At 46.2% G+C, this 206575-nt stretch overlaps 2 protein-coding genes and 1 pseudogene across 5 annotated transcripts; 1 reads left to right on the forward strand and 2 right to left on the reverse strand.

The window, feature by feature from the left end:
- Positions 1 to 1928: 1928 nt before the first annotated feature.
- Positions 1929 to 116843, reverse strand: FERMT2 (FERM domain containing kindlin 2). Of its 4 annotated transcripts, XM_066630047.1 has the most exons (17): positions 116726 to 116842; positions 114944 to 115120; positions 81288 to 81521; positions 49839 to 49973; positions 32292 to 32324; positions 30639 to 30864; positions 30446 to 30548; positions 28529 to 28636; positions 24220 to 24354; positions 21743 to 21792; positions 17803 to 17927; positions 14511 to 14617; positions 13492 to 13713; positions 9117 to 9137; positions 6758 to 6882; positions 5081 to 5222; positions 1929 to 3411 (listed from the first exon to the last, which is right to left on the reverse strand). In XM_066630047.1, exons 2-17 carry the CDS (start codon positions 115098 to 115100, stop codon positions 3238 to 3240), a joined length of 2097 nt encoding a protein of 698 aa, XP_066486144.1. In that variant the 5' UTR covers positions 115101 to 115120; positions 116726 to 116842; the 3' UTR covers positions 1929 to 3237. The 4 variants fall into 4 exon arrangements, with proteins under 4 accessions (XP_066486144.1, XP_066486151.1, XP_066486157.1 ...); XM_066630054.1 differs by lacking the exon at positions 9117 to 9137 and having other exon boundaries at positions 116726 to 116843; XM_066630060.1 differs by lacking the exon at positions 32292 to 32324.
- On the forward strand, positions 108266 to 108387 carry LOC136637096 (5S ribosomal RNA; annotated as a pseudogene).
- A 12516-nt stretch (positions 116844 to 129359) lies between the features above and the next one.
- On the reverse strand, positions 129360 to 169928 carry DDHD1 (DDHD domain containing 1). The gene is made up of 13 exons (XM_066624409.1): positions 169061 to 169928; positions 158148 to 158321; positions 146022 to 146123; positions 143567 to 143695; positions 142576 to 142723; positions 140660 to 140766; positions 140093 to 140199; positions 137603 to 137865; positions 135050 to 135125; positions 133622 to 133771; positions 132469 to 132721; positions 130976 to 131170; positions 129360 to 130355 (listed from the first exon to the last, which is right to left on the reverse strand). The coding sequence occupies exons 1-13, from the start codon at positions 169926 to 169928 to the stop codon at positions 130171 to 130173; spliced, it is 2757 nt and encodes a 918-aa protein (XP_066480506.1). The 3' UTR covers positions 129360 to 130170.
- Positions 169929 to 206575: the final 36647 nt, after the last annotated feature.

Here is a 206575-nt window from a genome sequence, read left to right on the forward strand (position 1 = left end):
ATTCTGTTCACTTCTGCTAAAGACAGAGTCTGTGGGTGCTGGAAAAATGTTTGCTAGGCGATGAACAGGCTCTCAGGCAATGCACTGCTCACAGCTGCACTGTTTTGAACACTTATAATTCTGTTTTTGTTTCTCCCTGCCCAAAGGCACAGGCAACTTCAGTATGCAATTCAGATTTTATCAAAATGCAACTGTCCTCTACAGCAGGGGAGGCTGAAAGACAGTCAAGGCAGCCTGAACGTGCCTGTGACAGGGTGTGCGGCCAGGACACCCCAGCGAGAGGCCTCAGACTTGGTCAGAAGGAGGTTAAGGCACCCTGGGCCTTCTCCCTGCCGTGGTTGGTCTGTCTTGGGTCCTGGGCAGGAGCTGTTGGCTGCACAGCCTCCTGTCTTGCCTCCAGTTCTGTTCTGCCTGTCATCACAGGCCTCTCGCCTCTTATGGGACTGCCTCCCTTCCCTGGCCCCTCCTCTTCCTGCTGAGAGGGTTGAAGATGCCTCCCTGTTAAAGGGGCCCAGAGTGAAATATCTCCTTTCTATCAAAAGTTATGGCCAAAAAACCGGAGAACAAAAAATGCATTGACTTCTATGGAAAGTGAAAGTGAGCCGTATCGCACGTTTACTCATGAGTAGGTGAACTAGCCTTAGTCCATCGGAAAGGGCAGGCTGAGAGGAATCCAACAACACCAGAATGGTCCTGATCCAATGAATGCAGCCCCCAAAAACACCTGAGAAGGAAATCCCTCCCTCCAAGAAGACAGATGTATTAAGCCCTATGGAAAGCGAAACTAAGCCTCACAGTCACGTTTACTCATGAGTAAGCAAACGTGCCTTGGCTGGTGTGGAAGATCAGGTGAATGAGAGTGCAAGGCTACCAGAATGGTCCTGATCCTATGTACCTGGAGCTAATCAAGTGCTCCAGAAGGCAGCCTCCCCCCTCCACTAAAAAGGATCAAAACAGAGGCTTCAGCTGATAAGGTGAACCTTTTTGAGACTTGCAGAGCCAGGTGGATCCTGACAGTGATCTGGTTTGAACAGAAGTTCTTAAATTGAACTGGGCACTGGATCGGGCTGAAAACCTTACTGATTTTGGAGGGGGGATTATTGCAGGCAGGCTACAGAGGAAAAATTCACTTGGTGGACCAGGGCTGGCTTCTGCTTATTTAATTTGTTTTACTTTAATTATTTATACTTATTTATTTTAATTTGCCTGATGAAGTCACTTCCACCATGATATCACTTCTGGTGGGTCTTAGACAGATTGTTATTCTAAAAAATGGGTCCCAGTGCTAAAAGTTTGAGAACTGCTGCAATAAGTGTTAGTAAGTTGACACCCTGGGGGTGTGTGTCACACCACTAGTGACCAAAATCACTAAAATCACACTCTGGAGGAATAATACCATCATGTTATCAATCAATCAATGCGTAATTTTATGCAGAATGTGTTCTATCTTTGTTCTATCAAAAGGCACAGCCAAAAAACCAGTGGGGGCGGAGTGATAGTACATCACCATGCCCACCACCTGGGGTATTGCCCCGCCCACTGCATGGGGGGTGACGCGCTGGCATCCCGCACCAGGTGACGCGAACCCTAGTGACGCCACTGAACCCTGACAGTGCCTCATGAACCTGCCTCACCAGTGGTGTAGCTGGAGGGCATGCAAAGCTCCCCTTTGAAGCCATTCCCAGCTCCATTGCTCCATTTTGCTGCCACCGCCTGGAATGCCTCTGAAGGGGAGGGGCCACTTGCACACCGCAGTGAGGTTCCCTACAAAACTTAGTACTTTGTACCCCACATAGCTACGCCACTGTGTCTCACCCATATCCAAACACAGCATGCCATGCATGGCAACATTTATAGCTGGTCTCACAGGAAACACAGTGCTTTCTATTAAAAGAAGAAACAAAAGAAACCAATATGAGGACTAGATGTTAAATAAAACATTTGACCTTTATTTAAAATAAAATGCATTTGTACATAGTCTTAGTGTCATGGACTATAGAACAGAATACTGACTATCCCTTGTTTTAGGGCAGTGTGTTGGGGCTCCCTGGCCCTTAGTGTCAATTCTGAATTGGGAACCCTCAACTTGAGGCAACTGACCCTAAACCTAATTGTTAAGGGCTTTGTGGCAGAGCTGCTGTTAACACAGTCAAGGCTTTAACTTAGATTAAAAATATACTGTAAGGCCAATACACTTGAACTATTGCAACTCCATCTACTTTGGTGTGTAAGGCTAGTTTTAAAAGAGAAAGAGAAACCTGTACAATTTTATAAAATTTGTGTTTTTCTTTTTACATTAGTTACACACACACACACACACACACACACACACACACACATGGGCAGTCACGCTCACACAAATCTTTATACTTCATAAACCTTTACTTCATATTGTAAGGAAAAGTTTTTGCATATCTTAGGTAGAGAGTGGCTATGCTGGTGAATACTAAAGGCGTTTGTAATACAATATGGTGTAAATAAAACAAGGGGAGATAAAAGAGAGACGCACAATAGATAAATGATTATAAAAATGAACTTTAAAAAGGACACTTAAAACCCAAAAGGAAGAATTTTTCAAGGCCACACACAATTGCTATTGTAAAGGCTTCAGGCTTCTTGATAGACCTGATATGTAGTGCGAAATATAAGGGGTGTGTGAAAGGACATACTGTACTAAGCACCACTGCTGCACATGGCATTTCATGCACAAATCCCACTGAAACCAATGGACGAAAGAGGGACAGCAAAGAAAGGGCTTTGCTGGACTGCGTGCCAAAAATTCTATCTGAAAAGGAGGGATGCTGAAAACAGAGAGATGTCCATTTTACTATATATATATATTTAAAGAACTTTCAAAACATGCATTAAACATGATAAATAGACTTCATATAGATTAGGCCCTGGTATCTTTATAGTTAGATGGCTTAGGAGGTTTTACTGATTTGGTTAGCTTACATCTGTTAAAAATTAACCTGATCAGCCCCACTGACTGTCTTGCACAAGCGGGACAAGAGGCAAATGTGTTACTATCTTGTTCCAGCAGATTAACAGAAGTGCTGTTTAGTGCACATACATCAGATTGATCTGCTAATGCAAAAATTTCCACGGTATTAAAAAAGAGATATACTTCAAGCTTAATGTGATTAAGCAGCATATTTCAAATAACAGCTTTTGAAGTTAAATATTGATATGGCCATTGAGTTTCTGTCAGTACAGTAAGAAGAGGCCTTCTCTGATTCACACCCAGCCACTGGTCAGTTTGTAGAACATCTCTTCATCTAGGCTTTCATTCTGATCTTTTGCACGTGTGGACAAGAAAATGTAGCCACCTATGAACTCGTGCACTACTTTGCAATCCACCTCCGTGCAGATGAAGGACACACGGACGTCATCTGCAAATTCCACAGTTACCTAAATGCCCAAAACAAAGTGCAATATGTCAGCCCAGCAAGGATCTTCTACTCACAATGCTGCTTTTCAGACCAGAACTGTATATTTTCATTCCACCTCTCCTCCCAAGGAGCTCAGGGCACCATATTCCAGTTTCTCAGAGAAGGCAGCTATGCTTTAGAAAGTCAGGACACTGCTTAGGACAAAGAGAATCAGCCAGTTCAGCAAAGGAGCAGGCATGTGTGAGCTGCCAAGACCTTGCCTAAATCTCACCTCAGCCATGAACTTACTGGATGACGTGAGAGAAACCGTTCTCTCTCTCTGCCCCTCATTTGCTGCTACACAGGGACAGCACTACCAAGGCAGCACATGTAAAGTGATTTGAGCAGTTGAAATGCTAAGCATTATTCTATTATGGTGGCAACCAGTTTGTGGGTCCTTGCACCAGCTACAGAACACTCATGTTTGCGGTAGCCTGATGCAGAATCCAGTTGGTTTATCTGACAAGCTATTCATAACTGAATTTTCTCATTTGACTGGTATGAAGATATGGTTCTCCCACATCTTTCATTGTGTGCTGCTCTCTTATCAAGTGAACGCAGAGTCTTTGATGAGACCAAAGCCAGTCCAATGATAAAATCATTGCATGGCAATTGTTCCCCAGGCTGATCACACAAACCCTTTCTTGCATCAAACTTAAGGTCTCTGATATAACTGTAAAGATATACAATCTGAGGAAATTTAAGAGATTATCAGCAAGCAAACAAGACCCAAATCCAAGAACTGGTTCAAAGAAGTGAATGAGCCTGCAGTCTTCAGCACATCAGAAAGAGGAGATGGAAAGCTCCAGCTTTTGTGTTTGAACAAAATGCTCTTTGTAACTAAATTTGGGGGGCCTGCAGTTTTGTTAAAATAAGCCAGGATGAAACCGCAGCTTGATATCCTGCTTTGCCAACAGATTAACATGTGTAGCTTTCTGATACAGAGCCCAGCCCTGTTCAGCGGTGTTTGCACTGACCGGCAGCAGCTCTTCAGAGCTTCAGGCAGAAAAAGGTCTTCCAGTCCTGCCTGAAGATGCTGCCAGGAACTAACCCCAAGATTTTCAGCAAGCAAAGCAACAACAACAACAACAACAACAGTATTTATATACCGCTTTTCAACAAAAAGTTCACAAAGCGGTTTACAGAGAAAATCAAATATCTAATGGCTCCCTGTCCCCAAAGGGCTCACAATCTAAAAAGATGCAACACCAGCAGACAGCCACTAGAAAAGACACTGCTGGGGTGAGGTGGGCCAGTTACTCTCCCCCAAAGCAGTGATACCTCAAGCACTGAGTTAGGGTTCCTCCCTCTTTATCAGAAGCAGGGCTTGAGCCCTTGCGGACAGACATCTATCAGATCTGGAGTCCAACTTGTGAACTACCTGGCCATTCTGGCAACTAACAAGCTACAGATAGAACAGGTCACAATTCCTTGGACATTAAACAGAGAATTGTGGCAAGTTCAAAAGAAAAAGTGGGCGGTTTGGATCTCGACCTCCAGCATGCAGAGGAAGGCAGCACTGTGCACAATAATCTTACTGTAAACCAGGGTTTAGATCTTGTCTGAACGGGGCCAGACAGAAACAGAGGCAATAGTTTCCCTGCGCTTCCACATGGCCCCACAATGCTTTGAAAGCAAGTCTTGCTTACCATTTTTATTTCCCAGTTCACATTCCACTGTTTCATGTTGCTGAATCGCCATGTCTTGATTGCATCACTGGTGCTGGCATCCATCCGTATCAGCCGGTTGTAGGCAATCCCAATAAGCTCCTCTTTTTTGCCCCCTTGAAACCTGCAGCAGCCACGTTTTATAAAAGGCACAGTATTATCAGGTTTCTCTCCTGTACTCCAAGAAGTTTACTTTCAGTTCATATGAGAATAAGACTGATCCGACTCTCAAAAAGCCCACCTGCTCTTATCTTTTCGTTATTATCCCTGGCATATCTCCTAACAAGAAGGAGGCAAGCCTTCAGCAATAACTCATGCAGACATACAAGTCAGCATTCCCAGAAAACAGACATCTCTGTTTCAAGAACATTCAAATGCTCCAATTGTACCCATTGCAGATATGTACCAATATCTGCAACAGACACTGATTTGCCTGGAAGGAGGTAACCAGAGCAGTGACTCATGAAGAGGCGCAACTGATGGCGTCCTCTGTGTGTAGGCACTTGAGGGCTCAAAGAAGCATTCAGGCCCCAATCCTAACCAACTTTCCAGCACTGACTTAGCTGTGCCAGTGGGGCATGTGGCGCATCCTGCAGTTGGGTGGCAGTCACAGAGGCCTCTTCAAGGTAATGTTGCTCTTACTTTGCTACTGGAAAGTTGGTTAGGATTGTGCCCTTAATCATTTAATTGAGGCCTCTTGTGGCAGACTGAAAAACTACTGCTTTAGATTATATTGATAAGACGGTACCAGGGGTGGATCTAGTGTGGGGGGGGGCACAATCACTACCAACTCCAGAACCCAGGTCAACTAGGCAGGAAGATCTGGGCTCTCAATTTAACTTATGGCCTCCATGGCAGGGCCAAGGTTCGCTTGGCAGGTAGACCTGGGCTCCCACATGGACTCTGAGCCACTGGCTGGAATGGGAGCTCAGATCTACTCAGTCGGTAGATCCGGGTTCCAAATTCAGGGGGGAATCCAGGTCTATGGCTGAGTAGACCTGGGCTCCTGCCTGGACCATGAGCCATTGGCTGGAATGAGAGACCAGGGCTACCCAACTGGTACATCTGGACTCCAAATCCAGGGGGGAGCCCAGATCTATCAGCTGGAATTTGAGCCCAGATCTACCAGTTGGGTAGACCTGGGAATCCATTCCAGCCAATCTTGCCAGCATCCTGCCCAGTGGGCATTCTCCTAGCGCCTGATTTTGCTCCCCAGTCCAGCAGGCACCATTTCCTGCTGGGCTGGCAAACAGTTTGGGGGAGGACCATGCACCCATGGCCCCCCCCCATTGGATCCACCCCTGGATGGTACCTATAGCCAATCTATGCTTTCAATATAACTGCTTTATATTGCTTCTTATTCAATTGCTTTTGTTATTATGAACCACCTTGAGCAATTTATTTTGGAAAGGCTGTACAGAAAGTTTGAAACATAAAGAACTATTTAGCCCTCCCTCAGATTTGCTAAAATGCTTTCTTCCCAAGTCCAGCCCCAGGAGGAAACTCAGGAATGAAAGTCTATGATGACTAGTATTGTGCATTCAGGTTTACAGCCCAAACTGGAGCCCAAAGTGATCATCTTCAACTCTCAAACACCCAGGATAGCCAACATTGTGAGAACAGACATAGATCCTTTTTCTGCACTGAACCTTCACAGACCTTGCAATGAAGTGGGTGATGCCGAACTCTGGTAAGGACTGCCAAGCTTGTATGAATCGCATTTTGGCTTCAATGAGACTCATCTGAGCAACGTTCTGATGGGCCTCCAAAATCCTGGCAGTGATCTGAAGAGGGTGAGACACAGAAGCTTGAGAAAAACTGCCCTGCCTCCAAGCTGCATACTTGCAAGACGACAGAAGCACTGAAGCAGAAAAATACAGAGTGAAAAAAGAACCCAAAGACAAGTTTATGAAAATGATCCTAATACTATACACTTCTTGAAATTGTGGGCTGCTGTTCTGGTTACACTAAACCAATATACTCAGAGAAAGAACTGTGCCCAAATTTATCATGCTGGAGAAAAGCTTTTCCATGTTTTCTTCCCATAGTCTGAGATGGAAAAATAACTGGGACCATATGGGGCGAACTGCTCCCCACCCACAAAAAGAAAAAAGGAACTTGGGGATTGTTTCATGTACAAAGAAATGTAAATCAGATGTTCGGAGAATTGTGAAGTTAAAAAAAGCAACATGAAAATAAAATGGTGAAGACTAACCCCAAAGCAAGCCACAGGCACATCCTACTCAGAATACAAAGAATTTAGTTGGAATTGAGAGTCCTGAATATCTCTGCTAACTATTAAAAAACAGAAACATTTTTCTAGCCCTCATGAATGTGGGTAAAAATGGAAACATGCAGGCAGCCTCTGTGGAAGTCTCTGGATTCAAAGGGAGCTTGGAGAAAATAATCTTGTGACCACAGTGTGCAGCTCCTCAGTTACTCTCCTCCCTGGTTTTTTCTGTCTTAGTCTTCACTGATGGGTTTGCAACTTCAAAATGCCAAGCAAAAGCAAAAAACATGGGTAGCTGCAAGCACATGATCACAGAAGCTGTCTACCCTTACCAGCAGCACCAGGGCAGGGAGAAGAAGAGAAGAGAATGTGCATTTCTCATTCATGTTCTTCTTCCTCTGACCTAGACTACAGAATACTCATTCAAAAAGACCATCCATAGAACCATGCAGTTCCTACTGACCTGAGAAGTGCCATAAAGGGCTTGAAGCCAGCAGCCACTTGGCTTACAAGCTCCCTCTTCAGTAGGCTGGCTGCTTAATGTTGGGTTGGCCATCAACACCCAGGATGCTCTGCCATCCGCCTTTAAGGGTCAAAGTGAAAGTGGGGGGGAAGGGACAAGATGCTGAGTCGGGTGCCTGCAGTCTGAGCTTCTTAGAGTGCATTTGCACATAGCTCCCATCCACGACGGGGGCTCACCACTGTCTTCAAATACTCAAGTTTGTTTTTGCCACCTCCAAGATCACCATTTTGGGGGGAAGGGAGCAAAATTTGCAAAAGCACCATTTATTGCTCTTTATTGACTGTGCAGGATTCAGTTGTTTGGAAGCTTAATAAAAACATTATTTGTTGTGACTATTATGGCAGCAGACAGAGAGGGAGCCACGGGAGCAGCTACACGAGCAGTGATGGGGAGAGAACAACTTGGCAGTCGACTGCAGTCGAGACTGTTCCCATGGGTCACTGCTAGAGCAGCGGCTGGTCCAAGCTAAGACACAAGCAACTCTGCTGGATCGGAACAAGAGTCCAGAATCCTGGTCTCTGCAACGGCAAGTCAGAGGTCTCCTAGCTGTTGCTGCCTCTGCTGCCAACAACTGATCTTCGGGGCACATTATCTGTGAGCAGGGAGGGTCCCTCCAGCCATCATGACCGAGAGCCATCAAGAGACCTACCTTTCTTCAAAAGTTTGTCTAATTCCCTTTAAAGCCATCTAAGCCAGTACTCATTCCTGTAATGTAGCCAGAGAAGGCAGCAGCATGGTAAGTATTGCAGGTGCTGGAACATGTTGCTGAAGCAGCAACAGCAAGCACCTGTGCATTGCCATTGCTGCCCCAATGGCGAGTGGGACGGGCTGCTTACATAGTATGTTGTGGCGCTTGCAATACTTACCACACCACCACCCTCTCTGGCTATGCTACTGTTCCATTCTGACTGTATGACATTCATTTTTGTAACTTAATTATGCATTGTGTGAAGGAAAATTCCCTGATGCTTGTGCCTGAAAGCAAAAAGGGAAGCAGAAGCAGTGGCTATGAGCACTGCACCACTGAAACAACACACCAGCACTGCGACTCCTTGCCAAAGCGAAGTTGGGGGTGGGCAGGCTGTATGAGTAGGAAGACTTCTCATTGAGAAGAGTGTTACTGAGCACAACTTTGCAGAAGTGTCTCAATCTCAGAGCACACATGACACAACACACGTCTCACGAGTCCCGTCCCTGCTTTGAAGCATACAGGCACAACACAGCAAGAAGTCTGACGTGCTTATTTTACATTTACTGTCACTTACCAAGTCTCTTATATAGCCTGGCTGTAGAGGGCAAATGCGAAGAAAAGAAAGGGAAGCAGAAAAGGGGAGGGGAGAGGAGAAAAGCAAAATCAGAAATATGGCAAAAGCAAAGGGATGAAAAATGTGCAAATTATCAGCAACAATCATTCAAATCAATTAAAAAAACCAACCCAAACTTTCGCTGAGCTGTCCTGGGGAGGAAAGCAGCAGTATGAGATGAGAGCAATGGGATGAGGCCTGAGAGCAAAAGGAGCATAGCAAGCCTTTTAGTTCTAGAGCAGGGGTGTCCAAAGTTTTTGGCAAGAGGGCCACATCGTCTCTCTGACACTGTGTTGGGGGCCAGGGGAAAAAAGAATTAATTTACATTTAAAATTTGAATAAATTTATATAAGTTTACATAAATGAATATATTAAAGATGAAATTATATGAATGAATGAAGGTCTTGCAATAGCTCAAGGCCTATAAAGGGCTTTGCACAAAGCAAGGCCGGCCTTTCCTTTGCTGCCGCAACTGCATCACAGATGTGAAACAACAAGCAGTGGAGGGAGCCCTCATCCGACAGCTCATGCAAGAGGTCAAACAGTCACCCTCACGCTGAGAGCAGTTGCATCGGGCCAGTGCAGGCTACAACAAAACTCCAGAGGGCCAGAGCTTACTGGAGACTGGGAGCTCCCTGAGGGCCGCAAGTGGCCCCAGGGCTGGGGTTTGGGCACCCCTATTCTAGGGGAAGGAGGCAGCAATTTGGTTCAAATCAAGCTTTGGCTCTCATGCTGACCGAGTTGGTGGAATGGCCAAAACAGCAAAAAGTGTCAGAAATAAAGAAACAAGTAAAATAAGCTTAAATTAAATCATGTTTCTCCTGCCCTTTCACCATCATCCATCTGCATCTGGGGGCAGGATAGCTTGGTGCTTATACCCCTAGGCCACTGTTTCTCAACCTGTGGGTCAGGACCCACTAGTTGGGTCACGAGCCAATTTCAGGTGGGTCCCCATTCATTTCAATATTTTATTTTTAATATATTTTTCTTGATGCTCCCATGGTATGTGACTGCATTTGGGAAAATGTTACACACCTGTACTTTTAACAAGCTACTATGTCTATTCTTTTAACAATGATAGTCAATGGGACTTATTCCTGAGTAAGTGTGGGTAGGATTGCAGCCTAGGATTGTTAAAAATGTTCCTGCTTGATGATGTCACTTCCGGTGGGTCCTGACAGATTCTTATTCTAAAAAGTGGGTCCCGGTGCTAAATGTGTGAGAATCACTGCCTTAGGCCAATTTCTCAGTTTGCCTCCCCTGAGCCTGACATTTCTTCCCAGCACAAGTCCTCTGAAAAAAGTTTCAGAAACAGCACCCAGGCGCTACTGTGGCACACTGCACTGCAACCCAACCACCCTCCATTACGCCTTTGCTCAAAACTGGCCCCAATACTGGGATTGATTCTTGCTGGTCTACAGACCTCAGCCATTCTTACATCTAAACACTGCTTCTCCAGCAGCAGCTGCAGTCACTGTCGCCACCGCCTTCCCCTGCCCTCCACTCACTCTCCATGCATTCTGCGAATTCCACAAGGGCAGCATTTCCTTCATCCCACATCACATGACCCTGGGGGATTCATATTGCCTGAGCAGAGCTTCAAGAACAGCGAAGCCAATGCAATACAAGCCAGCAAAGTTGAGGAGCTCACACATGGTCTTGGACACGAAAGAGGCTGTTCCTCCACTGAATCCTGTGCCAAGAGACTGCTGGCTGTCACAGTAGTCAACCCTCATTTTTTTCTGGTGCTCTCCTGTCATCAGCAGTAATGCTTCTCAACATTTAAAGTCACATCAAATGATTGCGTGTGGGTATCCCGCCCCCCCCAAAGTCTATGTCCCCATAAATGCACATGTCTGTTATGTTTCTAAGGTTGTAATTTTATTACACACCCAATCTCTCCTCTCCCCACTGTGCTGAGTATAATGCCTCTTTCAGAGAATAAACGACTGTATAAAAAAAAGGGAAACTCTGCTGCCAGGAAGATGTCACATTGTGCCAGTAATAGATTCTCTCTCTCTCACACACACACCCATCCTCCCCTCTCCAGCGCTTAGAGATCAAATGCTAACACCGCAATTCAGCTACTACAGCAACTTCCCTCCACAATCTGCAATGTTTCCAAAGACCTGCCAAATTATGGTTTTAAGAGTCTTCCTGATGCTCGACCAAGAGCACTAAGCCTACCTTTTGCAATCCATATGTGCACTACTTATTGCTATCCTATCATGGCCAAATCATGCAAGGCTCCAAAGGCACAAAGCTCCCCTTAAGAAGGAAGTATTTTTTCTTCCTGTTGGGAATAATACATGTCTGAAGTTAAAATGAATGTAGTCAGACTGGGCTGCCCATCTGAGTTGGTCACTTGGTTCACAGTTGGTCTTATTTAATGGACATACACTGGCACAAGAGCCTTGTATACTGTGCCAGTAAAAAAAGACAATCAAAGTAGCTGGTTCAAAATAACCAATCCCTCCATCAGCTCACTGCCAAAATGTGGTCCATTTTAAGACAATTCTGTCGAAAGCTGCATATACGCAACACGAATCAAATGTGTACACCTGTGGGCTGGGCAGAAGTGGGTTAAACAAAGCTTGAATGACACAAACAAAACTGATGCTACAGAACCAGCTTCTGATTGTTCCCAGAACAAAGCCACAAATAAGCATTATTCATGAAAGAGCAGGAGGTGCCTAATTATTTTAAAAGGCATAAAATATTAAGGTGGTACTTTCTGAAAGTCATACGCAGAAGGGCAGGTAGTTCTTCTCTGGGGAGAAAGTGTTTTATTAGTATATTATCACTTGCAAAACTGAAACGTACAAGCAATCCTCTGTATGTAGGTTGGAAGTTTATCCTTAAGTGCCGGCAGCCAGACTGGCAGTTACAGGAAGGAAGAAATGAGAAAGCCACAGCCCCAGTAGGCAAAAACACCAGATGAGGTCAAACGATCTACATCTCCTGCTTCCAAAAAGTTTCTGGATCTGTGCGAATGTTGGTAGGAATGTTCACATCACTGTCCACAATGAGGAAACGGCATACATTCCCAAGGCATTGGTGTATAACCTCAAGCAAGCCTTGGAGAAAACACATATTGCCCGAAGCATGCCCAGAACTCTGCTGAGACATCCATGTTCCACAAGGCCTGCTGACGATTACAGCGCAAGTGGGTGCAACGTCCTTGTGATGGACAGAAGAAGTGCACAGTGACTGGTGCACATTCGTTTCCCAACCCACATTGTACATATGTACATTGTACATATGTACAACCCAAATGTACATATGGCCTATGTTCACGCACAAAGACATGGAAGCACTCAAAAAGAGGAAGGATAACACTACTCTTTCCAGATTCGCAATCAACTTGGGTTGAAATTCCCCGCTTCATCTAAAAGTATGCATTAGATAAGAAATTCAGATAAGAAACTAACTTTGGGCTACCCAGCTCCTGACCCAGGTTGGAAGGGGGCTCCCTTCTTGTACTCACAGCACTCACTTGCTGACTGCAGAGCCATCCCTCCCCGATCCACCTGGTAAGGATCCTGCCTCCCTGTTGCTTGGCTTGAAAGGAAAGGGATTAAACCATGTCCATTTCCTCCTTCTATCCACAAGATAGCCTCTTGGGTTACTGTCTCCTCCAGTATCTGTGGAGTCAGAGCCTTCAGCCTTGCATCTGCTGCTACAGCCTAACCCCTGGCATTGTCTGAACCCTTTATATTGGTCCTGAATTTTGGCATGTGCAGTCCTATGCCCTACCTGCAACATAGAACCCAATGTCCCTGTTGCCACAGCAACCACAGGGCCTGCCTTAGGAGAGGTATAGTCACAGGATCCAAACCCCCCCCCCCCAAAAGGCTACAGTGCTAGCTACAGGTTTAGTGACTGGTTTGATAACAGTGTGCTCCTGGATTGTCTAGGTAACCCGGGCACAGGGCTGCACGCGGTGGGTGCCTGACCCTCCCAAGGGGCTTGGTCAGCACATGCATGAGGCGGCAATGCTTGTCCCAGACAGACATTATTTAACTATCTTGATTTTTATGAGTGGTCAAAAACCATGTGAAGGAGTAACTGTTCACTTTTGATACATGAAGTGTGACATGGTACTTCAGAGAGGGGATAAATGGCAGATTCTTGTATCAAAAGAGCTCACAGTTCTGATAGTAGGAAGGGGAACAACTGCTGAATTATTGCCAAGTCTTGAATGCACGACTGAGAAAATCTCATTGCTCGGAATAAGTCGCTGTGCACAGAAAGGAGCAAAACAATCCTTCTGGCGGCTTTTGGGAGGCAAAGCTCACAGGTCAAAGGCTCAGCAAACCGACTCCAAATAAAGTACCTGCTTGTTCTTGTACTTCTTCAGGTATCTCGGAGAAACCAGACATTCAGGGTTGATGTCTGTTGTGACCTGTTCAGTTATTATCTGTGGGTCTGGGTTCAAATGCTGCATTTTCAGAAAAGACAAGATGTTCTGAACTTCCAAGTTGTATGAACTGTCTGCCATTGTTTTGCCCTTGGATGCCAGCCGGCAAGCCGCCATCCAGTGTGCATACTGTTTCTCCTGAAATTTAAAGAAAGAGAAGATGCTCACCATTCTGTTTCATCCTGTTTCTAACATACCTTAAGATAAGAAAGTTCCTGGAAAAATTTTGGAAGATACACAGCGAAGTCAACAATGTAATACGAAACTTCCTCCACGACACAATCAAATATAAGAACATAAGAAGAGCCCTGCTGGATCAGGCCAAAGGTCCATCTAATCCAGCTTCCTGTAGCTCACAGTGGCCCAGGAGTACAGGAGTACACAGGAGTTCTTGCACATGGTATACATACAAGTATTAAGATAAAGGCACTTGTTTCCAACTACTGTGCCTGAACTGAAAGATGATTCCCACAAACAATAGTAGTGGCTCTGTGAGGGAGTTAATGGCCAAGCAAAGATTCATAAAATAAATAAATAATAAAACATGTATTTCAGTATACTGTATTTTACTTTCATACTTAGGATGATGTTTAAAATATGAAAGCTGCCCAGAAACCTGTAGGATCAGTGCCAAAGCAGACACTGCCACCTTCACCACAAAGACAACCCTGTATTAAGATCTTTCTTCTCCTTCTCCTTTCCCCACTCCTGCTGCACATCACTGGCCACAGCCAACAACAGCAGAGGGGGAAACAGAAGAGCACAATGTCAAAGAGGTTGTGGGGAGGACAACCATGCATTTAGTGTAACATCTAGTTTTGCCCTGGGGTAGAATTCTGACGCACTATAATCCATGTTGTTTCAGGGAACTCTTGAGGTGTACCCAAAGAGTGTTTGAGCAGAACGGCTGAGGAATAACCATTTTAAAAACTTACATTATCACAGCGGAGCCAAATTTCATTCATGCCCTCAGCCACGGGGATCAAGAGTTTGATGTTAAACTTCTGACCAGAGATATTGACATCAGGAGTCACTTCACACCCTGCAATGGAAGAGCCAAAGATTACACTTTGTAGGCAGATTTGGTTGATGGCACAATGTGTTGCAACAGAGGACAGGTTTGGTTCAGTGTCAGCAGGAAAGGGACTGGTAGGGAAGGGGGACACAGGGCAAGTACAGAAGACTTCAGCAATAAGCAACTCGGCTATCCTGTGAGAGGAAACCAGGGAGCACATTTGGGCCCCAAATCAATACAGAAGCACCAGAGAACGAGACAGGGCGAAGATGGCCAAGAATACAAGGTCTGCCCAAGCACTGATCTGACTCGTCAGCCTGTTTCCATCAGTGGCTGGATGCATAGATCCGCCTCTTCATCTATGGATGAAGTTTCCCTGAGGTTGAAAAGGCAATTCGGAACCTCGCAGAGGGCGTGCATTGCCTCTGTGGGACTCAGAAAAGCCCCTGGAAGTGCTCCTCTGCTCCGGAGGCTTGGGGGAGCAGTGATTGGCAACAGGTGTTGCATATGTGGCCCGTCACTGGCTGGAACGTTGCTTAGTGACGTTCGCCTATAATCCCAACCTGATGTCATTATTTCACAAGCAATCATTGCCAAACTTGATCTAAATAATGATGCAGCTGCTGCACCAGCCCAAGCTGGGCGAAGGTGCTCTGGGCCACAGTTGTCACCCGGGCATCCAGGCTTGGTGCTGGTTTCCAGGTGCATCCACAAACTACAGCCCTGATTCTTCTGAAGAGGCTGCGCTTCCTTTGCACAGGTTGGCAATCCATTTCCTGGGTCATGGATCTTCTGACTAACAGCATCTCTGCCTTGCCCAGATTTAGTTTCAGCTTGTCCAGCTTGATCCAGCAGGTCACTGACTCCAAACGGGGGTTCACCTGTTTTGATTCCTTTCCTATCCTATTTCAAGGGCTCAAGGCCAATTACAGCATCTTATTCCCCACTTAAACTGAGAGGGTGGGAATTGTCCAATTATGTCTCCCACCTGCAAGACAATTCCACATTGCTAAACAGGGAGCTGACACATTGCAAGGCCATGACTCACAGAAAACAAAGCAGCCAGTGGTGCTGTTAAGTACAAGGTCAACATAGCTGAAAAACTATGTGTGCATGACACTTCATGACACAGAGCCGTTAACATTTCTTTAAGGCTGAAAACATGAACTTATTCAAAGATGGAACAGCAAAAGGGAGAGAGAGAGAGAGAGAGAGAGAGAGAGAGAGAACAAACACATGCGCAATGTACAGTTGCATTAGTTTGGACCCTGGTTGATTAGTTTCAATTCCACCATGAACACACTGCAAATCAGTACTGAAGTCAATCGAACTTAGTGGGTACAATCCAATGAAAGCTTGATTAAACCCAATTGAAAACAAATGAATTTTAATTCAAATTGTGTGCTTCAATCCTACTTATTTCAATGGAACTTTGCACCGTTTAACATAGTACCGGAGACATATAAATTGTGGGCCTGCAATTGGCTGTTTTCTTTCCAGGCAAAGTGCCTTCCTGCCAAACTCGGGAGTGTAAAGATGCAGCGTGAAACATTCACTTGCCTGCTCGGGGCTCCTGAAATGGAAAGGACACAGAAGACCCCACAGGGTGGTCTGCTCTTGGGGTTTGTGGGCCAAGTGTTTAGGACTGTGGCATAAAACCTTTTAATGGGACCACTAAAGAAGGCAATGAGGTTTGTAAAGAGCCCATTTTCTAGGACGCCTCCAAGTTCATTCCAGCTCCTCCTCCTGCAGCATTCTTTTAAAATTCAGTCAGCAGCAGCAGCTTTGTTAAAAAGTTCCCAAAAAGGTATTCAAGGCTGCCCTTCCCCAGCTCACATCCTCGTAGCTATAATCTGAGGTCATTTGGCAGCCTCTCCGCTTCTGCCTTGAAGGCTTAGAAAAATAAAAATGGATGTCAGCAGAGCCTGGCGCTCACAACCCTCCAAGCTGGATATTTTATTGCTGCACACAAGCAGAGCTGGGAGGCTGAAGAATGTCAGATGGAGCACACATTCCTCGCAAAGGGTATCTGAACAAGGCAATGTGTGTTCAGCACACTAAGAAGAGGGGGAAAAATATCTCAGGAGGAAGAAATTCTACTAGCAGTAATAGAAGAGCATTATTTGCAACTTAATGAGCTTGGACCCTGATGTAGTTTCTCAAATACTTCGTTTTTATGTCCATCTTGGATAAACCTAGATATTGCTTTAAACTGCTTTTGGTTCACTCGTGTTATATAGTCTGGATAAAATATTCCACCATTTCAGAAGCACAAATCTTGGAAAAGACCTCAGATGATTTTTTATTACATCAATACAGATGAAACAGTCTGCCTTTAAACCTCAGACCACCCACTCTTTGGGGGTTTTGCTTTTGCATGGCAATACAAACAGCACTTAGTTTGTTACTGCTGAGGACACACTGTGAGTGTGTGGGGAAGCCAGGCTGCTTGACCTCTTTATTCACTTCAAACCTCCAAAAGACTCAACTTATATTGAAAATCCCTAGAAGCAGGGGTGTCAGACATGTGGGCCACATGTGGCCCCTGGAAGCAATTTATCCGGTCCCCATTATGATTGGACTCTCCCAGCTTGATAATTGGGCTCTCCCATATCTTGAAAATATGAACAAGATATTCACATTTTATCTTCTGTCATTTGCAACTAATGAGTTTCTATGTGAGAACAAAGTGTTTATTTCTGGCCATCTTCTGCTTAATGATGTCGTTTCCGGCCCTCAGCAAGCAGCATGAATGCTAACTTTGGCCTTCTGTATGAAATGAGTTTGACACCCCTGCTCTAGAGATTCCAGCAGCCTGCAGGCTCCTGTTTAAAGATAGGATGAGTTGTTGATGCCCCCCTTCCTTGCCTCCACAATACAAGGAGAGAAGGTGGAGAATGGCTGCTACTGAACCACTGTGGAGAGGCATTCTATGACCAACGCAGGCAAACGTTTGTGCCCTTCCTCTGGAGCCTGATCTGGTGGCTGTGATTTGAGCAGAGTCACAAGTGACCCAATATCCCGGAGATGACATTCTGTCCAAATAAAGTTGCAGGTATTTTGTTTGAGATGGGCTGTGGATTTTGATACCATGGACATAAACATACTTCACCACCCTTTATTTTCAATAGGCTGCAGAATTTCAATGAAAACAAAAGCTATGAATGGAACACTGAAGGAGTGACGGGAAGAGGTGCATCAAAGAGACTCACCTCTCAAGTTCATTTGGTGGGCTGGCATCCCATTGGCTTCTTCTTTGCTCTTGTAACAGGAGATGGACGTGTCTTTGAAGGTGCACCAATACTGCTTATAACCCTTGAGGGTTAGCTTCTTCGGCCTGACAAATAGTTTGACTATTACTACAGGGAATAATCACTTTTTAAAACTTATTATTTATTTATATTATTTATTTATTATAATTAATTATTCTCCTGCTTTATCTTTTGCATTAGCAGAAGCAGCTCAAATTAGCACTGAAACAGGTACTAAAACCACCACACCCTCAAAAGCAATTAAAAACACAATGCACAACCCACAGTACAGAAACGGGAGCAAGCAGGAGAGACATCGATGGCAGGATCCTTCAGGACAGCCTTGCCGGGAGGAGGCAATGGGCTTTGGCACTGCTTCATGGGGGCCAAAGCTCTTCCTGGAGGATGGACTGGCTGCTGGGGACTCTTGTTTATTGCCATAGTCTTTGGCATCTCACAGTGTTCAGCTTTTCAGAGTCAGTGCCATCACAAAAGGGGATCTGGAATTGGCCAGTTCCCTGGGGTAAGTAAGAATGGGTTGTTACTCATATTTCAGAAATCTATTGCAGGACTTAACATTATCATTTAATAGTAAGAACGGGGAGGGGAAATTACACACTTCTGAATCTTGTTGTTCCTTTTTTCCATTTTACAGTGTTATCATGTTCCTTCCCACTTTTCTTATAGAGCAGCATGCATGGGACTTGCCCCATTCACCCTCCACTCAACCCTGGGAGGTGGGTTAAACCGAGGGAACAAGTGACTGCCAAGCATCCAGGGGCTCCCTTGTCCAAATTCAACATTCTGTCCTTGATACCACACTGGCTTCCTCTTTGAGGCTGCAGCTCTGACAAGCCTTGGATTGCAGAACAAAAACACACAACAAGAGGAGATGTTCATTCAACAGGAAGGCAGTTCAGTGCTGTCTGTGCCCCACAACATACTAAAGGAGCCGGCAGTAACATGTGCCAAGATGGACCAGGACAAGTTCAGGGTTTTCTGGTGGAAGTCTATAAAGCCACATTTTCTGCACCATTTCCTTGAAATGGCTTCTGTCCACTTCCTTCACGTACCCTGCAATGTTCCACATGCAACTCTGTAACAGTTCCAAAATATTTGTCATATCCTTAGTGTGACGGGTATTAGTTTGCAACAGACAGCTACAGCTGCCAAAACATTAGCGAAGTCCAGACACAACAGCTTCCAGTTTCCACATGCCCTGATCCAAGAGAATACTTTCCTTTTTTTCCCTAAATAAAACATTTAATTTAAAAATCAAAATAAATCTGATTAAAGAACAGCATAGCTGGCCTAAAGCTAGTCTCTGCTGGCAGCTTAAAGAGTGCAAACTGGCTAAAACTCTGCTTGTTTATTATCTATCGCTGTGCTCTTGAAGTCCAAGAAAGGTACTCAAGTTCAGACTATACAATACAGCCCCTAATTTTAGGATGGCTGGGGAGGCTGCCAGACCCACACAGTCATGGAAATGTTTCAGAACCAGCTACTGATTTAAGAGTAGGAAAGGGATCATAGCTTCTTCTCCTATGGTTCTGAGCAGATATGAGCAATGCTTAAAGGAAGCATTACAATTTGAATGTTGTCATAGGCCAGGGGTCAGTTTCAGACATTTAACATGTCAGTGCTCCAATCTGAGTTGTGGAGGAAGAGAAGGTAGTAGTGTGCCCCCTTCTCCTATACCACATCCTTACAAGTCATGTGGGGTTCTGTATAGAGGTGAACAAGTACACTGGCCTGATACATGCAATCTTCTCTTTGTTTTTTAAAGTAGGAAGAATAGTACATCCTTCATAGAAAAGAAGAAGAAAGAGCCCAGGCCAGGGGGAGCCTAAGACACTCGGTCCCATGAAATCCAGCACTGGCTAGAGAGGACGATTGGTGCCACCCCTCCCCTGGGGTGGCTTGAAATCTGTGGGTCGAGGGAGGAAAGAAGCAGCAGCACCTGGGCCAGAGGGAGCTCCTACAGAGACCAGCATTTGCCTGGCAAATTTATTATTGTATTCTTTAAAATGTTATATACATATTTTATTGTTTTTATTAGTGTTAGGGCGCAATCCAAACCCGCGCTGGAGCAGACAAGCCAGGAGGCTTGCATTACATTCAACGCTAGTTTGTTGGCTGCAGTGGCTCAACCAGAGGCAAGGGGAAGCTCTTCTCCTTACCCCAATGGGTCTCCTCTGACCTGTGCCACCTCTAGAGGTGGCGCAAGTCCAAGGAGAGCGGAGCAGTTTGAAGCCATTCCGTTCTCCGCGGGGACAGGGGTTGGGATCTGGCATAACTGCCAGGTCCCAGCCCCACCCCCGGTGCTGCCCATCACCTGCCCTCCCCCCGCCCAGAAATGCACCCCTCCTGCCTCTTCCCCGCCCCCTATGCCTACCGTTGCTGCTTGTGTCAGTGCGGGCGCGCCGACACAAGCGGCAGTGAGGAAGCTGTCAGGGAGGCTTCTGCCGGCCTCCACACGTTGGCACATCTACATGCGCCGATGCGGCTTCCTCCCACAGAGGGGCAAACGTGCTTTATGGCACGTTTGCGACCCTCCTATGCCAGCCCAAAGGACTTGGGCTGCCATAAGGCACAGTTAGGATTTCACCCTTAGTTGCCTTGGGTATTCACTTGGCGAGGGAATATTCCTTCATTCATTCAAGGTCTATGCATGACACAACAAAGGCATGTGTTACTTTCCATAGCAGTGTTTTAAAATCAACAGTGATGGAGGACTGAGGGAGGGAAGCAAGCAAGCAAGGTCTTCCATCAGATAAAATATCAGTGGTTGGAGAGTCAATGAACCACCATTTTAAGTAGCAGGATCCAGAAAAGTCAGCTTCCAACACCGTTGCTGGTAAGGAGCTGGGGCTGTTCAGGGAAGGGCTTAAGAACGGAGTCTTCAAAGGGTCCTTCAAGGGGCAGGGGGAAAAGGTTTGATGAATACATAGTGGGAGGCTCTGCCAGGCAGAAGGAACAGTTTGCCAGCAGGCTCCAAGATGGCAAAAGGTGATAAAGAGCACACACTAGTTCCAATGTCTCAAATAAGAGATGCTGTGGGGCTACAGGTAGACCACAGCTGCGATACAAGGACATCTGCAAGAGGGATCTGAAGGCCTTAGGGATGGACCTCAACTAGTGGGAAACCCTGGCCTCTGAGCGGCCCGCTTGGAGGCAGGCTGTGCAGCATGGCCTTTCCCAGTTTGAAGAGACACTTGGCCAACAGTCTGAGGCAAAGAAGGAAGGCCCATAGCCAGGGAGACAGTCCAGGGACAGACTGCACTTGCTCCCGGTGTGGAAGGGATTGTCACTCCCGGATTGGCCTTTTCAGCCACACTAGACGCTGTTCCAGAACCACCTTTCAGAGCGCGATACCATAGTCTTTCGAGACTGAAGGTTGCCAATACAAAAAGGGGGCTTAAGTCTATTTGCAAGCCACACCTGATCTGAAAGTCTTTAACCCTACACCTTATCACATTCTTTAACCCCTCAGTAGCAAGTGATGTCTTTCAGAAATCACTGAGCTATCAGTTTAAAAGTTTCATACTTCTCGATTGCTTGACTTTTCAAAGTGATGTACGTCCATGCACAGACCAGATCACATGTAGAGATTAGTTGTGGTGGTGGCTGGTAAGGCAGGTTTACTCTGCACACTCAAAGGAATTCTTAGTTTCTTTACATGTTCCAGAGCTCAACCTTGGCAAGGAAAACAAGTTCTACGGCTGACTGCAAAAAGCATTTAAGTAATCTGTAACACCAAGAAAATTGTACTTTCGAAGCCCATGTGCCAAGAGCAGCTTCAAGTCTCAGAGCAAAAAGCTGAGAAGTCTGTAGACACCAGCTTGATCATTAGGGCTTATTGATTTCCACAGCCCTCCCAGGATTTCCAGTCAGTACTTACTTGAACACTTTAATGTAGTCAGCAAGCTCTGGGATTGAAGTGATGTCGCCCTGCGGACAAGACAGCAGAAGTCATGTTCCATTCACCAGAGCTGGGAGGGGTGGGCTGGGGAAGAGTGCTTTGGGGACATGGAATCAGCTTAGTAAAATGGCTGAACAGTAATTTCAAAAAGGTGTTTAAGAAGGAAAACAAACAATTGCAACCAATCTCAGTGGTTCTCTGTCTACAAACTGAGAGCTGGAACAATTGCCAGTTGCTCTACCTTCATCCTTCGGTCCGATATTCAGAATGCTTCCAAGCAAGGTCAAATTCCTGTTCAACTTGTTAGTACAAGTTACTCCTTTTCAGGGAACCCTTTCACATCAATCTACCTACTGGGAAACTCCTGCACAGGATACTGTAGCTTCTTTTAGAGCAAAGGGTAAAGCCTGTTGAGTCTCACCATCACACCACGTTAATGGAGAGTGTCTTAAGGGACAGCCCCCATGCTTCCATGAAGGTGTGCTTGGTAGGGCCGAGCAAACTGTCCCTAAGGAAATGTATCTGCCATTTCTGATCTTTTCAACAAAGAACCTAATAAGCTTCTGAGGAACCCTATAGGTTCTCTGGGACACACTCTGAAAACCACAACTTACCTACAATTCCCTGAGCAGCAGGCACAAGCATAGTGAAGGAAAAGGCAACAGGAGCATAAGCCTGACTACATTAAAAACAGGTTTAGTCCTTATGCACTACTGCAATTAAGCTCAAGCACATGGAACTGAACATGTGTACACTCGTCTCCTGCTTATCCTGCCTTCGTGTGCTTCATCTTCCTCTGCTATTTCCACTGTGTTGATATCTAGACTGTAAGCCTCTCAGGACAGGGACCTGTCTTCTTATTCTTTGAAGAGAGCCATCAGTATGAATCTAATAAGCCACCCTCCTGTTCCTGCCCAGGCATGCCTTGAACCAGGGGACATCCACTAAAATTGAGTGTTGGGAGGGTTAGGACAGACAAAAGAAAATATTTCTTTACTCAGCGTGTGGTCAGTCTGTGGAACTCCATGCCGCAGGATGTGGTGACAGCATCTGGCCTGGATGCCTTTAAAAGGGGATTGGACAAGTTTCTGGAGGAAAAATCCATTATGGGTTACAAGCCCCCTTGGGCATTTGGTGGGCCTCTGTGAGATACAGGAAGCTGGACTGACTGACTGACTGACTATCTATCTATTGGATTTGTATTCCGCCTTTCTCCCCGAAGGGCACCCAAGGCGGCTAGATGGACTAAATGGGCCTATGGCCTGATCCAGTGGGCTGTTCTTATGTTCTTATGATTTCCTGCTGCCCATGTCATGTGGTATCCAGGCCAAAATTTGGCTACCAACACTTAGACCAGTAGACCAATCTGCTGATCAATTTCTGCTGACCATTCAGCACCTAATGTGTTTCTGCAATGAATGCTGTATTAGGTGGATCTTATAAGATTAGGCAACCTCTTCTCACTTTTATAAGCAAGGATGCTAGTAAGTTATATATATGTAAGTTAAATGCAGTACTAGCAGGTAGGGATGAAAACAGATGTTTAAATTTTGTATATTGCTAAACTTTTAAACTAGCCTCGCTTGGCAAAAGCTACAGGCAGACCTTGGAAATCGTGCAGGGAGAGAGCTCAACAAAGACATTAGGCTGGTTGCTGGGGATGGAACTGAGAAAAAGGTGGAGCTGGGAAAGGGCATCATTAAGTTTTACTTGTATTCTGCTACTTCTCTATTCCAGTTGCCACAAGAACAGATCATGCTCTTGCAGCAGCAGGTCAAAAATCCACTTCTTGAATACATTTTAATCACAATTTCCCTGACTTTCCCTGACCAATTTCCATTTCCCTGACTTTCCAGAAAGTGGCAACCCTGCACTTCTTTGCAGCACAACGTCACTTTTGCTTTCCTTCCCAGGGCATCAATAAAAAGAGCACTTGTCTCTCCATGGGCATGCCTGGGTCAAAAGTAAATTTCATGCGTGGGTTGAAGTTCATGTCTTTTGATTTTAGGAGGCTGGTAAGAAATGACGAAAATAAAAGAAATCCTGTGCTAGGATATGAACAGTTAACCATAAGAACACGAAGACAAAACCTTTACATCACAACAGGGCCTTCCATTGCAGTCTTCAAACTGAGTACATTACAATCAAAACTGGGACTGATTCCTTGAAGACCTGTTTTGCACAGTCATCCTAAGAGCCATCCTTTCAGTTCTTCTCACATTAAAAAGGATGAAATTGAACTCAGATGAAAAACAGGAAATATCAATGGTTCTGTTCTTGCACCTGTGTAGGGCTGGGATAGACTCTCCTTTGCCTCAAAGTTGGGAGAGCCACTGCTAGTCAATGCAGACAGTACAGAGCAACAGGAACTGAAGGCCTGACTTGGTACAAAGCAGCTTCATTTATTCATGTATCCATTCATATACACCTTCAAGTGTTCACCTGCCTGCTCTTACCAGAATCGTGGATGTCTTCCCACCTTCCAGTGTAATCTCCAGGTCTGAAAGGGCTGCATCAACTTCATCAACCTCTTTGTCACTGTTGTTCAAGTGATTTTCAGATGACATGATGGACAGTTTATTGATGTGGTACTGAAAACAAAGGAATTGAAAATGAAAAATTGAAAAGGAGTCAAACAAAGCCTGCTGGGATAGAAGCCACTCTTTACCTAAAAGATGAAAAATGTCCTTAAGCCTATAACTATAAAGGCTGTAACAGACCCTCAAAATATTTCTCCCTCCCCCTTCTCCTTGCATGTGGCATAAGCATAATTGACAGAGGACAGCAGGAAGAGACCGTTTCTCCAGGTAAGAGTCATGTCTGGCAGTAGCCCCACCATCAATTCCCTGAGAAGTAGCTGCAGATTTGCTCTAGAGTAGCTGGGCCTGCTTCCTTCTGGGGGTAAAGGCTTGCCCAAATCCTCCTTGACCCCCTTGTAGCTCTCCCATTTATGATAGCATGATCAGAACCCTTTGATCTGAAATCCTATTAGATGGCACACTGCTTATAATGTTCCACTTATATCAGTAGTATAAGATAATCACACTTTGGATTTATGACAGATTGCACCACTGAGCCAATCTCCTCCTTCCTTTTCAGATCTACACGGAACACACACAATACCACAGAGAACCAGGGTCTTGAGTGGCTAGTCTCTTCTCATGACATGACAAAGCCACTCCAGGATGGGCAATTCAATTCAAGTGACTGAACGTTACTGCATACCTTAGGACTAGCAACCAGAAGGATTTGCAGCCCAATTCTCCTCACCAGTAGCTCTGATATATTGGGGGGGTGGGGTGGGGGAATACCTGTGAAATAATGCACGATAATGCACAGAAAATGCTAATGACCAAACATATCTCTCATTTTCCTTGAAAGGATGGCAAGCTGGGAGTTCCAATCAATAGTCCGGAAGTTCTACTGTAACTTTACTATTGTAAACAGATGGTCTGCTAAGAGGGGTCCGAAAGTAGTTCACAGCCCCCTCCCCCACCTTCTCCTATGCCAGGACTATTTTCAGGTGACAGTTCAGTGCCCACTTCTGAAGGCAGAAAGTGAGTAATTAGGAATTCTGAGTTCAGTCATAGTAAACAAATAATATATTTAAGGAAAAATAAGTTCAGTGTGAGACTGTTCATTGCTGGTACAAAAATTGTTATCTGAGGTTGGAAAAGAGAATGCCAAGAGACCTATATTGGATAAGTATCAGAAATGAATTAAAATGAGGTTAAAAGGTGTCATATCTGTGTGTCAAATACGGCAATTAGCAGTCTGCTCTAGAGAAAGAAAGGGGAGAAAAGATATTTCTGGGAAACCCAGGGATTAGCACCAGCTGCTGGAGAGGCTCAGTGCCAGAACCTTGTGGTTCAGTAACCTAGTGTACTTGTCACTTGTTTAAAAGCCAACTAAAAGTAAAGATGGATACAAACATGTTTGTGGAAAAAGAAATCCAAATTCCTTTGCATGAGACATAGCAAGAGGCAAATCTATTTTAAATTACCTAAAAAGGTTCAAGCAAACCCTGCAGAATGGGAAACGAGCCAAGATTTCTTAGAACAAAACATTCTAGCATCCAAATGAGTATGGAGCAAGTCGTCCAAACTCACAAAACCCAGTTCACTAAGGATTCCAGCACAATCCATGCAGTAGATAAAGGACAATATGGCTGAACAGCAAAATATAACGAAAACGAAGGAACTGAACTGTGATTCAGGTCTTCCCTGGTTCAGATTTCACCTGTGCCATGTGTTTACTGCAGTGACCTTAGCCAAATCATTCTCTCCCAGCTGCAATAATATAATAGTACAGGCAGGCCTCTGTATCTGAGGATTTGGTATCTGTGGATTCAGTTATCTGTGGATCCTGGACACTGCATATGCCCCCCCCCCCAATTGTTTAAAAGCTTACTGGCAAAGTGTTTCTTGCTTTAATAGGACACTGTAAGCATTCAAGCTTATAGACCAACATGAGCAGCCAACAGCCTGAATGCTTGATGAAACTAAATTGAATAGTAACAGGAAACAGTCAACTTCCTGTTTCCTGTTACTGTTCCATCTAGTTTCGTCAAGCATTCAGGCTGCCGGCAGCCTGTTCACGTCATGCTATAAGCTTGAATACTTATAATGTCCCATTAAAGCAAGAAACTCTTTGCCTTTAAGCTTTTGAACAAGGCTAATGGTCATGGGTGTGTGTGCAGGGGCTGCTATCAATACAGGTATCCCCTAAATCTGTAGTTTCTGTAACCGCCAAGGAACGGATCCCCTGTGGATACAGGAGCACATCGATACATGCAGTGCAATCCTCTGCATGTGGCATAAGACATAAGACATGATTGAGACATACAAAATTATGCATGGTAAGGATAGAGTGGACAGAGAGAAGCTCTTTACAATCTCACATTACACCAGAACCAGGGGACATCCACTAAAATTGAGTGTTGGGAGGGTTAGGACAGACAAAAGAAAATATTTCTTTACTCAGCTTGTGGTTGGTCTGTGGAACTCCTTGCCACAGGACGTGGTGATGGCATCCGGCCTAGATGCCTTTAAAAGGGGACTGGACAAATTTCTGGAGGAAAAATGCACTACAGGCCATGATGTGTATGTGCAACCTCCTGATTTAGAAATGGGCTATGTCAGATGCAAGGGAGGGCACCAGGATGCAGGTCTCTTGTTGTCTTGGGTGCTCCCTGGGGCATTTGGTGGGCCACTGTGAGATACAGGAAGCTGGACTAGATGGGTCCATGGCCTGATCCAGCAGGGCTGTTCTTATGTTCTTAAGACCCACTGGAATCAACAAGCCTTACTGCCTAGTAAATGAGTTTAGGATTTAAGCCTAATTCATCTTGCAGGGTTGTTGTAAAGACATTGTCATAAGAACACATGATGATGATAAGAACACATGATGATGGCCGGATCCCAAAGGATCTCCTCTATGGAAAACTCGTGCAAGGAAAGCGCCCTACGGGTAGACCACAGCTGCGATACAAGGACATCTGCAAGAGGGATCTGAAGGCCTTAGGAGTGGACCTCAACAAGTGGGAAACCCTGGCCTCTGAGCGGCCCGCTTGGAGGCAGGCTGTGCAACATGGCCTTTCCCAGTTTGAAGAGACACTTGGCCAACAGTCTGAGGCTAAGAGGCAAAGAAGGAAGGCCCATAGCCAGGGAGACAGGCCAAGGACAGACTGCACTTGCTCCCAGTGTGGAAGGGATTGTCACTCCCGAATCGGCCTTTTCAGCCACACTAGACGCTGTTCCAGAACCACCTTTCAGAGTGCGATACCATAGTCTTTCGAGACTGAAGGTTGCCAACCATGAAGAACACATGCAAAAAAAGTACTTTGAATACTCAAAGCACTACAAAAATACAAAAGGCCCAATCCTTTCCAGGGCCATCTCAGAGCATGCAAGGCACTGATTCAGCTGCCAATGCATGCTATGGGCTGGCCAGGGACTAGGGAGTGGCGGAGAGGTATGTAAATAAATTTTATACTTACTTATTTTGCTGCATCATTGTCCCCAATGGGCTTACTCAGATCCACACCAGTTCTTGCTGGCATATATCTGAGTAGGTCCAAAGTGACATGTTGGGCCTGGGCTGGGGGCATCGGGTTGCCGCTGATATGTGCCCTGGTCCACCCTTGACACACCCCTGGCCCTGCTTGATTCTCACTCTAATCCTTCCCAGTAATGCCCTCTCTGCTGATTTACTTGCTCCAGCAGGGGCTTGGCATTCAGTGGGCACGTGCATGAGTCCACCAGTTGTTTGTGCTGGTGGTCCTGGTACTAGCACAGCAGCTGCTACAGCAGCGGCCTGTGCCTTGCGCTGATAGAGCATAAGTTCTGTGAACACAAGGTTCAGGTAAGATTGGGCCATGCATTAATAAAAGAAAAACCCTGCTGGATCAGGCCCAAGGCCTGTCTAAGTCCAGCATCCTGTTACCTACAATGGCCAACCAGATGCTACTGGGAAGCCCACAACCAGGAGATGAAAGCAGACCCCTCTCTCACTATTGCTCCCTTGCAAGTGATACTCAAAGGCAAATTACCAGTGAACTCAAAGGCAGAATATATGGGAACAGTTGTGTTATTAGTCTCCAATTACTGTTTTGCTTTAATTAATTACTGTTTATATTGGAAACTGTTTTTAATCTTTATTATTTTTACATTAGCTGCCGTTGAACCTTTAGGTAAAAGGAGTGATAAAAATGAATGAATGTAGTCAGAGTTTGAAAAATTTGGCTCTCTGGCATTCTCTGCTCACCTGCAATGCTGCGAACATCATCATCTCTTCCTCTGTACACTCTATTTCTTCCAAGAGAATAGCCCATTTTGACTGTTCATAGAGCTGGTTGATTCTGATTGCATCATACTATGGAGATATAAACAGTGCATTATGCCCAAAGAACTCCTGTAACTCTTAACAAATCAAAAACAAAACAAAGCATTTAAAAATATTTGTTTGGCAATTAAACCAAGGTATTTAATTAAACCAAGGTCTAATATTTCGTCACAGTGAACGGTGCTGGGAAGGGGTAACAGGGTAGGGAGTGAGTGGACAGGGGATCCCAGGAGGGGGGCATAACCAAGGGTGAGTCCCCAATCTCATATTTTATGTATTTATTTATTGTGGTCATGGCACAAAAAAGGTTGACAACCATTGACCTAGTTCAGTGTTTCTCAACATTTGTCCTCTGTCGTACCACTTTACACAGTCCACCTATTCGAAGTGCCACCAGAAGAAATTGGCAATGACATAATCATCAGTTACTTCTAAGTTGGGAGGCCAGATGTGACACGACAAACATCAGTAAGAGGCTCGGGGTGGATAGGAGGGGATGTAGTGATTATGCATATCGTTGCTACAAGGGGTGTTTTTTTTTTTGAGCGTGGAAAAGTATCCGCTGGAGCTCTGCCTGCCAAGCCAAGCTTCCTACCGCTGTTTGCTGTGTCATATACCTGGCCTCACAGGGGTCCCCACAAGTTACACCAGGGGTCCTGTTAGACACAACTTCAAGCAGTGGATACTGGTAGTATCCCCACCACTGGTTCAGAAACACTAACCTAGTTGGTAAAGCTTTAGTTTTTACTTGATGGTCAAAAGTTGCACCACTTTGAAGTACCCCATTAAGTTCACAGGTCAGAATAGAACGCTTTGGCCTACCCCTTACCATAAATCACATGACTTTCTGCCAACTATAGCTACAAATCTGCAGCTCAACTGTCAGTTATGAGCTTCAGTGTCAAAATCCGATAGAGACACTTTAAAATCTCCTTTAAATGCATTCAACAAATAATTTATTCCCTCATCTTACATTTTCAGTGTTCATATATAATTAAGTTTTGCCTTTGTCTTTACTAACATTTCTCGCCTAACTAAGCAGTGCTTCCAGGTATAACTCCCAATTAGTGGGCTAAAAAGTCTCAAAAGAAGAGCGACTTCCAATAATTGGGACTTTGAGATGCGCTTGCTGCCTGGATCCTGTTAATTCACAGAGGCTGACAACAGAAAGTAAGTGCTAGATTAGCACCCTCAACCTAAATGACTAGGAGTGACCAGCGATCTTTGAAGACACACACACAAACAAACTCCCACCCAATGTCTGGAAGCTCCATGACACCATCATCACCTAACTGTGCTGTAAAAACATCTGAGGTCAGGTCAGCCCACCCACTGTACTGCTACTGCCCCAGGTTCCAATGCTGAGAGAATGACCTATCACCCAGATACTAACCTGCTTCGTGGATTCTCTCCAAAGCTACGTATATATAGCCTGGAAGGAGCTCTCCAGACAGGAATTTTCCACTGCTGGGGAATGTCGATGGGACCTTCTTGCAAAGGAGGGGCTCTCCTGCTGAGCCACAGCAATCCACAACCACTGGCCATTTTTCTCTTCACTATCCTTCCTCCCTGCCTTTCATCTCCCCAGTTATGAAAAAAGAAGCTCTTTTTAAAAACTCAACAGCACCTGAATATCTGAAAAATACATTCAGGGATCTCAATCCACTTCATTCCCTGCTAACTCTGGTGGTGGCACTTAGAGGCAAAGCACACCCAGTTCCCAGCTGAGCAAGAAGTGCAGAGCAGCCGGGCCCATTCTCTGCTGGCTGTGGAGCACTTTGCCAACTATTGCTGAGCTCCCCCATTAACAGAGAAAGATACACAGATATAATTGTATACCTTGGGATTCAAATCAAAGAAGCTGTAATACTTGAACCGGAGAAGTAAGGCTTCATTTTCCTTCACATCTTGCTCCATAAGTGACCTTGAAGAATCCAGCCATCTGTCAATACACAAAGTAAGTGCTGGCTTAGTCACTACAAGACACATTTTTTAAAAATACAAGCTGCTAAAATAAGTTTATAAAACCTACCCCTGGTTGATTTTGGCCTTATCCAGCAGCGCCTGTGGTTTATACATTTTGGCTAGGATTTCTGGGGAGGTGACTGGCTGGCTGACAGCAAGGATACCCGGATTCCCTTCTGATAAAGCACTATCTCCAAACCAAGCAGAAGTGGGTGACAAAGGACTCCCGTCATGAGAATCGTACGTTGGTGTCATTGTTTTGCTATAAAGACCTGGACTTGAATAAATGCTCCCTAATTGAGAAAAAGAATACATTTGCAAGGTTAGCATTCAGCATTTAATTAGAACATAAGAAGAGCCCTGTTGGATCAGGCCAAAGGCCCATCTAGCCCAGTTTCCTGTATCTCACAGTGGCCCACCAAATGCTTCAGGGAGCACACAAGGCAAAGACACAACCTGCGTCCTGGTGCCCTCCCATGCATCTGGCTATCAGAGGCAGCCTACCTCTAAAACCAGGAGCTTGCACATACCTACCATGGCTTGTAACCCATGATGAACTTTTCTTCCAGAAATTTGTCCAATTCCCTGTTAAAGGTATCTAGGCAAGATGCTATCACTACTTCCTGTGGCAAGGAGTTCCACAGACTAATTACACGCTGGGTAAAGAAATATTTTCTTTTGTTTCTCTTGACTCGCAACACTCAACTTTAGTGGATGTCCCCTGGATCTGTGTTATGCGTCTCTCAATCCACTCTATCCATCCTCTGCATAATTTTGTAAGTCATATTCCCCCTCAGGCACCACTTTTCTAGACTGAAAAGTCCCAAACACTGTAGCCTTTCCTCATAGGGAAGGTGCCCCAACCCAGTCATCATTTTGGTTGCTCTCTTTTGCACCTTCTCCTTTCCCACTATATCCTTTTTGAGATGTGGTGACCAGAACTGGATGCAATACTCCAGGTGTGGCCTTACCATCGATTTGTACAATGACATTATACAAATCGATGGTAAGGCCACACCTGGAGTACTGCGTCCAGTTCTGGTCGCCACATCTCAAAAAGGATATAGTGGAAATGGAAAATGTGCAGAAGAGAGTGACCAGAATGAAGACTGGGCTGGGGCACCTTCCCTATGAGGAAAGGCTGCAGCGTTTGGGACTTTTCAGTCTTCAATTCATTCAGTAGAGACTATAATCAGTTAGAGAATCCTATGACTCATCTTTTTAATGGAACATTGCAAAACTAAGAATAGATTCCCACGTTGCAAGAAGCAGGGAAGTGAAGAGTGTGAGTGAAGAGCATATCTGATCCCTGGTTCCAATTCAACACCTAAAAGAAGGGATTCAGGTTTCTAAGTGGCCACAGATTTCCAGGCAAGTAAGATACATTAATTCCTATTTCATATATTACAACAAGACAGGTGTTAAATGTGTAAATTATTCTCACTAATGCAATCCACATTCCTGCTGTAATGACCAAATCAACACTAAACACATTTTAATGGTCCTTAATGATTATAATTCTAAGTATTTGCCCAATGGGAAATAAGTATCTGAACCTCATTCCCATACTTTGCAAGTAGTTTCTATCATGCTGAAGTAATTGCAGGTAGTAGAAGGAAAACAACATATGAATTTTCCACTTCAGAAATTAAAGAGAGAAGAAAACAGCTAAAGGGGGGAAATCACAGGAGACAAGAAATCCTACCCACGTGGGGCTCACCTTTCACTGGGCCGATGTAAAGAACATCAGGGCCTACAGAGAAGGAAAGAAAGGAAGTCAGAAGGTAAGACAGAGACAAAGAAAGAAACTGAAATGAGAGCGACAGGGATGAAGAACAGGCAAACAGGTAAGACGACCAAAGGATGCAAATCACAAGTACAAGTTGTGTGCTCAAGTCCTTGACAATATACTGTGTGCGTTGATTTCTCTGAAGCATCATGTTAGTGCCCCAAACTGTACAGTCCAGATGAGTAAACTGTTATCAGGCCTGGAACCAGGAGTTTTTGGGATAGTAATGAGGCACGAGATAGCAATAAAATAAAAGTAGTACACCATGATGAAAATTAAAAATTAACATTAATAAAATCGTTGAAAATGTGTTTGAATGCCAAGATCCTTCTTTGGCCAGGAAAAGCTGTGTCATGTGCCCATCAATCTAATGTTAAGTTAGGAATAATTTTGTCAGTCAGGTACGAATACACAATTAGAAAGCACATAAATTCTGGTCCTTTGTTGGTTTCTACATGCAATGGTGGAAAATGAAGGAGGGCAACATGGCTTCATCACTTGCTTGTCAATCATAGTGCTCTCCTTGTGTGCATGGGACAGAATACTGGAAAGCAGGGACAGGTTTGCTTATTTACTGAGCAAGTGGGTAACTATTTGGGGACTTTCGGGTAGCAACTGTCTGAAAGCCTTTCCTTATACAGGTTGTGTCTGGTTATCGACTGCGGTTCCGTTCCAGAAACCTCAGCGGAAAAATGGCTTTAAAGACCCACTTCTAGTTTTCTTGCCCCACAACTGTCACCCCAGAATGTATTTGTATAGATGCTATACCTCATTCAGCCACTAGATGGGGTGAATAATGTAATGCAGTGGTTTTCAGGCTGGGGCCTCGTGACCAGTGGCGTAGCTGGGGGGGTGGTTCGTCCCCGGTACCACCCTTGGGGGGCGACACCACAAATGCCCCAACACTGTTAACATCGCGGAGTTTCGGAGTAACACCATCATGCTATATACAGTTGGATGCTGAATTTCCAGCAGAATGCAATGCAAAAAACCAGATTGAAATATCTCCTTTCCATCAAAAGTTATGGCCAAAAAACCAAAATAAAAAAATGCATGGAACCCTATGGAAAATGAAACTGAGCCATATTGCGCGTTAACTCGAGAGTAGGCGATCTTGCCATAGTTCATCAGAAAGGGCAGGCTGAGAGGAATCCAACGACACCAGAATGGTTCCTATCCAATGAAAGCAGCCCCAAAAAAACACCCAAGAAGGAGGTCCCTCCCTCCAAGCAGACAAATGTATTGAGGCCTATGGAAAGCAAAAGTAAGCCACACGGTCGCGTTTACTTGCAAGTAAGCAAATCTGCCTTGGTTCCTGGTCAAGACAGGCAAAGGGGAATGGAAGGTTAGCTGCATGGTCCCAATCTGATGAAAGTGGAGCTCAACAAATGCTCCAGAAGGCAGCCCCCCCCCCCCCAATAACAAAACAGAGGCTTCAGCTGATAAGGTTCATTTTATTTGTTTTTAGACTTGTAAAACCAGGTGGGTCCTGATAGTGACATGCTTGAAATATAAGAATTTACACTGAACTGGGCACTGGGGAAGGCTGAAAATCTCACTGATATTTTTGTGGGGGAGGGTGTTTTGCAGGCAGGCTACAGAGAAAATTCACTTGGTGCAACAGGGTTGGCTTCCCCTTATTTAATTACTTGTTTTTCTTTAGTTATTTATAATTATTTATTTTATTGTGCTTGATGATGTCACTTCCAGCCATGACATCACTTCCAGTGAGTCCTGGACAGATTGTCATTCTTTAAAGTGGGTCCCAGTGTTAAAAGTTTGAGAACCACTGCCTTAACTCAAAACAGGTCAATTAGATATTCTTGGGGGGGGGGGGTGACACCCTTGTGACCAAAATTCTGGAAATCATGGCTTTTAGGAATAATATCATCATGTTATATACCATTTGATGTAGAATTTCATCCATTGCTTGTGGGGAAATATTCACTGCATTTGTTTTCTGGCCATTATTATTATTCATTTCAAATCCTGAGCTGCTTAAAGGAAGGGTGGTATAAAAATGTGAATGAATGAATTAATAATCAATAATTAAATAATTATGTCATATGGGGTAACAAAAATTTATGGGCCTCGGGTGTCAAATGACCTAGCTACACCACTGGTCGCGACGCCCCAACCTGTGGGCTCTGGTCTCTTTCCCCTAATGGGCAGGGGCAGCCAGGAGGCAGTGGCACGATCTCTAGGATTGCATCGCTCAGGGGGCTGCGGGGGCTTGGCTGCACTTACCAAAGCCTCCTGCAACCTTCTGGGGGTGTAGGGAGCCCTGTGCTAGCGTCTGCAGGGCTCCCTGATGCTTCAGAAGTGAAAGTGGAGCGATCGCTCCCTGCCTCGGCTAAATCAGATGCAGAACGCAATTGTTCCACTTTCACTTCTGCTGACCTGGGGAGTCCTGCAGACACTTGCGCAGGGCTCCCCACACCCCAGGACGGCTGCTGCAGGGACTGGGGAGTGCACCCCAGTCCCTGCAGCACCCTTGAGCGGTGTGATCATGGGGATTGCGTTGCTGCCTTCCCCCTGCTCCTGTTGCCTCCCCCCATCCCTTCAAGGACTTACTACGGGTTTCAAACTCTGGGAGAGTTTGAAAACCACAGATATAATGCAATGAAACTATGGCTGAATGTGGTACAGTGTCTATAACTGATGCATTCTGGGGCAGCAATGGAGGATCTAGAAACCCAGAAATGGCTCTTTAAAAATTTCTTTAACCTAGAGACGCTTGCAACCAGTGCAGTTTAACAGTATGAAGGTAGGAAATGGGATTTTGCCCCCTTTTTCCCCTGTTACAAGGCATTTAAAGGTGGACCCCAGTATCAGCGTGAGTCAAATCAGTGGATGCCAAGTCAGTGGATAATAAGGAACAACCTATATCTTCCGAAGTAAAAGGGCCAGAGGAGACATCGCATCACAAGGGCAATGAGGGTGGTGAAGGGGTGTTCCTATGTCAAGGAATATCAGATATTCATTTTCAAGGTGAGAAAAATCTCACACTGTGGACAACTATTCTTTGTTCGAACAGGGGAATAATTTGCACAAAACAGCCTGCACAAAAAGAACTACCATGCTGGAGATAAAGACCCCTGAGAACTAGTGTACTGACTAAACAGGAACTGTAAATGTTCACTTCTTTGGTGACAGCTGAACATTGAACAAAAACTTTCCACATGAAACCAAGCTGATGAAAATTCTCACCATGAGGAATTTATCCCCTCACAAACTAAGATCCAATTCAGCCCACAAAAGGCAGTTGAGAATTCTCTTTCTCTGCCCAACTTCCAGGATTAAATAGGTTATACTGATTTCAGCAAGGCTGTGATTTCTCCCCCAGACTCAAAAGCAACATTCATAAAACAGTTAATGAGATCAAAACTGCACCACTGCCAGCCCATTTATGGGACCACCTAATGCAGGTTGCAGTAGCGGCAGATCGCAAGGGTCAGCAGATTTGGGGTGGCTTTCACCCCGAGTCTGCCACCACCAATACCTCCCTCCAACCCACTGCCAATGTAAGATGCAATTATCTGCTTCTTGCTCGCTCAAGGGAGAAGATCATTCCCCTCCTTACCAGACTCCTCGCAAGCTGCTGTGAAACCAGAAACCAGGACTTCCAGGTTGCACAGCAACATGTGAGGATGACAAGAGTTTGGCTTTTTTTTTTTTGTAGAGATGCTACAGACAAGCCAAGATGGCATCAGGTGGTGTTCTGTAGTGCCCCAACCCAAGATGCACAATCTCTCTGTGGCACATTTTTCATAACCCTTTGCTACACGTGTGCCGTCAAGTTTACTCTTCAGGGTTTATAGAATATTTGGTCTCATCATGCTTCTGCATTAAAATACAGTCTACCACAGAATGGAATATTTCTTCCACGAGGGAAAGGAGCAGGCCTACCTTCTGGGACCCTTTTAAGGGTTAGAGTTTCAGAATTAATTTTGCTTCCACTCTAGTCAACAGGATCATAAATTTCTATACAACCAGAATTAAGCTAGCATGGAAAGCTTTTGAAAAGGCTGCTCTTCTCTCTGCTCTCCTGTCCTGAAAGTCTGTTCCAACACTAATACTATCATTAGACCTTCCTTAAGGAAAGGAAAACAATTCTGTTTGTGATAGAGAATCCGAGGGTCTTACTAGGAGCACAGGCAGGCATTCAGACAGCTGGCTCCTTGTGCGTGGGATTAATTCGCTGCTGTTACTTCTCTGATGCCCAAATTATTTAAACTGCATTTGCCTTTGAACGTTCATATAAACCTGTGGTCATTATGAAACCCCATTTTAAACAATTTCTACTTGTGCTGTACATTCACACAAACAAATCTGATTCAGGTTAGCCTGACAAGGGGCTAACTTTACTCCATGATTATTTTCCAGTTAAGGCAACCAAGTAGAAGACGCAGTAGCATAGCTACAGGGGTGCAGCGCAGTAAGTACTGCAGGTGCCGCAATGCACTGTAACTGTCTCCTCCCACTCACCTTTGGAGACATTCTTGGCAGCAATGGCAATGCATGCTGTCGCTGCTGAGAATGGTTCTGATGGCAAGCAGGAGGGGGTGGGTATGCGGCATGCTGTGGCGCCTGCAATACTTATCATGCCGTCCCCCTTGTAGTTACATTAATGTGCAGTGGGGAAACTCACTCAGCTCATGTTCCTTCCCACTTGCAACACCGGCCAACCTTGTAAACCTATAATTATTGCAAAGAACAGCGCAGTACAAAGTCACCTCTGGATTAATCTGACATTAAGCTAACCTTGGCTGTTTGAAAACAATTCCCAAGCAAAGACATTCATAATACTAATTTATTTGGAAAGAAGACTGATATCCCACCTCCATCAGCATGGCTTCAGGCGGCTCACAAAAGTGAAAACATGATTAACAGCCCAATCCTATCCACACTTTCCTGAGAGTAAGCCGCATTGATTCTAATGGGACTTACTTCTGAGTAGACATCCATAGGGTTGGGCTGTAAGACAAAAGTGAAATGAGCAACAAAATGAACTCCGCAAAGAGAGAGAAAGAGAAATAAAAAATACCCAAGAAGGCTGCAGCAGACTGGTGAAGGGCTGTCAAAGCAGATCTTCAGTGCCAACAGCACTTCACGTGGGAAGAACTTCTGCATGGAAGTTTCGCAGAGGGGCATTTGGGGAGAGGGTCTTTGCCACAGAGCCTGGACAAAAGGCAGGCTTTATCTGTACCACTGCTGCAGTAACCCTTAAAATGTTTTTGGTTTGTTTAGCATTTGTGGTCTGAATGTATCCTGATCTGCTCTTGATTAATTTATCCTGGCTATGTTGTCCCAATACCATTTTTGTGGTAAGACTGAGGGGGTGACATACACTGTTTAATGCTGCTGTTTTTTGTATATTGAATTTATTTTACTGTAGTTTTATTGTACTGTTTTAGTGTTGGCTGTGCCAAGTGTATTCCTACTGGGAGGGGAAAGGTGAGAAACAAATAGCCTTAAAAAAATAGGAGGCCACCACCAAGATGACCTTCTTGTGAGTTGCTATTAGCTGAGCTATACAAAAGCAACAGTGATTGAGGACTCATCAACAATGCATTACTGTTGACCGATGGGATAAACAGAAGGGGAAAAAGATTCTAGAAGCAACTGACCACTAAGATGGAATAGAATTTCAACAGGTATACTGTTGCTTCTTTTCAATTACTGGTATCATTAATTTCTGTAGCTCACCTAAAGCACAATGTTTCAGTCCTTACACAACATGACTATGAGTGAGATATGTCACTATTATGCTCATTTTACAGATGGAGAATGAAATCTGAGAGAGGGACTTGTCCAAGGCCAGGGTACACACACTGCTAGAATTAGAAATCACCATTTGGCACACACAGAATGTGACCATTATGGACAGAATTGGCCAGCTCTTAACTGCTCTCAGTATTGCTGTGCAAATCTTCAACGGAGCACTCAGGTGCTTCAGCTACTCTTCCAAACAAGTCTGCAGTGGTTACTAAGCCACAAGAGTTTTGAGAAGCTTATCAGCTCACACTTTTTTTTTTTTTTTTTTGCCATTTCTCCAGCATGGCAATGACTGGTAAGAAAAACTGAACCATTTCCCTGCTGAGCTGCCTGCAGGCAATTCTTACCAGTCACAAGCAACAAAAGAGGTTTTGTTTTTGGCAAGTCTTTTTAAAGCCTCTTTTATACATAGCTGGCCTGCGTCTTGTGGTCTTGTGCGAGGATAACATTCTGAGGTTGGAGTATAAAATCACATATAGTCAAGATTCCCCTAAAGCCAACAAATACATACTACCTCTTTAAGAACTAAATGCACAATATAAGAGACAGGCAGCAGCTGAACAGCAGCAGTTTCAGTCTTGCTCCAGGGCATAGAGTCAGTGAACTGGCAGGTGGAGTCACCTGCACTATTTAAACCAGCTATTTTCAACAGGTGTGCTGCGGGACTTTGGAGTACAGTGGTTGAAAATAACTGAAAACTCCTCCAGGTTCTGTGGCTCTGTTTCTACAGCAACTGTCTGTAGTAAGAAATTGTCCATCTTTCTTTCTCCATCAGCAGACAGAGGGATAGGCAATTACTACAGACAGTTGCCCCAGAAACAGAGCCACAGAACCCAAAGTGGCTCCTGGAACCTGGAAACATCATCACAAGAGGCAAAGATCATAGAAAAGACCATAGAAGTAAGTGTGTCATGAGAAAAACTTTGGAAATTTCTGATTTAAACTGTTTTTCTCTGTCTTATGGGGGGAGGTGTGTATACTTGAATGTGTATGGGTAAATTACAAGCAGAAGTGATCACTAAGGCATTGTGTACCTTCAAACAACTGCTGAACACTATCAATGAAACTGCAGAGGGGTTCCACATTCACAAGGTTAGTTCAGTTGAAACTACAATACAGTTAAACTTCTGCTCTAAATGTTTTAAATTTATGTTTCCTCCTGCAATATCTGAATTGTATGCAGAACCCAGACACATGACGGAAGGGTAACAGGTGTTGAGGAGCAGTGGAGCCTGAAAAGCAATGGAGGCCAAAATCCAGGCAGCCACAAACCAAGTGCTAAGAAATGCTAAGGAAGTCAGCTGGTTCAAGCTAAGCATCTGGAAGTCCTCACTAAGAAAGAAGAGAGCCAGTCCACTGAGCAATGCTGATGTTCAGCTTCATTTGTTTCAAGGAAGGCTGCATGGGAACAGTGTGGTAGAGATTTGTGGCCACAAACTTGCAAATGAAACAATGAAGCACAAAAGTCTATTTACTAATTGTTTTAATTCACACTCATTACTGTACTTTTAATGTGCCTGCTTGGCAAAAAAGTGAGGTGTCCCTCCTATCCTGTCCTTCATAGTATAGGACACTTCACAAAGCACAGTAGCCAAAGGTTCCTGGCCACAAGGAGCTTACAATCTGGATATTTCAATGAGGGGTTTTGGAGAAAGGAATGAGAGCAAATACCACTATCCATGCCTTGAGACTGATTATTCATCCACAAAGAATTGCTCAGAGCTGGCTCCAATGCCAGAGCTTTGTGAGTTATGTATTCAGCACTGGGTCCTCACTGCTACTATCCTTCAAATGGCGGAAACTACATATTGACGGTTAATCCCTTGGAAAGCTGGTCTGTGTAACTTGAGGCATGAATGGCATTTTGAAACTGAGAAAAGATCCATCCATTTCCAGCAAACAGTGGCCTGGAAAGTCTGACTGCATTGGTGGAGATCTGCAGGAAAAGCCAACAGGTCGGGGGCATGGGACAGTTTCCCTTTCCCCACCTGCCAATTCACCCCTGCAGCCTGCACTCTCCACACCCTGGTAGGGTGGTAGAACGCAGCAGCACCCAGGGTGCCCCTGCCAATCAGGGTTTGCTGACAAAGGCAGTTCCAGCCCAAACTTGAGCAACCAATTTAAAATCATTCAATTAGGCTGCAATCCTAACCACACTTCCTGAGAGTAAGGCCCATTGAACAAAATAGGACTTACTTCTGAGTAGACCTGGTTCGCATTGTACCCTTAGACTAGCAAGGAAAGGGAAGATTTTATTTCCAACAAGTTGTTGTTGTTCTTGTTATTTCCAACAAGGTCATGCACACTGGGGCAAAAAATCAAAACTTTAGATATAGGCTGATGGGTTCTCAGCTGTCTGTGACAGATCAGGAGAGAGATCTTGGGGTGGTGGTGGACAGGTCGATGAAAGTGTCGACCCAATGTGCGGCGGCAGTGAAGAAGACCTATTCTATGCTTAGGATCATTAGGAAGGGTATTGAGAACAAAACGGCTAATATTATAATGCCGTTGTACAAATCTATGGTAAGGCCACACCTGGAGTATTGTGTCCAGTTCTGGTCGCTGCATCTCAAAAAAGACATAGTGGAAATGGAAAAGGTGCAAAAGAGAGCGACTAAGATGATTACAGGGCTGGGGCACCTTCCTTATGAGGAAAGGCTTCAGTGTTTGGGCCTCTTCAGCCTAGAAAAGAGACGCTTGAGGGGGGACATGATTGAGACATACAAAATTATGCAGGGGATGGACAGAGTGGATAGGGAAATGCTCTTTACACTCTCACATAACACCAGAACCAGGGGACATCCACTAAAATTGAGTGTTAGGAGAGTTAGAGCAGACAAGAGAAAATATTTCTTTACTCAGTGTGTGGTTGGTCTGAGGAACTCCTTGCCACATGATGTGGTGACAGCATCTGGCCTGGACACCTTTAAAAGGGGATTGGACAAGTTTCTGGAGGAAAAATCCATTACGGGGTACAAGCCATGATGTGTATGCGCAACCTCCTGATTTTAGAAATGGGCTATGTCAGAAGGCCAGATGCAAGGGAGGGCACCAGGATGAGGTCTCTTGTTATCTGGTGTGCTCCCTGGGGCATTTGGTGGGCCGCTGTGAGATACAGGAAGCTGGACTAGATGGGTCTATGGCCTGATCCAGTGGGGCTGTTCTTATGTTCTTAAACTACAATTCCCAGGAGGCCTTGCAGGTCTTCTTGTTGTCTGGTGTGCTCCCTGGGGCATTTGGTGGGCCGCTGTGAGATACAGGAAGCTAGACTAGATGGGCCTGTGGCCTGATCCAGTGGGGCTGTTCTTATGTTCTTAACTACAATTCCCAGGAAGCCTTGCAGGTCTCTTGTTGTCTGGTGTGCTCCCTGGGACATTTGGTGGGCCGCTGTGAGATACAGGAAGCTGGCCTAGATGGGCCTATGGCCTGATATGTCAGGTTGGCCTGGATTCAGAGGAAAAACAATTTGGAAGGAACTGCCAGGACCCAGAATGTCAAATCAACTATAAAACAGGTCAGCACCATCCCTTCCTCCCCCACCACCCAGCCATTTTCTCCACTCAAAACTCTCCCTCTTCCCACTGTTATTTCTCCATTCACAGGAGAAGAGTTTCTGAGTATCTAGATTGTTTCCTCTGCAGGTAAAAAAGCAACTGTAAGTGTGCATGGAGATTTCTGAAAAGAAAAACCACCCCCTTTCTTCTCAGGAAAAGGATCCTCTTTTCCTCTGCCACCGGCCACACTGGGTGATGCGCACGGGTGTGTGTGTGTGTGTGTGTGTGTGTGTGTGTGTGTGTGTGTGTCACGTACTGGGGGTGAAACGCTAAAATCATGGTGGTTAGGAGTAATACTCGTACCATCACTATGTACCAATGCATGAGGAATTTCCAGCAGAATGCAATGCAAAACACCAGAGTGAGATATCTAATTATGCATGGGAAGGATAAAGCGGCTAGAGAAATGCTCTTTACACTCTCACATAACACCAGAACCAGGGGACATCCACTAAAATTGAGTGTTGGGAGGGTTAGGACAGACAAGAGAAAATATTTCGTTACTCAGTGTGTGGTTGGTCTGTGGAACTCCTTGCCGCAGGATGTGGTGACGGCATCTGGCCTGGATGCCTTTAAAAAGGGATTGGACAAGTTTCTGGAGGAAAAATCCATTATGGGTTACAAGCCATGATGTGTATGTGCAACCCCCTGATTTTAGAAATGGGCTATGTCAGAATGCCAATGCAAGGGAGGGCACCAGGATGCAAGTCTCTTGTTATGTGGTGTGCTGCCTTTGGCAGATACAGGAAGCTGGACTAGAGGGGCCTATGGCCTGATCCAGCAGGGTTGTTCTTATGTTCTTATATCAAAAGTTATGGTCAAAAAAGCGGAGAACAAAAATGCATGGAGCCCTATGGCAAAGTGAAACTGAGTTGCATTGTGTGTTTACTTGTGAATAGGTGACCTTGCCTTAGTCCGTCAGAAAGGGCAGGCTGAGAGGAATCCAACAACACCAGAATGGTCCTGATCCAATGAATACAACCCCCAAAAACACCTGAGAAGGAAGTCCCTCCCTCCAAGCAGAGGAACGTATTGAGCCCTATTTAAAGCGAAACTAAGCCTAATGGCCACGTTTACTCACGAGTAAGCAAACATACCTTGACTGGTGGTTAGGCCAGGCAAAGGGGAATGTGACACCACCAGAATGGTCCTAATCTGATGGATCTGGAGCTCAACAAATGCTCCGGAAGGCAGCAACCCCCCCCCCACTAAAAAGGATCAAAACAGAGCCTTCAGCTAATAAGTTGAACTTTTTGGAGACTTGCAAAGCCAGGTGGATCCTGACAGTGCTCTGGTTTAAATAGAAGTTCTTAAATTGAACTGGGCACTGGGTAGGGCTGAAAACCTTACTGATTTTTTTTTTGGGGGGGGGGGCAGTTATTACAGGCAGGCTACAGAGGAAATTCACTTGGTGGACCAGGGCTGGCTTCTGCTTATTATTTGTTTTACTTTAATTATTTATACTTATTTATTTTAATTTGCCTGATGAAGTCACTTCCACCATGATATCACTTCTGGTGGGTCTTGGACAGAATGTCATTCTAAAAAAATGGGTCCCAGTGCTAAAAGTTTGAGAACTGCTGCAATAAGGTGTTAGTAGGTTGACAACCGGGGGGGGGGGGGGTGACACCACTAGTGACCAAAATCACTAAAATCACAGTTTGGAGGAATAATACCATCATGTTATATATCAATCAATGTGTAATTTCATGCAGAATGTGTTATATCAAAAGGTACAGCCAAAAAACCAGTGGGGACAGAGTGATGGTACATCACCATGCCCACCACCTGGGGTATTGCCCCGTCTACTGCATGGGGAGTGAAGTGTTGGCATCCCGCACCGGGTGACGTGAACCCTGCTGATGCCACTGCCTGGGCAGCATCTCCTGTCATTTTGTTGAAGCCTTCAATCACTGCAAGGCAAGTTGCAAACTCAAACTCTCAAACCACATTTTGACCTAAAAACCTCTGCCAGTTACTACATCCATTACAGTGGTTTTCAAACTCTCAGGGAGAGTTTGAACCACAATAAGTTCTTGTGGGGGCGGGGGGAGGCGGCGACACGAACCCCAGGTTTCATCGCTAAGGGGGCTGCAGGGACTGGGATGCAGTCATCAGATTCAGCAGCAGCTTGTCAGGGGTGCAGGGAGCCCTGCGCAACATTCTGCAGGGCTCCCTGGGGCTTAAAAAGTGAAAGTGGAGCAACAGCACCCCATCTCCGCAAAACCAGAAATGGAGCGCTATTGCTGCACTTTCACTTTTTAAGTTGTAGGGAGCCCTGCAGACACTCGCTCAGAGCTCCCCACAACCCCGACAGGCTGCTGCAGGGACTGGTGAGTGCATCCTAGTCCCTGCAGCCCCCTCCTCCCTGCCCTTGTCCCTTAAGGGGAAAGTGGCCAGGGCTTTCTGGCTGGGGCATCGTGATGCCCCATTTTTAAAAGCCTTACTTTAGGCCAACACATAGTTCACAAAAGTAGTTTTTGAAATTTAAAAAGGCCTATTAATAAAGAATGTAATTTGCTTCTCACATTTTTACCAAAGAGATGAAGGACTCCTACAAAGTGCTTGGCATGATTTTAATTCTGTGTTTTGTGGAGGAATGCCAAGGGCCCGAGAGGAACTTGCTGAAGAACTCTCTTCTTAAAAGAAGGGCTGATCAGATAGAGAATAAGCATGGGGGGGGCTGAGAAGGTGGCCTGGCCACTGGACAACAGGATACTCGCAGCACAATCCTATGAATGTTTACTAGAAGCAAGCTCCACAGTGTTCTGCAGAGATTACTCCCAGGAGGACTGCACCTATAAGTACAGAGAAATCCTGAACCCTGTTATCTGGGCACTCAGTGATAGCACAAGGATTATTTAAGGAGGTCAAAGAATCCCAGGCATCGGCGTGCAGCCTCACAGGACCAGGAACTCACACAAGTGCAACTTGGCACAAAGCACTCTTAACATTTTAAGGAAAGGCCAACACACCCTCCTCGCCTTCCAGAATTCTTCCATGGTAAGGAGGGACATGGCAGGAGACCAAACTCATTTTTATTTTTAAGTAAATTCATCTCACTCCCATAAGCAGCAATTACAGCATTTTTCAGCTCTAATTTAAGTCCATGCGCAGACACCATTTTCTAAGGACAGACTCAACTTTTTCCACAACTGGAGGCTGCATCATCATAGCATTTAAGTGCTGGGCATCCAACAACTGGAACCTGAACTGACGGAGCAATTCAGTAAATTGTGTGCAACTTAAAACTACAAATAACCTGCAGCAGTCCCTCCCCATCTTACAATATATTTCTGACTTGCAGGCCAGCAGTGAACAAGTTGCTTCCTACCCCTTTGCTGTCTGGAATGGCTCCAACAGCTAGTGGGAGGGGTTGCTTACATGGCACGGTGCTTGCAGTACATACCGTGCCACCCCCATGAGCAGGACTTAAATATTAATCCAATGCAACTACTCATTTTAATGAAATCACAGCAAGTAGATGTCCACGGCCTTAAACTTTGTTGCAGGAGTAAGAAAGAATGTATAACTGGCCAGAAAGTCTTTACACAAAGCTACTTGTAAATGTTGGCTTGTTACGTTCACTCCACAAAACAAAGGTCAGGAGTGTCAGGAGCCTTTGCAAAGGCACTTTGCACTTGGTGTCAAAGGCCATAGTGCAACCTTTAGTCTCACTGTGTAAGAGCATGAAAGTATATACTGTGCTGAATACTCTGGCTCAGGACTAGGCTGTGTGAGAAGGGAGTGTTGCGAGAGAGACTGTAACAAAACAAACCACTTACTATGCTTATCTGCCAAATCATCAACGTTTCTTACAATTGGATTCCAAGACTTGTGGTAACAGTGTTTAAGATGGCTGCATCAACAACTACATCAGGGTCTTTATGAGGTGAAAGATGCAGGTAGGCAGTGTCAGTTGCTATGATCAAGGAAGCTCAATTAAAAAGAAATCCACCCTGTGCTGCCCCAGCAGGATTTGCACCAGATGTACTGAGGTATGAAGTAATCAAGAACTTGAGCATGATTAGTTTTGGCATTTACACAACACCCTTCTTTCCATGAGCTCAGGTGTGTGTGCGTGTGCGTGTGTGTGTGTGTGTGTGGTTCCTCCCGTTCCTCCCTTTAGCCCCACAACAATCCTGTGAAATAGGTTAGGCTGAGAGAAACCAACTAGTCCAAGGTCACCCAGTAACCATCATGGCTGAGCAGAGAATCTGAACCTAGAACCTCCAAGTCCAACACCATACCCAGTACATCACAGCGACTCTCCCACACCATAAAAGTGCTTTCTTCACAGTCATGTGCTCTCAACGACTGTGAGCACAGTGCTATTTGCAGCTGCTGCACAGCAAGTGCCTTGTCTGAACCGACTGTGTTCACATACTATGATTATCCACAGCCCCCGGCTCCACTACATGCAACAAAATGAAGAGCAGGATTTGGATTCACACACTTCCTGCCCACACCACACAAAGTGATGATCATTTTAACCAGGAGATCCTGTGGTTATCTGAATGTAGACCTCATTGGACCCTGGATATTCAACATACTATAGAAAGATGTTTCAGTGTAGCAGGAAAAGTCCCTTAGTTTGGGTATTAATTTCTATGCATACTGAGGGGAGAAGGGAAGAAAAGCATGACCTGAGACTTGATGCAAATGTCATTTTACCCTTGGGGCGGAAAGCAATACAGAATCCCCCCCCCATCCCCTGGCTTCTGTCACCCCATTAAAAAAGAAGCCTCTGCAAGGAATACCATCCCTGCTAAGTGGGTAAGAAGCACTTTTTCAAGTGGGTACTCTTTTATTTAGCAAGGGGAGAGTAACTGACCCTCCTCACCCCAGCAGTGTCTTTTCTAGTGACTGCCTGCTGGTGTTCTTTGGCATCTTTTTAGATTGTGAGCCCTCTTGGGACAGGGGGCCATTAGTTGATTGATTTTCTCTGTAAACCGCTTTGTGAACTTTCCATTGAAAAGCGGTATATAAATACTGTTAATAATAATAATAACAATAATACAACCTTTAATTATGCATATGCACCCAGAGGAACTAGAATATTGTCATTTCCAAAAACCCAACCCCATTTATCCCAGCCGTAGGCAGGTTTATCTAAGAAGCCTATCCCATTAATTTCAGTGGGACTGACTTTCTACTATGCATGTTTAGGATCTCAGCCTTGCTCATCTGACACTCTTGTAAAGCAGCAGCAGGGCTAAATGAGTCTGTCTACACTCACAGGAATCCAAGAGACAAATGACACCCTTGTTGCTACTTTAAAATGTCATACTGTCCTTTGAAAAAGAGACAGACAGGAAGGATGTTTTGGGCATTCAGTTACCACTCATGTTTGCATTGGAAAAACGATCTCTCAGACATCTCCCACATGGCCCAAATTTGCCCTTCCACACTTCATGGAGTCCAATGTCAGGACTTCCTGTTGCTGCTGAAAAAAGGGGGGGGAGAAGCTCCTTCCCAAGTCAGTGCAAACTGTTCTGCACTTAAAATTACAGAGGTTTTGGCAGGACAGGAAGCTCTGTCTTGAGAGGTTTTCAAAGAACTCCAAACTGATTCCTACTGGAACTGTTTGTACTAGGCTTAGGCCTGATTCCAGGAGCCACTATGCTGCCAACTGCCAGGACACAATTGCTGTGCCAACATAATGCCACACTTTCTTATCCCGGCTTTCTGTAAACTAGCAGGTTAAATTTAAACAGAGAGGTGCTTGGTAGTCACGGCTACAAATGGGCCTTACACAGGCCCTGACTGCATCTGCTCAAGGAGTTCCAACCTGGCCGTCAATGCCTAAACAGTAGCTGATGTCAGAGGATCCCAGCACTAACTCTCAGCTTTTGGCAGAAGTGGGGTTCTCAATGTGGAGTTTGCTCTCTTCAAATCTGTCCCTTTCCCTCCCTACATCTTTGAAGACCCCAAAAGACTTGTGCATTCTCCAGGTGCTTTCCAAAGATCCACTACTGAGTTCCCATTAAGCTCATTCTTTCTTTCTCCCAGGAGTACAGGCATGCCGCGTGGTATCTGCTGATCTGCAATCTGCAGTTACCAGGGGGCACACTGAAAGTCTGACAAGTACCGAAAAGACCCTAAAATAACTTCTCCTACTGTGTCGCAGTGCAAATGTTGCCTTTTCAGGGCTCCAGGCAGCATTCTGCGCTGCCTACAGCCTCTTCCTGGTTGTGCTGAGGCTCCTCCCTTCTTTCAAAGCATCTCCAAGAAAGCATCACGATGCAGTCTCTTCCTGGTCACAATGCATTCTGGGGCAACACTGAGGAAGGAAGGAGCCTAGTGTGACCAGGAAGAGGCTGTAGGCAACTCAGAAGGATGCCTAGAGCTCTGAAAATGCAGCAGTTGCGCTGCAACATGGTAGGAGAAGTTATTTTAGGGTATTTGCTGTATTTGCCAGATGTTTTTAAATTGCGTCCCCTGGTATCAGCTGATTCACAGTATCCCCCAAGGTGTGTGTGTCTGGAACGGAACACCCGCTTATATGGGAGTGTGCCTGTACTTTCCTTTAAAATACAGTGTACCAATAAAACTTAATATGGATATCATTTTATTTGACTGTTGCATTTTAATGAAAAGTACCCCGAACAAATCTGTGTAGCAATCATCATCATCATCATCATCATCATCATACAATAACTACTGCATCATACAATAACTATTGCATCAACACTGCGAGTCTATCCTGATGTGACATCCAGATCAAAAGGGTAGTTCAGGTACAGTCCGTTTTCAAACATCTGCAAGATCTGAAAGTGCCCAGTCTTTTCATTCTACCACTTAAATTTAGAAACACACTCTCCAACACCAATGCATTCTTTAGAGAAGCAGCCACAGTGCACTTTATACATGAAAGAGATTCCACCATTAGGGAAGACAAAGAACACAGGGCTACTTTTTCATATATGGAAGACCCGAAATCAAACAACAATGGACAGGAAGACAGAAACAAAGGCTTTGAAAAATTTTCTATGACCCACTGGAACACTTGCTTCATTTTTCACAGCTGATAAACAGCAGCGAAGCTGGGGGGGCAGTGCAGTAAGGACTGCAGATGCTGCAATGCACCGCGTAAACAGCCCCTCCCACTTGTTGTTAGCCATTCCAGGCAAGGTACAGGCCTCGCCAAGCAGTATCTCCTGCATGTTGCTGTTGCTGCTGGGATTGGCTCCAAAGGCAAGTGGAAGGGGCCACTTACACGGCACATTGCAGCACATGCAGTACTTTCTCTCCCCCCCGCTAGATATGCTACTGCCAATAAAAGGCTAGTAGCTCTGTTTTAACAGAGCTAAGATATCACACATAATACAGAGTGCAGAAGACAGTGCCAGATTTAGGCACAAGCTATATAAGCTACTGAACATGAATTTGGGCACACTCCGGAAGTCAGATGTGCTGTGGCCTGGCGTGCTGTGGTCCATGGGGTCATGAAGAGTTGGACACAACTTAAAGACTGAACAACAACAAATAAGCCACAGCTTAGGGCCTCAAACTGCAGGGACCTCAAAAACTTCCAGAATTTCTTGGGGAGGGCTTTAAAAATTTTATGCATGCTCAATATGTATATATACATAGACTTTTTTTATAACAGCTTATGCAGCAAATTTTGGGGTAATTTTTTTTAAACAAAGGGCCTCCAGGCTTTATATAGCTCAGAGCCTCACCAAGTCGAAACTTGGTACTGGCAGAAGTGATGGACATATACAAAACAAAAAACTGAAAATACACACACACAATGACCCCACGTTTGACACTGTGCCCAAAAGACAACTATAGCATCACAGAGTCAGTAACAGGCCAATGACTACATGCATCAGCTCAGTACTCACAAGACCACCTGACCTGGTGTCACTGCCTAAACTGTGTATGGATGCCAAACAGTGTCATTACTGGACTACACAACTCTCCAACAACTTTTTTTCAGACTCCAGCTGCACTGCCATTTCCTGCACAGATATCAAGGGATTAGGTGCAACTGTTTCTTTCCTTTCAGTATCTACACCAGATTCAGTTCTAAGAGCTTGCTCTTCATTCCCCTAGCTAGCGACTCTTCCATTCACCCCCCATACTTCTTTCTTTCCCAAATGCACCTTTGCATCCCATTAAAGCAAGATACAGGCTCCACCTGATCCAGGGGTAATTAATGGTCCCTCCAGCTCCAATGTCTCGTCTTCATATTGGTTGTCCAGCTTTTTCTTTTTCTTCTTTGTTGGATCTCTGGGTTTCCTCAAGAGAGAGAGCTCTTCTGGATGCCTGATGTCTAGGGCAGAACAACACAGAAATTACTTTTTTAAAAAAGAAGAAAAATCGTTTTCCAATTTGTTGACATCAAACAAATTGCAGCTATTAAGAGCTGCTCCTTCCGATACCAAATTAACATACACACAGTATGAAATAGGTACCCCCAGACACACAACCACCATGATACATGCCTTACCACCATGTGAACACAATCATGAAGAAGGAATAGAGGAAAAGAATATTGCACCCCATATTTTGAGGTACATGTGATATACATGCAGTACGGACCTTGTAACTGGTGAAGATCTATGCCTAAGGCTGCAATCCTAACCACACTTTCCTGAGAGTAAGCCCCATTGAACAAAATAGGACTTACTTCTGAGTAGACCTGGTTAGGATTGCGCCTTAAAGAACCATCATCTGCATGCAAACACTTCAAAGAAATTGAGATTCCTTTACAGCAAGGGTGCCCAAACTTTTCAGTATGAGGGCCACATTGTTCCAGTATGAGGGCCACACAGTGTCAAGGGCTGGAAAATAAATAAATAATAAATACATGGAGGACGGATGTGTTGAGAGTTTGACTGAATACAATAAGTGGGTGGGGGTGGAAGGAGGAGGAGAGCAGAGAGCAAAATTGATTTGCATAGGAAAAGGGGGAATGGATTTTGAAAAAGCATCAAGCAACCTATGACACAAATCTCAAACTTTTGTCTCAGTTTCTTCTCTTTTTTAACATTATATGTCAGGCAGGAGGGCAGGAGGTCTGGTCTAGAGGGTAGAGCCTCCATCTGCCTGAAGATAACATCCACAAGGTCGCCAGTTCGAGACCACTGGCAACGTGTGACCTTGAAGCAGCTGACAAGCTGAAGCCGAGCTATTCCATCTGCTCTGAGCATGGGAGGATGGAGGCCAGAATGTAAAGCCAGATCGGAATGAAACACCTTGAATGTAGTGGTTCTTGAAAGAAAGAACCTTCTTTGAAATTGTAAAAATCCCTATTTAATAAGGGATTTAAATAAAGCCTGCCTATGTAAACTGCCTTGAATAAAGTCTTGAATAAAGACCAAGAAAGGCGGTATATAAATACCTGTTGTTGTTGTTGTTATTGTTATTATTATTATTATTATTTCAGGTCTTTCAGCATTAAGTATGTATCTCATTCAGACACGAGAGGTGCTGAATGTAGTGCAATGTAATGGAATAATTTCTTTCCAAGTCGGTCCAGAGTTTGAACACCCCTGCTTTACAGTATGAAGTACCAAAACTGCAACTGAAGTGACATGTTCATCCCTGCAAGATTTTCAGTTCACATAGCACAGGACAACGACAAACTTATTTTATGCATCCTGGGAGGACATCCTGAAGAAAATGTAAGCCAACACTGCCTTTTGCAGTAATATTGCAGCATCAATCATAAGTGTCAGGCAGGGAACTGGTACTAGGGCATTTGCGTCTTGGACAATTGACTCCTAGTTCAAATACACCCCAGTCATCAGTATTCCTGGACTTTCATATTTTTATTTATTTTTTATTTTTGCATCCCACTATAACTGGGCAACCATGTTCTATATCAGGGGTGTCCAAAGTTTTTGGCAGGAGGGCCACATCGTCTTTCTGATACTGTGTCGGGGGCCGGGGGGAAAAAAGAATTAATTTATATTTAAAATTTGAATAAATTTACATAAGTTTACATAAATGAATATACTAAAGATAAACTTATATGAACGAATGAAGGTCTTGCAATAGCTCAAGGCTTATAAAAGGCCTTCCACAAAGCAAGGCTGGCCTTTCCTTTGCTGCCACTACTGTACCACAGACGTGAAACAGCAAGCAGTGGAGGGAGCCCACATCCCACAGCTCACGCGAGACGTCAAACAGTCGCCTTCACACTGAGAGCATTTGCGTCGGGCCAGTTTGGGCTCCAACAAATCTCCAGAGGACCAGAGGCTCATTGGAGACTGTGGGCCCCCTGAGGGCCAAAATTGAGAGGCCTCAAGGGCCGCAAGTGGCCCCAGGGTTGGGGTCTGGGCACCCCTGTTCTATATCCTAAGGCTCTTATCCCAACCCTAACCTTTTGCATTTTAAAAATAAAAAAGTACAATTAATATAAGTATGCATATATTGGGACACAAATGTCAAGGACACAGAAAGAACGGATGCAAATGTTCAATACCAGGAAGCACTGACCTGGACACAGTTGTCCAGGATGCAATGATCCTTTCACTCGGGGAACTCTCCTCAACCCCACACCTCCGGATTCCATTCAGTGCTGCCAGTTTTAACTTCTGGAGGGAAGCAATACTAGTCTGCTGCAGCAGTCAGTGTGGCTTGTGGCACACTGAAGACTAACAAACCGATTACGGTGTAAGCTTTTGTGGAAAAAACAGGTTCTAACCCCAAATTCCTTTGGTGCAATAAATCTGTTCATCTTCAGTTTGCCAAGAGAGACTTTCTTGTTTTGGTTCCTTTAAAGAGTCTCAGAAGGGATATGAAATGGAACTCAAGAATTCCACAAGCGGGGGAGGGGAGAGTGTCCTGCTTACTCTTTGTTTTCTAAAATGATAGATACCTGCCAAAAGCAGGTTCATTTGCAATAAATCCATCTGGAATAGTTTTGCCCTCCCCATATTTCTTCTGTCTCCTCTTCCAAATTTTCATTTTAGACTCTAGCCTTAACGTTTCAACAGTGAATTTCCTTTTGGTCCTGCACTGTCTTAGAAAAGGACTGTGGCTTTGGAGTCTATGAGCTGCTGCAGTGACGACAGGCCTTATCCTCCAGGGCTGGAAATAATGACACACGCCACAGACTGATACACAGTTAGAGGAAACGCTTGCACTGACTCTTAAGAAACATGTTACCTTTAACAGATGATCTACAGTTTTTGCTTCAAGAAAGTTAGCGCTAAAATAAGACTATGGGATATAATTGCTTGGATTAAGACTGAAAGTAACTGCGTACAACATGTGTTGAGTGTTCTCAGTTCTTTCTTCATTAGGTTTCCTTAAAGGCTAATCTTCTCTCTCACTCCTCTATTATCCCTCCCCTTTTAAAATAAAGATTCCCGTTTATGAGGTGGGTAAAAAGTAGGTCAAATGGGGGGTGTTGTTGGGTATATTCGTTTTAATAATCAAGAAAATGCCAAACTCTAAATTTATAATATGTGCCCATTCTCTCCACGAAAAAGATATGACCAAAATGATTACTGGGCTGAGGCACCTTTCCCTAAGATGAAAGACTACAGCTTTTCGGCCTCTTCAGTCTAGAAAAGAGGTGCCTCAGGGGGCACAGGATTGAGATATGCAAAACCTTGCAGGGGATGGACAGAGTGGATAGAGAAATGCTCTTTTCCCTCTCGCATAACACCAGAACCAGGGGACATCCATGAAAGTCATTGGGAGAATTAGGACAGACAGTAGAAAATATTTCTTTATCCAGCGTGTAATTAGTTTGTGGAACTCTTTGCCACAGGCAGTAGTGATGGCATCTTGCCTGGATTTAAGAGGGGATTCGACAAATTTCTGGAGGAAAAGTTCATTACAGGTTACAAGTCATAGTAGGTATGTGCAAGCTCTTGGTTTTAGAGGCAGGCTGCCTCTGATTGCCAGTTACAGGGGCGGGCACCGGGACGCAGATTGTGTCTGTTGTCTTGTGTGCTCCCTGGGGCATTTGGTGGGCAACTGTGAGATACAGGAAGCTGGACTAGATGGGCCTTTGGCCTGATACAGCAGGGCTCTTCTTATGTTCTTATGTCTTGAAGTTCTGCTTTAATCAGTATTGTTTCCAAAACTGAAAAAGTTGTGAAGGTTCTCACTCTCTCCCAGAACAGAAAAGGAAAAATACACTTGCATTCTGTAGGCTGGCTTTGTAATGAACTGACCTAGCAAAGCACTCATTCTAGGCATGAAGCCTGTTGACTGCAATGTGGACAGCTGCTCAGGTACACAATCTGGCAACTCCGAAAGGGCTCAGATAGCAAACTGGAGCACGGAGGTCTCACGGACGAATTACCATTTCAGAGCTCTCTGGGCAGGATTTGGGGCATCACTGGGCAGGACTTAAAGGAAGGATAAGTCATTCTTATTCTGTCTGTCTCTCTCTGCCTCCCATCCTCAGCCAACACTTTTCAGCACAAAGAATTTGATCTTGAATGGCCTGCTAATACAGGGTGGAGCATATCTCATCACGTGCGAATTCAATATTTTCTGTCACTATCAGCCAGTTCAGATAGCGCTGGTTCAAGACCTCCCAGTGTCTGAAGCAGCATGCCAAATGTGCCCCCCTAATACCTGATGGTGTGCCAGCCTGTGCTCTTCCAACTCACTGGATTAGAAAAAGGAAGCGGGGGCACAGCGAAAGAAGAAGTGGGAAGGGGAGAAGAGTGGTGGGTTGGAATATCTCCCAATGGGGTGCCCAAACCCCGGCCCTGGGGCCACTTGTGGCCCTCAAGGCCTCTCAATGCGGCCCTCAGGGAGCCCCCAGTCTCCAATGAGCCTCTGGCCCTCTGGAGATTTGTTGGAGCCCACACTGGCCCGACGCAACTGCTCTCAGTTTGAGGGCGACTGTTTGACCTCTTGCGTGAGCTGTGGGGATGAGGGCTCCCTCCACTGCTTGTTGTTTGACATCTGTGTTGCAGTAGCAGCAGCAAAGGAAAGGCCAGCCTTGCTTTGTGCAAGGCCTTTTATAGGCCTTGACCTATTGCAAGACCTTCATTCATTCATATAAGTTCATCTTTAATATATTCATTTATGTAAACTTATGTAAATTTATTCAAATTTTAAATGTAAATTAATTGTTTTCTTCCCCGGCCCCCAACACAGTGTCAGAGAGATGATGTGGCCCTCCTGCCAAAAACTTTGGACAACCCTGCTCTAACCCACCACTTTCTTCTCCTTCACACTTCCTCTTCTGATCCAGGCACTGGAAGAAGCAATAGCAGAGGCAGGATCTTTAACTATTATACAGTTGGCATCCTTCAGTCTTGGAAGACTATGGTGTCACGCTCTGAATGGTGGTTCTGGAACAGAGTATCCTCTCCAGTGCGCGAAGCCTGGGTAAAGTAGGTATGGAGGATAGGCTGTTACCCATGCAGCAAATCCCCCCTCTCCACGTCGCTGAAATGGTCCAATGGAAAGGCAGAGGCCAATACGGTTGGTTCCAGAGGCGTCACAGGAGTTGCCAGAACGTGACTGCGTTCAGCCATGAACTGTCTCAGGGACTCCGGCTCCGGATTTTGCCTCGAGGTTGACTCCTGAAGCCTTTTCCATAACTGGATGTAGCCACAAGGCAGTGGAGGTTTGGGATCAGAGTTTTCCTTCTCTCAGATGAGCTGCCTTCCCAAGCTGACGAGTCCCATCTACCCAGTGGCTGTTTAGTCGCCTCTTATGACAAGTACAGCCAAACTGAGGGCCTATTCTTATCCCCAGCCCCCAGGGGTTTAACTATTTTATACCCCCAGGGGTTTAACTAGTTATAACTTTAACTATTATAAGCTTTGACTATTCCTTGGCAGCCTTCTAACTACAAAGATAAATAAAAAACTGTAACGTGCTCCCCAGCTTACCCCTAGGTGTTTAAAAATTCTAAGCTAAATATTTTACGCTTAAACAGCAAATAGTCCTGTGGCAGTTCAAGGACTAGCAAATTCATTGTTGCATAAGCTTGCGTGAGCTAGAGCTTTCTTTGGAGGTACAGAGTTCAATCAAGAACTTGATTGCTCAAGCTCCAAAGACTCCAAAAGGAAGTCTTTCTGGAGGTCGGCAGACCTGAGAGAGAACACCAGTCCTCCCTTGCTATTCCTAGTCAATGTGTGGAGGGCATGCTCAGAGAAAACAGTGAATTCTGTGGATCCTGTAAAAGAGGCAGTCATGTGCCAGTCCAAGTAGCTACATGGGCAATATTAGAGACGAGCTTCATCTTGCATGGCAGCAAACGATGGCTGTGCTGTTTTATCAAATACATATACACACATATTTATATACCGCCTTTCTCTATTTTTATAGTATTTGTTTACATAGGCAGGTTAATCTAAACCACCATTCTTCAATGGGGTTTTTACAATGTGTTACATGGAAGACTCACAGAACCCTCACTTCACCAGATGTTCCCTTCATAGTGTGGTTATCTCACAGTGTGGCTGTGTGTCATCAAGCTATTAGATAAGATTGGCAGAAGAACATCTTAAAAGCTCTTCTAGCAACTTCACCACCTCTCTACAGATAGGTTAGATAGGTTAGAGAGGGGCTGGTGGTCAAGAGGGGCACCTCACACTTTGAAAACCTCTTCACCACTTACATGTGAGCATCACAGACTAGAGTCAAGGTTTCTATGTAGATACTTTGGTGAAGAGATACAACCAATCACCTTGACTTTTATGGGGCAAGTTTTATTTATGGCTCATTAGCAGACAGTAGCCCTTTTTAGGGGAAATGCATGTTCATTTCTTGGGTAAGAAACCATTAAATTATGATTACAGTGACAGAATGAGGCTTCCAGAGGGGGCTAGAAGCCAAATCTGGCTTCCAAGAAGACGCCCTTCTGGAATGTAGTCAACTTTTCCATTTGACTAAAAATAAATAAAATTTAGACTCCTGATAAGGATACAAGTTAATCAGATTTCTAAAAAGGAAAACATGGGCATTCATTCTGTTGAAACAATATTTGCATCAGTGCAGTAATAGACATGCAAGATGTTACAGGAGGTTAAGGGCTCTTAAGATACTGACATCTTGAAGGAGATACTTTCCAGCTGTCTGTTGGTGACACAAACACTATGAAAATGGTTAGTCATGGTAGCTTAAATGGAACTTCCACATTTTGAGGCAGTATATAAGAACATAAGAACAGCCCCACTGGATCAGGCCATAGGCCCATCTAGTCCAGTTTCCTGTATCTCACAGCAGCCCATCAAATGCCCCAGGGAGCACACCAGATAACAAGAGACCTCATCCTGGTGCCCTCCCCTGCATATGGCATTCTGACATAGCCCATTTCTAAAATCAGGAGTTTGCACATACACATCATGGCTTGTGACCCGTAATAGACTTTTCCTCCAGAAATTTGCCCAATCCCCTTTTAAAGGCGTGCAGGCCAGATGCCATCACCACATCCTGTGGCAAAGAGTTCCACAGACCAACCACACGCTGAGTAAAGAAATATTTTCTTTTGTCTGTCCTAACTCTCCCAACAATTTTAGTGGATGTCCACTGGTTCTGGTGTTATGTGAGAGTGTAAAGAGCATGTCTCTATCCACTTTATCCTTCCCATGCATAATTTTGTATGTGTCAATCATGTTCCCCCCCTCAGGCACCTCTTTTCTAGGCTGAAGAGGCCCAAATGGCATAGCCTTTCCTCATAAGGAAGGTGCCCCAGCGCTGTCATCATCTTAGTCGGTCTCTTTTGCACCTTTTCCATTTCTACTATGTCCTTTTTGAAATGTGGCAACTAGAACTAGACGCAATACTCCAGCTGTGGCCTTACCATCGATTTGTACAACGGCATTATAATATTAGCCGTTTTGTTCTCAATACCTTTGTAATGATCCCAAGCATAGAATTGGCCTTCTTCACTGCCACCGCACATTGATTGACACTTTCATTGACCTGTCCACCACCACAAGATCTATCTCCTGATCTGTCACAGACAGCTCAGAACCTATTAGCCTATTAGTGAAGTTTTGATTTTTTGCCCCAATGTGCATAACCTTACACTTACTTACAATGAAACGCATCTGCCATTTTGCTGCCCATTCTGCCAGTTTGGAGAGATCCTTCTGGAGCTCCTCACAATCACTTCTGGTCTTCACCACTCGGAAAAGTTTGGTGTCGTCTGCAAACTTAGCCACTTCACTGCTCAACCCTGTCTCCAGGTCATTTATGAAGAGGTTGAAAAGCACCGGTCCCAGGACAGATCCTTGGGGCACACCGCTTTTCACCTCTCTCCATTGTGAAAATTGCCCACTGACACCCACTCCCTGTTTCCTGGTCTTCAACCAGTTCTCAATCCAGGAGAGGACCTGTCCTCTAATTCCCTGACTGTGGAGTTTTTTTAGTTGCCTTTGATGAGGGACCATGATGAACGCCTTCTGAAAGTCCAGATACATAATGTCTACGGGTTCTCCTGCATCCACATGCCTGCTGACCTTTTCAAAGAATTCTAAAAGGTTTGTGAGGCAAGACTTACCCTTACAGAAGCCATGCTGATTCTCCCTCAGCAAGGCCTGTTCGTCTATGTGTTTTCAGATTCTATCTTTGATGAGGCATTCCACCATCTGACCCAATATAGATGTTAGGCTGACCAGCCTATAGTTTCCCGGGTCCCCCCTCTTTCCCTTTTTAAAGATCGGCGTGACATTTGCTATCCTCCAATCTTTTGGCACCGTGGCCGTTTTGAGGGACAAGTTGCATATTTTAGTCAAGAGATTAGCAACTTCATTCTTCAATTCCTTAATAACTCTTGGGTGGATTTATTGATCTTTAATTTATCAATGAGGTCTGAAACATCTTCTCTTTTAACTTCTATCTGACTTAATTCCTTGGTCAGGAGGGGCCGTTCAGGCAGTGGTATCTGTCCGAGGTCTTCTGCCGTGAAGACAGATGCAAAAAACTCATTTAATTTCTCTGCCAACTCTAAGTCTCCTTTTATCTCCCCTTTCCCTCCCTCACCATCCAGAGGGCCAACAGCTTCTCTGGTGGGTTTTCTGCTTCTAACATATTTGAAGAAGCTTTTATTATTAATGCTGCTGGCCATGTGTTTCTCATAGTCTCTCTTGGCCTCCCTTATCACCTTCTTACATTTCTTTTGCCACAGTTTGTGTTCCTTTTTATTCTCCTCATTACGGCAAGACTTCCATTTACGGAAGGAAGCTTCCTTGCCCTTTACAGCCTTGCTAACTTGGCTTGTTAGCCATGTGGGCACCCTCCTAGATTTAGTGGAGCCCTTCTTTCTTTGTGGTATACACCTCTGCTGAGCCTCTATTACTGTTGTTTTAAGCAGCCTCCATGCATTCTGGAGAGATTGGACTCTTTTTACCTTCTCTTTCAACCTCCTTCTAACCAGCCTCCTCATTTGAGGGAAGTCCGCCCGTCGGAAACCAAGGGTTTTTGTGAGAGATTTGCCCGGTATTCTTCCCCCAACGTGCATGTCAAAATGGATCGCATCATGATCACTGTTCCCCAATGGCTCTATAACATTGATACCTCTAACCTGGTCCTGAGTACCACACAATATTAAATCCAGAGTCACCTGTCCTCTGGTGGGCTCCATGACTAGTTGCTCTAAGGCACAGTCATTTAGCATGTCAAGGAATCCGGTCCCCTTTTCGTGACCGGAACACAAATTGACCCAATCTACATGAGGATAATATAATTGAAGTCCCCCATGATTACAACCCTGTCCCTCCTTGTCACCTCCCTGATCTGTTTCCTCATTTCAAGGTCCCCTTCCGATTTCTGGTCTGGAGGATGATAGTACGCCCCCAGTATTACATCGCTCCTCAGGCCTGGTAATTTAACCCACAGAGATGCTACGGTGGAGTCGGACCCACCTTCAATCTCTACTTTGCAGGATTCTATCCCTTCCTTAACATAAACGGCCACCCCACCTCCAACACGCCCTTCCCTCCCTGTCCCTCCTGTAGAGTTTATGGCCTGCGATTGCGGTATTCCACTGGTTCTCCACATTCCACCAGGTTTCTGTTATGCCCACTATATCAAAGTTTTCTCTAGTCACCAAACATTCCAGTTCTCCCATCTTCTCTTGGAGTCTTCAGGCATTTGCATAAAAGCAATTGTACATGGAATCCCCCAGGATGGGCTGTTTATTAGTTCCTTTATCCCTGCATACTCTCATTGTGCCAAGCAGTCTATCGCATCCCATCGTGCTTCCATTCCCAGTCTCTTCTCCTACTCTGTCTTTAGCTTGTTGTTCTCTAACCTTCCCATCCTCGTCCCATAGGGATGAGGAGTCCCAAAGCAGATGCCTCTTAGCTCCGGTAGGCTTTCCCCCAGGGGTCAGTTTAAAAGCTGCTCTGCCACCTTTTTAATGTTATGCGCCAGCAGCCTGGTTCCATTCTGGTTCAAGTGAAGCCCATCCCTCTTGTACAGGCGCCGCTTGTCCCAAAACATTCCCCAGTGGCTAATGAATCTAAACCCCTCCCCCCTACACCACCATCTCATCCACGCATTGAAACCCCTGATCTCTGCCTGCCTAGCTGGCCCTGCACAGGGAACAGGTGGTACTTCTGAGAATGCTACCTTTGGGGTCCTGGCTTTCAGTTTCCTACCTAATAGCCTAAATTTGGCCTCCAGGACCTCCAGGCTACACTTGCCCACATCGTTGGTGCCAACATGCACCACAACCGCTACCTCCTCCTCAGTACAATCTACCAGATTCTTAGAAAGCCAAGATTCTTAGAGGTCTATATTGTATATGAGATAAAGTGCAAAAGAAAAAGGAAAAAAAAAAATCCTGTTTGCAAATATCCTGTTCTTGTAAAGTTTGCACAACCAGGCATGTTTGCCACATCACCACTTAAGCTACAGTGCTCAGAAATGTGAGGTTCAATGGTTTGAAGACTGTTTCCTGTGAAGGTAGGGAAGCTCCTTCTAGGCCACTTCTTATACTGGTAGCTTGGGAGCCAGTCCAGCATGGCCTCTTTAGGTAAGGAAAATGTGAGAATCCCAAAGTCGTGTTGACGGAGATCATGCCGCCATTGCTGGTGGTTGCAGAGGAGGAGTCATTATGATGCCACATGTTCCTCAACATACCCCAGAGGCATAGGAAGGAATGGTACTGCAGCTCCTAGAGCACCAGCATAAAACACAAGAAGGGATCCATTGAGTTCTGGTTAACAGCAGCCCATTCTTTATTTTCTACCCTTGTAGGAAAGGGGTTCCTAGGAATCCATACATTGTTCACTAGTCCCAATACAGATCCTTGAAGGATCTTACTTCTCTTCATTGTAAGGGAGGTTGACTTCTGTTTTTGGCTTCTTTTTAATTAGTTACTTAGCTATGTGTATCAGGAAGTGTGTATCAGAACTTAGCTATGTGTATCAGGAAGTGTGTATCAGGAAGTTGAATAGGGAGCAGTGGTGAGGCAAACAGGATGCAGGGGGAGGGGCACGAGAGGGGTTTGTGTGTATCAGGAAGTTGAAAAGGGAGACAGCTAAGAGAAGGAAAACTCTGATTCCAAACCTCCACTGCCTTGTGGCTACATCCAGTTGTGGAAAAGGCTTCAGGAGTCAACCTCGAGGCAAAATCAGGAGCTGGAGTCCCTGAGGCAGTTCGTGGCTGCACATAGTCACGCTCTGGCAACTCCTGCGACGACGCTGGAACCAACCGTATTGGCTTCTGCCTTTCCATTGGACCATTCCAGCGACGTGGAGAGGGGGGGATTTGCTGCATGGGTAACAGCCTATCCTCCATACCTTCTTTTACCCAGGCTTCGCGCACTGGAGAGGACACTCCAACTTCGCCATACGGCGTCAGCACAACATGGGAAGCAGCAGTTACCGGTTATAAGTCTTTGCTCGAATGGCGTAGGGCATGATGCCAGGGGCTGCTTCCGACGGTGGGAGAGATCATTGCATCTCATTGAGCAGCTACCACCCGCCTTAAGCTGGGCAGTCCCCAGCCAGTAAGGTGTTGCCTCGCCACGGTCCGTTAACCTCACGGGGTGCGTGGGGTTTAGGGTGAAAACCGACAAGCGGATCGACAACTCAGCACTATGCAACAGAAAACAGAAAACTCCTGCCCTAAAGCTGGGCACCTGGAACGTAAGGACAATGACACCTGGCTTCTCTGATGACCTGCAAGCAATAGACGACGCACGCAAAACAGCTGTCATGGACATGGAGCTGAGCAGACTGCAGATGGACATCGTCGCCCTTCAAGAGACGAGGCTGCCAGATTCCGGATCTGTCAAGGAGAGAAATTTCTCATTTTTCTGGCAGGGAAAACCACCAAACGAAACTAGGGAACATGGTGTTGGCTTTGCGGTCAGAAATACCCTGCTGAAATCCATCATCCCACCTACTGTGGGAAGTGAAAGAATTGTGTCCCTGCAGCTCCAGTCATCAGCAGGACCTGTCACTCTCATCAGTGCTTATGCACCGACTCTGTCGTCTCCAGCAGAAGCCAAAGAAAAATTCTATGATGACCTGGCCACCACTATCAAGAAGATCCCCGTAAAAGAGCCATTGTTCATCCTCAGCGACTTCAATGCTAGAGTTGGTGCTGATAACAGTTCGTGGCCCACTTGCTTAGGTCAGTTCGGCACTGGGAAGATCAAGGAAAATGGCCAACGCCTGCTAGAGTTTTGCTGTCATCACGGTCTCTGTGTCAGCAACACGTTCTTCAACACGAAGCCCCAACATAGAGTCTCTTGGAGACACCCAAGATCAAAGCACTGGCACCAGCTCGACCTGATTCTCACCAGACGATCCAGCCTTCCCAGCACCAAGATCACACGCAGCTATCAGGGTGCTGCCTGCGACACCAACCACTCCCTGGTGTGCAGCAGAGTGAAACTGCAAACAAAGCGACTGTATCACACGAAAAAGGAAGGAAGACCTTGCATTGATACGAGCAAGACCCGGGATCAGAGAAAAGTGGAGGAATTTGCACGAGCACTTGAGGAATCTCTTTCAGGCCCAGTCGATGCAAACGCATCCAACAGATGGGAACATTTCAAGAATGCCGTTTACAACAACGCCTTGTCCATATCTGGCAAGAAGACCAACAAGACGGCAGACTGGTTTGAAGCCCACTCTGAGGAGTTGACACCAGTCATTGAGGAAAAGAGGAGAGCTCAAGCAGCACACAAGGCCTGTCCCAGTGAGTGCAACCTGCAGGTCCTCCGAGCTGCTCGCAGCAAAGTCCAGCAGATTGCCAGGAGATGTGCTAACGACTACTGGCTCCAGCTCTGCTCCCAGATACAGATAGTAGCTGACACAGGCAACATCAAGGGGATGTATGACGGTATCAAGCAGGCCCTAGGTCCAATGCAGAAGAAAATTGCCCCTCTGAAGTTTGCCACAGGCGAGGTCATCCAGGATCGGATGCAGCAGATGGAACGCTGGGTGCAGCACTATTCTGAGCTATACTCCAGAGAAAATGTAGTCACCGAAGAAGTGCTGAACAATATTGAGTGCCTGCCTGTGCTGGAGGAGCTTGACAGTGAACCAACCCTAGAAGAACTTCAAGTGGCCCTGGACTCCCTTGCCTTTGGCAAGGCACCTGGAAAAGACAGCATTCCTGCTAAAGTCCTAAAGTGCTGCAAAGAGATCATCATCACTGAGCTGCATGAAATCCTCTGTCTCTGCTGGAGAGAAGGTGGAGTACCTCAAGACATGAGGGATGCAAACATCATCACGCTGTACAAGAACAAAGGCGACAGGGGTGACTGCAACAACTACCGTGGCATCTCTCTCCTTAGTGTTGTAGGAAAGTTGTTTGCCCGAGTTGCACTAAAGAGGCTCCAGGTTCTTGCAGAGAGCGTTTATCCAGAATCACAGTGAGGATTCCGAGCCAACAGGTCCACCACTGATATGGTATTCTCCCTTAGACAACTGCAGGAGAAATGCAGGGAACAACGACAGCCACTCTTTATAGCCTTCAGAGATCTCACAAAGGCCTTCGACCTGGTCAGCAGGGATGGCCTCTTCAAGATTCTCCCTAAGATTGGATGTCCAGCCAGGCTCCTCAGCATCATCAGATCTTTCCACAAGGACATGAAGGGCACTGTTGTCTTCGATGGCTCCACATCAGACCCCTTTGACATCTGAAGCGGCGTGAAGCAGGGCTGTGTTCTTGCACCAACCTTGTTTGGGATTTTCTTCGCTGTTCTGCTGAAGCATGCCTTTGGAACTGCAACAGAAGGCATCTATCTCCAGACTAGATCAGACGGAAAGCTCTTCAACCTCTCCAGACTGAGAGCAAAGTTCAAAGTCCAGCTGAAATGTCTTCGTGACTTCCTCTTTGCCGACGATGCAGCTGTCACCGCCCACTCTGCCAAAGATCTCCAGCATTGATTGATTTGTCATAAAGTGTCTTAGTAGGTACAGAAAAGAAAAAAGGGAGGGCATACTCTTTCCCTCCCTGGATTATCTTCAGTCTTGATCTTCCTGGGTGCCCAGACTGAGTGGCTACCTGGAAGTGCTGGTTTTCTAAGGGGCAGTCAAAGGTAAGAACATAAGAACATAAGAACATAAGAACAGCCCCACTGGATCAGGCCATAGGCCCATCTAGTCCAGCTTCCTGTATCTCACAGCGGCCCACCAAATGCCCCAGGGAGCACACCAGATAACAAGAGACCTCATCCTGGTGCTCTCCCCTACATCTGGCATTCTGACTTAACCCATTCCTAAAATCAGGAGGTTGCGCATACACATCATGGCTTGTACCCCATAATGGATTTTTCCTCCAGAAACTCGTCCAATCCCCTTTTAAAGGCGTCTAGGCTAGACGCCAGCACCACATCCTGTGGCAAGGAGTTCCACAGACCGACCACTAAAGGTAGGGCCTCTAGAGGTACTTCAGCCCCCAAGTTGGGGGGCTGCTGGGTCACAGGAGTCTCCCAGTCCCATCCTGAGGTTGGGCCCAGCCCTCTGGGGTTCAGTTCCCTGCCTCTCCCACAGATAGTCAGTAGTCCTTGATGAGTGTTCCTGCTCCTGCTGGGAGTCCTGGGCCCTCATCTTGGTCCACCTAATTGGGCTGGGCCAGCAAACTCCTTCGCAGCCCTTCTATGAGAGCCCTGCTCCTCCCCACAGGTCCTGCCCCCCTTGCTTTCTCCCTCCTGGCCAGATGCAGCCACAGATCACAGAGCACTAGACATGGGGACAAAAACTATGATCAATAAATTGTGCATGTTTTATTGAAACTTCTTTTAAGCACTCAAAAAAATTACAGCAGAGCAGTCTAGGACCACCTTCTCCCCTTCCCATGATTAATAAGCTTTCCAGAAAGATTCCAAAACATGTTTTGAATAAAGAGATGGTCTTGGCAAGTGTGATGTTTAGTTTCTGTAGCTAAAGCAAAGGAATTCCAGAGTTAAAGACTGCCAGATGGCAGCTCTTGCCCCAATTTTCAGTTGCTGCAAGAGTAAGAATATGGCACCACCATGCAAAGCTACCCCAGTTCTATTTGGAATAATACACAGTGGTTTAAAAAGTTACCTAAAGTTTGGCCCTGAAGATGGTTAATTAACCTTACAAAACAGAGAGGACCAGAAATCTTTGTCACCTGATATGCTGGAATTAATTAGCATCTATGCCTGGCTCTATGAAAATGGACCAAAGGTCTTACAAGGGAATTTGCAAAGCTAGTCCCAGTTTGAGCTGTCTTGTTCTCTGTAACTAAAGGCCCATGACAGAAACCAACCTCAATGGCCACCACCATCCATCAACTTCTCTTTTAACATGTCCTCTGATTGGTCATTTTTCCCATGCCAAGTGAGCACTACCCTATCACTACAATTCTATATTCCACTTATGTCACTCAGAATTAGCTCAAGCAGGTCTTTCTAAAATTAAGGATTCTACCCTTCTAATAAGCCTATTGTTTTTCTATGTCAGTGTCAACGACTTGCAGCTGTTTCTCCTATTATACAGACACGTATATGGGGGCCATCCTTAAAAAGCAGAGAAAAAATGGCTGGCTCAGCTAAAATCTGCAGAAGTCTCTTCAGTTGAATTATTATGGCATTCGTTAACTGACCTTTGAGTAAAGCCCCAAGAGCCTTTGGGCCAGTGATGAACTTCTGAAGGGAACCTTTCTATTCCCTGACGCTGACAACACGTACCCTGTCTGCCAGACCAATCAAAAACTGTAATACAGAGTCCCCTATTGCAGTGAGTCCCTCCTCCTAGTTCAGTAGCAATGCCATTCAGCCAGGAAATATAAAGGCAGCATACAGGAAGGCAGGCAGATAAGGAGCTGGCAAAGAGATGAAAGGCTAGGTACTTTCTCTTATGTTTTTGCATGGAGCTTCCAAGTATTTAGATAGCTTCCCCCCCCCCGGCTTTAGCCACTCCCCTTTTTTATCAGGTCTCCCTCTCTATATTAACTAATCCCACAAAGCTTCTCCTGGGCCACAATGGTTCACAGACCTGGTGAGGTGCAAAAGAGGGCAATCAACATCAGCAGAGTGCTGATTACCCCCTACTGGCCAGAAAAGACAACAGGTTTTTTTTTGGGGGGGGGGGGGTTAAGAAAAAGGCAGTTAGTGATTGGGGCCTATAAAATTATGCATGGTGTGGAGAAAATGGAGAGAAGTTTTTATCCCCCTCTCCAAATCAGGAGTTATCCAATGACACCAAATGACAGGAGATGTGGGGTGGATGTCTTCACACAGTGTACTTCCTAAGGAATTCATTGCCCCAAGGGGCAATTGCCACTAGTTTAAAAGGCTTTAAAAGGGGATTATGGTAGACAAGTTCATGAAAGACAGAGCTATAACTGGCTACTAATCAAGATGACTATAAGCTTCCTCTAGGTTCAGTGAGCAGTGATGAGAGAAGGCTATTCCCTTCATCTCATTACTTGCTGTGGCAAACGGCACTGGACTAAATGGGTCTTTGTCCAGTCTAGCAGGGCTCTTCCTGTGCTTCAAGTTCAGAGGCAGAACATATGAGCTACAGACTGGCACTCTGGATGTGGGACTACAGAATGTCAGATAATGGGGAAGGGAACTCCCATGCTTGATTGATCCTTCATATAAAAGTCTTCCTCTGTGCATGCGCACATACGCACGTACACACACACACACACAGTTAGGGTGTCATGGAGGAGACTTGCAGCTTTATCAGTGACAAGCTAGTTGTATTGTAAATACTTTTACAATGGGGGGGGGGAGAGAAGCAGTCAATCATATAACCCCTGCTTGGCTGTCTGTTTGAAGTGATATAGTCCAACAAGAGGCCTCACACACATTTCAGTTCCTAATTCTCACTCATCCTTGCTACTTTTTAGTCAAGCAATTAAGCTTTCAACTTTCACTCTGACCTGTTTTATGCTGCATATTCAGCTTTTTTGCCCCTGGGGGCTGGGGGATAAGAATAGGCCCTCAGTTAGCCTGGGAAGGCAGCTCATCTAAGAGAAGGAAAACTCTGATCCCAAACCTCCACTGCCTTGTGGCTACATTCAGTTATGGAAAAGGATTCAGGAGTCAACCTCGAGGCAAAATCTGCAGCCCGAGTCCCTGAGGCAGTTCATGGCTGAAAGCAGTCACATTCTGGCAACTCCTGAGACACCAGTGGAACCAACCGTATTGGCTTCTGCCTTTCCACTGAACCATTTCAGTGATGTGGAGAGGGGGGATTTGCTGCATGGGTAACAGTCTATCCTCCATATCTACTTTACCCAGGCTTCGCGCACTGGAGAGGACACTGTTCCAGAACCACTATTCAGAGCGCGATACCATAGTCTTCTGAGACTGAAGGATGTTGTTGTGCCAACAACACAATTCAACTTTTCAACACTAGTTAATACTTTTAACAACTCTTTGTTAGAGTGTGGATTCTTCCAATCTTTCAATGCAGGCTCACTGTTCAAGACTCACAGTGCCAAGTGTTCATCCAGCAAAATTAGCTGTTTCAGTATACTGAAGACAAACAGTAAGAAGGAGGGGTGGAAGTAGCTGGGAGAAAAAGACTTTGCAAGCAGTGAAGTTTTTTTCCCCTGCCAAAATAATCTCCCTGTCTACATGAACAGACTCTCTCAATTTATTTGCAGTTTGCTGCTTTTCTGCTCCAATATTTTATGTCTATATTGTTGTTAAAGTTGTTGTGAAACATTGCGCAGCTGCTTTTTACTCTTAGTTTTTAGCTTTCAGTTTGCTGCTACATTATTGTATTTTTAGATATTTATGGTTTACTTTTAAGTAATTATTGCATATTTTTATGTAAGCCGCCTTAGGCATCCACATAAATGGAAGAAAGGTAGGACAAAAATGTATTCAGTAAATAAGATTTGGGAATTTTCTGCACTAATTTCAAGTAACTGCAATAGGCATGGAAAAATGTTCAGGTTGAAAGACTGCATGTTACCAAGGAATGGATCCATTTGGGCAGTTTTCAAAAGATTATCATATTGTGGCGTTTAAAGACGAATTTATTGCTGAAAGAAGTATTTTTATCAGATGCAGGTTTCTGTTATTGCATGGAGATTATGAAATACAGGGCCAAATCCTATCCAACTTTCCAGCCATGCCAAAAGGGTGGTCATAGCAATCGGCAATGTGAGGTACAGTCACAGAGGCCTCCTCAATGTAAGGAAATGTTCGTTCTCTTGCCCTGGGACTGCATCAGCACTGGAAAGTTGGATAGGATTGGGTCCACAGGATACCAAGACAGCAGTTCTCAATCTCACAGGAAGTTCGAGACTACAGGTAAGTCTTGATGGGGGTGGGGGGGAAGGAAGTGACGTGATCTGCAGGACTGCATTGCTGCCAGGCTCACAGGGGCTTTTTAAAAAACTTACCCCTGCCCACTGCAGCCTCCTGGGGGTGTGGAGAGCCTCACAGAACTTTCTGCAAGATTTGCCACACCTCAAAACAATAAAAAAAGCTCCGCAAGGCTCCCTACAACCCCAGGAGGCTGTTGCAGGCAGGGGTAAGTTTTCAAAAAGCCTCTGCTGTGGATCATGTTGCTGCCTTTCCCCCCTCCCCACTCCTTAAAGTGCCAGAGACATTCATGCTCAAGCTGGTGGATTGCAACTCACCAGTTTGAGAACCACTGTATAAAAACTTACAACCTCTCCCATTCCTGCCTTTGACTTACTCTTCATAGAAAGACTCCAAATTTCTGAAGATTGTTTCACAAGTTACAGAACAGCAGTGAACATGCCAGCAAGTACACACTGGACAAGGAGTGGCAACCAGTCTTTGCTCTTTGAACAATGAAGCCACACAAGACACATGCTAGCTTAACCTTCATGATGAAATGCGGATGGGTTTTTTGCAAGCCCTTCCGCACTTTTAACATTACACCTCCAAGAGGGATTATCTAATGCAATTTACCTGCTAACCTGCACTTAGCAATATTTCAAAATAACTAGCCAGTCCAACCCCAGCTGCCAAGGAAGCAAGGGCTCCTTTTCTGGCCAAGATGGCCCATCCTAGCTTTCCCCTTCTTCAAGCTGCCATTAAAGCATTTCAAATTGGAAAGATTTTACACAAACAAGTTCTGTTTCAAATTATTGCCTATTCACTTTCATATGACCCCCTTTCCTCAACAGTAATGTAAAAAGCAAGGCATCATCATTCCAGTCTGTGAAGCCTTGTTTATTGCACACATGCTTGCTTTATTTCACTTATCAAGAAGTTTAGTGACAATTCTGCCACATTTGCAACTGGAGTTTGACTCCTGGCAACCACAAGTGGAATTAAGATGTGCCTTGCCCACCCACAAGCAACAAGCCTGTGAGAGATACTTCAGAGGCCCAACAGAGGATTCTGGTCTGAGCTAACTACTGCCAGCCAACGGAACCACCACCCAAGTGCCTGCCAGCCTGGGTGTTGCTGCTGCCATGTAAATACTATGTAAGGATGTGCAGTTCTTTTGTTTTTAAGCCACTGCAAGGAAACAAGGCCTGTCAGCAACATACTGAAGGCCAAGGGAGAAATTGCTGCTCTTATAATCAATGCATACCCTGTGCTCCAGCACAGCCTGACTGCATGCTGCAAAATGAACCTCTTAATCAAAGGGACTTTTAAACACACACACACACACACACAGAGCTGGAATGCATAAAATTAACTTGCTTGTCCTCCCACCCCACCCCCCCAAAAATGGGTGGAAGCAACATCAAAAGCACGACTACAGCCCAACCTCCATTCCTTTCAACAAAATTCAAATTTTGGGTTAACAGGCCCTGCAAAGAAGAGTTGTTCTGCTTGTTTACTAATATTTCATGCCCTACCGGTATTAGTATTTCATGCCCTACAGGTAGACCACAGCTGTGATACAAGGATATCTGCAAGAGGGATCTGAAGGCCTTAGGAATAGACCTCAACAGGTGGGAAACCTTAGCCTCTGAGTGTCCTGCTTGGAGGCAGGCTGTGCAGCATGGCCTCTCCCAGTTTGAAGAGACACTTTGCCAACAGTCTGAGGCTAAGAGGCAAAGAAGGAAGGCCCATAGCCAGGGAGACAGACCAGGGACAGACTGCACTTGCTCCCGGTGTGGAAGGGACTGTCACTCCCGAATTGGCCTTTTCAGCCACACTAGACGCTGTTCCAGAACCACCTTTCAGAGCGCGATACCATAGTCTTTCGAGACTGAAGGTTGCCAACATCACATGAGAGGACCTATTTATTCAAGGCAAGACAACCTCTCTTTATCCAGGACAGGCATCTCCTCTTAGATCTTGCAATGGCACTTCCACAGGGCCCCTTGGAAACGAGTTCCATTGCTTGATTATTCGCACAGCTAAATGACAGGGAGAGACAATCTGTCCCAATGTGACCAATATCCTCTGGGCTCTGAGGCCAAAGGCTCTTATCACTACAATCAACCGTGCCCAAGTTCTGACCTGTGGCTTGGTACAGGCGTCCTCTAGCAAGGCAGAGAGTTTGTTCCAATTCACCACAGTCGTGCTGGCAGCAGCCTCCATGTCCCAAAACGAATGCAAGGCTACCACCTCCTCTCAGGGGCAAGCTGTGCATAACTTTTTATTCCCGTTCAAATTGATTTTGGGTGACCATCTGTGTTTGTTCATTGTGCTCTTCATAGCAGCCCTCAAGACTACCATTATATGGCCCCTAAATCCTCTAAGTCAGTGGTTCTCAAACTTTGAGGGAGCTTTACTTCCTCAGTAAGTCTTTGTGGGGAAGGGGCAAGGGCAGGGACATGATCCCCAGGATCCTGTCCCTAAGGGGGAGGGTTAAAGGGGGGTGTTTCCACTTACTTGGATTCAGTGAGGGCTGCTGCTGCTGCAGGAGGTGTGGGGAGCCCAGCGCAGCCCTCTTCAGGGCTCTCCAAGGCTTGGAATCTTGAAACGTAGCAATTGCAAAGCACCTCCTGTTTGCAGGAGGTGCACTGCAATCACTCCTTTTCAAGATTCCAAGCCTTGGGGAGCCCTGAAGAGGGCTGCGCTAGGCTCTCCGCACCTCCAATAGCCCTCACTGAGTCCAAGTAAGTGAAAGCACCCCTCTTTCAACCCCTTTCAGAGGTGAAAAGTGGTGTGCCCCAAGTAACCAGTGCTTTTCAACCTGTTCATAAATGACCTGAAGACAGGGCTGAGCAGCAAGGTGGTTAAGTCTGCAGATGACACCAAGCTTTTCCGAGTGATGAAGACAAGAAGCGATTGTGAGGAGCTCCAGAAGGATATCTCCAGACTGGCAGGATGGGCAGCAAAATGGCAGATGCGTTGCAATGTAACTAAGTGTAAAGTCATAACAACAACAACAGGCACATTGGGGCAAAAAATCAAAACTTCACATATAGGCTGAAGGGTCCTGAGCTGTCTGTGACAGATCAGGAGAGAGATCTTGGGGGGGTGGTGGACAGCTCGATGAAAGTGTAGACCCGATGTGCAGTGGCAGTAAAGGTGGCCAATTCTACGCATGGGATCATTAGAAAAGGTATTGAGAACAAAATGGCTAATATTATAATGCTGTTGTACAAATCGATGGTAAGGCCACACCTGAAGTATTGTGTTCAGTTCTGGTCACCACATCTCAAAAATGACATAGTGGAAATGGAAAAGGTGCAAAACAGAGCAACTACAATGATTACGGGGCTGGGGCACCTTCCTTATGAGGAAAGGCTACAGTGTTTGGGCCTCTTCAGCCTAGAAGAGAGACGCCTGAGGGGGGACATGATTGAGACAAAATTATGCAGGGGTTGGACAGAGTAGATACAGAGATGCTCTTTATCCTCTCACACGACACCAGAACCAGGGGACATCCACTAAAATTGAGTGTTGGGAGAGTTAGGACATACAGACACCATCCCCTAGAAAGTGGTGCCTGAAAATGCTCAGGTTTGAGAACCTCACTAAGAAAGATATTGCTACCAATGGCCTGTGTCCAGACTTTAGAAGTTGGGCTGATACAGATTTCAGCTTCCGCCAATTAACAAAGCAACCAGTGTACTGGCACATGAGCTTTCTGTGCTACAAGGAAGTAGTAGTCCAACAGTTATATTGAAACTCCAACAAGCAGCCCTTCAAGAAGCCTCAAACATGAAACCAACTATAGTTGTATAGCAACCCATAAAGTTTGCAGGGCACTCAATATTATAGAAGCACTTTGAAGGCAACAGATCTAACTGCTCTAATGGGTACAAAAACACAGCAAAAATTAGGGCCATTCTGTGCTGGCAAATCCACTGCAAGTCAGAACTACTTATATATTTTAATATAAAGTTTCTGAACAAATAATTAGCTTCTACTTTGCATCATTTCAATGAAGCACTTAATCAAGCTCCAGAAGTCTGCATGGACATGAAGCAAATCATGAGTTCTAAGATTCAATTTCATATTTTAAAACCTGCACACTTTTCAAGGGGGAGAAACCTGAGTTGTACTGGCAATTCTTATAAAAATAAAAATTTATCTTGGTGAGAAGGCTTAAGTGTCCAGGAAGTTAAACCACATATTTCAATTGGACTCTTAAAGAACATTTGCCAATACTGAAAATTATTTGTATCAAAGTAATTTCTCTCTCACTCAGGTGCTAAGATCATTCCATGCATTGATGCCTTCCCCCTCCACCCATTTGTAGCTACTACTTTTTAAGTAAATGTCTCGAACCCAAGATTCTACAACACTAACTACTACAAGACGCAAAAAACATAAAGGCCATGTATGACTTGTCTAAAGGATTATAAAGGTACCCTTGTTTTGCCTACATATCCTTGCCACCAGTCAGCTTGCAGCCCCTATGGTAGCACTAACACCACAACTTTCCCTATTGTCCAAAGCTGTGTGCCACGTACATAGTGCAGGGATCCTGATGCCAGTAACTCATGGGGCCTCATGCAAGCTAATGATAGGTTTCTAGAAAGATATTCCTTTGCTAAGTACTAAGTGAAATCATTGCATAGTGTGAAACAATTCTGTAGAATTCCAGTCGCATGCCTGGAGAATAGTGTGTCCTGCACTAAGAGCCCAACACCACCACATTGCACTGACAACTGTAGCTAGCACAGTGACACTTGGTTGAATCTCCACTATCTGATTAAGAAAAAAAATGGACCTGCACCTCTTTCTTTGAGCAACAAAACGAGAGTGTTGTCTGCTACTTTCAGGTTCAGCTGCAGCATGCCTAGGAATACCCCTTTCAAGAGAGCAATGGTGAGACAGAAGCAAGCCTCTCTCTCCTGCTTGTGAGCAGCCCCATGGCATTGGTCATTGGCAGCCCAGTTGTCCCTCACAGCCCCATGGTTACTGATGGAAAACAGGGTGCTGAACTAGATGGGGCTTTAGCCTGATCAAGCCAGGCAACCATGCAGCTTCCAAAGGCATTCCTCTTTGTCCCAAAACCAAGCATCCTGTTCTTTACTCATCCCTTTGCTTGAGGGTTCCAGAAAGTGGTATTTGTCACAGTGATTCAGATTCTTTGTAGTCCTGCAAATCACAGCTATCTAAGAATATCCTTTCCCTGAAGGCATAAGAAGAAACCATGGCTCAAGCAGACCATCATTATTCAGGTCTTTCACAAGTATGAGACTTAGGCTTTCCAGTAAAAATGCAGTCTGCAGACAGGGCTTGTGGAAAAGAGAGTACCCATGCTAGTAAAAATAAAATCCAATTGGCTATATAGATAGCTCTCTCTCCCTTTCTCTCAAGACCAGTGGTTCTCACACATTCAGCACTGGGACCCACTTTGTAGAAAGAGAATCTGTCAGAACTCACCAGAAGTAATGTCATGACTAGAAGTGACATAATCAAGCAGGAATATTTTTAACAATCCTAGGCTGCAATCCTACCTAGAATTAAGTCCCATCGACTATCACTGTTAAAAGAATATGCATAGTAGTTTATTAAAAGTACAAGTCTGTAAGATTTCCCCAAATGCAGTCACATACTATGGTAGCATCAAGTCTAATCTATTAAAAATAAAATATTGAAATGAATGCGGACCCACCTGAAATTGGTTCACGACCCACCTAGTGGGTCCCAACACACAGTTTGAGAAACACTGCTCTAGACCATATTCACACCACCAAATTCTAAACAAGAGTATTAAGGATAAAAAAGCATTAATATGATTGGTTAAAATGTGCAATGTTGGTCAGAACTACATAAAAAATAATGCATGTAGCTTTAGTTACATTTAAAATAAGAAAGTATTCAGTTTTGAGGGAAAAAATCTATAATAGGTAGTCTAATAGAGCAGTGGTTCTCACATATTTAGCACTGGTGTCTGCGTGACTTCCTCTTTGCCGATGATGCAGCTTTCACTACCCACTCTGCCAAAGATCTCCAGCAGCTCATGGATAGTTTTAGCAAGGCCTGCCAAGATTTTGGACTGACAATCAGCCTGAAGAAAACACAGGTCATGGTTCAGGATGTGGACTCACCTCCCTGCATTACAATCTCTGCACATGAACTGGAGGTTGTCCATGACTTTGTGTACCTTGGCTCAACGATCTCCGACACTCTTTCTCTCGATACCGAGCTAAACAAACGCATCGGTAAAGCAGCTACCACGTTTTCCAGACTCACAAAGAGAGTCTGGTCCAACAAGAAGCTGACGGAACATACCAAGATCCAGGTCTACAGAGCTTGCGTCCCGAGTACACTTCTGTACTGCAGCGAGTCATGGACTCTTCACTCACAACAGGAGAGGAAACTGAATGCTTTCCACATGCGCTGCCTCCGACGTATTCTCGGCATCACCTGGCAGGACAAAGTTCCAAACAACACAGTCCTGGAACGTGCTGGAATCCCTAGCATGTATGCACTACTGAAACAGAGACGCCTGCGTTGGCTCGGTCATGTCATGAGAATGGATGATGGCCGGATCCCAAAGGATCTCCTCTATGGAGAACTCGTGCAAGGAAAGCGCCCTACAGGTAGACCACAGCTGCGATACAAGTACATCTGCAAGAGGGATCTGAAGGCCTTAGGGATGGACCTCAACAAGTGGGAAACCCTGGCCTCTGAGCGGTCCGCTTGGAGGCAGGCTGTGCAACATGGCCTTTCCCAGTTTGAAGAGACACTTGGCCAACAGTCTGAGGCTAAGAGGCAAAGAAGGAAGGCCCATAGCCAGGGAGACAGGCCAGGGACAGACTGCACTTGCTCCCAGTGTGGAAGGGATTGTCACTCCCAAATCGGCCTTTTCAGTCACACTAGACGCTGTTCCAGAACCACCTTTCAGAGCGCGATACCATAGTCTTTCGAGACTGAAGGCTGCCAACTAACTAAGCACTGGGACCCACTTTTTAGAATTAGAATCTGTCAGGACCCACCAGAAGTGATGTCATGACTGGAAGTGACATCATCAAGCAGGAACATTTTTTAACAATGCTGCAATCTTAGGCTGCACTCCTACCCACACTTACCCAGGAATAAGTCCAATTTACTGTCATTGTTAAAAGTATATACAGAGTAGCCTGTTAAAAGTACAGATTTGTAACATTTCCCCAAATACAGTTACATACCATGGCAACATCAAATCTAATATATTTAAAATAAAATACTGAAGTGAATGGGGACCCACCTGAAATTGACTCATAGCCCACCTAGTGGGTCCTGACCCATGGTTTGAGAAACACTGACTTAGAGCATGTTCTGAGTGAAATTATGACCTGCGAGACTGAAGATCACATGGACCTGCTGTGCCAAATATCAACGGTGGTAGCTGACATGTTACCACCTATCATTCTGCTTGTCTTTTGCCTATGTTTATTCACACATTATACATGGGGCTACCTTTGAAGGGCACCCAGAAAACTCATCAAGTGCAGAACGCATCCACACACGTTTTAACCACAGCCAAGCATTATCAGGTGATGCTCCTCCTACATTGACTGCACTAGCTACTGGTATGTTTCTGAGTGCAGTTAAAGATGTTGGTTGTTATTTTAAAACCCTAAACAGCGTAGAACCAGAGCACCTGAAGGGTAGCTGCTGACCCAGCCCGCTTTACTCCTTCTTTCCACCCCACCTCTATCTTCCCTATGGAAAACCACTTGGTTTTCATATGGAAGTATAGGGTTCATTAGGAAAGAGGTTTCCCTGCAACACTTTGAAATCAGTGCTGCTACAGAAAGATCACATTGCCAGGCGAGCAGGTCTTTTTGTGTAAGTGCTGTCCTCTTCATCTTGGTTTGGACAGGATAATAGCTCCAAGCTAGCCCACCTGCTGGGACTGACATACACCAGCTTAATAGACTCTAAAGCCCACTCAATCAGCAGACAAACTCTCAAAGTGACTATTGTTTCTTTAGCCAACTCTTCATAGCTTATCAGTTGTGTTAAGGCAGTTGTGTTGTCCCTCCTCCCCCATGAAAAGTATTCAGGGTCTCTCACTTTGTCTCAGCATAGTAAACTCCAGCTGTGAGACTGTCAGTTTGAATTACTGCACTGTTCTAGGTCTACCAAGGATAAGGACAAGCTCGACTTTGATGAAAAAAACTATTTGTAATACAGGCTGCAAGAAACATCTATCTTTTGTCGACTATGGTTCTTTGATCTTTTTGCCATGGATCAAGAGGTAACTGCAAATGAAACAATGTGATTTGGGACATATACAAGGCAAATAGTTTAAAGGAAGTTGCTCAACAGAAGTGAAGGAAGGGAACAAAGAGTTGACAAAGCTTTCCATAAAGTTGTGCTTTCTTCTCATGGGATTTCCAAGAATAAAGAAAAACCTCAAGGATTACCAACCACAAATGACAGACCTAGATGGCGAAGTCCCCTTCCAACTCTATGATATATCATCTCTAGCCAGTTAACTGTGTTGAAAGCAGTAACTATTCAATGCCAATCATTAGGTTTGATGAAGCAGGTACAGATTTGTCTCCATGTCTTGGATGCAACAGAAAAGTATACATTATGATCAGTACAATGGCACAGATGTCTTGATGATGCTGGTGAACATTGTCAGGCTGACAACTCACAATTCCATTATGCAACTATTGGTGGTATTTGATCAAGGGAACACTTGGACATCAACATATCAACTTTATCATCCCATTGACACAATATCTCAGTTTGCCAGAAAGGAAAAGAAATCAGCATGGTTGACATAGAAAGTCTATCTTCCAGTGACCAAAGTTTTCCTCCTTCTCAGGCAATGACAAATCATACACTAACATGTAACTTAAAGATAAAGGTATTTCTGTAACAGCGTGAACAATAAAAGATAAGTACCCTGTTCTCAAGATGATGCAAGAACTTACCACCTACACAAAGTGCTCTTATCTAATTCTTAACACATGAATAGAGGGCATCTATCATGACAGCATCTGGCAAACAAAAGCTTGGTATTACCACAGAATGTCCCAACTCCTGAAGACAACAATTGCACAAAGACAAGGTCACTTTGCATCAACAAGGCTGCCAGAAGCAGAAAAAGTGCAAGGAACTGATCAACTTCAGCTGTTGAGGAAGAGCTCCTGTGTTCAAAGAAATGTTTTCATAAAAATGGTCAGTGTGAACAGCTCTTTGCTATTGCACTGGAAAATACTAACATGGAATATGATCATCCGTCTCGTCTTTGCTGACAAGAAAGCAAAAACTAAATCTAAATTTAAACACTCATGTCCTGATATGTAAATTCCACACATCTTGGTATTCAACATCACCAGCGGGTTGGTCATCTTGAATTATGACAGATTAATTATTCTAGCCTGTTTGAAGCAGTCATGTATAGGTATTTTTCTCCAAAATGTATGTTCTGCCACTACTTAAAAGTATAGGTATTGGAGGCTAAGAGGCAAAGAAGGAAGGCCCATAGCCAGGGAGACAGACCAGGGACAGACTGCACTTGCTCCCGGTGTGGAAGGGATTGTCACTCCCGGATTGGCCTTTTCAGCCACACTAGACGCTGTGCCAGAACCACCTTTCAGAGCGCGATACCATAGTCTTTCGAGACTGAAGGTTGCCAATAGTACTATACTACTGGAGATTTTGAATACTACTACGTATTTTCTGGGAATGAGACTGTCAAGCTTAGACACCTCTATGAAATAGATTAGTGTAGGATGCAGACAACAACCACATAAAATTTCAAACATTAATCTGTTATGCTACAATTATTCAACTAAGCTGCTGGACTGGAAGTGAGGGGCATACAGAAACAAGCACCAAAGACTAACACTTACAAATCACCCCCTTGGTTAACAGTAGCATGATGCATATGATAAGGTAATGGGGGGGGGAATAGAAACTCTATCCATTAAACAGATTTAATCTAGTTTCTGTTCTATCTTCCATACTTTAAAAAAAAGATAATTTTACCATAAGTAATAGTAGTCGTATGTGCCAAAACCAGGTCACCGTGAAAACATACCACTTCATCATTGGCATCCTTCAGTCGAAGACTATGGTATCGCGCTCTGAAAAGTGGTTCTGGAACAGCGTCTAGTGTGGCTGAAGAGGCCAATTCAGGAGTGACAATCCCTTCCACACTGGGAGCAAGTGCAGTCTGTCCCTGGTCTGTCTCCCTGGCTATGGGCCTTCCTTCTTTGCCTCTTTGCCTCAGTCTGTTGGCCAAGTGTCTCTTCAAACTGGGAAAGGCCATGCTGCACAGCCTGCCTCCAAGCGGGATGCTCAGAGGCCAAGGTTTCCCACCTGTTGAGGTCCATTCCTAAGGCCTTCAGATCCCTCTTGCAGATGTCCTTGTATCGCAGCTGTGGTCTACCTGTAGGGTGCTTTCCCTGCACGAGTTCTCCATAGAGGAGATCCTTTGGGATCCGGCCATTGCCCATTCTCACGATATGACCAAGCCAGCACAGGCGACTCTGTTTCAGCAGTGCATACATGCTAGGGATTCCAGCCAGGTGATACCGAGGATCACAAGACAACTATTACTTCCCACTGTGTAAAGGAACAAACTGGAATACTCCCAATTCTTGGGGGGGGGGAAGAGGAGAGGTCCTATCCTGTGAAGGGTGAGAACGGGGCAAAAAACACTGTGGGAAATAATTTTGGTCCCAGTAGGAAAACGTCTAGTTAGTATTTCCAACAGTTCTTTTCTGCAGGAGAGCAAGAGGACAATCAACCCTGAGACAAATATAAACAGGGGAAATACACAGCTTTTTGCATGGGGAGGGGAAGGTTACATATGGGAAAACCATCAAACCTCTGCAAAGCTAGATAGATATCAGGGATTATTACACCCAAGACAGTTAACTCTCGCCTGCAAGAGAGCCACTGTAGCAGAGCGGCTAAGGTGGAGGCTGAATAAGATCCTGGTTAAAATCTTGCCTTTGCCAAAAATTCACTAGCCACCATCTCCCTGCCTAATTCCCCACCTTTGCACTATAATATTAATATTTATATGCTGCTTTTCAACAACAACAAAAAAGTTCACAAAGCTGTTTAGATAGCAAAGGAAATAAGAAAACGCTTCCCTCCCAAAGGAGTTCACAATCTAAAAAGAAATACAAGTTGCCAACAGCCAGTGAGACCGACAGTGTCGGGATAAACAGAGATAGTTCTTCCCCCCTCCTAAATACAAGGGAGTAACTCCTCTGAAACGATTCTCTTCGCCTGGGCAGCTGGGGTCACTGGGATAACACACTAACATTATACATTCCAAAATACTGAACCAGAAAGACACTTTTACTATAAAAGGTAAAAGGATAACACTGATCTGCCTTTCACAATTGCTATAAAGTTTAGTGAGCATATACACAAAGCTTTTGAGCACTCTCAAGCACTGCAAACAAATTTGAGACACACAAAGGTGCAATCTTTTCTCAAACCCTCCCTCTCTCTCACTAGCTATTTCCCATCCTCCTGACACTCCCCCCCCTGCACACACAAAAATGGTGAGGTGGGGTGTGTCAGGGGGATATACATATTATTTTACCAACCCAGTGAAAAGAATCTCTAAATGTCCTTCTGTATGTCTCCATCACGAAGGCTTCACATTTTAGAAATGCTGCAAGCGATGACTTGTTGGTTCATCTTTCAAGGAGGGTTGATTTTTTAGACATTAAGAACATTAAGGGACCTAGAGCAACTTCCAGTGATTTCTTGGTGATTTGCAATAGAGACAGAAGGGTTTCTGACAAACTTTTTAACATCAACAACACCACAAACAATGTTCCCAGTAAACCAAGCTCCCTGAGTAGAGGAGTAAGCATATCAGTCTGCTACAGCAAAAACAAAACAAACCTCAAAGGCCTTGTATCACCTTAAGTACAAACACGTAAGAATACATGGAATACAGTTCATCCAATAAATGAAGGGTTATCCTGAGTTAGTAGGAACATGCGTATATAGGTTTGTACACACACAGGAGGAAATATATAGGGTGAAGGGCCCATAGCATAGAAGAAATATAGTCAGGGACCCTTAAAGTGGAAGAATAAGTACAGTGAGAATTCACAACAGCAGCAATAGGAGATGAAACAATCTGCCCGGCAACACTAACAAAAATATTGAGATGCCACTGAGACACCAAATATTGAGAAACCGTTGCTCTTATTTGAGCCTACGCAGGCAGATCCAGACCTGTGAACGACAGGCCCAAATGGCTATGGAATGTGAGACAGATACAGCAGGTAACTATGTGTGATATACGTTCCCAGTTAACTTATGCTTCTTAAGAAACCACATTAAGATAATCTTCCCATCTATAACTTAGAGAGAGATTTTCATAACTCAGTGCTGGTGCTGAAAAAGCAGCCCCTTGCATCAGTCCTCTTCCTCATCTCAGACTGGCAAACAACCTAGCAATCAAGAGGCTTAATGTTAAGGAAAAGGGTGACTGCCAGGACCAGGTCATAAACAAATGGGAGAGTTCAAAGGCAATGGCACAGCCACCCCAAACATGTGGCTAACATTTGACAGGCGTTCTGCTGTTTCTATCAACAGACAGCAATTCTTTGCTTAGCATGCCCAGGATCTGGTATTCAGAAAGGCATTCAGAAAGAGAAGAACCACGACAGACTAAGGGCCCAATCCTATCCAACTTTCCAGCACTGATCCAGTTGTGCCAATGGGATGAACATGGCATCCTGTGGGGGGTGTGCAGTCATAGAGAGCCCTCCTCAAGACAACACTTGATCCCCAACCTCAGGGCTGCAACAGTGGGAGGTTGGATAGGATTGGGCCCCAAGATATCTCTATTTGTTCAAAGGTAAGTAATGAGATAAAAGTGACTGGGGGTGGAGAGGCCTCAAGAGGCCTCCAGAAGCAACAGATACTTACTGAAGGTCTTGCAGATATCAGAGACTGCTTTGAAGACTCTGTCAGAGAAGTTCACTTTCACCTTCACATACTTCATGTTGGGAAGCTGGAGTCTGAGCAGCTTGTGCTGAGGTGTGAACTGCAGCTTGGCGTCAGCCTGTATTCCATATTTATCCAAGGTCCAATGAGTCTTGAGGAGCCAGGTCTTCTTCTTTTCCCACCACAGAGCATGATCAGACCAGTCTTTCTTGACATCTAGGGCAGCAAAAATGAGAAGTCAGAGACTAAGTAGAACAAAGTGACTGCATTTTTTAAAAAATTCGTTATACATTTCCCATGATTGTGCTGGGATAATTTCTCCAGCAACGTTATGCTTCTTGCAAACACCTAGGATGACAGATTATTTTTTATTCCACCTTCTGGGAATTACATCAAGGTAGCTAACCATAATAAACACAACTGAAAAACATTAAACCCACAAAGCAAACAAAGGCCAGCTAACACCCACCAATATACAGTGGTGCCTCGCAAGACGAATGCCTCGCACACCGAAAAACTCGCAAGACAAAAGTGTTTTTGCGATTTTTTCTGGTGACTCGCAAGATGAATTTTTCTATGCCGTGCTTCGCAAGACGAATTTTTTCTATGGCCGTGCTTCGCAAGATGAATTTTTAAAATTAAAAAGTTGAAGTTTTGTGCTTGAAATTTTTGAAATCCTCTGTACAGTATGTATGCCTTTAAAGAGCACTTAATAAACACTTTGTAAACCAAATTTGACTTTGTTCTGACTTTTTTTGCCCATAGGAAATTAATTAAATTTCAATGCATTCCTATGGGAAACCTCGCTTCACAAGACGAAATTAATTAAATTTCAATGCATTCCTATGGGAAACCTCGCTTCACAAGACGAAATTTTCGCAATACGAAACGACTTGCAGAACGAATTAATTTCATCTTGCGAGGCACCACTGTACTTCCAATGCCACTACCCAATCCATATTGAACAGCAGTTCCCATTCACCCATAAGAGGCTGGATGGAAAGGTAGGCCTTCAAGACCTTTTCAAAGGCAACGGGAGATAGAGCATCTCAGATGTTTTGCAGGAGTTTTTACAGCTTGAAAGTCATGAGAGAGAAGGTCCTGTCTCATATGTATACCAGCTAAGCCTCAGTAAGTGACATTACATACCAAGTAGGCATCATCTCATGGCTGTAGATGGTCTCCAAGATACCAAAGACGCAATCTTTATAGGGCTTTAAAAGTGATCTGGCCTAGATGCCTTTGAAAGGGGTTTGGACAAATGGATGGAAGAAAAGTTCATCAGCGCCATGATGGGTAAGTACAAACTCCTGAAATTAAAAGTAGGCTAATTCAGAATGCCAGAAGCAAGGGAGCAGCATCAGGATGCAGGTCTCTTATTGTCTTGTGTGCTCCCTGAGGCATCTGGTGGGCCACTATGAGATACAGGAAGTTGGACTAGATTGGCCTTTGGCCTGATCCAGTGGGGCTGTTCTTATGTAGGACCAAAAATGACAATCAGGTGCAAAAAGTATCTTGTCAAATAAACACTATGAAGCAAATGCCTTCATTTTCCCCCTCAGAAACCATTATCCATACACACAAACACAAACACATATATATATGTGAATATATGGGAATGGCGGCGGCGGCGGGTAAAAGAGAGGGCTGCCTTCTCCAGCGCGGGCAGGCCTTGCTTCCCCTGCATGCTTTGAAAGAGGCTGAGCTCCTCCATGCCCTGTAGCCGGCAGGGGCTCCGCCTCGCCTCGCCGCCCCCCAGGCAGCTCCCCTCGGTCTCCCAACGTCCCTGTGGGGCCAGGGCTCCTCGGCTCCTCCTGGGAAAGGCTCTCCCCGGCATCACCCTCGACAGGCATGTTGGAATGGATGGACCTTCTCAACACGCATCTCTGCCTCCCTTCCCCCGCTTCTGCACCGTTCTGACGTGCTGAAAAGACACGTATCTTCTCAGTACTACGCTGGTGTAGGCTCCCAGTGGCAGGGATGAGGACCCGCCAGCGAATATTCTCTGCTGTCATGCGCCTTGTCCTGAAGTGCTTGCGGATAGGTCAGTGACGTCGGTTCTGGCTGACCCGCCGGGTGGAGCAACTGTGGCTGTATGGGCGGCTCTGCTTGCGTTCTCTCTTCTACAACTCCTTTGCTGATAGTAATGCTGCCCTTGATGCCCTCTCTGAACCCATCTACTGGCTGGTGGATCATGTCACTCGGTGGTTTGGGGTGGTATTTGTAGTTCTGGTGATCCTATTGACCAGTTCGGTAGTGGTCATAGTATATGTCTGCCTGCTGCCACTCATCCTGCGGACCTATCCCATTGCTTGGGTCTTCTGGCACTTCATCTATGGCCACTGGAATCTCATCATGATAATCTTCCACTACTTTATGGCCATCACTACTCAGCCTGGGTACCCCCCCCCCAAGCAGTCTCAGGGCGACATCGCTGCTGTCTCCATCTGTAGGAAATGCACTGCCCTGAAGCCTGCCCAGACCCACCACTGCAGCATCTGCAACAGGTATATTTCTTTACTCAGCGTGTGGTCGGTCTGTGGAACTCCTTGCCACAGGATGTGGTGCTGGCGTCTAGCCTAGACGCCTTTAAAAGGGGATTGGACAAGTTTCTGGAGGAAAAATCCATTACGGGGTACAAGCCATGATGTGTATGCGCAACCTCCTGATTTTAGAAATGGGTTATGTCAGAATGTCAGATGCAAGGGAGGGCACCAGGATGAGGTCTCTTGTTATCTGGTGTGCTCCCTGGGGCATTTGGTGGGCCGCTGTGAGATACAGGAAGCTGGACTAGATGGGCCTATGGCCTGATCCAGTGGGGCTGTTCTTATGTCTAGTGTGGCTGAAAAGGCCAATTCGGGAGTGACAATCCCTTCCACACTGGGAGCAAGTGCAGTCTGTCCCTGGTCTGTCTCCCTGGCTATGGGCCTTCCTTCTTTGCCTCTTTGCCTCAGTCTGTTGGCCAATTGTCTCTTCAAACTGGGAGAGGCCATGCTGCACAGTCTGCCTCCAAGCGGGACGCTCAAAGGCCAGGGTTTCCCACCTGTTGAGGTCCACTCCTAAGGCCTTCAGATCCCTCTTGCAGATGTCCTTGTATCGCAGCTGTGGTCTACCTGTAGGGCGCTTTCCTTGCACGAGTTCTCCATAGAAGAGATCTTTTGGGATCCGGCCATCAACTATTCTCACGACATGACCGAGCCAACGCAGGCTTCTCTGTTCCAGCAGTGCATACATGCTAGGGGTTCCAGCACGTTCCAGGACTGTGTTGTTTAGAACTTTGTCCTGCCAGGTGATGCCGAGAATGCGTCGGAGGCAGCACATGTGGAAAGCGTTCACAACAGACTCTGAATAAGTTTTTTACAGAACCTCTCTTTTGACTAGCCGCCTGGGTCCCTTTCAGGGAGAAGGGCGGGATACAAATAAAGTTTATTATTATTTATTATTATTATTATTGTTCTGGTTGGCAGGGCATTTGTCAATCTCAGAATGGCATGACCTACATTCTGTCAGTCATTGTTGGCTGTAAAAAAGGAAGCTGGAAGACAAGTATAGGGGCAGGGGGAATGAATCCATTAAAATCTTTATCTTATGCACTGGGTTCCTGTTCCAAGATTCATGTTTATGCAATAAGTGAAGGATCCAAAATAATTATTTTGGAACAAGTCAACACAGACAATTTCTCTTTCCCATCTCAGATTCTTTTAATAAAAATTCAGCCAGCCAGTAACACTCTAAGGCCCTATAGCTCTAGTGCATAAGAAATTTGGCAGTGGACTGGCGAAGACTCTCTAAGGCAGTCTATCTGTGCATACCATGATTCCACAGGAACACCAAAGGGAACAGTGGGCGCAAGACTTTGTTTTTGTTAGGAAATCACAAGCAAGGTTTCTAACTGTTACGGTTGCAGATAAATGTTTGAAGTCATGCGGGCAGTGCCTACTGATAGCAAAGATTCAAAGTGGTGTTATTAGTCTTCCAGGATAATCTGCACCAGAATTATGCAAGTTTCCTCAGTGGACATAGTTTAATTAAGCCAATGAATTCAGCCTCCCCTTGTTTCAGGTTTTGGATCACTTGTGAGCAGAGGGTACACAGCCTGGGCTCTCCATTGCCCCAGGAACAGTGGCAGAAGTGCCTGCACTTCTCTCCTGAAGGAAGAGGTGGAAGGATTTCTCTCCCTATCTGTCAAACACAGGAAATGTCTTTAGCTGCCATGGTAACAACATCCCATCACAGCAAGTAAAATTAAGATTTAATTTCAACACAGGGCCACCCTACAAGAAACATTCCAAGAGTTGTCTGAAAAACCCACAATTCCTATGAAAAACTTGCAATTGGCAGAGGTAAAATGAAAGAGCACAACTGTATTCAAAGTTATGCAGGGAGAAAGAAAAGTAAGCTCTCCTTATGTTATACAGCCTGTAGCAGGAGCAGCAGCCATCATTTTCTAGAACACTATAGCATCCAATGAAACAAAACCAAATATAGAAAAGCATGCAGCTTGCAACCAGGCTGGGCTACCCAGAAATCAATGACAAGGAATTCTGGCGCAAACTCTATTCTACTCTGAGAATACTGAGTGAGGGCAGGAAATGAACTTGGCACTGAAAACAGAAGCATCCTGCATCACCAGCACGTCTGCAATTTCGGGTTTAAAGCTATGTGGCAGATTCTAGACAACAGCCATTGATTTTGTCAACCTCAAGATAAACTTGGGCTAAATTAATACCTTCACACACACAAGGATAATAAGAGTGTACAGCACACAGTCTTACATGTAAACTTGAATGTTACATGTTTACATGCGTTAAATGGGCCTTACTCCCAGGAAGCAGTGCAGAAGTCTGCGTCCTTAAAGTCAAGCTGACCCATAAGGCTGTGGGTCCCCAGCAAATGATCGGGGGGGGGTTGCTCCCTCATTGTACATACAGATCCATCCTGTTACGCCTCAAAGCCACCCTCTCCATCTGCCTGAGAAGGAACAGGCCAAGTCAGCAGGGAGAGCTTTGCCCTATGGCTTCAATGCTATTTGGAGATGAGAAAAGGTTATGCAGCATCTATTGCTTCCTCTTCAGGTTACTGTCTCTCCTAAAGGCTGCTGAAACAGAGGAAGAGGAGCACATAGCCACAGGATCTGACTGGGGCTTACTAAGTGGCTGTAGTTTTGACTGTGAACCTGCGCGCGTCACCTGACAATAGGCTCGGCAGCCACACGTGCAAGGTGACTGATCTCCAGACAGGCTTGGTGGACACAAATCGGGGAGACAGTGCTGTTCTGCACGAAAGGAATCCTTACAACCAGCTTTACAGGTTTCAGCTTGTTTTGCTTGATTCATATTTTCCAGGTTCACACCAACCATCCTAAGATATTAGTTCCTAAGACTTTGAGCGACTCTGGTCCATCTCTCAACCACAATTAAAAGATTGGAAGGAGGCTGCAGAATTGCAAGCACCCTCTTCGAGCCTCTCCCCCCCCCCCACTTCCCTACCTGGAAGTAACTACCCATAATGTCCCTGCACCAGCACTGGCCATGGTCAACACTAATCTGCTTAACTGGAATTAAGCCTGATGTCAAACTCCGGTTGCAATAAGAGAAGGGTAAATTTACATCAGAGAAGGAAAAACACACAAGCTATGACCCTCCTGATTTTTCAACCACAATTAAGAGATCAGCAATGTTACATTTGCACTCCTGTTTTCAGACTCTGCTGCAGCCATAGAGAGTAAACTCAGGCAAGACCTAACATTGTAGTTTCAAAACAAACGTTCTAGCAACAAATAATAAGGGCGCAGGATGCCCATGCTTAGCAACCTACAGGTTAAGCGTTTAACAGTGAAAGGAGAATATGGTCAAAAGGATGATACAATATTTAGTGGAAGAGGAGTGGACTCAGAGAAACAAGCTACTGCTGTTCAATGAGCATTTGATGGTAGTGCTCTCTACTACAGTGACAATGACAGCACCTCCAATTCTAGCATTACAACCACAGAACCAAGAGCTTAAGAATTTGACACCTAGCACTCTTCACTGGAGCACAAGCCCTTATAATTTCAGCAAACCGAGATGAATACATTGAGAAAACACAGGAATTACTATGTATCAAACTATAGCAGATTTTCTAGAAGAGAAACAAGGAGGCAAAAATTCAACATAATCATAATTGAGGGTGCAATCCGCTAAGCACTGCTAAGAATATAAGAACATAAGAACAGCCCCATTGGATCAGGCGATAGGCCCATCTAGTCCAGCTTCCCGTATCTCGCAGCGGCCCACCAAATGCCCCAGGGAGCACACCAGATAACAAGAGACCTCATCCTGGGGCCCTCCCTTACATCTGACATAGCCCATTTCTAAAATCAGGAGGTTGCGCATACACATCATGGCTTGTACCCCGTAATGGATTTTTCCTCCAGAAACTTGTCCAATCCCCTTTTAAAGGCGTCTAGGCCAGACGCCATCACCACATCCTGTGGCAAGGAGTTCCACAGACCAGCCACACACTGAGTAAAGAAATATTTTCTTTTGTCTGTTCTCCCAACACTCAATTTTAGTGGATGTCCCCTGGTTCTGGTGTTATGTGAGAGTGTAAAGAGCATCCTCTGTCCACTCTGTCCATCCCCTGCATAATTTTGTATGTCTCAATCATGTCCCCCCTCGGGCGCCTCGTTTCTAGGCTGAAGAGGCCCAAATGCCGTAGCCTTTCCTCATAAGGAAGGTGCCCCAGCCCAGTAATCATCTTAGTCGCTCTCTTTTGCACCTTTTCCATTTCCACTATGTCTTTTTTGAGATGCGGTGACCAGAACTGCTCTCACCAAAAATTAGCAGGGACTAAATGGGAATAGTAAATCCATCCATCCCTACATCTTTAACTATACCCTTTAACTTTTAATTATAGTAAAATTGAGAAGGAATGATTCTCTCCCCACTCACACAAGGCTGCAGTAGCTCATACATTTAGAAAGCTTGGTTTCAAGCTGTGAGAATTACCAGAAGAAAAATAAGTAAATCTAAGTTTAGCATGGGCTTGTGGAGTTGGGGGTGGCGGCTGGGGAAGATTTCTTACCCTGGACTTACAGCATTTCCTGGTTTATATCACAGTTGTCTCCATGTCTGTAACAGGAAGCTGCAGAAGACATTAGCCTGAAGCAGGAAGCCAGCATTTTACTTTTTGTCTTGTTTTTCCTCTTTAGCGCATAGGTATTCTTGAACTGTCATTGGGTGCAGTGGCCGTCTGTCCACAGCCTCTACAGTTGTAGAGAAAAGCAAGTGGTGCCATGCCAACCAGCAACACAGACTACAGGTGGAATGGAAGCTAACTGGTTTATAATTTTGAAAGAAAGAAAAATCACAAGCAAGGAGGCTGAGGGCCACCTATGTGTACTATGTCCACTGATGAAACCTGGCAGTATGTGGGCAGAGCAATACTGCAAGCCCAAAGTGAATCAGTGGTCATTTGCTCTCCAATCTTTAGCATGAGTCCTAATGGAGAAAGGAAAATGGGAGTTGGAAATGTGGGCTGTTAGATGTAAATCCCCAACTGCATCTTCTTCCTCACTTCCTCTTTAGGGTGCTAAAGATCCTGCTGTCTTTGCAATGAAAACGATCCTGGGAATAGGAGGGGGAAGGGATTGACAATTTTAAGGAGTGCTTATATGAGATTTGACAAGGCTATTAAAGGCTACCATTTCTTCACAAAACTATTTCACAAAGAGTAAAGAGTGGATTCCCAAAACTCTGGGCTCCAATTATTAACAGGCCCTGCAGCTTTGGATAGGAACACTTGCATTTTAGCCCCTTTCCCTCTAGCCAATAAAGAGTCAAGAGATCTGGACGGTGGCCAGAAATACACTCTACACATGATCTAAGGATGAGGTGGCCACAGCCCTCTCAAATACCAGATGTCTTAACCGTCATTTGTGCCTCTAACCAAGTGCTAGGTACCAGTAATGCAAACGACCTGAAGGCTGATCAAAAATAAGGTAGGAGGAGCACGTCACACCCAGGCTCCCAACTTCCCCATAATCCTTTGGATATGATTCAAAGAACTAATTTTCACTATATCTGTAAACAGCTTGTTGTTTCTTCTCATGCCTCATGATCTTAAAGTACCTTCTCAACAGCAACTATTTGAACAAAGAGGTGTATAGGTGGGGCCTTTGTATCCACGGGGAATCTGTTCCCAGACCTCTGGCGGATACTGAAAATCGAAGATGGTTCATTCCATGATTTTCTTCCCATCTGGGCTCCGAATGTGACCAGAGATCTCTGGGCCACCAGTGGCAGGTAGCCTCTCTGAGACTCAGAATGCCGCCCAGAGCCTTTAGAACACGATTTCTGGTTTTTGGCAAAAACTGGAAGTCACATTAAAAAGACTCTGGTGGGCATTCTGAGTCTCAGAGAGGCTGTACGCAGTGGTGTGCACCTTCTCCAAGGCTCAAAAAATCTCCCACACACAGCCAGAATTAGGTTCTGGTTGCATCTGGATCTGCGGGGGGGGGGGGGGGGGAATCCATGGGTTCAGCATCCACCATAAGGCAAATCTGCAGATGACTGCATCAGCATTGGAACTCCTCAGTTCAGGTTTAACTAAGAACGTTTAGGTGACCAAAACAAAAAGATTTAGGGCCTAATCCTTTCCAACGTCCCAGCACTGAAGCAGCTATACCAATGGGGCATGTGTGTGTCCTGCAGGGGGGAGGGGACAGTCATAGAAGCCTCCTCAAGGTAAGGTTTGTTCCCTTACCTTGGGGCTGAGTTGCTGCTGGAAAGTTGGATAGTAATAATTCTGAGGGGAGAAAATCCACCAACCCAACCTTACTTTGCTTAGTTAAGGGGAATATCAGAAAGCTGATTTTCTAGGGCACCAGCACCATTTTTCACTCAGCCAGAATCCTTCTCTCCAGGTATGTAAGGAAACATACTGGTGAACCTATTACAGGGACGCAGCTCAGACCTGGCCACATTAACCAAAAGAAGTCCTTCATACAAATTGTGTCTTGAGCCCAGATGGCTGGCTCGACTCAATCCACCACTCAAACCCCCACACATGCAGTCCCACACCTCTCCACCACCAATGCACACCTCACTATCTTCATCCTCCTACTGTAGATTTGCAGTTTTTGTTTAAAGTCCTTCCCCCCTTTCAAAAAAAAACCCCCCACCACTTTTGTAAAGTGACTTGGCAAGAAGAATCCACGGAATAAAAACTAGTCCTTGGTCCTTGGCAACCTTCAGTCTCGAAAGACTATGGTATCGCGCTCTGAAAGGTGGTTCTGGAACAGCGTCTAGTGTGGCTGAAAAGGCCAATCCGGGAGTGACAATCCCTTCCACACCGGGAGCAAGTGCAGTCTGTCCCTGGTCTGTCTCCCTGGCTATGGGCCTCCCTTCTTTGCCTCTTAGCCTCAGACTGCTGGCAAAGTGTCTCTTCAAACTGGGAAAGGCCATGCTGCACAGCCTGCCTCCAAGCGGACCGCTCAGAGGCCAGGGTTTCCCACTTGTTGAGGTCCATCCCTAAGGCCTTCAGATCACTCTTGCAGATGTATCGCAGCTGTGGTCTACCTGTAGGGCGCTTTCCTTGCACGAGTTCTCCATAGAGGAGATCCTTTGGGATCCGGCCATCATCCATTCTCACAACATGACCGAGCCAACGCAGGTGTCTCTGTTTCAGCAGTGCATACATGCTAGGGATTCCAGCACGTTCCAGGACTGTGTTGTTAGGAACTTTGTCCTGCCAGGTGATGCCGAGAATGCGCCGGAGGCAGCGCATGTGGAAAGCGTTCAGTTTCCTCTCCTGTTGTGAGCGGAGAGTCCATGACTCGCTGCAGTACAGAAGTGTACTCAGGACGCAAGCTCTGTAGACCTGGATCTTGGTATGTTCTGTCAGCTTCTTGTTGGACCAGACTCTCTTTGTGAGTCTGGAAAACGTGGTAGCTGCTTTACCGATGCGTTTGTTTAGCTCGGTATCGAGAGAAAGAGTGTCGGAGATCGTTGAGCCAAGGTACACAAAGTCATGGACAACCTCCAGTTCATGCGCAGAGATTGTAATGCAGGGAGGTGAGTCCACATCCTGAACCATGACCTGTGTTTTCTTTAGGCTGATCGTCAGTCCAAAATCTTGGCAGGCCTTGCTAAAATGATCCATGAGCTGCTGGAGATCTTTGGCAGAGTGGGTAGTGACAGCTGCATCGTCGGCAAAGGGGAAGTCACGAAGACATTTCAGCTGGACTTTGGAATTTGCTCTCAGTCTGGAGAGGTTGAAGAGCTTTCCATCTGATCTGGTCCGGAGATAGATGCCTTCTGTTGCAGTTCCAAAGGCCTGCTTCAGCAGGACAGTGAAGAAAATCCCAAACAAGGTTGGTGCAAGAACACAGCCCTGCTTCACGCCGCTTCGGATGTCAAAGGGGTCTGATGTGGAGCCATCGAAGACAACAGTGCCCTTCATGTCCTTGTGGAAGGATCTGATGATGCTGAGGAGCCTGGGTGGACATCCGATCTTGGGGAGAATCTTGAAGAGGCGTCCCTGCTGACCAGGTCGAAAGCCTTCGTGAGATCTATGAAGGCTATAAAGAGTGGCTGTCGTTGTTCCCTCCATTTCTCCTGCAGTTGTCTAAGGGAGAATACCATATCAGTGGTGGACCTGTTGGCTCGGAATCCACACTGTGATTCTGGATAAACGCTCTCTGCAAGAACCTGGAGCCTCTTTAGTGCAACTCAGGCAAACAACTTTCCTACAACACTAAGGAGAGAGATGCCACGGTAGTTGTTGCAGTCACCCCTGTCACCTTTGTTCTTGTACAGCGTGATGATGTTTGCATCCCTCATGTCTTGAGGTACTTCACCTTCTCTCTAGCAGAGACAGAGGATTTCATGCAGCTCAGTAGCGATGATCTCTTTGCAGCACTTTAGGCCTTCAGCAGGGATGCTGTCTTTTCCAGGTGCCTTGCCAAAGGCAAGGGAGTCCAGGGCCACGTGAAGTTCTTCTAGGGTTGGTTCACTGTCAAGCTCCTCCAGCACAGGCAGGCACTCAATGTTGTTCAGCGCTTCTTCGGTGACTACATTTTCTCTGGAATATAGCTCAGAGTAGTGCTGCACCCAGCGTGCCATCTGCTGCGCCCGATCCTGGATGATCTCGCCTGTGGCAGACTTCAGAGGGGCAATTTTCTTCTGTGTTGGACCTAGGGCCTGCTTGATACCGTCATACATCCCCTTGATGTTGCCTGTGTCAGCTGCTACCTGTATCTGGGAGCAGAGCTGAAGCCAGTAGTCGCTAGCGCATCTCCTGGCAATCTGCTGGACTTTGCTGCGAGCAGCTCGGAGGACCTGCAGGTTGCGCTCACTTGGACAGGCCTTGTGTGCTGCTTGAGCTCTCCTCTTTTCCTCAATGACTGGTGTCAACTCCTCAGAGTGGGCTTCAAACCAGTCTGCCGTCTTGTTGGTCTTCTTGCCAAATATGGACAAGGCGTTGTTGTAAACGGCATTCTTGAAATGTTCCCATCTGTTGGATGTGTTTGCATCAACCGGGCCTGGAAGAGATTCCACAAGTGCTTGTGCAAATTCCTCCAGTTTTCTCTGATCCTGGGTCTTGCTGGTATCAATGCGAGGTCTTCCTTCCTTTTTCGTGTGATACAGTCGCTTTGTTTGCAGTTTCACTCTGCTGCACACCAGGGAGTGGTCAGTGTCACAGGCAGCACTCTGATAGCTGCGTGTGATCTTGGTGCTGGGAAGGCTGGAGCGTCTGGTGAGAATCAGGTCGAGCTGGTGCCAGTGCTTTGATCTTGGGTGTCTCCAAGCAACTCTATGTTGGGGCTAATAAAAACTGCCATTTTACAAAAGCAAAGAGCCAGAGCAAGATGAGGCAAGCCCAACCCACAAAAAACAGGATAGAGCCAATATTCCCCCAAGCAATCTATGCCACCTAAGACCCTTCAGGTTGCTGCACAGCAGCTCAGTGTCATTTTTGGATGCACAGTGATGACTTTGCATGTCATCATTAGATGCCTGGGAATGTTGAGCTCCGAGTTGTGCAGTGCTCATCTTTGAACTGCGCAACTTACAAGGAACAGTGGATAGGGAAGCTGGGAGGAGTGGCCAACAGGAGGCAGGCTGGGAAAGGTGGCAGGCTCTGAAGCGAGGGGATCAGTTGGCTTCATAGCTAGGCCACAACGAAGTCCAGAAGTCCTGCTGGTCTTCTAAGCCAAGTCAGAAAAAAAACTCAAGACACCATAACAATACATCTTAGGCCCCAATCCTATCCAACTTTCCAGCATGCAGCTGCAATGCAATCCTGAGGTAAGGGAACAAACATTCCCTTACATTGAGGAGGCCTCCATGCCTGCCTCCCCCCACTGCATGCTGCAGCGTGCGCACACCCTGTTTTGCATGGCTGCATCAGCACTGGAAAGTTGGATAGGATTGGGCCCTATGTTGCAGGAAGGCCTCTCAAAGCAAACCATTATAATAAATGACTAAAAAGTCTTAAACCAGTCCTTTTTAAGATGAAAGTTAGGCTCCCAGGAGGCTAATGAAGACTGCTTCAGACAGCAGTAACAGTTATGCAGGACACCAACATACCCAATTATAATGAACTGGAAAATTAAAGGACCACAAATATGGCAGACACTGTATAGAAAAAGATTGACCTAATCATATTTTAGAAACAGAAACCACCAAGATACACACTTGACAAAGTTACTGATTTGGGCTGAGTCTAAAATCTAACCCAACGATTTCCTATCTGTGATATATCAAGCCAGGTATTTGGGATTGCTCAGGAGGCTGCAGCAATCATCTGTATCATATAAGAAATTTGTTCAGAGCCAATAGGGATGGCTGCGTTGGAAATTTTGTGCAGGCGCAGCCAGTCCAATGTGGTGCATTTGCACAACTAGGATAGCACCAAAGCAGCTGTCCATATCTGGCTCCAACAGCACTAGCTGTTTCAAGATACATGTGTTCCAACCTCCAGAGAGACCTTTGCAACAGAACCAGTACATACGTTGGGGACTTAGCATTTAGAATTTTTACAAGTGCCACTCACAATGGAGGGAGCAAAAACAATTACTCAGGAGTTAAAATAGTAAGATACTTGGGCCAGATGGACTGTCAGCAGATTAAAAAATATTTATCAACATTCTGTTGGAAATTTTAAGTTCTACATTAAGAAATGTAGAACTGCTTTTCAAATGCCCAGTACTGTATATGGAATGAAGCCACCATGGTTGGAGTTACTGCCTAAAGCCAGGAAAAGATTTAGGGCCTGAACCTGGCGTGCTGGCTCACCATATCGCAAATGTGCCACAAGGCATGCCTGAGACACATACCACCAGGCCACCATGGGCGCTCGCTCAGTGTGAGCCTGCACTGAGCCAGCGCCAGGCGGAGGATGGGTGACCGCCGCCTGGCGCTCCAGGTGAGCGCCAGGCGGCAGAGAGATGAGTGGAGGCGGGGCGGGATGTTCCAGGGTGGAGGGAGGCAGGGAGAAGGTGGGGAGAAAGCAAGACAGGAGGGAGTGGATATGGTGGTAGGCCCTGCTGCCATATCCTGACCCCGACCCTCCGGGCCCAGGAGACTCAATACGGGTCTCCTTGAATCTGCGCCCACTTAATAGCAGGCACAGATCCAAGGAGACCCATTGGGGCCACCTGGGGTTTATATGGGGTAAGGCAGCATAAGCCCCCTTACTTTGAGTAGCCCCAGCAGTGCCTCCCAGCCCCCTGAGATGCAGCAGTAACCATTTTGGCAGTGTTGCAGCCCAGGGCACTAGGAAGCTCAGGATTGGGTTTTAATGAGCCCAGAATCGTCCAGTTCACGAAGGTCAGGGTCCCACAAATTACCAATACTTATTACTATTTCTAAATAGTAATATCTCTTCCTAGCAATTTCTGGATTTTTATCAGCACAACCTCAGAAACAGTTAATCCAGTCACATAGCACCAGTGAAGTTAAATTTGGTCTCCCTCTTAGTGAAGATTAGGTAAATTAAACCCTTCACTTATAGGTAAGGATCAGGCAGGTCTTGCTCCCACAAAACTGTTCTGTTCCAAACAAGCAATAATCTGAAGCTAGCATGTTAATCAGGGCTGTTTCCTTGAAAGTAAATAAAACTAAATGCAAAGGTATGGATACGAGACAATAGACATATGTGGGAAAGCTTTTCCCTTATCAGAGCCAGTTCTTTATGCTGTTCAGTTCAGTTTTAAAACACTCCTGAACACCCTGAAATTAGATTAGAAGCTGTGGATAGAAATCTGAAAGGAAAGGAAAAACAGAAAAGCCCAAAATTTTGTTAAAAGCTGCTTATACGCTTGTGTAGTTCATAGCACTAATTTGAGTGAGCCAAGACAGAGGAGATATTTAGAGAAGAGCCAGGATGGTGTAGTGCTGCAAGAATTTATAAAGCATACTACAATATAAACATGGGAGAAAAGGCTCACAGTAGACCTGCAAAGTCCTGTTGAAATAACAAAAAAAGTGCCAGACAAGCATGGAGGTTGCACTGATAGCAAAAGAACCTCCAAGAGGGCCTCTCTGAGGGATTTTACTGAAGGTGCAGATTCTGGATATAAAAATTCATGTGGAAGAAGGCACGGCCTGAGATACCTAAACCACTGACCTTTAAAGATCCAGCCAACACCTTGAATCACATCTGAAAGAAACAGGTAGTCAATGCAGCGGGAGCAACGCTGGCATGAGAGACACAACCAAATACTCTTGAACTTGTCAATCTTATAGCTGCATTTTGCGCACCTGTTTAAAGTTTGACAGGTCTACAAGAGCAGCCCCACAAAGATCACATTGCAACAAACTTGTCCAGTGTTTCTCAAACTGTGGGTTGGAACCCACCAGTGGGATGCGACCTCATTGTTGATGGGTCATGAAACCCACCAACAATGACCCACCAACAATGAGGTCCAACAATGACCCACCAACAATGAGGTCGCATCCCACTGGTGGGTCATGAAACCAACACGCTGATAGCTGCCAAGGAAAATGTATGGAGCCTTATGGAAAGTGAAACTGAGCCTCACTGCATGTTTACGAATGTGCAGATGAATATGCCTCAGTTCATTTCTAAAGGCAGGCCAAGAAAAACACAACACCACTAGAATGGTCCCAACATGATGAATGCAGGCCCCCAAAAACACTCGAGAAGAAAATACTCCCCTCCCCCTGACAAATGTATTGAGCCCTGTGGAAAGTGAAACTGAGTCACACATATTCCTACTCATAAGTAATCAAATGTGCCTTGGCTCCTGCTGAAGACCAGGATAAGGGGAATGCAAGGCTCAGAATGATCTCACTCTGATGAATGTGAAGCTCAAACATTCCAGAAGGTGACCTTCCACTATACCAAAAAGGATAAAAAGAAAAGCTTGTGCTGGTAAAGTGAGACTTTTCTGGTTTAGTCTCATAAAGCAATTTGGATCCCAATAGTGTGTAATTTTAAAAAGTGGGTCCCATTACTAAAAAGGGAACCACTAATCTAGTCAATTACTGCTCAAAATGAAGCCATTATTTACACACAACTGAAACGAAACAAGTTGGACTTATTTTCAAGCAAATAAGCTCAGGATACAGATGCATCTGGAATTTAATACTGTGCAAGCCTGTCCAGTCATCTTTCTTTCCAAGTACAAGAAGCAAATAGCAACAACATACTAGGTTGAGCAAAGCACTGCTCAAGATTAATGTGCTAAAGTCACTGCACACTCCTACATTCAGGGACAGCCCACCCATGATGCTGCGTGAAAGGATGGTGGCCAAACAGAATGCCCAAAAGGTTGATGCCTGCCCCCATGTCCCTACCTTGTGCTAGAGCACTGACTCTTCATGTAGTATTCCCTTTAAGGGGTCCAAGCCACTGCATGGTCCCCTTCCATGGCTGCATCCCTGGGTGGCAGCTCCATGGAGCTTGGTTTTCAGCTGTGTGGTTGCACAGGGGACACTGCCTCCATGCCATCCTATTTCAATTAAATGGATGAGCTCCCACCATGCTCTGCTCATGCTGTTTATTTTGAGCAGGATGATGCAGAAGGAACTAGTGGTTCTATAGGCTGTGGATTGCCTTGCTATTCCCCTTGAGTGGATGAAGAGGAGGTGCCAGCTGCTTCCTCCATTCCACCAATGGCATTGGAAGAAGGGGAATTAAAAAAATGAAATAAGCTGTGCTCCTGGGTGCGTAACACAGCAGCAGTGTGCACACACGGAAGAGCCACCCCAAGCCACAGCCAAGCTTTGGCCAGGTTTTCTTCCACTTCCGAAAGTGCCAGAAGTGCACAGATCCAATTGTTCAATCTGAACTGGATGGACTATTCTTTGGTCTAATTCAAAGAGGCTGTTCCTACCTTCAAAAGAAAACCAAAGCATTCAAAGTAAATCTAATTCTGACATCAGTTCTCATAACAACCTACCTCAACTGCCAAATCCTAGGATTATCATCCTGCCTCCTGACATTAAAATGAAAGGGCACATTAAACCAGTGCTATTTAAAAGTGACCTTGCATGGGCCAAAAAAAAAAAAAATACAGCTGTGCTAAGTGTTCGCAAAGGAATGCTTTTTGCTCAAGAGTCAAACACTAGAGGTTTTGTGTCAAATCCTACCAGCTGAGTAATGAATGCCAAACTGTGTATGTCACTTCCTGTTTAGAAAGAAAGTCTATGGACACTTAGCACATCCAAGTCGCCTCTTTTGTTTAAAGACTGGTTGCTATCTCACCCAACTTGCTCCCCTGCTTCAAAATTGTGACAAGCCACATTCCCAAAAGAAATCAAGTTTCTTTTCCATCAAACAGTTGCTTCTGCTGGTGAAGGTGTGAAATCAGAAGTCTGAAAAACCATGAAGTGAGCTGCTAACAAAGCACAGAAATCCTAAACTCTGTTTACAGGCTGCAGTGTGTGCGCTTTTGCCTATCTTGATGTTAGCAGACTACTTGATGGTAAATGTATCAGATGCAGTCAGAGCAGCAGAAGTAGTCTAGTTTAGAGTCAGTAATAGATTGCCCTGAAAAGCACAAAAATTTATAAACAGTTTTACGAAAAGGTGTTGGGTTATTACACTCATAGAAACACTGCTCATCTGAAGACTTTTTACAAATGATATTATCTTATTGATCATGTTGGCCTCCCTCACCTAAAGAACAGCTTCAGGGAGCAGAGTTACATTTGCAAGCCCTATAGGTGCATTACAGTGGGAATTTGTTTCCTATTCCACAATACACATTGTCACAAATCCCTCTCTTCTTTCCCTACCATTCTCCCATTGCATTGCAACATCTTTGAAAACTCTCCTGTGAGTGTTAAATAAACAGTGTAAAAGAAGACTGATTTGCATGTCAAATCTTCTTGTACACATCTTTGGATTCAAGCTAGGGACTCAAAATTGGGGGTGGGCAGGGAGCCACATAATGGCAACAGCAGATAGGGGGAAAAATAGCCAGAATAATTCTTTACAGAAAATCTGCAACATTATTCAATGGAAGTCCTGCAATACTGACAATTCAGATCTTACTGCTTTTACTTTCGTCAAGAGGGCTCATTATTGATTCAGCTTAAGGAAGGATTGCAATCACACCTCCATTAAAGTAAAACCTCAAGTGCAATCCAAACTGGTAAATCAATAACATTGCACTTTCTTGGTGTTTTATTCATAAACTTTTATAAGTCTTCCACTCCAAGGCAGTAGGGGAAAAAAAGAAACCTGCGATTAAAGGACTGGCCATGCCCTGAATGTCACAAAGTTTCTTTCTAGCAGTAAAGCTTCTGAGTATCTCACATGAAAATAGCAACAAAAAGTTTGTTTTGAAGTAACAGATTTTCTATACTGTTTGTCGGAATTTAGCTCAACAAAAGCCATCTGAAAAGATCAAAGTCACGCACTATTCAAAAAATACACCATCAACAGATTGGTGACTGTCAAAAAAGATGGAAGCAATACACCATCTACCAGTATAAACAGAAAAAGATCAAAGCCATCTCAGGTGGCAGCAGCCACTACACCTGTCAAAAATAATGCAATGAGAAAAGGTAGTTCTTTGGGCATACCGCACCCAATCTCTTGCTCACACACTGCTCTGGCATGCATATATCACCGGCGGGGGCAAGAGGGTTGCCCATGTTGTAAAAAAGTGTGACCACTGGACAGATGCCTATTTTACAGGTCCAGCCTATTTTTATACACAGATTTGACTCAACACAAATGGCCCCTGCAAATGAGAAGCAATGTGCTGATCCTGGAGAAGGGGAAAAATGCATCCCTTTAAAATCAGTTTTAAAAACTGAACAGTCCTTTAACAATAGCCTCTTTAATAAGGGGGGGCAGCTGGATGACAAACCATCAAGCCTTCTCTCTCCAGGCAACCCCTCCCTTCCCCCTGAACATGTGAAAGAAAGGTGATCATTTGCATTGGTGAAGGGAGGGGCTGAGTGAAGCAGACAACTGATTGATGGATTGTCTTCTTAATGACTCTTATCTTATATCACAAAGGTCTGCAAGGCTGTTTTTAAATCAACAGAGCAAAGAAACTTTGCTTTTTAAATTGATTTGCTATAGTGCGTTTTTTGCCATCCACCTGAGTGCTTGGAATGGAACCCACGCGAATAATGAGTCTCAACCTGAATATCTTTCACCAAAGCTCCTTGAGCAGAAATACTGAAAGGGCAGGCAGTTTTGGAGCATGTGCAAGAGGAAGATTCTCTGCCTCACTCAAACATTCTTTACATGTGTAGAATCCTCCAGCTTTCTGATTCCAGCTTGGAGGCTGTAAATTAAGTAATACAATGGGGAATTAATAGGACTGCTGCTATTTAGGACCTCATGGCAAGAGTTAGGAAGACTGCATTGAAAGAAAAGAGAGTAGCTTACTCAACAGGAGACAGTAATCAGCTACAATCACAGTGCACATGACCTGGACATGAACATATGATGAGGTTTTCCTTTAGTAGGTCATAAATACATTCTGGTATATGGCTTTCTAAGCCAGGCCTGCCAGGAGTCAAAAAAGCCTTGCTCAGCCTTGCTGCGGGAGAATCCGTATGGCTTCTGTAAGGGTAAGTCTTGCCTCACAAACCTTATAAAATTCTTTGAAAAGGTCAACAGGCATGTGGATGCGGGAGAACCCATGGACATTAGATATCTGGACTTTCAGAAGGCGTTCGACACGGTCCCTCACCAAAGGCTACTGAGAAAACTCCACAGTCAGGGAATTAGAGGACAGGTCCTCTCATGTATTAGGAATTGGCTGAGGCCCAGGAAACAGAGAGTGGGTGTCAATGGGCAATTTTCACAATGGAGAGAGGTGAAAAGCGGTGTGCCCCAAGGATCTGTCCTGGGACCGGTGCTTTTCAACCTCTTCATAAATGGCCTGGAGATAGGGGTGAGCAGTGAGGTGACTAAGTTTGCAGACGACACCAAACTTTCCAAGTGGTGAAGACCAGAAGCAATTGTGAGGAGCTCCAGAAGGATCTCTCCAAACTGGGAGAATGGGCAGCAAAATGGCAGATGCATTTCACTGTAAGTAAGCGTACGGTCATGCACATTGGGGCAAAAAAATCAAAACCACATATAGGCTAATGCAGTGGTTCTCAAAGTAGTGGGTCACGACCCATCAGTTCATGTAAAGGTTCCCCTGTTCCTTTAAGGATGCTTGTGACTTACTTTATGAAGACAGGGCTACAGCAGGTGCAGGGAGCCTTGCACAGCCCTCTGTAGCGCTTTAAGGGGCGGGGAAAAGGCAGAGGCACAGAAGTAATCCCCAGGATCGCGTCCTTAATGGAGTGCTTGTGACTTACTTTATGAAGGCAGGGCTGCAGGAGGTGCGGGAATCCCCGCGCAGCCCTCTGCGGCACTCCCTGAGGCTTGGAACGTTTGGAGAAAGCAGGAGCAAAGCACTTCTGTTTTGCTCTTCTAAAGCTAGGTAGATCCCAGTAGAGTGTCATTTTAAGAAGTTGGTTCTGGTGCTTAAGAGTTGGGAACTATTGAGCTAATGTATCAAAAAGGAGGGGCATAAAAGGATTACTTACTTCACTAACCACTATTCCAGGCAAGCTTAACAATTCAGTTAGTCAACAAATTAAAAAACAAGGGCAAGACTCTGCACAAATAAGTATGGGTGGAAAAATGGAGTATAATTCTTTTAATGAATTAATTGGGAATAATCTACAGATGCAAGGTAAACATTTGTTTTGAAACTAGTTGCCAAAATGATCCCAAGTCATGGGTCCTCAAATTCATAAGGCAAACATTGAAGCAACTCCTTCTGCTAAACCTAACTCCAACAATAGCTCCAACAATAGCTGTTAGGGCAGATTTAATGGGCAGCCATTTTGTGACCTGCAGCTAAAGTTCCTTTGAAGGTTAAAGGGAGGAGACCAAAAGGTTTCTTAAGCACCAGCGTGCTTTAAATCATCTAACAAAAATCCAAATCCTTGATCCCCATCCCATTCCTAAAGACAAAAGAAAAATTCAAAGTCTAAAAAAATTATTCACATACCATTTCAGTAGCAGAGGAAGAGCCTATTCCAGCTGGCAACATCTTACACATATGGCAACAACATTTGAAAGTCAAAGCCCCATGAATGGAACCAAGCGCAGGCCCTCCCTACCAACTGTCACCCTTGCAGAAACCTTGGGTATGTCCTGGATTCTTTTAAGGGGTAGAGTGTGCTGCATTTGCACTGGCCCTAGACTGCTAGAAAAATGAGTAACAGCCTTATCTTGAGAATCATTGTTAACGTGCATTTGGCAAAGCTTACACAAAGCAGCCATGAACTTAGACTACAACCCAACCTTCTCAGAAGCTACAAATAGGCAAAGGAGGAGTGGGAAAGAAATGACTGCTACAGATCTTTTGCGTGTGTGACTAGAGCCTTATCTTCCAATAAAAAAAGATGTATACTAATACATTGAAGAAATCAGCATGCGTTGTTTAGAGAAGTGAAAAAAATGCACACAGAGCACTTCTACTGCAAACTTATATTTGGAATTCCAAGACTTTTAAGAATGACAATTTGATAAACAGGATGGAAACAAGGACAACTCTGAGAACATAGTCATTTCGTCTTCAGATCTGCAACCATTTCCTTTAAAAGGTCATCTTAATTTTTAAAACACAGATGTCTGGAGCCAATATTAGATGCAAGTCATTAGTGCAACTGCCAGGTTTCAGGACGTGTTTCATACAAGTAATGTCTGAGAATTAAGATAGTTGGGTACATTTTATAGCCAAGACTATATACAGGAAACATTATAAACCTTCACTGTTTTAGTTTGCACTGCAGAAAGGACTTTGCCCCAGTCGAGTAAACTACACCACACATTACTGAACTAGATAGATAATGAACAAAAAATTATACAGAACAGATGTGACCCAAAGACAAAAGGAAGGCCAAGAACATCCCTGGACAGATTTTCCCAGCTACTGTCTGGCACAGAGAAAGCAGCCCATGTCTTCATGCCTGGGATCCAAGTTGCAGATCACAGATGCGCTGTACTCTCAGACTTTATTCAAGGAAAGGGACAATATCAGCAGTGGGCCACCCATGCACCACACCATGTTCCTATGAAAGGCAGTTTGAACTATCTCATAAACTCTGTTTCTGCTTCCTCAGAATAGGGGAGACAACCAGCATTTGAGACATTCCTAAAAGAGGCCTTCCAACTAATAAAAACATAAGAACAGCCCCACTGGATCAGGCCATAGGCCCATCTAGTCCAGCTTCCTGTATCTCACAGCGGCCCACCAAATGCCCCAGGGAGCACACCAGATCACAAGAGACCTGCATCCTGGTGCCCTCCCTTGCACCTGACATAGCCCATTTCTAAAATCAGGAGGTTGCACATACACATCATGGCTTGTAACCCATAATGGATTTTTCCTCCAGAAATTTGTCCAATCCCCATTTTAAGGCATCCAGGCCAGATGGCATAGCCACATCTTGTGGCAAGGAGTTCCACAGACCAACCACATGCTGAGTAAAGAAATATTTTCTTTTGTCTGTCCTAACTCTCCCAACATTCAATTTTAGAGGATGTCCCCTGGTTCTGGTGTTACATGAGAGCGCAAAGAGCATCTCTCTATTCACTTTATCCTTTCCATGCATAATCTTGTATGTCTCAATCATGTTCCCCCTCAGGCTTCTCTTTTCTAGGCTGAAGAGCCCCAAACGCCATAGCCTTTCCTCATAAGGAAGGTGCCCTAGCCCAACAATCATCTTAGTTGCCCTCTTTTGCACCTTCTCCATTTCCACTATATCCTTTTTGAGATGCAGCGACCAGAACTGGACACAATACTCCAGGTGTGGCCTTACCATCGAATTGTACAATGGCATTATAATATCAGCTGTTTTGTTCTCAATACCTTTCCTAATGATCCTAAGCATAGACTTGGCCTTCTTAACTGCTGCCGTACATTGGGTGGACACTTTCATCGACCTGTCCACCACCACCCCAAGATCTCTCTCCTGATCTGTCACAGACAGCTCAGAACCCATTAGCCTATATGTGAAGTTTTGATTTTTTGCCCCAATGTGCATGACTTTACACTTACTTACATTGAAATGCACCTGTCATTTTGCTGCCCATTCTGCCAGTTTGGAGAGATCCTTCTGGAGCTCCTCACAATCACTTCTGGTCTTCACCGCTTGGAAGAGTTTGGTGTCATCTGCAAACTTATCCACATCGCTGCTCAACCATCCCCAGGTAATTTATGAAGAGGTTGTAAAGCACAGGTCCCAGGACAGATCCTTGGGGCACACCGCTTTTCACCTCTCTCCATTGTGAAAATTGCCCATTGACACCCACTCTGTTTCCTGGTCTTCAACCAGGTCTCAATCCAGGAGAGGACCTGCCCTCTAATTCCCTGACTGTGGAGATTTCTCAGTAGCCTTTGGTGAGGAACCGTGTCAAACGCCTTCTGAAAGTCCAGATATATAATGTCTACAGGTTCACCCCCATTCACATGCCTATTGACCTTTTCAAAGAATTCTAAAAGGTTTGTGAGGCAAGACTTACCCTTATAGAAGCCATACTGATTCTCCCTCAGCAAGGCTTGTTTGTCTATATGGTTTGAGATTCTATCTTTGATGAGGCATTCCACCATCGTTCCAGGTATAGATGTTAGGCTGACCGGCCTATAGTTTCCCAGGTTCCCCCTCTTTCCCTTTTTAAAGATCAGTGTGACATTTGCTATCCTCCGATCCTCTGGCACTGTGGCCGTTCTGAGGAACAAGTTGCATATTTTAGTCAAGAGATCAGCAACTTCATTCTTCAATTCCTTAATAACTCTACGGTGGATGCCATCAGGGCCCGGTGACTTATTGATCTGTAATTTAACAATTAGGTCTGAAATCTTCTCTTTTAACCTCTATCAATTCCTTGGTCAGGAGGGGCCGTACGGGCAGCGGTATCTGCCCAAGGTCTTCTGACATGAAGACAGAGGCAAAGAACTCATTTAATTTCTCTGCCATCTCTAAGTCTCCTTTTATCTTCCCTTTCCCTCCCTCACCATCCAGAGGGCCAAACGCTTCCCTGGCAGCTCTCCTGCTTCTAACATATTTGAAGAAGCTTTTATTATTCCCCTTAATGCTATTGGTCATGTGTTCCTCATAGTCTCTCTTGGCCTCCCATATCACCTTCTTACATTTCTTTTGCCACAGTTTATGTTCCTTTTTATTCTCCTCATTAGGGCAAGACTTCCATTTACAGAAGGAAGCTTCCTTGCCCTTTACGGCCTCTCTAACTTGGCTCTATAGCCATGCGGGCACCCTCCTGGACTTAGTTGAGCCCTTCTTCCTTTGCGGTATACACTTCCGCTGGGCCTCTATTACTGTTGTTTTAAGCAGCCTCCATGCACTCTGGAGAGATTGGACTCTTTACCTTCCCTTTCAACCTCCTTCTAACCAGCCTCCTCATTTGAGGGAAGTCTTCCCGTCGGAAGTCAAGGGTTTTTGTTAGAGATTTGCCCGGTATTCTTCCCCCAACGTGCATGTCGAAATGGATCGCAGCATGATCACTGTTCCCAAATAGCTCAGTAACATTGACATCTCTAACCAGGTCCCGAGTACCACTCAATATTAAATCCAGAGTCACCTGTCCTCTGGTGGGCTCCATGACTAGCTGCTCTAAGGCACAATCATTTAGCATGTCAAGGAATCTGGTCTCCTTTTCGTGACCGGAACACAAATTGACCCAGTCAATATGAAGATAATTGAAGTCCCCCATGATTACAACCCTGTCCCTCCTTGTCACCTCCCTGATCAGTTTCCTCATTTCAAGGTCCCCTTCCTATCTCTCTCCAAACTGGGAGACAGGGAAGCAAAATGGCAGATGCGTTTCAATGTAAGTAAATGTAAAGTCACGGCATTGAGGCAAAGAATCAAAACTTCACATATAGGCTAATGGGTTCTGAGCTGTCAGAACCGAGACAGATCAGGAGAGAGATCTTGGGTTGCTTGTGTACAGCTCGATGCAAGTGTCGACCCAGGGGCGGAGTCAACACTCAGTGAAGTAGCAGGGAACCTTGGAGGGCTCCCGGGGAACTGCTAAATAGATGTGTTTTCCAAGGACCTCAACAATGAGGCACTCTTCGTTGCCAAGAAGAAGGAACGAAGGCTGAGAGCTTAAACAGGGCAGTCTCTTGAGACGGCAATTTCAGAGATATTTTCCCCGATTGCTCTGTGCTGAAACACATCGTATCCCGGACGCCATCTTCGGATATGATTCGGACAGCTGAGGACTCCCCCCACCCCAATGGCCTAGATAAAACATGAAAGCAAACAAAGCCTTTAACTGTGAGTAACCAGTTTATTAAAAGGCTATAAAAAGAATTGCAATCAAGAGGTTGGAAGGAGGGAAAGACAACTTTAAGATTATTTAAGTTGGCTTGCAGCCACCCAGAGGGGAAAAAGACCAAATGTTGATTTAAAGAACCCCCTGCTGAAGCAGTCTTTTTTTCTTTTTTGTAACAAGGATGATTGGAAGATAAAGGATCACCCTGTTGGAATGCCAGAGTTATATCAGCTTGATTTGATACTGATAAGAATGACATCAAAAAATTTAAAGGATGTTAGCGAAAGCCAGACCTCATTAATGGATATGTTGCGAGAATTCAGAAGTGAATTGATGCAAGAGGTTGGAAAACTATCTGAACAAATGAGGCAAATAAATTCCTCCCTGACAAACAGACAAAAAAAAAAAAGTATGGAGGGGATGGAAAAAAGAATGGACCAAATGTCAGATGAAACTAAAGAATTGGAGATTTTTGTAATGAGACAGGAGATGGAAAAAGCAGCATTTATTATTAGAACTCAGAATTTTCAGGAAGAAAAAAGAGGGAACTCTCAGAGAAAGGGAGCACATCCTTTCAAGAAGAAGAAGAATATTTGGATTAAATTCAAAAAGAATAAAATGGAGAAGATGGAAGAAGAAAAGAGAGGGATCAAGAAATATAAGAGAGTGAAGAGGAAGAAGAAGGAATGGAAGGAGCAGTGGGAGGAGTAAGAAGGAAAATATCAACAAGACAGAGAACAAAGAAAATACTAAGACAGGAAGTGAAAATGGTTGAACAATAAGTGGAAATTTTTTTGTAGATATTAATGGATTGAATTCTCCTCAGAAGTAAGGAGTATTCCATTAATTATGTCAAATCAAAGCAGATGTAAATGAAAACAAAGTTGGAATACAAATATTAAGATAATTAGTGGTATTAAGATAATTAAAGTGGTATCTTCTAAAGATAATTTATATAAATTGTTTTATAGATGATATTTAATTCCAGAGGAAGTAGCAAAAATGTACCCTGGGTTATCAAATAATTGTTAGATATGCAAAGAGATTGAGGGAATTCTTTATTATATGTGGTGGATATATGGAAAGTAAAGAAATATTGGAAAATGATATATATTGTTACAAGACATATTGAATTGTGTAGTACCATTCAAACCAGAAATATTTTTTTTAAATGTGATATCAGAAATTGAAGACCAATATAAGAATCATTTTATTGTACATAACAGTATAGCAGAAAGAATATTGTATGTGTAAAATCTGAAGCCTTTTTATAATTGGATAAATAATTTTAATTAAACAATATTGATTGTTTAGTTAAATCATTAATTAGTATAATGACAAATATGATCATTTTTGTATCAATGATTATTTTTTTTTCAGTTGTTGTTGATTTCTTTTATGGATTAAGACATGTTGTAATCTATGGCCAATATCCTCATGTGTAACCCATGTAGTCCCAGCCCTATTTTCCTTGCCTGTATCTGTAATAAATAAATAAACATTGCACAAAAAAAGAAGAAGAAAGTGTCGACCCAATGTGCGACAGCATTGAAGAAGGCCAATTCCATGCTTGGGATTATTAGAAAAGGTATTGAGAACAAAACGGCTAATAGTATAATGCCATTGTACAAATCGATGGTAAGGCCACAACTGGAGTATTGCATTCATCTGGTAGTATTGCATTCATCAGTTCTGGTAGCCACATCTCAAATAGGATATTGTGGAAATGGAAAAGGTGCAGAAGATAGCAATCAAAATGATTACTGAGCTGGGGAACCTCCCTTATGAGGAAAGACTACAGAGTTTGGGTCTTTTCAGTCTAGAAAAGGCGTCTGAGAGGGGACATGATTGAGACATACAAAATTAAGCAGGGGATCAATAGAGTGGATAGAGAGGCGCTCTTTTCCCCCTCAAATAACACCAGAACCAGGACATCCACTAAAGTTGAGTGATGAGAGAGTTAGGACAGCCAAAGAAAATATTTCTTTACTCAGCGTGTAATTAGTCTGTAGAACTCCTTGCCGCAGGAGGTAGTCTGTCTCCTCGCTGTCTGCAGGAGTCACATAGTATTCTGAGAGACCCCTTCCATCTGGCTCATAAGTTCTTTGAACTGTTGCCTTCTGGTAGATGATACAGAACTATTAGAGCAGCACCACACAACTCCTGAACAGTTTTTATCCCACAGCATAACTGTTACCCTGCACATGCCTGATCTTGTCTGATCTTGGAAGCTAAGCAGGGTCAGGCCTGGTTAGTACTTGGATGGGAGACCGCCTGGGAATACCGGGTGCTGTAGGCTTATACCATAGTCTTTCGAGACTGAAGGTTGCCAACCAATTACGTTGAATAAGGCGATATAATTGTTACCATGCTCCTGGGCATTATGGTCTGTTATACTGTTTTTATATTATGATGCATGTTGTATAGAACGTGTGGGTGAGTGTATAGAGTGTGATTGTTGGAATTGTAGCATATATTTATGCTTGTATCTCAAAAAGTGCATAAATTTCATTGTGCTGTAGCACAATGACGAAAAGTTACTACTACTACTAGTGATGGCATCTTGCTTAGATGCCTTTAACAGGTGACTGGACAAATTTCTGGAGGAAAAGTTCATCACGAGTTCCAAGTCATGGTAGGTATGTCCAGTCTCCTGGTTTTAGAGGTAGGCTGCCTCTGATTGCCAGATGCAGGGGAAGGCACCAGGACACAGGTTGTGTCTGTTGTCTTGTGTGCTCCCTGAAGCATTTGGTGGACCACTGGGAGATATAGGAAGTTGGACTAGATGGGCCTTTCGACTGATCCAGCAGTGCTCTTCTTCTGATCTTATATTTAAAAAAGCTCATCTGGTGAAGCAGCTCACTCCAATATCTGCTGGACAGTACTTGCCTTTTCAGAGAAGTTATGCCTGCTTCTCAGTCCTTGGATGACCATGCCTGAAAGTGGTGCAGGGTCAAGCAAAACACAGACCAACAAACTCATGGAAAAAGAACTCAACTGGCACATGCTACGTTTTGTTCCCAGTTTCTTGTCTAATCCTATAGTAATCATAATACCTGGCCCTTGCACAACTCTTTTCTGAGTGTGCAAACGTGAATTATCTTGATTTACTTATCAAGATGTAATTATCTTTTTGTAATTCTTACAAAAAACCCAGTAAGGTAACTATTACCCCCATCTTGCAGCTGCAGAGGCGGACTGGAGAGGGAGTGGCCTGACTAAGGCAGAGGCAAAATTCCAGCTAGAGAAGTCCTGATTTGCAGCTCATTGTCACAGTTGCTGCTCTACACTGCCCCCCATGCAACAAAAAGGTCAGCAAGTACTAGCAAACAAAAGTTGTTGACCTGCAGAGCTGTACTAGAATTGACTGACAATTGAAATGCATACAATCTAAGCTGAGAAGCAGTAAATAAATATAAAATAAATATATTTTATATTTATTCAGGGGAGAGATTCTAGAATGCTTATACAGAGTATGGTGCACACTGTTTAAACGGATCAGGTTTAGTCAACATATATTCGTCACTAGCCAAAAATCTTGGGACTGAACTTTTGGGTCATACAGCTGTGACAGATATTGAAATAGATAAGTGGTTACATGTCCAGCCATTCTGTCAGAGGCGCTAGATGCGTTTCCACTCCCTAAGAAGATGCACTTTTGCACTACCTGTTTCTGACGCTTTATCAAGGCCATGCCTTCACTGACAAAAGGACTGATGTATAATCCTTCTTATGGGATTTTTGTACAAAGGTGCCTCCAATACAAGTTTGAATTTGAAACAAACTTTTATCCTGCTGAAGGCAATTAAATTCAGACCATAGAGTGTCATAAATAGCTTGCTTTCTCTGCCAGATTCCATCCAATACTTGAGAAAATTATATAGACAGCAACTTCGAATGATACACACAGCCAATAGAAAAGATTACTTATTCATTATAAGAGAGAATGACATTATACGAGAGAATGACATTTTCTCCTTATCATTTGTAGAAGCTGAACCAGATTTTTTTCTTTAAGTGCCAAGACCTGAGATCCCCTTGAGCCACTCCTTTCATAAGCAAAAAACTACATTAGTGAAACAGCTGTTCTGCAGTTGCAAGGCCATGTCAAACCTAGAGTCCTTCATGCAAACATAAGCTTCCTTTTGAAGTAAGTATTTATATCTACTTTTCCTTCCTTAGTACATCAGGACCCAATACTTAGTATGAGATACAGGATGGTTTAAGAAGAAAAGAAAACCGCACTAACTAGAACTTGTTTGCACAGCAAGCCAACAAATCAGGTATTTACATAGTGCCAGAAGCGTGCTCGGGAGATATGAATATTTTGTTTGAGTTAGTATACTAGCCAGCTTCAAAGGTAAAACACCACATCACATTACAAATCGTACGCAACTCAGCAGTCAAGCCGCCACAAGAACCCATTTGGGCTTAGGTTCATCCTGCTCCTCAAGTCAAAAAACAAAAGTGAATAAATGAAACTGCCCAATATTGCACCAACAGGGAGGGGCTGTAAGTTTTCTAATAGTTTCAGCCAATAATTAATAGAGCATATATTCTGCATGCAGAAGACCCTTAGTTCAGCCCCCAATACTCTTGGTCAGGCTGAAAATCTTGAAGAGCTGTGGTGGTTATTATTAGGAACCCCACTGGGATTGTTTAGGAAGTAAGCAAAGAGGATGATGAAAAGCGCAGGCAAGCCTATCCCAGGCAAAAGGCACCCAAGCTCAGGACCACAAGCCTTCTCCACTGCTGTAAGCTCAGGGACCAGAATATACCTGGCAGCACAGTTCCAAAGCAAGGTTTGTTCAGCTCAGGGCTTCAGAAGCACTATTTGCATATGGCAACTGTTTACACCCAGTTTACCAGAGATTGGCATAGCCAAGCATATTTACCAAATAACTGACATCCCACCAGGAAAGCTCTCAAGTGGCCAAACAACAACATAAAATGAGAAGCTAAATGGAATAAAGAACCAAAAGCAATATACAGCACCACCAGAGCAAACTGGAGGTCTCAAACCAGTGTTTGGAGTCCATGATGGACTGAATGCAAGTGAACAAACCAAAATTAAATCCAGACAGAACAGAGGTTCTCCTGGGCAGGAGGGTCTGTTGACTTGGGAACAGTTTGATAGGGATGGATTGTACTTCCCTTGAAGGTGACATGTGTGCAGTTTGGAAGTGCTCCTGGACCCAACTTTGCTCCAGGACAGCCAGGTTGTGCTTTTTCCCCAGATTTAGCTGTTGTGTGCTAGCTGCACCTGTTTCCATCTCAGTCAGATGTGATCATGGAGACCCATGCCCTAGTCAACAAATGGGTGGATTACTGCACACTACTTATCTAAGATTGCTTTTGAAGACCTTTTAGAAGCTGGAAACTTCAGCTGGTACAAAATGCAACTGCTCAAGTGTTGGTAGGTAGATGATATGATCATGCCTTGTAATTGCTACTTAAGCTACACTGGTCATCGGTTCATTTCTGGGTGCAATTCAAAGTGCTGGTGATAACCTTCAAAGCCCTACACAGGTTGGGGCCTCATGCCCATTAAGATCAAGGCAGGAAGCCTTCTTACATGGTCTGCCACTCTCTGAGGATCTGCTCAGCTGCCACCAAATGTGGCATTCCCATTGCACTGTGTGGCTCCCTGCCTATCTGCCAGTATTTTGTCAGAGGCTAAAGACATGGGGTTTTCAACAGTAGTTTTTCTTTTTTAGTTTATTTTACCTTTTTGGTCTTCTGTGTGATCATGTTTTAATAACTGCTGTATTTTACTGTATTTTTGTATTAGCAATGTTTGGGGTGTGTACTGATATTGTAAGCCACCTTGAGTCAGGTAACTTTAGGTAAAGGAGATAGGCAGGGCTGAAATGTTTGTAATAACAAACTACTAAGGCAATAGCCAAACACAGAACAGCCCAAACACAGCAGAAAAGATCGATATAAACTTAGCTCTCAAAATCTCCAGTCACTGCCAGAATAGTGTAGCAACAGAACTAGCCCTACATCCAGGGGCAAGGAGTTCCAGGTATTTCTATTAACTGGGTGCCACTGCAGAGAAGGCCCTCTCATGCCTCACCGCCAAGTGTACTGTGCCAGAAGCAGGACATGCAAGAAGGCCTTCTCAGATGATCTCAGGAGGTGGGCAGTTTCACACAGGGGAATGGAGTCCTTCAAACACTGTGATCCCAAGCCATTTATGGATTTAAGGGCCAAAAACTGAAACTGCACCCAGAAACAGAGCAGCAACCAAAGCAGCTGACAAAGCAGAGATGTGCCCATCAGTAATTGTGCAGCAGCATTCTGCGCTGACTGACCAAATGCCTATATAAAGAGCAGCATACTAATCCAAACACAATGTAACCCACGTATGGACAACCTCAGTCAGGTCTGACAACTGACCCCCCCAAAAAATATGCCACTGATGCATCAGCCTAAGCTGGGTGAAGCATCTCAGGCCACAGTCAACCCCTGGGCATCCCAGGGCCAGGAGTACTCCCAAACTATGAATTCCCCTCCTTTAAGGAGAGTGCAATCTCCTCCAGAGTCGGTTGATAGTAACACAAGCCATAAATCTCCCAACTAACAGCACCTCAGTCTTGTTAAATTAAATCAAGATATTTACCCTCACCCAGCCCACTACCAGTCACAGAAAGCAATTGAAGACCTCCACAGACTCCCCAATCCCAAATAGAATTGAGATGAAGAGCCCAGGGAGTGTGCACAAAAGCTCCCGATGACCTCTCCCAACAATTCCATGTCGATCATAAACACTTATGATTAAGAATATTTATACACTGCTTTTCAAACAGCAACAAAAAGAATCCACAAAACAATTCACACATAAAAGAAATCACAATATAATTTTTTTAAAAACATAAAAGACACCCCAAGAAACAGCCACTGAAAGAGATGTTGTGCTTAGATCAGAGGTTCTTAAGCTGGGGGTCCATGCACGAGCTTTAAAAAGTCCACGAACAGGGCGCAAAAAAACATGTACGTGTATTTATGTACAATTTTCTCTGCGGAGGAGGTCCATAGCTTTCATCAGAGTCTCAGAAGGGTATGTGACCCCCAAAAAGGTTAAAAGGCACTGGCTTAGATGAAAAGGGTCAGTTGCTTCCCCCTCAATATAAATAAGCTGCCTCCTTGCCCTGTTAGCTGAGGTATATGCAGACTGCAGGGCAAGTACTGCCTGTCTAAGCCAGACTATCAACTCCCTCTGTGAAAAACAGATAAGGGCTTTGAGGGCAAGGATAAAACGTTAACTTGCCTGCTTGCTAACAAGTAACTGTTTCACAGCATGCCTTGAGCAGTAGGCCTGTGCAATGCTGAACTGGTTGGAGTTGCTGCTTGCCACAGGCATGGTTATCTGCAAGGTTCTAACACAGAAATATTGCGTGATGTTATGGTTTAGCCCAGAACACAGGGATGCTTGCCAAAGGGAGGCAGGCTCCTCTGAGGTTGTCCTACCCAACAGCAAACCAGAAGTTGGAGAGAGGGAGTGAACGTCTTAATTAAACTTAACTGAACAGAAGAGCAAGATGTTCTTGCAAAACTGTAATATTACCTTGCCAGCCTGGGCACAGATTCTCCTGATCTGGGATTTAGATAAAAAATTTCAAAATGAATATCATGAACAAAAAGGCAACAAACTTCCACCCATGTTAGAGTGTTCCCTAATGATGAATTTTGCAATCACATAAAATCTTTGGGAAATCTCTGCAATTTTTTTTTAAAGTCTGGCTAAATTGCCTCACTCCAGGTCTCTGCCTACCTGGCCTTAGAAGCTTCAGCTGCGACACAATGGCTGCTGAAGTTGCGCCAGAGGAATAGACACCAAGAGGTTTATTTGACACTTGTACACAGAAGGATAGTCTTTTCTGAAAGTGGCACATACAAGGGTCAGTTGACAGAACCAAAAGAAACTGTGGCAAAAGATTTCCCTGGACTGTTCCTCTTAAGGCTGCAAATTCACATGCACACAAAACACTCCCTGCACAGAGAAAGGCTAGCCTTCTCCATGAAACACTAGCTTTGTACATGCAGGAAATGATGAAGCACTGTGTATTTCACTGCCAAGTATGTTAAGTATTGCTGATGTTAATGAGTTGTGTTACTGTTTCACTATTCTAAACTGTAAGTTGTGCAATGTCTGTTTGAGTGGGGTAAACATCTACGAAATTAAAAAATACAACATCCCATTACAGTCTGATGCAAACAGTCCAGGTAAAGTTTGAAAATGTTAGCATGACCATCATACAGACTGGTCCTTAGTTTTAAGCACTTGTGCAGCAGAATCACAAGTCCTAAAATTCAGGAGCACAGACAATACAAAATATTGTTTTAAAAATAAATCAGTGAAGGCAGAAGAGAAAAAGAAAAATCAAACTTACAGTCTACGATCTCTTGGGTGCCCTTCGGGGAGAAAGGCGGAATATAAATCCAATAAATAAAATACATAAATAATAACTTGGATTAATATAGCAACCTCTCCATCATTACCTTTCCTGCGCCCCAACTTCATGGTGACCAACGGCACGCCAGGAGTGGGCATCATCGCTCTCCTTATGGAGGCTAGACACATGTGTTTATGTGGAGGGACAGTACCATAAGACTAGATGGCAGCCAGGGAAAGGTGTGGGGCAAGGACAGAAAGAAGGGCAGAGCAAGTTCAGCAGACCTGAACTTTAGCTCAAGCACAACAAATGAGCAGTGAAAAATAGTTTCTGGGTTCTGAAATTCATCCTATGCAAGGAACACATGCAACTCCATTTCCACACCCTTCATGTCTTCCAGTGTCCAGAGAAGCACCAAATCAATGCAAAAAGGGCCACACCTTCCCCACAACTTACCAAGTTTTTCCACCAGCTTCAGCATGACACCACCAATGTGGACCTCCCCCGTGACTCGCAGAGTGACATCCCTGTTCAGGTCTGTGACATGGACATTTAACTCCCATGTCCCATCTGCGTAGCAGCCATCTGGCATCCGTATACCGTCCAGAGCCATCGTTCCTCCTTCCTGCAAGCCTAGAGCAGAGGAAACGGCATTCATGAGCTAAGCAGAACAATTTATGAGCCTCTCCCTGACTTCCCACTCCAGGAAGAAAATCACAGTCATCAGAAAGAGGAAAGCAGCATCCAAAGCAAGCTGATGGTGCAGAAGCCGAGCTCCCTCAACTGCTAAGAAGGCGCTGCTCCCGACTCAGCTCAGTTTACAACTCAGTAAAGCGTGGGGGGGGAAAGGGGGAGGGCAGAAGCGGCCTGAACACTTCCAGCTGCCCAACAACAACGCACACTTGGAACCTTATTTAGCCCCAACTCTACCCAGCAGCTGCACATATTTAAAGCAGGAGTTCCTAAAGGATTCCCTTATTCGGCACCAGCACCTCCGCTGCCCATCCCTGAAACACACAATAGGCTTCCTCATTGCTGTCCTTTCTCCCCAGCATGAGCATCACCCACAGCCACAAGGCACCCATCATGCCTCCAACTGCCATGCCTGGAGTCCACATGCACCTTTTAAGCCCCCAATTAATAAAGGTTTTCCCTCCCAAGAACAGCGGTGTAGCTAGAGAGGGTGCAAAGCACCAAGTCTTGCAGGGAGCCCCATGGCACCATGCAAGAGGCTCTTTCCCTTTGGAGCCATTCCAGGTGGTGGGTGCAAAGCAGAGACATAGGTCTGGCTCTGAAGGGGAGGGGCCCCTTGCATGCTGCCATGGCGCTCCCTGCAAGACTTAGTGCTCTGCACCCCCTCTAACTACGCCACTACCCAAGAGTGGAGCAAGCCCTGTGGTGGGTCTGGAGACTGGGATGGCCCTACCGCTCATCCTGTCTCCTGGATGTCTTGGGGCCCGATCCTGTTTGACTTTCCAGCACTGATGCAGCCACAATACAGCCCTGAGGAAAGGGCCCAAACATCCCCTTTTCTTGAGGAGGAGGCCATGACTGCCCACCCCACGGCTGCCCCATTTGCAAGGCTGGACACAGGACTGGGCCCCTAATTCATGGCACCCACACACTGGCACTTCTATGTGCATTTTTCTGGGTGTAAACCCCATTGAACTCAGTGGAACTTACTTCCGAGTAGACATGCATAGGATTGGGCTCTGAGAGGGCAATGCTATGCACGTTTTCCTGGAAGCAAGCCCCGCTGAACCCAGTGGGACTTACCTCTGAGTAGACACGCACAGAATCGGGCTCTGAGAGCGCAGCGCTGTGCGCTTCGTGGGAGTAAGGCCCACTGAACTCAGAGCCCCGTCCTATGCCTGCCCGCCTGCTCAGGAGCAGGTCCCATTCTGGTCAATGGGGCTTACTCCCGGGTAAGAGTAAGTCAGAGGGTGGCAGCCCGAGTCCAGCCCTACGCGTGTCTCCTCAGAAGTAAGTTCCGTTACAGTCAGTGGGGCTCGGTCCCAGGCAAGGGGGCAGGACAGCAGTCGGGGCCCTGAAGGAGGCTGGGGCTGGGCTGGGGGCGCTCCGAGGGGAGAGGCGCCCGGGGAGCGGGAAGGAGGGGACGACGGGCCCCGCGAGGGGCGGTGGGAGGGCGCGAACAAAGGGCCGGAGCGGGGGGAGGGGAACCCCGGGAGCGGGGCGCGCCACGGCCCCCCGCGCCCCTCACCGCCCCCCCGCGCCTACCTCAGCCCGCCTGCCTGCCTGCCAGCCGGGGCGCCGCCTGTGTGAGGGCTCCTCGGCGGCGCGCGGGTGGAGATGCCGAGGGGAGGGGGGAGGGAGGGGGAGGAGCGCCGCCGCCCCCCCTCGCCCGCCCCGCCGCGAGCGCCTCCGCCCCGCCCCCGAGGCGCCGCCTGAGGGGTGGGGGAGGGGCGCGGAGGCGCTGCCTATTATGGAAGCGGGACCGGCGCGGGGAGCGCGCCAACATCCGGGGCTCCCCTCAGGAGGGCGCCCCTCCCCCGGGGGGCGGGCGGTGTCCCCTCAGCCCCCCCCATGAGGGCCTCCCGCTCGCAGGCCGCCCTCCCGCCCCCCTCCCCTCGGCCCTCCACAGCCTGGCCTGCGAGGGCCCCACCTTGGCCACCAACGGCTCCCACTGCGGCTGTGGGGGAGGGGCGGTCGTGGGGGTCTCTTCAGAGCCTCCCCACCTGAGCAGGGACTTGTGGGGGGAGGGGAGACGGGTGAGGCAGAGCCTCCCCACCCGAGCCCTTGAAAAGCACCACTGCTGCGTGAGGTGAGGCAGGTGAGGCAGAGCCTCCCCACTGGGGTCCTTTGAGAAGCACCATGTGGGGTGAGGCAGAGCCTCCCCATGGGAGTCCTTTGAAAAACGCCGCCGCTGCCCGTGTGAGGTGCTCAAGCACACGCAGGTGAAGAGCAGCGGTGCTCTTCAAAGGGCTCCGCTGCGGAGGCTGTGCCTCACCTGTCTACCCACCCACCCACCCACATGTCCCACCTCAGGGCTGCATTGTGGCTGCTTCAGCATTGGAAAGTTGGACAGGATTGGGCCCTTGGGCCACCATCCTGTGCGCACCACCTTGGGAGTGAGCCCCACTGACCGAGGTGGGACCCCTGCCTACCTGGTAGTGCACAGAGGGGGCTCTTTGGATGGATGGGGGAGCTGCCACCAGGAACCCACCTGGCGGGGGGATTTAAGCGGAGGCAAAGGCGCCTGCACCCTTTGCAGCCCCCCAGCTGGGACGGGTTTTTATTTACGAAAGCTGCAAATTGGGATGCCAGGTGTGGTCCTTGCTTGCCTCAACCAGTTCTTGGTGCCCAGTGGTGATCCCACATGTGCCCAAAATGTGCTGGGCATTGTCCACAAGCTGGGCAATGGGTCCACCATGCCTGCCCCAGCCAGCCCTTTGCACCTAACCCCCACAGGGCCACAAGCTGATAGCAAATGAAGCAGGGTTTGAAGATCCATCTTGGATTGGGACCCAGGTGTGGCTGAAAGCATCAGTTAGCCACCTCACTGCACCTACAAAAAGTGCAGTCTGCTAAAGGGGTGCCCTGAGTTGCATGTGGGGAACCCTTATGTTTGACACCCCTGGTATAGCCTCATTAGTGAATGGCTCAAGCAGCTTCCTCATGAGGAAGCTGCTTGAACCATTCACTAAAGAGGCTATGCCATGTCTCCAAAACTAGACGTGATGGGGCAAAAGGATGCCATTTTTGGAATCGGCACCCAAATATACCCTGGAATTGGTGTAATGTTTAAGAAAGCAAAATGTGTGTTGGCCTGTGTTATCAAGCTGGGAGAACCCAAGTATAACAGGCCGGATAAATTGCCTTCAGGGCCCGCACTCAGCCTGCAGGCCTTATGCTTTGACATCCCTGATCTAAAGGGTTTTTCAGACTTCCACCCTATATGCCCTGCTAGCAAGCACACCCCAAACACTCACTGGCCCTGCAGCAAGCAGAGTTCCCTATCGCAGAGAGGCACTCTCTGTGTGGAAGGCCCCTTGCAAATGCTGAGGTGCAATTCCCCAGAGACAGGGCCTCAGGGCATGACCCCCCTCCTGCATTAATGTGGGGGGGGTCAGATTTCCAAAAGGGCTTGAACGAAAAGGAACCTCACAAAACACAAGCATTGCAAAGTACTTTGGAAACAGTTTTATCCAAGCTGAAATATTGGGTTTGTAAATAAGGATGTGATGTGTGATGACTTTTCTGTAATGTTGTGCTGCACATGTACAGGCAATCAATTTGATGTCATGATGGTGTTAGTGAAATGGTGAGTCTTGTGAATGCCCCAATATGTCTTGGCACTATAAGTGACCACATCTTGAGTCAGCCTTTTTTCCACTGTGTGATGACCTGTAATCACAGATGAGTTTGTGCAATCTCAAGAACAGTCACCATGCCCCAGTCACTTATGCTACAACGGTTGTATGGATCTTCAATAAAGTCCTTTTCATACATTCAGAAAGCACATCCCCAGCCTCCAGGCACCCCTGATCTTGTATATAGAGACCAGGCACGTCTGAGTGGCACTTGTGCAGGCCCTGGTCAGACTTCCAGCTGAACATGCAGAGATCGGGGCAGGACTTCAGGAGTGATGTTGCTCCCATCTTCCCTGCATTCTGGCACACATGGTTGTCACATGTAAATGGCTTCTGCCAACAACACATGGCTGGAATAAAGGAGATCTTACAGCTAGAATCCTGGACTCTCTGCATGACAAACATGTGCCCTCTTGTGAGTGACTTATAAACAGGAAATTGAACTATCAAAATCAAGCTTGATCCTTGCCAAGCTTTCCTCAACTTAGAATGGGAACACAAAGGAGACCACCAGCTTACATATTTTCACTCCCATCTTCCCAAAGTTTGAATGAATCTAGACCTTTCTTGGACTAGGCCCAGCACATACAAACAAAGCCTCTCCAGAGTTTAAATGAATATAATATGCCCAGGACCAGTAGCATAGCTATGGGGAAGCACATTAAGTATTGCAGGCACTGCAATAAGCCATGTAACAAGCCCCTTCCACTCACCTTGGCTGCCTAGAATGGCTCCCTGTAGCTACACTACTGCCCAGGAGACTGGGAGCCCTTGCTCCCAAGAGATTAGCCTAGCCACTTGGTGCTATGACTTCGTAGACAATTTACAAGAACAATCTGAGACTGATCAGATGTTGCTCCTTGTGAGTGACTAAAGGAGGAGATTCTATCAAGTGGTAGCATCCCCAAGTTGATCTGTAACTACAACTTAACAGTCATCTGTGTTCTACCAAGGGAGAAAAGGATTTCCTATGTTCCTGGAGGCTGATCAAGAACCAGGGAATCATCCACTTTGACAAGAAAGTACAGACAACCAGCTGACTAAGGGATGACTGCACAAGGGGGTATGTTACCACTTGGTGGGTAGCTGTTCCATATTGGCCTTCTGTCAAGGTTTTGGTTTTGGTGAGTATCATCACATACGGCATTGGTTACAGTTCTGAAGCCTGAATCTCATTCATGGCGGAGCACATTTTGAGCACTCCCACCCACCCCCCTGCCCCAGGTATTCCTGTGGGCATGCTTTACAGAAGCAACCAGTCCTGCATAAATATGGGACATGCAGTCATGCAACCAGTGTTTTGCAAGCAAGGTCGAGAAAAACAATGGGAGCAATCCTAACCCACTTTCCAGCATTGATGTAAGGGCAATGCAGTTCCAAGGCAAGGGAACAAACATTCCCTTACTTTAAGGAGTCCTCTGTGAGTGCCACCCAACTGCAGGATGCAGGACACATCCCATTGTCACTGCTATGCCAGTGCAGGATAGTTAGGATTTGGGCCTATATCTTCTGTAAGTCCTATGCTTCCACCCTCCTACTCCAGGTAAAGGCTGAGAAGCGATCTGAGTGCAGGCTGTACAGGAGCCCTGCAGCACTTCCTGCTGTTGGAACCTTCCGGGTTTGCAGTGGACACGATCAGTGGATGCCAATTTCCCTCTGCTTCCTGTCCCTCTAATGTCAGCACTAATTACCAAGATTTTATTCCAATTGTTTGTTTCTTTGTGAATCTTGGGGGGGGGGGGGATTTCTAGCTGTTTCTATTGTGCTCTTTGCTCCTCACTTCCTCTCTTATACAAACACTGCAAGCAGGGCTGTGTGTATCTCCCAGTTCAGCAACTGCAGAATTTGGCATGACCCAAGTAATGTGCCTTATGGTTTGGCTCTGGCCAAATCATTATAAACCAAATAATACGAGCCAAATAAATGACCTGCTCAGCTGATGTGCCAGTTCACCCACACAAGCTGGTCACTGGACCTCTCCCTGTGCTGTTTCTGGCCACCCCTGGGCCGGAGTGGATGGGGAGAAGTGCCAGGTGTGACCTGTCTCTTCTCGGACGTGCTCTGCTGCAACCTCTGCCATGGGAACTGTGACTCCCCAAAGCCTCTGCAGGCAGATTTATTGGAAGCTTTGTCCTGAAATGAGAAGGCGAGTTTGGAAATCCAGGCCACTTGCGTCAGGAGCTGTGAAGTCACTCTAGGCTCTTCCCACTGTTTGCAAGAACTGTTTGGATTTTATAGGCAGCCATCTCCAAATAAGGCACCGAAGTGAGGGGGCTTAGAAGTTGACATCAGTTACATCAGCCAGGCCTGGCTTCAGTTTCACTACTGGGCCTGACAGTCTTCTGGTTTTTCTCTGCAAGTTGGGTCAGAATGTTGTTTTCCTTTCTGCGGCCCTGCACTCCACTGCCATCGCCTTGAAGAGTGTATGGAAACAGAAGGCCTGTGTCAGTTCATGTCAGTCATTTTTGGCCTCACATTAAGCGCTCTTTGCAGGGCAGGCAGAGAGCCAGGATGGTGTAGTGGTTTGGGAGGTGGACTTAGACCTGGATGATCCAGGTTCAAATCTCCCCTCAGCCACAAAGCTTCCTGAGTGACCTTGGGCCAATCACTTTCTCTCAGCCTCACCTACCTCACAGGGTTGTTGTGAGGACAAGGAGGAGGGGAGGAGCAGCTGTGTAAATCGCTCAGCTCTTTGGAGGAAGGGCAGTATAAAAATGTGAATAAATAAATAAATCATTGCGGGGCCACGCTGGAAGATTGCTGAGTTTTAGGAACAGAAATGGGGCCTTTTGGTCTCTTCGTGCTTCATTTATTTTATGATTTATATCCCACTGCAGCGGGTGGTGGTGGAAGAAGAGGCCTGGAGGCGAGGACTGTGGTGGGCTACAGCAGTCTGCTATGCACCCCTCTATATTTTTTTCAATCCAGGCAAGAGTAGAGACAGAGGTGGGCATACCTTACCACTCTGCTTCCTGAGGTGGACACCTCAGTTGACCTCATGGGTGGGCTGGCCCTGTTCAGTAGACACCAGTGGCTGAGAACCCAGACTGGGATGCTTAGCTCTCCCCATTGCACTGAATCAGTGGGTCTTGTAACTTGTAACTTGATCAAATTGTGCCTCGAATCTCTCGCTTATCAAGCAGGGCAGTCTGAGTGACACAATGTTCAATTAAAACCCAGAAATGGTGCAGTCTTGCACAAAGACTGGCATGGCACGTGACATTGGCACGGATGGGGAAGCAACACGAACAATGAGTTGTTTGAGGGACAGCACCTTCAAGCTTGAAAGGGAACAAGAGTTTTGTGGTTAAACCACAAACCTCACGAACAGGAAATGTGGCTTCATCTATCAGTACCTAGCTTTGCCACAGATTTCTGCAGGGCATGAAGTAAAATCAACTCATTCAGGTCCACTATGAAAGCATGGAGGGGAAGTATCTGCTTTCCAATGCAATCCTGGGGCACTTGGTGGGCTGCTGTGAGATACAGGAAGCTGGACTAGATGGGCCTATGGCCTGATCCAGTGAGGCTGTTCTTATGCATTTGTTCACTGGGATGGAGACTAACTGGCCTCCAAGTCAAGCTCCAAAGCAGGCTCTTGCTAAAGCAGTTCTGTACTTCTTCTGTGCCTGTCTTCCTCACAGACGCCTGTGTTTACCATTGACACATGACAGCAGCAGTAGTATATTAAATGCATTCTGTAGTTTTGTCAAAAATAAGAGACCATTTTCTTGCAACATTACCTAAGATGCATACTGTCTTAGCTTCTCTCAAACAAATATAATTTGTCGATTTGTAATTAATTGGTGCAGTGGTTTGGGAGCTGGACTTAAGACTTGAAACTTCCAGGTTCAAGTCCCTGCTCAGCCATGAAACTTCTGGGTGTGATCTTGGTGAGAGGTCACTCCCTCTCAGCTTCTCCTACCACCCAGGGTTGTTGAGAGGACACAGAGAAGAAAGGAGCTATATACACCACCCTGAGCTCCTTGGAGGAAGGGTGGAATAAAAACATGAGCAAAACAGAGTGCCCTGAGTGAATGTGGCCAAAATATTTTCCACTTTCTCCTGTGAAGCACAGGTATGTCTGCTGCAGAAGCCATGCTTGTTACAGGGGAGTGCATGATTAGCACATGTGAGGCTGTGGTTGGTAAAGGGGCTCCTTAGGTGCGCCTAGTATCTCTAGTTAAAAGGATTGCATGTAAGGGGGCAGGAACAGTGACATCACTAGGGTGTGTGAACCACACCAGGTGACATCCTCAGGGGAAGTAACACCACTAGTGGCCAAAATTGTGGAAACCTTGGTATTTATGAATAATCCCCTCTTGTTATATATTATTCAATAGGTAATGTAATTCAGAATTAAATGAAACTAACCGAGTTGAATTATCTGTATTCTATCAAAAGTTATGGACAATTAATGAGAAAAGGAAAACACAACTGCCTTATGTAACAAAAAGTGGATTTCTTTAGGCCATTTCTGCCCAATGTTGCATATACACAACAAGGACTAAATGTGTACAGCTGTGGGCCAGGCAAAAATGGGTTAACTCAAAACTGACCAAGGAGACTGATTGTTCCAAGCCAATGACACAGCAGGGAATCAATAGGGTGTTAGTATGAGTCAGCTCTCAGAGCTCATACTAGAACTCTTATTCAGTTACATGACATGAACATTGGCTCCTGATGTGTTGGGTGACCTATACTGTTATGTATTACCATAAATGAACCCTAGTGATGCCACTGCATTTAGGCAATGGGTATAATTCTATAATTTATTCTGTATGGTACTGGATAAGATCCATTATGGGGGTGACGCAATGAACTCTTACAACAGGTGTCACAAAGCCTCTGGACAGGAAGGACCTCCTTCTCCTTTAATGCCTGGAGAGCCACAGCCAGCCAGAGTGGACAGTAGTGGGCTAGACCCTGACTCAGCAGAAGGCACCTTCCACTGTGTCCTGGTATAACAAGCATATGGGCACTGGTCTCCACTAGAAAGTTGTAGGTGCTGCCTCTGCGTAACAGGCTGGCTAAGTGCTCTCCATATATTTTTGAGCAGCACAGTGCCAGGGAGATGTATGCTTGCAGGGGCTTAGCCTACAGCTGTTTGACTTGTAGGGGAAGAGACTCAAGCACTAGCTTTATTTCCAAAGTGCTGCTAGACCTGTGGCTTTTTGAGTCCTTTACAGGAAGTCTTGGGCATGAAAGGCTTTCATATTAGCAGGCTTATTAATGACTTGGGAGGTCAACAGCTGGATCTGTTTGCAGATCAAATACACCCCATGAACTGCCTGCTTTGTTGTTTGTTGGGTCCAAGCCATCAAATGTCATTTGCTCCTTTGATTGAATGGACTGTCTCCAAAGTGGCTTCTACAGCCTGTGGGAGTGGTTTGGTGGCCCTTCTTGTCTTAAAGGGACAGTGTATACCAAAGGGGTGGCACTATTAATCTAGCACAGCAAACAGTCTTGTCCCTCTTACAGTCTAACAGATATACTGTGCAATAAGCACTTGAGTTTTATACTATCTAAAAGTGGCTCCATGCCCATGGCCAGGACAGGAAGGAGTCTTGACAGAACTGCAGCGCTGATGTCATGCCTTCTGATGGGAGGGAGGGTGGGAGAAAGGCAGGCACAAGGTAGCTGCTGAGTATTGAACTGGTAGATTTCTGGGTGATTTGCCACAGATGAGCGGGAGGGGGTCTGACTCTCTTTAGGATTCCCACTCCAAAATCAGGCTGCTAAATGGAGAAACTGGGCACAAACTGGTAATGGATTTCTGTGCAAAGGCAGAGAGCCCAGTTCTGGTCCTGAGAAACTTCAGGACAAAGCACATGCTCAGGAGGCACCCTTGTCACTTTATTCTAAGTGTACACCTGTCCTCCTGAGCCACTGTTTTGGACTGGGCTCCAGGGGCTAAGTGTCAGGAGATTGTAGTCAAGAACAGTGGCATAGCTGGCTTTTGCACTGTTGGGGCCACACTTTCAAATGCCACTCCCTGAGGAATTGTGATGTGATGACATCACCAAAATTACTTCGGGTTAGGAACCATGGGGAAAAAAATAGGAGCATTGGGGTGGCTGCTGACAGCAGTTTTCAGCCACTTCAAGAGTAGCTGTGAGGAGAGGCAAGTTCTCATGTTTCCCCCTCACAGCCACTCTTGGAGGGGCTCTGTGCTACTCAGAGTGGGTGCCTGATTCTTCTGCTTAGAAAAAGAAGCAGACAGCCATGGAGGCAGGTTGTGTGGTGCAGGTAGTTGCTACCCCCAACAGAATGACACCTAGGAACACAGTACCCCCCCCGGTTCCCCTCAGCTATGCCATTGGCTATCAAACAAAATAGATCCCACCAGCTTGAAGCCCAGCCAGCCCTGATCAAACCTTTCTTTGTTGTCACTTTACTCATGTCAGCCCCTGCTGGCTCCCAGAGGAGCTTCCCATCATGATTTTAAGTTGAATGTGTTGTTTAAAACCCTGGAGCCTTTTCTCAAAGACTAGGGTCTGAAGCCATAAAGAGTGCGCCTTCAAATCAGCATGGGAATGCACATGGGAAAATGCCTCTCAACCCAATTGATGTAGTGAGCCAGAAGCAGCTTCTGCTGGCGACATCTATGGGGCATATGAGAACAGTGCAGGCATGCAAAAAGGGAGCCAAACAGCTACTCCTTGTTCTCAGATGGTTCCTTCTAAGGCCGAAATGGAGGGAGGGAGGAGGGGGATGGTTTTTCATGAAAATTCTGAATACAGTGCTTAATTTTTTTCAAAGTATTTCACTCTAGCTTGACTCTCCCCATTAGAGATTCAGACTAGAGCCTTCCTTCTACTTCAAGCTCAGTCACAAGGCTGCAAACCTATGCACATTTACATGGGAGTAAGACCCCATGGAAGCATGTCTGAGTAAGCAGGTCTAGGATTGCACAATTAGTCACTGCCCTACATCAGTACTCCAAGAGCTTTCTCAAGATTGCAGCCATAGCAAAACTGTTCCATTCAGCCTGCTGGTACTCAATGTTACCCCTTGCCTAAAAATGAAGCCACAAACTAGGGGTTGTGTAACTGAGGTTTTAAAGATGCCTACTTTAAAGTAAAATGTTTGCCATGCAGAACAGATGCAGATTCTTTTTGCTGACTTCTGAATTGATGTGAAAACTCTTTTCTCTTACACCTTCTTTTACAAACCTGAAGCTGAAGAAAGCAAATCCATCAGCACAATATTTTTAATTTCTATTTTGACAATTCTGCTTACACCGCAGCATAGCCTGGGGGGGGGCATCCAGCACTGCAGGAGCTGCAAAGTACCATGTAAGCACCCCCTCCCACTTGCTATCAGAGCCATTCCAGGCAGATGACAGACATCGTTTGGTTCGGCAAGCACCCGCACACTGCCCTTGCTGCCCAGAACGGCTCCAACAGTGAGTGGGAGGGGCACTAACACAATGCGCCTGTAGTACTTACCATTTTGCCTCCCTCTGGTTATGCTATTGCTCTTACATTTTCCATATTAAAATTACTCTTAATGGCCCACTCCTATTCAGATGCCAGTGTGATGTGTCATACTCTAAGCTCCGGAAAGCAGCAAAGCCCCCCTTAGATCCAATCTGAGTAACCAGAGAATTTTATAGACTACAATGCGATGAGAAGTAGCTCATGAAGAAAATGATTTACAGGCAATGCAAAAGTTATCAGAGACAAATACGGGTTCCAAGGAAAGATGTTCAGTGTTAGCTACAGAACTCTGGTAAAACATTCACCAAGACACCCTGGCCAGGAAACATATTCTGAGGATGCACCAGCAGGACGGGAAAGGGGGAAGAAGAGAAAATGCAGCCTTCTAGTTAATGAAGAAACCAGAAAGTAATGGAGCACAGGCCGACTGTCCTCCTAGCCCAAGCCTAAGACACAGCAAGAACTCCTGACTCACACATATTCTATTAAAGTCCAGAGATAATGCAGGGCTTTCATAGCCATATAAACACAAAAGTGGATCAGTGGAAAATGTGACCAGGCCCAGTTGTGTAGCAGAAGGTAACTTCATTTGGAAAAACACTGACAGATTTTTCAACCAGACTTAAACAATATGTACACTGCTATCCACTGCAGATGCAGAAGGGTTAAAACACACCTATTTCTAGTAACACACAAACATACTCTGCTTGCACAAGGCAACCATGGAGTGCCTTTCATTGATACAAGCACTCTGTGCATGACAACCCACAGGGATGAAGATAAGCTCACTGGTTTTGCTGCTTGCCTGCCTGATCACAATACACAACTGGCAAACACCGCTCAGCTTGGCCACAAGTTGGCAGGTCTGACCTGCACATAAATGCATTCAGATTTCAAAACACCAGCAGAAGCAGCAGTTCATTTCTAGAAAGGGAGGCTGGAAGTTGAGCAACCAATAATGCAGAAGGCCTGGATGTCAGTTAACTTCTTCAAGCCAATAGTATTGAAAATGTGTTCTGCAGCTGCTCAGAGGCACTTTCATGTATTTTTATTTCAAATACTACCAGGCTGTCATAACACTTGGCAGCATAAACTGAGTCTGAATTAAGACCTGACCAGTCCAAGTTTGCCCTGACCTCCTTTCATCTTGCCAACAGACTCAGGGCTGTGAATCTGGTCAGACATTTCAAGAATCAATCAGTCAATCTCACTGCAGTGCAATGTTTTCCCTTCCAGAAATCCTCCCAGAGCACTGGTGTGGAGAAGAAGCCTTCCTTCAGAATGAGATAAGATGAAGATCAGTCTGCTTTCTAAGCTCACTGCATAACCCTGAGACAGTAAGCAAAATGTTTATTTCCCTGCATTCCAGAGTGATGGAAATGAAGCAGTTTCGCATTCCAACATAGCAAGAATTAACTCTCACCGAAACAGGCTGTGTTATTTAACTTTCAACCTCTTCTGGTTCCCAAAAATCAGAGTGCTGCTGCATGCAAAGCAATCCTGAGTGACGGTGTATTAAGAAACTGCATGATGTCTCCACCTCAACCGTCATTAAACATGGACCGCATGGAGTTCATTCTCTTGGCAAGGCCACCTTCTCTGAGATGGTAATTTAAGTGAGATATATATTTTGGGAAGACACAAATTTTTTGTATACAAAATTTGTAAAAGGCATAATTTTGGTTGAACAGAAGAGCAAAGAGCTCAGGGGAAAGAGCAGCCCATCTAGTCCAGCAGCTACCCAAACAGGGAACTCATACACAGGAAATAAGGGCATACTCCTCTCCTGCCATCGTCCCCCCCCCACCCTGGGACTTGCCTCTCCTTTGGATTCTGGTCAGCACCACTTGATCAAAGGACACTTCCAGATAGCAGATTCATTCATTCTTTATGGTAGGGTTTATGGAACACCATGGCCCACTGCTAACACTGCCATCTCCTGGTCATGTTTTGACCCATGCAGAGAGGCCTCAGTGCAACACCCAATCCTCTCAACTGCACCCCTCCTTTTTAAGATACAGTTCAGCATTTCATAAAATATGAGTGCATTTAGTCCATGTATCTTATCTTTCTTTTGAACAAGCTGCAAGCAACATCTTCCTCAGCCCCAAAACACTGCAGCACTTACCAGCTGAGAGCGCAGCTGGAGTACTGGGAGACTTTTGAGACAGATTTCGGTACTTAAAAGCAAAAAAACTACTTTCATTAATGTAGAAATGAAAAACAGAGGACAAGGATAAAACTGCAACACTTCACACATGCTTCATTTCCCCCCTTTTCTGGCTATGAAAAGCAGGAGCCAAGTATGCACACATGCAAAGTCGAGCTCACACTGGCAGTGACTTCATGGCTCTCACGTGCATGAGAATGCACAATCTCATGTGCAAAACCCACTTCTCCTCCCATCAGGAAGGAGGAGGAAGGCCCCAACTCTGAGGAAACAAATGCCTCCTTCCAGGTCACGGACTGCAGCTGCAGGTGACCACCAAACCAGGATATGAACCAGACTTTTAAGCTAGTGAGGGAAGGGGAAGCACAGAGGCTTGCTCAATGCAGCAGGTGACAGCATAGAGCAGAGGAAGATTGAAAGGCAAGAGAGGGCAGTTCTGAAGGTGGCAGAACAGGGGACAAGCCAAGGCAGGTGAAGTGGAGTGAAGGGAGAGAACTTCAGGAAATGATAGGCCCCTATTCCCCCCTCCTTGTGAAAAGCACATTATGTTCCCCTTTTGCTATATGGTGGGACAGTGCATATTTTAACAGTGGGAAAACAGCACTTCATCCAGCGCCATTTAGAACCATCGTTCTAATTCAGCTTCCAGCTCATCATGGAAGAGCAGCACTTTACAGCCCTTGTTGAATGAAAGAATCTCAACAATGGTCTCACAGTTCAGTGTGACATTCTCGTGTTAAGGAGCTCCTTGATGATGGACAAATTCCATACTTAACGTTTCTCCCACATAGGCTTTTTCTCGAGAACTTCAAAGGGGGATGTTTTCCAATTTAATCAGAAATGGAAGTGTGCTTTGTGCTCTCAAGTGGACTGATGACTTACCTTGAGGATTAACATTTTAACAAGCATTGTCCATGTGATACCACAAAGATTTATTTTTAATGAAAAAATACTGAAAAGTGTGCCACAGTGTCCATAGCTCCATTTGAGTAGTACAAAGATATGTCATCTGAGGAATAAAGTCTTAACACTGTAGAAAATAAATGTGGTTCTTTAAATTATGTCAAAAAACCCAACAACCCAAAAAAAGAGAAATTAACTAGTAGAAAAGTAACGCTTTTTTACACACTGGAATAAAACAAAACGGTTAGTTGGAGGTCAGAATAAATTATAATTACAGTATTTCAAAGTATTCACCTCATGCCTGTTGCCAATATGTGTTTCTGGATGAGTTGGTTAGCACACCCTCTGAGTTGCCACTCCACAAGAATGTCAGGGAACTGGGAGCGACAGGCTTCAGATTACAACAATGATACTGCTTGCTTCTTATTTACCAATTCAAAGGACAAAATCATGGCTGTTTTAGGTTTGCAGGCAGTTCCTTAAATGAATTTCATCTTAGCCAACTAATCTTTGCACTTAAAAAAGTGAATTTGCAGAAGAGCGGTTATAGTGAACAGATGCCCCCCCAGTGCAGATGCTGAAACAATATTGCTGGCTTTTCTGTATAACTGAAATGGAGAACAGCCTTTCAAGGTGGTCTTAATTAGCACAGCGGATGGTTCCAGAATTTGAATGTGCCTGTTAAGGACAAATGATTTTGGAAGAAATTCAGACATGCATAAAACCTGAAACCTCCATGCCTAGGGTGCGGACGCAGCCTGCACTTCAATGGTTTTGTGCCACTGTTCAAGTTTTGTCCTTTCTTCCCGCCCTCCCCCCACCCTTACCAGCCTATGATCAAACAGGGTCTAAGTGCGATTTCATGCAATCATCCTCTTGGTCCTGCTTGTACATGAAGGTGAGAAGAAAGAGAGCGATGTCCATAGATGACCAGTATGCTGTATGCGACGTGACAGCAGACCAGTACCTGCTCTCCACCAGGCCTTCCCTGAGTTCAAAGTCGATCCTGTGGTCCAGCTCCACTAGGCAGAAAACAAGAAAGAAATTACAGCTAAGCATCGTCCACCAGAACCAGCTACCTTTCCCCACCTTCTTTCCACCTCTACTTGCTAGCCACTGAGGAAGTGGGTCTCCCACACTGATGCAGACATGGGAGATGCACAAGCCCTTCCCCGATGCCAAGCCCCCAGCCCAGTTTTTGACAGCAGAAAGCTCTCCTGATCAATGGAAAGCATGTCTGTAGAAGGACTCTTCCCTCTGAAGTTGTCAGCACTGCGGACTGGCACCCTCCCTACTTGGGAGGGCTTTGAAAAGGATGCTGCCTTCTCACTCTTTGGCTTGCTTGTCTCACGGGAAGAGTCAGCCAAATATGGCATCCCTTCATTCAGCTGGGGAGGTCAGCAGTCCTCCTGCCTTGGATTTAGGTCAATGGGGGTTCCGGACTTAGAAGAGTGCAGCATGCCCACGCTTTATTATAAGAAGCGTTACAGGTGTGCGAGAACTCATTGCAATAGCCCACATGGAATGCTGCTTGCCAGCTTGTACCCCATGTGCCTCCAAACTGGTGGGAAATAAGCTTCACTCTCCAAGAGAGAAAGCTGGAAATGGGGCTGGATCTTTGGGATTCCAGGTGCTCACTCACGTGTTGGGTCAAGGAAGCCGGAGCTGCTGTGTGGGAAGGTCTGCGTCCCAATGGATGCCTGGCTCGCAGCTGACTTCTTCTCCTCTCCTTCTAACGCTTCTTTCCCTGGCTCAAGGGCCTGGGAGGTGGGGACACTGGAACGTCCAAATCTTGAGAGAAGCATCCCACCGAGGCCTTTTCCAATGCTAGCTGCTCCTGTGTTTGAGACAACCCAACAGGAGTTGCAAGTCCTGTTAGTACGGCCCTCCTTCTGGGTAAAACTAGATGTGATGAGAAGCCACATGAAGCCAAGTGTCTAGTTTCCCCCCCCCCCCCGCAACTTCCAGCACAATTTATGCATGCCTGCCTCAAGTGTTGGGTTCAATGGGCAGCAGGGCTGGCCCAGCCATGAGGGTAACTCAAGCAAGCAAGTTGGCAGATAGCCTCCACTTGCCTCCTCTGCTCTGCCCACTCCCTGCACTGGAAAAGAGAGATGGAGTAAAAGAGCAAGCGCAGAGGAGAGTGGTGGGCTAGAGAGGCACACTTCCACCTGTTGGGTGGGGGAGGTTTCTGTTCCTCAGCCATAGAGCTTTCCCCAGCCCGACAGAAGTCTGGGCTGCCTGGATGCCTGCTGCTGTGGAACACCCTCACTGCAGAGTCTGAAGGCAGCAACTCACATTTGGAAATGAGGGTCTTCTTTTACTCCATATTTTGGTGCCACCTTGTGGGCAGAATACTAGCCAGACCTGACTGATACCAATCTCCAGTTGCCTAAGAAGCAACAGATTGTTCCACACATTTTTTTTCCACGCAACAAGTGAAGCTGCTGCTCATTTCCCATGGGATCCAGGCACCTTTTCAAAGAGCATTCCCCCAGTGTTCAAGTCACAACTGACGGTGGGAAAATGCATCCTCCTCCTCTTCCAGTTGGGTCATTCTTATGGAATCCAATGTTCTAAGTGCCCCAGCCAAATACTGGACAATACGTGATGTCACTAGTGAGGAGTTATTTGCAGTACTTTCAAATTAAGATGAGTGATCCCCTGAAGCCCCAACCACAGGAGCCTCACACTATTCTTTTAGAGCAATGTTTCTCATACATTTCAATATATTATTGACACTTCCATGGGATGTGACTGCATTTGGGGAAATGTTACAGACCTGAACTTTTAACAAAGCTACTACATATATTCTTTTAACGTTAGTAAATAGACTTACTCCTGCATAAATGTGGGTAGCATTGCAGTCTAGGATTGTTAAAAATGTTTCTGCTTGATGATGTCACTTCTGGTGGGTCCTGACAGATTCTCATTCTAAAAAGTGTGTCCCAGTGCTAAATGTGTGAGAACCACTAATCTAAAAATAGTTGCATTCAACCCCTTTAGCCTTGTGAAGTAGATGAGGCTGAGACACACAAGTGGCCCAAGGTTAGCCTGTGGAGCTTCACTGCCAAGTAAGATTTTATTCCAAGATGCACACCCCAACATCATTTTCAAAGCTTTGGGAATAATTACCCAATATACTTGCTTTGCCTATATTCGTTATGGATTCTCCATAGTGTCGACGAGACATGACGGGGGATGTCGTTGGACTGGGTAATGTCGGAAGAGACTCGCTCTCGGAGACTGAGGTAGGTTCTTTCGTTGGGTTGAGGAAACTTGGCTTCATGTGCTCATAAGGAAGTGGGTTTGGAGTGGTATACCAGTGAATCTGGACAGGTGAGATGTTGCTATAGTGCTTCAAAATCAAAGGTTCAAGTCTATAGGCCTGCAGGGAGAGAAACCGAGGAGACCATCTGGAACCAGAGGAAACAGTTCCATTTTCTTATTGACAGGAAGCTCCATTTCTCCTCTTCTTGACAGGTACCCATTCCTTTTTCACACCCCAGCAATTCATTCTCTGTCATCATCCATAATAATAATAAGTAACAGAAAAAGCACCCTTAGTTCATACAACTGATTTCAAGGCACTTATTGCAGTTGAACACGCCTGCTGTTTCAGACTAGTTACAACCCTGTGATATCACCAAGGAAAGGGATCTGTCACAACCATGATCTTCAGAGAAGTTCGCACTTTATTAAGGAACAAATGAATATTTGCAAGCACTGCTTTTAAAAATAAAAGATGTGGACAACCCACCTGAAGCCTTTTTTGGGATGGGGAAACAGAATAAGCCTGCCACCTAAGACAGCACCTGCTCTGCCCATCTGTCACTTGGAAGAAGCTAAAGGCTGTGCTATACAACTCTCCCCCCCACACACACACCTAACATGATGCTGTTTTGCCAGGTCATGTTACACAATACACATTCACATGGGCACCTCTGATGATCAATCCCTTCCTACATACTATGCTCCATAGTCCTTCAGCAGAAGTTACTGAGAACGACTCTTGTAGGTTCATTTTGGTACCAGAGGTAGAAAATCCAACTGAAATATCTCACGCCTCCAGAGCAAGCACAAGGCACAATCCATCAGGAAGGCCCTGCTCTGCACCATTCCCCACCATTTTGACAGGCGCATGCAAAAGGGCTTCCTCAGGGATGGTACCTTGTGGGGTCCACTCCGCCTTCCACTCTGCCGCCACCCTTACTGGCACCCCAAATCCACCACCAGAGGGGCCACCTTTGCTCAAGAAGATGAAAGCTTCTTCTGCACCAACACTCACCACTGGATCTGTTGGGTGAAAAATGTTTAGCAACCGGTTACAAAGCGATCTGGGCAGAATGTGATCTTGACTTCCACTGTTTCCTGGACGGATGCCACGCAATGCTAAAAATACTGCTAGTGGAGATCCCATACAGAAGAAATTCTCAACCTGAGGAGACATTTCATTGGCAGGTATTAACAGGCAAGAAAAAAGGCAAGTGTCTTGCTTATACAAGGGCTTTTGTGGGGGAGACATGATCTCAAGACATGTGAAAAATTCAGCAAAGCCACTGTGTAAGGAGGAGTCATCTTTGTACCTCCCTTTGTTGCCACAGGAAACTGACCAGGCCCACAGACACAGAGAACAAAAATGCCTCCGAACTGCTGAAACATCTGAGAAAAATTTTCCTAAAAGAGGTACCTCATGAAAAACACAGGGGAGGCTGGGAGACAGAGATGATTCTGCAGGATACTCCCACAACAGCAATCTACTTAGTCACAACTGCATGAAAGTTCAGAAGCTTGCAACCAGTGTTTAACTTAAGAAAGCGCTCCATAGCTGGATTTCTTCTTCAGTCATAGAGACCATCAAGGAAGCAAAAAGAGCAGTTCCAAGAGAAAAAATTAGCAAAAATGCACATCAGCCTGACTCCACAGCATATGCCTGACTCTACAGCAAAGCGTTAGTTCCAACTCTGCACTGGGAGCTCTGCTGGGCAGCAACTCCAAGTTCTCTCATACCAGCTGCCGCTGGAGCCTTCTAGCGGCCAGGGGCAGGGACTGAACTGGGAGCCTTCAATTTTTGTTATATAGTTGCAGAGACCTTTGCAGCGGAGATCTCATTTCCTCCAAGCCCAGCCCTTCCCTGCCAAAATATTCTGCACTCCAGGCAGCCAAATTTTCCAATTTTATCTGAAGTAAAATTCTGCATTGCATATTAAGCTACTATTTGACCCAATACAATCAAACTGTATTCATTAGATACAAATTATCTTTAACATAGGATATGCCTTCTTAAAGATAGTCTGATAGGCTCATCTGCACAGAATGTGTTTTAGTGCATACGCTGCTGGATCCCAATTACATTGCTACCACTGGCCATTTTGATTTCTCTGTTTTAATTTGTTTTACTGAATTTACTGAACTAAGGAACCCTGAAGGGACCACAATGCCCATCAAACCTATTCCCCAGCTGCCTTACTTGGGGGCTGTTTCTCTAGCAGGCTCACACACCTCCTCAGTACAGCCTTTGAGTTCCTTTCCCGCAGTGGGAGAAGAAAAGAACTGGAGGTGAAAGCAGCACTCCAGGTTTCCAGGACTCCCAGACCTTTTCTGCTGCAGACCGATAAAGATCATCTCTTAAGTGCAGAGCTTGGGAAAGCAGCTTCCAGCCAGCTTAGCTCAGGACCACGCCCATCCCTACCCTTCAACTCTTATGCACCCCCACCTTGAATTTTAAGGCAGGTCGTTCTGTAATGGTGGATGTCTTCAGTCCATGCAATCTCTCTTCTATTTTTCTTAATCTAGGGGCAAAAAAAAATATATAAACGTGTTACACACACACACACACACACACAATGGTATGAATTCGTTTTTCAAATCTAAAATTGCAGAGTGTGTACAGATGCAAATCAGGACTTGACCTGCTGCAGTTCTTTCCTCAAGCCCCATTTTGGGTAGATTTTGCCCTGCGTGGCAAGCAAGGGGAGAAAGAAAAAAAGGTGCACAGCCAGTCTGAGACACATGCCCCTTTTTTACACCTTTGATCAATGGTGATGCCAGCAGTGGGCATTGCAGGGCACATGCCCACACAAGGATCCCATGTGGAGACAACCTGCTCCACAGGGAGCTGCTGCACAAGTCACAGCAGCCTAAAAGCAACTGTTAGGTAAGTCCAGACCTCTGCTGCGACTCTGTTTTCCTAATGGCCAGTTCTAGAATGCCACAGATTATAAGATCATAAGAAAAGCACCAATGGATCAGGCCAAAGGCCCATTTAGTCCAGCTGCTGTTATCTCACAGTAGCCCACAACAGTGTTCTTCAGTCTTGGGGTTGGGATCCCAATGGAGTCACAAAGCTTCAGTTGTGGGTTTGCGGCAACTAGTGAAATGAAAAAGGTTGAAGACCATTGGACTAGAACACCACCAGGAAAGGGGGTGGTATCTGGTGTAACCCTTCAGGTACTGTGTCCCAGTCCTACCAGGTTCTTAGCAATTGTGCCTAAATAGCTTTTATTAGTTTAGGCTTCATGGTAACTTTTTCCACTCTCTCTCTAAAAAGAATATCTGGTTACAGTGAACAGGGCTGGGAGGGCATTACAGGAGTGAGGAGTGGGCAGCGAAGAGGATGGGCAGATAGGGATAGGTTGAACACCACTGGCCCACAGGATGCCTCAGGGAGCACTCAAGACAACAAGGTATCGCCATCCTGTTGTCAATCCCTTGCATCTGGCATTCAGAGACAGCCTACTTCTAAACCCATCATCATTGGCATCCTTCAGTCTCGGGAGACTATGGTATCACATTCTGAAAAGTGGTTCTGGAACAGTGCCTAGTGTGGCTGAAAAGGCCAATTCGGGAGCGACAATCCCTTCCACACTGGGAGCAAATGTAGTCTGTCCCTGGTCTGTCTCCCTGGCTACCGGCCTTCCTTCTTTGCCTCAGTCTGTTGGACGAGTCTCTCTTCAAACTGGGAGAGGCCATGCTGCACAGCCTGCCTCCAAGCAGGCCGCTCAGAGGCCAGGGTTTCCCACCTGTTGAGGTCCATTCCTAAGGCCTTCAGATCCCTCTTGCAGATGTCCTTGTATTGCAGCTGTGGTCTACCTGTAGGGCGCTTTCCCTGCATGAGTTCTCCATGCAGAAGTGCCTGCCTGTGTTGGAGGAGCTTGACAGTGAACCAACCCTAGAAGAACTTAACATGGCCCTGGACTCCCTTGCCTCTGGCAAGGCACCTGGGAAAGACAGCATCCCTGCTGAGGTCCTAAAGTGCTGCAAAAAGATCATCACCACTGATCTGCACGAAATCCTCTGTCTCTGCTGGAGAGAAGGTGGAGTACCACAGGACATGCGGGATGCAAACATCATCACACTGTACAAGAACAAAGGTGACAGGGACGACTGCGGCATCTCTCTCCTTAGCGATGTAGGAAAACTGTTTGCCCGAGTTGCACTGAAAAGGCTCCAGGTACTTGCAGAGAGCATCTATCCAGAATCGCAATGCGGATTCCGAGCCAACAGGTCCACCACTGATATGGTATTCTAAACCCAGGAGGTTGCATATATCCATCATGGCTTGTAACCTGTGATGGACTTTTCCTCCATTATTAAAATGGCAGCCAGGGTTGCTCCTGGGATCTCCAATGGTGGGAGGGAGGCAGAGAGAGGAGGAAGTGTCTGTGCCACTCTCAGGCAGGTACTTCCTCCTTCCCTACCCCACTGATCATCAAGGGCTACTTTCACGATCCTTTCTATTATTACAGCAGACCCCAGGAGCAACCTCTGGAATGGGGAAGGAGAATGACTGTGCCCTCCTGCCAGACGAAGCCAAGCGAGAAGGAAAGGGGTGCAGCCTGGATGGGAAGACAAGAAGCTGAGGGGTGAGAACTCCCAAGAGCGTGCACAGGGGCCCTCAACCTCCCTTTGTCCCCAGGTCCTGGTGCAGCCTGGCACTGGCCCTGACTGGGTTGAAAACAAGGGTGATCCTGTTCACAGATCTCTTGAGTCATGCTTTGTTTGGATCAAATGCTTATCTACGGATTGCATGCCATATTAGTTGGACAGAGGGCAACTCTGGCTTGGGGTTTCTCTGAATGAGAACCAGAGGCCAGAAATGCCTTCCCGAGCCAACTACGCTGGTTTGCTGAGGCAGAGTCAATGTGAGGCAAGTGGGTCTGTAGCAAACAGTCCTGCAACCATTTCACCCACTGCTGAATCCAGGCCTGGAACCACTTGGCCACTCCCAATGCACCAACTTTTCTCTGATCATGGAAAAGTCTCTTACCGCTGCTTAGTTAAGTAAAACTCCTCTAACAAGTGCTGCTCCTCGTAGGTCATCCAGGAGTCCTCCAGCTCCTCATACTCCTTCTCTAGCAACTGCTCATAGAGCCTGACTGGATTCCACCCTGTCATGATGTCATAGGTGATGACACAGCCCAAGGAATGTGACACGATGGAGACTTTCCCGCCCTTCTCTGTGAACTCTGGATTCCGGGAACAGAAAAGTGTGTACAGGCGATTCAGCTCCTGCTGAAGACCTTTCACCAACTGTGGGGGGGGGGGGGGAAGGGGAGAAAAGCAAAGCACATTGACTACACTTCACGTATTGAAACATATTCAGCTTCAGCACACACTTGCCATTCGTTTCACCCTTTTTAGACCATTGCAATATTCCTGGTTCACTGAGAGTAGCCAGCCTGGACCTTTAGCAAGACAGCCTCACTTTCAGATTTTGATTTTGGGGGCCAGCATTTTAAAACAGCTAAAAGATGATAAAGTGACTTCTAAGCATGACTGTATATGCTAAACCTTTGGCAATATGCGAAAACACAGGTGGTCTGCCAAACCAGCCGGCCACTACAACAGACCCAGAGCAGCTCCTGGCTGCCTGCTGCAGCTCAGCAAGGTCACAGACCTATTGTCACAATGCTTCCTGGTGCCTGCCTTGCAAACACCATTTTTGAAAAGAAAAAAAAAGTAGACTTTACCTTCTTCTATGGGCATAATTCACCAGGGCATAATAATTCATATTATCTTGCACAAGCTAAACTAACATGAATGAGAGCTGCACAAGGGTTTGTACCATTCAATTAACTTGACTGGGAGTACATGACAAAAACCCAAAGCAACATATGACAGTTTTTGTTCCCCTCTGTTCCAAACAGCAAGTAATTTGGGTGAGGGCAAAGCTTCCCTAGTCTTTTTCCTGGATTGGGGCAGTTTGCTTCCTTTAGTGCCAAACCAAGCAAATGAGGGCAGAGTCTGCCCTTGTCCAAAAGTTGAATAGTGGAATTTGGAACCACCGGAGTTGGTGACGCCATGGGGCAAAAAGTTCACAGAGAAACCCACAAGCATGCAGGCCTGGCCAGGTGCTGCTGAGGCACTGGTGTTTTCCGATTCTGCCTGTAAAACTCCTTTTTCTTTTGCTAGCCACTCAAAGTGTGGACAGCTGGTCTCTCAGGCACGGGCATTCTTGCCTGCATGCATGGTCACAGCTATACCCCAGCACAGACACCTAAGAATTGTCATTCAGGCCCAGACCCAAGTTCCATGTGGCTCAGCAGCCAGCAAGCTAGTAGTGGCCCTCCATCCATAAGTAAAACAGTCAGTGATCAGAGGCACATTGCCTTTGAATTCGGAGGTTTTACTCTCCGTTATCAAGAGAAGACGTTTCAGACCTAATTGACAAAGATTGATAAGTCACTGGGCCCAGATGCCATCTACCCAAAAGTTATTAAGGAACTGAAGAATGAAGTAGTCGATCTCTTGACTAAAATATGCAACGCGCCCCTTAAAACGGCCACGGTGCTAGAAGATTGGAGGATAGAGAATGGCACAGCAATCTTTAAAAAAGGAAGGAGAGGGGACCCGAGAAACTGTAGGCTGGTCAGTCTAATGTCTGTTCCAGGTAAGATGGTGGAATGCCTCATCAAAAATAGAATCTTAAAACAAATAGATGAACAAGCCTTGCTGAGGGAGAATCAGCATGGCTTCTCTAAGGGTAACTGTTGCAGGGACTGGTGAGTGCATCCCAGTCCCTGCAACCTCATTAAGGACGCAATCCTGGGGATCACGTTGCTGCCCCCCCCGCCCCTGCCACTTAAGGAGAAAGTGCTCAGGGCTCTCTGGTTGGGGCATTGCGATGCCCCAGTTTGAAAAGCCCTGCAGTAAGGTATTTGACAAACAGCAATGAACAGGGCTTCCGAAAATGGAGCTCCCATTTGTTTCAGGGTAATTTGTTTTGAAATGGAAATGAATGGGACGCGTTCACATCCATTTCCTTTCTATCTAAAAATGAACACGCATGTTATGTCTATAATATGACAATGTCAGTTAAGGGCCTTGTAAGCAACTCTTACATATTGCTCAGGCCGAGCCATAATTTACATGTCATTGCAAAACAGTTAAAAATTCTCTCTTCAGGTATAGTCATAATAACGTTTTGAGAATCAGTCAACTTTTTAAAAAACTCTGTTCTTATTGTCTTCTTTACTTCCACATCTCACCACCTACTGTTTTTCTGCAGAATTCAAAGCCATGGGACACAGACCACATGCTCCAACTTTTGCCATCAAGAGGTCTTGCAAACAGTTTGGACTTGGCAGCACTCACCAGAAAGAAGCAAATATTGCTACATTTTTAGTTGCTCTTACACAAAGGAAACCCACAATGACTCTCTGTCTCTCTCACTCTTTAAGATGAAGGAATTTAAGTATGTTTAAATTTTGGCGGCTCCAGTCAACTTTAAACCAACCACTTAAAAGTACATACTTACCTCATCTCTGTAAAGGGGACTGGTGTAATACATTATGTCCATTGCACTACTGTTGAGCATATCCCTTAAACCACGGACTTTATCTGGAGTAATAGAATCAACAGTGTCTAAAATAAAGAAAGGAGACCTAAGTGTTTGACGGGGAAGTACGACAGAAGCTTATAGCAAATTTAAAATCAACAAATCAAGACAATATGGGTACATATAGGAACACTCATGACTCAAGAACACACTCCCAAGAAGAGAAATTCAAAAGCCAATTCCAAGGTAAGCATTAGCTCTTTGGAAAGCACAGTAGTTGCATGCCACTACTTATCTCTCTCTAGCTACAGGTAGGTGTTCAACATTTGAGGTGTTGTATAGGACCAACAAGCCTTCCCAGTATCCCATGTGAACTGAGTAAGCACATACTCCATCATCCACAGCAGTAAACAAGTGTTTGATAAATGATATAGAAAGAGTTCCCCAAGGGCAGAAAGTCTGATAGCCACTGCTAAAGGCGGTATGAAAAGCATTACTTTCCAAATTCCACTAGTAGTATTTTTGGCTGTTTTCATGCAGAAGTACCTCCATCAAGTGTAAGCTTGGATCTCCATTCAACTGGCAGGAACTCAACATGCGTTGGAAAGTTGCTGAAATATTTATCTTCTACTTTCCTTGCTGTATCCCGCATCCTAGAAAAGTGAATATTTAGTATAAGTAGAGGTGCTTGAAAACAGATTTATTTTACTCAGAAGTAAACCCACTGCATAAGTAAGGCTGTAATCCTATCTTACTGGAAACAAACACCTCTAACTATAAGGTATTCATTGACATGAAATAAATAGCTCCTATGATTAAAAAGCCCACTTTATTTCTGCAACAGTTCTCAATACACAAAAATGTCCTTCATTTATTATGACAATTTGAGAATACACTTCAGCTGAGAAACAGACGTGAGCAACGAGCTTCATGATTACACCAGGGTTTAACAATGATCTTTCACTTCTGAAGTTCAAAACTGTCTGCCATATTACACAGTTCCCTGGCAACACCAACACTTATTATCTACAGGAATTGTGGTCTTCTACACTTCTAACATGTATATTCAAATTAAAATGAGACCTGCTGTTAAATCACTTGTGTTTCACAGTTAAGGTAATTAACAAAACATTTTTGAGATACAATGGAAGTCATCATGGCTATCAACAGACCCCATTCCATGAATCATAACTTCTGTGGGTGGGAAACACACAGATGTCCACCCCCAAGGCTGTTGGATGCTGCATTGTCCACATTCCACTCCTAGAGGATTTGAGAAATATCACTAAAAAGCAGTGAAAAGGTGGATGTCAGTATAATCTCACCTCTCACACACACCTTGCCTTAAGCACGTGAAGTAATAGCATCTTTGCAAGCATTATTTATTTACTTGTTTTGTGCCCTGCTGTTCTGCTCAAAGGGTACCTAAAACATGCTCAATAGCTGAAGCTGTGTACCAACAGTACAACACTTAGGACTCAAAATATTTAAAAGTGTTAAGGACAACTTTTTATATTCATAGTAGACTTTTATTAGGTCAGAAAGCACTGGAAAATATTAGCACCTTAAAATAAATTTTTGGCTTTGTATCTGAATCTAGAGTCAAACCTTCTTGTGAATTATGCAGAACATCACTCAAGTAACTGTCATCAACAAATACTTTACTTACTAACAACTGATAGATTAATAACAATACAAAGTGACTAAATTTGAATGGTTGAGTAAGATATGGGATACAGGTTGTGCCTCTGCAGACACAGATTTGGGACCTGCAGTTTTAACTAACCATGGGTTCTAAACCCACAATGGAGCCCAGACCTGAGCTTCTGGACGTGACATGGATGTTCTCCAGTCCTATTTGCGAGTGTTTCTGAGGTCCCTATAGGTCTCCAAGGGCCTCAGAAAACCTTAGGATGATGACAGGAGAGTATTTCCAATAACCTCCAGAGGTTCAGTGGATCAGGCCTGCAGATCTGTTTATCTGTGGGGGTTCTGGAAACGGATCCCCTGTGGATACTGAGGTTCAACTGTATTGTTAAACTGGTTATGTCAGCAGAGTATTCAAAATCTATTAATGAGTGAAGAAAACATGCAGGAAACAGATACGAGTACTTAATTACATCTCCAGTACTACTTCTATTTTTGATTCCTTTTTAAAAAGAGTACTTAAAGTAAGGTTGCCAATAATGCACATGAAAATTAGGAATTGCCTTATAAAGCTGCCACATTCAATAAAAGACAATAGATAAAAACTTTCTCTGTGAGAGACACACAGACACCCTTTGTATACAAGTGTGTGTGCCCTCAGGTTTCTACCCTCTAGTATTTCTTCCCAGACCTTGCAATGTAAAAGCTATAAGACACAAGAGGGAAGGATAGGACCAGACTAAGAACATACATAAGAGTCACACACTTTCCAAGTTAACAACCACTATCTTTATGAGCAGGAAGTCAGTACTCACATTGCGGTGTTTTTGATAATCCTCCCTTGGTCCATTTTTTGTCCAATTCCATGTACAACAAACACAATGTGGGTTGTTGGCGATGGTTTGTCTTCTAAAGTAGCTTCTTCAACATAGCCTCTATGAAGCCTTGTCCCACTACTGGAAGCTGCAGTCAAGAAATTTTCATAATTTAATTCAGCCTTGCCTGGAGCAAGTAAATGTCTCTCCAAATGAATGTTCTCTCCCCAACTTCCCTTCCCAAGACATCAATGCAAACAAACTACTACTATATGGACGAGGGGTTAGTAAAGATTTTTGTAGGTTAGTAGCACATGCAGGCTTATTCACAGGGTTTAATTCTACAACGTGGGGGCCCTTTATTCATACTTGAAGACCAGATATTCATAAGCACTGCAACACAAACAAGACTTTGGAGTAGCATGACCCACTCTCATTAACAGCACAGGTTCTGTCTCTTTTTGTGGTTCACTCTTCCTCTGCAAGTGGGACCATTCCTCAACTGTCTGCAACTATCTGCTCTGTCCCTGGTAAAGGGCTACTGTGCTTGATTCAGACCTTGTAAAAAGCATAATGGAAGTTAGTGCTGTGCTTCAAAGGCAACCAAGCATTTAGGTGAGAAACACACTGGGAAGAACACTTCAGAAATATTAATACAATACAATTAATACAATATTAATTGCAATTCATACAACTAATACTTTAATACTAATATTAATCTAGTATCTCAAGTGAGACCTTTGGCGACAGGGAACCATTTGATTATTTTACTATGTAAACCGCTTTGTGCACTAATCTTGAAAAGGAGTATATAAATATTCTTAATAATAGTAATAATTATGAGGGCTAGCTTAATAAGTATGTCAGAATGTGGTGAAATATGGCTGTTTCAGTCTTTCTATTTTAAGGGATTTTTTCCCACAGAAGAAAGATTTGAACTGAAAAGAAGAGCTGGTCGGCAAATGTTATAGGTCAACTTGATCAGCCTCACCTTTGGAAAAGCCCAGCTTCTGAGTAACAGTCCTTGCAATTTTTGAAGTTGTTGCATCACTGTAAAGATATACTTCGTCCACACTGTGCCAGTCTACATGGTTGCGACTTAGCTTCAAACTATGAATAGCTGTAGCAGAAAAGGACTGTCTTTAGTGTTAAAAAAATGAAGAGCAGGACTTCTCTCAAAGCCAGGAAGGCAAAAAAAAAGGGAGAGTGACAAAAAGATAAACTCAGGACTGTGTGTATTCCATGCATCTGTGTGCTGCCCAGACACATCATTTGGAATCCTGCAAACACTTCTTCAGAATGTTTCTTTAAAACACACACGCAAATTCAAGGGCACCAAATTCTAGCCAACACGGATTCAAAGATAAGTCCAGTAACATGAACCCCCCAGGTGAAAGGCATTTGAAAGAGCTGTTCATGGTCAAGGACCCTCCATCACCATCCACCTTTAAAGCCATGCCAAACCCTCTAGAATTCTGCAGTGCCCAAGTCCTCTCTAAACATTACACATTTTAAACCCAGGCTTACTTAAATTTGCATCGTTTAGTCCGCATCAACACTGGGCACTTCCTCAGTGTACAATTTTCACTCAGCTAGGGGGAGTGGGGAGGGCTTGCACAGAGTACACACAGCCTGGATATAACCAAAGACTAGACAGTTTAGGGATGCGATAACAGAACTTTACCATTTAATCCTGGAGCTGCTAAACCAGAATGGGGCAGGGGTGTCTTTTCAGTAGCATTTCCCTCCCTCACTCCCTAGGGGAAAAAAAAGCTTGGAGGCTCACTTGTGCAGGACTGGAGAAATTGCACACATATAGGTGCCTGCATTGCTTAAAATCTGGTGCCAGCATCTAGGAGCTTGAAATATTTGTACACTAATGCAACATTCCCTTAGTAGGACAGAGACGCACAAGATGACTCATAAGCAGTGCAGAAACAGGACGCTCCTCTGGAACTGAAGCTGGTGCTTTAAAAGTAAGTTCTCTAGGCAGCACTGACCAGCATGCATCTCAGACTAACATCCAAATAATGTGTTATGAAAGGCTAAACTAGACACTACAGAAACATACCCTGCCAGACCTTTTCTTCTTTCCAGAGAAAGTAGCTCTGGGGAGAAACAACAGCGTGCATGGGGTGCACTTCATCCTTTCCGTGCCCATGCTCTCGCTGCTCCAAATCTCTGCCCCCAAAAGCCTCTTTCCTACTCATAAGGGTCTGGAACGTACTCACCTTATCCCACCAAAACCATTGTTCCTTATTTGCCAAAGGTTGCAGTGCTAGGTGGTCTTTTACTAAAACTTGTAATTGCATCATGGTCTGCAAGAGGCAAAATCTGCCTTTCTCCAGGGTTAAAAGCAAACACTTGTGTTCTTATGGTGCTGGCCAGCAGTGAGAGAAGTCAAGCCACCCAAGATAAATAAGTCTGTGGATATACTACTCATGGGCAAATTCTTGCCACTAGTAGTGCTAACCATGACTCTCTCTGTGGGTGAAATAGACACAAGGAATCAGGATGCTAAATGCGAGACTGCACCATATCAAAAGATAACAAAAGCCCCTCCAATCCAATCTCATAGGTAAAACAGGGCAGATTAATGACCAGTTATAAAAAGCAGGGTCAAGCACCCCACCCCCCTGTGCATTTTCCATGGTTCAACTATTCTTTCATGAGTACTTAATGCTTCAGGGGGGCCTCATTTGTCTGCCCTGCTATGGAACTTGGACTAGCAAGTACACAAGGTGGGGAAAGTAGTCAGAACTTGTGTTGGTGACTTGGTTTATTTCAGCTCATTTTCTAAGTTCCATGCCAACCTTTGCATTTCCATGATAGCTCAAGTGACTTATTGTTGCCTTTACATTTGTACCCATGGTTTGGTGTTTTATATTTTATGTTTGGTGTTTATTCTTACAACTTCATTTGGGAGGTTTATCTGCCTGATCTCAGTTCACATGGAAAGGAGTTAGTTGTTCTGCAACGGCTGGCTGTGTGAGAAGACACATTAGGAGTGGTGGTAGTTGTTGGGTGCTGTGCTCTGCGCCTGTCTGCCCAGCTACCACACACTGGAAAATATCCCTTTATCTGGATGGGGTCTGTGGACTGAGGTACTTTTGAAAGTAGTTGTGAGCTCTGCAGAGCAAGGATCACCATTTATTTGAAGCACATCATGCACAAAACCATGCATACATGTTTTAGAATCTGAATAAATTAGTGCACATTGTTAGAGCAGCGTTTGCCTCTCATTTTCTCTTTAACGAGCACAACACCAATCTTCTCACTAAGATCCACAAGGCTCTCTTCCTTTTCTGCTCTGGAAGAGGACAACAGCAATATCATGCGGAGATGGAAGCATGTGGTTATCTAACACACTACACTGAAAGATGCTAGCTACAACAAAAAGCTTCCTAAACAAGAAGACAAAAATACAAAATCTACAATTACTGTACCTTCAGACCGCTTGCGCTTAAGCCCTGCAGTCTCTGCATTCTCCTTATATCCTCTCCATTTGAACAGTGAATGGAGGGAGAAGGGAGGGAGGTGGTAGATAACTAAAAACAAACACACCGAGCTTCAAAGTGACATTTTGAGAAGGGGGCACCATTGAATGTTACAGAACACTAGCTAAAATAAAATGAAGAACACAGAAAATATATACAACTTCTGGGTTGATTATTCACTGCTTTACCATTTGCATTTTTCATGAAATACTTATTGATGCAAAAAGATTCAAAGCACAGGAGAACTGATCAGCATACAACTGCAAGATAGACTCACCCAGCACCTTTGAGTACCATATTTGGGGGACTGCTACAATGTACAGCTCAAAAGATTGGCCTGGAAATGTTAAGCTAGCCTAAGAAAAGTTACTTCAAGGGGAAAAGGTCACTAGTGGCTGGATTAGCAGAAGTTGCCTGCTGTTCAGACCTTACAGAACAAAGAGAGGTGCCTCCCAGCATGCACTGTCTATAACAAGCCTTCCATTCCTGAACAGCACTGGAGCTTCCCTGTGGGGGTAGTTGCAAGTCCACTGTGGTGTTTTCAACATTCCCATTTTATAGCTTTCAGAGTATTCAATGAGAACATTGAAAAAGTGATACCCCTTTGAATCACTGTGCTGCAGCTGGATGGACTTACCTTACCCACACAGGTAGATGTCAGTGCTGTTCAGTGTGGAAGGGACATCAATAGTTGAATGAATGCTGTGGTATCTCACAAGTGGGAAGTAAGGGATCAGGAGGCTGCTGGGTCCCACCTAAGAAAAAGGAAAACAATAAGCACCACGTAGGTAAGTTGGCATTCAAACAGGGTGTCAAGCTGAACCAGAGTTGAAAACACAGACTAAACCCTTACATTCTTTCTTGGGCTAGAACAGAACTTGAGTCCTGATTCAGGAGTCATCACTCGAACCCAAAACAAAACAGAACCTTTTTAAAAAAGTCAGTTACCTGTTTGGAGAAAATACGTGACTAGAAATCAAGCCCTCGCAGTACATCCAATGGAACAAGGAATGTCCCAATCAGATCCAAGTCATGAACACATAAAACCAGTATTACGGAGGAACATAAGAAAAGCCCTGATGGATCAAGCCAAAGGCCCATTTGGTCCAGCTTCCTGTGTCTCAACAGTGGCCCACCAGATGCATCAGGAAGAACACAAGACAACCTGCATCCTGGTGTTCTCCTTTGCATCTGGCATTTAGATATAGCCTACTTCTATAGGTTGTATCTGCCCATCACGGCTTGTAATCTCTGATGGAATCTTCCTGCATAAATTTGTCCAATCCCCTTTTAAAGGCATTTAGGTCAGATACCATAATCACATCCTGTAGCAAGGAGTTCCATGAATTAATGACACTCTGGGTAAAGATATTTTCTTCTGTTTGTTCTAAGATTTCAATAGGCCTTGTTTCTGTCTAGGTTTCTCAGTGATGTAGTCTTCAAGGGCTAGGAAGCAGTAGGCAGAGGCTAACTGCAAGTCACCCACCTAAATCGCCCAACCCTGAGCTGCCTGGAGCACAGGGCTGCCGTGGCACCAAAATGGCTACCGTGGCATCCAAAGCACAACTGGGCAGCCCATGGCGGCTCCTCAGGAGAAGAGGACTTTTGTCCCTTTCCCCCAAGTAAGGGAAGTAGCCCCACAATGGGGCTACTCGATTCTGTGGCAGTTCTGAAGTTGGCACAGAATCAACGAGTCCCTTGGCAAAACATGCAGCTCAACATGGGCTCAGGAACCGGTGGAGTCAAACTTTACAGGTCCTGCCCACCCTGCCCCATTGCTTCCCCCTGCCACACCTCCCTCCCTCCTTCTATCTGCCCTTCCCCCATCCCAGAATGCCGCCTCCCCCCACTCTCTCACCTCTCTGCCACCCAGCAGTCCAGGCAAAAGTCGAGCAGCAGAACATGGGTCCAGCGTGGACTCGCACTGGACTCACAGTAAGGGCTTACAAACGTGCTTCATGGCACATTTGTAACAGTGCATGCTGGCGGTAAGCCAGTGCACACTGTTCAGGACTGGGCCCTTAGTCATCAGCCTCAAGTCCTGCTCTCTGACCTGCCAGTTATTTGTTTAGCGAGTACCAAGAACAGGGCTCTCTCAGCGGTGCTGCTGCAGCTGTGAATCCCGCCTTAGGGGAAGAGCTTGCTGAATATTCCCTCTCTGCTTAACTCATTTCTGTCCAGCCCACAGGTGTACACATTTGATCCCGGTGGCATACCTGCAACGTTGGGCAGAAATGACTGAAGCAGGTGTGAAGTTACAGATCTTCTTCAAAACTTCTAACTGATTTTTTTTGCTCATGTTCTAATCTGGTTGCTGCTTAGCTTATGCTGGTGTTTTATTCTTTTTTGTGACTAAATGTATTTTATTTCAAGGTTCATGGTCCTGAAGGAAGAATACACATGTTTTTAAATAGTCAGCGAAGGCAAATCAACAGCCTGGTGAAAGAAGGGTGAAGGCAACAGCTTCTTCTTTACACATCAGAATGACTTCCTCATTCTATAGGGCTTGGCCAGGTCACAATGCCCAGTAATTTCCAAAGTGTGCACCTAGAGAGCATTACTAGGATGCTGCAAACTGAAGACTGCTGTATGCCCAACCTGCCTTTCAGGAGAAAACTACCTAGCATTTCACTGAATGATACAGTGTCCTGGCCTTGCCTACTTCGGGGGGGGGGGGGGGGGAGAGAAGCAAGACAAGAAATTCTGTGCTTTTACATCTGATATGATTTGCTGCATCTCGACAACTTGGTCAAATTATCCTTGGAGGAGACTGTCCATTGCATCTTGCAGGTCAATGATCTGGGCCTGCTTCTTTCCAGTTAAGAAGCACACCTCTATTGCTTTATTTCCTTTGTTAGTTGGTTTTCCAAGTTAAAGGGCGGTTACATACACAAATAAAAACAGAGCAAAATACAATCTGCAAACAGAGCTGTGGAAGAAGCACAGGGAGATAATTCAACATTACAACTTAAAGGCTAACTGAAAGAGGCATGTTTCACACCCCTCCAAAAAGCTCCCAGAGGGGACTCTGGGAACCACATTGGGGAGAGCATTCCAGAAACACCTAAGTAGAGGCCTTGCTTCTAACAGCAATAAGTTTTACCTCAAACAAGAGGTCTCGGAGATATGGAGGAGCAGGGGGGGGGTGTCTTAAAGCACACAGCATTAAAGGCAAGAACCAACACTCTGAGTTGAGCTGGAAGCCAGTGCAGCTGGAGTCAGCTGGCTGCACATGTGGCATGTTTCCCTGCACCCACCAGAAGTTCTCCATTACCACCAGGAATGTATGCATAGTTTTTCAACAAAAAGTAGTTTGCAAAGCAGTTTACAAAGTTAAATTGTGCATCATTTTGTACTAGCCAAAGCTCCTGAGATGGCTATTCTAGTATCCTGTTTGCGGGATTGCCCTTACCAAGAGCAAGTTTAGAGGTTCTGAAAGCATTCTCTTGGCACTGTGAGATCACACCAACTTGAGAAGGAGTGGACCAACCTCCACAGAAAGATGAAGCTGACACCATCTCTCTGACGGTGTGTCGGGGGCCGTGAAAAAAAGAATTAATTTACATTTAAAATTTGAATAAATGTACATAAATGAATATATTAGAGATGAAACTTATACGAATGAATGAAGGTCTTGCAATAACTCAAGGCATATAAAAGGCCTTGCACAAAGCAAGGCCAGCCTTTCTTCACTGCCACTGCTGCATCACAGATGTGAAACAGCAAGTAGTGGAGTGAACCTTCGTCCCACAGCTCAGGCGAGAGGTCAAACAGTCGTCCTCACACTGAAGCAGTTGTGTCGGGCCAGCACAGGCTCCAGCAAGTCTCTGGAGGCCGAGAGGCTCATTGGAGACTGGGGGCTCCCCGCGGGCCGGATTGGGAGCCCCTGAGGGCCACAAATGGCCCCCGGGCCAGGGTTTGGGCACACCTGCTCTAGCTTGTCCTGCCTTTTATGCTTTAATCTTCCTACTAGGGGTCCCTCCACCCTAACTTGGTATTGCATTCTTAAGGACACTACCTCTGCCCTAGTTCAAGAACTCCAAGTCATCTTCTGCGAAAGTAAAAACTTTAAAAAGTCATAATACCAGTTTCCTGCCTTTGTTATAGTGGAGCCCACGAACCTTCCAAACTGGTGCCTTTTTTGTTCTAGTTTGGTTGAAGTTAGTAACGGTTCATTATCTTGTTCAGGATTCCTGCATGTACTGGTTTGCTTTCAGTTCATATGGAACATTGATGATGCTGATACTATGTTGCTGTAACGTAACTTTTAAGTTATAAAAGCACACAAGACAACAGACACAACCTGCATCCTGGTGCCCCCCTTCCTTCCATCTCTCCCTCTCAGTGCTTTGGCAGAAGTAGGCTGATAAAAAAGTAGTGCCGGGAGAGCCCAGTTACCATGTGGGCTGCTCTTTCAGCAGTGGCTCATCAGCAGAAGCAGCACTGCCCAAAGGGTGACCTGCATGATAATTAGGCTTTCCCAGAGCCACCCTTTCAGCATTGCTACTTCTGTTGCTGAGTCTCTTGGCAGCTCAACAGCTGAGAGCAACTGATGGTGACACTCAGAAAGCCCAATTACCATGGGCACCCAATTATCATGAATAAAGAGCTCTCCTGGGCCTTATGTTTGCACCCTTGCTTTAATGTGTCAGAAAAGTCTTCCAAAAATGCAAGAATTGGCTAGAATAAAAATAGAGAAGAAACCAGTGGAAAATAGTATTTTTCCTGGTTTATACTTGAGATGGAAAGATGTAATATGATGGAACAAGTTAAAAAAAATCTGTTGTTGGCAACCTTCAGTCTCAAAACACTATGGTATTGCGCTCTGAATGGTGGTTCTGGAACAGCGTCTAGTGTGGCTGAAAAGGCCGATTCGGGAGTGAAAATCCATTCCACACTGGGAGCAAGTGCAGTCTGTCTTTGGTCTGTCTCCCTGGCTATGGGCCTTCCTTCTTTGCCTCAGACTGTTGGCCAAGTGTCTCTTCAAACTGGGAAAGGCCATGCTGCACAGCCTGCCTCCAAGCAGGCCGCTCAGAGGCCAGGGTTTCCCACCTGTTGAGGTCCACTCTGTTACCTTGCTTGGATACCATTCCTTGGAATGCCCTGCCTGGAACTTGGCAAGCTGAATCACCATAGGTGTAAAAGAACTCCTTTTTCAGTAATCTTATGCTGTTAGGTCAGAGATGAGAAAAAGCTGTTACCAGTGTGCTGTTTTCCCATGAATGCCTAGAGCTGAACTGGATATTATTGGGGGGAACCTATCCTACTCAGGATGGATATTGATTCATCTCCCTCTCCTGCACAACTAAGTTCTGAAATCAGAAGTGAGCTTGGCTGGGAGAAAATATGGCTTTGGAGGATACATTTCTCCTGCTGATCATTTGTAATAATCCTCTTACTACTTTGTAGTATCTCAGCAAATGGATTGGTGGAACTGTGTATTTGCTGAGTTAGCAGCATGTTCCACACTGAATTAAAATGGGGGAGGGGCATGCTTGCTTTGTGGTCCTGATAAGGTTTACTTTTACTTTTTGAAAGAATTAAGAATTGTCTCCTTTGAATTGTCTCCAGGAGGATCCTGCTGCCTCACTCCTACATAAATCACCAGACCTCTGGGTGACTTCCAACACTGTGGATCATATCTGGTTTACTTCCTATTCCCTTTAGGTGTGTCAGGACTTGTCTTCAGCAGCCTCCCAGCAGCACCTCAAGGAAGGGCTGATGCTGTTGCCAGACAGCTGAATCCAGACTAGTCAGAGGGTTTTGACCTACTGCAGTTTGATAAGGTGTCTTCCTTTCAGGGCAGGTGTGCAGTCCGGGAACTTTATTTGGTCTTGTCCTGCTTTGTATATGGCCCTCCTGCCAAAACGTTTGGACACCGCTGAACTAGAGAAACAAGAAGGGGTTTAGTTGGGAAAGTGAAGTAAAGCGTGAGGAGGCAGCTTAAATTCAGGGGAATAACTTCTGTTGAGATATTTTCCTTCTATGCAGGATGAATAACATTTACTTTAGTCTTTTTAATTTTTACTGTAAAAATGTGTATTGTTTCAAAAAAGTCCTACATGATGGAAAGATTAGTCTAAATAAAACTATCGAACCAAGTACTCAGTCTAGTACCCACTTTATAAAGTTCTCAAACTGGGTTTGTGCCTCCACAGATAATGTGATCAGTAATATGTGGAGATGAGAAATAACAGGCTTGATCAGCCTATTTTCCAACTGACTGAAGTTATTCCTGGAGCATTTCCACCCCACTCCAGCCCAGATATAATGTTGGAAATTCTTGGGAGCTCTATTACAGCAATCGCCTTTCTCCACATAAGTCTACAGATCCTGTAAGATTTGTCAGGGAGACCCTTTAAACAGCAACTTTGCAAGAGGACTTTCTCTGTGGTAGCCCCTGCATATGAAACTTCCTGTCTTGTGAAGTGTGGCTTGGACCCTCCTCTGCCAATGTTCTGGTACCAACTGAATACCTTTTCAGGAAGGCTGATGCAATGGTTTTTGTGCCACACTGTGATCCTGAGCATAAGTTCTGCTTCTCCTCTTCCATCTATTTTATATCATCATTATTGATATTCCCACACATCTACTGAGAGTGCTCTGCTGACAACACAGCTCATGTGAAAGGCTCCAGAGACAGAGGAGGAGGAAAAGAAATTCCAGCCACTTTCACAGCCCAGCCCACCCACTTTCTCATTATTAAATATTTATGCAGCACTTTTCAACAAACAAGGCTGCGAGTGGTTCACTCTGTCACCAAGGGGCTCACAGCCTTTAAAAAGATGCAAAAAAAGTAATAGCAAACAGCCACTGAAAAAGGATGGCATGCAGGGCTGAAGAGAGGGAGTCGGTCTCTCCCAATTAAACAGAAGACAACTGCCACTTTTAAAGGTGCCTCTTTACACAGTTAGGAGATGCACATGAAATTGACGCACAATGATGGAACTACTCTCCAAAAGCAGGTACAGGTTCTCCAAAAGGATAAGTCAGAAAACACTGGGAGGAGAGCAGAGAAAAGAAGAAAAGAGACCTTTTTGACCACAACCCTAAATACAGTTTATTGTCTCAGTCCAGTGACCCTTGGGCAGCCCAATCCTGAACTGCCCGGAGTGCCCAGGCTCGGCGGTACCGAGGAGGGCAGCCACCGAATCCTGCGCCTCCTGCGCCACCGCATGAGTTGCTTTGGGAGAAGGGGATGTTAATCCTCTTCCCCCAAGTAAGGTAAGAAGCCCCACAATGGGGTTACTTACTTCACAGACAACCAAAAGGTCGGCAGTAAGGAAAAGGTGCTCGTGTAGGGCGCACAGCCCTATCTGAGCGCCCTGGATCCTGCGGAGCACAGCTCCCCGGATCTTCCTCCTGCCCATCCCCCGGCATGCCTCCTCCCCACCCTCTCTCCACCCCCACCAGCCTCCCCCCTCCCTGGAGCATCTCCTCCCCAGCCCCGTCCATGCCCCCACCTGCTGTTCCGCAGTCCGGTGGTCCAGCAGACCGCCAAGCCGCAGAACCTGGGCAACTGCCCCGCGCTAGCCCAGCATTGGGCTAGCACCAGCGGGAGCCCAGTGGTGAGCCCCACAAACGTGCCTTACGGCATGCTTGCGACTGTGCTCGGTGGCACAGAACCGTGACACCGATCACAGGATTCGGCTCTGAGTTGGTATACATTAACAATAACCATAGAAATGCTCTGGAGTGCCCAGTGATGATGGCATTATCATCACTAAGCTCTGAAGTGCTGAGCATGAAGCCACGTGGGATCAGGTAGCAGCCTCTAGGGCAGTGGTTCTCACACTTTTAGCACCGAGACCCACTTTTTAGAATGAGTATCTGTCAGGACCCACCAGAAGTTATGTCATGACTGGAAGTGATATCATCAAGCAGGAAAAATTTTTAACAATCCTAGGCTGTAATCCTACCCACACTTTCCCAGGAGTAAGTCCCATTCACTATCATTGTTCAAAGCATATACATGGTAGTCTATTCAAAGTACAGGTCTGTAACATTTTCCCTAATGCAGTCACATACCATGGCATCACCAAGTTTAATATATTAAAAATAAAATATTGAAATGAATGGAGACCCACCTGAAATTGGCTCACGACCCATCTAGAGGATCCCAACCCACAGTTTGAGAAACACTGCTCTAGGGAACCCCTAAACAGTTTTGGAACCATTATGCCAGAGCTGTAGTTCTCACACATTTAGCACCTGGACCCACTTTTTAGAATGAGAATCTGTCAGGATCCACTTGAAGTGATGTCATGACCGGAAGTGAAATCATCAAGCAGGAAAATTTTTTAACAATCCTAGGCTGTAATCCTACCTACACTTATCTAGGAGTAAGTCCCACTTACTATCATAGTTAAAAGAATATACATTGTAGCTTGTTAAAAGTACAGGTCTTACAGCCACATAACATGGTAGCATCAAATCTATTTAAAGTAACATATCAAAATGAATGGGGACCCACCTGAAATTGGCTCACGACCCATCTAGAGAGTCCCAACCCACAGTTTGAGAAACACTGTGCTAGAGAATTGCCACATTTCAGTGTGGGGGGGAGGAAGGTCCTCTTTCCTCAGTACACTTTGGCATGTAACGATTGCGAGAGATTCAGAGCCCAATCCTATCCAGTATCCCAGTGCTGGTGTAGCTGTGACAATGGGGCAGACACTGCATCCTGTGGTGGGGAGGTAGTCACAGAGGCCTCCTCAACCTATGGGAACACTTGTTCCCTTACCTCAGGGTTGCATTGCAGCAGCACCGGTGCTGGAAAGTTGGATAGGATTGGGCCCTCAGTCTACATATCCTCGCCAAAGTTTTGTGTTGCAACTACCAGATTGTTTCAGGAAGATTTAACATTTTGAAGAAGTTTTAGAATGGAAGAACGTGACATTTTTAAATATGTTACAACTGCACCCCTCCATAATCCAAAGTGGGAATTGTTAGAATCTCAACTTAAAGATCCCCTTTCAAACTGCAAACCTGAAAGTAATTTACTTAAATGCAAGCATTTTATTAAAATGCTTCAGGATCGAAGCATATGTACTTTGAAGTACTAACCGCTCTGTGTTTCAAGTTCATTACAAGTTAGAAATTCAAAACGACAAACCAGAGACTTAACGTGCAACAGAATTGACCAATTAGACACCTTTGCCACTATGGAAGTGATGGGTACAAACCTGGGATGGGAAAATCCAATGTGGTTTGACTCAAGTGGAGTTGCCAAGTCACTGCCCCCTGTGGCTCAACTCAAAAAAAGTCATAATGGAAACACTTTCTGAGTCTTCGAGTCATCCTTTAGTAATTCTAATGGATTTGAGTTGAGTGCACCCCTTAAAAAGCCCACTGTGGAAAAAATGGAAGTGCTGCCGGGGAGTGAGAGTGTGTGTCAGAGTTCTCTTTACCCACTCCCCTGCTGTCCTTGCCCATCTGTAAACAGGGCAGGAGGGACTGTGAGAGAGCAGGGACAGAACCGGCAAGAGGGAGGAGGGTCACAAGCAACAGCTGCAAGGCTTACCAGGACAACCAAATCCTTTGCAGCCCTACTCAGAAGTAGTCTCACTGCAGCTGGTCATTCAATGAGAATTCCTTCTCCCTTTCCATGCAGTTGGCAAGTCTGATTGCTATGAACTCCCCCCCTCCCCAATCCCTGCCTCTTTCCTTTCCCTGGGCTTCTCCAGCCAATTGTAAGGCAAGAACCCCCCTTGACTCCTCCTCCTGCTCTCCCTCAGCCAATGAAAATATCAGAATGCCCATCCTTTGTCCAATGATAATCCATTCCTTCCTATTAGAGACAAGAGAGCCTAGTCCTGCCTCCTGCTCACATTAACCCTTTCCGGCCTCCCAGCTGAAACTTTCTTGCTGCTCACCCCACCAGAATGCTTACCCTACAAGGTTTTTCCATGCCGCAAAAACAGTAAGCAAGCATACCCAAACACAAGCAGACTTGAGTCAGCACACATGGGGATGAGTGCCAAGTCAGGGAGGCCCTGACTCAAGTCTTTTTCAGAGTATTCGACAAGCATGACTCACAAGTCTCTGAGCCACCCAAAATCAAGCATTTTCACAACTCAGCAAGTCAGTGACTCAAGTTACCGGCACAATCCAATGGTAGATGCTCCATGAGACCTCCCAATCAAGGATTATGGGAGTAATTTCCACTGATTTTGGATGCAGTCATTTAGGGTTTGTCTAACTAAATCCAAAGGGTAGCACAGCCTGTGTAGGCTATAGGAGCATGCCCAACTACCAGGTATACGTGTTCTGACTCTCCATCTTGGTGGACTTGGATGCAACATGTAGGTAGGATGGATGCAACGCATATGTAGGCACCAGGCAGATCCAAGGCGAGCACATTCAGCAAGCCCAGAGACAGGGCGGACATGATCACATTCCTTATTATGCACAGACTATACAAAGTTAAAACTCATCCAAATTGCAAGGCATTACCAGTACTCCTTGCCAATAACTATCTAAAAACTACTACACTCAACATAGATCCAATGACTCTGGGCTCAAGAAACAGTCAAAGACCATGCTGCTATGTAACAGATACAAAGAAAGCACAGTACTATAAACAGACTTATTCAGCACTGCTTTGTCTAGTCTCCTCTCCCTTCTCCCAAACCAAATCTTTAGTAAGAGAACTAAACTCTCTTACCAAAGTATAACTCTACAAAGTGTTCTGTTCGAGCCTGACAGTTAAATGTTCATCTTCTGCTGTTGCATGGCAGCCTGTCCACTGGGCACAGGAGACATATCACAAGCAGTTCCCTGCAAGAAGGGACAAACAGCTGGCTGCTATCTTCCAGTAAAGTGCAACTGGCAAAGCAAATGGCTTGGGCCTCTGGGGCATCAGCAGGGAGATGAAGCAAAGCAAGCAGCCAGAGCCCATCACTGCCCATGGCACTCAGACTTTGGCATTCTCCATTATGGTACTTACTCACATGAGCTGATCTTATTGCCAGATATAAATGGTTCAATTATAGCCATGTCATAGGGTTTGTAACACCACCGCAAACTGTGACCTGAAAACCAGAACCTCAAAGACTCAACACTTCACCATTCTAGTAACAGTATTTTCTTCTATTGCAAAGCAACTCAGATTAGATACAAGGGCAAATCCTTGACAGATTCAGAAGAACTACAGTTGGTTCACATTTTATGTCATCATTACATTCCAGATCCAGTACCTAAAGTCAAAATGGTGTATAGTCAAAGTTACCTTGAAAATTCTTTTCAGTTAAAATAAGCACTATTTAAAATTACAAGAGGCAGTCAGGAAGCAAGAGCAAATGAGGACCACAGCTTCATTCTCCAATATCATGCTCACTCTGGGGTGTGTATTTAGTAAGTGAAATGGTAGAAAGAATTGCCTGCACTGCTCAGGATATTGTTTTTCCTGTATTTTTCATTTTGAATGCCAAGCCAAAATTATGCAAATAAAGACCACACAAGAAGCAAGCCAACTGTCTATTGTTTCTGATCTTTCTGGATAGAGCTCAAGTCCCTAGGGTGGATCTCAGCTGACATTTGCACAAGCTGAATGGCAGTTCTTCTCATACCAGTGGCAGGGAGAAAAGAGAGATTTCTGCTGACTACCCCTTCCTTGGCAGCCACCCCACACTATTCCCCAGGGAATCCTAACTCTCAAAAATCAGCTTTTCAAGATGCTGGGGTCTTCAGGAGCAAAACATCCCATCCTCTGATTGACATGCCGCTCACAGTCACTGGATCCAAGACATAATCTAGGTTTTAAAAAAACTCACACACCAATTTTTCAGGAGACAAAACTATCATGGCAGGAACATCTTTAAAACACCTCAACCCTTAATCAGGGGCAAAAAAGAGATCATGGAATCTCTGCTTTTTGTTGTTGTTGTTGTTGAAACTACACAGCATTATGATAATGAAAATGTGAGCCAGTTTTCAAAATTACTTCAGAAACAGTAAAAGGAGACTGAAACAAGTAACGGCTAATTATGCTAAATGCACCAACATGCAAACAAAAGGGCAAAAGTACCACAAGGGGAGACACACAGCAAGGCCTTTGGACCAGCAGCCTCTTACCCTCTTTTCCATCTACCGGCTTGGCTACTTCCATGTCAAAGCTCTCTTCCATCTGGTGCCCTTTGAAACAGGAGAGGTGTTCTTGTTCTATCAGGTTACTTTCCTCTTCTTCTAAGGGCTGCCATGTGCCATCAATAAACCACTGTCCACGCATCACAGGAATCTTTTCTGTTTCTAAAATGCAAGAAAAGCAGCAAATTTAGTATGCAACATAGTACTTATTACAATAAGATGCATTGTATTGCTCTGCTAAATCCGACTATCTACCAGTTTGAGCATAGTGCATCCCATCTCCACGCAGGGGACAGAACAAAACTCTCTTTACAGTGCTTGCCAGCTCTGCAGTCCAAAGTATTTGGGCCAATTATACATTAGGGCAGGGGTGTCAAACATAAGGCCCGGGGGCCAGATGCGGTCCATGGAAGCTTTTTATACGGCCCTCAAGCTTTCAGCTGCTGAGTAGCGCTAAGGTGTTACTGTTGAAAGGGCAGCCCACATGAAAATTGAGCTTTCCCATATCTTGGAATATGATGAAGATTTGTATGTTTTCTCTTTTGTTATTTGCAGCTAATGAGTTCCTAAGTGAGAAAAAAGTGTTTATTTTTGGTTATGTCCTGTTTAAAACATCACTTCTTGCCTAATGACATCACTTCCGACGCTCAGCAGGCATCATAAATGCTATGTGACCCTCTGTATGAAATGAGTTTGACATCGCTGCATTAGGGTTATGGAGATGCAACAGCTTGCTGGAGTTCTCACTTGTATATGAAAGCATCAAAATCCATTCAAGAATAAAACCATTAATGCAGAACAGAGTAACTATACACAGTAATTTAAAAAGCGATAATTAAGGAAACCATATTTCCTCAAAAGCCAAGTGAAATAGATGTGTTTCTAAACCCTGCTGGAAACCATAGACAGGGTGCTGTCTTCAGTATTTCTGCAAATTAGTTCTATATACATGGTGCCACAACACAAAAGGCCTTGCATCTTATCACCATTCCTTGGCTTCAGATGGTGACAGTACTCTAAGCAGGGCCCTATCTGACCATTGTACAGAAAAAGTGGGATTGTGTGGGAGAAGTTTAGTTTCTATTTTTTAAAATTTATAGTTTCAACCAAATGCAAAACACACTTTCTTTTTTAAAAACGGGGTCTAAGTTTGGAATTCACAGTCACAACATAGAAATTCATCTACTGAGCTAAATACCAAGAGTTACTTTCCCCACTAATAATTTTTACCCTTTTTTCCTAGTTTGACTGAAAGTTAATACCTAATTAAAGGAGATGTCCACCATTCTGCATGCTAGTCTGGAAAGATATTTCAGAATTCTCTCATTCTAGCTATTCTTCATCTCCTCCCATTCGCTTTTTTCCACTTTAAAAAGACCAAGGCATAAGAACATTTTATGCATCCATCTCCAGTAACAGAAGCAGTTTTTGGCCTTTTGGGTTTGTGATAACTTTTTCAAAACCCTAGATGCTTTACTAATCCACAATTTTTCACAATATAGGACATACAGTTACCTTCTAGGAAAACTATTTTTCCTTACCCAAACATACAATTTCAACAGAGCAAAGAGCACATGCACAAGCAAACCAGGGAGTTGAACAGAGATGTGACAAAGGACAAGAGTCCAAACATAATGGCGTTGGTAGAAGTAGAATCCTTATGGCTAATCTTCAGGATTAGTCCTTGTAACAGTCAGCACAGAGTTTCTCTAAAAATAATGGGACCTAAGTAGCAACAGCAGATTGTACCCTAAGACAGAATGCCCTTGCAGAGGGAGGCACAACAAGCCTGACAGACAAGCAACAGGTGAGTGAGGAGGGCATTTTGCCACCTGCAACAGCAGTCTAATGAGGCTTCCTGAGAATATGAGACAGTGGTAGGAAGGCAAGATTTTGCAACAGGATAGGGAAAGTTTCAAGAAAGCACAATCACAGATACCATTCCAGGGAATACTGAGGGCAAAGGACCTTCCTTCCCCAGCCAGCTGTGATTTTATTCCAGATGCCCCAGGTAGCTGTAAGCAAGTCACTGTCACTTTAATATTACAGTTGACTGAAAAGCAGTTTACTTTTAAACCTTTTCAAGGCTCTGCATGTACTTTACACAGCCTCTTTCAATGCTGGTGCCCAGAATCTCCATCAGAAATCCCTTGGTGAACAGCCTATGTGGCTATAGGAAACATCTGCCACGCTGGTTTAATGAGATGGCAGATTTGCTTCCAAAATGGAAGCAAACACAGCACTCTCTACTTGCTTTATGTTCACTGCCTCCCATTCCCCACCTTTCCCATACCCCTGCCTCCTCAGATAGGGATTGCTTTCTCCCCTCTCCCATACCCTACAGTTTCACTTTCCCACCCTGCAGCTGGATGGTTCCTGACTCAGGAACTCAAAGCATCCACACCCAGTTGCCAGAATACTCCCAAGAAGCTCCACTACTCCTTCCAGAGCACCAAAGTAAGCTGCATTCTGCATCTAGAACCTGTGCACATTTTCACACACCCGCTCAGTTTGGCTTTATTTATTCTGTTTAAAAGATCCAGGTTTTGAAAAGGGAATTCTAAAATGAGAATTTATGGGGGGAAGGTACGGAAGTTCTTCTTTGCTGTAATCAGGGTCAAGAACCAGATTCTTTCATGATCATCTGAATAGCAAGTTTTTTTACTAGACATTACATTTCACATACATTCTCAATTATTGCCCAGAAAACAGAAGCATTTCCACTATAAGCAAACAAAGGAAATCAAGCTGCTAAACAAAGCAACTGCTGAACTGGTCAGACCAAACTAGAAACACACACATGGGAATGATGTGGATAGAGAAGCACTATCAAGACAGTACTTGCAAGGAAGTCCCGTACCTTCCACTTTCTCTTGACCAACTGGTCCCAGGTGGTGATGCTGGGGGATGCCTGTTCGACACACTGGCTATTGGTGTGCAGGGGTCTCTTATCCCCCGTGCTGCTTAACATCTCCCAGAGGTTTCATTCACATAGAGCTCCACCTAGGGATTTGGAGTGGGGTGCCATCAGTATGCCAATGACAACTAGCTCTATCTCTCTTTTCCAACAAATAATGGGGAGGAGAATGGGGAAATAATAATGAATTTATGGGGAATTAATGAAATAATGGGGAAATCCTGAAGGCAGTTGAGAACTGGATATGGGCTAAAACAGGGGTGTCAAACATAAGGCCTGGGGGCCAGATGCGGCCCGCAGAAGCTTTTTATCTGGCCCTCAGGCTCTCAGCTGCTGAGCAGTGCTGAGGTGTTACTGCTGAAAGGGCAGTCCACATGAAAATTGGGCTCTCCCATAACTTGAAATATGATCAAGATTTGTGTATTTTCTCTTCTGTCATTTGCAGTTAATGAGTTCCTAAGTAAGAAAAAGTGCTTATTTTTTTGCTAAAACCTGTTTAATGATATCACTTCCTTTCTAATGACATCACTTCCGGCCCTTAGCAGGCAACATGAAGGCCATTCGACCCTCTGTATGAAATGAGTTTGACACCCCTGGGCTAAAAGTTGAAACTAAATCTGGACAAAACTGAGGTCTATAGTGCACTGAACCATTTTGGATGGGATAGCATTCCCTCTGCAGAAGCAGGTGCGCAGCTTGGGAGTCTTCCCCTGTCCTACCTCAAGATATCAGGAACTGAACCAGAGACCTTCTACGTCAAAAACAGGTGCTGTTTCAGTCCCTTCCAAAACAAGGCAAAAAGCAGATAAACAGGCTTGGCTGGGATGGTGTCTTGGGACAATGGCCTCCATGGCATGAAATATGGAGCAAGGAACAAATAGTGACCATAATCGACACACAGTGGTGCCCAACTCTTCAGACTGAATGGGGAATCTGAAGGCAGACAGGTGACCAACTTTGTGGCAGTAAGGTGCACATTGTTGCAAGGAGGCTTCAGCAGGTTCTAGAGTTCTGGAGAAAATGCAGGAGAATCCAGTGTGAAGCAACAGTTCTATACATAGGTGGTTCCACACACACACACAAACCCATATCAGTGAATCCAGTATCCACAGATTGGGGAGGCCAGGGTCCATTATCATTGTTTTCTTTTAGTCACAAGGGTAGCATGGGTGTTTATTGCTTAACAAAGGAAAATCCTTGCTTAACTGAAGGCTGCAACATGCACCTGCAAGCTACAGGGAGGAAACTACTGCTGTGCTATCCAGCCCTCTTTTCCTCCTTTCAGGCCAGCTGCAGAAAGAAATGGGGCAGCAACAACAAAGCAACAGCTATGCAGTCCATTTTAAAGGGAAAAAAAGAAACACACAAGACAAAGTAGAGGCAGTACCACAGGAGGAGAGATGAGGTGGATGAGTGAAAAACTAAGGGGGCTTGTTGAAGATTGGGGCCTCAGTCAAAGCAACTCCAAAGCCAATGTTGATGGGATTTACTTGATCTAGAACACTCAGCCCTGGCTACCATTTACCCTTGTGTAGACTTGACAGCCCCCCTCAGGCACCTCTTCTCTAGGCTGAAGAGGCCCAAACGCCGTAGCCTTTCCTCATAAGGAAGGTGCCCCAGCCCAGTAATCATCTTAGTCGCTCTCTTTTGCACCTTTTCCATTTCCACTATGTCTTTTTTGAGATGCAGCGACCAGAACTGGACACAATACTCCAGGTGTGGCCTTACCATCGATTTGTACAACGGCATTATAATACTAGCCGTTTTGTTCTCAATACCCTTCCTAATGATCCCAAGCATAGAATTGGCCTTCTTCACTGCCGCCGCACATTGGGTCGACACTTTCATCGACCTGTCCACCACCACCCCAAGATCTCTCTCCTGATCTGTCACAGACAGCTCAGAACCCACCAGCCTATATCTAAAGTTTTGATTTTTTGCCCCAATGTGCATGACTTTACACTTACTGACATTGAAGAGCAGGTCCCAGACAGCACTTGGATGCCAGGTCTCTTTAGCTGAGATGGAGGTTTCCTTCCCCATTCAGCTGCTGATGGGGGGGGGGGGGGGAAGGAAAGCAGAGAACAGGAAGTGGTGCTTGAGCACTAACCACTATATCCTACTCCCCTCAGTCAACCTGACTACTCTCAGTACTTTCCATGACAAATCCTGCATCAGAGAAAGAAACTCCCAGATGAGGGAAGCCTTTGCAAGGGAAGTACTGCCTAGTGGGCAGTGCGCATGCACCACTTCCTGCTTTCCTTTGGGAAGGGGCCCAGAAGAAACTGTGTACCTCCTGCTAAAATTCTTCTCATAGGCCCTGCATAGGATCATAGAAGCATAAGAAACATAAGAATAGCCCCACTGGATCAGGCCATAGGCCCATCTAGTCCAGCTTCCTGTATCTCACAGCGGACCACCAAATGCCCCAGGGAGCACACCAGATAACAAGAGACCTGCATCTTGGTGCCCTCCCTTGCATCTGACATAGCCCATTTCTAAAATCAGGAAAAGCATAAAAAGCATAGGATCCGGTGGGACTGGTCCCACTCCTTCCGGGCCCGATCCTCTCCTTCCCCCACCCTGTTCCACCCACTCCCTGCCTTCCCACTCCCTGAAAAGTCTTACCTCTGGCCTGCACTGCAGGTTACCTATGAGGCCACATGGCCCTGGTGGACCAGGCTCTCCCTGCAGGATCTTGCACCCACAATCTTTTCCACCAAAAAGTAGTATCAAGCAGGCCCTAGGTCCAACACAGACGAAAATTGCCCCTCTGAAGTCTGCAACAGGCGAGGTCATCCAGGATCGGGCGCAGCAGATGGAACGCTGGGTGCAGCACTACTCTGAGCTATATTCCAGAGAAAATGTAGTCACCGAAGAAGCGCTGAACAACATTGAGTGCCTGCCTGTGCTGGAGGAGCTTGACAGTGAACCAACCCTAGAAGAACTTCACGTGGCCCTGGACTCCCTTGCCTTTGGCAAGGCACCTGGAAAAGACAGCATCCCTGCTGAAGTCCTAAAGTGCTGCAAAGAGATCATCATCACTGAGCTGCATGAAATCCTTTGTCTCTGCTGGAAAGAAGGTGGAGTACCTCAAGACATGAGGGATGCAAACATCATCACGCTGTACAAGAACAAAGGCGACAGGGGTGACTGCAACAACTACCGTGGCATCTCTCTCCTTAGCGTTGTAGGAAAGTTGTTTGCCCGAGTTGCACTAAAGAGGCTCCAGGTACTTGCAGAGAGCGTTTATCCAGAATCACAGTGTGGATTCCGAGCCAACAGGTCCACCACTGATATGGTATTCTCCCTTAGACAACTGCAGGAGAAATGCAGGGAACAACGACAGCCACTCTTTATAGCCTTCATAGATCTCACAAAGGCTTTCGACCTGGTCAGCAGGGATGGCCTCTTCAAGATTCTCCCCAAGATTGGATGTCCACCCAGGCTCCTCAGCATCATCAGATCCTTCCACAAGGACATGAAGGGCACTGTTGTCTTTGATGGCTCCACATCACACCCCTTTGACATCCGAAGCGGCGTGAAGCAGGGCTGTGTTCTTGCACCAACCTTGTTTGGGATCTTCTTCGCTGTCCTGCTGAAGCAGGCCTTTGGAACTACAACAGAAGGCATCTATCTCCGGTCCAGATCTCCGGACTAGATGGAAAGCTCTTCAACCTCTCCAGACTGAGAGCAAAGTCCAAAGTCCAGCTGAAATGTCTACGTGACTTCCTCTTTGCCGACGATGCAGCTGTCACTACCCACTCTGCCAAAGATCTCCAGCAGCTCATGGATCGTTTTAGAGCAAGGCCTGCCAAGATTTTGGACTGACAATCAGCCTGAAGAAAACACAGGTCATGGTTCAGGATGTGGACTCACCTCCCTGCATTACAATCTCTGCGCATGAACTGGAGGTTGTCCATGACTTTGTGTACCTTGGCTCAACGATCTCCGACACTCTTTCTCTCGATACCGAGCTAAACAAACGCATCGGTAAAGCAGCTACCACGTTTTCCAGACTCACAAAGAGAGTCTGGTCCGACAAGAAGCTGACGGAACATACCAAGATCCAGGTCTACAGAGCTTGCGTCCTGAGTACACTTCTGTACTGCAGCGAGTCATGGACTCTTCACTCACAACAGGAGAGGAAACTGAATGCTTTCCACATGCGCTGCCTCCGACGTGTTCTCGGCATCACCTGGCAGGACAAAGTTCCAAACAACACAGTCCTGGAACGTGCTGGAATCCCTAGCATGTATGCACTACTGAAACAGAGACACCTGCGTTGGCTCGGTCATGTTGTGAGAATGGATGATGGCCAGATCCCAAAGGATCTCCTCTATGGAGAACTCGTGCAAGGAAAGTGCCCTACAGGTAGACCACAGCTGCGATACAAGGACATCTGCAAGAGGGATCTGAAGGCCTTAGGAGTGGACCTCAACAAGTGGGAAACCCTGGCCTCTGAGCGGCCCGCTTGGAGGCAGACTGTGCAACATGGCCTTTCCCAGTTTGAAGAGACACTTGGCCAACAGTCTGAGGCTAAGAGGCAAAGAAGGAAGGCCCATAGCCAGGGAGACAGGCCAGGGACAGACTGCACTTGCTCCCAGTGTGGAAGGGATTGTCACTCCCGAATCAGCCTTTTCAGCCACACTAGACGCTGTTCCAGAACCACCTTTCAGAGCGCGATACCATAGTCTTTCGAGACTGAAGGCTGCCAACTAGACTTGACAGCCAAAACACAACAGTGGCAAGCAGCATTGTGGTGACATGCATTCTGGGTGCTGACCCACCTTTTGAAGGCCTCTGAAGTTAGAACCACCACTGAATTAAAAGGTGAGGAGGGCAGACTGGCCACCCTAAAGCTCCTGCTCCCCCAAAGAACTAGCACAAAAAGGAGATTTTCATTCTAGCCCAGTCATTTTCAACCTTTTTCATCTTGTGGCACACTGACAAGGTACTAAAATTGTCAAGGCGCGCCATCAGTCTTTTGACAATTGACAAGGCACACATCCCCTAATAGCCCTACTAATGATGACCTTCCCCACACTCTTGCCACACACCTGCAGACCATTCGTGGCACAGCAGTGTGCCATGGGACAGTGGTTGAAAAAAGTTGCTTTAGCCAATATTCTACATGGCCACTGTCAATCCTTTTTACAGTCTTATATCACCGGAACTGTATAGATTTGTAGTTTCAATTTTCTTAGGGAAGAACAGGCACAACTGTGGAAGAACACTCAGGCGAAACCACCACACAATCCAAGACAGGACATGTTCAAGGGAGGCACAAAATAAAAGCAGACAAGTGTGCACCTCTCCCCCCCCCCCCCAAATGAAAGGAATTATGGACAAGGAATAGTGGGGGGAGCACCTGAAGGAATGCAAGCCACTATAGGACTACAGTGAGGTTACAACACAGATTAAGCAGGTGGCAAAGACGTGAGCACATACCACACAATGATACCTAGTTGCTCTCTTGTCAGAGAAGCAGGAAGAATACTTGTTTCAGTTAGAACAAGGACAAGAAGGGAAACAGTGAAAAATGGGAAGTATCATGAAAGGCCTAAAATACTCAGTTTCAGCTTCATCACCACTCTTGCTGGGAGAAGGGTTCTAACTGTGAGCAAGCATGTTTTGGGAAGGAGAAGACAAGATCTTGGGGACTGCCGTGCTGCAGACGAACCAGTGCACAGCCTCTCAACAGGATACTCTATATTAGAAGATGACAAATGTAAAATACAATCAAAGATGCAGATGGCTGAAGCAAAAGTAAAGAGGCAGACTACAACCTTGTCAGATACACTTTGCAGCGTGGGGTGGGGAGTAAAAGGAAGTACCCAAATATGGTGAAAGTGTGTGTATGTTGGGGGACAGTGCTCAGAATGTCAAGGGACTCAGATCCATCAACTTCCTTTTCAAGATGCCCCACTCTGGGCTACCAAGGGGGGAAAGCTTGTGAATTTCGTTAACGGACTTTGACCTGTGTCCCCACTCCAATAAAATTGATTGGTGAGAGAATCTGAACAGACAAAAGGAAATATTTATTTACCCAGTGTGTAACTGATCTATAGAACTCCTTGGCACAGGATACTGTGTGACAGCAACTGTCCTGGAAGTCTATAAAAGGAGACTACAGATTTATGGAAAAAAGGTTCAACACAGCTTACAAGTCATTAGGATTACATGCAGCCTCTGGATTTTAGCGGTAGCCTATCTTGAACGCCAGAAACGAGAGAGTGGCAACAGGATAGGCGTATCTTGCTGTCTTGAGTGTTCCCTGAAGCATCTCCTGGGTCACTATGAGATACAAAAAGCTGGACTTGATAGGCCCTTGGCCTGATCCAGTGGAGCTCTCCTTATTTCGTAATTCAATCACTGAATTGAAAGAAATAGCTGGAAGGTTAAACAAGTGCATGGTGATGCAAAACCTTTAAGGCAGTGATTTTCAACCTTATTTATCTCATGGTACATTGACAAGATGCCAAAACTGTGAAGGCACACCACTGGTTTTTTGACAACTGATAAGGTACATTGCACTGCAGGTGGGGGGCTCACACATGCCCAATGTGCGTGAGCTCCTATAAATAAATGACTGCTCCAACTTCCATGGCACACCTGTAGATCATTTATGCACAGCAATGTGCTGCGGCACACTGGTTGAAAATTACTATTCTAAGGAGCAGGCACTGAAAAAAGGAGAGGAATAGAATTGATAGAGGCGACTTGAGTGTTCCCTTCTGGAGTGGAAAGGCGGGATATAAAATTAATTAATTAATGGGTGTGTACCAGCCTCTGCCCCACTCTTAGGCTGTACAGTACCTTCAGTTTCTTATTCGGAAGCCTGCAAATGCCACCCTGGCCCTTTTTGCAAGAACTGCAGCTCTGACACTCACCAGAGAACAAGCCCCACTGAACCTGTGGCACTTGTCCTCCTAGGCAGGTTGACTTCAGGGACATGTGGTGGGTGGAGAGGCAGGTGAGGCAGAGCCTCCCCAACAGAGTACTTCAAAAAGCACCACCATGTGAGGCACTCAAGCACACAATCTACAAGCAAGTGTGCCTGAGCGCCTCACATGGTGGCAGCAGTGCTTTTCGAAGGACTTCCCTGGGGAGGCTCTAACTCATCTACCACCCCACCCCGTGCTTCATGGGTGGCAGCACTTTTCAAAGGACTCCACTGGGGAGGCTCTGCCTCACCTGCCTCCCCAACCACCACATAAGAACATAAGAACAGCCCCACTGGATCATGTCCCCCCTGAGGCGCCTCTTTTCTAGGCTGAAGAGGCCAAAACGCCATAGCCTTTCCTCTTTAGGAAGATGCCCCAGCCCAGTAATCATTTTAGTCACTCTCTTTTGCACCTTTTCCATTTCCACTATGTCTTTGTTGAGATGAAGCGACCAGAACTGGACACAATACTCCAGGTGTGGCCTTACCATCGATTTGTACAACGGCATTATAATATTAGCTGTTTTGTTCTCAATACCTTTTCTAATGATCCTAATGATCCCAAGCATAGAATTGGCCTTCTTCACTGCTGGACACTTTCATTGTCCTGTCCACCACCACCCCAAGATCTCTCTCCTGATCTGTCACAGACAGCTCAGAACCCATCAGCCTATAGGTCCCTACATGTCCCTGGTGGACTCATGTGTCCCTCCTTGTGGGGTTGCTGGGAAAGCCAGACCTAACTGCAGTGTGGTCCAGGCCCCAAAGCCCAATTCTATCCCAGCTTTCCTGGGAGTAAGCCCATTGGTTCTAATGGGCCTGACTTCAGAGGAGACACACATGGCTTGGGTGGCCCTACAGCCCCATCCTAGGCATGTCTACACAAAAGGCAGGCCCATTATAGTCAACGGGACTTACACCCAGGTAAGGGCGGACAGGACTGCAGCCTGTGTCCCAGTCCTGGGCATGTCTACCCAGAAGTGAGCCACCACAGTGACTGGAGCTTCCAGCCTGCTCCAGGACAGGGCGGACACTTACGGTTCCAGTAGACGGGGTAGCACTCGCAGTTGGCCACGTCCACCTCGTAGAGGCCGCTGCGCACGCAGACCGGCTCCGGCGGCAGGGCGAGGCTGCGCCTGTCGGGGCTTTCGCCGGGGTCGCCCAGGGCCCGGTAGGCGCGCTCGATGCGCAGCGAGTCGTAGCCGATGAAGGGCTTCCAGGTCTTGCGGTCCTCGCGGTAGAACCAGCGCACCTCCTCCGGGCCCAGCTCGCACACCACATCGTAGCAGCGCGGGGAGGCGGCGGTGCCGGAGGAGGAGCGGCTGCCCGGCCCCCGGGCCCGCCTGCGGGGCTCCGGCGCGAGGCCGGCAGGCGCCACCGAGAAGCTGCTGCCGGCGCTCTCGCTGCTGCGCAGGGCCTCGCCCTCGGGGCCGCTGCCGCCCTCCTCGTCGTCGCCGTCTACGTCGCCGTCCTCGGTGGGCTCGTCGTCCTCGTCCTCGTCGTCGGCGCCGTCCTCACCGTCGGCCTCGTCCGCGGGAGGCGCCGCCCCGCCGGGGTCGGGCAGCGGCAACGGCAGCGGGCGGCCGTGGCGGCGCAGGCGGCGGCGCCGGGGCAGCGGCGGGGAGGCGCGGCGGGGAGGCGCGTGGTGGCGGGGCACCGGCGGCACCCCGGGGCGGCGCGACGGCGGCGGGCGCGCGGGGGCGGCGGGCGGCCCCTCGCAGGGCTGCGGCGCGGCCTCCTCGGAGCCCGAGGACGACGACGACAGCTTCGCCGCCTCCTCGCCCCCCTCGGCCGCCGCGCCCCTCAGGGGGCCGTGCCGGAGCGGCGGCGGTGGCGGCGCCCGCCTGCGCGGGCTGAGGGAGGGCGCGGGCGCCGCCGCCGCGGGAGGGCCCTCGGCGCTCTCCATGCCCGGGACCGGCTGAGGCGGCGCGCACGTCCGGCGGGGGCGCGAGGGCGGCCGCTCGCCTCTCGCGCCGGGCCCGCCTCACGCGCAGCCGCCGACTGGTACGAGCCGGCACTCGCGCGCGCGCACTGGGAGGGCGGAGGCCCCGCCCCTCCAACTGGCATTGAGCGCGAGCGTAGGGGGCGAGACCATGCGGTGGCCCCGCCCCCTCCAACCGGCGCGGAACGCGCGTGTAGGGGGCGGAGACACTCGTGGCCCCGCCCTCTGCAACTGGCGTGGAGCGCGTATAGCGGCTCCAACCGGCTGGAGAAGAGGTGACATGCATGGCTAGTTTCCTGCCGGGAAGTAGCGAAGCCAGAAGGGGAGTCCGTAGTGCAGCCACACTTACCTGGGAGTAAGCTCATTGGCTGCAATGGGGCTTACTTCTGAGGAGGCAGCTGAGGACGGCCCCTGAGTCTTGCAGGCGGCTTAGCGGGGAGGCTGCTTGTACCCTGTGATAAGGCGCCCTGCAGAGCTCGGGGCCAGCGCCATGCTGGTCTACTCAGAAGTAAGTCCCATTATAGTCAATGGGACTTACTCCCAGGAAAGTGTGGAGAGGGCGGCAGCCCAGGGCCTGTGCCACGCTGCTGCTGCCCTGGCCGATGGGCAGGGAGAAGGAGGAACCTCTTGCCGGTGGTATAGCTGGAGGGGGGGCGGAGCACTCATCCTGGCAGAGAGGTGGGCGAACGGCCCCTCCCTTCGGAGCCATTCCCATGGGGGGGCAAAACGGAGTCGTACAGGGGAGTGAGAAAACCTCGCCCACCTCCGTGCCAGGCTGCCTGCTTCGCCCCCCTCCAGCTATGCCACCGCCTCTTGCCCTCTGTGGTGAGGCCCTCTACAGAACCTAGGGCCCAATCCCATCCAACTTTCCATGCTGGCGCAGCCGCAATGCAGCCCAGAACAAGGGAACAAGTGTTCCCTACATTGAGGAGGCCTCTGTGACTGCTGTCCCACTGCAGGATGCAGTGCATGCCCTGCTGGCATGGCTGCGTCAGTGCTGGAAAGTTGGGGAGGATCGGGCCCTTAGCACTTTGCACCCCCTCCAGCTACGCTGCTGCGTCAGCCTAGGAAGGAGGTGAGAGGAAGTGCTGTTGAAGTCAGCAGGAATCATCCAGCAGAACAGGATCAGCCTGCAAGCCTGCTCCAGAGATGACTGCAGCCCTTTTCTTCCTGTAGTCCAAGCCCCACTAACTTCAGCTGGCTCTTCCTTGCACTGACTCTGTTGAGTATGCAGAAGCACCACTGCTCTAGAGATCCAAGGTCAGGCAGTTACTCCTGGTAAATAATGAGGCCCAGACAGGGCAGTGCACCACCACCAGATGTCCTTTTACTGAAGTATGTACAGAGTGTACAGTGCTGAGGCAGCACAGCAAAGCAAAAGAGGAAAGACAGAACATGCCACAATCACCACCTTGGCTTCCTACAGACACTCCACATAACATCTCCCACACAGCAGCATGTACAGGCTCCAATATATACTGGCACTGGCCAATGGGAAGCAGGGTATGATCTGGTGACAGTATGACTCAGTCTTGTGACATGGTATTGCAGGCTATTGCATCATCCATGCTGTGCCCTGTTGCATTAGCCAATCCCATGATGCAACAGGACTGCACTATGCACTCAGGCCAACTGCAAGGTTCAGTTGATACGGATCAGACAGTGAACTACCTTGTTGAATTCCTCAACACATGAACTGCCCCCCCCCCACAAACCAGCCCACCACCTAACTTTAAAGGTTGGTGCACCAATAATGTTGGTGCACTACATAATTTGAATCCACTGACATTTTGCAGTGGTTGTATTGGCAGCCTTCAGTCTCGAAAGACTCTGGTATCGCGCTCTGAATGGTGGTTCTGGCACAGCGTCTAGTGTGGCTGAAAAGGCCAATCCGGGAGTGACAATCCCTTCCACACTGGGAGCAAGTGCAGTCTGTCCCTGGTCTGTCTCCCTGGCTATGGGCCTTCCTTCTTTGCCTCTTTGCCTCAGACTGTTGGCCAAGTGTCTCTTCAAACTGGGAAAGGCCATGCTGCACAGCCTGCCTCCAAGCAAGCCGCTCAGAGGCCAGGGTTTCCCACTTGCTGAGGTCCATTCCTAAGGCCTTCAGATCCCTCTTGCAGATGTCCTTGTATCGCAGCTGTGGTCTACTTGTAGGGCACTTTCCTTGCACGAGTTCTCCATAGAGGAGATCCTTTGGGATCTGCCCATCATCCATTCTCACGACATGACCGAGCCAACGCAGGCGTCTCTGTTTCAGTAGTGCGTACATGCTAGGGATTCCAGCTCGTTCCAGGACTGTGTTGTTTGGAACTTTGTCCTGCCAGGTGATGCCGAGAATGCGTTGGAGGCAGGGCATGTGGAAAGCATTCAGTTTCCTCTCCTGTTGTGAGCGAAGAGTCCATGACTCGCTGCAGTACAGAAGTGTACTCAGGACGAAAGCTCTGTAGACCTGGATCTTGGTATGTTCCGTCAGCTTCTTGTTGGACCAGTGGTACCTTGCATTGGTACGAGAACCTTGCAGTGGTACAAGGTTTCAAATCAAGGTTCTCACAGGCAACGTCACCGAGGGCCTGATCCTATCCAACTTTCCAGCACTGGTGTAGCCACAATGCAACCCCGATATAAGGGAACAAATGTTCCCATACCTTGAGGATGCCCCTGTGACTGCCTCCCCACTGCAGGGTAGAACACACACTCCATTGGCACAGCTGCACTGGCACTGGAAAACTGGATTTGGTCCTGAAGCTACAGCTTTTAAAGGATGTACAGAAGGTGAAGCTGTATTTATTCCAGAATCACCCCATCAGATCACCCTTTCGAATTTAAAAGGTTGTAATTCTTGCTCTGTGTATACTTTGCGATTTTCAGTATGTTCCAGGGACAATCCTTAAAACAAGCTGGCATCAACTTAAGGCAAAATCACTTCTCTCATGAGAAATTTGGTGTCGATCCCATATTTTAGAGCTGTGTTTCTCAAACTGTGTGTTGGAACCATTTTCAGGTGGGTCCCCATTCATTTCAGTTTTTTATTTTTAATATATTGATGCTGCCAGGGATATGTGACTGCATCTGGGGAAATGTGACAGATCTGTACTTTAAACAGGCTACTCTGTATATACTTTTAACAGTGTTAATAAATGACATCTGCAGCATTCCCACTACCCTGTGGGTATCATAATTCTCTCTCTCTCTCTCTCTCTCTCTCGTTAAACATTTATATTTGTCACTTTGCTAATCTTACATAAGAAACTGGGTATGAATTTGCTAAACAGACATTCAGGATTTCCCTTTCTTTGCAGCCATAATTGTTTCAGTGGGACCCCAATTCTTGCCCAACTGTTTGGTCAAAAGGTGAGGCTGGGTCTCACTCTCTCACCCAGGCTGGACTGCTGCAACTCCTCTCCGGTGCAGCCCCACCACTGACCAGCATGGGGGCTTTGGCCTGCTCTGTCTCCAGCCTGGGCCGGTTCACCCCTCCTTAGACAACCTGGTGGCCCCTGACTCCCCAGAGGCCCCCATATTGATGCCGGCCTTGGCATGGACACCAGATCAGCAGAGCCCACAGCAGCCTCGAACTCCTGAGCTCCAGCAATCCACCAGCCTCAGCCTCCCTGGAAGCTGGGATGACAGGCAGGCGCCACCCTGCCCAGCTACTGCTGCTGCTGCATTGTTTCCAGGCATCCAGATTGAGCTTCATTGTGTCCTTGAACCAGAGGATGGCAGCAGAGAGCAGAAGGCTAACCTGGTTCTGCGATGTAACTACGAACCTGACATTACAATTTAGTAGGTGAAGTTTGTGCCTCAGTCAGCAGGTGAAAGCTGATACTCTGCTCTTGGTGCCACTCTGGAAAGCAGGGGAGAGTGGAATGCATAGTGATGAACTTTTAAAACAGGACCTGCCTGGACATTTGGGAAGCCACTCTGCCCAAGGCAAGTGGGGGGGGGGGGGGAGCTGGCTCCAGTGTTTCCATAATGTGGGAAACTTCTGATATACTCAGAGACTAGGGATGCACCAGAGGCCACTATTCTGAACTAAAAGTATGTTTTTCAACACTTTTAACTTCCTGGAAGCTCTTGTGCAGGTTCACAGGCCTAAAAAAGGTGGCATCTGTCTGCAAGCAGCTTTTGCCCTTTCTCTGTTTGAAACTCCATTACTGCTGAGTGCATGACTTTGTAGATTCAGAAAATTCTCAACTGTCTGGAATCTGTTGGAATCTGGAATCAACTGTTGTTATCAGGTGTGCTCCCTGGGGCATTTGGTGGGCCGCTGTGAGATACAGGAAGCTGGACTAGATGGGCCTATGGCCTGATCCAGTGGGGCTGTTCTTATGTTTTATGTTCTTAATAGGTATTCCTCCTCCAGGATTGGCAGGCATCTGCCATTGAGCAGCCAAACCTGTCTAACCAGGTAAAGGGGTGGGATGGAGAGGGCAGGTGGGATCTACACTTCCAAATAGGTAACTTGATGATCCAATCAAACCAAAGCTTTTTAAACCCAAGCATGAAGAAAACTAAGGCTGCATTCCTATTCACACTTACTGGGGAGTAAGCCTCATTGACTATAATGGGACTTACTTCTGAACAGACATGCCTCGAATTGGGCTCACAGTGTGTTCTGCTATGGAGGCCTAATGCATCTACAGAGATGTGCACCCACTTCCCTGTAGTGTAGGGCTCCTTGATTCTTGGACAAATGTAAGTCACTAGGATAAAGACTGTATTTTCTAGCAAGTTGCATTCAGGGCATTTATTTTGCTTTGTCTGCTGTTTTTTCCTCCAAGTCTGCCTGCCTCCAAGCCTTTCCTTGGTTAAATGTAGCAATGCATTAAAGGGGGGGGGGGAGAGTCCTGTGGGCTGTGTTCTGGAGTAGCATCCCAAGAATTCTGAGAATGCTATTCCATCTGTTGATGCCATGGCCATTTGATCAAACATTTTCTTTGTGCTCATCCAGGCAATCCATCAGCCAGCTTGAACTTTTACTACCCACTCACCTCCATTTTGTTCAATTCCTTTTTCTTTTGAATTTTTAATAAACTACAGTTACAGTTACATTTTGACTCTTTACCAGCCTAGTCCGTGTTCACAGGTAGGATTGTCAGGTCTCTTTGCCATGCAGACACTACAGGTGGTTTGATTTCTAATAAGAACACCTGGGGTTCAGTGGTCCCTGGGAAGGGTTCATTTTCCCAGCTGGCGCCCTCTGCTCTCTAATCTGCTGTGGCACTATAGTAGCCACTACAGTGGTTGTGATTTCAATAAGAACTCCCTAGGACTCTGGGGTCTCCTGTGAAGGGTAGTTTTCCCCAGATGGCCTGATCTCTGTTTTGTGGTCTCTATTACCTGTTACCAGGTCTGCCTGGTGTCTGCTCACTGCCTTGGTCTGCTGTCTCCCCTTTGTATCTTCACTGGAGTTGCTTTGCCCTGCCCAGTAGTGCTGTGGTGCTCAGCAGCTCACTTACAGCCCAATCCTAGGCAGTCAACTCAGAAGTAAGTCTCATTATAGTCAGTGGGCTTCCACCCAGGTAAGTGTGAATAGGATTGCAGCCTCAGGTGAGAAAGGTGCTTGGCACTCTCCAAGGAAGTCCACAGAAAGGACCATTTGGCAACAAAGGGTATAACTTGCAAAGGCATTTCTGTTGTCCAGCTGGGAATTTCTCCTTTTCCCTTTCCTCCTATTTTACAAGTCATATTACCTGGACTTCATTTCAGCAGAGACAGATAGGTGATATAATTATCATGTTTGTATTTTAAGTAAGTGTGTAAGTGCACACATGTTGTCTCTCTCTCTCCCCCTCCCCCCATACATGTGGACTCTTCTTATCCACGGATTTGGGATCTTGCAGATTTGACTCAACGCAGTCCCCACACCTGGAGGTCCTTTCCTTGCATCCGAGAACACCTCCAGACAGAACTGGAAAGTACTTCCGGTTGTGTTCGGCAGTCCTATGTGGGGCCCCGAATTTCCGGATATCCTCGGATTTTGATAGTGTCCAGGATAATGAGGGCAGACCTATACCGACCAACGACTGTGAAGTGTGAATGTATTTGTATTGTGAGAATAGCATGTTAGTATGCAGGTTTTTGCTGCCATCTTGTGGACCAGTCACAAATCATCGAAACAGACTTTAAACACAGGTACCAGCTAGCAAGCCAGGCAGGGTCACTCAGGCTGCAGTGTTTGGGGAAGGTAAGTTTAGAAAAAAGGTGGCTAAAGGGAAACATGGCTAAGTTTTTTTAATTATAGGTGGGGCTTCAGTATCCACAGGGAATCTATTCTTGGACCCACCGTGGATGCCAAAATTCACTGATAACCAAATCTGTGATCGGACCCTTAAGCCCACCAAAGGGAATCAGAGCTGTGCTTCAGTCACCTCCGGAGGGCTTTCTAAAGCCTGCAGAGGCACCATGTGTCTGCCCGCTGCCTCTGCAGGTTTCAGAATCGCTGTTTCAAGCCAAAAAACGCAGCTTCTGGTTTCCTGAGAGACACCAGCAATGACGTTTTAATGTCATATAAGGCATTCTGAGGCCTGGAGAGCACATGGAGGGCTTCCTGGGCCTCAGAATGCCTACAGTGGCTTAAAAAAATCAGTTCAGGTTTCCCTTGGGAAACCATCCCATTCCCTTGGGAATCATCCAATCAAAGTGATTGGCAAAATAGAATGGACAAAAAAGTATTTCTTCACACAGTACATAATTACTATTTGGAATTTCCTGCCACAAGATTGGAAATGGTCACTGTCTCAGACGACTTTAAAAAGGGTTAAGAGAAATCCACGGAGAATTGATCTATCGCTGTCCTAGTCATGATGGCCACAGCTGGCCAAAAACTCCTGCTGTTTGCGGTAGTGTGTCAGATACTATCCCCTGTCCTGATGATGCACCAGTCTCCTAGATTGGAAAAGGAAGACAGGGCAGAGCAGAAAAGAAAGTGTGTAGAAGAGGAGAGTGATAGGCCAGGATGCTCTAGCGCACAACTCTCTTCTAGTGACGGACCTCCCCAGCCTCGTGCCCTGGGACAAAGGTCCAAGATGGTGCACCCCCGCAGGACAATGATGTTCCCTCAAGTACAAATCCGCCACCCCCCACGCCCACCCCCTCACCTGAGGCTCACGGAGCCTTGCATGACCACAGGTGGCATCGGGGAAACTTCCTGAGACTTCCTGGAGGCTTTAAACTGTGCTTCTTTTTTTCCCCGAAAGCACAGTTTCTGACCCTGTCAGGAGTCTCAGAGTGGCTTCCGCAGGGTCCTAAGAACATAAGAATAGCCCCACTGGATCAGGCCATAGGCCCATCTAGTCCAGCTTCCTGTATCTCACAGCGGCCCTGGGCTGCCAGGGATGCCTGTATCTCACAATGGCCACAATGCCCCAGGGAGCACACCTGATAACAAGAGACCTGCATCCTGGTGCCCTCCCTTGCATCTGACATAATCAGATTTCTTTTCCATTTCTAAAATCAGGAGGTTGCACATGAACATCATGGCTTGTAACCCGTAATGGATTTTTCTTCCAGAAATTTGTCCAATCCCCTTTTAAAGGCATCCAGGCCAGATGCCGTCATCACATCCTGTGGCAAGGAGTTCCACAGACCCACCACACGCTGAGTAAAGAAACATTTTCTTTTGTCTGTCCTAACTCTCCCAACACTCAATTTTAGTGGATGTCCCCTGGTTCTGGTGTTATGTGAGAGTGTAAAGAGCATCACTTTATCCTTCCCTTGCATAATTTTGTATGTCTCAATCATGTCCCCCCTCAGGCGCCTGTTTTTAGGCTGAAGATGTCCGTAGCCTTTCCTCATAAGGAAGGTGCCCCAGCCCCGTAATCATCTTAGTCGCTCTTTTGCACCTTTTCCATTTCCACTATGTCTTTTTTGAGATGCGGTGACCAGAACTGGACACAATACTCCAGGTGTGGCCTTACCATCGATTTGTACAATGGCATTATAATATTAGCCGTTTTGTTCTCAATACCTTTCCTAATGATCCCAAGCATAGAATTGGCCTTCTTCACTTCTGCCGCACACTGGGTCGACACTTTCATTGACCTGTCCACCACCACCCCAAGATCTCTCTCCTGATCTGTCACAGACAACTCAGAACCCATCAGCCTATTTGTGAAGTTTTGATTTTTTGCCCCAATGTGCATGACCTTACACTTACATTGAAACGCACCTGCCATTTTGCTGCCCATTCTGCCAGTCTGGAGAGATCCTTCTTGAGCTCCTCACAATCACTTCTGGTCTTCACCACTTGGAAAAGTTTGGTGTCGTCTGCAAACTTTGCAACCTCACTGCTCAACCCTGTCTCCAGGTCATTTATGAAGAGGTTGAAAAGCACCGGTCCCAGGACAGATCCTTGGGGCACACCGCTTTTCACCTTTCTCCATTGTGAAAATTGCCCATTGACACCCACTCTCTGTTTCCTGGCCTTTAACCAGTTCTCAATCCACGAGAAGACCTGCCCTCTAATTCCTTGACTGTGTAGTTTTTTCAGTAGCCTTTGATGAGGGACTGTGTCGAACGCCTTTTGAAAGTCCAGATATATAATGTCCATGGGTTCTCCTGCATCCACATGCCTGTTGACCTTTTCAAAGAATTCTATAAGGTTCATGAGAGACGACACCAGACTTTTCCAAGTGGTGAAGACCAGAAGTGATTGTTAGGAGCTCCAGAAAGATCTGGAGGCCAAATTTAGGCTATTAAATAGGAAGCTGAAAGCTAGGACCTCAAAGGTAGCGTTCTCTGAAGTGCTACCTGTTCCACGCACAGGGCCAGCTAGGCAGGCGGAGATCAGGGGTCTCAATGTGTGGATGAGACGGTGGTGTAGGGAAGAGGGGTTTAGATTTGTTAGGCACTGGGGAACGTTTTGGGACAAGCAGGGCCTGTACAAGAGGAACAGGCTTCACTTGAATGAGAATGGATCCAGACTGCTGGCACATAACATTAAAAAGGAGGCAGAACAGCTTTTAAATTGATCCCTGGGGGAAGGCCGACAGGAGCCGAGGGGCATCCAGTTCGGGACTTCTCATCCCTATGGGGCAAGGATGGGGAGGTTAGAGAACAACAAGACAAAGGTAGAGTAGGAGAAGAAATTGGGAATGGTAGCATGATGGGATGTGATAGACGTTTTGGCACAGTGAGAAGATGCGGGGACGAAGGAACTAATAAGCAGCCCATCCTGGGGCATTCCATATACAAATGCTTTTATGCAAATGCCCAAAGTCTCCGAGCAAAGATGGGAGAACTGGAATGTCTGGTGACAAGGGAAAACATTGACATAGTGGGCATAACAGAAACCTGGTGGAAACTCTGTGCCAATATGGCGTGCGCTGCAGGTAAGGGCATGTTTGTTGCCTTAACTTGGGGCTGCATTGCAGCTAAGTCAGTGCTGGAAAGTGGGTTAGGATTGCACTGTAAGCCTGATGCTGTCACTTTGCAGCAGGGGTAGCCTGGGTAATCCCCCCCCCACCCCAGATCTCTCCAAACTGGGACAATGGGCAGCAAAATGACAGATGCGTTTCAGTGTAAGTAAATGTAAAGTCATGCACATTGGGGCAAAACATCAAAACTTCACATATAGGCTGATGGGTTCTGAGCTGTCTGTGACAGATCAGGAGAGAGATCTTGGGGTGGTGGTGGACAGGTTGATGAAAGTGTAGGCCCAATGTGCTGCAGCAGTGAAGAAGGCCGATTCTATGCTTTATGGGTTTATTTTCATTACAGGTTTATCTTCATTAGGGGTTACAAGTCATAGTAGATACATCCAGCTCTTGATTTTAGAGGCGGGCTACCTCTGATTGCCAGATGCAGGGGAGGGCACCAGGACGCAGGTTGTGCCTGTTGTCTTGTGTGCTCCTTGGGGCATTTGGTGGGCCACTGTGAGATACAGGAAGCTGGACTAGATGGACCTTTGGCCTGATCCAGTGGGGCTGTTATGTTCTTATGCTTGGGATCATTACAAAAGGTATTGAGAATAAAACAGCTAATATTATAATGCCATTGTACAAATTGATGGTAAGGCCACACCTGGAGTATTCCATCCAGTTCTGGTCACCTCAGCTCAAAAAAGGATATAGTGGAAATGGAAAAGGTGCAAAAGAGAGTGACTAAAATGATTTCTGAGCTGGGGCACCTTCCCTATGAGGAAAGGCTACAGCATTTGGGGCTCTTCAGTCTAGAAAAGAGATACCTGAGGTGGGACATGATTGAGACATACAAAATAATGCAGGGGATGGATAGAGTGGATAGAGAGATGCTCTTTTCCCTCTCACATAACACCAGAACCAGGGAACATCCATGAAAGTCGAGTGTTGGGAGAGTTAGGACAGACAGAAGAAAATACTTCTTTACTCAGCGTGTGGTTGGTCTGTGGAACTCCTTGCCACAGGATGTGATGACAGCATCTGGCCTGGATGTCTTTAAAAGGGAATTGGACAAGTTTCTGGAGGAAAAATCCATTATGGGTTACAAGCCATGATGTGTATGTGCAACCTCCTGATTTTAGAAATGGGCTATGTCAGAATGCCAGATGCAAGGGAGGGCACCAGAATGAGGTCTCTTGTTATCTGGTGTGCTCCCTGGGGCATTTGGTGGGCCACTGTAAGATACAGGAAGCTGGACTAGATGGGCCATGGCCTGATCCAGCGGGGCTGTTCTTATGTTCTTATGATCTCTCCAAACTGGCAGAATGGGCAGCAAAATGGCAGATGCGTTTCAATGTAAGTAAGTGTAAAGTCATGCACATTGGGGCAAAAAATCAAAACTTCATATATAGGCTAATGGGTTCTGAGCTGTCTGTGACAGATCAGGAGAGGGATCTTGGGGTGCTTCTGGACAGCTCCATTGGAGTGTCGACCCAATGTGCAGTGTGCAGCAATGAAGAAGGCTAATTCTATGCTTGGGATTATTATTATTATTATTATTATTATTATTATTATTATTATTATTATTATTATTAACTTTATTTATATCCTGCCTTTTTCCTCGAGGGACCCAAGGCGGCTTGCCGCAGGATGTGGTGACAGCATCTGGCCTGGATGCCTTTAAAAGGGGATTGCACAAGTTTCTGGAGCAAAAATCCATTATGGGTTATAAGCCATGATGTGTATGTGCAACCTCCTGATTTTAGAAATGGGCTACCTCAGAATGCCAGATGCAGGGAATGCACCAGATGCAGGTCTCTTGCTGTCTTGTGTGCTCCCTGAGGCCTCTGTGAAATACAGGATTATATGGCCTATGGCCTGATCCAGTGGGGCTCTTCTTATGTGCTTAGCTGAGTGGTTTTCAAACCTTTTCAACTGGTTTCTCCCTTGACCTACTGGGCCATTAGCAAGAACTCCCCATTAGGGCTACAATCCTGTACTTTGTATAGAGCGGCACATTTTCCACGAGGATTCTGCGGCTCCCCTGGCTGGTTTCCATGGCTCCTCAGGGAGCCATGGCTCACAGTTTTGGAACCACTGGCCTAGCCTGTTAGACCTAAGAATGGCACTCTGGGTAACCAAAGAGCATACATTCCCAGGGAACAGGAGAAAGAGAGCACCTTGTTGCCCTAACACCATCCAGTTGGCCTTACTGCCCCCACTGCTATATATTCCACCAAAAAAGAGGAAAAGAGGCCTCACAAACGGGGAAAAAGGATGTTCGTAAATGACATCAAAGCACAAGAGAATGGGCTTTGCTTGGTGATTCAAAAGGCACAATGACAACATCAGGGAAACAAGAAAGATCTCCAGAGTTTGGATGCCACCACAGAACAGGTCCTGCCACCTTCTGCAGGAAAGCCCTCTAATAAAATCTACCTGCTTCCCACCTCTCGGAGGAGCAACAGTTTGTGCAACTCTGGTTATGTCATGCAAGGGAGTGCAGCTACAACAGGGCGGTGAGATAGGGGTTCCACCAGTTTCTCCCATCCATCCTAGAAACTGAGCAGGTATGCCTTCTTTATTTCATGACTAGCTACTGTTAGGAAACAGAGGGGTTAAAGAGCTAAGCCCTGATGCTGAGCCCCCACCCCACCCCACCCCACCCCTGCAGAAGGAGGTGATCATGTCCTGAGGAATAGAGTGGACTGCATCAGTTCAGACTGCATGTTTCTGAATATCCTCCCCCACCCCGGAAGCCTTCCCTGTAAGTAAAAAGCTTCAGGGATTAAATTCCTGGTAGGAATTCCTGGTAGCCCACACCTGGCTGTACTTAGCATTTTCCACTTAAGGGGGGAGGTTTTGTTTTAAATGCAGAGGGGCATTCACAAATGTGATCCTTCCACCTACAGCCTGAAGTTGTACAGTCCTATCTTCATTCTGAGTTGCACTTGTAAGACTAAGCCTGATGCTGTCACTCTGCAGCAGGGCTAGCCTGGGCAATTCTCCCCCCCCCCCCCACCCTGGGAAGTGAGTGCAGGAAGGAAGCCCAAGGATGTTTGAGGAAGAGCTGCAGTAATAAGCTGCATGGACTGAGCATGACCCTGGGTGATGGACCCCTACTTGAGTCCTCGCGAACCCACCCTGGACATCAGTGGCATATGCAGAAGGGGTGCAAAGCACTAAGTTTTGCAGGTGCCTGAATGCACTGTGCAAGCAAAGTGGCCCCTCCCCTCAGAGACAAATGCTTCTGTTTTGCTCCCACTACCAGGAATGGCTCCAAAGGGGAGGAGGAGGGCCACTTTCATGGTTCGTTCAGGTGCCTGCAAAACTTAGTGCTTTATACCTCCTTTAGCTCTGCCACTGCTGGACACGTGTGGGTTCCCAAGGGCTCAGGCAGGGCCCTTGCTGGCTCTGCTAACTGAGCTCCTGTGAAACCAGAGATGACAAGGGCTGAAACTATGGCCTTGGACTTGCAAAATAGATGCCCTACACTGCACATGAACTGTGATCTCTTCCCCTGGCAGTGATGAATGTAGGAGGCTGTCTTTCTCCACTGAGTCAAGCCACTGGTTGCCTCCCCTCTGTTGTCTGGTCCAGCAGGCAGCAGCTCTTCAAGGCCTCAGGCAAGGGACTCTCACAACTGGCTACTCAAAATCTTCAACCAGGGACCATCAGGTGTTGCTACTGAACTTTGCCCCCCCCCTTCACTGCTTTGTTCAAGGCCCCTGGGAGAAACAGGTGGAGTGGGAGGAATAGGACTACAAAGAATGAGTCCTCCAGTGCTCTTTGTAATAATAGCTTTGCCCTAGATTAATTTGGGGAGGGGGGAGTGTTCCTTGGCACATTTCTAAGATATGATGCTGTGCAAGGCTTTGTGAGAATCACCCACATGCCATTTACCCAGGAGCCCTGGGAACAGCAGTGTGTGGGCCGATGCAAAATGTTCCTTCACCCACATCTCCTTTTATGGATCTTGGGGGGGAAAAATACAGTCGCCATGGAATCTGCATCATCAGAATGCACACCCAGGCAAAAATATGAAGGTCCCCGTCCCCCCCTCACAAGAGCAACCTGGATTTTTTCTAGTTTGCTTCCATCACTCTGGACTGGCAGTAGCTTTCTGGAGGTCTCTGAGAAGATTCTTCCCAGCCGTGCTAATGGAGATCTTTTGAATAATGATGTCAAGGAGCAAGCCTGCAATTGTATGGTATAAACGGGGGGGGGGGGACCCTCTTGCAAAACTGTCAGCTTTGTGCTGCAACATTACACGTACTGAGCAGGGAGTAAGCCCCGCTGAATGCACTGGAACTTACTTCTGCTACATAGAGATGCATGGCTGTCTGCTGTTGGCCTTGTGTAGCCCCACCCTCATTTAGCCACATAGCATTATGGAGCCTTTCCGTAAAGAAACACAAAGTTTCCACATTCCATCACACTTTCAAGTGATCAGGAGCCTTGGGGGGTGGAGACAGCACCAGCTCCCCGAGTTACGGATATCTGAGTTACAGACGGCTACGTAGCTGTTTTTGCGCAGGTGCAGGATGTCCTTTGTGGAGCTTTCGTGCGGGGGCAATAGCACTGGACTGACAACTGGCTGATGCGGTCGGTGCCCAATGTGGCCGCCACGTCCGGGTTCACCATGGTGCGCCTTGGGTCACAGAGAGCCCCACCCCCTCTTGATAACTGGCTGGTGGTGTGGCAAGGCAATTGCAGCTTCAGTGACCTTCCAGCAGACCTGGCAGGGCAACCAGGTATGGAGAGGAGACTACTTCCAGGAGTGGGGCCCACAATGGGAGCATTACTTATACAGGGGCAAGTGCAGGAAACGGCGGGGTGGAGACCAGAAAGGCCTGTACATAAAGATCCCCCAGCAGTCGACGAGGAACTCAGTATAGGGTTGGTCCCAGCCCTGAGAGTTTGGCTGCCTGTGTCCCATTGAGCAAAAGCAGGAGGAGGATGTTGAGTGATTCTCAAATCCCTCCCCTGGCTGTGTCTGAGGCTGCCCTAAGCTCTCATAAAGGCCCAGACAGGGCCTTTGGTTCTTCTCTGGATAGCTCATCTTCACCGCCCGGAGCAGGCCCAACTGAACAACAAGCTCAGGACTTCCCTGCCTCTGCAGTCGTACAGCTGCTTTTTGCATTTTGTGGATTTATTTTGTGGCCGCAGATTGACTCTTATTCTATGTATTTGTTTAAAATACACTGCTCAAAACAATCAAGGGAACACTTAAACGACACATCCGAGATCTGAATGAACGAAATATTCCTATTAAATACTTTGTTCCTGACATAGTTGAATGTGCTGACAACAAAATCACACAACAGTCATCAATGGAAATCACATTTATCAACCCATGGAGGTCTGGGTTTGGTGTCATACTCAAAATTGAAGTGGAAAAACACACTACAGGCTGATCCAACTTCAATGTAATGTCCATAAAGCAAGTCAAAATGAGGCTCAGTAGTGTGTGTGGCCTCCACATGCCTGTATGACCTCCCTACAACGCCTAGGCATGCTCCTGATGAGGTGGCGGATAGTCTCCTGAGGGATCGCCTCCCAGACCTGGACTAAAGCATCCGCCAACTCCTGGACAGTCTGTGGTGCAACGTGGCGCTGGTGGATGGAGCGAGACATGATGTCCCAGATGTGCTCAATTGGATTCAGGTCGGGGGAACGGGCGGGCCAGTCCATAGCATCAGTGCCTTCATCTTACAGGAACTGCTGACACACTCCAGCCATATGAGCTCTAGCATTGTCCTGCATTAGGAGGAACCCAGGGCCAACCGCGCCAGCATATGGTCTCACAAGGGGTCTGAGGATCTCATCTCGGTACCTAATGGCTGTCAGGCTACCTCTGGCAAGCACATGGAGGGCTGTGCAGCCCCCCAAAGAAATGCCACCCCACACCGTTACTGACCCACTGCCAAACCGGTCATGCTGGAGGATGTTGCAGGCAGCAGAACGTTCTCCCTGGCGTCTCCAGACTCTGTCACGTCTGTCACATGTGCTCAGTGTGAACCTGCTTTCATCTGTGAAGAGCACAGGGCACCAGTGGCGAGGTTGCCAATCTTGGTGTTCTCTGGCAAATGCCAAACGTCCTGCACGGTGTCGGGCTGTCAGCAACCCCCCCCCCCGTGGACGTCGGGCCCTCCTACCACCCTCATGGAGTCTGTTTCTGACCGTTTGAGCAGACACATGCACATTTGTGGCCTGCTGGAGGTCATTTTGCAGGGCTCTGGCAGTGCTCCTCCTGTTCCTCCTGGCACGAAGGCGGAGGTAGCGGTCCTGATGCTGGGTTGTTGCCCTCCTACGGCCTCCTCCACGTCTCCTGGTGTACTGGCCTGTCTCCTGGTAGCGCCTCCATGCTCTGGACACTACACTGACAGACACAGCAAACCTTCTTGCCACAGCTCGCATTGATGTGCCATCCTGGATGAGCTGCACTACCTGAGCCACTTGTGTGGGTTGCAGACTCCGCCTCACGCTGCCACTAGAGTGACAGCACTGCCAGCATTCAAAGGTCACCCAAACATCAGCCAGAAAGCATAGGGACTGCGAAGTGGTCTGTGGTCACCACCTGCAGAACCACTCCTTTATTGGGGGTGTCTTGTTACTTGCCTATGATTTCCACCTGTTGTCTACTCCATTTGTGCAACAGCATGTGAACTTGATTGTCAATCGGTGTGGCTTCCTAGGTGGACAGTTTGATTTCACAGAAGTGTGATTGACTTGGAGTGACATTGTGTTGTTTAAGTGTTCCCTTTATTGTGTTGAACAGTGTATTTCTGTCCTGCTTCTCCCCTCCCTCGAGGGAAAGTTCATCAAGGGGGATTACACAAAGATCCTAAGAAGCACAGGCAATCTTCATAAGTACTAAGGCAGCATCATTTGGCAGGACAGTCCTGGGTTTGGTGGCCTGAACAGAGTCTGGCTGCTCTATGCAAATCCTGGTATGAGCATCTTCTGCGCCTGGCAGGAATCCCCTCTGTAATGGGCTTGGGATATTCAGATGCTCCTGCAAGTCTCTGTGGCTGTCTCCTGCATTGCCCCTTGTCTTGGTGTGGTACGTGAACCTCTTTGAGGGTCTTCCTTTTGAAAATAGGCTGCGGTTGGGCCAAGGCTGAGGGGAGGACTCTCCCCTGGCCCCCCAGGCACAGCACCAGCTGTTATTCCTTCCCAGCAGCCTCCTTGCAGGTCTCTGTCACTGACTCCTTGAGAATGAAGGAGTCCTCCAGGGAACATGAAAGTGCTGCTCTTGGGAAGAGGACTGAAGTGATGCGGAAACCTGCTCACCTCCTTGACTCAGGTGGCATTTTACAAAGGTTAGACACGTTTGTAGAAGAGGAGAGGTCTGGAACAACTGTGAGTCCAGAGGACAAAATAAAACCTCTATGGACAGAGGCAGTGCCACTCTGAACACAGGATGCTGGGACCATCATTGGGAATTGCACAGTGATTGTCTTCCTGCCTGATTGTAGGCTTCTGCTTTGCTGATGTCAGTGTCAAGAACCGCTTGGGTTTTGGTTGGAGTCAGCAGAAGAGTTCTTAGGTATATCTTCTCCAGTGGATCTTCAGGAGCAGAGAGAGAGAGAGAGAGAGAGAGAGAGAGAGAGAGAGAGAGAGAGAGAGAGCATGGACCTCACAAAGAATGAGCCACTCTCTCAAATATGGGGGAGCTGCCTGGTCTTCTTCCCCTGCCCCACTGCCTGTCACTCAGGCAAGCACATCTGGATCCTCTGACATCCCAGCCTCTTGAGTTTGTCATCCCACCACTTCCCTCCTCCAGGAACAGCACAGGCAGGCGGGCTGCCCCCTCTCTGTTGGAAGCCCTCCAAGCAGAGCAGTACAGTCACTCCTCTCTGCCCACTGTGGATGAGTCACTGCATGGAGGATGCTCGGCCCGGGGTGGTGGTGGAGGAGCGCAAAGCGGCTCAGATCAGGAAAAGGACTTGCACAGCTGCCTTGCTGGTGGAAACTGTTCATTATCTCGGAGACGGACACGCCAACCTACCACCAGGCTCCTCTTGGAAGTTCTTCTCCTGCTGCAAAGAGCACAGGGAGTGGGGAGTACAACTGTGATTGGAACTGTGGCAGGGGCAGAATGCGAAAGACCCCCTTTGCTGAGGGGCCAATAGTTTGGTCCTTAAAATGAACCTTCCCAAACCTGCGTTGAGACTCCTTGAGTTTTGACTGCTGTGGTAGACAGAGAATTCCACACCCACCCTTCTTTGCCGGTGGAGAAGACCCACTGGTGCCATCTGGCTCAGGGCCCCCTCCCAAATCGTGAAGCATAGAATGAGAAAACTGGACCCAAAACATCTGGTGGCAAGAGCTGCTCATAGTACTGGGACTTGGGGTCACCCTCTAAAACGGACTGTCAACAAGTTCAAGGGGGGAAAGAAAGGACGACTCCTCCCAGCACGGTTGACTGGTGACATCCAGTCATCAGAGAGACTTGGTGGAAGCTGTGGTTTGATAGCTTCAGAAATATTGTTGGGAAGAGATGTCAGTGGCTAGTACCCAAGACAGCTAAGTGGAACCTCCAGTTTCAGGGGCAGAATACCTGAGTTCCAGATGCAGAGGACAAACGGGGGGGGGGGGTTAGGACTGTTCTTGCACAGCTTGCCTGTGACCTCAGAGGCACGTCCGAATGGCTGTGGTGAGGAGCAGCTCGTTAAGTAAGTGCACTCACTTTGTTGCACTGTAGCAGCGGCCAGGCTGTTCTCACAGTTCTGATGTCAACACAATGCACTTAGTTCATTTTTATCCTGCCTTTTGCCCAAAGGTCCCTAAGCAACTAACCAGGCCTGGAGCATGGCTGCCTGCCACCTCTGTGCTACAACAAAAGAAGTCCCACTACATGTGTCTTGCTCCTTCCAGGCACATGGGACTTCCAGGTTACCCAGCAGTGTGTGAGGAGCACAGAGAGGAGGGGAATGATCTGCTTTGCGCTTGAGCAAATGGGAAGCAGAGCTTTGGCAGCAGGTTGGAGGGAAGCAGCAGCTGCAGGCTCTGGGTGAAAGGCGCACCAAACCCGCCACCCCCTTGGACCCCCTTGGTGTTGTTCCAGATTATTAGGTAAAGTTGGATGCTTATGAAATTCTCCCCACCAACTCATCTCCATGAATATGAGGGTCCTGGAGAATCATCTGATCTTGGGTCTAGAATGGCACCACTGCCTCACCAACGTGCCCTGTTCATATTTTGCAATGGGCTCTGTCAGAATGCCAGATGCAAGGGAGGGCACCAGAATTAGGTCTCTTGTTATCTGGTGTGCTCCCTGGGGCATTTGGTGGGCCGCTGTGAGATACAGGAAGCTGGACTAGATGGGCCTATGGCCTGATCCAGTGGGGCTGTTCTTATGTTCTTAACTACAATTCCCAGGAAGCCTTGCAGGTCTCTTGTTATCTGGTGTGCTCCCTGGGGCATCTGGTGGGCCGCTGTGAGATACAGGAAGCTGGACTAGATGGGCCTATGGCCTGATCCAGTGGGGCTGTTCTTATGTTCTTAACTACAATTCCCAGGAAGCCTTGCAGGTCTCTTGTTGTCTGGTGTGCTCCCTGGGGCTTTTGGTGGGCCGCTGTGAGATACAGGAAGCTGGACTACATGGGCCTATGGCCTGATCCAGTGGGGCTGTTCTTATGTTCTTAACTACAATTCCCAGGAAGCCTTGCAGGTCTCTTGTTGTCTGGTGTGCTCCCTGGGGCATTTGGTGGGCCGCTGTGAGATACAGGAAGCTGGACTAGATGGGCCTTGGGCCTGATCCAGTGGGGCTGTTCTTATGTTCGTAACTACAATTCCCAGGAAGCCTTGCAGGTCTCTTGTTATCTGGTGTGCTCCCTGGGCATTTGGTGGGCCGCTGTGAGATACAGGAAGCTGGACTAGATGGGCCTATGGCCTGATCCAGTGGGGCTGTTCTTATGTTCTTATGCTTATTACTGGCCTTCATTCACACTGCTGCCCATGGCCTTTCCCCATCTTTACCTGGAACATCTATCCCACAGACCGGGAGCTGTGGGGACAGAGGGAGGGAGGCAGTTGAACCCCGCTTGAAGAGAAAAGCCCCCATGGTATGGCACCACTGAACCACAGCACAGTTCAGGCAGCCCAGTCCTAACAGGGCAGCCCATGCTGTGATTCAATGGTGCTAAAACGGCTGCTGATGTCTCTGCGGGGGCAGGGAAGCAGCCAGAGATCTCTGCAAGGTAAAGGAAGTAATGTTCCCTTACCTTGTGTTGAGCCCCAGCCTGCCCAATGGGGCTACTTGGATCTGGACCACCTCAATTGCTGGTGCAGAACCAAGTAGCCCCATGTAGGCCCAGGACAGAAGTTAGGATCCAGTGGGGGTCTCCTTTGTTGTCCCCACCCCCATCTCAGGCATGAAATGCCCCCCTCCCCACCCAAGTTTGCCCCCTCCCTGCCTTCCTTCTGCTCTAGAACACTCCCGTGCCACTTGGTGGCAGACTTGCCATGCTGGCTCCTGGGGCTCCTCCAACTGGTACCCACTCATGCTGGTCTCTGCACCAGCACGTCCCTCCTTCTGACTACTGCGAAGTGCTTTACAGCTCTCTTTCGATGACTGATGCCTGGGCAGCACATGGAAGACCAGCACTACCTGCGGATTGGATCGGGCTCTTAGAGTTGAACCAGCACGGTGGTGGAGCAGTTAGGGTATCAGACAGCAGGGACCTGGATTCAAATCCTACTTAGCCATGAAGTTCATTGGGCGACCCTGGGCCATTTGCTGCCCTTCACTGTAACCACTGTAACTGTAACCACAACTGTCTTGTGATAAAGGGGGGTATGCCATGGATGCCACTATGTTCCTTAGAGAAAAAGTGGAATATGAATGTGAATAAAAATCTGATTTGGCCTAGAGTTAAAGCACAAGGGGCATATCCATCTACAATGAGTGCAAATTGGCTTATAGGAATCCCCTCTCACCAGAAAGCTCTGGAAACTGCAAGTTTATGCTGGGGGAGTTTATGCTGGGGATCTTAGCAGCTCTCCCAAACCATAATTTCCTGCAAGAGGGATCTGAAGGCCTTAGGAGTGGACCTCAACAAGTGGGAAACCCTGGCCTCTGAGCGGCCCGCTTGGAGGCAGGCTGTGCAGCATGGCCTTTCCCAGTTTGAAGGGATACTTGGCCAACAGTCTGAGGCTAAGAGGCAAAGAAGGAAGGCCCATAGCCAGGGAGACAGGCCAGGGACAGACTGCACTTGCTCCCAATGTGGAAGGGATTGTCACTCCCGAATCGGTCTTTTCAGCCACACTAGACGCTGTTCCAGAACCACCTTTCAGAGCGCGATACCAGAGTCTTTCGAGACTGAAGGTTGCCAAGAAGGAATTTCCAGGATTTTTTGGGAAGGGGGTGGGGTCACCACAGTTACTGGTATAGGATAAAAGCAATATTTGCTGTGTAGATCTGCTCTTGCTTGCTGCAGTGACTAGCCAGGCAAATGAATCCTGCATTATCTTTGCATCCCCTTCAATTTAAAAAATAAAATCTGTTTTCAACCAAGAAATTATTGTGGAAACTCTTCCAGCAGAGTTTAAACTAGATGGAATTTGGGGGCCCTTTCCCCATTTGTGAAGGTTCCATACTAATTTTTCCGACAAAAGCTTTTACATCTGACTCCTTCAGAAATGTTTTTTCTTTATTTCAGAGCTGAAGATTCACTATTGTTAGGTGCAATAATTTTTTTTTATGATGATTTATGTGATTAATAGCCTGCACCTCCCCACCCCCACCCTGGCTGCAGATGACTTCATACATACTCTCCCACCCACCACCTTCAGTACTGACTTTAATGAGTGATTTTCCACCTACATGCAGCATACCTGGGAAGCTGGAGAATGCGGGGGGAAGAAGCAATGACAGAAAAAGCTTTCTCTGGAAAGGAGGAAGGAAGCCAAGCCAGCCAAAGCGTGGCTTTGCTTCCAGTTCATCAGTGGTTTTTAACTCAGCAGTTGAGACACTGAAAGTGGTTTGATCACCAGTTCAAACACTTTGGAACTGGTTCAGACACATTTCGTGCAGAAAATGTCACTCTTTGGTTTGCAATAAAATAAGCACACTTGACTATTTAACTTGTGAAAAAAAACTATTTTATTCCTTTTAAAATTTTATGTATGATTCTTTAACTGAAGTTCAGTAACAAAGTACGTACAATAAGATTAAAAAACAGGAAAATAAAACAAGACAGGTGCCCAATGAGTGAAGATTTTGAATGGCTTACAACTGTCTGTACAAAGTGTTCTCTTCTGGGTCAGATTCAAGGCAGCCAAAAGTTTTGAGGTTTGGATTCAGTTTTGGTTCACGGAGATAACCCTCTGAACTGCATTTTTAAAGTCTGATTCCTTGTGGGTTCAAAAATGTAGTGAGTCTCTGGGCTGTCTTGTCCTGTCTGACAGGACTTGCTTGGTATGGACCCTGGAAAGCAACAACAAGGCTCTGTTTGAAAACAGAGGGCTGTCATTAAATGCTCGAATGCAGGCTTGGCATGGATCAGGTCCCAGGTTTGATCCCAACTGTCTTCTGTGAGATGCAGCTTGCACAGCAGCAGGAGGAAAGGCCCCTCCCAGCTTATCTCCCCAACCCTCATCTTTCTCCTATGTTAAATAGGAGAGATGATGGGAGCTGAGGATGCTGCTTTAGCTTCACCCACTCACTTAATATTGTCAGTGCTGAGCTGAATTGCAGCAGCTCTCCGAGGTTTTAGGAAGGGATCTTTCTCTGCCCTACAGGGAGATGCTGAAAATTGAATCTGCAGCTCTGCAAGCAACATGGGTTTCTGAACCACTGGACTACAGGCTCTCTCCATGGTGTATCTGCTGCAGCCACTCAGCTAAAGCACCATAGATTACAGCGGTGATGGCCAACTGCTGGTCCAGAGATAACAGTCCTGATTTCTTTGGGTCCCCCCCCCATATTGGAAACAGGGAGGGGGAGAGAGAGCTCTTCCCATTTGGCAGGTGCCCTTCCAGTACAGCGCAAGTGGATCTTACAGACGCATTTTGTATCCTCACATCTCTCACTCAGAGGGTCCCCCGCCAGGCCTAAGACCAACAGGAACACTGGCAAACCTGCCACCATCATGTGTCATTTGGCCCAGGGTGGATATGGAGTCAGGAAAGTCCATCTCTCAAGTACCCAAAAGGGAAGGCATGAGGAGCCCCCATGCAAACATTTCCTTAATGGTATGGCAAGTACAGGAAGTGCACATAACTCCCATTTCCTGTATTTGGGCGTGTGGCTAACAGTGGCTGCTGCTCATGGGTCTGTCTTCCTGACCTGGAAATCTCCTCCATAACACTAAGTGCTCTGAATCCATACTGAAAAAGCAAAGCTGGTAAAAATTAGGTCAGTATTTTAATATTTTTCATTCATCCCGATTATGTTGCTAAATGCATGTTAGAAGTCAAAGCATTCATCATTCATAATGCCAGACTTTAAGGCTAAACAGCAGATTTAAGCCCCAGACTTTATTTTCCTTTTATGTTGCGCTAATCTTAGGTGACTTCCAGTGGATTCTTTTCTCTTTCAAAAGCTTGTCTTCACTCAGCTTTATTAATCTTTATTAATCTTTATTATTTTGGAGAGGACAAGCTTTGGTGCAAACCCTGAACTCAGCGTCAAATTGGTTTATTCCAGTGGTTCCCAAACTTACTGTGGTCACAGTGCCCACACAGCGTCTTCTTCCCAGCTCAATCAGGTGCTGCCATCTTGGATCTCATTAAATATCATGAAATCCAAGAGGGCGATGCCCAAATCTCATGAGATTTCACAAAATCCAAGATGGCCATGCCCAGTAGAACAGGTAAGAAGGGCCACATCCCGCTGCATTCCCATGAGTGTGCTGTAAAGCCCTACACTTTGGGAATCCCTGGTTTATGCAGTCAAGATTGTGCTTCAGTCTCCATTTAAGGCAGTTGGGAAATTGGTTTTCTCTGTTTCTAGAGCAGGGATCTGCAACTTTCTTCCACACGGGCAGACACTGGATTCATCAATAGCAAGAACACAGGTGCAAACCTCCCGATTAGGCCATAGAGCTTAGACAAAAGAGATGGCCATGGCGCAGAGAGACACATGCCCAGACAGAGAATGGCACTCAAAGGCAGCTTTTGCCTTTGCTCTGCCTACACCGTAAGCATTACAGAGACAGAATTACCAACTCGAATTCTCTTTTAGGACCACTGCAGGCCAGGTGAATATGACTTTTTGGGACTCTGGGTGGGGTGATTTGGGTGGTGGACTGGATCCTAGAGTAGCACTGTTGCTTGCAAGCAGTCTGAGCTAGTCAGCAAGAGCCTGGGAGACAAGGCAAGCACCTCGACAGAGAAGGCAAGGGTGTGTAAAGCATCTTCTGTTCCCCTTGGAGCAGCTCCCTCCCCGAAATGCATACACCAAGTGCCATGAGGAGTAGCGGGCAGATCCAGCTGATGAGGCACACCCTGTTGGGCTGGTCTCCTGAGAAGCAAGGGGCAGGCAGGGAAATGGGTTTCCATTTGGATCTGCTCCTTCAGGCTCTGGTGTGGTCAGCCCAGCCATCCCTCTGGCCTTGGCAGGCTGCTTCCGCGTGCCCTTCCCCAATGGCCAGAAAGGGCCATTCCTGCCATCTGCTAGTGGCGAAAGGTGGGAAAGCAGCACTTGTCCATGGCACTGCTCCACAACCAGCAAAGCAGGCCTGCTCCCCAGTGAAGGAGCAGCCTTCCTTCTCCAGGCTTCTCCCGGCAACAGGGGCCTTCTCTGGGATGCCTGCAATGCTCTCCGAAGCCTAGTGTGGCTCCTCGGCTGCCATGGCAACCACTATCCATGCCAGTCACGGCATCTACTTCTCCCGGCCACCAGCCTGATCTCAGTCAACAACATGAGGGGCACGAGGGGGGTTGTCTTTTCAGCCCTCTCCCTGTCTCAGGGGACACATCACGGTGCACGCCCCAAGCAGTCGCAGGTTCAGGGTTTGCCTTTGAGAAGAGCAGCTGTTTGTGGGGTACTGGCCCTGATGGTGTTCATGTGACAGCTGCTGGTTTTGCCACATATACACAAACAGCAAACAGAAGCAGGTAAGCGCCCAGGTAGACAATGCATTTCTGAAGCAGCAACAGTCCCATAAAAGCAAACAGCAAGCCTTTCAGAGCCCCCTTCTGGACTCCTCTTTGCCAGGCAGCTACAAAACGCTCCTCTGATGGCTACTTCAGCATCGCCACAGTTTTTGTCCCCCCTCCAGCACCCCCCTCTAGCAGCTAGGAAAGACTGCAAACATCTGTGATCAGTGTCTGTTCAGGAAAGAGTTTTTGCTATACAGGTATTATTATTATTATTATTATTATTATTATTATTATTATTATTATTATTATTATTATAACAGTATTTATATACTACATTTATAATAATATAACAGTATTTATATACCGCTTTTCAACTAAAAGTTCACAAAGCGGTTTACAGAGAAAAATCAAACATCTAATGGCTCCTTGTCCCAAAAGGGCTCACAATCTAAAATCTATAATTAGGTATAACCTAATTATCCATGAATTTTTCACCCATGGCTTTATCGCAGTTTATTTATGAGAGGACCCTTTAAATTGAAGGAAAAAAGTCATTAAACAATAACCTTGCTAATGGGAAAGAGGGCAACTGGCTGGCAATCCTTCACTCATTCTCTCTTCAGGTACTTAGAACAGCTTTGCTCCGAGGCAAGCAACCTCTTCCTTCCCCCTGAGCATGTGAAAAAATGTTAAATGGCAGTGATTTTCCCCTCCTCCGTTTTGTATGTGCGCTGTGGCTCCGGTCAAGGGAGGGATTGCTGCCTAGGAGTGAAGCCTTTCTAAGCGCCTGGAGAGAGGCTGATTGTCTGCTTGATGCATCACAAAGGTCAGCAAGGCTGTTTTCAAATCTCTGAGCCAAGGGTCATTGTTTTTTAAAGGGATTTGCTTTAATACCATCCACGTGAGTTCTGGGAATGGAGACTTAACCTTTATGTAAGACTCGTGCATAGATTCATTCATTTATAAGAATTTATACCTGTAATGGAAGACCAGTAGATCACTGGGCAGATTGACATCAATTGCCATGTTCTGACAGCTGGTTGACAGCTCTGGGAAGGGCAGGGCTAGTGTCCACAGCATTGAATATAGTCAGAGGAGTAATCCAATAACCAGAAAGGCAGTATATAAGCATCAGGAAGCATTATTATTATTGGTCAGTTAAGGCCAACGGAGACTTTGATAGACATAGACTGAAGGGGTAGTTCACGGCTTCACCTTCTAATGATGATGGGACTCTGCATGGACTGGAGATGGCTCACACCTGAGACTCATTTTGGATAACAGGGAACCTGCAAGAATAAAAGTGGCCCCAGAAGGCACATAGAACATAGAGGAGGGGACTGTCAGGAGGAACATGGGGAATGGAGGGGGATGTTGAGACTGCCTGACAGATCTGTGTTGGACCCATCCAAGGAAAGCTGTGGGGATGCTGCTGGATTGCCACTGGACTGGGAAGATTCTGTTAGACTGTGCTTTGAAGCTACTTTGGACTTGTACTAAGCTAAGTGAAGTTTGGGGAAGGGAAAACCTCTGGACAAGAGGAATTACAGGGAATGTTTGTATAGCAATAAATTCTGTTAATTGCTTTCAAACTGACAAGGGTGTGGTGTGTAATTCCTTTGCACACCACAGCTGCCATTTCTGGAGAAGGGGATGTGTTAATTAGCCAGAAAGTGGGCATTGGAAGGGAGATGGAATATTTTGGATGGGCAATACTCTGCTTTTCCTATGCTGGAGCACATGGCCAAGACAGCTTACAATTCAGAATAAAGTATACAAATATGTAAAACAATAATTTTAAAAAATCCATAAGCACAATACAGCCAAATTGGGGGGGGGGCATCATTTGCTGCATCCTCCAGGGGACCATAGCACCTTCTGAGGTTGCTAGACAACCACAAGAGGTGGTCCTTGCTTAGCAACAGCACTGAGATTCCTCCCCTGGAGACAGGACCACAGGTTCCAGGCTGAACAAGGGGCAAATGCATGGCCTCTTTTGCACCTTGAAATAGCTGTGAATGCAGAAGAAGCTTTTTTTTATTGCACAATTACGTTTTTAGATGGATCCGTGATGTTTTACATCCATTGGTTTTAAACATTGTAAGCCACCTTGAATGTTCTTTTTAATGAAAAACCAGGGCTGAAATCTGGAAAACACACCCATAAGTTCCTGGCGCCTCCCTAAAGAGCCACACCGCACAGTTTGAATAATACTGATATATACAATAATTTTGCGCCCAGGTTGGCTGCAGCAACAGGCTTGGATGATGTCATTCACCATTTACCTGCAGAGCAGCTTCTGAAACATTCACTGTAATTCCTGAAAAAAACAAGCATTCTCAAGAACTGAGGCATCCACAGGGAAAGCAAGGCTGGCCCATTCAGGAGGCCAACTGATATAGTTGCCTCAGGCAGCAGATTGAATGGAGGTGCCCACCTTCCTCTGCCCATTCACCTCCACTGTTATTCCTTCTCTTCCCCACTCCCTGGACTGAAAAGTCCAATTTGGGGAGTGGTAGGAGCACTGAATTCTGCTGAGAATGCTGCATCCCCACCGAAGGGGAGGGGGGTTTTGGATTAAGAGTGTAGGGAAGGAGGCATTTGGATTAAGAGTGCAAAAAGCCAACCACTATCCTCTCATTTCCAGTATAGACCCCAACCATTGCAATTTTCCAATGAAGAGAAAGCTGTGCAAATCCAACTGAGTTCAGAATGACCCCAGAGAGCCGGACATGGTTCTGAAGTGATCAGACCTGCCAACTGCTCAAATCCTCCTCCTGTCTGGATGGCAGCTCGAGAAGATTTGCCCCCCTCTCCAGATGGCTGGCTAAGCCTCCTTCCTAGTTCCAATCTGATCCGAAGAGCCAGGCATTCCAAGGTGGTGCTGCAGAGACGGGAACACACAGTCTGCTCCTGGAACCTCACCCTGGTCATGCTTGGGCAACAATCTAATCTAGGCAATCCCACTGCTGGATCTTGAGTTGGCGTGCAGTCAAGGCTGTTCTGTGGCATGTCCCTTGTTGGGATGGGAACACAAACTGCCTAACCCAGATCCAGGCTAGAAACATGTGTTCTGACAGGGCAGAATTATTTTTAGAACAAACCCAGAATCTCGCAGGCTCAAGTACTGTTCAAAAATAGCAGATTAAGCAAGGACTCACTGGCTGTCTCAGGACAAGGTTCTCAGGGAGGGGAGTCAAGCCTGGACCAACTTTCATGCAGTACCAACCAAGCCCCTGTTGGCTCTTCACATCACCAGGATGGGAGGGTCACAGCAATTATACAAGTAGTGTTATAGTGTGCCAGCAGAGATCAGGTCTGTAACTCTTTCCATTTCAGAGCCAACCTTATGGTGCAGGGCATAAGGTCCTTGAGTCCTGCTCCCCGAGTCCTGCTTCAAGACTCCTGCTTCCTCACACTCATGCACAGGCAGAACTGTGACAGAACTGACCTTGCTTCATATGCCTGAAGGCCTCTGCTGCCACATCAGGTCAATGATGTCACTGATACCTTGTTGCACTGGAAGTATGACATCATGGACTCTTTTGGAGCCTGAACCTTGGTCTATCTGAACCTTGGTCTTGCAGAAAGGGGGCTGGCCACGTGGGCCCTGATCTAAGGCCTGCAGGAAGAGTTGGCTCTCTGGAAAGTTTACTGGGCTGCTGTTCAGCTGTAGAATCTTTGCAGTTTCTGCTGGTCAGTTTTCAGATGTACTTCCAAGAGGAACGAGATTCCACAGTTTCCCTGGAAAATTGTTTATTAAGCACACAACAGGTGATTCAAGGAACTGTGAAATCGGGAATTCAACTCAGATTCAATTCAAACTGTGATTCACAGCTACAGCAATTGTTTCAGGGCAGTGCCACAGATTTCCAAGAAGGAATACCTGTTAACCCCTTGTTCAGAGATAAAACTCTTCCACTACCTAGAACAGAAGAAGAACCCTGCTGGATCAGACCAAAGGGGCCCAGCGAGTCTATCATCCTGTTCCTACAGTTACTTACCGGCTGGTCCAATGGGGAGGCCCCCATGCAGGACAGAAGTGCCAGTACCCCTCACCCACCCTTGCTCCCCTGCACTGGTGTTCATGCAGGTTGCTGCTGAACCCAGAGGTAGCTAATTTAAGCCCTGCAACTCTGAAGGCGACGAGAGAACCATGATTACTGATTTCAAGTTGGGCGCATCCAACGTCAGAGGAAGCGTGCTGAGATTCTCCATTTAAGGTAGCACTTTTTATTTTTAGCTAATTTGGTTGCCATGGCAGCAACAAAATTTCAGCACTAGGATACAAGAGACATCTAACTTTTTTTGGCCTCCTACTCAATGCATCCTCCAACCCCACTGTGAAACAGATTGCACAGAAGCATTGGGCTGAGGACAGCCTGTACATTCCCCACCTACAGAATAACACGCTGACCCACTTTCTTCCTTTTGCTTCACCCACTGGCAGCAGAATTTCTGGCCCAGCCAGGCTGGAGCAGCAGGAACCAAGGTGTCTGGTTCCCAAGTGCCCTGAAGCTCCTGCGGCAGCCATCCTGGGCGTATCCTCAGTGACCTCCCTTGCAACTGCAGAATCAAGTCTGCATCTGATTTAGCCTCTGCTGTGTGATTATATGAAGCTGATCCCCCCCCCCCCGGCAGATCACTGGTCTTGCTAGCTCAGTACTGGGACAGGCAAAGGCTGTCCAAGGTCTCAAGCAGGAGCTTCTGCTGCCCAGCTGCCAGGGGCTTTTGCATTGGAGCTGCCTGGGACCGATCCCTTCTGCAGTTAGGTGTGGCTCCACCAGTGGGGCCAGGTTGGGCACATGCTAGGGGCACATGATACCACAGAAAAACCCACCCCCCATGTCCAGCCAACCCCTGAGGCAGCTGGGGTCTGCTGCTGCTGCTGTTACCCCACCCAGTGTGCCAGGGCCCTGGGGACACTTGCTGGGTGATTGCGGGGGAATAGCACCAGCAGCAGTCCACCTTGTTTCTCCTCCCAGTGCTTTTCCTGTTCCGAGCCTCCCTGTTCCCTGGCACTTCATCAGGCCCCATGGAGAGTAGCTGGGCATCCGAGGAGTGCACCATTTTGTCCCAGCACACCCTGAAAATCTGGAGCCCTCACTGTCCTGCAGGCTGACCAAGGGCCCTAAGCACTGAGTGATAGCAAAGGCTACAGTGTTTGGGGCCCTTCAGTCTGGAAAAAAGGAGAGTGAGGGGGGACAGGCACCTGAGGGGAGACGAGACTGAGACATACAAAATTATGCATGGGAGGGATAGAGTGGATAGAGCGATGTTCTTTCCCTTTCACATAACACCAGAACCAGGGGACATCCACTAAAATTGAGTGTTGGGAAGGTTAGGACAGACAAAAGAAAATATTTCTTTACACAGCGTGTGGTTGGTCTGTGGAACTCCTTGCCACAGGATGTGGTGACGACATCCAGCCTGGATGCCTTTAAAAGAGAATTTAACAAGTTTCTGGAGGAAAATCCATTACGGGTTATAAGCCATGATGTGTACGTGCAAACTCCTGATTTGAGGAGGCAATCTGAGTGGCTACCCAAGGACACCACTGAAGAATGCACCCCTCAAAACCAAAGTGCTAGCTTTCCCCATTCCCTGCAGGGGAGGGCATCTGGTAGGCTCAGACTCTGTACCAGGGCATCTGGGTTCAACTGGATGTGGGACTTTTTTGGGCCCACATCTGCCTTCCATGAAGTGAAGGAGCTCTTTGGGTTCAGCAGAGCCTGATCTTGCTTTCAAGACTCTGGACTCAGCGGTTTTTCTAGATTTTTCTTGATAAGCACTCAAGGCAGTTTGCATTTTACAAGGAAGACTTCAGTCTAAGAGAAAAGTAACAAAGAGTACCTTAAAAAGAGATACATTTCAGTACAACCCTTCATGGACTACTGTGCACTTCATCAGATGCCTGAAGTGTCATCCTCAGTTGGCAGATCTATCTATCTATCTATCTATCTATCTATCTATCTATCTATCTATCTATCTATCTATCTATCTATCTATCTATCTATCTATCTATCTATCTATCTGTGGTGTGGGACAGAGAAACAGAACAGAATGTCGAAGTGGAGAGAAGGCAGTGACTGTCATCAGGTCAAATTAAAACATCAGAGAGAAGCAAGATTCACAACTGCAGTCCTGGTAGGCAAAAAGGCCGCCTTTCTGGCCATGCTGAGTGAATTCAGTGAAGCAGAAGGCAGGACCATGGTTTCCTTTTGCAACAGAGACAGGCAGAACCAACCAGTCTTGCCAATGATAGGACCAAACAGAAGGTGTGTAAGAGACACAAAGGGTGACAGCCATCCATGACTGCTGCTGTCAGGAAACGTCGCTTCACGGACATTTCAACTTAGCAATGGTCACTGACTGTACCTCTCTTATGCCATTGCCCTTGACCAGACTTTTTTTCTTCTTGTGTGTGTGTTGTGCACACATACATGTCTGGGTATCTCTGCCTGAGTGCCTTCTGAGGATTTCATGAGGCTAGTCCTAACAAAACTTGTTTTTGCTGCCACGGATGAATGCCACGAGGCTGTGCAGCATGGCCTTTCCCAGTTTGAAGAGGCACTTGGCCAACAGTCTGAGGCAAAGAGGCAAAGAAGGAAGGCCCACAGCCAGGGAGACAGACCAGGGACAGACTGCACTTGCTCCCAGTGTGGAAGGGATTGTCACTCCCGAATTCAGCCACACTAGATGCTGTTCCAGAAGCACCATTCAGAGCGCGATACCACAGTCTTACGAGACTGAAGGATGCCAACAACTCTGCCTGAGTGCCTTCTGAGGATTTCATGAGGCTAGTCCTAACAAAACTTGTTTTTGCTGCCACGGATGAATGCAGTGACTCCTCTGGAATCAAAGAGAAGTGATACAAGAGGCAAAAAGGAGGGGGGAGAGGAAAGCAAGCACAGGGAGCAAGCACTCAATAAAGCTGCACAGTGGCCAGTGGAACAGAGTTCATGCTGGGAAAGGAGGAGTCTAATGGCAGCTGGTGGTCCCAACCAGTCCACTGGTGGTGGTGGTCCCAACCAGTCCACTATCCTGCCTCGAGTCTCCCTCAGATGCAGCCAGGAGGTATGGCTCATGATAGAGACTCAGACTTGTTACCTGCTTCCAGTCCACACTGGTGCATAGCAGTGCCTCCGGGTCAGATGGAGGGCAAGCAGAGTAAAAGCTGTCAAGCACAAAAAGGCAGGGAAGTTTCTGATCTCTGACGTCAATTTTCTGGTATGGTAAGGTCTGGAAGAAGAGATGTTCTGGAATTGCTGAAGGAGGTTGGAGGAGCCAGACAATATCACTGACGGAATTAATTAGCAAATTAGGTGGCCAGATTTTAAGCACTCTTTGATTCAAATGAGAAGTCATTAAAAAAAAGGCATCTCAACATTTCCAAGAAAGTGACAGCACTTCCCAAAATTCATGCGCAATTGTGGAGCTGTTGACCTTTTCTGTGTGTCCCAGTGAGAGCCGGGGTTAAGCATCCCAGTTCAGATTCCAGCACCTGGTAGGATCTCATGTTTTAGTTTAGGTGGGGAGAGAAAACAGTTGGGGGGGGGGTTATGATAGAAGTGTATAGTATAAACACTTAACACGGTATAAAACTGTGCTGAATACTGTGAATAGATCTCTCTCTCTCTCTCTCTCTCTCTCTCTCTCTCTCTCTCTCTCTCCCCCCCCCCCCCCCGAATCCCGGAGTCATCCCAGATTCATCATGTACTGTTTTCTCGTCATCATGAAACAGTAGATTCATGTGTACTAGGGAGTATTTCATAAGATGAAATATTTCATGTTTCATTGTCATAAGATGTAATGATGACTACTAGCTTAGGGCTCAGTTCTGAACCCGATTGCCTCCAACACTGAGCCCTAGCACCAGTGCTGGGTGCTGTAAATGTGCCTTACAGCATGTTTACAACACCCAGTGAGTAAGGAGTGAGGGTGCAGGCTGCACACCAGGTGCAGCGCTGGCGGAAAGAGGATGCATCACTGCTGGGGGTATGTCCAACCGCTGAGCGGCAGTGCAGCCTCTGGGGGTAGGGGAAGGGTGGAATGAGGGCAGGGGGAGGGCAGGGAGGGGGAAGGAACTGGGGTTGGGAGGGTGGCAGGATAAGTAGAGGTCTGCTCCGCTGGCTCCTGAACTCCGTGTTGGGCCCAGAAGACCTCACATGAAGTCTCTCAATTCTGCGCTGGCAAAATAGCCAGTGCAGACTTGAGAAGCCCTGTTGCAGAGCTTGGGGCTTTCCCGGGGAGAAGGGGACAAAAGCCACCTTCTCATGAGGAGACCTTTGGTTGCTTTCTGGTGCCTGCTGGATACAGCAGTAGCCCCTTTGGCACCGCTGCTCCAGTGGACGCTGGGAAGCTCAGGTTTGGGGTGTAAGTTGTCTTTTAGAGACCAGAACTTCCCCATTCAGGGACACTGTAGCACTGATTTCTGGCTATTTGGGACAAATGGCAACTATCCATCTGCTCACCACAAAAGTTTCCTAGGGAATGGTTTTACTGAGCACAGAATACTGGAGTTGGTGGTTTTTTCAGTTTGGTCCAACAAGACCAACCCAATAGAGATGTTTTGGCCAAGGAAGGATTTGGCGTCGGGCTCCTGTGGCAGAACTGGGGAGGAAGTGTGATTCACACAGAGTGGCTGAGTCAGAGATCTTGGCAGGGAAAGCGGCAAGCGCTGAGAGTGGAGAGGGTACCAGTCACTGACTTGCAGTGTTCCTCCAGATGCTCTGTTCTTCCCAAGAGCCAAAATAAATTTCAAGGCCTGCCTACATATTAAGAAAATAGAGATTTGGCCTGTTTGCAGACTCTAAAAGGAAGTGCTGATCAGACACACTGCCTGGCACTGGGCACTGGCTTCATCTCCTGGACTCCTGCAGGATCTCAGGTCCAGCTACTCTGCTAGGGAGATGGGCACCACTCCTTTAGATTTACAACGGAGTTGCAGGATGCAACTTGCCCCCAACCATCATGGAGATCTTTGGGACAAATGATGTTCATTCCCCCTCTTCCCTACCCAACTGGCATTTCATCAGCAAGAAGGAGACAACAGGAAAAACTGTTGGTGGTTCAACAGCTCAGGAGCACTGGAGAGGGAGAGCGCTGAGCTGAGAAGTCTGGCACCCATGAAGCTGTTCCATGCATGCTTTCCTCCTTCAGTTTTCATTGTCATGCTGCCGACCTGGTCAGTTCCGTTTGAAGCTAGGAAAATACAGCATGTTGTGCCCGTCTGGTGTCAAGTTCAGAGCTTGCCCTCTGGGGCTTCCCCAAGCCTCCTAAAAAGCATTAAAAATGTCACTTCCAGTTTTATGAAAAACCCAAAGTGGTGTTTTCGTGCCAGAAATGGCCATTTTAGGCCAGCAACTGCCACAGGCAGTCTCAGAAAGCCTAACTCCAGTTGGACTTGGAGGGTGGGACGGGGGGAACTCAGCATCCATGGATCAAGGAATCAGTGTTGGAGGAAATTAAAAATAGTTTCCTCTTTGGGGAGAAGCAGAGTAGCTTGAGCAGCGGACCCCCCCTTTGGGTATCACCCCAGGGAACCTCCCTCACCTGGCTGACTGCTAATCAATAAAAAAAGACAGAGGCAACGGCTTGTTAAAGTTGCAAAAAAGAAAGTATTTACTTACAGTTCCATTGAGTGTATATTTACAGCATCTGATTAGGATCAGAGGTTCAACTATGACTTAGAGATAGCAAGGCCCTGGAGCTGCCTCACCCTGCATGCCTTGTGCTCAAGATGGCCTGGGCATCAGAGCCCTGGTGTGCGCCATCTTAACAGGTCGGTGGTCAGAGGACAAGAGGAAGTGCTCAGAGGAGAAGGGAAGGATAAAGGGTTAGGGCTACACCCCACAAGGATCACAGAGAGAACAGGTAGAAAGGTCAGAGTCACTGGGCCATAACTTGACCCCTTCTGGACAGTATCCTGCTGCCTCTGGACAGCAGATGGAGTTGCACCAACTCCAACAATCAGTGGATGCCGAACCCACGGACAATGTGGGCCCCCTATATGTTTCCTGTATCAGATCAAGGTGCTTTCTGGACCTTTAAATGGAACCAGGGTATCTCAAGAGCCAACTTTCCCCATACAAATTCCCCCAAGATTTCTGTTCAGAGTAGAGTTGCCAACACTGACTGAAGCTATTCCTGGAGATTTTTCCCCCCATCATGATGTAATGTTGAAAATTCCTGTAATCAAATGGAACTCTAGTGGCATTAAGTCAGTATTGCAGTGTTTTCCTATATTGTGTGTATAGGGATTTATCTTCAACCTACAATTTTTAATTTGTACCTATCTTAAAAGTCCAAAATATGGGAAAATATGAACTCCCGCCAAATGCCATGAGAGATTAAACAAAAGCATTTGCTGGACTATCTATCTATCTATCTATCTATCTATCTATCTATCTATCTATCTATCTATCTATCTATCTATCTATCTATCTATCTATCTATCTATCTATCATTATAGGCAATTCAGGTAATGTTGTAATTTAAATTGAATCCATCAATGCCACCCTTGAAGATACCCAGAATCCTCTGTCTGAGATGGTTGCATCCATTGTTTCATGAGAAAACCAGCCATGTTCAACCCGTCACCAAAACATCCTGGAAGGCTTCTCTCATCTTCCCTCTTATGGTCAATTTCCACTAAGGTTTTTCTTTCACGTTTTGCTTGAGATCCGTTTTTCCTACACTCCCAGAGATTGTGAGTCAGGGTCTTTGGAAACTGGAAAGTGCAGGAGAGCCAGCTCACAGGAGCATGTTGCTCTCAACATGCCTAAAGGAAGATTCATGTCCAAATCATTTACTAAAGTTCAGATAACACCAGATGTTTTCATAGCCTTACCAGCCTGGCTGTTAAATTAGCATCGTATCTCTAAATTAGGTTCATGTCTGAGTTTCCCATTTGGGCTCTTTGCCACATTACACACTAAAGGTAGATAATAAAAATAGTAGATGGGATAAGAGAACCTCTGGCTCAACCAGTGCATGTGGCCAGACTTGGTTATTTTCTCTACGACCCTCATAGCAGCACAGGGAATGTCCCTTCAAGAGCCAGGCGCTTTTTATTCCAAGTCACCTCTTTTTATCACCTGATGAGCAAATCTGAGGCTTGTACATCTTGCACTGATTCTATGCCAGTGCTATTATCAGAGGATCTATATGGTTTCTCCCAGGGATGTGCAGTGGGTGGGGGGCCAGGTGAGGCAGGCAGAGCCTCTCCACCGGAATCCTTTGAAAAGCTTTGCCATTTTTTGAGGTGTGCAAGCATTCACAATCCACATGTTGCCTGCACACCTCTGGTTTCTCCTCTGTGCAAAGAGTTGCTGGTTTTAATCTTTTGAGCCCTGCATGACTTGGGCCCCCACAACTCTTGCTGACTGGGCTGGACTCAGTGTGTCAGAACAGTTGCCCTTAAACTTAGGAACCTTCTCCTGGAAGAAGCAAGAAAAGCATCTTCTTTGTTGACTTCCCTGTTTCATTGAGACTTTGACCAGTCTATTCTTTTCTCGCTTATCTTGTTCCTTTTGGTTGTGACAAGCAGTATATAAATAAATGAACAGCAGCTTTGTGGGAGAAATGATTAAATATTGGGGAACTGTCACTAGAGGGGGGAGGGTTTAACCTCCCTTCCTGCAGCACCATGAACCCCACCTTCCACAGCTCCTACTTAACATTGATGAACCAGCAGAAGATCTTGACCTTGGCTCTCCTGCTTCTGGTCTAGTCTGGCCCTAAGTCATGCAGAAGAGTGCAATTGGAAATGTTCTCTGCAATTGGACTGCATAGTCAGAAAGAGTTGCAACACTACACTCAGCAGCCTCCCTGCAACTTCGTCACTCAAGCCATCCAGTAGGCTTCACACCAGAGAGACTCAGCCCACTGTCATATGAGGAACACCAGCAAACCCTGACCGCACTTGGCCTGGGAAGGTCATATGGGGAAAGCCCACATGCTCCCACTTTCAGCTTGCACTCTGGGTTAAGCAGCATCAAGCCATTTGGGCTCCTTGCCACACTTCAAAAAACAACGAGAGGCAATTTGGTGCCAAGACGATCCAAATTCTGTGCTAAAAAATCCCACTGACCCTGCATAAATTATGCAGACTGGGACACTTTGCATACAGTTCCTCATTTTGCATGATTTCCTTGACTTCTGCTCCTCATGCACAGAGGAACTAAAGAAGGGTTC

The sequence above is a fragment of the Tiliqua scincoides genome, chromosome 1 (assembly GCF_035046505.1).
Source record: "Tiliqua scincoides isolate rTilSci1 chromosome 1, rTilSci1.hap2, whole genome shotgun sequence".
NCBI lineage: Eukaryota > Metazoa > Chordata > Lepidosauria > Squamata > Scincidae > Tiliqua > Tiliqua scincoides.

What these genes read in the sequence shown, in the direction of transcription:
- FERMT2 (XM_066630047.1), bottom strand. Translation starts at nt 115,100, where the DNA reads ATGGCTCTGGACGGTATACGGATGCCAGATGGCTGCTACGCAGATGGG. An exon ending in TTTGGCTCCGCTGTGATAAT is followed by an intron (nt 13,714 to 14,510) that starts GTAAGTTTTTAA and finishes TTTAAATTTCAG; the next exon opens with GAGAAACAGTATGCACACTG. An exon ending in ATCACCCACTTCATTGCAAG is followed by an intron (nt 5,223 to 6,757) that starts GTCTGTGAAGGT and finishes TGGCTGCTGCAG; the next exon opens with GTTTCAAGGGGGCAAAAAAG.
- DDHD1 (XM_066624409.1), bottom strand. Translation starts at nt 169,928, where the DNA reads ATGGAGAGCGCCGAGGGCCCTCCCGCGGCGGCGGCGCCCGCGCCCTCC. An exon ending in GCCGGTAGATGGAAAAGAGG is followed by an intron (nt 146,124 to 158,147) that starts GTAAGAGGCTGC and finishes GTTTGTTTTTAG; the next exon opens with TTATCTACCACCTCCCTCCC. An exon ending in TTCACCCAACAGATCCAGTG is followed by an intron (nt 132,722 to 133,621) that starts GTGAGTGTTGGT and finishes CTCTCCCTGCAG; the next exon opens with GCCTATAGACTTGAACCTTT.